The 288,358-nt window shown below is 32.9% G+C and overlaps 4 protein-coding genes across 13 annotated transcripts in view; 1 reads left to right on the plus strand and 3 right to left on the minus strand.

The window, feature by feature from the left end:
• Positions 1-2,419: 2,419 nt before the first annotated feature.
• On the minus strand, positions 2,420-2,968 carry LOC145256169 (uncharacterized). Its single transcript, XM_080114756.1, has one exon. The coding sequence runs from the start codon at positions 2,966-2,968 to the stop codon at positions 2,420-2,422; it is 549 nt and encodes a 182-aa protein (XP_079970882.1).
• A 34,255-nt stretch (positions 2,969-37,223) lies between these two features.
• Positions 37,224-50,275, minus strand: LOC145256170 (uncharacterized). The gene is made up of 2 exons (XM_080114758.1): positions 50,194-50,275; positions 37,224-37,495 (listed from the first exon to the last, which is right to left on the minus strand). The coding sequence occupies exons 1-2, from the start codon at positions 50,273-50,275 to the stop codon at positions 37,224-37,226; spliced, it is 354 nt and encodes a 117-aa protein (XP_079970884.1).
• Positions 38,931-164,956, plus strand: LOC145256427 (uncharacterized). 4 transcript variants are annotated; one of them, XM_080115312.1, is made up of 6 exons: positions 38,940-39,028; positions 140,131-140,226; positions 149,223-149,304; positions 156,982-157,332; positions 162,271-162,437; positions 163,097-164,956. In XM_080115312.1, exons 3-6 carry the CDS (start codon positions 149,244-149,246, stop codon positions 163,283-163,285), a joined length of 768 nt encoding a protein of 255 aa, XP_079971438.1. In that variant the 5' UTR covers positions 38,940-39,028; positions 140,131-140,226; positions 149,223-149,243; the 3' UTR covers positions 163,286-164,956. The 4 variants fall into 4 exon arrangements, with proteins under 4 accessions (XP_079971441.1, XP_079971438.1, XP_079971439.1 ...); XM_080115313.1 differs by lacking the exon at positions 38,940-39,028 and adding an exon at positions 46,415-46,684 and having other exon boundaries at positions 163,097-163,428; XM_080115315.1 differs by lacking the exon at positions 149,223-149,304 and having other exon boundaries at positions 38,931-39,028; positions 163,097-163,428.
• A 47,410-nt stretch (positions 164,957-212,366) lies between these two features.
• The window catches only part of LOC145256429 (uncharacterized), a 160,268-nt gene continuing 84,276 nt past the window's right edge, over positions 212,367-288,358 (minus strand). For 4 of the 7 annotated variants that reach the window (XM_080115319.1, XM_080115317.1, XM_080115318.1 and 1 more), the window contains 8 exons: positions 254,464-254,593; positions 251,600-251,713; positions 245,085-245,278; positions 240,517-240,578; positions 222,756-222,833; positions 221,395-221,589; positions 216,813-216,923; positions 212,367-215,654 (listed from right to left, as the gene is read on the minus strand). In XM_080115319.1, the coding sequence (XP_079971445.1) occupies positions 215,487-215,654; positions 216,813-216,923; positions 221,395-221,589; positions 222,756-222,833; positions 240,517-240,578; positions 245,085-245,278; positions 251,600-251,713; positions 254,464-254,593 (1,052 nt within the window). In that variant the 3' untranslated portion in view covers positions 212,367-215,486. Of the gene's footprint in view, positions 215,655-216,812; positions 216,924-221,394; positions 221,590-222,755; positions 222,834-240,516; positions 240,579-245,084; positions 245,279-251,599; positions 251,714-254,463; positions 254,594-285,646; positions 285,666-286,576; positions 288,312-288,358 lie in introns of those variants that run through there. The other 3 variants (XM_080115321.1, XM_080115320.1, XM_080115323.1) reach the window with 3 other exon arrangements.

Genomic DNA, 288,358 nt, shown 5'->3' on the forward strand with positions numbered 1-288,358 from the left:
GGACAGCGCAGGAGAGTTCCATTATTTCACCACATTCTCCGCCGCCCAGAAATGTCCAGATCCTCTAGTTTCCAAAAGACCGAGTAGCTTCAGGTGTATCAGTTCAAACTGAAAATAAAGAAGGAAAAGAAAAAAGAGTCAAAGTAGGTAATTCTCAGTTAAATACTAAGGTATTCGTCTGACTCTAGAAGAGCGTCGAAGGTTAGTCGTCTCTTGGTCTGTTGAAGGTTATCATTCAGAAGGCTCGGTAGGGGAGAGGCATGTGCAAAAGTTCCTAAGTTAGGATCCGTGAAGTCTTCCGTTGCCTGGTTTTTAGGGTCCTCTAGCAGAGAAGGAGCGTTAGCTGGTTCCTCCATCGGGGCTATAGGAGAGTCAGACTGGGTAGGGGCTTCTGTAGAATCCAGTTCTAGATGTAGTAGCGTACTGTTTTCTTTCTCACCAAGGGGAGCAATATGGCGAAGAGACACTGTCGTTTCCCTCCCGTTATTCAACCGCACATGAGCATAGTTAGGGTTTACATCAAGAATATCAACATTTTCTAGGCTCATATTTACTGCCACGTACATGTCGCTTCAGGAGAGCAGTTTTAGACTTAGTTAACCAAGTTGGTATGTATTCTCCGGAAGAAGATTTCTTTGGAAGTTAAAGATCCGTTCATGAGTGTACAATTGGAGGCAGTGGAAAGCAAAGAACGTATACAGTGGAGAGCTACGTCAAGGACTTTCTCCCAGCTAACAATAGGGAGATTACTAGACCGTAGCGCCAGGATGACTGTCTGCCAAATAATGCCATTGTATCTCTCTGCTTGTCCGTTGCCTTGTGAATTAAACGCAGTAGTTCTAATAGTGGTAATGCATCGGGAGTGTAAGAATTCTTTCAGCTCCTCCGACATGAAAGCAGTTCCTCGATCACAGTGCACGAAAGAAGGGTTTCCGAAAATGGAAAACAGGCTGGATAGGTGTTTCTTTACTGTAGCAGCAGTGAGGTCCGCACAGGGGTAGACAAAGGGAAAGCGGGAGTATTCGTCAACCACAGTTAGTATGTACTTGTTACGCATGTTGGAGGGTAGGGGTCCTTTGAAATCGATACTTAATCTCTCAAATAGTTGGCTTGCTTTTATGAGCATTTGCGGAAACGTCTTCACAAATCTTGGTTTTATCTCAGAGCAAACTTGACAAGATTTAGTTATAGCTTTTATGTCTTCTACCGAATAAGTCATGTTCTTACTCCTGACAAAATGCAGCATTCGAGTTACTCCTGGGTGGCATAAATTTTTGTGTAGATCAAACAATTTGTTGGTAGTGGTAGTAGCAGAGCAGAATCAAGATAGCGCATCCGCTGCAGCATTATGCTTTCCAGGCCTATACACGATGCCGTAGCAGAAGCAGGTGAGTTCTAATTTCCACCTAGTAATCTTTTCGTTGTTTATTTTGCTTTTACTTTTAGGGTTGAACATAAAAGAGACAGATTTTTGATCCGTGATTAACTTAAAATGTTTTCCTAGTAACAAATCGAGCATGCTAAATATTTGATAGCCGGCTATTTCATTCACTATATCTTCTATCTGCAGGAGGGGGTAAGCGTCCAATAGCATGAAATGGTTTATCGTCTGAGAGTAATCCACGACGAGCCTTTTCTTGTGGTTTGGGGGGGGGGATATCACCAGTGTCTGGCCCTGCATGGCGATTGAGAAGGTTCTATAATTTTTTCTTTCAGCATACGCGATATTTCTGACCGAATAAATTGCATGTCAGGAAGGCTATGTCTCCTGGATTTTACAGCTATTGGATGACAGTCGGAAGTTAAATTAGCAAACAGAGATAGATACGGAATATTACATATAGCGGCCAGTCCGCACACAGTAAGGGAAAGGAGTGAACCTCCAAAGGGTATTTTAACGGATGAATGTTGTCGTAGAAAGGTGTGCCCTAGAATAACATCGCAACACAAGTTCGACATAATAGATAGCTTCACATCTTTGTACTCTCTATTATTTACATAGAGGGATACTAGACAATGTCCTAGGGTAGTGAACGAATGGGAACTGCTGGCCATGAAAATTCTTTCCATACTAGGCGAGACAGTTAGACCAAGTTCTCCAACCTTATCAGGGTGAATAAAATTTTCAGAGCTACCAGTATCGACGAGTATATCTATAGGGTTACCCTTGATAGTTCCACTCAATGTCGAGCGAGATAGGCTCTAAGAGAAATTATTAGCAAGGATGGACTTACCGGGATTGATAGCAGCAGCAGTCATAGTATTAGTAGCCGTAGGCAACTTACAAACACGCACGTAATGTCCCCTTTTCTTGCAGTTCTTGCATGTAGCATTCTGTGCTGGACACTTACTTCGGTTATGTCTGTTATTACCGCAAAAGAAGCATAGACGTGAGGTAGCAGTTATAACATTTTCTTCGTCACCGTTCATAGGCTGGGGGGTCGTCGTCTACTTCTTCCGTCCAAATAGCAGCAATGGAGTTCTGGATGGAGTATGACACTAGTTGTTTTGGGGCTGTCTCAAGCGTGAGAGCCTGGTCGTAGGCGGTTTTTAAGTCCAGTGTTCTATTCTCGAGTATTCGCTGCCTAATATGGTTGGACGAAATACCGTTTATGAGAGCTTCACGAATATATTCATCCCTCGCTTGTTCTTCTGTCACGGCTCGGAACTCACAGTCTTTAGTAAGCTTTTTTAAGACTCGGACATATTGGTCGACAGTTTCGTCTGGTTGTTGTCTCCTCGTCACTAGAAGATGCCTACTGAATATGATATTCTTAGGCTGTATAAAAACATTCTCTAGGACGTCCATCGCCGAATTGTAGTCGTCAATGTCCGAGACGAATTTAAAAATCGCCAGAGAAATTAAGTTTATCAATAGTTTAGTTTTAGCCTGTTTGGGAGCGGTGTTTCTTGAGAGTCGCGGGCTGTCTCTAGAAATATATGGAAGGATTTCCTCCAATGGCGCCATGTGTCCACCACGTCAGGTTGACTAGGATCAAAGTTAAGTTGCTCGGGTTTTAGGTATTTCTCCATGTTTTATTAGTTGAATAAATTGAAGTGATTCTAGAGAGAGGGAGAGAAACACGAGACGAAAGGAAGGCTTGGTAGAGCTTAAGGAAGCTTTATTCAACTAACAAAACATTACATGGGTAGAGGTAACATCGTTCGTCTATCAAAAAAGTCACTCTGTAGAATATTAGGAAAAGGGGGCGCAACTCTGTTATGACAAGCAGAAGGACAGTGCAGGAGAGTTCCATTATTTCACCACAATTATATAAGTAGTGTGTGTGTGTGTGTGTGTGTGTGTGTGTACTAGCTTTATATACCGAGCATTGTCATGTTAGAAGCATACTGGCGACAAGAAGGTTTAGTTGCATGCTATTTAAGATACACCGAATATCCTGACTTTTTTACGATTTTCTTGAAAGTGGACAACATGTTGGATTTATGGAAGCATAAAACACATTCCTTTTCCTCTTTTAAAATTATACAGGAAATAACTCGTAGCTTAAAGGGGAAATAACTCTCACAGCTTAAATAAACTTACTTCCGTTTTTTTTTTAAACAATTGGTTTCAACCAATGATATCAAATGATTGAAAATAAATTAAATATAAATAAAACTTAAAATAAATAAAATAAATCAACTTTAAATAATATTTGTAAATAGAACACTTACAATTCTATTACAACACCTAATTAATAACAGCTAATTATTAAAATAAATTTTCTCTAATGACGTTACTTTGTAAATGTTGATTGCCTTTGAATAAAAAGTATACATAGAAATCATGCGAATTTATTTGTTAAAAAGTGTATCTTTTGTACATATTAACCAAATTGTAAACAAGCAAACGAACGGACAGGAATACTATAATAATAATAATAATAATAATAATAATAATAATAATAATAATAATTCTGATTTCGTATATCAACGTCTCTCTGGAAAGGGATCGGGATTCATTTCCAGAGGATTTCCCTTAATCCCGGCTTCAAACCAGGAGCTTCAAAGATTAAGGGTTTTCCTAAGGATGTTGGTGGTACCTACAATTGCAGAGGTCTGAAGGCCGCCTAAAACATTGGGGATTTGTAGTTTTTTCAATTGTCCTTCCAGATGACTTGATACTACTCCTAGTGTACCAACTATGACCGAGATTATTTGTGTTTCAACCGCGTGTATATACCTTATCTCCAATGGCTAATGGAACATAATTGCTCCACTTCTCATTCTCTCTCACATTCCTGTCCCAGAGTACTGAAAAGTCTACAATCTGCCAGTTTTTTGAGACCTTGTCAATGACGATCAAATCCGGACGATTATGTTCCAATTGCTTGGTCGTTATGACACTTTTGTCCCACCATACCGTTACCTTGCCATCCTCACTTGTTCTCACTTCATCAGGCACCTCCTCAAACCATTTTCCAGCACACTTCACCCCAACCCTCTTACACACCTCCCAATATATCCGGAGTCTTATGCGATCGTGTCTTTTGCGGTACTCTCTTTGGGCCAGTCCACTACACCCTGCTGCAAGGTGCGCAATTGACTCTGAGGTCTTACCACAAATCCGTCATTCTGCAGAAACTTCCTCTCCTAGAACAACTTTTTGAACAATCGTGTTCCTAATGCCTGCTCTTGTGCTGCACAAACAAAAACTTCAGTACTCTTAGCCAGATACCCAGCTTTAAGTCATTGCCATGATCTTTCATCAGCCACTTCTGCTATATCCTGGAAGAATCTTCCATGCATTTTCTTCCTAGCCAGTTCCTCTGCCCTTTCTCTATCCATACGTTTCACATTATCAGCCTTGGTCTCACATACCTCCATTTCATTGGCCACAACCTTAAACATACATTCCTCACTTCTAGCCACATGCTCCTTCAATGACATCCCCTCAATTCTAACACAATCTTTTACACTTTTCAATCCTCTCCCACCGTCTTTCCTCTTTTGGTACAGCCTTGCTACACTACTTCGAATGTGAAATATACCAAACATTGCTAAAACTTTTCTTGTTTTGATATCCATGGCATACAAATCCTTGTCAGACCATTATAAAATTCTCGCACTGTATCTGAAAACACTGCCTGTCCATGTATTCACTGCTTTCATTAGGTTTCCTCCATACAGTTTTAACTTTGCAATTAGTTTCACTCTTCTAAGATACTCCTTCCTGACTTTCTCCTTCATTTCTCTGTTCATGATGCTTACACCCTCCAACACTCCCAAATACTTATACCTTGTATCTTCTATTTCTTTCATGATTTCTCCATTTAGCAGCACTATTCCATTCGAATGAACCTTTACTCCTCTTTTCATCACCAGCACCGCACATTTACTAATCCCAAACTCCATCCCAATGTCTTCCGAGTATGCCCCCACAAGTTCTACCAGTCTCTTCATTTCCTTTTCATTTCTACCGAATATTTTCAAATCATCCATAAACAGTAGATGGTTGATGCGTCTGTCACCAGATCTAAAGTTATACCCCAGTTTTTCTCTCTTCAAGAGGATGCTCAGTGGCATCATTATCATTACAAAAAGAAGTGGCGATAACGAATCTCCTTGAAATATTCCAGGTTTAATGCCAACCTGCCCGATCTCCTCTCTTTTTGCTGTCAGCCCTGTTTTCCATAGAGCCATACTTGTCTCCAAAAGCCCTACCACATCCTCAGCAACCTTCATCATCAATAGTGTTTCACGTATCCATGAATGAAGAACCATGTCATAAGCCTTTCCGTAATCGAGCCATGCTATGCTCAGATTCCTCTTCTTCTTTTTCGCATCCTGCATTAATGCTTTATCAATCAGTAGTTGCTCTTTGGTACCTCTTGAGCCTTTCCGGCACCCCTTCTGTTCGTCAGGAAAAACACCATTACTCTCAAGATATTCATAAACTTTCTCTGCAAATATTCCAGTCAACAGTTTCCACCTCAGTGGCAGACATGTTTTGGTCTATAATTATTGACATCTGTTCCCTTTGAAGGATCTTTCCTAATCAGTGTTGTTCTTCCCTTCACAAGCCAATCAGGGACATCTCTCGACTCTACAACCCTTTGCAAGGCAGCATCTATAGGTGGATAAAGACATGGAAACTGCTTAAACCAGAAGCCCATCACTCCATCTGGACCAGGTGCCTTCCAGTTTGTCATCCCTCATATGCCAGACAATGTAATTGATGGTTATCTCAACGTTCTTCATCTGCTGCATTTCTGATAGCCTTTCTCTTACCTCTCCCAACCAGCTAGTCTTCTTATTATATCGCCCTTCGACAGACCAAATCTCACTCCAGAACTTCCTGGCATCTTTTGCATTTGGAGTGTTGTTATTTCCTGCCTGATTACTACCATTTAATTCTTTATACAACTAAGACTGATTGTTCCAGAAAAGGTTGTTCTGCCGAAACCCAACACTTTTTCCAACAAAGTTCCGAATTTTCATACCACCAGTGTGGATCTTCTCTTTCAACATTGTTAGAACGCTCATGGTTCCCTTTTCCAGCAATCTCTACCTCCATTTAAGCTTGTCATTAGCTTTCTGTCCAAGTTTAACTCCTTTTCTTATTGCTCTGATTCTACCAATGTCTTTCCGCCACCGTTTAATACTTTTTTCAAGCTGCCTCTACCAATATGGCCTTCTATCCTTCATTTCTCTCTTTTTCTTCTGTAATAAGCCAAACGATTCGCAATAACGTATGACGCTGCATACAGAAGTCTGTTAAGTTCCGTAATCGATATGTTCTTTCTTATGATGTTGTGAATTACTCCTTGAACTATTTTTACCTCGCTTTCACCTTCCGCCTATCACTACTCTTCATACTTGGAATCTCTATGATATCGTCTCTAAGAATAACCTCTCTTAACTTCTGAAGTACTTCTTTTTCTACAGAAGTCAAAGTTCAAACTTCATCACCACTTCTACATATATCTGCTCCTTCCACTGGTTCCATTGTCTCAGAGTCAATGATTTCATCTGCCTTAGATCCTTCAAACTCCTTCTCATCACTTCCCCTAACCATAGGATTCCATTCCTCTTCAGTTGTCCACCTCCCATCATCGCTTACATTTTCCTTCTACTCTTTCAGTTCTTTCATCAGAGCTAGTTTCATCAATTTTGATTTCGTTATTTATTCCATTCCTAACCATCCATTCAATCTCTTCTCTTGCAATCACTGAAAGTAGGTTATTATTTTTAATTTGTTTTAACTGGGATACCAAACTCGCGACACTTCTAGCTCTTCCTCTTCTTCTTCTTATAATAATAATAATAATAAGAAGAATAATAATAATAATAATAATATATGGGGGAGTTAAATAAAAGAGAACGAAATCAATTCTTTAAGAAGAGACTTATCGGGATAATACAAAGCTCAACAAATTGTTTTGAGCTTATATAGAAATCAATAAAAAGTGGTAATGAAGGTATAAAAACTATGTAGTAATATACATATATGTTTATTCATTTATTTCATAAGGCTATACACCAATAAGGGCTGTTGGGTAAGTTAGATCTCTTTATGCCATGGTATTTTGAAACCTAATGCTTCTCATCAGGAGAATAGAGAAGATGCTAGGTAACATAATAGGGATGTGACGTCTGATAATAGTTACATTTGAAGCGAAATAAATTATTGAGATTATTTGGAGGAACTATATTGATCTCTGTTATATAGGAGGAATGTAGTTTGTAATATATAATGCAGATAGGTATAAAGCATATCTATCATAGCGGGTTTAATGTATGTGGACAGTATGTGTGTTTAAACTCTCAGGGATAATGCAGGGTAAATTACTTGAAAGAAGTTGCTTATTTAAACATGTGTAGATGTGTTGTAGCTATGAAGGGGTTTACATGAGATACGGGTTTATGCTATGTCGGTATATTTTTTAGAAGAGGTATCTGAGATTATAACAGTACTCTAAAGAGATATAAGCTATTAGGTGTAATAATAGGATAATTAATGTGGGGGATGAATTATACGGGGTGCAGTGTACAAAGATTTTAATTGAGTAAGATCAAGGGTAAACAGATAGTAGAATAAAGGAATAAGATACCAAGGGGTATGGGGTGGATGGTTGTAAAAATATAAGAATTATAGAGTTATAATAGTAATAGTTCTAAGAGATACATAGTTATTAAAAATAAAAAAGTAGATATAAAAGAAACAAGCATAAGAATATAAAGTGACAGAAATAAAGAAGTAAAAATGATTAAAAAGAAATAGAGATGAAAATAAAAAATATACAAAAGAATATTAAATAAAATGAAAGTTTGATAAATGAGAAAATATACAGTTGGAGAAAGTTCTTAAAGGCCAGGGGTGGATGTGTGATGCCAAGCCTTTAATCAAGTCCTTGTCGAATGCAAAGTAAGTAACGAAATATATTTTTTTAAACAAACAAACAATTGTGATGGATGGCTCTCGTCTGGGTGAGGCCCCGTGTTTTGACAAGCTTCTGGGTTTGACCTTTACTCCTGATCTGAAATGGAACACGTACATCAAGTCTGTTGCCAAGGTCGCTGGAAAGATGGTGGGATCCTTCTACCGCTCCAGAAGATATCTCACTACGGATGCAATTCTCTATCTATATAAAAGCCAAGTACGTCCAAGGATGGAATACTGTTGCCATATCTGGACAGGAGCTGCTAAAGACAGCCTATCCTGCCTTGACAGAGTACAAAATAGACTTCGTGGCTTAGTGGGGGATGCCCTTTTCTCTACCCTGCAACCTCTCTCCCACAGAAGAGACGTTGCGAGCCTGTCCTTGTTTTATCGTTATTTCCATGGCAGATGCTCGTCTGAACTCCAATCTCTGGTCCCCCCTCGCCAATCTTTCACGAAAAACACCCGTCTAGCTGAATCCACTGTGAAAAATTTCCCCCACTCTATATCTGTGCCTAAATCAAAACGCAGATTCCATGAACAAAGCTTCTTTCTTAGAACTGCACGCCTGTGGAACTCTGTTCCGTCTGCCTGCTTCCCTCCGGACTACAACTTGGATGTCTTCAAGTCCAATGTTAACAAATTCCTAATGAACCGCCCCCTTAAGTAAACATTTCAGCAAATCTCCTCACTAACGTAATGTACTTGCAATAACCCTTATCCCTGAGTGGCTTCCGGGCCTTGATAAGTGGTGATCACTGTGTAAAAAAAAAAAAAAAAAAAAAAAAAAAAAAAAAAAAAAACAGATAAATAAATAGTTCTTTTGTGAGGGATACTGTCTTCGTCCAGTTTAGATAGTGATTCAAGGAAGCGTGTTACTGTTGGCTGTAGAAAAATTGCAATTTATTTGGATATGTTGCGGACCAGGATATAATACCCTAGCTCGCCACAAGAAAATAATGAAATGAATGGAATTGAAGGAAACAAAGACTCAATTGATAGATAAGATAAACGTCGTTTATTTGCGGTTGAAAGAATGAACGTTTTAGTTATAACATGTGTTCATGTCCGCGCGTATGTAACCAATGTTCGTTGCACGAGTGGTGTTGTAGCAAGAAAAGGAAATGTGTGTTCATCTCAAGTTCGGGTCACTATCGTTTGTTCGTGCGTGGGAATTGAAGTGAGTGTTGTAGTAGAAATGAGAATCCAGCGTGTAGACAAAGAAGAAAGAGGATAGAGGTTAAGCTGTACGCCATGTTAGCAGTCAGCTACGCGGTGGTGTTCTCAGGGACCAGTAGTAGATAGAGAGAGAAAGAGTGGGAATGTGTACATACAATCTGTTAGCTCGTGTCCCATACATAGTGGTCGAGAGTTGGTTCTAAAAAGGGTTAGAAACAGCTTGTCTCTTTGTTTTATACTCGTTTCCGGTGGTCATTTGCGCATGTGTATAATTCCTTAGAAAGCGGAAGTGACGTCGTCCATGTGTGCGTTCGTGTGCGCATGTGTGAGTACATATGTGTGCGTTAGCGCATGTGTATATACACGTGAATGTGAGTTTATGTACGCGAACATGAATAAATGTACGTGTGTGTGGACATGGGCGCGTATGTTTGTGTGCGTGTATGTATATGACATAGCTTGAAATGTGAATGTGTGTTTTTGTGTGAGACTTGAAAAAAGCTCATACAGATATTTGAGTGTGGACAAAAATATAGCGGGAAAAAAATAAGCTTTTTCTTTAGGAAGACAAAAAATTTGGAACGGCCATTAATTCCAACGTGTAGTTTTATGTTTTTGCTGTTTTTTTTATGTTTTGTCCGTTTAACAAAATAGCAACAAATACAGCATATTAGCATTTGTATTATAAACGACTAGCAGGGAGACCCCACGTTGCTCCCAAATTGTTATTATCATTGAAATGAGTGAAATTGCCCATTTTTAAACGAAATTAATTGGGAACCTATAGCGGTGCACTGGGAAGGAGCTTCACCTGCCTCCTTGCAGTGACTTAGTTGCCAATACATTGTAGTCTACATTGCACTGTAGAGAACCTACTGTTGATTTTATAAAATTATTTTATATATAATGGCTTGAATTAAAGTTTAAAATGAAAAAGTCAAGTATCAATCGTACAATTGTGCTTTAAACAGAAACATTCATTTCGAACGTGCTCCTGTTATATCAAAGAACTTACTGTTGATTTTATATGTCGAGCGTTTTGGTTTGTATGGTAATAAAACTTCTCAAATGCACTTGTGATGTTAGGCTGTATAAGGTGTTAACTTTGGTCAAAAGCGCCTGTTCCTTCTTTATTTTGGATTATTCAATTATCAATACTTATTGAAGACATTCCAATGAAAAAAAAAACTATTTAAGAACACTGCCAGACACATAAAGTACATGTGTGAAATTTCATAAAAATTGGTCCTGCCATTTTCGAGTCATAGGGAACGAACTCACAGACACAGACAAAGTTCCTTTTATACAATAGTAGAGGATAGATAGATAGATAGATAGATAGATAGATAGATAGATAGATGATGATGATGATGATGATGATGATGATGATGATGATGATGATGATGATGATGATGATTCACTTTATTTCCCTTGCGAGAAAGAAGCACCCAGTGCAAAAGTGTTGAACCTGTAAGGCTAGTTTAATTAGAATCTAAATTCAAATATTTGGATTTTGTTTAGTAATGGGATGATTCCAATATTTCCCCTGATTCCAATTCAATTACTGATTCCGATTCCGATTCTAAAATCATCTAATCACTCAAAAACAGAATTTCATTTTGGAGTGATAGATAGATAGATAGATAGATAGATATGAGGGGCGTGCAATAAGTAATGCCCCTGACCCACTTCTTATAGTAGTAGAGCAACGAAACTTGGCACAGTTATTAGTTTTTTTCTACATAGGAACCACCCAGAGTTATGCATTTCTCCCATCGTTTGATGCAGCTCTGGAGACCGTTTTTGTAGAACACACCAGGTTGGTTCTCCAACCATGATGTGACTTCAGAAATTAAGGCTGCATCATCTGGGAAACGCTTTCCTTTCAAAAACAACTTCATGGCTGGGAAGAGGTGAAAGTCAGAGGGTGCAAGGTCAGGAAAGTAGGGAGGATGGGGGGGCGGATTTCATAATAACCACACGTCCATGCTCTGATCTGGCGACATGCGAGTTGTGGACCGGAGCGTTGTCCTGCAGAAGGAGGGTACCTTTGCTGATCTTGCTCCATCTCTTGATTTTGATAGCTTCCCTTAATTTCCTCAAAAATGAAGCATAATAGGCTCCTGTAATTGTGGTACACTTTGCCAGGAAATCTGTCATCACTACTCCGTCCTGGTCCCAGAAGACTGTGAGTATGACCTTGCCAGCGGAGGGCTGCACCCTTGCCTTCTTTGGAGGCGGTGAGTCCAAGTGGTTCCACTACATTGACTGGGCTTTGGTCTCTGGATCATAGTGATGGATCCAGGTTTCAACCTGTGTAATTAGTCTTTTGAAAAACTTTGATTCATCTTCTTGGCACATCTCCAAATTCATCCTCGAGCACTCGATGTGTTCTCACTTCTGGAATGGTGTGAGCAACCTAGGAATCCATATGGCAGACACCTTATGCATATGCAAATGGTCATGAATGATAGTTTCCACAGACCCTGTACTAATCTTGACATCTTGGGCTATTTGGCAAATAGTAATGCACCGATCTTCCAAAATGGCAGCCTCAACTTGACGGACAGATGCCTCATCAATGGCAGAAGTGGTGTGACCAGGTCTGGGTGCTGTTTCCACAGACTTCCGGCCATTTTTGAATTCACGATGCCAGCGTTTTACAAGGTCATATGATGGGGCATTATCACCATAAGTTTCTTTCATTTCATCAAAAGTCTCCTGTGGTGTGCATCCTTTCAAATACAAAAACCGGATCACTGCTCGACATTCAACAGGCTCCATTTCACATCTGACTCAGTTCAAACATCGGTAAAACAGAAATCACAATTAGTTCAGAGCTGTAATTTGCCACATAACCCGTAGAGATATTGCACATGCAAAATTTCAGCTAGATCAGACAACTGGAAGTGGGTCAGGGGCATTACTTATTGCACGCTCCTCGTAGATAGATAGATAGATAGATAGATAGATAGATAGATAGATAGATAGATAGACAGACAGACAGACAGATTCTGTGGATGTGTATTCTTCTGGCTTCCTTTTTTAAAGCTCAATAATTTGAATCGATCTTTTTATTTACATAGGGATCCCATCTCCTCTCATGAAACTGTGAATGAAAGAGAAATCGAATCAATGCAAACTATAGTTACATTGATGTCTGATCAAGACAAAAGAATAACAAAGTCAGTAATCACAACAAGCGAACGGTGATTACATGGAGTTTTACTTCTTCTATAATCTGTTGTCAACATGTGCAGATGAGACACCAATTGACCTGATAAAATACCACCTTTCTCTGTTCTGTTCTTGCTCTATCTCTTCTTTCCTTTGTGCTGGAACAGGTGCTAGTGTAATTGCAAGAATTAGGAGTGGACGTAGTAAGTTAAGACAACTTCTGCCATTGTTAACCAGCAAAGCGTTACGACTTTTGCCCAAGACAGTATGATGTTGCATGAATGTGAAACCTGACTAATCAGGGCTGAAGACATGCATTGCATGAAGAGAAATGATACAAGAATAGTATGGTGGATGTGTAATGCGAGTCTTAAAAACAAGCTCAGATTTCAGATTAGATCTAGATGGTATAGGGAGATGTGTGTAGAACAGGAAGCTTTGATGGCATGATTACATTGAAAGAACGGATGAGAATTCTTGAGTTATTACATGTAGAACAGTTGAGATAGCAGGTTGGTTCCAGATCACAAATGAGGGCCAACGAAAATATGGGACATAATAAAAATATACCTTAGGGTAAGAATAAACGAAGACTTCGCCAGAAATAGGTTGCTTTGGAAGTCAATTTCTTAAAACTGCCCAATGCACACTAGCATATAAAATGAACATTAAACCAATGATGATGATGATGATGATGATGATGATGATGATGATAATGATTCACTTTATTTCCCTTGCAAGAAAGAAGCACCCAGTGCAAAAGTGTTAAACCTGTAAGGCTAGTTTAATTAGAATCTAAATTCAAATATTTTGATTTTCTTTAGTAATGGGATGATTCCAGTACAGTTACTGATTCTGATTCCGATTCTAAAATCGTCTAATCACCCAAAAACAGAATTTCATTTTGGGTTGGACTGATTTAGTGGAGATTTCTCGTCAATTTTTAAATTTAGATACAATTTGCCTTTAAATTTGACAAACATTTAAATGTTTATCCTTTATCAATTGTAATCCAAGATTTTTATGACCTTATTATGAGATTTTTATGACCTTATTATGAGATTTTTATGACCTTATTATGAGATTTTATGACCTTATTGTGAGATTTTTATGACCTTATTATGAGATTTTTATGACCTTATTATGAGATTTTTATGACCTTATTATGAGATTTTTATGACCTTATTGTAAGATTTTTATGACCTTATTGTGAGATTTTTATGACCTTATAATGAGATTTTTATGACCTTATTATGAGATTTTTATGACCTTATTATGAGATTTTTATGACCTTATTAATGAGATTTTTATGACCTTATTATGAGATTTTTATGACCTTATAGTGAGAGTTTTATGACCTTATTATGAGATTTTTATGACCTTATTATGAGATTTTTATGACCTTATTGTGCGATTTTTATGACCTTATTATGAGATTTTTATGACCTTATTATAAGATTTTTATGACCTTATTATGAGATTTTATGACCTTATTGTGAGATTTTTATGACCTTATTATGAGATTTTTATGACCTTATTATGAGATTTTTATGACTTATTGTGAGATTTTTATGACCTTATTGTGAGATTTTCATCTATATTTTTTCACTTCTCACATTTTCTTCCTATTATTCATATATGCAGTTTTTACACAGCAATTTTTCCAGTGCTATATTTATCTAAATTCGTTTTTATAGTATATAAATTTTAGTTTTACTGGTAGTCTAAAATTAATAAATATTTATTACATAAAGAATTAAATATTTATAGACAGAAAATTAAATTGTAAGCAAAAATAAATAAATAAATAAAAGACTTGTTTTAGAATCGGAACTTCGACTATAATTTTTCCGATTATAATATCCCCAAAAGTTCCGATTTTTCAATTCCTGATTCTGATTCCAATTGATCATTTCAGTGCTTATTTTAATGTGGACGTTTTTAGTCTGTCACGACAACAAAGACCATCTGATCATCTTGGAGGGATGATAGATGGCATGCAGAGCATAGTGAAGCAAGAGTTGTATAACCCCAATCCACACCTCTCCTAAGTCAACACTGCTTGATTTCAGTGGCAAGGAGATAATCCAGATGGCTAGAAACAATGCTGAGATAAACAGAGAGCACATACAGTAACTGGTAATCCCAAATCGTCATTCATTTAGAAGTGACCGGGTTCAACGATGCTTAACTTTGGTGATCTAATGGAAACTGGTGTGCCAACATGATTACATTAGCACTAATAAGAGAGCATACAAATTCCAAAAATCTGAATGTGATTTTTGGAGCCGAACATTGGATCAGTAAATCTATAAAAAAAATGTCGGTCGATTGACATGTGGAAAGAGGGTTTCACAAAGAAAGGATTATTGGCGCTTTGTTAGAAGTCATGAATACTGTCATGTAGTCTTTAGAGCAAGCCCAGATATCAGATTTAATTATCTAATTGGAGATAAAGGGATGATTGCTAACAAATTGCTTGTGCTGAAAACCAATACGAGCTGTCCATTAATCCATCTTTACACAGCTAAAAATAATCAGTAGATAATATATAAATAAAGAATATATATATATATATATATATATATATATATATATATATATATTATATATAGATTATATAATATATATATATAATGAATATATAAATAATGAATATATAGATGAATAATATATAAATAAATAATATAAAAATAAATAATATATACATAAATAATATATAAAATAAATGATATATAAATAAATTAATATATAAATAAATGATATATAAACAAATGATATATAAATAAAGAATATATAAATAAATAATAATAAATAAATAATATATAAATAAATAAATAATATATAAATAAATAATATATAAATAAATTATATATAAATAAATTATATATAAATAATAATATATAAATAAAGAATATATAAATAAATAATATATAAATTAAGAATATATAAATAAATAATATATAAATAAAGAATATATAAATAAAGAATACATAAATAAAGAATATATAAATAAATAATATATACATAAATAATATATAAATAAATAATATATAAATAAAGAATATATAAATAATGAATATATAAATATAGAATATATAAATAAAAAATATAGAAATAAAGAATATATGAATAAAGAATATATAAATAATGAATATATAAATAAAGGATATATAGATAAAGAATATATAAATAATATATAAATAAATAATATATAAAATAAAGAATATATAAATAATGAATATATGAATAAAGAATATATAAATAATGAATATATAAATAAAGGATATATAGATAAATAATATATAAATAAAAGAATATAATAAATAATGAATATATATATAAATAATATATAAATGAATAATATATAAATAAATAATATATATATAAATAATATAAAAAAATATATAAATAAAGAATATATAAATAAAGAGTATATAAATAAGGAATATATAAATTAAGAATATATAAATAAATAATATATAAATAACGGATATATAAATAGATAATATATAAATGAAGAATATATAAATAAAATATATATATATAAAGAATATATAGATAATGAATATATAAATAAATAATATATAAATAAAGAATATATAAATAAAGAATATATACATAAATAATATATGAATAAAGAATATATAAATAAATAATATATAAATAAAAAATATTTAAATAAAAAATATATAAATAAATAATATATAAATAAAGAATATATGAATAAAGAATATATAGATGAATAATCTATGAATAAATAATATATAAATAAAGAATTTATAAATAAATAATATATATATAAATAATATATCAATAAATAATATATAAATAAAAATTATATAAATAAAGAATATATAAATATATAATATATAAATAAAGAATATATAAATAAATAATATATAAATAAATAATATATAAATAAAGAATATATAAATAAATAAAATATAAATAAAGAATATATAAATAAATAATATATAAATAAAGAATATATAAATAAATAATATATAAATAAAGAATATATAAATAAATAATATATAAATAAAGAATATATAAATAAATAATATATAAATAAATAATATATAAATAAAGAATATATAAATAAATAATATATAAATAAAGAATATATAAATAAAGAATATATAAATAAATAATATATAAATAAAGAATATATAAATAAATAATATATAAACAAAGAATATATAGATAAATAATATATAAATAAAGAATATATAAATAAATAATATATATAATAATATAAACAAATATATAAATAAAGAATATATAAATAAATAATATATAAATAAATAATATATAAATAAATAATATATAAATAAAGAATATATAAATAAATAATATATAAATAAATAATATATAAATAAATAATATATAAATAAATAATATATGAATAAATAATATGTAAATAAAGAATATATAAATAAACTATGTATAAATAATGAATATATAAATAAATAATATTTAAATAAAGAATATATAAATAAATAATATATAAATAAATAATATATAAATAAAGAATATATAAATAAATAATATATGAATAAATAATATGTAAATAAAGAATATATAAATAAACTATGTATAAATAATGAATATATAAATGAATAATATTTAAATAAAGAATATATAAATAAATAATATATAAATAAATAATATATAAATAAAGAATATATAAATAAATAATATATAAATAAATAATATATAAATAAAGAATATATAAATAAATAATATATGAATAAATAATATGTAAATAAAGAATATATAAATAAACTATGTATAAATAATGAATATATAAATAAATAATATTTAAATAAAGAATATATAAATAAATAATATATAAATAAATAATATATAAATAAAGAATATATAAATAAACTATGTATAAATAATGAATATATAAATAAATAATATTTAAATAAAGAATATATAAATAAAGAATATATAAAGAAAGAATATATAAATAAAGAATATATAAATAAAGGATATATAGATGAGGATCACTCCACTAGGACTAGGAGAGAATGAAAATAACTGCCCAAGTGCAACGGTTTGGGATTATCTCAGCAATGACAACAAATGCAGGTTCTGCCACACAGAAGTAGCGATTGTGAGCAACCTGACATGCAGTTCTAAAGTTTTGCTGAGGCTACTATTTAATGCAACGCAATGGAGTGTGTAAATGTCTTCACGTTGAATACTCAGGGTAGCAACAAGTTTTGTTTATTGGGGATGTGGGGGAGCAATTGTCCAACCCTAATTGAAATCAGTGTCCCTAATTATGTTGACTTAAACAGATATGAGAGGGAGAAGATAACTAAATACCAAGGCTTTAAGTATGACATGGAAAGAAACTGGAATTTTAGGCGGATCCCCATCATTCCAGTAATAATCAGAGCAAATAGGTTCATAAAAAAGAATGGCTGCTAGCATCTGATAGTCCAACATTCAAACTCTTCAGCCTAACATTCGCAGATAACATGAATTGGAACAAATACGTAGAAGATACTGCCAAGTCTACTGCAGAAAAAGGTGGGCTCCCTCTACATAGCTAGAAAATTTCTCACGCTTGTATCCCTTATATCCCTACAAAATCACCATTCGCTCGTGCATGAAATAATGTTGCCACATCTGGGCTGGTGACAGGGCCTAAAAATGTTCCTCTAATTTAATAGGTTCCATACTGTCTACCAAGCCTTGTTCCATCACCACAATGTTGCATTCCTTGTTTTACAAGTACTTCAATGGAATGTACTCTGATGAACTTGCTGTAATTGTTCCCCCACCCCACCCCGGATGTAAATGCTCCTGACCAAACTGTCAACTGGCAAAATATCTGGCTTTAAAATAGAATTCTACAAATTCTGAAAAAAACTTGATTTTAGAATTGCGTCTCTGCTTCATTTCCCCAACCATACCAACATGCAGAAATTTAAATGTAATGTGAACAAACATCTCACTGCATAACTTCCAAACTATAAATTTAGTCATAAATTTCACAGTAGCCCCTTATATCTCAGTGGCAAGTTGTGCCTTGTTTTCAGTTGAATAAAAGTAAACCCAAAAACTTATCTAAAAAAAACATCAATAAATTCGCTGTATAATCCCTAATCTTCCGCATGAAGATGGGCCGTACTTCTCCATATTACACAAAGTAGTTCCGAAGTTATGTAATGGAAGAGCTAATAACTAAAAATTTATTCATCTGATAAGGCTGAAATGTTGCATGGTGATTCTTGTTATCAAAGAGCATCAGATTCTTACATCTTACATCAAGTTGAAATTCTGTCAAAATTTCGACATTGACTTTCCAATGTCAATGTCAAATGTCAAGGTCATATAAAATGAGGGACTTCATTAGCTACAATATAGGCCAAGTATAATGCAGTTGTTACATGTCAACACTCGGGACCCACACGTTGTATGCAGACAGTCGCAAGGAAACAAAGACAAGGAAAAACTTTATTCATTTTTTTTCAGTTGAAACAACAGGCATTTATTTACAGATACTTCCAGAATAACGCCTTGTCTCCTGTTTAAAGGTCTTCTAATGCTCCAATGTGCTTAACAAGACTCTGCCGTGTCTAACACATGATACTCTATATTTGTCTGGCCATGTTTAGGACACATCTTTCCAGTCGTTCTTGAGTCATATGTGTAACTGGTAATTTCTGTCCCTCTTGGGCTAGGTTTTTCTTTTTTATAATCTTTTTCTTTCCTTTTTCCTCACTGTGATGTCATCTCGTACATGGCTCGGTTATTTGCATATGTTGGATGCCACACAACAGCTGCTGCTGCTGCTGCCTTACACACGTCCGCATGCTGTTACACACGTAGCAATTCTCTACAATAAACAGAACTGAATTAATCACTATGTGACTTTCATTTTTTCCATGACCTTGACTTTTAACCTAGATACTCCAAAATTAAATCAATTCTAAGTTAATACATGGCCGATACTTTAACCAAGTTTGGTGATGGTTGGTCCAGCGATGTGGATGCTAGGCTGTACACAAACAAACAAACTCGGTTCAAAAGATAAATATTAATAGGAAAGGAAACAAAGCTTAACATAACAGAAACATTTCTATAAATATACATATTAACAAATATTTGAAAAGCTGTGTTCCATGCACAAATGTCTTCTTGTTGCAACCAAAAAGATGTAAAAGTTCCTTATAACACTTATATAAAGTCGGAAAAATGCTGAAAGAAAGTGTACAGAAGACAGATATGACAGATAAATGATAATATGTGTATTGAATTATAAAATTAAACAATAATACAGAAAACTCTTTGCAAAACTAATTGTATTCCAATTATAATAAAAGAGTTCTTTAAGTTCCAAGAAAAATATATTTAAATCGCTGCATTCAAATTAAGGAGGAAAATGTCCAGAGGGTAAATTGTTCTTTCATGGAGAAAAAAAAATAGTTTCTCTGCAAGAATGTGTGCATAACATGGTATGGAAGCAGTTTCTCTGCAAGAATATGTGTGCATCATGTGGATAACATTGTATGATGTCAACTTTTATAGGTTGTCAGCTAACAAGCTCAGCCTGACAATAAGTAGTAGAATAACGAATATGTTGCTCAGTGCTTATAACTAATCATCGGTAACATCTTCTTGTTGTAACCAAAAAGATGTAAAAGTTTCTTATAACACTTATATAAAGTTGGGAAAATGCTGAAAGAAAGTGTACAGAAGACAGATATGACAGATAAATGTGTATTGAATTATAAAATTAAACATTAATAGAGAACACTCTTTGCAAAACTAATTGTATTCCAATTATAATACAAGAGTTCTTTAAGTTCCAACAAAAATATATTTAAGTCGCTGCATTCAAATTAAGGAGGAAAATTTTCCTTACTTGTTTATCCCATTCAGAAAGAAAAGAAATGAGTTTTTTTCATTCAGCCCGACCAAATTAAGTGTCTGTTGATTGGTCAAGGAAAATGGGTTTGACAAATCAAATAGGGCCTTTTTAGAATAGTGACAGACAAGAAGAAAATTAGTTTAGTGGAGAAAGGGAGATAAATCTTTTTATAGTATACCATGCTAGATGATAGTTTTTTTTATTGGGAGCAAGGTTTCCAATCAGTCAGCAGATTTTTTTTAGCTGCTAATATTTCATTCTAATTGGTTTGAGAAAATGGAAGAAATATGATAAAGAAAACATATGCAGTCGACTGTAGAGGGGAGGGAGAGATGAGAAAAAGTGATATGTTGGCAGTTGTATTTCATATTTGGTATTTCGTTTTGTCTTTTGTTTTTTGAGTGAAAAAGTGTATCTTTGGAGCGGAGACGAAAATAGAAAATAAAATGTTAATTGGTATGAATCGTAGGAGAAATACGCTAATTAATGAAAGTTTCTTCTTTGTGAATAGAAAGAATAAATAATCACTAGGGCTATGACAACAGAATATTCTTACCATTGTTTGGACTCTCAAGTATATATCCGACACAGTTAGACAAAGTTAATCAATCGAGAAGCACATCACTCTATAACATAAGATATTAACTGATATATACTCGAGAGTCAAAATAATGAAAAGAATATTCTCTTGTCATAGCTCTAATAATCACTGATAAAGCAACAGAGCGGCAACAGGTATTACCTCTTGATCATATGGATTTTTTTTTTTTTTTTTTTTTTTGCAGGAGAGGGGCAGCTTTACAGAGATAAATGTCCTGAGGGAATGCAAATAGTATTGGCATCAGCAAACTGTACAAGATAAAAATGTGAACTGATTTTAGGATGTAAAATACAATTTTGAATTTCAAATGAATGGACAAGGTGTAAAAAAAAATTCTAACCGAATATTGTCTGTCAAGCTCTAGCCCTTGACAAATCAATGTTGCATCGCTGTGCTTATTTTACAAGTACTTCCACGAACTTACTATTTCTCATATCGCCCTTAGCATAAATGCATTTTACACATTTGACTAGCAGCAAAATATTACCCCTTCAGTGTAGAAATTTGTACATGCCGGAAATTTTTCTACTCTGATATCTTCTTTTCTCTGACCACCTACCATTGGAACTCCCTTCCTACTCCCTGTTTCCCCAACTATGCCAACATGGAGGAATTTAAATGTAATGTAAACAAACATCTGGCTGCCCAGCTTCCCACTCAGGTTTCACCCTATAAATTCTACCTCTATCACAGTAACCCTTTATGCAATAGTGGTAACATGCCTTGTTTTCCGCAAGTAAAAGTAAAAAAAAAAGAAAGAAACAAATGAAAAAGGTTCTGAGACGTCTGAAAATGTGACATTTTCTTGACATGCTGTAATAGATTTATAAAATAATAGCAGAACCCGTGGTAATCGAAAATTTTTAAAACACGTAAATAAAATGAATAAAAAATAAAATAAAACAGATAACAACGAAGCTAAAACACTTTTTGTAGTAAATTCATTTTAGCATTTTAAAGTATAAAAAAATTTAAAAATTTAAGATATTTACATTTTTTTTTCAATTAAAATTCAACACACAACACATTGTTTTCTTTTCTGAATAATTTTTTAATAAATATTTATAAAGGAACAGATGTCAATTCTCTAGCACATTTTTTTTTTTAATTTTAAAAAGAAAATATAATTTTTAAAAATCTTACAGTCTCTTCTCAACATGACTTTTTTTAATTATAAAATAAAATAGCCAATTCGAAACCGTAAACAGACAGCCATGTTTTCTTTTTTTTTTGAAAATTTTTTTTTTTTTGAAAATTTTTGAAAAGGAAATGGTTTTAATGATTTTTAACTGAAAAAGAGCAACTATAAAAAGAGGTAATTCGTTTTTCATTAATGTTTGCGAAGATGATGTTTTTTTTTTTTGTTTTTTTGTGACACCGGACGTCGGACAAGTAAATTAATATTTAGATATCCATATGTATTTTGAAAATAAATAGACGAGCTGTAATATTTTTGATTGTCATGTATGTTTGTCAGTTTTAGATAATGGTTACAATTTTAATTTGTCTGTACTTAAAATTGTTCATTGATAAAAACTGTTTAGTTTGGTTAAAAGCTTAAATGAAGCAAACACATGGACACGAGAAAAAAGGAAATTGAATTACTAAATCATAGAGTAGTTCATCGTTTCTCCAGCAGACCACGCTCTTCAATCATTACAATGATTGGTCAACACAAACATCCATCAGAAATGAAGTCTCTAATCGATGAAGAACATGTCTAGTATATAAAACAGACACATCAATGGTCATATTTAAATGTAAATAAAAAAATGTCTTGTTCGCCTTTTTTTATTGATTTTGGTGAAGATACTAATCAAAGTGTAAATAAATAAATAACAAAAAGATTGTGTTTCTGTGTTGTATTCGATTGTGCAGATATGTCTAAATAAATAAGTAAAAAGATTGCGTTATGTCTAAATAAATAAATATTGTGATTGATTTTATAATGGGTTAAACATGGGTATCGATGAAGGTGTAAAAATTACTTTTTATTTTGTGTTTTATAGAGATACTTATGCATTACAAAAGATATAAATAAATAAGAAAACATGATTTTCTTGTTAGCTTTTTTTATTGGGTTGTACAGAAATACTAAGGAAATGGATCTAGGTGATTACTAGGACTGTGACAACAGCACATTCTTTTCATTGTTTTGACTCTTGAGTATATATCCGTTAATATCTTACATGTTTTTATATAGACGGATGCTGTTCTTGGTTGATTAAGTGTGTCTTACTGTGTCGGATATATACCCGAGAGTCAAAAGAATGAAAAGAATATTCTGTTGTCACATCCCTAGTGATTACTGCTCTGGTTATTAGTGTTTCGGTCATAAGTGTCCTGGTCATAACTGTCCTAGGTCTTAAGTGTCCTAGGTCTTAAGTGTCCTAGGTCTTAAGTGTACCTTTTCATTCGTGTACCAGTAATGTCTGTTTTATTGAGGTTTTGGCTCCACCTTAAGCCAGAACAGTGACATCCCAGCCTGAAATAAAAAGTCGATACCAACCATTACTGTTTTGCTAAGGGTAAAATGAGAAAGAATTTGGTGTCATTTATTCCAATGAAAATCTACAATGCATGCTGTATCGCCGTCAAACACGTGTAAGGCCGTAAACGAAAGATTAAAAAAAAATAGTTTCTCGATATAACCCCAAAAGCAAATTAGACGTTTTGCAATGCATGGTTCGTAATTTGAAATATTAAATAATCTGTTATTATTTATTAATGTAATCTTACATATAACTGTAGCGGGTACTTTTTTCATTTTGGCGTTAATATAACATATATACAAGGGTATGAGTTCCATATAGAAACGTTGATTTAATTTGAATAAAATAAAATAAGCATCAAGTGTGCTTGAAAGCCAAATCACAACATAATATTAAGAAAATAAACAAATATTTTACTTGTTTGAAATTTATTTAAATAAAATATTTGTTTATTTTCCTAATATTACGTTGTGATTTGGCTTTCAAGCGCACTTGATGCATATTTTATTTTATTTAACATATATTCAATAAAACTTATATTGCTTGAAAGCTTTATATGGAATATGTTCAAATTGTATTTGTATGTCCTTTTTTTGACAGAAATATAACATGTATTGTAAATTTTAATTGCAATAAATGAGACTAAGTTTCCTCTCATATGTTTTACCCTAAGCAAAACTGGTGATTGGTATGAACTTTTTATTTCAGGCTGGAGTGTCAAAATTTCAACAAAACAGACATTGCTGGTACACAAATGGAAAGGTAAGACATAGGACACTTATGACCAGAGCACTAATAATCAGGATACTTATGCCCAAGGCGCTAATGATCGGTCGCCTAGTGAAGTTATAAAGAAATAAATTTTTAAAAATGTTGCCTTTTTTGTTTGTTTTGCAGTTGTTGTATATATCTAATGAATTTAGGTGGGTAAGTAAAATAGTTTTGATTATCAGGGGATATTTTTAATGCAAATGAACTGTATGAAGAATAAAAACTGCTTGAAGTGATCAACAAGTCAGACCATTGAAATATTCAGGAAACATGAGAACGGGAATGAAGATCGGGGATAGTATAGAGAATACAAAGGCTTTTTGATCAAGTGGTGAGCTACTAGGGAACTCACATATATGTATATATGTATATTAACGCCAAAATGAAAAAAGTACCCGCTACAGTTACATGTAAGATTACATTAATAAATATGGACGCATTAAAAATATAAGTTTAAAATATAGGCAAAAATTTTAATCTCCCCCCCCCTCTCTCTCTCTCTCTCTCTCTCTCTCTCTCTCTTTCTCCCTCCCTCCCTCCTAACAAAACCTTGTACTTTCCATTCATTAATTTATATCTGTTCTACACAAAAAGGCTTTGATTTTTGTTATTTCTTTCTATTTTTTGAAAAGGTAAAATACCTGAATGACTCTCAGTTTTCCTCAATGTTTTTACTGGGCGAGTAACAATCATGGCATAGTGGAGGTTCAAACAACTAGATAAACAATATGGCGGTTAGAAGAATAAGCAGACAGTAAAAGCAATCGACCATATAACATGTAAACCTTGTGTATTGCTTTATTGCAGGTCAATATTTTTTAATTTTGAAATTACTATGAAACACAGAGATATGAATTTTGGTATAACACTGGAAGAGCACAACAAGGTTCCTTATTTCCCTGATTTTTGTGGAATTTGAACAAATATTTTGAAATTTATGTTAATTTTTTCTATTTTCTGGTAATTTTAAATGTGTATAACTTTATTGCAAATGTCTAAAAATGTATATTTTCAGTAATAAAACAATATTCTAACTTCATATTTCTATTTATATAAAATAAAAAAACATATCCAGTAACAATAATAACCAAAAACAAGAACGAATTTCACATTATTTTGATTAAGGAAATATTTATTTATCAATACAACACCCATGTTTCAAAATTACTTTGAATTGCCTCTTGTCAACTGATGATGTCAATCAACGGATTTGAGATTATGTGATGCTATAGGAAACTTTCAAAATTTTCCTCCTAAGTTCATCCTTTGACGAAAATTGAACACGCCCTTCATAAACTTTCATCTTTATTATTGACCAGAGCTGCTCAATTGGGTTTATATCTGGAGAACAAGGTGGCCATGTCATCAAATTATCTCCATTAATGCCTAATGACTTAAGGTAGGATGTCGTAGCCTTGGCTGAGTGGGATGGCGCATTGTTGTGCATAAAAATCAATTTGTGGTGACACGGCAATGGAAGGTCATCAAGCCATGGTGACAAATGCTCAATTAAACATAGAATATAAGACTGAATTGTCAGTTTGACAACTTCTTGTACTCGAAATGATCCAATTAGTTCATTGCAAATTATTCCAGCCCAAAACATGACACCTCCACCTCCCTATTGACGATGAAATTGATGAGGGATAGGGAATCCAAGAGAAATCCAAACTTCGGCCAACCCATCTAGTCCATCAAGGGTTGTTCTGGCCTCATCGGTGAAAAGACATTTTCAAAGCTGGTTTTCATGTATTTCTGACCCCAAGCCAAACGTTTTTCCTTATGCGTTTGGTTTAAAACAGGTCCTGCTATGGGCTTAATGCTTTTTGCAATTTCGTTTAAGACATTGTAGCATATCTTTCTGGACAAGAAAGATATTCCAGCTTTGACAAATATAGCAGCACTTATGCTGCCCAGCTGCTTGATAAGTTGACGGCGAATTTTTCTAACATCACGAGCAGAAACTGACTTTTTTGAGTGTTTGTCCTTCCTTGATTTGATGTTTGGATTTTCAACGAATGAAGACAATGTTCTTCTATCTCTTCTAAGTTCCTTCGTTAAATTTATGAGAGATAAAACTTCTGTAAGGCCTGCAACAACACATTCTTTTTCACTAGCTGTCAATCGACTCTTTCTAGGCATTTTGGGAGACCTGCAATAAAGTGATACACACTTAAAATTGCCAGAAAATAGAAAAATTAACATAATTTTCAAAATATTTATTCAAATTCCACAAAAATCAGGGAAGTAAGGCACCTTATTGTGCTCTTCCAGTGTTATACTAAAATTCATATCTCAGCGTTTCATAGCAATTTCTAAATTAAAAAAATATTGACCTGCAATAAAGCGATACACAGGGTTTATGTAGCATGCATCCTGGCTTTGATAGAATATGGAAAATGGTTACATCTTGAGAAATGGATTAAGGCTCATACAAGTTATAAATGTTGAAAATGGATAAAATCATGAATTTTATGAAGTATTGTTGTGAATGAAGCGATTAATAAGAAAAAAATAAACAAAAATGCATAAAGTTATAAATTGAAAATGGATCACAATTCAGCAAGTGCTCTCAGAATTCAGGACAAGCAATGCCGTCTGTGTAGCGAGCGAGGATATGCCATACAAAGGTATCAGAGCATTTCAGCAACTCCGTTCTGTGTGAAAAACTCCAAATCCCACCTCTGGGTGTAGCAATATATGAGGAGTATTTCTACTGTTTTAGTCATGTCAAGCGCAATCATGGATGAGTAAACAGAGCATGTATGATGAAAGTTGTGATTTGTCTGACATTGGCCACCAAGAAAGACCTGGGCTGCAACTATCAAGGAGGACTTGAAAACTTGGCAACTGAGATACTGTGGCATGGTATCTGGCTTTGGCAGACGTAATTTTGGATGATGATTGCGTCTTTCGACATGGCCAAAGCCGTATCAACATTTAATATAATTTGGGTATAAAAGTTATGTTTTAGCAAAGGAATAAAATGAAGGATATATGCAGGCATGCATGATAAAATGGGAATGAATGAATAGCAAGGTCACCAGGTACCAAGGGCTTCCTAAAGCATAAACAGAGTTTTGTAAATAAGAAATAAAAAACAGAATAAAATTTTAGAACAAAATATTTTTATACAAGAAATAAGAATATAGAAGTTACTTTCAATTATTTATGCAAGCATGTGTTTGGTGAAGAAAGGTAAATCCATAATAAGGTTTAGAACTGTGTAGATCAATACGTTTATAGTGTGAATGTGCATGTATAAGTAATATGTGAGTATTTGGCAGCGTGGCATTGTGTATGTGTGTGTGTTGGTATACCTTGTTCTTATTAGTGCATGTATAGCTGTGTGCAAGTTGATGAAGGCTAATACATGTGTCATTGAGCCCTTTTCTTTACAACTTGCTTCTCTCGGCCCAAAGGTATGAGGGGGAGGTAATGTTTTTCAGTTTTTCCATGCATAAGTTAGCACTGGTTTATCATTTTCACATAGACATGTTACTTATTCAAGCTTGAAACGATTTTCATTCGTTGAAACATATTTTGAGTTCACACGTTGCTGTGAAACCTGCCTTGATGAAGAGAGCGAATCTCAAAAAAATGGTAGCAATTAAAGCCATCTGCATTTTAGCGTTTGTAGGAATCACTTTCCAATTCAGTTACCACAATACCATGGATCGCACTAAATGGCAAACGGACATGCAATCGGCCACCAAAAGACAGATCCGGAAATGCGTCTACAACTGGATAGTCAATCAGTCATTTAATTTCAGCAGAAAGTTGTTGCAAATTAAAGAGATAAAAAAATAGTAAACAAATAAAACATATTTATATATTTACAAATTTATAGAGGTGTAATGTTACCCGATACATAGCCTCAATCGCAAAGTAGGCAAAGAATAGGAAAGGACTTCAACTAACTTTTTCCCATTGTAACAACAGCATTTATTTCCTCATTTTTGTGCCACATGTGAATTCTCATTACAGCTGTGGCGTCACCCACCTCTCTAATGTGATCTTGAATGTCATCCACATCTCTAACGTGATCATTTTCTCAAACATGCTTTCTCCTTTTTATAGTCTTTTTCTTTACTAGTGTCGTCATTTTGCATGCATTAGCATAGGCGAATCAGCGCTCTGTTACGGTGGTGCAAAAGATTGAATGAGTAAATTGTGTGAGTTCAGGAGACATTGTGCATATTTGGCCTTTGTCCGTATGTAAATATGTGAGTTGAGTATCACAACTATATAAGGGCAGAGGTGGAGCTGAGCATAATGTTCTGCCACATTCTGTCTTTTTTTCTCTGACTGTTGAAATCTGTCTCTTGGTTTTTCGTTGTCAGGTTACTGTTTTTATCAGAGATTAGTATTTTATACAGGTTCACTAAGAGAAATGTTTCAAACGAGCATGAAGTATTTTAATTGGTGCAAAATTTTAAAATTACATCTATCGAGGCTCTTGATTTGACTGTCTCCTATTTCCACTTGAGAAATCCTTTCTAATTGATAGGCAGAAGTCTGAAACAAATAGTATCAATGCTTGTGCGCTTCAAAAATCTATTCTGAGTTGAACCCTCTTATTGATCTTCATCAATGATCACACAAATCATACTCTAAGAGACAGATTTCAACAGTCAGAGAAAAAAAGACAGAATGTGGCAGAACATTATGCTCAGCTCCACCTCTGCCCTTATATAGTTGTGATACTCAACTCACATATTTACATACGGACAAAGGCCAAATATGCACAATGTCTCCTGAACTCACACAATTTACTCATTCAATCTTTTGCATCTTACTCTATTTGTTGACATTTGAAAGATCTTTGATGAAGATCAAAAAGAGCATTGGACGGGCTTAAAAAATATTTTTGACGTACACAAACGTTGATACTATGTGTTTCAAGTTTGCACATTAGCACTTTTTTATAAACATATTCGATGGTTGAGAAGACATTTCAAACATTCCATAGCTAGCAAGTTTATGAGGCAAACCTTGGTGCAAAACCCTATCAAACACTCACATTAAAAGATATTGCTCTAGAAACGTAGCCCCTCCCTCAATGGATTCACCGATTCTGTGTGATATTAGTAAATACATCAACTGTTGATTTTGCAGGATGAAATCCATATTGCTTGTCAATGAGTAAATTGTTTTTGCTGAAGTGGTAAACAATCTCTGATCACAGGTTCAAACAACTTGCTCCTAATATACAGGAAACTGATTGAAACCCGATCTCAAGTATTTTTAAATACTGCACAGACTAACAGTTTTTCAAGATGAAAGAAATTGTTTCCTCTTTAAGAAATTGTTGAGCAGATTTGTAAGAATAGGAGCTACTTCCGGTTATAGCTTTTTTAAACACTATAATAAATGGAATGTTGTCGGAACCAGTCACTTTGCTGGCATCAATGTTCTTAAATGGATAAATATATGGATGTCACTGAGAGTGTTTACAGCCATAAGAGGAAATATAGGAGGTAGGCGGCTCTGATTACAAAGGGTAGAATTTTATGCAAATTTATTTTTCAAAATGATTGGCTTTATCAGATACTGAACGAATCAGTTTAATATCTGTTTTTTATATTGACATGTGTTGGACGGCTTTTAAAAATTGACTTTCAAACTAACTTATCTCTGACCAGGTCTTTATTTATCACTCTTTTTCTCACGTCATTTTTATCAATTCCTCTCATGTTTTCCTTTGCCTTTCACTGTGAACTGAACTTGCTACCTCAACTGTTCTACATCTACAAACCCAAGAACTTTCATCCATTCTTTCAATGTAGCCATACAGCCGTCTTCATGTTCTGTATGCATCACCCGCTACTGTCCAGATTTAATTTTATTCTGAGGTCATCAGATCTAAGCCTCTCTCTAAGACTCATATGACATATCCATCTTATCATTCTTACATTATTTCTCTCCATGCAACACATGTCCTCAACTACTTAGATTTTACTTTCATAAATCATCATATTGATAGACTCTTCCCTTTGGTTGACAATGGGAACACTCCGCTGGTTATCCTAACATCTTTTCAATCAATTTTGTTGTACACTCAAGTTTGTCTTTGTTTTACCATTTGTCGCATCTTCACTTGTTATTTTTTTTTCTTTTACTTGCAAATGAGGTTCATAATACACTAGAAAATCGGCCATTATTTATCTCATCTGTGCCACAGCTCCCACTATACCTCTATTGTTCCTATTTATTTGCTCCCCCATGAGGGCAGAGTTAGACACAAGGTCGATCTCGAATTGTAACATAGCATGGACGCATGTATGCTAGTACATGCAAAATGATGATTGATTGATTGGTTTTACGGCATATCAACCTATGTGGTCATTTAATGCCGGAGTCCTTTTTTTTTTTTAATTATTTTTTTATTGGGGGGGGGGGGCACTTTTTCAGCCTTTCCTCCCTTTTTTTATAAAATTGAACTAAGAAATTAAATGTTGTATTTATACATGGATGTGTATATTTGGGTGACTTTAAATTTCCTTAAATTTTCTTATATAAATTTACTTTCCTTAGGTATGCTAGAATATTTGTTGAGTTGACCTTTTCAAAAAGGTCCTCCATATTGCTTTCTGTATAATATAATTTTCTAGTTGTGGCGAGGTCATCACACCCAACTAGGATATGTTTTACTGTGAGTGTCTCCTGGCATGGGATGCACTCTGGCGCCGATTCTCCATTTAGTATATAAGAATGAGTAAAGTTGGTGTGTCCTATGCACAGCCGAGTCAGTATCACATCTTCTCGGAGTGATCTCTTGATGTCCGGACATCGTTCCTTAAGTTCAGGTTTGATTGAGTATAATTTGCTGCCCTCTTGCTGACTCCACCGCAGTTGCCATTTTTTCTGTATGTATGCTTTTATCTGGGGTCTAAGATCAGTATGTGGAATCTTAAAATTGTCAGTTGGAAGGTGAGAAGATCTTTTTGCAGCTGTATCTGCCCTGTCATTGCCTTTGATCCCCACATGGCTGGGGATCCAGACAATAATAATGTTTTTAGTGGTTGAAAGGATATTGATTTTTTCTATTAATTTTGTTGTTAGTGGATTTTCTTGTTTTTGATTTTGTATAGATAATAGGACTAATAGAGAATCTGTGAGAATGATGAAGTTTTTGGTGGTTTCCTCTGAGATTATGTTGAGTGCTAGATCGATAGCTATAGTCTCTGCAGTGAATATAGATGCTTCATTTTGAAGATTTCTCTTCATTGTGGTTTTATGGTACGTTGCTGCACATCCAGTGTGATTGTTGCTTTTAGACCCGTCTGTGTAGATAAAGGTGTAGTCTGAATATCGTAATTTTAAAGGTTGAAGTTCGTCGTGGTATTCAATAGGGTTTGTGGTAGATTTGGACTTTTTGTTTAGGTTCAGTTTTATTTCTACTTGTTTCATGGTCCATGGGGGTGTTTTAGGCAGTATGAAGTTGTGAATGCTGGAGATTGGAATTTTTGATTCTTCAATACTTTCCTTCATTCGGAGCCCGAAAGCTTTGATAGTTTTTCCTCTCATGTTGAAGAGTTCTTCATATTTAGGATAGAAGGTACATTGGTATGCAGGGTTGTTTGGGCAAGACTTCAGTTTGAGTAAATATTGAAGGGCTAACTTTTCTCGCCTTAGATCTAGTGGGGGTTCATGTGCTTCCGTGTATAGACTGTTCACGGGGGAGGTTCTGTATGCTCCTAGGGCCAATCTTAGGCCAGTATGGTGAATAGGGTCTAGGCTTTTTATATATGATGTTCGGGTTGATCCATATATGAAACAATCGTAGTCTAGCTTTGAGCGGACTAGTGCTCTGTAAAGTTTAAGGAGTGTTTCCCTGTCTGCACCCCAATCAGTATGTGCTACCACTCTCAAAAGATTTATAGCTTTGTTACATTTTTTTTCCAGATAGTTTATGTGTGGGATGAATGTTAACTTTTTGTCAAATAAAATCCCTAAGAATTCGTACTGGTCAGTAACGGGTATGGGCATTCCTTCCATGGTTAGGACAGGATCATTATGCATGTTCTTTAGTTTGCAGAAATGCATGCATTTCGTTTTTCTTTTGGAGAATCTAAATCCATTCTCTTCCGTCCATCTCATTACTTTGTTTAAGCACAATTGAAGCTTCCTTTCTATTATAGATATATATATCTAGATCTACAGCATATTAGGAAGTCATCCACATATAGGGAGCAATCTACCCCAGGGTTAAGGTTTTTTACAATGTTGTTGATTCGGATACTGAACAGGGTCACTGACAGTATACTCCCTTGAGGTACTCCATTCTCTTGTTCCTTCAAGTCCGAGAGAGCTGTGCCAACCTTTATTCTGAACCGTCTATTTTTTAAAAACTTTTCAATAAAAATTGGCATTCTGCCTTTTAGTCCAAGCGCCTTCAGATCCCTTGTAACACCGTACTTCCACACAGTATCGTAGGCTTTTTCCATGTCAAAAAACACTGCTGTTAAATGTTCCTTCCTTACAAAGGCTTCTCTGATGAAGGTTTCAAGTCTGACTATGTGGTCTATTGAACTTCGGTTTTTCCTGAATCCTGTTTGAAATTCTGTAATAAGATTCTCTGTTTCCAGGAACCAGATTAGTCTTTTGTTTATAATCCTTTCCATTATCTTACAAATGCAGCTTGTTAGAGCTATTGGCCTGAAATTCAATGGATCTGAGACGTTACTTGATTGGGATTGGATTTTGAGTTTTCAGATTTGGGGATTGGTATTATTGTGGCCTCTTTCCAGGTCTCAGGTACGTTTCCACTGGACCATATAATATTGAAAATTTCAAGTAGGTATTTCATTGAGGTTTCTGGAAGTTTTTTGAGGATTTCATATGGAATTTCATCAGGCCCTGTAGCTGTGTCATGGGATTTGGTCAGCAATTATTTTAATTCAGGCAAGGTAAGAGGTTGGTTGTATTTTTCGGTATTTTGTGATTTAAATAGAATTTTCTTCTTCTCTTCCTTTTCTCTAATCTTTTTGAATTTCTCTGTCTGTCACATGATGAAATTTTTGATAAATTATCTGCCAGGTTATTGGAAATGTCTTTTTGATTGGTGTATACTTTGTTGCCTTTAGAGATGTGGGATATTGGTGTACTACTACACTTTCCTTCTATTTTCCTCATCATGTTCCAAACTGTTTTTGCCTTGGTATTCACATTAATTTTGGATATATAATTTCTCCATGTTGTTCTTTTGGATTCCTTTATGATTCGTCTGGCTTTTGCTCTGTTGTTTTTGAAGAAATCCAGATTTTCGCTTGCTGGATACTTTTCGAATTTTCTCAAGGCAGCTCGTCGAGCTCTGATGGCTATTCTGCATTCTTTTGTGAACCAAGGTTTGTTGTGATTGTTGGTTTTGGTTGATTTCGGGATAGTATTATTTGCTATGTTTGTGAGTGTTTTAATGAAGTAATTCAAATGGTCATCTTCATCTTTCTTTTTGATAATTAATTGGTTTTTGCACTGTTCCTGGAAGTCTTCCCAATCCGCTTTATGTAGGTTCCATTTGGGTGTTTTTTGTTCAGTACTAGTACTTAGACTTTCCAGGATGATTGGGAAATGATCACTCCCACAGGTGTCATTGTGTACTTTCCAATCATAGTCCATATATATGGAAGGATCACATAAGGTAAGGTCAATGGCGGTGAAAGTACCTGTTGCTGGGTACATATAGGTGTAGTTTTGATTATTAAGGAGGCATAGATTATTTTTATTTATTATGTTTTCTATTTCTTTTCCTTTTTTATTTGTTTCTTTACTTCCCCATATTACATTGTGACTGTTGAGATCTCCTAGTAGAAAAAAGGGTTTAGGGAGTTGTTTTATTAATTGAGTTATCTCAGTTTCGTTGATTGTATCTTTTGGAGGGATGTAGATTGAGCAAAGTGTTATAGTTCTATGTAGAGTCACTGAAACTGCAATTGCTTGCAAGTTTGTGTTTATATTTATTTGTCCTTGAGGGACTTCATTCTTCACGAGTATTGATGTGCCTCCAGAAGCTCTGTCCGTATCTTTATTAATGTAGTTGTAAGATGTGTAGTGTTTTATGTTGATGGTATTATTTTCTTTCAGAAAGGTCTCCTGTAGACAGACAAGTGCTGGGCTCATATTTGTTATTAATAATGTGAGTTCATTTTGGTTTGCTTTTATCCCTCTGATATTCCATTGTAATATTTTGTTCATCATTTGGAATTGTGTTCAACTTCCATCGTCTCCAATCCCTCAAATCTATTTTCTGTCGGAGTCCCTGTTCGAGATATAGATCGGGATCTTTCTTTTCCTGTTTTTGTTTGTTTTTGTTTTTTTTTGTCTGGGGGGATTTTTGATTCTTTTCTGGCTTGTGATGTGTTTGATGGTTGTTCGGTTGTTTTTGTAGAAATGGTTTGTAGTTTTGTTTCTTTTTGTGGTTCAGTAGTGTCTTTACTTAATATTATCCTTGGATTGGTTGCAGACATTGCACTATTCATTTTCCTCATTTCTTCTAATAGTTCTTTCATTTCCTTTATTAGTTGGCTTAGGACATCAATTTTCTTGTCAGTTGTATCCGTTACATGTATATGACCATTTTGATTGTTGATTGGAGTAGTTTTTTTAGTTGCATCTGCATATGTTTTAGTTTCAATGATTTTCCTGGCCTCTGGGTAGGATATATTCTTTATATGTTTTAGTTTGATCACTTCTTTTTCTCTTTTCCATATTTCGCAATATCTAGAGCCAGCGCCATGGTTTCCAAGGCAGTTGGCACACTTGAAATCTTTTCTGCAGTCAATGTGTGGGCCGCTTTCTCCACATCTTCCACACACTGGTAATCGTGTGCACCGATCTTGATGGTATCCAAACTTCTGGCACTTGAAGCATTGGAGGGGGTTTGGAATATAAATTTCTACATTTATTTTCATATATCCAACTTTCACTTCTTTGGGTATGGTGAGGGAATCAAAAGTTAGTATATATGTATTGGTATCGATTTTCTCACTGTTTTTTTTTATTTGAACTCTACGAACATCTAACACATTCTGTTTCTTGGTCCATGGAAAAAGAGCTACTCTAAAGCTAATCACGCAACGTTCCATGTGCCTGAATATGAAATCGCTGTGTGGGCGCCAGGATGTACTGTCCGATTTTTAAGAGAGAAAACCATGCGCTTTTTGAGGGTCGGATAATACCCTGATGGAGCATATGCTGAAATTCTTCCTTCGCAATTGGTATTTATCCGGTTTTAAACGTCTGGGGGTGTCGTGAACTGGTTGTCCGGTTGTTTTAATGTAGTATTCAGCACTCCCTGAATGGCTGAGATAGTTGCGGATATTTTTGGAGTAATTGACGGATAGATGGGTCCTCAGGTAGGGCTGAGCTGATACCTATTGACTGGTATCGAGTGAAAACTCCTCTAACCACCAATTTCGTTTGGTTGTCTGTTAATGTATGGTTGGTCATGTCCACAGACAAGTTGAATTTCTCCAGGAAATCTGCTCCTATGGTAAAAATCCACATGAAAGTTCGCCTCAAGCCGATATTGATGGTCAGTGATTTATCCCCAAATGTGGATATCTTGGTACCATTGGCTGCTTGCAAGTAATCCGATTGGGGTGTAATCTTCTGACTGGTCAGCGGTGGGATTACGCTTATTTTGGCGCCAATGTCTATTGGAAAATTATATCTGTGAGGCTGTCACGGATATAGAATAGACGACCTTTTACAGAGGGTCCAGCAAGTCGTCGTCTTTACTGGCTGGCATCCTCGTTTCCCTGTTTCGTTCTGTTACGTTTATTTGCGTACGCGTGTGTGTGTGAGTGACTGTACAAATACTCCCCCCCAGATTGAAAAAAGGATGCAAAACTGTTTTTTTTCTATTTTTTTTTTTTTAATATGTAACGTATTACTTAAAACGTTTCGGCCAGTGTACTTTACTGCCGGTTTTCGTTTTGGTAGTTGCGTTGGCGTACAACAGTAGGTTCAGTGGGGAATGATTTGAAAATCTTCATCTATGTAGCCAGTTGAAGTCGGTCCAACGTGATCGTGTCTCTTTTCACGTTTTTTGAAACAGTGAAATATTTATCCTGCCTGTCCAGAACTCGGTATGGACTGAAATAATTTGGACAAAATGGCTTTTTCTGAGTCGTTCCTAACAAATACATGTTTGATGATGTGAAGATCTTTTGAGATATAGGATTGTCTGTCTGTTCTCCTGGTGGGTGTGAAATTTAGACAAGACATTTCGTCTTTCAACTCTGTTATGAACATGTGAATTTAGTCTTCTGAAATCGCTGCAGGAACAAGGGTGGGTACAGCATCGCACGTTACTGCCGAATTTACTGTGATAGAAACAGTGTCCACCTGCTTTGTCGCATTCCACGCTTCGACTTCGGCTGTACTCCTTCATCTATAGGGCGACTGGTTGTGATGTGAACGCCGGCGATCTGCCTTCAGTAAATCCTGTAATTGCTTGGACAGCTTCTCGACCGTGGATTTTAGCTTTGCTAGCTCTTCATCTCTTCGTGGTATAGGCTGTTGCTGTAGCAAGTTTACTTGGTGTGTCTGGAGGTTCTCGTGAATCCGGTCCACTATTTGCGCTAGTTTGTCAGGCTCTTTTCCTTCTGCCGTTGGTGCGAGGATTTGCACTGTTGATGTTGGTAGTTTATCCAGCCACAAACTCCTCATTATGTTCTCCGACATCTTGTTATCTCCCAAAAGGATGTGCATGTAATGTTACAACTGCGATGGAGTGCGCTCTCCAAGTTCAACCTGTGTAAAGAGGTTGCGTAGCATCAACTCGTTCGATAAACCAGTTCGTTTTAGAATTGTTTCCTTCAGCCGGTCGTAAGGGTTTTCTTCTGGTATAGTTTCGAGTAAATCTATTGCCTCCTCCATGATGTTGATAGGTAATTTCTCGACCAGGTAAGTGTATCGTGTCCTTTGTGATGTTATTCGCTTCACGTCGAATAACGCTTGGATTTTGATGAACCAGGATTTGATATTGGCTGAGTTGAATACCGGAATGTTTAACGATAGGGTGGCTGGAGATATTTCTGAATGTGACGAATCTATGCCCTTGTTTCGCTTGATTTAGTCCTGAAAATGATTTGAACGCCTTTAAATTGCCGGTCTCTGCTCTTTGCGTAGGCAAGGAGTCAGTGTAGATGGACGTCTGCAGTCACAATTTAAATGGGAAAATAGTGTGATGTGGAACTGTGGGGTTGTAGAAGGAAGTGCGTGTTTCATCACACATTTGGGTGTCACCAATTTGTAGGGGTGCAGAAGGTTAAGTAAAATTAAATCTCTTTGCCTCAAACCAAATAATAAAAAAAAGAATAAAACAAAATGACACTTCCTTCTCAATTTTAAATCAAATGCACCACATTTATTTTTTAACAAAAACAACAAGGTAAATAAACAAAGGTCCGATATCGGTGAAAGTTCTTTTGAAGTCATTATGATTAGAATGTTAGATGAAAGTCCTTCATGGAATCAAGGAGTTTAGAAGGTTAAAGTCCCGCATAAAAATAATGAGATTATTTTAAAGTTTGTGTTTATCTGGTGAAGTTCGCCTTACTTAAAAGTCCCATGGGGAAAGTAATTTGTGAGGAAAGTAATTTATTGTTATTAATTAGAAAATGTGCAGAATGGATGCATGTGTGCATCATAAGTGATATTTGAGTGTCCGCGTGGCGTGTGTAGTCATGGTGTTGACGGCTTTGGCAGCAACGATGTTGTGAAGACAAGAGGCATGTTCTCGTGTGTCGTCGAAGCGAGGAGAAAGGAAGAAGACTGAAGTGAATGAATGAACGAAATGAACTGAATTAATTGAATTGATTCTAGAAGACTGTTTGCTGCGGTTTTATACATTTTAAGCTCCAAAAACAAGATTGCTACTGCTGATATTTTGGTTTTTGGAAAAGCGTTAAAAAAGACAATCTTCTAAATTTTCTCATTGGTCGCTTGTGTCACGTGATACTGTCGCCAACTACGTCCGCCAGAAATATATTCATTTTATTTTTGTTATTGTGAGAAAAGCGGGTGGGCGTATTTGAAATTATGTCGTTGCTGGAAGAACTTATTTTTGTGCAAAATGCGCAGGGAAATTGAAATGAATAAAGGCTCGTTTATTTGCGCGCGCGTGTGTGTGTGTGTGTGTGTGTGTGTGTGTGTGTGCGCGCACCCTTTTTTTGATCCCTTAAAAACTATTTTAACCGGCCAAAGAATAGTCCATAAAAAATCCAATCATAGTGCCATTCCATGAGTTTTAGTTTCGGTAGAGATAGAGTTCGAAAAATATGGAGACAGACAGACAGGCATAGAGAGTTTTATGAATTAGATGATAATCAACCCGATAAATGCCCCTCTATGTATTCTGTCTTGCCCTGATAGCTATGGCAGTTATCATCGACGCACTCAGCTGCTGCTGCTGTTTGTGCCAATTGACGTTTGTTATTCAACAGACTAAATAAGCCACGGAACGGATCCGGGCGTCATCGCACTCTTAAAAAAAAAAAAAGCAACCCCCTAAATTTCGGGTAAGATAAAACATTTTTAATATTTATTTTTAAACCACATTCCTTTGTTGCGTTCTTTTCAATTCAACATTGTTTTTATTTCTAAAGATGAAAACAGCAAAAATTACGGAGTTTCTGTTGCGGTTGCGCTAATTTCTCTTTTAATGTTTGTTTCTTATTTCTGTCGCTTTCATTTAAAAAAAAAAATGCATCTGTATCTTTATTTATTTTTAAACAAGAAAATAAACTAATATATTTTACCATTTTATTATTGTAAAAAAAAAAAATAAGATTGATATATTCCGAAGCATTAAAAAGAAGAAAGAAAAAATGAGCCACAGGTTTTTTTTCTCCGTATATAAGGTTAGAAAGTGCGCGTTTAGTGTCATTATTTTTGCCATTTTTATTCTCATTGCGAAATAAATCTAAATAAAAGAATACAAATAAATAAAAATATTTTTTATATCATCAAAAATGTTTCTGTACTTCTGCAGTTTACAAAACGTGCTATTTTTTCGGTATTATTTTCAGTTTTTAGAGTATTTTTGTTTGTTTATTAAATTGTTAGGTGGAAGTACAGAATAGTTAACAAAACCCACCCTCTGCACGATAAGAATGGCTTTCTAAATAATAACGGTAGTATTTCACCACGGTCCGTAAACTGCATGCAGAAGTACTAAAATTGTAAGGAGCTATTCCAGTAATATTTTTTTTTAAATCGTGTGCTTTTGCAAATAAAAAAATTGTTGATAGTTGGATTTTTCCGTGGTCAACAAAATTTTTGCAGAAAAATATATGCAAATTGGCTTTTAAAAATAAAAAATAAAATTTCCCTCCTAATTGAAATTTCCCTTCCAGAAATAAGCTATAATAATAATAGTAGTAGTTATTATTATTAATAATAATATAGAATTGTTTCATCACGTGATTACATCATGGTAAAATGCACGAAACAGAAACCCCTGCATCTCTCACTGCCGTATTTTTTTTTTTTTTTTTTTGCCTGCTTTATTTTGATTTCTGTAGAAAATGCTCAAGGTTTTATTTGGTTCAACTTAAACCGTTAAAGTTTTCGAAATTATTCATTTTTACAAAAAATGGTGACAGAAAATTAAGAGCAAATGATGCGTGCTTAAAAGGTAAAAATGGAACGTGGTTCAGGGAGCTAAATTTAAAGCAAATTACCCCAGAAGCAGGTGGTGGTGCCTATTAATCCCCACCCTCGCCCCATCCTTTAAAGCATTTTATCTGGAGAGAACAAATACTACGCTTTTATTTCGATAAAACTGCACGTGCAAATAATAATAAGAAAAATAAATAAATAAATTGCCAATTAAAAGTAAAGAAAATACAAAAAAATCTATGATGTGATGATGTACCAGTCACGGAACGAAGATAAAATAGTCCAAAAAATCACGTAATTTGATCAAGTCGTTTATTTTAATTCAAGAAAATAAAATTTTATGAATCTGCGAGTGGCAGTGTTTTTGTCAGCCATGCTGAAACTCGATAAAATAATTAAGAGGGATACAATTCAAATCGAAGCGTCGAAGTGAAAAATTAGCCTTACGTTCAGTCAGTACAGGTTAGTAGTAAAATTGTTAAAAATCGGGTAAAACTTGCGGAGAATACTCTATTTTACGGGTGTTGTAAAAAATGGAAATAATTTATTTTTAAACGAAAAAAGTCAATTTATATCATTTTTTTTTTTTTTTTTTTTTTTTTTTTTTTATAAGTCCAACTCACCGTTCACATTGGAAATGTCGACTTCTATAGGTTTTTGGGTATGCTTACAACGAATAAACACCCCAACCTTAAGAACGGTTTTTGGAATAGAAACCCCCGGTACTCCTTGGGTGTTGAGTTCCATGGCGACCAGCAGAAAAATTTAAGGAATTTTTTTTAAAATAAAACTACTTCATTGATTTACGTAATTTTTGGAATATGACATTTTTGTTCTGTAACGAGTACGTACATCATACAGACTTTTCTGTATTTTCCTTACTTTTAATCGCCGTCATAAGTGCCAACCTGAATAAGCACAAAAATAAACATTGGAATTCTGCTTTTGGTATTATTGGAGACCTTGCGCCGCGCGCCGTATACTACATCCCCCTCCTCATCCCCCAATGAGATGCTACTTTGATTACATGTAAACAACTTGAAAAACTTAGCGATAAAAAAAAAAAAAAATTAATAAAAACGGAACACTATTTTAGCGGGGAGGGGGGGGGTCTCGCGGTGCTTATGCGGAATACTAACCGTGCTATTTTAAGATAAGAATGTCAAGTTAAATTCATTTTTTTTTTTTTTTTTTTTTTAGTATCAAATTGTTTTAAAAAAAGCCCCTCTCCTCTGTTAAGAATAGGTTTCTAAATGATAACGTTATTAGTTCAACAGGGTTCGTATTCTTCATAAGTATTACTTTCGCATAAAAATTTAACGTAAAATGATTATTCACTTCCGAGCCAGATAGCGTTTGTAAGGACATTTAACTGATTTTTTATTTTCGTAATCTTGATTGTTTTCTTATTTTTTTTATATGAAATATGCATTTTTATGAATGAACACCTTCCACTGAATCACCCCTACCTTCCAAATTTAAAAAAAAAAAATGAGATTCTCCTTTTTTGGAGGCAATTATGTGTGAACACTCTGAAAACCCTGTCGGAAAGAAGAAAAAATATTTTAGAATTTAGAGTGTGGGATTAGTTTCGCATGTAAATTTAATGTAAAATGATGCCCCCAATTCTCGGCCATTTTAGCGTTTTAGAGTAACCAGATTTTTTCCTCGAAAATAAATTAGAATCCCATTAAGGGTTTACTTAGTGGAAGGTATTAATCTACAATAGCACCGATCAATTTAGGAGATAGAAGGGGGTTAATTCTCTCTTTTTTTTTTTTTTTTTTTTTTTGAAAAAATACATTAAAACATGTTATAAATAGAATTGTTTGTGTTTATCTCACAGGCCAATATTATGAATACCATGACTATCCCAAAATCGCATGCTCATTTGCGAGACCACGTAGAGTGACGCCGCCCCCACCCACACCCATTCTTACCTACTCCACAGGCTTAACTATTTTTTTCTTTTTTTCACTCATAACGTTAGTCCTAGATTAACGAGCGACAATTTCTTTAAAGTCCCTTTCGAAATTAAAGTTGAGCCCTATTTAGGGAATTTAGAAAAACATCTTGCGTTTATTGCCGGTGGCCTAGAGGTAAGATTGTAGCCTACAAAATCAAGGGTGGCTTTGTGACTAGGTTTGAATCTCCCGACCTGTAGTAATTATCATTTTTTACGCTGATGATCGCATAAGCATGAAACCCTAGTAGGTATAAAAATAATTGTTGATATTTATTTGAAAATTATATATATATATATATATATATATATATATATATATATATATATATATATATATATATATATGTATAATGTCCGACCTGTAACAACGTGGGGATGGAATTTCTTTTTACCAAATGAACGGACCAAGTTTATCATATACAAATTAACTTTTTGTTGATAGCATCGGATGGAAATCACATCTGACAAGTTGATGAAAGGAAAATTTCTATGAAAACATAAAATCATAGAATTGTCATCTCATTAACTAAATGGCTGTAATGAGGAGATCCAAGGTGAAATAAAAACAAAAGTTATATAAAAGAAAAAATGTTAAGTCTTTGCATTTCAACAAAAGCTTGTATTTTCTTGAAAATGCTATCTGGTTTGGAAGTGAGTGATCATTCTCGCCCAGTGGCTTGAAAGCAGGTGATTATTTTACATTACATGTTCATGTGAACGTCTGCGCCACCCTCTAACTGTGCAAGAGTCAAATATGTCTTAAGATAGAGTACTGATGCGAAGGGTATCCTTTCTTGCCTTCGCAGGGTACAAAACAGTCTTCAAAATCTAGTGGGCGAGGACCATTTTTCCACCCTTTTTCTCACAGATGAGATGTTGCAAGTCTATCTCTGCTCTATCATTACTTTTATGGTAGGTGCTCGACTGATCTCCAATCTATGATCACCTTTGTAAAACATTCGCAACAAACACTCCTCTATCTACAACAATCGTCAACAATTTTCCTCACTCTCTATCTGTGCTTAAAACTAAATGTAGATTGCATTAGCAGAGTTTCTTTCCTTGAACTGTCCGTCTGTGGATCACAATATCATAGGGCTGCTTCCCAGCTGACTATAACATGGTTGTTTTCAAGTCTAATGTAAATAAATTCTTGTTGAGCCACCTTCTTAAATAATTAAGCCCTATCCAAGTTCCATAATTACTGATCATGTTGTCTGGCCATCTACCTAACACCTTGATGAACTATGCCCCCCCCCCTAGGTAAAAAAAAAGAAAGCCTTTCATCTGAACATTTTGTTTTGTTTTATTTATTTATTTTTATCGCCAACTTTTTCAGTAATCTTTGTAATCAGCTAAATAAAGTAGAATATTTTGTAGAGGGCATAAGATGCAGGGCTCTTGTTTTACATGTAAACAGCCTGAAAGCAAAAAAAAAAAAAAAAAAAGAAATTAGAGTGTGTGTGGGAATCACTTTTTCATATAAATTTAATGTAGAATGATCTCCCATTTCTGCATTTCTGGATCAAATAGCGTTCGAAGGACAATCAAAATGGCTACAATTATGAACTCCTGTCTAAAAATTCTGAGTGGATTGTTTTCTATAAAAAAACATTCACACGTCGGAATTGAACTCTTTCGTGATGTAGTGTGTAATATTTTGTAATTAAAATAAATTTTAAATTGTGGATTGGAGGGGGGGGTCACTATATATTTACAAAAGATTTACAAACGATTTGGCAGTATAGTTAACAATAAAAAAGGGCTGAAAAAAAAAGACAACAAATAACTGTTACCAAACGCAAGAAAATCTTTTTTACTTAACTGTATAATTTTCACTTGTTTACTGATTGTGAGATTTATTATCTGCACTTTTGTTATCACTTTCACACAGCTAAGCCAACAACAGTTTTACCAGCACTTGGTTGTCTATTTCATGCTTAGAAGCTAATAAAAAAACAACCACCCTCGGACTTAGGTTGACAGTTGCACTAATACAATTTATTTTCAATTCTATTTTTATTTTTTAAGTCTGAAATTCGTGATCAAGTCCTGTTAAGATTGTCGGCCATTTTGGAAGTCTTGACTGAGTAAAAGTAACAAAAAGTAAATTTTCTTGCATTTGGTAACAGTTATTTGTTTCTTTTTTATTAGTGTTTTATTTTACTTTTTTGTTAACTATAATGCACTGTCGCCGATTTACAATGATAATTTTTTAAAAATTGTTCTACTTTATTTTTTAAATAAATATTTCTATTATTTGCTATTGATTAGTTCAGTTGTGTTAACTGGTTGTAGATATTGCAGTCGGGGTATTTATGTCGAGGAGGTTTCAATTTTTAAACATTCGACATCAAATCTTCACATCAAATGAATCACAGCCATCTTGAATCAATATTTTTTAAGCCTTCTAGTCAACGATTCAAAATCTAAAAAACACTTAAACTAAGTTACAAAACTCAAAATCTACACAAATCGAAAAAGAGTACACGTTTTTCTTGTTAACTATACAGCACTATCATTCAAATATTTAAGCATGTAAAATTTGTGAGGCACTTAGCCAACAAAACAAAAAAGGTGTAAAAAAATACAACAGATAAAAAAATACAACAAATAAAAAAATACAACAAATAAAAAAATACAACAAATAAAAAAATACAACAGATAAAAAAATACAACAGATAAAAAAATACAACAGATAAAAAAATACAACAGATAAAAAAATACAACAGATAAAAAAATACAACAAATAAAAAAATACAACAAATAAAAAAATACAACAGATAAAAAAATACAACAAATAAAAAATACAACAGATAAAAAAATACAACAAATAAAAAATACAACAGATAAAAAAATACAACAGATAAAAAAATACAACAGATAAAAAAATACAAAAAATAAAAAATACAACAGATAAAAAAATACAACAGATAAAAAAATACAACAAATAAAAAATACAACAAATAAAAAATACAACAGATAAAAAAATACAACAGATAAAAAAATACAACAAATAAAAAATACAACAAATAAAAAAATACAACAAATAAAAAAATACAACAAATAAAAAAATACAACAAATAAAAAATACAACAAATAAAAAAATACAACAAATAAAAAACTACAACAGATAAAAAAATACAACAATAAAATGCTACCAAATGCAAAATAAGTTACTCTTCTATCTACATAAATAAGCTTTTGTGTTTTAATTCATTTTAAAGTGTTTTTTTAATTAAAAATAGAAGTAGTGTAAAGCCTGTCGAGTTGGAACCAAAAATAATGTCTCATTAGAGACCTAGTCAAACCACGATAATCGCGCGAAAATCAAAAATTAAACAACATACTGGTATTTTCGTATGATTGGTAAGATTTATTGGATGTTTTTCTATCGTATAATTCTCGATTTTTGAGGCTCGACTATGTCTCTAAGACCACCTTCAAACTAAGTTAAAATACAAAAAAAAACTTATTCAGATAGGTAGAAGAGTAATTTATCTTTCTTTTAGTAACATTTATTGGTTCCCCGACAAAAGGAGGGTGGACTTGTAAATTCACTCTTGTCTGTTCGTCTGTCTGCACTTTTCTCAATAACTACGCCTTGGAATTTTCTAAAATTTTGCACAAACATTAAACATGATATGAGTAAAATAGTAACGGAACGGATTTTCTGAGGAAACTAATTGCTCCCCTAGGGGTGCCTTAAAATGACTAAAATTGACACTTTTGTGCTTATTAAAAAAAATATTGATGGCTTGAATTTTTATAAAACTTTCTGAAAACTTGTAACTTATTGATTTCTATATAATTTTTTTCTGTCTATACTTCGCGATAACTCTTGGGTGTGCTCCAGGGGCTCTTTTAGGGCTAATAAAAACACTCCATTTTTGGAACTATTTTACCATATTTGTCCAAAATTTTCTGTGTATGTCCGTTTAGCAGTTTTGCATGGTGCTGGCTGAGCTCAAATTTAAAGATAAGGCCTTGGGGACTTTTCGAGCTAAATGGGGAGGAGACAAATGATGGACTTAGACATTTCTTTTTTTGCATGGTACAGAACTCAAACTTACATATGTTAAGGCCTAAAACTGCACCGTTTGTTCATTTTAACCAGGATTTGACGTCCCCTGGGGATTTTGGAGGATTAATGGGGTGGGGGATGCTGAACTTAGTCATTTTTTAATGTCTCGTTCACTGTGCTGCACTCACGGGAGACCATGAATGCTTCACTTGTTTGTTGTGCATTTAATTTTTGGCTATTCTAATAAATGCCCAATCTTAAAGAGAGGAGGAGGAGGAGGAAGAAAAAAAAAACACTACCACCACCAATGAATGAAGGAAAGTGATTTTTTTTTTCATTATACAAATCAACAATAAACAAACCTAATTTCCCCAGAAGAAGAAAGTGTCTATTTTCGCTGTTTTCCACAAAAACAAAAGAGACATTAAATGCGTGCGAGAGACACAATAATTACTGACCGCTCGCGGCGTTGAAAACAACTTCTCCCAAGTTAAAGTTGATTTTCTTCGACGCAAAACCGAAAAAAAAAAAGTGTTAACGAAAACTTCCTAATCGACAGAACTTGTAAGTTGTTTAATTTTTTACCTTTTTAATATTTGAAAAACCAAATAAAATTAGTGTTGGACATTTTGCAAATTTAAAAACTTTTACATTTTTAGGTGATGTGAAAAAAAAAAAATCGGCAAATATAACAGGTGTGAGAAAAAGTTGTCTATACTCGCACATTTATTTATTTGAAATGGTTTCTACTTTTTTTTTTTTTTCTGTGTAGCCTTATTATTTATTGTAGGAGTGCACTTACTGATCCGCGCTATTTTTTAAAATCGTATTTCCAAGTTTAATTAAAGTTTTATATGTTTTTTTAATTCAATTGTAAGGTTAGAATAAATACAAAACACCCTCCCCTCCCCCATGTTAAGAATGGCTTTTTTTAAAATAATAACGTTATTTCAGCACGGATCAATAAGTGCACTAATACCTTATTGTATTATTACAGAATCACCATGGTCTCACATTGGCCTTCAAAATTGTTTGCCCTTTTGAGGGGTTGGGGGGTGGGGGGGGAGTCAAGTCGTGGCTTTCGTTACGAAGGTCACGGTGAAGTGCTTTTGAAAATCCCTCTCCCCCCCCCCCCAAAAAAAAAATACCCGATTGGATACGGTAGTGATTCTATAAAACTACTTTGGGACATCTGTATTTTTTAGATTCATCGGACTACTGTTCTCATCTTAAGTGTAATTTTCACAAACGTTTCGATCGATGTAACTTTCGACCTTCTTCATGTGTATATGTCGAACTCGTGAAACTGTCTGTCGAACTCGGGAATTTGGACAACATTTTAAACGGGGGTAGCAAGCATACTCTCGTTCCGTCAACCATGACTGGAGAGAGGGCATAAGTAGGGCTATGACAACAGCATATTCTTTTCATTGTTTTGACTCTCGAGTGTGTATCCGTTGATATCTTATATGGTTTTATATAGTGATGTGGTTCTTGGTTGATTAACTGTGCCGGACTGCCGGATATATACTCGAGAGTCAACACAATAAGAATATGCTGTTGTCATAGCCCTAGTCACAAGTAATTCGCAATTGATATCCGAGTTCTATAAGGTACACAGAATTTTTGTAGGAATTTTTGACACCCCTAACACCAAACTGCGAATAAAATAAAAATAAAACTCGTAATTTCTCTTTTAAAAGTGTGTTGTTTATTTTCTTTATGGATTATACTTCCAAAATAAACTATTAAAGTTGTATAAAAAGTAATAGAAACATTTTTTTTTTTTTAAAAAACAGTAATGAAATTAATTGAATTTTACGAGTTCAGTATTTTTCAATTTTTAAACTTTAAAAATTTATCAATTTTTCTGTTGATTCTATTTTTACGATATTTTCAGGGTCAGTGTGAAATTTTATGCTCTTTCCAATAAACCGAATATAATATTTTAGACAAACGGTTTTTTTTGGTTTTTTAATTCACGCCCCCTTATTTTGAAATGTCTATTAAAAAGTAAATAATTAATTTATGTGCCAAAGTTTTATGTATCACACATTGAAGATAAAAGATCAATAAATAATATATTCTAATTTAAAACAAAAAAAAAGTTTTTTTTTTTTTTTTAAATTATTTACCTGTAAAGCCTGAAGTTTAAAACCTTTTTAAAAAAACAAAAAAAAACACGTTGTTTGTATTTTTATTTTTTTAATGAAACATTGGTCCTTGCTCCTTTAACTGAAAAAAAAATTAGGGTTTGAATTACATTTTTCGAATAGTTATCCGCTTGGAAAGACAGGGGGTCGAATTAATTCACGCCCCCCCCTCCATTTTGAAATGTCTATTAAAAAGTAAATAATTTATGTGCCAAAGTTTTATACATCACAAATTGAAGATAAAAGATCAATAAATAATTAGGGCTTGAATTACATTTTTCGAGTAGTTATAAGCTTGGAAAGACAGGGGGTCGAATTATTTAATATTTTCACGAACTTTCTGACACCCCTAAAGGTACATCTGAAGAAAGTCGGATGTTACATCGACCGAAACGTTGTGAAAAATGACACTACGATGAGAACAGTAGTCCTATGAATCCAAATAATTCGTATAACCAATCCTCATCTCAAAAGTTCAAAAACCTATTTTAGGACATTTCTAACAAGAATCAACAAAACAAAAGAAAGAAAAAAATGGCGGTCTCGTTACAACCACGATACTCGCTTAAAAATCGAGGTACACATGCAGAGAGTGATCCGTGCTGAAATAATAACGTTATTATTTAAAAAGCCATTCTTAACATGGGGAGGGTGTTTTGTACCTATTCTGTACTTTAACCTTACAATTGAATAAAAAGCACGATTGGTGACCTTCGTAAAGGTGCAGCATCTTTGCACCTTCCAAAAATCCTTTTAAAATTACCACTACTACAGGTTTTCGGCGTGCTGAAAACGAAAATAACGTTTAAAATTCCAGAAAACAAGTAGTTTCCAAGATATGACAAAATTATAGTTTATATTTTACGTAACATGAGCACCCACTTTGTGGCCACCCTTTTTTGGGGTCTGGTAATTTTTTTAGGGGAGGTGTTTATTACGTAATTGTGGCCTGGTAGGACCTACCTTTAAAAACTTGTTTTCTGATGGGTGCTGAAAACGAATATCGCATTTAAATTTTCCGCAAGTAAGTAGTTTTCCGGATATTAAGCAATGTAATTCTTTCTTATAAGTGGTGGCCATTGTTGTACATGCAAGCGCATATTTTGGAGTGATTATCTTGGCTAAACCTGGCTGTTACGAAACCGCCATTTTTTCTTTCTAACTCAAATGACTTTACGCTACTTTTGTTTTGAAGTAAATAAACTCTTTAAAATAAGTTAAAACACAAAAGAGCTTATCCAGGTAGGTAAAAGAGTAACGTACCTTGCTTTAGTTTTACACACCGTTTTTTGTTTCGTTCGCTTTAAAAATGCTAAAAAAAAAAAAAAAAAAAAAAAAAAAAAAAATTAATCAACAATGAATCCAATTGACGCAACAGAAGAAAAATATCTAATTTTTAAAATCTGTGGGTATTTTTGTTTTTGTTTTTTTTTTTTTTTACAGTACCCAGCGTAGTATAAACATCCCCCCAACCTCCCCATGTTAAAAACGGCTTTCGAGGTTGGGGGGTGTTTATTCCGAAAGTTGTTCTTAACATGGGGAGGTTGGGGGTGGGATGTTCATACTATGCTGGGTACTCTCGTAAAAATAAAAAATAAAAAAAATAAAAAAATCTAATTAAACGTTGATTTTTTTTTTTTAATTTATTTTTTTTTCTGCTTATTCTAAAGCGAAAACTACTTGTAATAAAATATAGAAGATTTTAGTACTTATGGAGTCCGTATCGATGGAGAATTCAGCGTCAGTCCCGGAAATGGCTCAAGAAGTTTACGATTTGAAAACTATTTTCATGATCTAAATTAAAAGAAAAAAAATGATCCTAACCTAACGCGTCGCATGCTTAGTGTCGTTTGCCTTTTTACATTTTTTTTTCTCACAGTTTTCATATCGTAAACTATTTTGGTCCTTTCTGGGACTGACTCTGAATTTTCTGTAGATACTCAAGACTGACTCCATCGTAAGTACTAAAATTCTCTGGATATGGATCTACTAAGAAAGGCATGTTTTCATTTTTAGTTTTAAATGTGCGCAAAATATAGTGCAAAAATACCATCCTTGTTTAATGTCGTCGGTCACATCGGAACTTAAAAAGAAAACCGATTTTTTGGGAGCAGAAAAGGTTTAAATCTAAAACCAATATGACTTAAATGTGTACTTGACGACCTTGTTACTGTTACCTGTTGGAGTTTTAAAAATGTTATGATCATCTAGAAGCGTTAGTAACTTTCAGATGAATCAAACGTTTGGAACATTAAACTTGAAAATGGTTTTCGTTTTGTTTTTCTAAAAGTGTATTTTTTTTTTCTTTATAGAAAAAAAAATAATGAAATTCTATCCTTGTGCTCATGTTGATTCACCCCCCTCTCAAAATACTTTCTTTTTTTTTTTTTTTTTTTTAAATCGAGATTCTACTTTTTTAGGGGAGTAATCCCCTATGTAAACAATCTGAGATTTTAAGAGGTAAAAAAGAATAGTTTAAAAATTAAAGTGGGGAATAAGCTTCTTATAAATTTATCGTAAAATGATCACCCACCTCTAAACCAAATAGCGTTTTAAAGAACATATTTATACTAGATATATACATATACTAATACTAAATAAATACATATATTAAAAATTTAACTATATGATATAGTTACAAAAAAAAAAAAATATGAATTCATATTACTTGGCAGTAAAATTGCAAAAGAAAAATCGCAAAGAGTTGTGAATCGCCAAAATCTGCGTTTGACCGGACAAGATGAAAGCAATCTGGAGGTCAAATCTTTTTACTAAGATGAAATGTGACTTCATTGAAGCCTAGTTCTTGCATATGGAAGTTGCACTTGGATTTTTACTTAAAGATTTAAGAGCTTCTCTTAACGTCTAGAGACAGCTCTCTATGTGGAAGCCACGCTATTGCTACTTTCCTTGAATCTAAGTATTGATCAGAGATAGAAGTACCAGATTTATTGATCACTGCTGAAGGGCTAATAAGGATGAAATCGTCAGTGATGCTCTGTTTTGGATACCAAACCGAGGATGTGGTTCAGTGAGGAAATTACACAGAATTTGCATTGCGCAATGAACAGAGTATTCACGATGCACCAAAGAAGACATTTGTTTTACTTTGCTAAAAGTCACCACTTATCAAGACCCAAAGCCACTCAAGAACAAAGGTTAATTGTTTGTGTCGGGTAAGATAAACACTTTGAGGCTTGTAGATCAGGGTTTGATCTAGGCAGTAATTGAACATGGTACTTTAAAACTATCATGCTCGAGTCAACTGGAAATAAACCCCATAGTATTGTGTTCCACAAACGGACAGGTTTTGGAATGAAACTTTGTTCATGGCAGCTTCGTTTATCTCTAGGTACATGGAGGAAGAAGCATTTATTTTTAATTTTACAATGGTTGTATCTAGATAAGTTTTTGTGGTGAATAGTTTACAGAGAGGAATTGGAGATTAGAGTTCAATTGAGCATCTACCGTGAAAATAATGATAGACTAGAGAAAGACAAGCAATTTCTTTTTTGTGAGAAAGAGGTTGTAGGAGAACAGGAGAGGACATCTCAATTTCAAAGTTGATTTGTACTCTGAGTAACAGTTCTTCATATTAGGTTTTAGCTCTTGTATACAGAGGCTTGCATTATGAGTGAGATACTTTCTAACCATTTTTTTTTTTTTTTTTTTCATTTTTTTTTTTTTTTCATTTTTTTTCTTTTTTTTTTTTTTTTTTTTTAAATCTGAAAAATAAAACATAAATTAAATTATGAGCCTTAACTTTTTTGGTGCTAATGCAGAGAGTGATCCGCGCTATTTTTTAAATCGTATTTCTACGTTTAATTAAAGTTTTATGATATGTTTTATTTTATTCAGTTGTAAGGTTAAAGTACAGAATAGGTACAAAACACCCTCCCCTCCCATGTTAAGAATGGCTTTGTAAATGATAACGTTATTTCAGCACGGATCACTCTCTGCATGAGTACCACTTTTTTAAAATAAAGAAAATGTTCCCTCTCCTCTGCACAAGGCAAAAAAATATACAATTGAAAACCAATAAACGGTACATAGAAACAGATATTACACTTTGATTATAATAAAGTGGCAAGACGATTTTCTGTTCATTTGCTATTGTGTTTAAATCAAATGGGTCAGATTCAGCCTGGAATGAAAGGTCAACAGTCAAACATTTGATAAAGATTGCCTAAATTACTACAAGTACCCTGTTGATAGACCAAAAAATAAATCTGACTTATTTACAGCACCCCCAAAGCAGGACATTGGATATGAGTGATCAAAAAAATTTCTGGAAGCAAGGAACATAGATGGAAACAGGCATTACACTTTGATCAAAACGGTAAAGTAACAAGCACCTGACCTGAAAGTTAATTTTCTGTTTGCTTGCAGCTAAATTTAAGTCAAATCTGGCAGATTAGTGAGAAAGGTCAGCTTAGAATGAAAGGTTATCATCAGTTTAATCGAATCTAATTTGTCACCAAGCAAGTGATGAGACAAACCAACAATGCAACCGATACATCTTTAGCTTTAACGTTGTTTCCTTCCTTGACATATTACTACATTCAAATGCTGCTGTCGACATCACAACTGACTCTGCATCTTTTCTAATCTGTCGTATTCGCTTCACTACATACAACTCCTATCCATCATTATAGACTAACCTGGGTGCCCGGATGTTTGGAGGTGTGTATTGAGCAAAAAAAAAAAAAAGTGGTAGTAGGTAGGCTCGAACCCGTACCGCGAAGGAGGAAAAAAAAACATAGGAAAAAAAAAAAAACATGACGTCTTTGCTGTTGCATCCATCGCCAAACCGGAAGTGGCAAAGGTTTAAATTAAGGCTAGTCAATCGAAAAGAGTGCATGACTTTGGAAAATATCGGCGAAAAAAGCGACCCCCTCCTTGTAGAAAAGTGACTGGTTGACAGTGAAGGAATTAATGTTTTTAGCCAATTTTTCAATATTTCACATAATTCACAAATTTCTATATCTTACGAGCCAACTAACCATTCCACGACAGGTAAAATTAATTCTACAAACAATAGTATTGTACCACTTTTATGACCCCTTTACAAATATTTAAATTAAAAGAAAGTGTTACTAAAACTTATGTCTAGAATCCTTATTCCAATTTTGATAAATCTTTTACATGACTTTGATTCTAGAAAATGCTTGAAATTCAGGAAATCTTGATTAATTGTTTTCTGGTGACTGTATAAAATTTAATGACAATCTAAAATATTTTACTGTTTAAAGGGATTGAGGCAGGTTCAGTTACTGGCATTAGAGGAACATCTAAAAGATATGTTTAAAAAAATTGATTTTTTGTTTTCTTTTTATTGTTGTAGAGGATCGTCAATAATCTTGGCCTGTGATTTTTTTTTTTTTTTTTTTTTTTCTGGTTACAATGCAATCCGCATAAATCATATAAGTTGTAACTATGATCAAGTAGAAACTAGTTTGTTGAGTGCAGCTGGAAGTATTGCATTGATGCTAATGCATTATTTGCATTCTGCTTATGCTTGCAACAGCATTCACCTGAGTGAGTTCAGCTGGCTAAAAACAAATACACCGTATCTCACATCAAGGCTCATCCATGTTGATTGGCAACTGTTTTTGGTATAAATTAGCCATCACTGGTTCTAGAAATGAATACAAAAAACACTCAGCAGCCAGCTATTTTGATGCATGATCCATGCTTCAATTTGCTGCTTTTTGCTTCTTCCAACCAATAGGTGCGAGTCTGGGGAGGGTGGGGCTACCAATCTTTTTCAGGTTATTGAAGAATGTGTCTAAAACAAGTTTGCATTTTACATTATTGATTACTAGCAAAGATACCCGTGCAAAGCGAGAGATTTTGTTATACACTCGGGTACCCAGGAAGCAAGTACCCGAACCTACAGCAAAGTCCTGACCTTAACCTTTGACCTTGAAAAACGGTATGCATCATTCCTAGGTAGGAGACCATCATGCTAGATTTATATATATAAGCTATGAACGACCTATACCTTGAAAAATGGTGCACACCATCTCTAGGTAGGAAATCATTATCATACGGTCCAGTGGTGTGTGTGTGTGTGTGTGTATATATATATATATATATATATATATATATATATATATATATATGCTATGACTTTAATCTTGAAAAATGGTGTACACCATTCTTAGGTGGGAGATCGTCATCATGCCAGGTTTAGTCATGATCGGTCCAATGGTGTGAGAGAATTGTACACACACACACACACGCTACTACTTTATATATATATATAAGATATGAGTGGTGTTGCATCTTGCATTCTACTTCTGACGTTTAGGTTCCTTGGACCCTGAACTGTTTTTTTTTTTTTTTACCAACTCTGTATCCTTAATCATATTTCTTAAGTATAAAGAAAACTTTTCTGATGGCTATACTTTTAAAAGGAAAGCCATGATTATGGAAGTGAAATTAGATATTATCGAACACTTTTAACCTCTTATTTAGTTATGTTTCGATTTACATTGAAAATTGGGTTACAACTTGTTATTAAGAGCATTTCACTGAAGCACAAAAAGACATCATGTATTTATAAAATTGTAAGACAATATCCTCAATTTATCTGTACAATGTAACTGTAGGATTCAAATTCAATATTCAAATCCCAAACCATTTTTCTTTTTTTTTTTTTTTTCGAAATTAAATGTCATTTAAATAAATGAATTTCTTATTCATTTCTTCATTATGGGATGATCAGATTCCAACAACTACACTCTGCTACCAAATCTTTATTTTTCCTACTGTCTCTGCAAACATTAAGCTTATCTCGTAAATAGTTTGCACTTCCTGCCTTTTCATTCACGGGAAGTAAGCCATCTGTAATTTGATATCAGCAAGATTCTCTCCCTCTCTCTAACAATGCCCCCTACCATCCATTCAACTAACAATAATTGAATATTTTCAGTTTTTCCCTTTTTTCAATAAAAATAAATCATTCAATTCACTAGTTGGAATGATGGAAAAACAAAAATTTAGAGTTATCCTGCTTCTTTTTTAAATGTTGAAAGAAAAGAAATGCAAAAGAAATGAATTTATTAATTACACTCAAATTGCTTCCGACTCCCCGCTCCCCTGGGTGCACTGTCAAAATACAAAAATACATAACCGTTTAATTCATTGAGGATTTTACATTATTTCTGTTAACTTTTTGCTGATTACATCAATGCAAATGTTGTAATAACAAATATTCTGGAGATGAGTCAATTCAATTGACTGATTCAAAAATTTTTTTTTCTTTTCAAATTGAAGCATGACAGAGTGGGTGATAAAGGGAGAGGCATCTAAATTGTTGGTGATACTTAACTCCCTTTCTTTTTTCCTCTTTTTTTTCTTTTTTGTTGCTGTTGAAATTTTGTTCTTTTATCAATTGGATTGCTTTTTGACTTTTTCTAATGACATTATTGCTCTACCTTCTGCCATCATTACCTTTCCAATTAAATAATAATGTTAAGAATATTTGAAATAAGAATGCAAGCTTCTTTGAAATAACAAAAATAAACAAGATTTTGTTTGCTTATTTATTTATTAATATATTTCATTCAATAAATACGCAATTCAACATTTGACAAAATATTGTTTACATTTAAAAATTCATGAAAATCGTTTTCAATCTCTAAATTTAAAACGCCTATATTTGGGACATCAGAAAGTTTCATTGGATGCCCTGCTGACTTGGCAGACCGAGAGTAGGCTCAGACTTATATTTTTATTTTTTCTTATTTCAAAGACTTTTACATTCCCTTTGGCTAGAAGCAAAGTATAGTATCTGTTCTGATACTAGACTACATCTGTTCTGTCCTTGGTCAGTGGAGGAGAAATCCTTCCAGACTGAAGCAATTTGTTTTTCTCACAATCCACACTGCCCTTATTTTTGGATCTGGATTTTCGATTTCTAACCTGAATCAATTAAACCCCTGCATTTATTGATTCAACTGCTATTTAAAACTGAGGTATGACAACTTATTGATTGATAAAGGGGTGAGCATCAAAACTGCTGAGCATACTTAACTCCCTCCCTTTCTTTTCCTCCCCCCCCCCCAGATTTTATTCCTTGTCAATTGGGTCATTTTTGCTTTTTTTAAAATGATATTGCTTCCCCTACTTTTTTCATCGAGTTCGTTTATTACCTCATTTATTTTTTTATTTGCCCATAAAATTTGTAAAATATATTTCAATGCAGATTTCCTATTTATTATTACAGAGCCAATTCTTTATCATTATATAAGAGCAACTTTGTGAGCTTGTTTCTTGTGGACTTAGAAACGATTTTTTTTTTTTTTTTTTTTTTTAATTAAATTTTATTAAATTTCATACAAAGGTACTTGATGTGTCTGGGAGTGTTCTTATATAGGTTTTGTAATGGAATGCATCTGATAAGTATCGAAAAAAGAAGGAAATCCAATTTTGACCAATGTTAACACTGTTGTACAACCTAACATCGCATACATTTGAGAAGTTATATCACTGCACAAGCAGAAAGGCCCAGCCTATAAAATCAGTTGTAGATTTTTTTTATAAAACAAGGGCGTGTTTGAAATAAGTTTGTTTTTAGAGTACAATTGAACCATGATACTTGACTTTTGAATTTCAAACTTCAATTCAAGCCATTATAGAAAAAATAATTTTCTAAAATCAACAGTAGGTTCTCTACAGTGCAATGTATTGTGGACTAAGTTACTAGTTACTGTAAAGAGACATGTGATGCTAGCTTACAGTACACTGCGGAGGTGAGGGAAGTCTCTAACTAGAGCAAGCAATAAATCGATTTGATTAAAATATAAGCGATTTCACCGATTTCTATGACAAATGTTATACATGGTACTGATTTAAATTTTTTTTTTTTTTTTTTTTTTTTTTGAAGAAATGAGTTGGGTGCCATCAGTTAGAATCAAAACCAAAACATTCAGCATTCCAACCATATTCTCCACCGTTTCCGCTATCAACAGATAGATAAAAAAGATTTAAAATTAAACCTCTTCAAGTTATGAATGAATTTGCACATGTGCAAAAGTAATAGACATATGTCAGTAAGTTGAAATGAACATTTTTCATTTCAGCTTGCCAACATATTTCTTTACACAATATTCATCCATCCAAACAAAGATTTTACTCCTTGGTGTATGATTACTATTTCCTGTTAATTTTAATGTTATGTGGCCAGAAGTTTAAGAGTTTATTGGTTAAATATTTGCATGCACACACACATGCATACAATTACTGTTTTTATTTATATAGATTATTTCAGAGAATCACACATTCCCATATCTTCACTGATCATTTTTTTATACATCATAAATTTTCCTTTTCCAATATATTATTACCTTTGCTAGAAAGTTAGAGATAAGGTCAGGCGTGGTTTTGAGAAGTTAGCATATTCTGGCCTACAAAAAATGTTTGAGCAATTCAGTTGGCATTCCCGGTAGGTGTGCATCGTGTGATTAGCAATAAACTAACCCCTTCTTAGAGAAAAGGTAAAGCCTGCGATGGTGGGCCTCCTAGGACTAAACCGAATGACAGTCTGACAGCAACAAAATCATATTGGGATGACTGTATCATAATTTAAATTTCTTGCTAAACTTTAGAAAAATATACCTTCTGTCTGCCATAAACAATGTTTAATATTTGTTGCAATATTTTTCTTTTTACTTGTTAATTTTTAGGTGTTTCAAGTTTTTGTGTGTTTGCTTTTTGATGGTATTAATTAACAAAGTAACATGATTTCTGAAATAAGATAAATACCGCAAATGTATTCACCAATTTCCTTAAGGAAACGCATTTTATTTTATTAAAACAACAAAAAAAAACATCCTTTTATTCTTCTCTTCGACCGTTATATTGGTTTTTACCTGCTGATGATCTCAGCATAGGGAGATGTGTGCAGAACAGGAGACTTTGATGGTATGGCCACATTGAAAAAAGATGGATGAGAGTTCTTGGGTTAGTTGTAGAGCAGGTTCAGTTCATAAGAAAAGGCTAGAAAAAACATGGAAGTGATAAAAATGGACTTAAGCAAAAAATAAATAACAGTTACTTTGAAAGTCACGTTCTTAAATCCGTCCAGCGCTTGTCAGAATGTGAAAAGATCTTTAAGCCAAATATAAAAATGTAAAAATATTGTTGTTGTACATCAGGTGGAGATCTTTATATCATGATGGCTATGGTATTATTGCCTGTGTACAAGAATAGTTAAATACAAAGTGCTTTTAATATGGGAAAAAAATTCAACTCCTCAAAATGAGGAACTCTGGATTGTTGGTCTAGAAGGATTCTTCCTTCTCTGGACGACAACAGTATAGTGACTAGATCAAATGCTCAACTTTGCTGAAATTTTTCAAAGTACAACACTGTGTCCGAATTAAGAAATAATCTTTGTCTACTGATAATCTATTATATTAAACGCCAAGTGAATCAACGCTTGTTTCTCTAAGACACTTTTTTCCTATACACTTTAATAACACAAAATAAATGCTAAAGCATTGCTTGATTCTGAGATGGAGTTATGTTTTCAAATTTCTGATTTAATCATTCTAATAGTAAACTGTAAATTTCAATAAATAAGACTTTGTTGGGTTTGTCGAGAGACACAAGTGCGACGAGCTCATCAGAGCACATTCCATTAAAATATTGGTAAAACAAGCATAGGTTGGAGCTTAGTTGAGCTTTTAATGTCACAATTGAAAATAAAATTTAATGAGTCACAATTGAAAATAAAATTTAATGAGTCACAATTGAAAATAAAATTTAATGAGTCACAATTGAAAATAAAGTTTAATGAGTCACAATTGAAAATAAAGTTTAATGAGTCACAATTGAAAATAAAGTTTAATGAGTCACAATTGAAAATAAAGTTTAATGAGTCACAATTGAAAATAAAGTTTAATGAGTCACAATTGAAAATAAAGTTTAATGAGTCACAATTGAAAATAAAGTTTAATGAGTCACAATTGAAAATAAAGTTTAATGAGTCACAATTGAAAATAAAGTTTAATGAGTCACAATTGAAAATAAAGTTTAATGAGTCACAATTGAAAATAAAGTTTAATGAGTCACAATTGAAAATAAAGTTTAATGAGTCACAATTGAAAATAAAGTTTAATGAGTCACAATTGAAAATAAAGTTTAATGAGTCACAATTGAAAATAAAGTTTAATGAGTCACAATTGAAAATAAAGTTTAATGAGTCACAATTGAAAATAAAGTTTAATGAGTCACAATTGAAAATAAAATTTATTTAAAGAAATATGTATGTTATGTTTATAATCCAAAATAGAACGCAAAGATTTTGTAAAATAAACAAAGATTTACTTGTCTAAAATCAATATTTCGACGTTTAATAACTCAAATGTTTTATGGTTTCATATCGTCTTAAGATTATTTTTTTTCTTTTTTGTGCTATGATGTTAAAATAAAAAGAATTTAGCAGTAAAAATCTGTGTATTTTTCTTCAACAGCGATTTTTTTTTTTTTTTTTTTTTTTTTTTTTTTTTAATGTTTGGGAGAAAATGGATGAAAACTAAAATGTTCATTTAGTTTATATTCCACTCCATACTCGCGTTGACACACTGGTTCTTGTCGATCAACAAAGTTAAGCAACGTTGAGCCTGGCTAGTACTAGATGGGTGACCATTTGAGAATTCTAGACGCTGTATGTGCTTTCCGCTTATCTCGGCATTGTTTCCAGTCGTTCTGAATCTCCAGTTACCACTGGTATTCAACAATGCCAACTCAGAGGTGTGGTTGAAAATTGCACAACTCTTGCCACAAAAATTTCACATGCAGGCACCCTTACAGTGGGTATCCATAGTCTGTCAAGACTGAAGGAAGCTGTGTTATATTCCAATCCTTCACCAGATTATTTCCCATGCCTAGAAATTTAAAAGCCTTCCTCAGGACTGGAACAATATTGTTCTTTACTTCTGCTGCGGCAACTACTGGGGTGTAAGTTTCATTGATATTGATGCCAAAATCTATTATTTTGCTGAAGCGATTTCAATCCCAGCAGGATATGCAGACTAAGCTGAACTAATGCGGATTTCGTCCTGTTCCATTGACTGTGTTTGATTCCGCCGACTGTGAAACTCTTTGGCAGATTTTTCAGGCAGATCGTGTCCGACCCAAACTCATCTGCTGATTCTCTGCAGTTCTAGGAGGTCCATACACACAAGCTTTACCTTCTCTCTTTGAAAAGAGGTTAGTTTATTGCTAATTGCCTGAAGTGCCTTGGTGCAACTTCACTATAGCATGTCCTCCAACCCAACCGTGTATTTTCAAACAAAGGCATTTCAGGTAAAAACATTTACTTACGTGTCATTTCAAAGTTGGTATAAATTCCAAAAATTCCAAAAAATGGTCCAGTACAAGATGTGCCAGAGCTGATTTTCGGAAAAAAGCATGTTGTAAATCAATAAAAAGCAATATGGCCGATCTGAGTGTCATCGGATTCTGTGTAAAGCAACTTAAATGATAGAATGCAGTTATCTTCCCCTGAATTCGTTCTTCTAAAGGGTTAATTTACAGGGAAAAATCGCAACTTTGAAAAATTCTGCTTTTACTTATAATTATTTTTCTACTAAACCATTTTTTTGGAATTTTTGGAATTTATACCAATTTCAGAATGACATGTAAGTATGTAATCATGTTTTCTCTGAAATGCATATTTTTCGAAGACGCACTATAGTAAAGCTGCACCAGCGCCTCTACTGGGGAATCCTGACGGTGTTGCTCAGATATTTTTTGAGGGTCAGTTTGTTATGTAATGGGTGGTATTAAGATGACGTATGTATTATTCTTTGTTGTTGACTTCGTATTAGGAAGAGTCTTAGTATGTTCATGTATGTAGAGATAGACAGGTCTTATATATAATAGACAGTGTACATGTTACTATAAGAACACCAATTCAATGAGAGGAGATTTGATATATATATAGATAGATAGACCGAGAGTTTGACATTTATAGTTTTGACAGTTCTGTGAACGGGAGTGTCTCTCTAACATTTATACTTTGACACATATACTTTCTAACACATATTTTTTAGATGATTTTATCAAGGTTCTTATAGCATAAATGGACAATACCTTTTCTGTTGAATAACAACACGACGACGCAGATACAAAAACACATGATGACCTCCTTTATTTCATGACTGGTCCTGATTTCGCTCAAGGAATTCAAAGTTTCTTTACATGGCTTTTCTTCTCTAACCTTCGCTTCCAAGGTTTGGTGTCAGCATCTGTCTCTGACCTCTCTCTCTCGGCTCTTCTCCCGTCTTTCTCCTAGACTGCATCTAAAACTCTACCTATATTGAGAAGTCGTCACGTCATCGCATAATTAACATGTGCTCATCGAGCACGTTGCCTTGACATGCGTCACGTTGCAAAACATGCCACACTGACATGACCCCACGAGTTCAGTAACCTATTTTTCAAGTAACCTCTTTACAAAATATGTTTACAATTTCAATTGACGATTAAATTCCTTATTTTAATTTTCATTTTTAACAGACACAAATTTCATCATTACATTCCTTTTCCAATAAACAGATATCTAACTATTTTGTGTGAGTTAAACAATTGCGATTCCACATTCCTTATTTTCAATAGCATTCTATATTTATTTTAACTTATGATCGGAATTCTCAATTCCAAATCTAGCTTCGCAAGTTCGAATCCTTGACTATCCTATTTCATATTTACTCACAAGAACAGGCGTCTGTTATTGTAACAAGTGTTATTCCTCATGATTGCCCACTTTTCAATCTTACTTTCTGCCCTATGTCACATTTCTCACTGTAGGAGAGAAATAAATGCCTTCAATAAAATCTGGATAGAAATGATTTATAAAAACTTAAAAACAAAACAAGAATTACTCTGATTTGAAAATGAAGCAAAATATGATTTAGATCCACAAAAATATAAACCAATACCAATAATGAGCTGTCTTTTCAGACAATGGAACATGATTAATTGGAAATTAACCTGGTTCCTGGAAAGAAAATAACAGCAGCAGTACTTTTCACCAACAACAAAGATAAACAACAATAGTTCAAAACACATGTGAACGTGGAGTCCAAAACAAAATCAGCTACTAAAAAATATGTCCGTTTCCTTTTTATTCAATCTTTTCGGCTCCCAACAATGCATAAATTTGTATAATCACGCTCATCTCATATTTAACTAGTTTGAAGTTCACACGCAATTGTTCTTTTTCATATTTAACTAGCAATTGTTGTTTTTCAGTGGGCACATGCTAACCATGACCGCTTATTCCTCTGTCCCTCCTATAACACCATTATCACAATTCTGTTGGCAACCAATTGCATAAATTCTGTTGTTGATGGCTCTCAAAACGTTGATAATTTTGTTATTGATCAAAATTCATACACACTATGGAGAGAAAGTTGTAACAATGCATAAACAAAATAGACAAATGGATAACTTTAAATCATTTTAAAATTTTAAAACTGAAGTTGACTAACTTTTGCCGAGGTTGATCAACTTTTGCAAATCTACATGAAAATCTAGTGTGAGAGTGAAGTTTAATTCTAGAAACCTAGCCTTAAAGCCAACCTGGTTTTCGGTAAATTACAATGGCCTAATACAGAATAAGCCTGTTTTTCATGGAAAAGACTAGTCTCAAAACCTTTACCGTATCTAATTAGAAATCTATGTAACATTTGTTCCAGAATCTGGATGTTTGCACCACTTTATGTGCAGGTATTCTACAGTAAACACAAGTCATAGCATTCGTGACCTCTATGTACATACTCTCAACTATCCTGAAAAGCAGTAAAATTCCACTCCTTCATTGTTAAGGTCTCTAGATGTCGAAAAACCTTCTTCTCTAATAGTTTCTTCCCTCGGACCACTATACTTTGGAATTTCCTCCCTGTTTCCGGCTTCCCTAACTGTACTAACCTGCAAAAGTTTAAATGTTATGTGAACAGATCTTGTTGCTCAACTCCTCACAGCCATTGTTTGACACGAACCGAAATAGTATCCCTTATGTTCTAAGGGGTAATATGCCTTGTTTTTAGTAAAAAAGAGTTTAAAAAAAAAAAAAGTATGTCGGAAACCTAATGGTAACTAGCAGTTCATAGTTGCTCATCCCTGTACATCTGTGGATAATCTATAACATAAGTATATAACCTATCTGTGGGTGACCCATAGTGGCTTAGAAATACAGAAGAAAATTGTTTTTGCACTACAGTTAATAATCTCCTATCACTTCAAATCCTTTAAATTACTCATAAGTAAAGCTGACACTTAAAGTTCAAGATCTGGAAATGTCAGTTATTGAAGTATACAAGTTTCTGTGAGTAACTAATAACTAACGGCTATCTTTTATATCTTAGATTAAAAAACTAAAAAATAATTTTGATAAGCTTCTACAGTTGCTGCGCGTGGTCGTCCATATGAAACTTTATAGAACTTTAATACATTGCAAATTATCTATAGATCAGCTAGACAATCATATCTGCAAATACTAAATACCATAGAGGTTTGAGACATTGACCTAAGGCTTTTTAGTTTCTCATCTTATCCATTTTATTATCACTATTATTTCTGCAAAATTAACAATGAAAATGGTCATGTGATTTATTAGCAAAATGGCGCAACACAATACTGCACTAATGTTTTACTCAAATACTTTATTTCACTGAAAACAAGCTCATCTCTCGTCATACAGAGCACCATTGGCCTGCACACTCTCTAAAACTATTCTCTTTTGATTATTAGAACCTAACAATCCTAAACTATTGCTTTGCTTGAGAATAATATTCAGAGATTAAGAAAGTTTCCCATGACATATTGGACAGGGTTATTATATACTTTAATGTGTGAGTTTCAACAATGATTCAGCCCTAAAGAGCTTCAGTTGAGCACATTATAAACTATTGAGCTGTGCTCACAAAATTGTGATATGCATGGAAAAAAAACATATGCTACACAAAACTTATGTGTCTGTAAAACAGGTGTATAAAAAAATGTAAAGTTTTCCTTTCAATAATAAATACTACATCACAAATGATTACAACTTTTTAGGACAGTTTTGATATAGAGGCAAATGAAGCATGATTGAAACTACGAGAAAAGTTGACCATTAAATACCAGCTCAAATTAAAATCTATTCATTTCAACCGGCATATGACAGTATAATGGATTCAAAATACAAACCAGAATTAAAACAAAAAATAATTGCTGAACTACTAATCATGGACCAACTCTAAAGTTGATCATTTAATATCTGAAACGTCGTCTTTTTTGTCAGATACATAAATCACATATTAATCCAAGTGTGTACTTGTGAAGAATATAAAAAATAACATGGGAATTGAGATATGATAACCAGTTTTTAGGCAAAAATAGTGATTAGATCATTCAAAAATTTTTTCCCAATTCTGATTGATTCTTTTGAAATTTCTAAATATTCAGTTAAAGAGTTTTATTTCTTATTTTTGGATTACCATAAAAACCTGTATAATATGTGCATATAATTTCACAAAAGTAAAAATATACTTGTAGCAAATATATACATTATGCAAATAGATTTTTAAAATATTTTCTTAAATGTTTTTTCTGTTATTGACTGAAAATAGCCAGGGAACTAAAGATTTTCTGTTTTAAAACAAAGACATAGTAGTTCGTCAAAATGTTTAAATTTTTTGCATAATCAATTGAATATAGTAAACCAGGATCATTAAAAATAACAAATAACTTATTTTATAAATGTAGAAATGCAAAGAGAAGAAGGAAAAAAAAATGTTTCCCATTTTTTTCTTTTTGTTTTCTATTGGGGTCGACAACTCATTTGATGCTGCAAGCTTGATTGTGTTGTAATAATGGTTGCGGACTTGACGAATGCCATTAACAAAAAATTACATGTGCTGACTCCTGTCGGTCTAAATATTTAAAACCATAATGAAAATAAACATTAAAAAATCAGAAAAACCAAAGGGAACCTGAGATTAAAAAGCGCCTAATAAAAATTAGTTTTCCTGAAGGAACATGAAAATACTTCAAAGTGAAAATCACTTAAAGCGAAATGGATGAAATTATAATATGTATGTTTGAAACTGTTATTGAAAAGATAAAAACATGGCCTCTTGAAAGATTCCGATAACCTACATAGCGCAGGTGGTAAAGGTAAGCGATGAGGTGAGGAGACAACATAGTCTCGTTGAAGTTGTCCTTACATAATGTCTGTCACTGGTCATTTGCTCAAATCGACTCTCAGTTTCTGTTTTATGCCTATTTTTTTAAATGGAGGCGATTGGGTTTTGATCATGTTTTTGCAGTCATATTATTCAAATTTGGTTGGATGAATCAGAGGTAAATAAAAGTAGGCATTTTTTTTTCATTTGAAAGTCAAGTCTGTCATGCTAAAAATAGTCATTGGTAATCACTCACAGATCTGTCAAAATTCCTTCACTGTCTGGATTTGGCCCACGGCCTATAGGTTGCCAACTTTTGACTTATGCCACTTTTGTTGGTATATTACCTAAATTTGTTATCATGATCTAAACATTTTAGTTTTACTAGTAATTAAAAATCAATAAATAGCTATCATTTTATGATTACTACCAGTAATGGAAAAAAGGGTTTGAACAAAAATATAAATAAGAATCGTTTTTGGAATCGGAAATAAAGCTTAATTTTGCTCAATACCAGTTCTGATGCCCTTAAAAGTTCCAAATTTTTTTTTTTTTTTTTTTTTTTTTTTTTTTTTCAATTAATCATCTCAACACTAATGAAGACAAATGAGTACTCAAATATGGAGAAAGTTCATTTGGATGCTATTGAGTTTTTTCAGAAATGTTGTTTATCTTGTTGATAGCATTGCAGCATAGGGAGAAATGTAGCATACTGATTGCAAGAGATAGGAGTGGCTGGTATAAATTCCTGGAACGATTGCTATTACTAACAAGCAGAGTATTACCATTGTTCACTAAAAGAAGAGTCTATCAGACATGTGTATATTGTTATGATGTATACAAGTGAAATCTGGTGAGGGAGGGTTGAGGATATGCATTGCATGGCAAGAAATTATGAGAATGATACGATGGTTGTATAATATGAGTAATAAAGGAAGGCTTAAATCTGGTGTGTGTGATTAATTCCTACACTGATTGAACGATCATCACAAATTTTGGGACACAGCTGCTATGAGTAAGAGTGGATAATGTCAAATATATTTAGTTTAATTTTTATGCAAATGGGACAATTGTGGGGTGGCAGCTCTTCATTAAAATTCAGACAGCCTATGATTCTTGTGAAATGATGACAATAGATATTAGACATCAGTCAATAAAGATTCCCCAAATTCTGGTTTCTTTGGAGTATTTTCAAGTGTTTTATGGAGCACAAGCTCCCATTTGAAAATGTAAATATTTTAGATCTGTATTAAATTTAATCCATGGTCATTTAAGCAAAATTCTTTAAATTCCGGTTAAGATATCTTCATCTTAAATTTTAGATATTTCTTAGAATGGAAAATATATTATTTTGATAAGAATTAAAATGAAGATTCTAGGCATAAGGTTTAGTAATATATGTTTATATATTAGTAAGGGAGCATAAAAGCGGTGCAAAACTGTTCTGTCTAGGGAATAATTTACCTCTCCTGGGACGGGTATTCTTCTAAAGTGTGTGTGTGTGTGTATATACATATATATAGTCATCCACATACAATACTGTTTCGCTGTTTCACAGCTCATCAGTGCGGCTAGACAGGCAACTACCTCAAGCCAGGATTGAAACTCGACCACCTGTACGACAGTCAAGGCTTCTAACCATTACACTAATTGGTGGCTGCTGTGCGAGTCGTGAAGTAACGATGTTTTGACATCATCCGAAATACCTAAGCTCGATTTGTTTACACAAAGAGCATCGCTAAATGTAATTTGTATATCACTTCTCAATATGCTCATCTCAAGATAAGGAGCATTTTATATATATATATATATATATATATATATATATATATATAATTTAAAAAATTATAAGAATTTATATTTTCAAGGATATCCTGAAGGCGGATATCCAGAGATATCCTAGAAATTCTTAATCTGGTACTCATCATTAATGTAAATATATCATTAATAAAATTATCTAAATCTTTTCTAAAAGATATTTGAAGCATACTTTTATTAAATCACACGATAGATTACGTCTCTGACGAGAAAAGGTTTCTGTTTGAAAAACCTGTGTTTTCAAAGAAATTGACTCTTATTAATAAATATGTTCAGTTTTGAATAATATTGTGTTGAATCTTATCTATCTATCTCTCTCTCTACACACACACACATGACAGAAAAGAATAGACACTAAGATAAATATTTTTCCTAAAATTTATATATGCTTATTTATATTTACAAATAAGAATAGTGCTGAAATAACTTAGATGCAGTTTTAATGAGATACTCTAACAAAATTGAAGCATGCCACAAACCAAAGTAGCATCAGACGTATCAGAATTTCTGCAAGGACGAATCATGGATCAACATGAAGGTGGTCTTAGTCAATGCAAAATAGCAGGAAATCTTTCAATACTCCTTTCTACTGCTAAGAGTTATCGTACAATTTATAAGAGAGGAAAAGGAGTGCACAAAACCTCATCAAGGTCGCCCCGGGCCCTCTGAAAGAATCTTGCATTTTGTGAAAAGAAATGTTGAAGAGAATCCTAGGTGCAAAGTCTCTGACATTGCAACACACACTGGTGTTAGTCCCAGAACATCTGTCAGGTATCTTCACAAGTTGGGCCGTTATGGTAGAGCTGCGACAAGGGAATCTCTTCTCCAACCTGCCAATATCAAGCGCGGAAAAGATTGAGCTTGTGAGATGGTGGAGAGACCTATCGTCTTTTGGACCAATGTCATTTTCTCTGATGAGTCACAGTTTGCATTATTTCCTGACAATGGAAGGGTATGGGGCTGGAAACTCCCTAGGCAAGAGTTTAACTTAAAGACCGCAGCCAACATTGAAACATGGGGGTTTCTCAGTTATGGTATGGGTGCAATTTGGAGTGATGGTCGCTCAGACTATTGGAAACATCAATTCTGCTAAATATGTTTCAATATTACATGAAGGACTCCTACCAATATTCTCAAGTAGTAAAACGAACCAAGTTATTCCCTATTTATGGAAAATGGAGCTCCTTGTCACTTTGCTAGGGTGATACAACACTGGTTGATCCATAATGAGATTGATCAACTTCCATGGCCAAGTCAGTTCCCGGATATGAACCCAATTGAAAACATTTGGGGCATATTAGACCAGAACCTTTACAAAATGAAAAGGAAGTCATCTTCTAAGTCTGAACTTTTAGCATCATTGCGTCAGACTTGGAAATAAATTCCTCAAGTTGATATTTGCCAACTGATCAATGCCATGCCTAGAAGGGTCCTAGCATTAAAAACCGCAAAGGGAACGTTAACTAAGTATTAGTTATTAAATTTGACCATTTATTTTTGATTTTGTTCTATAAATTAAATGTTTATTGAAATAAACTGTTTCTATGGGTGTCTATTCATGCCTGTGTATATATGTATTATACTTCTAACATAAAATAATTTAATGGGGTTAGTATGCCATAAATTGCAGTGATAAGGCAATACTGACTTTAAATAGTCCTTATTTTTAATCACGGGTTCAGTGAGTTTCATTTTTCCAACCTCAAAGAAAATGATTATCCACTCGTAATAGGGGGGGGGTTGTGCGTCGCAGTTTTTTTTAAAAACATTGCAAAATTTGTCTTCTTTCTATATAAAAATAACTTCTTTTAGAAATGAAAAATATTGCATTAATAAATTCCAAACAAATAAAGTGGATGCCATGACCGGCAATTGAAACCAAAACCATGAGATCTTCAATGTGATGAGCTATTTTTAATATTTTTAAAACATCACCTTCACAAAATAATTATAACTTTGATATGACATCATAGATGTATAATTCACATGTTTCAAAACAATAATTCAAATATGTGATTAAATAAATAAATGGTTAAACATTATCAATACTATATATATTATTTATATAAATTAATTATCAATACTATATATATTACTTATATAAATTATCAATACTATATATATTATTTATATAAATTAATTATCAATACTATATATATTATTTATATAAATTAATTATCAATACTATATATATTATTTATATAAATTATCAATACTATATATATTATTTATATAAATTAATTATCAATACTATATATATTATTTATATAAATTATCAATACTATATATATTATTTATATAAATTATCAATACTATATATATTATTTATATAAATTAATTATCAATACTATATATATTATTTATATAAATTATCAATACTATATATATTATTTATATAAATTAATTATCAATACTGTTGGAATTTTTTTTCAAATAGTCCAAAACAATTTATTTTGCTTTAATTATGTATTGGTGTTAAAAAAAATATATATTTAATAAATAATATATGCTAGAATTTGGTGCGAACTGTCCAGTCTCGGAGTATCTAGTCTGTTGATATAATGTCGAATTTGTCTGCAGAAAACGTGATATCTTTTAGAAAGCATTAGAAATAATAAAGCATGCACACACATTCCTAATGAAAAGCTCTACAAGTATAAAACATGGAGAAATATGTTGACGCCTGTGGATCAACATTTTTTTTTTCAGCTTTTCTGCCTCTTCCTTACAAATTTCCAAGATAAAGAACCTGAGAGATTGTATCCCCCCTCCTTCCCAAACTTCTATATAATGTCCTTCCATGACTTAGTAAAAAGACAAGCACAAAAAGGAGATTGGGGTGGGGAGTACTACCTTTCCCCACTGTGAATCATTGCATTGCTATGCGGTTGGTGGAGTGGGGCCTTCTTGGATGCAACGCTCTAGGTTGTCCTCAGAAAACAAAAATCAATAATTTTCCTTTCAATTGAACTCTCAGCCCACCTCAATGGTTGAATTATGACCAATTTGTGGAGAGAGGGTAAGATTAGCCACCCTGAATGGAGAGACATGGGAGGACAAACTGATGTGGCTCACTTTGAAGTAGGAGTGCCTTTTATAATTCTTTTATTTCTGTGAGTCCCTTCAGGAATGCGGTTTGTATCTAAAACTTCAAGATGGGTCAACAGACACTGACACTTGTATTTCATTTAATTTGGCTATGTTATTATTGGTGTGTGTGGGGGGGGGGGGGATTCTGTTGTGGAATATCCCCATGTATGTCTTGCATGCTTGCCATTGTATTTGTTTAACATTTTATTGCCAAAATTGTTTGCACTAGTCATTGTCTAGACATTTTTGGAAGGATGAATTTTATTCTTAGACCTTTGTGAAAGTGTGTGTGTGTGTGACTGACTAGAAAAATACTCGTCCCAGGACGGGTACAATTTCCTGAACATAGTTTTGCACCACTTTTATATCCACTTCTAACAAGCAAAACCGACATATAATGCTACTAAGCCTTATGTCTGGAATCCTTATTCTGATTTTGAGCAAAATCTTGTTACATGATTTTGATTCCAGAAAATGTATGAAATTTAAGACTTAAGCTTCAGGGATCCTAGAAAAAAATTAAAATTTAGGAAATCTTGCTTTATTAGTGCACAATAATTCAATGCAAATCTGAAATATTTGAATTTTCAGATTGGAGTTTGTGCCCATATTATGCCCCCTAAAATACTCTTAAATACTCTAAATAAATTGAGATTTGGGAAATATTTATTAACTAGTAGCACCTTTTTTTTTTTTTTTTTTTACATAGGCATCCCCACATTATCAAGGCCAAGAGGCCACTCAAGGATAAGGGTTAATGAGTTTACAGTAGAAATTGGACAATATAGTAATCATTAGTAATGAAAATTTGGTAAATTTGATAACTTATATGGAACGGCTCATCAAGAACTTATTTACGTTAGATTTGAAGCCGGAAAGCAGGAAAACGGAAGACAATTCCACAGGCGTGCAGTTCTAAGAAAGAAGCTTTGTTCATGGAATCTACGTTTAGGTTTAGGCACAGATAAAGAGTGGGGGGGAATTATTGATAGTGTTTACAGCTAGACGAGTGTTTCTTGTGAAAGTTTGGCGAGGGGGGGACCATAGATTGAAGCTCAGTCGAACACTTTCCATAAAAATAACGATACATCAGAGACAAACTCGCAACATCTCTTCTGTGAGATAGAGGTTGCAAGGAAGAGAAAAGGACATCTCCTACAAGGCTACAAAGTCTATTTTGAAGTCTATCAAGGCAGGCCAAGTCCTTTCTAGCAGCTCCTGCCCAGATGTGGCAACAGTATTCCATCCTTGGACGTACCTGGCTCTTATATAGATAGAGAATAGCATCAGCAGTGAGATATCTACCGGATCGATAGAAAGATCCCACCATTTTTCCAGCGGCCTTGGCAACAGATTTGATGTACGTGTTCCATTTAAGATCAGGAGTAATGGTCAAGCCAAGAAGCTTGTCAAAACTTGAGGCCTCCTGAAGACGAGAGCCATTCATTTCAATTGATGCCAGATGTGGATCAGAATGTTGATGATGTAAAGAGAGAAGCTTGGTTTTAGATGCATTAAAAGTAACCAGCCACTCCTTACCCCATTGTACTAGGTGCTCAAGATCAGAGGAGAGAGAATTGGAGAGAACTTGGTCGTTTACTGTCTTAGATGTGCTACCATAAATGGTAGTGTCGTCAGCATAGATGTCTACAAATGATGTAAGGATGTGATTTGGAAGATCATTAATATAGATCAGGAAAAGAGTTGGGCCCAGGATGGATCCCTGAGGGACACCGGCATTAATACTGTGAGGTTCTGATTTTTGCCCCCCAACTACTACTCTTATGAACCTATCAGAAAGAAATGATTTAATAATTGAGAAGACATTTCCAGCAATACCATAGCTAGAGATCTTATGAAGTAAACCTTTATGCCATACCCTATCAAAGGCCTTAGATATGTCAAGAGCAATTGTGGAAATTCCATGCAATGAGAAATATATGTAATCAATAAATGTTTTATGTGTTTAACATTTTTATGAAAATAGTGTCCATTGTATTTTAAATATAGAACTGATCCAAATATTCAGAAAGTAATGTGCTACACAGTTCATTACAAATAATAAAATTTCATTATAAGAGACAATTTTTAATTCACTCCTTCAGTCCAACAGTTATTCGAAGACTGTTCTTTTTTCCTTTCTTTTTCATGAGTCAGACTTGGGGTTCGTAGTTAAAAAAAAAAAAAAAATTGCTTGGAAATGAGGATTATCTATATATTAATACGATAGCATAGCGTGTGTGTTCTTTGTGTGTCACACTTACATCCGGGTCGTTTAATTGTTATGATCTTCTATTTCTTGTCCTAAATAATTTTACCAAGAATTCTTCAGAAGTTTTCATTCGATTATGGCTGAAGGAACTCAAGTTATATATATATATATATATATATATATATATATATATATATATATATATATATATTTCATAAATGTTTTTTCATGCTTTTATTTTGGTTTCGATTCAAGCTAATACACCCAAATCATATGAATATATTTTATTATTTTTGAAATCGCAACTTTATAACATAAAAATCGATAGAACATTAACTCTATAATATATACGAAATCTGCAAGAATTAAAATATCATATTTAAGCATACTTTACGACCGGGCTTTACCGAGTGTTCATGCTAGCTTAGATAAATACTTTTGCAGTTTTAACAAAAGCTACAATAATATCAGAGCATCTCCATTTGCACTGAACATCTACAAAATACCAACATCAATATATTATGCCAACGCAAAAGAAGTGTATTTTTGCCAGTAACATAAGTCTTGCGTTCTAGTGGCGATGAAGTCACTGAAGGCGTTTTTGATATCGCTTAGGTTTTTGAAATATTTCTCCTGCAGAAAGTTATTGAGATGCTTGAAAAAGTGCTAATCAGTAGGTAAGATGTCTGGAGAGTATGGCGGATGAGGTAGTTTAATAACGCAATTCGTTTAACTTCTGCAGGGTCGGTTTAGCAACATGCAGTCTGGCATTGTCATGGAGGAGAATTGAGCTTTCTCTATTGACTAATGCTGGATGTTGTTGTTGAAGTTTCTGGTGCATTTTATCCATTTGTTGACTAATTATCCACCATAATGGTTTCACCTGCATTTAAAATTGGCTTCGACTAAGGCTCTTAATTGATCGTTGTCAACATCCGATGGCCAGCCACTATGCTCATCATCAAGACTCACTGGCATGAAATTTCTTAAACCACCATTGTGCTGTGTGCTCAGTAGTTGTTCCTGGGCCAAATGCTTCATTAATGTTGCAAACTGTTTCAGCAGTTTTTCGACCTAGCTTGAATTGAAATAAGAAAATTGTGCAAATTTGCTTTTTACCATCTTGTATTCAACGTTCTGAAAAGAAGACAATTGTTTTAAAGCGATTGGAATTTAAACGATCAGATAGAGCGAAAAATGCTCTTTAAAATAATATATAAAGTAAAGGTATTATATTGAAAACTTGTTTGAAAATGCATCATTTGAAATCAAAATTAAAAATTCCACAAGAACCTTCTATTCAATCTAATATATATGGCTTGAATGTTTTTTTAACGTTTAAAACTGTATGAAAATATTTTTTTTTTTTTTTAATCTATCGTTGGAAAAAATTATTTTGCCAGTAAGTCAATTAATCTCCTACAATCGCTGAATCTATTTGCGTTCATGAATTCATATTAGTCTTAATGATATTTCAGGAATTATCAGTTGTTTACCATGAGACACTGTTTATTTCTATTATGCATTGCTGTTGAAACTGGGACCCTCGTTTGGAGCATTTAGATTGGAGTTAAAGGTATCCAGGAATTTGAGTTGTGCGACTAGCGTGAACATATCTCCACACTGAAAATTATGCAAGGTTGAAACTCCTATACATGTGGATAATAATTGAATATATATATATTAGTGGCCTGGCAAGGCCACAGGGACGACAACCGAAGCAGCAAAATTGAGGCTGTCTGCCAGGACACTATATATACAAATGTATGCAAATTTGGGCATATTATGGTTTGAAAATATAGGTTCTTTTTTACCAATTATCATAAAATTTTTACAATAGAATAGTATTATAATTTTCAAAAAGCCTGCAAATTTTCATGTAGTTTTGTCCCATAGAACCAAAGATATGAGCATTTCGATATTCAATTTGGCTATGAGTATAGATATATCCATAGATAGATAGATATAGAGATACCACCTTTTTTTGTCAATTTTATAAGTTCCAAATGTCGGCGACTATTGATTAGAATTTTATAAATGAAGGCTCGTTGGAAAACTAATGACCTGAATTGTGTAGTGGGATATGTGATATTTGCCCTTAAGGTCCCACATTAAAGGGATCATCCATCGTCCAGAGCCTATTTTTTGGCACTTTTTTACAGCCATAAAATGTTTCACTCATAATAATTTGTTTTCCAAGTTTTGCATATGGATTACAAAATATCTGATATTTCCCCCAAACCTTTGGCTTTGATGGAGGGGAGACTAAAACTTGCTGGTATGGTTTCAAATGATCTGAAATAACAGCAAGGAGAGACTTGATTCCAAATAGTTCTCATATGTTATATCTCCTCTCTTTTGTTTTCATACATAAAGTAAATTTCACAGTGTATAAGGCTTATTTGATACTAGAGATAATCATAACCATACTCTATTTCCAAAAGAGGGAAGATATAGCATATAAGAAATGTTTGGAATCAAATCTCCCCTTGCTGTTATTTCAGATCATTTGAAACCATAGCAAGTTTTAGTCTCCCCCTCCATCAAGTTCAGGGGTTTTGGGGAAATATATACATCATTAGCATTATATTATTTAACATCTGCTCACATGCACTGGACGGCTTTCAGAAATTGGCATCTGAACTTGTTTATCTCTGACCAGATCTTTGTTTTACTTTCTTTTCCCTGGATACATTTTTATCACTTCCTCCTAGATTTTCCTTGATCTTCCTCTGTAAACTTGAACCTACTACCTCAACTGAAAATTTATTTCAACATTGTCATACCATCAAAATCTGCTAATCTGCATGCAACTTTTTATACTGCCGAGGTCATCAGAACTAGTCTTTAAGACTCGCATTACACATCCATCCTATCATTCTTATATCATTTCTCTCCATGCAACACACGTCTTCAATCCTCATTGGCCAGGTTTCATTTCCATACATCATCACACAACATATACATGCTGACAGACTTGTTTTAAAATCAACAGCTGATAATAACATAAATTCCATGAACTTACCCTATCCAATCCTAATTTTTGCAATCACATGAGCACTCGTACTATCCTGTGCTTCAATGATATCAGCAAAGTAATAGAAGTTTTGATCAACCTCAATAGCTTCGTCATCCAAATATACTTTCTCGACTTATCTGTGTGAAAAAATATTTATCTGATGAGTTGTTTGATGTTTTTCCACCATTCAACAAAACACGTGTAATATACAATAAAATATTTAAAAAAATATATTATAAAAAATATATATTATAAAAAATAAATATATGGCTTTGGAATGTTCATTACCAAAAGTGTAAATGCATTTTCATTGAGCTTAATTGTGGCAGTTGAAAAAAATTTTTTATAACTATCTACTGATTATTATATTGAATCTAATATATAGTAGTGAGATCAAAATTATAAATATATATATATATGACTTGGGTGTCGTCAACTAGAATTGAAACAGAAACAACTTTCCATCCTCAATCCTTAGTCTCTGAGTCACGGCCTATATATATATATGTTAGAAAAGCATTTCATCCAAGGCATGAAAATTGTTAAACAAAATGTTTTTACTATAGGCTTTAACAATAAAGGTACAATATTCAATTTGAAATTTATTTATCTTCAAAGTGTACTTTTATAAATTTGACAAAGTAAGGTATAAAAATTTAATTTAAATTGAATCAAAAAATTACCTTGGATTTATTTTATGCAATGTACATTCTGTTGCAATTTAAAAATATTATCTTTCATCTAGCAATTAATGATATAGATATAAAATTTTCAATGATTTTTTTTAAAAAGTGTAACAGGATGTACATTACAAAAAATAAATCCAAGGTAATTTTTTGATTCAATTTAAATTAAATTTTTATACCTTACTTTGTAAAAGTTATAAAAGTGCACTTTGAAGATAAATAAATTTCAAATTCAATCTTGTACCTTTATTTTTAAAGCCTATAGTAAAAACATTTTGTTTAACAATTTTCATGCCTTGGATGAAATGCTTTTCTAACTTGTACCTTATCTTTTTAAGATTATATTTTTAAACTCTCCTTCTCTCTATTTAAGTTTGTATTTCTCCTCACACGACAACTCAATTTTTTGCAACCCCCTCTTTGTAATACGGGTCTGAATAATGAGAAAATCTAAAAAAATTTTTTAACAAAAACTTTAAAATAACCTTTTTTAGATTACATTTTTTTAAACTTCTTTCAGAATAGAAAATCTTTAAAATTTAATAAGGAACATATTTCATATAGCTTTCAGTAACAAATATTCAGTACATAACGAGAAAAATAGATTAAAATTTCCAGAGGACTGTATAACTTGTTACGGTCAATAGTAGTCCTCGCCAGCGAAAGTCTTTGTTATTCTATTATTGTTTAAAACATTTTGTATCCTGCTCTTTCGCACGAGGACTAATATATATATATATATATATATATATAATATAAAACTGAACATGTGTGTGTGTGTGTCTGGTCACGAATAGGCTCCTATATGGTTGACTATTATAGAAAACTGATCACATATAATGATAGATGTATCGAGACACAGGAATGAGTATGTTTGATCTGGCATAATGATGATTCATTAAAATTGTGGGGTCTGCGTATGCGCCTGGTCCACAAAGTATGGAAATAAAAAAATTTTAAATTTTAAAAAAGTGTTTTTGATATAGATGTACATAAGAATACTTTGATCAGTATGTTTTACCTTAAATAGGGATGGTATGATAAAATTGTAGGCCTGGCCTACATAGAATAAAAATAGGTACAAACTTTAATAAAGACTTTTCATATCTGTCTGTGTAAGTATGCTTTGATAATTATGTTTCAGTTTGAAGAAATATGGTATAAAATTATGTGGAGTTCGTTCACACCTGACCTCCATAGAATGGAAATATGTCACAAAGTTTAACAAGGTTTTTTTAATATAGATCCACAGAATATTGTGATAAGTGTTTCAGTGTGAAGAGGTATGGCATAATAAATTATGGGGTTTATCTATTTTATTTTTACTTTCATCATATTTTGCTTTGGTTTTGAAGCTATCTCTTTACAACCCTTCCTTTTCATAACCTATCATACTTTCATAAATCAGAGTCCATTTTCTGTAGGCTGTTTTTGAATCTAGTCAACGACGGGTATATATATATATATATATATATATATATATATATATATATATAAATTCACCTGTAATCTCTTTAAAAGATGGAATTGCCCGATCATTGAAGACAAGATTCAAGCAAGAAAGTGCGGCTGGACGGTATAAAATTTTATAATTTATATGCATACATCTATATATATATATATATATATAATATATATAAATGTAATTTTTGGTTCGTTCAAAGTCCATAAAACCATATTTCTACATTACCAATTTAATTGAAATTTTCAGAAAATTCATGTGTAAAGTCAAGGAATGTTTGCATGCTATTAAAATAAATTAAGATCGTTAAGATGGCAAATTATAAAAATATATTAAATAAAATAAAAATATTTTTCGTAACTCGGAGACTGTTCGCCATATTTCATTTCTGGTAGAAATGAGCCTTTCACGTGGTTGATGACTTTCGAATTACAACATTTAACTATCTAATTAATGGATGGGTAAAAAAAAAAAAAAATTCCCTATTTTTTAAATTATATATATATATATATATATATATATTTGTACTTTAACCTTACAATTGAATAAAAAAAACATATCATAAAACTTTAATTAAACTTGGAAATACGATTTAAAAAATGCGCGGATCGGTAAGTGCACTAGCACCATTTGCTTATCTTAATTTTTTTATTTTTAAAGGCCTACCTAAAATAAATTTGTCTAATTCTTAATTTCGTATGTTATTGGAAAAAAAAAAAAAATGAAGGTAAATATGAAGATTCCTTTAAAATTACCACTTTTATAGGTTTTCGGGGCCGCTGAAAACGAAAATAACATTTATAATTAAAGCAAACGAGTAGTTTCCAAGATATGAAGAAATGTTAGTTTAAAAAAGTAGAGGGTCACTTTTCCATAATAATTTAACGTAAAATGATCACCCACTTTGTGGTCACGATTTGAGGGGGGGACTTTCTTTCTACCTTTGGAAAATCCTTTAAAATTACCTGTTTAAATTGCAAAATGCAAAAGAAATCAAACAAAAAACTTTTTAGCCAAGAAACACAGAAAAATTTTTAAAATAGCATCCATTTTTTTCTATCGAATTCATTTGCTATTTTTATTGAAAACTATTTTCTCCCGGATTTTTGATAAAATTTTCCATAAAGGGCCGTGCGTCTCACATTCATATATAACAAAAAGAATTTTTTAAAGATTTTGGTGTGCTAAAAACGAATCTGCAAACCGTTTCCATCGCAAAAAAATAGTTTTTATGATATGAAGAAATTACTTTTTCGAAAAGTAGGCGATCACTTTTCCATGTAAATTTATTTAACTTAAAATAAGCACCTTTCTAGCCACCTGAGTGAGGTGGGGGGGATTTTTTCCCATGTTTATTGGCTAAACAGCTTTCGTTTATGCTCGCGCATAGCATAAACAAAGGCTACGGCTGTGAAATGGGAAATAGTTCCAGGGGTTATTACCATGCAAAAGAAATCAAACAAAAAACTTTTTAGCCAAGAAACACACAGAAAAATGCCCCTCTCTCAGGTGGTCAGAAAGTGGGTGCTCATTCTAAGTTAAATTTACATTGCAAAGTGATCACCCACTTTTCGAAAAAGTAATTTCTTCATATCATGAAACTTTCTTTTTGCGACGGAAACGGTTTGCAGATTCGTTTTTAGTACACTGAAATCTACAATAAAATATTTTGTTATATACGAACATGAGACGGGCCTTAAAGTAAAATAATACCGGATTTTGGGGGCAGATTTGCAGTTTAGTTGTACAAATATCCTCAAACCAGGTAATCACTAAAAGGGACTCTTAAAAGTCGTCATCTGTATCGAGCAAAAGTTTAAAACCACTGATTATATGTCAGCCTACGTCACAGTAACATATATTGAGTGAGTTCCTAACAGTGTTTTGTATAGTTTTTTAGTTTAAACTCATTTTCCCAAAATTTCCCCAAACTTAACATGTTCGATACAGTCTGCCGCCATTTGTATTTTTCAAATATACCAATAAACACTGCATGTTTTTGAACCGATTATACATTACATAAAAACACTACAATGTTATCCAGTTAGGTAGAACATTTACTTTTCTTGCCTTTGATAAAATTTATTTGTTATATATTTATTTTTTGACAACTTCTTTGTATCTGTGTTTAGTAATACAAACCCTTTTCATTTAATGTAACGTTTAGTCGGCTCGAAAAACAATGTTTATCGGTGTATTTGAAAGATACAAATGGTGGCGGACACTGTTGATTACGTTAAGTTTGAGAAAGTGAGTTAAAACTAAAAAAACTATACAAAATACTGTCACAAACCCACCGATTATGTCAGCCTATGTCATGGTAACATATATTCGGTGGGTTTTTGACACTGTATTGTATAATTTTTAGTTTTCAACTTACTTTCCCAAACTTAACGTATTCAACAGAGTCTGCAACCATTTCTGTTTTTCGAGCCGATTAAACATTTTACATTACATAAAAACACTAAACAATTATCCAGTTAGGTAGAAACATAACTTACCTTACCTTTGCTTTCATTTATTTGTTTTTGGACGACTTTTTCGAATCTGTGTATAGTACCCCCCCCCCCCAATCACTCAAATATCAATTACTAACTCACATTTTTGTATACAGAAAAAAAAAAAAAAAACATTTAGCGTTTCAACATTTTTGCTACGTTCAGCTTTATCCACTGATTGTTGGTCGAGCCCAAGCCATGATTGACGGTAATAAATTTTAATACATATAAAAAATTTGTTTAATCTATTACGATCAGTATATACAAACTAATCTACATTTCAAGTAAATGATAAAAATTGGATTGAATAATTTAAAATCATTTTCTCTTGTTTCTCCTTCTCTGTCCTATACACATACCCACCCCAGTTTTTATAAATGACATACAATAAGCTTGATAAACCTACATATATAAGTATTTTCCTGTGTTATTATGCTAAAAATATATATTTTTTCTTTTTTAATCCTGACAAAATTTCAGTGGATTGCATGTGAAATATCATTTTCTCTCTCTCTCTCTCTCTCTCTCTCTCTCTCTCTCTCTCTCTCTCTCTCTCTCTCTCTCTCTCTCTCTCTCTCACTCACCTTCTGTTTTTTTTTTCTTTTTACTATCTTCCACCTTTCATTATCTCTCTTCTTCTTTCGGTGCTGATGTCTATTTTTGAATCTAACCTTTAAAATATGGGATTCCCCCTCCCCGCGATCCAACATCTATTCACTTATGAATGTATATGCATGTTTCAGTGGGTGTGGTGTGTATATTTTTATGCATAGATCAAGAATAGATGTATGCATCTCAACGGGCGGGTGTCCCATGGTTTACTTAGCTCCCAAACATATTTTTTTATTGCTGATCTGTGTAAAGATAAATTCTAGATGCTTCATAATCTAAAGGGATTTGAACATGTAAATATAAGTAACCTTGTGAAAATCTGGAGATGGTCTAGACTAGAGATCTTTTTTTTTTTTTTTTTTTTTCACTTGTATACAAGAAAAAAAAGTTTTTTGTTTTTTTTTGTTTTAATTTTTTTTACTGAAACCGTCCATTCTAGTTCTATTCATTACCAAATTATTTTTTTATCAACATTTGTGCTAGAGAAAAGACCAAACAAAACTATTATGTAAATATTTAATGATTTTTCTTTTCTTTTTAGAATAGGTAATAAATCTCTGTAATCTATTGGTTAAATTTTATGAAATCTTTTTGAATAAAAAAGGAAAGCGGGTATGAAATGGCATCGCACGTCTTTGAGAAATGTATTTGTTTCGCTCAGTTTGAGAGGCTCGGAGGCCGTGCAGATATATTTAAAAAAAAAATAATAAAAATATTAAAAATATCTTCTTTAAAGTAGACGAAAGGATTTTTTTTTTTTTTTAATTACATTTTCACCCTAAACAAGGCACATTGCCACTTTGGTGTAGGGGGCTATATCAGGGGCAACAACTACTGGGGTACTATGTAGGGATTTGAGCAGCAAGATGTTGGTTCGCGTTGCACTTGAACTTCTGCACGTCAGTACAGTTGGGGAAGCAGTGACCCGGAATGTAATTCCAAAGTCTAGCAGTTCTGGGGAAGAAACTACTGGAGTAGAAAGATCTTTTACATCTAGAGATCTCTACAGTGTGGGGGTGGGATTTTGCAGCCTGTCGGTTCTGTTGAGGGTGTTCACGTCGTGGGGGCACAAGTGTCTGCAGTTCATCAGAGCATTCACTATTAAAATACTTGTAGATCAGGCAGAGGGACGCAACGTTTCGTCGATGGGACAGAGCCTGAGGCTTAGATGCCAGTTCAGGGCCTATCAGATTTGCGACTCTCTTTTGAACCTTGTCAAAGAGCGAGAGACTAGTAGCCGATGCACCAACCCAAATATGACAGCAATACTCCATACATGGGCGAATGGTTGCCTTATAGAGGTACAGGATACTTTCAGGTGTTAGTAGTTTTCTAGCACGATAGAGAGAGCCCACCTTCCTTGCAGTGGCCCTGGCAATGCCCTTGATGTAATTGTTCCAACTAATGTTTCCTGTGAATGTTAGGCCAAGGAGCTTGAAAGACGTACTCTCAGATAAACAGTCGTTGGCCATTGCGATAGGTGGTAGAGAAGGTTTCTTGTAATTATTGAATGAAACTAGTTTAGTCTTGGCGGCATTGAACGTGATCATCCATTTTTGTCCCCATTCCACTACTGATTGGAGGTCATCCTCTAGTGTTTCTGCCATTTCTTTAGATGTATGTTCATTTGTTTTCCTGTCGTGCCTGTTCATCAGCATGTATACCCATCTCAGAGGCAATTTTGTCGGGAGGTCATTTATGAATATCAGGAACAGTAGAGGTCCAAGGATAGACCCCTGGGACATTCCCGCATTTATATCATATTGTTTAGATGTACGACCGTCGAGGACAACCTGGATTTTTCTCTTATCTAAGAAGGATTTAATTATGTTAAGTATTCTATCAGTGATACCGTATGATCTAATTTTCCTGAAGAGACCTTCATGCCATACCCTGTCAAAAGCCTTAGATATATCTAGAGCTACCGCTCTGCCCTCCCCCGCTTTGTCCAGTGAATGGTATATATGTTCAGAGATTAAAGTTAAGATGTCTGCTGTGGAACGGGCTTGTCTAAATCCATATTGTTTGTCAGTCAGAAGTTTAGCATCTGTAAGGTGATGGACTAGAGCATGGTTAATTAAGGTCTCAAATATTTTGGCAAAAAGTGGAACGATAATTTAATGGGTCAGTTCTTTCGCCAGAATTCTTGAATACTGGTACCACAGAAGCAGTTTTCCAACAACCCGGAAAGCAAGATTCATTTAGGTATTTGTTGTAGAGTTTGGAGAGAACTGGAACTACTTCGACTGAGCACTTTTTTAATAGTACAGCTGGGATGAGATCGGGTCTACATGCTTTTGAAGTGTCAAGGTTTTTTATGATGGCATACACCTGAGCAGAGGTGATTTTCAGATCCTCTAGCATGGCGTCTGTCCGCATAGGAAATTCAGGTAGGGGGTGGTTAGAAGGGTCCAGTGTGGAGTTTGAGGCAAACCGACTGGCAAGCATGTTAGCCTTTTCGGTTGCTAAGCAAACAACCTCGTGATTGTTGGTTAGTGGGGAATTGTTGATTGCCCATTATTTACTACACTGTTGTAGATTTTCCAGAAGTCACGAGTTCCTAGTTTTTGTGCTTTGATGCATTTTTAGTGGTTTCCGTAAATTCTCTCTTAGCTGTCGCTATTTCTTTCTTAACATTACTTCTAGCTTCTATGTACTTCTGTCTGTTTGAACTGGACTTATGTTGGTTAAATCTGCAGTATGCATGCTGCCTTTGAGCAATGGCAGTTGCGCAAGTCGAAGAAAACCACTAGGGAGAGTGGGGCTTGCTATAGAATTTCCGCATGGGAACAGGCGCTTCGATTGCAGTTTTGAACCATTCAGTGGTCTCGTTTGCACACTGTTCAGCAGGAAGAGAAAAAATATTTCCCCATGGGGCATCTCTGATAAGATCTCTGATGGCTTCCCAGTCAGCCTTTTTATAATATCTCGTTGTTTTGAGCACTGGCTCTTCAGTTTTGGCTCTAGAGTTTAGGGCGATTTCAACCATTATCACTGTATGATCAGCGTTCCCAAGTGGGCTGTCGGCATTCGTTATACAATCATCAGGAATTGTGGTCGAAAACAGATCTAAAAGTGATGCGTGTTGTTCTTCCTGGTCAGGGAAACGGGTTGGAAAAGTAACAATTTGTGATAGGGAGTGAGATATAGAGAAGCTATGAGTAGTGCTGCCCACTGCATCTGTAAGTAGAGAATCTAAGCCAGTTTTTGTGGTGGACATTAAAGTCACCAAATGCATGTACTTGTGTGCTAGTGTCGAGGGAGAGTGCTGTGTCTATGCTGTCAGAGACTTTGTTTATTATGGTGCAGTCTTGGGTCGAGGGAGAGCGGTAGAGAAAGTAAAAGTAGCTAATGTTGTGTTGCATGATTAGTATAAAGCACATAAAGGCTTGATCATCCGTTTCTAGGTTTGTTTCTCTAGTCAAGGGAAAGGTATTACGAATGTAAACTCCAAGTCCGTGCATGTGTCTGTCAGAGTCCTTACGGCAGAGTGGGAGATATCCAGGCATGTTAAAGTAGTTAGAGGGGATGGAGAAGTGTAGGTTAGTCTCACTTAGTGCTAAGATATCCGGGGTATTTGTTAGGAGAAATGCTTCAACATCAGCTAAATTAGTTCTAAGCCCACAGATATTTGTGAATGCAAGCCTCAAGGGAGGAGGCAAGTTGGATTTGTTTGACCCTAAGCCTGGTTTTACAATATTTGGGCCTACGAATATTAAATCAACACTTGTACACACATATTACACTTATTTCAATTTAAACAGGATCTTTCAAACTTATGTGAAAGTAGAGTATGGGTCAGGTTCAGAAATCATTAGCTTTGATATTACTTCCTCTTTTGGGTGGATGATTCGCTTAATGCTGATCACTGCAGTCACGCCCAATTTTGCACCCATCCAGAGTACCTCCTAACTTCATCTCTAATTTTTCTGCAGTGGTGGTGGTAGGAGTGTAAATACACTTATCTAGACTAATTTCCTCCAAAAATGGAAAAAAACTATTACTTTTTTTTAACACTGAACCTCACCTGACTTTATCCAACCTTCCGAGAACCATAAATTATAAATTCTGGAGAATTATAAAATCTATATTATATTTTTCTTCGTCTATCCTTCTGTCTGGCCGTTCTACCTTTTCTTGGAAACTACCACATCGCTCTGCACCTTTTATTATGATAAGGTGCAGCTAGCTAAGTATTTTGGTCTCCATTCGATGTACACTTATTGATTAACAGGGATTAGTATCAATTCAAAAATGAGCACAAATTTAACTGTATTCAACCATCAATTTGGCATAAAGAACTCGTTCTAAGTCAAGGGCTATAACTTTTGCTAAAAGGTATATTTTTTTTTTTTTTATAATTCTCCAGTTTTCAGACATTACGTCCGATATTGTATTCACATTATGAAAATCATGATTCATATTTTTATTGGTATGTTAAGCATTGTTTTATTTATTCTTTATTTATCTTTTTTATATATATATATATATATTCAAAATAAAACAATGGAAACGTTCACAAAACGTGTTTAAAAACTCAAAGAAATTACGGTGAATGGCAGAATGTATGCAAATTTTTTATATGTGGATTGATTATTCATATTATTTGGATTATGCAGATTACTGTTCTCATCTTTTCACAACGTTTCGGACGATGAAACCTCCAACCTTCTTCAGATATATTTTATCGAACTCTGAAATCTATACAGAATATGTAATATAACCTTTTATTTACTTTATGTAGGTAGCTTGCTCTCATTCTCTCAGCCATGACCAGGTAGAGATCTTAAGTAATTCGTAATTGTGAATTGAAAGACTGTCACTAAGAACTTATAATTACTTAGTACTTATATCCATTATGCCACGGGTCCATGCGCTATGTAATCAGTTCTAAATTACACTATTCTAGAAGTTGAAAGTTGTTTTGTTTTTCAAATTTTTTCTTTTCTTCAAAGACTTTTTCTTTTAGTTGGAATTGGTTTATTGCCAGTAATATTAGTTACCACTGGGAAATATCAGCCGACTTTGTCTTCAGGCTGAGATCAAAATGTAGTATCAATTTTTGGTCAGAGGAGAAATCTTTTGTAACCAGGACATTATTATTGTCTTATTTAGTGCTTTTGGGAAGTTGAAAAAAAAATGCTCGCATTAAAAACTGAAAAAACAAAACATGAACATTATTTTTTCTCTTTGACTTATCTTGGTGATATCATTGTAGAATAGGGAGGGGTTGCTGCTGGCCTTATAGTAAAGGTTGGTAGGGGATGAAATAAATTCAGGACGTTTATACCGTTGCTAGCCAGCAAAGCGTTACTGCTCAGGGCTCTACCGATAAATTTATCTTTAGTTGACCTTTGACAACTAAATATTTTCGTTTACTAGCCAAACTCACATGATTTTTAGAATAAGATATTTTCGTTCCGTGACGAGTTCATATTTTATAAAAATGTTTTTTTTTTTTTTTTTCTTTTTAATAAGTAATTTTAAGTATGCACTGAATTTTATGTTAAGATTTTAAGATATTCGAATTTCTTTAGATGTTTTTTTTGTTTTTTTTTTTTTGTTTTTTTTTAAAGCAGTCTTCGTTAAAAAAAAAAGTGTATACTGTTCTATTAAACTTTTATTGTTTAAATGATTTGATTTTGCTCATTTCATAAAAAATAAAGGTTGAAAAAACGTTTTTCACTAAATAATGAGCTTTGGAAGATTGTTGGTGACAGAAACTCAATCGCCAAAAGATAAGCGTTTTATTATTTATAGTCGCCACTTGAAAAATCACTCACAAATGCGATTGTTTCACTGTAAACATAAAGCCCTACTGCTGTCAACCAAGGGAAGGGTCTATCAGAACTGTGTACAGAGTGTGATGATTTATAGAAGTGAAACCTAGTCAGTGAGGCTTGAGGATATGCGTTGCATGGAGAGCAACGATATGAGAATATGATGAATGACAAACTTAAATCCAATCACCTCAGAAGAAGGTTACATTTGGATAATATAAAGGGATGTATACAAAACAGGAGACTTTGTTTTTATGGTCACATTGAAAGGATAAGGAAAGTTGTTAGGTTCATACATGTAGAACAGTGTAAGTAGTGGTCTTAGTTGGCAGGGGAAGGTCTATGGAAACATGGGAGGAACTGATAGGGTTGGATTTGCAAGAAAGATACCTGGCCAGAGATACTGTTGGTATAGAAGTTAATTCCTAAAAGCGATCCAGCACATACCACTGTGTAGAACAGATGTAAATGTTAAACTGAATATGATGATGATTTGGCTGAAATTTGATTTTTTTTTTTTCTTTTTGCTTCCTCATCTTTTCCTCCTTCCATCATCTTCCTTCTGGCGACTATTTCGGAAGTTTGCCAATCATAAATTGATCTCTTCATAATTGATTAATAATTCCTTGTACTTCCTGAATCTGACTTGTACACATTTTTTTTAAATTTCGTTTTAGTGCTATTTTCGAATCAAGTTAAGTAAACCAAAAATATTTTTCTGTAGTTGTCATTAGATGGTATTAATAACCCCCTTAGAGCTGATTTTCCACTAAAATCAATCATTGTTTCAAATGACTTCAAACTGATCATTTGGAGGGGGTGAGACTAAATGTTTTCACATCTCTGAGAATGCCTTTTTTTTTTTATTATTATTCTGGTTCGTGGTTTATCCAGGCCCAGAGGCCACTCTAGGATAAGTGTTAATAAGTTTCAGGTAAATGGTGAGACAACACCATGATGATCAGTAATGGTGGAACTTGGTAGCATTTAATTATTTAAAAGGATGACTCAATGGGAACCTATTTATATTAGACTTGAAAACAACCAGTCAGCTGAGAAGCAGCCCTATAGTATTGTATTCTACTGAAAGTTCTAGCAAAGAAGCTCCATATTTTCCGTGGCGTGTCCGGCATAAGTTTGGAATGGCGTTTTCCGTGGCGTGTCCGGCATAAGTTTGGAATGGCGTTTTCCGTGGCGTGTCCGGCATAAGTTTGGAATGGCGTTTACCGTGGCGTGTCCGGCATAAGTTTGGAATGGCGTTTTCCGTGGCGTGTCCGGCATAAGTTTGGAATGGCGTTTTCCGTGGCGTGTCCGGCATAAGTTTGGAATGGCGTTTTCCGTGGCGTGTCCGGCATAAGTTTGGAATGGCGTTTTCCGTGGCGTGTCCGGCATAAGTTTGGAATGGCGTTTTCCGTGGCGTGTCCGGCATAAGTTTGGAATGGCGTTTTCCGTGGCGTGTCCGGCATAAGTTTGGAATGGCGTTTTCCGTGGCGTGTCCGGCATAAGTTTGGAATGGCGTTTTCCGTGGCGTGTCCGGCATAAGTTTGGAATGGCGTTTTCCGTGGCGTGTCCGGCATAAGTTTGGAATGGCGTTTTCCGTGGCGTGTCCGGCATAAGTTTGGAATGGCGTTTTCCGTGGCGTGTCCGGCATAAGTTTGGAATGGCGTTTTCCGTGGCGTGTCCGGCATAAGTTTGGAATGGCGTTTTCCGTGGCGTGTCCGGCATAAGTTTGGAATGGCGTTTTCCGTGGCGTGTCCGGCATAAGTTTGGAATGGCGTTTTCCGTGGCGTGTCCGGCATAAGTTTGGAATGGCGTTTTCCGTGGCGTGTCCGGCATAAGTTTGGAATGGCGTTTTCCGTGGCGTGTCCGGCATAAGTTTGGAATGGCGTTTTCCGTGGTGCGTCACACAAATGGCATTTCCCTTGGTGTGTCATGCATTAGTTTAGAATAGTATCTTTATCGCTAAAAGCATAAAGTGAATAGCTGCTGTCTCCATTTCGATGATGTTTACGAATTTTGTTTGAACTTTATTCAAGAATCAGAATTGATTTGTTTTAAAAATAGTTGTCAAAGTTGATAGATTTATTTACTTAAGAAACACAAAATGCTGCTTTTTAGTTTAGTTCTTGATGTCAGGGTTAAGATGCATAAATTGTATACTTAACTGCATTACATATTTGGTTCCATTGAAGGAATTGATGAGTGCTTAGATGTATTGGATGTATGGAGGGCGTCAACATCTTGCAAGAGTTGCAAAATCCTAACATCGTTATCTCCCCTAACGAGGTTATACATGCAACTGGGAACTGCTTGTGAATTTACTACGACCATGGAACTTCCTCCTTTTGAAGAAGCCAGTTAAACCTGCATAGGGTTAGTGCCGTTTCCATTTTTTAGTAGATGTAGAACAGTTGAGCCAGCATGGACAATTTGTAGAGTAAGGAAAACATGGGAGGAAGTGATTAGGATTTGGGAGAAAGAGGGATAAATAAATACCTGGCAGAGATAGGTTAGTCAATTTCCAACACATGCCAACATGTAAAGCAGACATTAAACTGAACATGATGATGATGATATCTAAAGAGTTCCTTATGGATCATTCGGTGCATTTCTACCAAATATTTTTGAGCCGTAACTGTTTATTGATTTGTACTATTGTAATTTTGGCTTTCTGAAATGACGGATGAGGAGGCTATCTCATAGCATTTAAACCTGGGAGTCTGTCTTGGCTATGAGAACATGAAAATGTTAGAACAGCAAAAAAAACATTAGCAACATCTGAAACAAATGCGGAAAGAGCTGAATTCAAGATTAAGATGAGCAGAATCAAAAAAAAAAGTTCCATAAAGAAAAAAAATGACCAAAATTTGTGGGCAATGCTGGGTAGCCATCTTATTGTAACATAAAACTTGAATGCTCGGTAAAAAACATTAATGGCAAGCAACCGGTTTCTGCCTCTGAAAAATGTTTTGATTGAGGCAAAAATATTAGTCGGCTGACAAAATAGGTCATCTGCTAAGTTCAGTTATTTCTATTCGTTTTCAGGATTTGCATTGGCTCCGTTTTGATTGGACAATTATTTTCTTTTTTTTTCTTACATACGCAACGCATCAGACGTTGTCTTCAATCAATAGTGCAGTGGTACCGGTGTCAGCAGAAGTATGCAGATTACTTTGCATTTAACTTCTGCTGCACCATTCTATGACATAATTGTTATGACATGTCTTAACATTTTTTTATTATAATCGTCATTAGTATCATTAGTAGTAGTAGTAGTAGTAGTAGTAGTAGTAGTAGTAGAGGCTACCGATTTAAGAGAGGAACAATCTAGATGGGAAGTTATACAGCAAAATGTTTATTCACATTAACCCTTAGGCTACGCTGGCTGTTTATTTGTTAACACCCAGTTTTCTATTACAAACTACTAAAACAATGGTGTCTTCAGCGAGTATGGAGTTCTTCTTTACCCTAACTGCATTAATCAATGAATGAAACCCATGCTTAAAACCCATGTTTGTATTGTTTTTTGATAAAAACTTTTTCAAAAACTCTACAAGTGATTTTATGTGATGTGAACAAATTCACACTCATCGTAGGCAAAAATGTGTGTAAAAATACCATCGTAGCCCAAAGGTTAAATTAAAATTTCTCCATGTTTGTACAGTCAGGGGAGCAGGAAGAGAATTTCAACACCAAGTGGTTCGAGTAAAGAAACCTTTTTATAGTAGAAAATCTTCTGTTATCTATATTGAACTCTACATTGAAAGGAGGGAATTTGCTACTAGCCAGTAAAGTCGAGTGTATTTACATTGATGAGGGGGGGATTACAAGTGCAGTAAGTTCATTATTTCTGTGGAAATACTTGCAAACCAAGTACAAGGATGCAGTGATGCAACAGAGGCTGGAGCTTGGCATATAGTGTGGGATTTATTAGGTTAGAAATGATTTTTTATTTTTCAAGAGCGTGAGACTAGTGATTGATGTATTGGCCTAGATCTGGCAATAATACTCCTCACATGCATGAATGGTAACTTTATAAAGACTCTAGTAGGTATGAAAAGTTTTTCTTTTTTTTAGCCTAGTAGAGGAAACCTACTTACCTTACCACAAATTTAGTAGCATCTTCTATGTACTTATTCCAGTTAATATTGCCTGAGAATGTTAGGCTGCAGAGTTTGAACGTTGGATTCTCGGTGGGAGTGCTATCATCCATGACAATCAGTGGTTGGAAACGTTTTTTTTTATGGTTGAAAAAGGAAAGAAGTTTTGTTTCAATAGCATTAAAATGTGATCATCCATTTTTGCTCTGTTTCTTCTTCAGAGTGCAATACACTAGTAGCGGATAGTGTGGTTGAAAAGATAACGCCAGAATAGAAGCACTCTGCATAAGGTGCCTGTGCTACCCCATCAGCATTCTTTGTCAGAGGTGTCACAGGCGATTAGCAATAAACTAACCCTTTCTCAAAGGGAGAAGGCAAATCCTGGGAGAGTGAATCTCTTAGAACTAAACAGAACCAGTATTGCACCACAATCGACAGGGAACAGGTCATTACAGGAATCGTCTAATCTCTGATTTCCAAATCAGATTTTTTATTCAAACCAGCAGCATTTCATTTGCATATGAAGTGATCAGAAATCTCCTTACTTCACGAGATCACAAGCATATAAATAGAAGCAGTAGCCCCCTTTTTTTCTTCATTCTTTTTGGTCTGCCACAGAACATTAGAAGCTGCATAAAATCAGGTTTGTATCAATTTCTAAGGCATTTTATTAGTTTGGAAACCTGTGACTAACAGATAAACATAATTATGATTTAGATTCTAATATTTAAAACAAAAAAATGAATAAAAATTAATTGGATTACCAAATTATTCTTTCTTTGTTTAACTAAACATAAAATAATACTGTTTATAGAGAATGTATAGAAACCTAAGTAAATAGTGTTCTACGCTTGAGGAGACCAGTTGAAGTAAACAACAATCGAATCAAGATATTGATTGGAAACGGACTCTGGCTGTATTGACATTTGGTCAGTGCCCATCAGGCTGGAACTGCTACAAGACAGGGGCCACTTAATTGGATAAAAACCAAAATGTTTAAAATAGATTGTCAATGGAATAAAGATCTCCTTCCATCAATGGGAATCATTTATTATAATTTTGAAGTTACTATTTTTTTATTTATTTATTTATTTTTTTTTTTTTTTTAGCAATATGTTGAATGCTAAATTTGTGTGCAAAGTGCCAGATATTATGGAGATGAATACAGAAAAAACAAATCTATTCAACTAATTGCTTTGAATCCTTAAAAGGTAGACAAAATATAAAGACTTTTAAGACATGATTAATAAGAGATGTAAGTATTCTATGTTTTAGCAAAATTCCTCTTTATTTTGGGGGGGTTTTTTTAGTTTTTTTTTTTTTTTTTTTTTTTTGTCATCGGGAGAGGGGTGGTGGATCTTTTCTGATGTCTTCCAAATTGCTAGAGCTTTACCGCCTTATTTTTTGTTGCTATTTGGTGGCATTCTATTTATCTTTATTTCTCTTAGAATTTTTTTTATCCAGAAAAAGCGGATTTTCGCTTAAATTGTTAGACCATCTTGTGGATGTAATTTTTCCATTTTTAGTCGAAATTTTTTTTTTAAAAAATCTGATTTCTGACTTACCTCCTTATTTTTACATCACTATTTGTCTGGATTTTATTTTTCATTCGTTCTCTTTCCTTGCCTTTTTTTTCTCTCTTCCTTTTTTTTTTTCTCCCCATTTTGTACCATCCTTTTGCTCATGTGTGTCGAATTTAGCCCCAGAAATTGTTAGTTAAAAGAGCAAAATAATTCATTTGGGAAAGTGCAGAATAGTTAACGATTGATTATTTATCTACGTGAACAGAAATTGTAAAAGCAAATAAACACGGACAACTGGAGTAAGGTCGAAGACCATTTATTTAACATGTGTGTACCGCTCGCACTATATATTTCGAAAGTCCTTTTTACACCATTTCCAGTAGGGAAGTTAACTCTCTGTTGTAGAGAGTGTTCAAGGGACACAACTGGGTAAAGTTAACAATACTTCCCCCTTTTTCGTATCTTTTAGATGACCACTGAAAAAGAAAGAAAAAAACAATTATTTTTAAATATCAGTTTTTTGGGGTTCAGATACGAACTCAAGTATCTTAATTGAAGGAACTCCCTTCTTGGTTAAGCAGTCAGCTACCTGTCTATTAGTAGGTACCCAAGAGAACTCTATTTCTTTTCTTTCCAGCATTTCTCTCAAAATAGTCATCTCAATACGAAGCCTTTTATCTAGTATTTGGGTGGATGAATGTACGGAGTCAGAGACAGGAATTATCTGTTTTGCAGATTATTTTTGTATTTAATTGCAGTATTTCTAATAGTAGTTTCCTATAAAATAGACAGGCCTCTGACATGTCAACCATGGCTAGGGTTTCAGCAGCCAGTGTGCTTTTGACCACTCTTCTAATGTGCTTGGACTGCCAGGTTATTGGTGTATATTTGTGATTATTGCCAGCTAAAAAGATTATGTAACCACCTTGAGATCTTCCGTCTGTCAGGTTGGCGAATGAAGCATCACTGTAGGCAATGATTGAGATCTCCTAAGTCAGGAATATTTACCTGGGATTTTTCTTTTGTGGCTTTCTTTACTACTCTATTAGCATGTTTTATACATTCCACATTGCTTTGTTTGAGGATGGAACTTAATGCACTGACATCGTAGATGAGATCGGGTCTGGTCTGGGTAGCCAGCCAGTTAAGTTGGCCGATAACTTGCCTGATTTCAGAAATTTCCACTGTGGATATTTTTTTGTTAATATTCCTGCCAGTTTCCACTGGGATAAATTTCAATTTCTTTACATACTCATTCTGTCCGAGTTTAATTTCATTTTTTCTGACCGTGTTAGTTTCATTATACAAAATCAGTCTATTTCTAAATATTTCTAAATAAATAACATGATGATCTTCCAAAAAGTGAAGAAAAAATTTAAGCTTTTTATATATTTTTGTTTATCGTCCAAAAATTATAGTAATCACTTGAGTCGGAAGCCATGTTTAGTTTCAGAACAGTTTTCTATGCTTAGTTGTTCTATACAAGTCCAGTCTACAGTTCTCAGTAGACAGTTCTTTTGTTCAGGTTCCTGACTTTATAATTTTGTAGCTACAGAGCAAAAGATTCTTCCCGTGTTGACACAAAGAAAACATATGCAAGGTTGCTAAAGAAAAAGATTTAATTTTTATGGAGCAATTCTGGTTTCTGATTGGTTAGTAGCAGAATGTAAATTAATTTGATTCGTCAGTTCCTAGCAGCATCGTTTATAAATAGAATCTTCCAATTGTGAGGGACTATACCCCAATATGGATAAAAAATATTGCAACAACTACTATGTTTTTTATAATACATTGTCATAGTAACCCCACAATGTAACAAGGCACATAAAAATAGGTCTGACCAGAAAAAGATGATCAGGCCCGGCTGTAATAATTGGTGGCACTTTTTGTGCTTTCTTACACTAGACGTAGATGGACATAAATCGGTGAGATCACACAATGAAATGATGAAGCAGTTGCAAAAGTTTGCGCATCAATCAGTTAGAAACAGTCTAAAGGAGAGATGTATTCATAAAGTATTGTGATGTATGGAAGTGAAGCCTGGCCAATGAGGGTTGAGGACATGCATTGCATGGATGGAAATGATATGAGAATGATATGATGGATGTTTAATCTGAGTCTTAAAGACAGTCTCAGTTCTAATGGTTTCAGAAGATTAAATCTGGAGAGCATAGAGAGGTATGTGAAGCACAGGAGACTTTGATGGTATGACCATACTGAAAGAGTGGATGAGAATTCTTGGGTCAGTAGATGTAGAATAGTTGAAGTAGCAGGTTCAGTTCACAAGAAAAAACATGGGAGTAAAATTGATAAAAATGGACCTGAGGGATAAATATAGAGCTGACCAAAATATTACGTTTCTGAAATTTTGAGATGAAGATTGATTATTCATATTATTTGGATTATTGTTCTCATCTTGAGTGTCATTATCACAACGTTTCAGTCGATTTAACCTCCGACCTTCTTCAGGTATATCTTGTCGAACTCAGGAATTTGGATGGAATTTTGAATGGTACCCTTTATTTACTTCACAGGGATAGCATTCTCTCGTTCCATCAGCCATGACTGAATAAAGGTCCTAACTAATTCGCAATTGTATTTTTCAGTCACCAACACTGAGAATTAAACCTTCAACCTTCAAGAGAATATCGCTTTTTTATAATTGATTTTTCAAGTACCCTAACCACTGTGCCATGGGTCATTGCAAACTCAGTGTGGGTTATATCGACTAAAATATTGTAAAAATGATACTCAAGATGAGAAGAGTAGTCCGAACAACCCAAATAAAAATGGCCAAGATAGTGTAATTTGGAAGTCAGTTTCTTAAAGCTGCCCAATTTATGTTAGAATGTGAAAATGACTTTAAAAATCAGTTCTTTTCTAGGACCCTGTACAATGCTAGGTAGGCCTGCTAGTAAACATATAAATGAAAAAAGTGTAGTGTTTCTTAAATTGCAAATACAAGTTAATCCTAAAGCAGAAAATGAAAAAAATATTTTGAATGGCTTCACAGCTGAGATTTTCATTGTTAGTTGAAACTCAATTTCTACAAAAAGAAAACCTGGTTAATTAATCATCGGAAAAATAAACGGTTGTTTTAGCTTAGAACAAAAAATGCAGTAAGTATTTTGAAGAATTGGGTTTAAGACGGATGCAATTTAATAATCAGCAATAAGATAAACAGGAGTTCAGCCACGATTCAGTTCGACCAGATTTTTGATCCATAAAACAAGTTCGGCAGCATGCTGTTCTTGTTATTCATGATAATTTTGTTGGTGTTCGTTTCTCTGATATCTTTCCATTAAGAATTCTTTCTAGAAGGACATTGAGTACTTATAGGAGAAACCATGTGAAGATTACCAACGTCCCAAAGGAGAAAAATATCACAAAAAAAAAAACAAAAAAAAGTAATCAGCAGCTGACTGTTTAACCTAGTTTCAGTATTGTTTTTCAAACATTCGCCAGTAATAATTTTTTCACTTTCCCTGATGCATAATTTGATTCATGGGAATAAATATTACAGGATATTTTTCCCCGATGTTTGAAAGAAAATACATGTGAAGGTTATATGAATGCAACAAGCAAGATAAGAAAAATTTAAAAACTGAATTTTTTTTTTCTTTAAATCAATCTCAATCCCAGAACTAAAACCTTCCTTTTTGTAATACACAACTGCTTCCTTGCAAACTACAACTCCGTAATCTTCAAAGCGCACGCTGCTATTTTAATTTGACACTCATAATTTTTAAATCAGTAATGGCGGTTCTTGAACCAAATGCTTCATTGATATCGCGAGCTGTTTCAGCAGCTTTTTGACCTAGTTTGAATTGAAATATGAAAATTGTGCGAATTTGCTTTTTTTTTTTTCATTTTGTATTCAACGTTCTGAAAAGAAGACATAATTGTTTTTAAGCGATTGTAATTTAAACGATTAGATAGAGCGAAAAACGCTCTTTAAAATTAGTGATGGGACGATGCCAAAATTTTTCCCGATTCCGATTCCGTTCAAAATTTCCGATTCCGATCCGATTCTCGATTCCGATTCCGATTCTTGTAAAATTTATACATATTTAATTAGAGATTTTTTTTTGTTTGTTTTTTCGTAAATTTTCAAATTATTACATAAACCCCTGGTTAATGTCCGCGTATATTTTATCTCAAATGTTTGCCTTGTAATTGATTAAAAATTGTAACACAACAAAACATTTATTTTGATTTTAAAACAAAGCTATATTGTACCAGTTCGTATTTACTGTATAACATGCTACTTACATGAATAGTGGAAAATATTCGAAGATTGGTAGGCAAAATAAGAAAACGATGTAAGAACAATATATTTAACAACGCCACTTAGCAAAGCCACATCTCATTGTTACGAACGAATTTCTAAATAATAATATTACTATTATGAAAACCATTTTTAACGTGAGATTGCGTGAGCTTTCTGTGCTTTCTCTCGCAGCTAAATCCCTATTCCAAAATGAAATATTACTTTTATAGATTACGTGTTAGAACATTTTTTTAATTGGCGGAAAGAAAAGCGATCATTTAGAATTTAGAGTGTAAGATCAGTTTCGAATATAAATTTAACGTAAAATGATCATCATTTCTGGCCATCCTAATTCTTTATGGATATTAACTAAAGTGTTTCCCACTAAATTAAGTTCGGTTTGCAACGTTGTAAAACCATGTGTAATCGCTTAAAAAGTAGACACCCTATCCCCAATAAGCGCACATAATTTAAAATTGGTAACACACTACAGCTCATGTTACGTTATATTTATTTGTGAAACTGACCGTCTATTTTAAATTCCTAATCGTTTTATATTAGTGTTGTGTCGATTAATCGGAATCGGGAATCGGATAAATCGGTAATTTTGGGGGTATTGGAATCGGAAAAATTTGTGCCTAATTTCCGATTCCAAAATCGATTCTTTTAATATTTTTAAAAAGTTCATTTTCAATTGTTTGTACCGATTATAAATATTTCTTTCTTTTAAACTATTAGTAAAACTAAAGAAGATCTAAACTTATTTTATATGCGTAAAATAAACAAAACAAAAATTGAAACTTTGCGAAAATTCGCTAGGTAACCTTTAGAAGAATGCAGTTTATTTTCAAAGTAGCGAAAGAATTGTCTAAAATTAAAGAAATATTTTGCCCAGAAAAATAATATCAAACATTATTGCTAATTAAATGAAAAGTAGAATATAAAAGTGTTGGGTTTTGTCGGTATGTTTGCTGCTCCCTCACTCGGCAATCGGTATTGACAAATATAACAAGCCGTGCATGCATGGTCCCCCTCTATGTGAGGAGGGGGGATCGAATAAAGTGATAAAAAAAGTGATACATAACTGATAAAAAAACAATTTTGAGTGAAAAAAAAATTTTCAAAAGTTTTCAGAAAAATGACTAAGTTCAACTTTTGCTCCACACCCAATATTAGCCCTAAAACCTCCAGGGCTTGTGACTCTGATTTTTCCCAGGGTCAGTGATACTTCCATCAGGTGTATATCAGGTATGCCCATGGTTTTGCCAAGTTTCAGAAAAATCTAATGAATGGATGAAAAGTTATTCTGAAAAATATGTCAATTTTGTCTATTTAGAGTCATTTTGAGGTATTTTTTTTTTACCTCTTTTGCCCCCATGGGGGAGCTGATTACTTGTAAAAATGGACAAACGGCTATGTTTTAGGCCTTAAGACATGTAAATTTGAGTTCAGCACCATAAAAAAACACTAAATAGAGATACATAATCACATTTTAGACAAATATGAAAAAAAGAGCCTAAAAAAGGGGTGGTTTTTAGCCCTAAAAGTTCCCGGGGGGCGCAAACCAGAGTTTTGCCAGGGTCAGCGATACTGAATTTACATTTGCAACAATTGCCTTCACATTTTGGACAAGTTTCAGTAAAATCTAATCAACGGGAAAAAAGTTATGGGGCCAAAAGTGTCATTTTTGCCATTTTGGGCATTTTTGACCCCTTTTCAGCCCCTGGGGGAGCAACGAGAGTTTTCTTAAAAAAAAACTCGATGTTGTGCATATCTACGTATTGGAGTACAACTTGTGGCAAAATTTCAGAAAAAAGTAATGGACGGTTATCCGGGAATCATCCGGACGAACAGACGAACGCCACTGAAAACTATAGTCCCTCTCCGATAAATCGGGGGGGGGGGGACCAACAAGGAATGGGCAAAATTGTGAAAAGGCTTGGCCTTTGATTTAATTTGAAATATGCTTCCAGTGTGATTTTCTTTGATTCTGCCGGTATTGTTTATGTTTATACTTAAGGATTGCTACGACGGCGCCAATGCCGTCTGAAGCCAAGGCCTCCGTGAGATTATATATATATATATATATATATATATATATATATATATATATATATATATATATATCACGGAGGCCTCGCTGAAGCCCGCCAATCTCACTCAAAAGTTGAGTTGAAAGTATTATGGGGTAATTAACACCTTCGATGCCGTTGGTTTCGACAACAATACTTTTTCACACCCACTTGCCAAATTTCTCAAGGAGTTTAATATGAAAAGATTTCAAACGAATAGAGTTTTATTTTATTTTCCTGAAGCCACATTGTCTGACACCGTCGCATTTTTCTGGGGTTTCGGAAAAGTTAAAAATATACATGAATATCTCACAATGAATTTATCAAAGTCTGGATAAAATAGATAAAGAGAAAACATTTAGAAATTTTTCAGATTGAAAAAGAAATTATATTTACATTTAAAAGTCCCCCCTCATTGAAATTCTACTTTTGGACGATATTTGTAAACCCACTAAAAACCAAATTATTTTTAGATCTAGGATGAAGCTCTAAACTTTCTTCACGTATTAAAAAAGGGTGCTTGTGCAGTTTACACTATGTTAAAAAACGAAAAATAAAAAAAATATATATATTCTACGTACTCGTTATGGAATGAAGTTCTCATAAAAAAATCACGTAATTTCATCAAATAGTTTTTATTTTATGCCGTAAAAACGATTTGGGAAATTCGGAATCTTCCTAAAAAAACTGCGATAATTAGTCAAGGGAGCGTAAAACAAAAACTATTTAATGAAATTACGTGATTTTGTTATGAGAACTTCATTCTATAACGAGTACATAGATCTATAGAGTTTAGTTTTACTAATAGTTTAAAAGAAATAAATATTTATAATCGGTACAAGCAATTGAAAATTAACTTTTGAAAAATATTCAAAGAATCGATTTTGGAATCGGAAATTATACACAAATTTTTCCGATGCCGATTCCGATTCCCCGAAAATTACCGATTTAACCGATTCCCGATTCCGATTCATCGGCACAACACTATTTAAAATCTATATATATATATATATAAAAGCGAAAATGTATGTATGTATGTATGTATGTATGTATGTATGTATGTATGTACGCTTTTCCTCGATGACCACAAAAGGCTTCTTTCAGAGAAGCGCTCGCTCAGTTCACAACTTAAAACTTTTTATATCATCTATAAATTGTAATATCTCACACTTAACCACGGAGCTCGCCTGTCTATTTAATTTTATTGACTGTCGAACGTTAATTAGTCCACATTTCCCGCATCGGCACGCATTACATTCGGGTTTTCGGTATAAACAAAAAGCAAAACTAGACTCTAATAATAGGCCCAGAGCCAGTGAACGTTTGTCGACTTCGTCATATCAGACAGGGGAGCGGGTTTTTGAAAACAAACAAACCGATTTATTCACCTCATTAAAAACTGTCCCGCACAAAATGCTGACTGCTGAATACCTATAAATGAATCTCGCTTTCCCTCTTTGTCTGGCCCTGACATGCTTATTTAAGCCAGAATTGCTGATCGTTAATTACTTATTAGACAAAAGGTTGATAAGCAACAATACATCTATTATTGATATTTTTTGTTGTTTTATATGCTACTACTACGGCTACAGATTATGAATATGCAAATAATCTCCCTTGCCACCAACTGATTGGATTAACACTCGTTAGAAGAACAAAGTAGATTAATTTTATCGTTTATTCAATACTTTACAAATTTGTTTTTCTTTCTCTTCAGATGACATGTTTGTATATCAATAATGTAATTATTAGTTTTCTAGTGTCACCCATGACAAATCGTGTTTACCTTCGATATTTTCGTGCTCAAATTAGCTCCAGTAATTATCTATCTATATATCTATAAAAGTGAACGTGTGTGTGTGTACATTTCCCTACGCAATAACTATGTCAATTTTAGTCTACAGACTCGAAATTTGATATTCAGGGTACTGAGATTTGGGAAAATCTATGTGATCCGCTTTTCGGCCAGAAATTTATGGGGTCAAAGTTCAACGATTTAACCTTTGAGAACTCTACCGAACTCCTCCAACAATTTTGGGTCTAAACACTTTAAATTTTAGATATAAGTTCCTTGGACATGGATCTAACTTAATAACTTTATTTGAGCCCAAAAACAATAAATGTTAAGGTGTCATAATAGGGGTCAAAGTCAAAGTTAAAAAAATTGACCGTTTTTGTTTTTGTTCTTTTTGCTCAGCATACACCTCCAAACACCCGGGCAACGCTAGTATATCTATAAAAGTGAAATTGTCTGTGTGTGTTTGTCTGTGTGTGTACATTTCCCTACCAAACTACTCTGTCAATTTTCCGTCTACAGACTCGAGATTTTACATAAGGGATATTGAGATTTAAGAAAATCTTTTTAATCAGTTAATCAGTTAACCGAGAATTGAAACCAAAACGTTTTGACATCAATGCCTGAGCTATGAATACATGTTTGTTGCAAGGCTAAAAATTAAAACATGAACCAATAGATATTACGTTACACATTCGTAATACTGTTATTCGACCTTCATCTGGCAAATTTCTTTTTTTTTTAATTTTCACACTTTTGCACCAATTTTTCCCGGCTAAAACCCAATTATAAAGTTGCATGGGTTGGAATACCCTATATATAAAATGTCATGGCTGTGGACCAAAAACTGACAGGAGTTTAGTAGGCAAAAATTTTTAAACATATATATATATATGCATACATAAATATATATAGAAAGAGGTTTGTGTTTACTATAACCTTATTACGCAAGTATAAATCATGTAGAATATCTGCATGAATATAATTACACGTAATAGTTAACTAAATATGATCATCCTATAAGAAAACCGAAAAAAAAACTAATAGGGAATTAATTAAAATGAATGTTAAAAAGAATATGCAAATTAGCTAGATTTTTTTGTAGATAAATACAATTCCACACGCCATACATAACAAAGTTGTATTTTCTTTTTAAATATATAGGAAAAAGGGTTTTAATATGAATATCAATACACACACACAAAAAATTCATAGGTGTGTATATATATATGTGTGTGTGTGTATATATATATGCATATATATATATATATATATATATATATATATATATATATATATATATATATATATATGACGTGGTTGGTGTGTGTGCGAAAAATCTCTACCAAACTCCTCTCTGAGTATTTGGTCTACAGAGTTTGATATTTAGGCTCTATAATAATAAATAAAAAAATCTGCATGAATTAAAATATATTTATGCCTATTTTACGACCAGGCAGCCTGCTAGTATTCTATATAAAGGAGTTTGAGATTTACCTCTGTACCATTGATGGGTACAGCTTCCTGCTTAAATGCAGCATATACAAAATATGCTTCAACATCAATAAAACAATTATCGATATGTATTTTCGGAAACTATAAATTTCGTTTTATTCATATATATATATATATAGTCCTTGTCGATATTTTTTTTTCATAGAAGAAATAGGTAGTTTTCGCTCTCACAATACAACTGCCATCGACATACACCAGGAAAAATTTTTTATGGGACACATACCATTATTATTTTATATTTTTAATTTAAACTCATGATGCTCCTTTAACTAAAATTTATTTCTCTCAGATGTATTTTCTTTTACCTTTCATAATGCCTGTTTCTGGTATTCTTATGAAAAAAAAAAAAAAAATGATGAGATGCAGTTTATTCAGATTGGTATACTTCAAGAGCTTAATGCCGAGTTTACGTTTTTGGTATGCGTTGATCTCTCCTAAGTAATCGTACTCTAATGAGGAATAACATTGGACCGAGACAGTACATTTTGCATCTGTGTGCTGTGGCTCCCCACTTAGAGCTAAACAGTTTCTATAGGGTGTTGTTCTAAGAGCTGACTTTCATTTTGTCTTTATATTTTTCTTGGATGAGATGGTATAGTCCAGAGTTATGCCAAAGTAAATAAAGTGATACCATTTTTAAGTTGTATTCCAGACCACGTGATATTTAAGGATCAACTGGTTTATTAGTTCCTGAGATCGTCATCATAGTGTTTCGCTCCATCTAGAAATTCATTGTTGAGCAGTGTCCGAGGCATCATTCAGGTCTGCGTCAAAGTATGTCTCACTCACGAAACGGTCTGTGTGGATGTGTGCAAAGTTCCTGACATGAAATGAACAGACTTTTGTAAAGTTAATGTCAATATTAGTTTTTCAATCTCCGTCAATTTTTTTATAATTAAACGTTAAATTTTAGTAATTATAATTGGATTATAACATTTTTTAAATAGTTTTGTAAGCTATTAGTCTGATAATATTTGAAAATTCATCCATTGCTTTTGACTATCTAAAGAATCTTTCAAAATATAAGAATAAACTTAAAATTTAATTTTCCCAGAAATTTTCCTTGTTCTATAAAATTTAGCAAAGTTTTTTTTTTACTAATGCTACTAGGACTCTAAACCAATTATAGTACTGATTCCGGATCTCACCCAAGATTGCATTGGCAGTTTCCGACAGTTTACAGTAAGCTGCTGGAAAAATAACTAGAAAATCAAACACAGCCAATGAGCTGTCAGCAGAAAATATTTGTGTTAAAAAAAATCACTTTTCTATTATTATTCTTTGAGAAAATGTTTTCAATCATAGATTTCATAAGAAAAAAAATTCTTTGTTACATAAAAAATCTTTAAGAAAAGTTTCAATAAACTTAGATATTTTCTATGAAAAAACTTTTCATTTTCGTTGTTTTCGTTTAAAAAGAAAACATTTCTTTGAAAGGTTTGAAAAAAAAAATAAAACCATTTCTTTCATATAATTAAACTTATCTTAAAGTTTTGTTTTTAGCGTTTTGAATTATTCGGCAGGGGGGGGGGGGTCCGGCAATTTCTTTTTATTGTTGCTAGAGCTCAAAGTCGATTTTATAAACCCTATTTTCATATGATGATCACTAAAATCGAAACCGATTTGCCAAAATGATTTTAATGCTTGAAGTTTTTTCTTTTGAATAAATATCGTAATAGAAGTCGGTCAGTATTTAGCTCATTGAGTGCTGTCTGTTTCATTGTAATTGCAATATATCAATTTCCTATCTTGATTGGTCAGTTATCAAAAAAGCATCTTTTGTTGCAGTGATTGGTGTCTTATAAACATTCTTTATACATTTATCCCTCCACAATATGTCAAATGCTATACAAGAGTATAAGAAGTTAAATCGTATCATAGGCTTGATTGTAAACAAATGAAAATAATTCCCTAATTTAATTCGTTTCAACAAAAAATTATTTTATAATTACTCATGTTTTTTCTTCTTTTATTACATCTTTTATTTCTTTATATTAGGTTGGTGCAATTTTTTTTTTTTTTTTTTTTTATATGAAGTTAAATATAAAAAAAAAAACGATATTATTTTTGCCCCCAACCTAATATTTGTGTGTCGCTATTAACAATAAAATGAGTGAGAATGTAATTATTTACAATCAGGATCACATTTAAGTTTTACAGTCCAGGGTTGCCAGATTGGCCCTTTTAAGGCCAGATTTTGCAAATTTGGTCTTTTGTTACAGTTTGGCCTGCAAAAATTCTGTGGCTTTTTATAAAACTTAGTTTGAAATTTTGCCTTTCCCGATTATTTCATATAAATAGTTGATAGTAATTTTAAATGCAGTTTAGATTTCATCAAGCCATAACCACTACCAACAATTCTCTATCTATCTCTATCTATCCCTCTCTCTATCTATCCCTCTCTCTATCTATCCCTCTCTCTATCTATCCCTCTCTCTATCTATCCCTCTCTCTATCTATCCCTCTCTCTATCTATCCCTCTCTCTATCTATCCCTCTCTCTATCTATCCCTCTCTCTCTATCCCTCTCTCTCTATCCCTCTCTCTCTATCCCTCTCTCTCTATCCCTCTCTCTCTATCTCTCTCTCTATCCCTCTCTCTCTATCTCTCTCTCTATCCCTCTCTCTCTCTCTATCCCTCTCTCTCTCTCTATCCCTCTCTCTCTCTCTATCCCTCTCTCTCTCTCTATCCCTCTCTCTCTCTCTATCCCTCTCTCTCTCTCTATCCCTCTCTCTCTCTCTATCCCTCTCTCTCTCTCTATCCCTCTCTCTATCCCTCTCTCTCTCTCTCTCTCTATCCCTCTCTCTATCCCTCTCTCTCTCTCTATCCCTCTCTCTATCCCTCTCTCTCTCTCTATCCCTCTCTCTCTCTCTATCCCTCTCTCTCTCTCTATCCCTCTCTCTCTCTATCCCTCTCTCTCTCTATATCCCTCTCTCTCTCTATATCCCTCTCTCTCTCTATATCCCTCTCTCTCTATCCCTCTCTCTCTATCCCTCTCTCTCTCTATCCCTCTCTCTCTCTATCCCTCTCTCTCTATCCCTCTCTCTCTCTATCCCCCCTCTCTCTCTCTATCCTCCCTCTCTCTCTCTATCCCTCTCTCTCTATCCCTCTCTCTCTATCCCTCTCTCCCCCCCTCTCTCTCTCTCTCTCTCTCTAAATCTAAACAAAAATTCCATGAATAAAGCTTCTTTCCTAAAACTGCCCCCTTGTAGAACTGTTCCACTGACCTGCCTTTTAGCTAACTACAATATGGTCGTCTTCAAGTCCAATGTAAACAAGTTCTTACTGTCTCACCCCCTTAAATAATCTAAATCTACCTAATCTCCAAAGCTGTTGTCTCAGTGACCACCTTAAACTCATTAACCTTTATTTTGAAGTAGCTTTCAGGCCTTCGTAAGTAGTGACCCCCTTATAAAAAAAAAACAATAAAAAATAATAATTAAATAAATAAAATAAAAAAATAAAAAACGTGTGTGTGTTTTTGATTCATGGATCTGCATGAGAAAAACAGCCCCAGAGTTAACCTATGAACATTTGTTCAGGGGGGGGGGGATCATTTAAAACTTTACACTCAGTGTTAAAAACTGTCTGTAAATGAAATAAACTTCTAATTTTTAAAGGTTATATCCGGTTTATTTGGTAATCATTTTACTAGTTCGAATGACTGAATAATCTTGCTCTCACCACTGCCATTGCCAGTAAGTTTGGAAATAGTTTCCTAATTTTTTTCACAATAATTGAGACGTTTGGTATTTAATAGATACTAGCGAGACCTGTGGAAATTCTACAGGGGATTCATTCATATGTAATATGTTGATGTTGGCATTCTGTAGATGTTCAGCATAAATGGAGATATTCTGATATCGCTCTTTTGTTAAAACTGCAAAAGTATTTATCTAAGCTAGCAGGGACGCCCGGCATAGCCCAATCGTAAAGTACACTTAAATATGATATTTTAATTCTTGCAGATTTAATGTATATTATTATAGAGTTACGGTTCTATCAATTTTTATATATTATAAAGTTGCGATTTCAAAAATAAAAAAAAAATTATCCATATGACTTGGGGTGCATCAGCTTGAATCGAAACTGAAACCAAAACTTATGAAAAAAAAATTTGTGTGTGTATGTATATATATATATATATATATGTCTGTGTATATTTCCCTACACAATAACTCTGTCAATTTTCAGTCTACACACTCAAAATTTGATATACAGGGTATTGAGATTTGGGAAAATCTTTGTAATCGGTTTACGGCCAGAAATTTTGCTGTTAAGAGGTCAAAGTACAACGATTTGACCTTTGAGACCTCTACCAAACTCCTCCACCAATTTTGGGTCTAAACAATTGAAATTTTAGATATAGGTTCCTTAGACATGGATCTAACTTAATAACTTGATTTGAGCCCAAAACAATCAATGTTTAGGGGTCATAATAGGGCTCAAAGTTAAAAAAAAAAATTGACCTCCGCAGTCTCTACCAAATTACTAAAGACAATTTCTGGTCTAAACATTTGAAATTTTACATAAAGGGTATTCAGAAATAGGGCAAGCTTTTTAATCGGTTTGGGTCGAAAATTTGAGCTACAAATATATAAATCTATGCAAGTATATTTGCATGTCTGCCTAAAACTTTCGACAGAGGCGACGGATTTTCGCAAGATCAGTATCGTTTTTAAGTTCGACCCTACAGACGACAAATACCGAAAAATTGGCTAAAAACATTTTCTTCACCCCTAACTGGGCACTTTTCTACAGGGAGGGGTTGCTTTTTTCGCCGATATTTTCGAAAGTCATCCCCTCTTTTTCGATTGTCTAACCTTAATTTAAACCTATGTCACTTCCAGTTTGCCGATGGTTGTAACAGCAAAGACGTCACTTTTTTTTTTTTTTTTTTCTTCACGTTTATTCCTCCTGTGCGGTACAGGTTCAAGTCTGACTTCCTACTACCCCTTTTTTTTTTCTCAACACACACCTCCAAACATCCGGGCAATGCCGGGCACCCATGCTAGTATATATATATAAACTTGAGTTCCTTCAGCCATAACCAAAACCAAAATTATGAAGAATTCTTGATAAAATTATAAAAAAAAAAAAAAAAATAGATTACTGGAGTGCCATCAGCTATAATATAAACCGAAACCAATTCTTATGCAGAATTCTTGGTAAAATTATTTATTGCAGGAAATAAAAGTCCATAACAATTAAACGACAGTCACTCGGATGTAAGCGTGACACACAAAATAAATAACTCGTTGGCTATCCTATTAATATATAGATCAAGTCATTAACTGTGGGGTGGGAGTGGGGCACTAAGTTCAATAAAACCGGCTGTTAACTAGTTTGGAGAATCGTTTTTAAGAATTACCATTCTTTTGCAAGCCATAATCACTTGTTAAGTAAAATCTAAAATAAGGATGGTATATTGTAGAATTTTAGATCCTTCATTCTTGACTTCATTGAATTGTTTTCAAAACGCTATTCCATCTTTCTCCAGTCACAAATCGATCTAGAGTGAAATAGTCTATGATCGCTTTTCTCTAAATCCAAGCTGCAGGTCATATTTTTTTTATTTCGTCTTATTCATTTTATTGTTTCCATGCTTCAAACAAGGGATCGACAAAATGGAGGTATAGTGTTGCTAGTTTTCTATTATATAAAGTTTGTGTGTGTGTGTGTGTGTGTGTGTGTGTGTGTGCGCGCGCGCACTAAACACACACAGCACAATCACAAAGCTGATATATTCTTTTTTGGCATAGCCTCAGACAGAATTTGGGCATAAAAACCATTATGTATGTCTTAAAAGTCTTTTATAAAGAACTAGCATAGGTGCCCGGCGTTGCCCGGGAGTTTGAAGGTGTGTGTTCAGCAAAAATAAAAAAAGTGGTAGTAGGCAGGCAGGTTCGAACCCGGACCATGAAGGAGACAAAGAATGTGAAAAAAAAAAAAAACGTCTCCAAACCAGAAGTGATGTAGGTTTAAATTAAGACTAGACAATCAAAAAAGCGATCCTTTCCTGTAGAAAAGTGTCCAGTTGTGGGTGTAAGAATTAATGTTTTTAGCCAATATTTCGATATTTGCTGTCCGAAGGATCGAGCTTCAAAATGATATCGATCTCGTGAAAATTTGTTGCCTCTATCGAAAGTTTTAGGTAGACCTACAAATGTACATGATGATGATTGCAACGTCTTGTCAGACGAGTGCCACTCCCTCAGACACTTAAAGTCCATGAGCCCAAAAATGACTTCTCTCACCACCGGACCATTTTTATAGACAAATCCCTGAGGGAGTATCTATACACAGATGATGTTACAGAGTCTTAGCTTTGTACGACAGCTAAGTTTCTCTCTCGGTTCAAAATGTTGAGATCCAGCAACAAGCAAGAGCAAGATAGCCAGCAACAAGTTAAACTGCAGACCAGCTTAATGTGGGTACTGGTCTCCCGTTTTATGGTTTTTTTAAATCAGAGATTTGCTTCTCCTAGAAAGGTTGCCTTCACCACGGCTTACAGGAGCCCTCTCCACCCCAACACACACATACATACACACAAACACATACTAGCAGGTCGTCTGACGTGACCCGATTTTAAAATACGCTTAAATATTCATGCAGGCAATTCTCTATTGATTAATATATTGAACCTAATATATGGTAGTGAGATCAAAACCAAAAATATATATACGACTTGGGTGCCATCAGCTAGAATCAAAACCAAAACGTACAATTATCTACCCTCATTGCTTATGCTTAGCTTTTTTGAGCCATACCCATACGTACGTATGTATATATATATATATATATATATATATATATATATATATATACTATAGGCATTAAAAAAAAGTTTTTTTTCTCTGGTATCCATGGTAAAAAGAAGGACCAAGGGAAAACATCTAATGGAAGCTGAAAAAAATAAATAAATTAACTAAATAAGGGGGTGGAGTACATCAACCAGGCTTCACCCCCACTCCTCAAAGCCAAATCAAGTCTTCTTTTTCCTTTTGTATAGGGAAACGAATTCAAATGGGGGAACGACCAAAATAATATCAAACTATTATATAAAAAAAAAAAAAAAATCATGGACCATTTGTTTAAAAACCCGCGATGTGCAATGAATTTCAGCCGTGACTCATTTTCTATTCTAAGTCTATTCACTCATTCATTATTTCATCTGAAGATCTTGAAGACTATTCACATCTGTTTAAAGAGACCTTCTCTCTGTAAGCAGAGGGATTGTCTTTTGGGTCTGAACGTGATTAGTCTCTAAGGCGTTTCCTCTCCATAGTATAATTATAACGATAGACTTATTTTGACTGGTCCCCCATTTTTTGTTTTTTTTCTTTCCGATAGTTTGATTTAATCCCAGCCGCTCCCACATTTGATTCCACTTCCCTATACAAAAAAACAAAAAAAAAAAAAACCTTTCATTCAACTTTTAGAAGTGAGGGTACATACATACATGCATACATACATTTAAACAGACAGGTGAGATTTATATTATGGATTATCATCTGTGCCCAGCAGCTAAAAGTCAGAAACCACACAAGACATACCCACTAAGGTGTGTGTGTGTGTGTGTGTAACAGGAGCAGAATTATTCGGGGAGGGTGGGGTGACATTTAGCATTATTTTATGTTATTGTGTAGTAATTTGTCAACTATTTTTTCCCCATTTGCCAGGAAAGTGAGTTTTAAAAGAAGGATGCAGCACAGATTCTTAACTTTTCTAAGGTTTTGTTTGAAAAAAAAAACTGTTTTCTTTGAAGTTTTCTCTATTTGAACCCATGTTATGAAAACCAGAATGTGAAAAGTGACTGTTTATGAATTTGTGCTTCTTAAAAGGGCTCGTGGAAGGGGGTTATGGTAATGTAACGCTTTCCTTTGACAAAAGAGCAAACCAACAACATCTGTTGATGATATTTACAGTCGGTCATATATAAATAGATAAATAGGTGCGTGAATAGACTAGCGATTAAACATGACTTTTATTTCAATTCTCTACCTGAAAGAAAGAGCAACTTTATAATTAACCACAATGAACCCTTCAAAGAAGCTCGGGTTAGGGCATGAAAAAATGTTAAATTCGAACAGCGATAAGAACATTTTTCATATATATTTTTTTTTCTTTGTAAATCTTTTTGCAAAATTGTTTAGACGTCCTATTTACATGTCATAATTGTCATATATATATTCAACCATAGTCCTTTCAGCCATTCCAGAATAACACAGTTGTAGTATTCATATCAAAAATATCATATTTACTTTACATGTATTCTCTATAATTTGTTTACTTTAGCAATACATATTACTTCAATTTCATGTTGCAACTTTTAATGTAGTAATTACTAATTTAATTTTTAATGTAGTAATTACTAATTTAATTTTTAATGTAGTAATTACTAATTTAATTTTTAATGTAGTAATTACTAATTTAATTTTTAACGCAGTAATCACTAATTCTTTTTAGTCGATGCATATAAATATTGCGGAAATAATCATTAATTCTTAAATGAAAAAAAAAGTCTAAAATTATTTCCTTTTGATTGGAGTAATAAAAAGAAAAAAAATGAATGTAGAAAATCTTAATTTTTCATCCGGAAAGTTATAGACTGATGAAGCCTCTTTGTGAGTTTTTGTTTTTGTAGATTTTGTATAAAATAAATATTTATTTATAAAATAAATTTTGTAGATTTTGTATAAAATAAATATTTATTTATTTATAAAATAAATTTTGTAGATTTTGTATACATTTTATTTTGTATAAAATATTTTCGAAATGGGTTAAAGTTTTTTTGGGTTTTTTTTTTAATGAAATATAGAATATTTTTCTGAATAACTAGAACTTTTTTTTTATATTTTTTATCATTTTACTTCAGTATAAAGTCTTAGAAATCAAAGGGACGTTTCTAAGGGCTAACATTTGATTTCTATACGAGATCTCATCAAAAACGCTAGTGTTAACAAAGCATCTGGTCCTGACAATATTCCAATCATAGTACTCAAAAAGTTACAACAAGAATAAGCATCCATTCTTGCAAAACTGTTCAATCTTCTCTTCTTCTATATAAATAAAGTGAACTCTTTTTTTCGCGTGTGAGTTTGATCTTAATAGGATTAAAAATCACGGCATTATATTCAAATGTAATGTCCCCACACTTCAGTATAGGATCTGAGGTGTGCTATAGGCCTACTGCCTTTACAGTTCCTTGATATTCGTACATTTCTATATTTTTTCCGGTGAGAGTTTACTGCCACAATCGGTTAAAATCAATGGAAGTTGTAAAATCTTTTCTCTCTATTTGATTCATACTCCGCCCATGACCACTTAACACCGCTACGGATACGTCTACAGGGGAATATACGAGGAATACCTGTTTGAGTTCTTAGTTGCTTAAAAAATATGGATTGGCATTTTTCCGTTGGGTGAAACGCGACTTTACATTCCAGTTATTTTGTGGGTTACTTGTGTCATTTTATAAATTTCTTTTTTCAGTTTTTTCCTCCCTTTATATTTTTTCTCTTTTTCTAGGTGGGTGGGGGTTGTGATTCGAAGGATTAATTAAACAAAACGGACTAACATTGGATTCCAGTTTTTACAAGAAACTTTAGCAGTCAGCCGCCAGCGTTCTTCAAATCTTGCACCGATTAGTCGCTTTAATATTTTATTTACTGCTGACTTCCTATTTTCGGATTAGTTACTTATTCATTATTTATTTCTATAGATTGCATTTCTGAGAGTTTCATTAGCACAATTACTACTACGCTATCGATATTGGAATCAGACGACATTCAAATTGGTTAACAGCGACCAACATTAAAAAGAATAAAAAACACTCAGTTTTCTGGTTTTATTTATTCATTTTTTTTTCTTTTTCATTGAAACAAAGAAAAATAAATAAATAAAATCTAATAAACATATTTCCATTATACATGGTAAGTTTTATTTTTTGAATTTTGTTTTTCCATTAAAAAAAAAAAAAAATTAGATTTAAATGAACATATTTGCATTTTATGCAGTAACTTTTTTGGGATTTTTCTTTTTTTCTTTTCACGTTCGTTTTGTTTTTTATTCCTTTCCGTTTTACACGTCATATATTAGCTAATTCAGGGCAGGCAGCATCTATAAGTATAAAAGCTTAAATGTGTGTGTGTGGGTGTTCCTTCACCCTAAACTCGGCCTCCTCCTGCTACTACGACAATGACGTCATGTTTGACCTAGAAAACGTTGACGTTAGTTTCAACCACCTGCAAGTGTTTTTAAAGGTTAATTTTATCCGTTCTCAATTGTGTGTCTCTTTGGCATAGAGGTAACGTGTCAGGCATTTTTTTTTCCGCCTTAGCCTTGATGCTTCGGGTTCGAGCCTGTCTTCCTACCTAAACCTTTTTTCCTCTTTTACACCTTTTTTATATTTTTTTTTTTTTTTTACATTTATTCACAGTTTTGCTTTATTTTGGTTTTTCCAATTTTTTATAACATCGTGTTTTTTTTTATAATATTAAAACAGGCCCCCCCCTACATACACACCTCCAAACACCCGGGCAACGCCGGGTACCCCCCTCCCCCGCTAGTTAATTAAATAAGAGAATTGCTTCCTAACCCCTTGTGTAATGTGGCTGTTACTTTTTAATTGTGTTATTACACTTCAAACCTCAAGGGAAAAAAGAACAAATATCAAGGTTTCATGTATGAAAAGAAACTGTAATCTTAGGGAGATATCAATCATAACAGTTATTATAGGTACCACAAGACTTATGAAGAAGAATTTGAAGTCCTTTCTAACTAATATTCTTAGTGAACCAAGTGCAAAAGAGATCCAGATAATTGCACTTAAGGGAACAACGAGGATACTAAAAAGAGCTCTCGGTTGGTTTCAATAAAAAGCAAGGTAATGTTGGCAACTGGTTTGGCTGCCCCATACCCAGCGTTACATTCTTCAAAGGAAGAAAATTAAAAGGGAAGTACCGCTGCAAAGGAACACACAAATAAAACAGGGAAGAAATAAATCTGTGCATTTTTTTTTTTTTTCAAGTGCAAATGAAATGCAATAATTTGTGGTTCTTCCGAAACGACACATTTCATTATATTTCCAAAGTCCTTTCGCACATACATACATCTTTTAAAAGTCTCTGTCGCTGCTACTCCCCACCAACAACAGTCAGCGTATTTTTGCCCTCAACTTTTAGCATCCAATTTGGCTGGCATGCAACTTGCTTCTCTTCTTTTGTCTTTTTTCTCTCTTTTTCTTGTGACACATAAACATTTTAATGGCTGCTGTTGCTAATATTTTCACGAGTCGGCTATCCTTTAGCTGCTGTTGCTAATATTTTCACTAGTCGGCTATCCTTTAGCTGCTGTTGCTAATATTTTCACTAGTCAGCTATCCTTTAGCTGCTGTTGCTAATATTTTCACAAGTCGGCTATCCTTTAGCTGCTGTTGCTAATATTTTCACGAGTCGGCTATCCTTTAGCTGCTGTTGCTAATATTTTCACGAGTCGGCTATCCTTTAGCTGCTGTTGCTAATATTTTCACTAGTCGGCTATCCTTTAGCTGCTGTTGCTAATATTTTCACGAGTCGGCTATCCTTTAGCTGCTGTTGCTAATATTTTCACGAGTCGGCTATCCTTTAGCTGCTGTTGCTAATATTTTCACGAGTCGGCTATCCTTTAGCTGCTGTTGCTAATATTTTCACGAGTCGGCTATCCTTTAGCTGCTGTTGCTAATATTTTCACGAGTCGGCTATCCTTTAGCTGCTGTTGCTAATATTTTCACGAGTCGGCTATCCTTTAGCTGCTGTTGCTAATATTTTCACGAGTCGGCTATCCTTTAGCTGCTGTTGCTAATATTTTCACGAGTCGGCTATCCTTTAGCTGCTGTTGCTAATATTTTCACGAGTCGGCTATCCTTTAGCTGCTGTTGCTAATATTTTCACGAGTCGGCTATCCTTTAGCTGCTGTTGCTAATATTTTCACGAGTCGGCTATCCTTTAGCTGCTGTTGCTAATATTTTCACGAGTCGGCTATCCTTTAGCTGCTGTTGCTAATATTTTCACGAGTCGGCTATCCTTTAGCTGCTGTTGCTAATATTTTCACGAGTCGGCTATCCTTTAGCTGCTGTTGCTAATATTTTCACGAGTCGGCTATCCTTTAGCTGCTGTTGCTAATATTTTCACGAGTCGGCTATCCTTTAGCTGCTGTTGCTAATATTTTCACGAGTCGGCTATCCTTTAGCTGCTGTTGCTAATATTTTCACGAGTCGGCTATCCTTTAGCTGCTGTTGCTAATATTTTCACGAGTCGGCTATCCTTTAGCTGCTGTTGCTAATATTTTCACGAGTCGGCTATCCTTTAGCTGCTGTTGCTAATATTTTCACGAGTCAGCTATCCTTTGGCTGCTGCTACTGATTTTCTTACCTGCGCTCATTCACGTTCTGTTACACTTGAAAAGCCTGGTTAGTTTGCTCAGTATTTAAAAATACTGGCAATCTGTCTTCTGCCTCTTAGTACAGACCAGTTAATCTTCTGTGTGTCATGAAAGTTGCTTGAATCCATACTAAATAGAGAAATTGTCAACCATCTCAGCAAAAAGGTCCTACCCAGTCACAAGCAAAAAGGTTTCCATCTTGCAAGATCTACAGCTGATGTACTAAGTGTAATCTCACATAAGATCAGTGAATCTATCGACTGAGGTTTCCTCTCTAGAGTAATAGCTCTTGGCATATCAAAAGCCAAAGGCATTTGATAGTGTTTGGCATAGAGGTCTACTTCATAACATCTCCAGCTATGGAATATCTGGAAATGTCTTTTCAACCAGTAAACTCTTTTGCTCGATAGGTTCATGCAATAATTAGTCAGTAATTAGAAGTTCAAAACTCTGGTGAATCCCAACTCTTTTCCTTATCTTCGTCAATGATCTTCCAAATCACATTCTAAGTTCATTTGTCAACATATACGCAGATGACACTACCATCTATGATAACACTTCAAAAGCCAGCAACGACCAACATCTTTCAGTTTTTCTCCTCTGACCTTGTGCATATGCTGCAATGGAGCAGAAGGTGACAGATTAATTTTAACATATTCAAAACTATATGACACTATCACTTTCCCAGGAAAAGTTACTTGGTTGAGAAACATTCTGAGAACGCAACCAGCTCCCCGGGTGTTAGACACGATATCCAAACGATAGGTACATATTGGAAACATCAACAAAAAACCGGTCGATATGTGGTCGGCTATAACTGTCTGGCATGAGTCGCTTCTTGTGTGTTCATTGCGTCATTACAGCCAGCTTTCTGTTGTTGCATTAATGGGAGGAACTGCAGGCTGAAATCGAACACTTGTACAAAAATAGCGAACAAATGCATTTTTATAAAAATATATATAATTTAACATTTAACAAGTAGGAAGCATATTAGTCGACCCATTGCGCGCGCACCAAGATACTATATCCTCCACGTATGGGGTGCAAGCTTCAACTGTTTTTTACAATACAATCATATTTCAATTCTCTTTCAATGAAGAAAGAGAGAGAAAGGGAGTGAAAGAGAGAGAGAGAGAGAGCAAGAGAGAAATATGCGTTTTTCGCAATGTTTTGTTTTTCAAATTATAATGTCAACATAGTTTAACTTTTATTGTACACTGGAATCATAAACACCTGCCAATCTTTGTGTGTCGACAGTTTTAACCTTTTAAAAAATGTGTCCGCACTGAAATGTGTGTGTGTTTGCCTCCACATAAGTGCAGGCCAAGTTCGGCACAAGGTCTATTAATGTAGAAGCCCCCATCTCCCTCAAAAAGGGCTAGCCATTGTGCCACAACTAAGTTTCTATCTTTTCATCATTGATGCTCTAATCTCCACTCGGCCCCAATTGATATTGTCTCCAAGAAACACCTGCTTCAACAAGCTTCTTGAACTGACCTTCACTCCTGACCTGAAATGGAAGACTTACATCAAATCTGTTGCCAAGGTCACTGGAAAAATGGTTGCATCATTCTACCGTTCCAGAAGATATCATAGTTTACTACACCCTAAAATAAAATACTTTTGCCACATCTGCGAATGAGCTGCTCAGAGAACCGATCCTGCCTTGACAGAGGTCAAAACCAACTTCAAAACCTAGTAGGTGATCCTCTTTTCTCCTTCCTGCACCCTCTTTCCCACAGAAGAGACATTGTGAGCCTGTCTCTGCTCTACTGTTATTTTAATAGCAACTGCTCGTCTGAGCTTCAATCTATGGTCCTCCCCACTAAACTTTCACAAAAAAACACTCCTTAAGCTATAACCACTATCAACAATCTCCCGTGCTCTCTATTTGTGCCTAAATCTAAATGCAAATTCCATAAGTTTCTTTTTGCCCACTTGTGGAACTCTGTTCCACTGGCCTGCTTTCCAATTGACTACAATATGGTCATATTCAAGTCCAATGTAGATAAGTTCTTCCTGTTTCACCTCTTTAAATAATCTAATTCTACCTAATCTCCACCAAAAACGATCACTAAGCTGTTGTCTCAGTGACCACCTTACACTCATTTACCTTTATCTTCATATAGCCTTGATAAGTGGTGTGTGTGTGTCTACATATCTACATACATATAAAAGTGAACGTGTCTGTGTGTCTGTCTGTGTGTACATTTCCCTACGCAATAACTATGTCAATTTTTAGTCTACAGACTCGAAATTTGATATACAGGGTACTGAGATTTGGGAAAATCTATGTGATCGGTTTTAGCCATGTTGACAGGATCTTATTTGGTGCTAAAATACTGTTATTTTGAATATTTGGTTACGGTTTACTCGTGTGATAAAGCATCCCCATGTCAAGTTGTCCTGACAACCATTGCACAAAAAGAAAAAAAATGAAAACGCTCAAAATGGTGTCTAGTAGGTAATTCAAATTCATATTTTTTTATTTCAACGTCAGAAAACAAAGAAAGCTTTTCTTGAGACTAACACTTAATCTTTATATGAGATACATAGATATTTGAGTGTTCCATTAAATTCTTTTTTACTTTTCAGACGTTGACTTAATAAAGAAATTAAGAACATTGGTTTTCCTTTTACTAATTGACTAGTTGATTGTGCTATGGTACATCTTTCTTGTTGTCTTCTGATTTTAATCGGTGCCGGGACAAAAAATTCATCAACTTTATTTCTGATGCCTGACGAGGAACTTTTCATAAACCAATTGTCTGAAACATTAGCATGTTCAGTGTAGCGACTATGTAATATTTGTCTATATAAATAAAAATATATTTTGCTCTTTTTTGTTGAGCACTCTTAATAACCTCATTTAAATTCATGGGTTTTCACTCCTGAATACCTTTAATTTGGTATGTGTGTGTACACACACACACACACACACACACACACATACACTTATAGATGCTTAAATAAATATGAATATGTATACACACACTACATACATGTAATGGTATGATGTAGTGATTATAGATATGGTCTCTGTCTCAGCATGTGAACTTTCACATACTCTTGAACAAGGTATAAATCCATATGCCCTCCTTACAGCTATGGATTAAGAGTAGAGTAGACAAGACTCAAAAGCCTTGGTTGTGTCATGAGCATAGAAAAAAGAAAACTTTTAAAAAAAACACTAGTCATTCTGTTTATTCTGACATTTTTTCCAGTTGTCCTGAATTTCTCTTTGCAAATGTACATAATGTTGGTTGGAAATTTCGTGACCCTTATTTCACTTAAGATGCCTATAGAGGGGATTTAGAGTGGGTATCCATTGTATCTCGAGACTAAAAAGATATATATTGAAATTAATGGGTGGTGTTTGTAGCATAAAATGATGATGTCGTTTTCATAATCTTTTCCTATAATATAAATCTCACCTGTCTGTTTAAATGTACGTATGTATCGCAAAAACTTTCGTCAGAAGCGATGGATTTTCACAAAATCGGTATCCTTTTGAAGCTTGACCCTTCGGACCACAAATATCGAAAAATTGACCAAAAACATTAATTCCTTCACCCTCAACTGGACTTTTTTCTACAGGGAGGGGTCGCTTTTTTCGACGATATTTTTGAAAGTCATCGCCTCTTTTCGATTGTCTAGCCTTAATTTAAACCTACATCACTTCCGGTTTGGCGATGAACGCAGCAGCTAACGCATCACTTTTTTTTTTTCACTTTCTTTTCCTCTTTTGTGGTATGGGTTCGAGCCTACCTCTCTACTACCATTCTTCCGTCTTTGCGTCATGGGTTCGAACCTGCCTGCCTATTACAACTTTTTTTGTGTTTGTTTGTTTTTTGCTCAACACACACTTATAAACAAACACCCGGGCAACGCCGAGCACCCAGTTTAGTTATTTTATATAATTCAATATTTCAAACACTCCTGTGTTCTTTGTTGAATGAAAAAAAAAAAGGAAATAAGGTCCTAGTCTGCTGGGTATTAATGTGTTCGAAATAAGACTGTCGTGTTTTTTGTTGTTTGCATTTTTTTTATATAAAAAAATGTTTATTGAATTATTTAAGTATAATTATTGGTTAAGAGTTTCATGTGGCACTATGTCCGTAGTGATTGTGAGTGATTTATTGGGGGGGGGGGCTCAACAAAAACTTGTTTACATTAAACTTGAAGACAACGATATTGTAGTCAGCTGGAAAGAGTTCCACAGGCGAGCAGTTCTAGGAAGTTTGTGTTTAGATTTAGGCATAGAGAGTGAGTAAATTGTTGATAGTGGTTGTAGGTAGACAGGGGTTTTTGTGAAATTTAGGCAAGTTTATCCGAAAAAAAAACAATGGCAATGTTATGCATTTGTGTTCTGCTAGGACAATCATTTTGTTTTTTAATTAATGTGATACACGCATATTTAAAAGTCGGTTAAGTGTTGTTTGACTGTGTCTAAAAGCTATTATTTTGTTTAATATGTTATTTGATGACTTATGTTAACACTTCGGGATGTAGATTTCTGGAGGGTTCTGGCACCAAAAACATTTGTAAATAGTCTTTTTATCCTTTTGATCCTGACCCAATTAAGCAATAATTAGCCAAAAAGACTATAGTCGATGAGCAAAATTATATGATAACGTATTATTAGAAGGATGAAATATCGTCCGTGTCACCTTTTTAGCTATATTACTAGGGCCAATATGTAGTAATATCTGACTTTGTTTTTGTATTGTTTTGTTTTTTTGTTTTTGTTGGGTTTTTTTTTTCTTTTTAGAACGGCTAGTGAGTGACAAGAATTTCTCTTGACAAAAAACAATTTAATATCTGATGTCATATAACTAATATATCTATAAAAGTGAAAATTTCTGTCTATCTGTGTGTGTGTACACTTCCCTACCAAATAACTCTGACAATTTTCGGTCTACAGACTCGAGACTTGACATAAGGGGTATTGATATTTGGAAAAGTCTTTTTAATTGGTTTTCGGCCAGAAATTTTGCTTTTAAGGGGTTAAAGTTCAACGATTTGACCGTTGAGAACTCTACCAAACTCCTCTGCCAATTTTGGGTCTAAACTCTTGAAATTTTAGATATAGGTTACTTGGACATGGATCTAACTTTATGATTTTATTTGAGCCCAAAACAAATGTTAAGGTGTCAAAGTTTTAAAAAATTGACTTCTGCGGTCTCTATCAAATTACTCGGCCAATTTTTGGTCTAAACATTTGAAATTTTAAATAAAGTGTATTCAGATATAGGGCAAGCTTTTTAATTGTTTTTTGTTTTTTGTTTTTTGCTGGAAATTTGGCTTCCAAGGGGTCAAAGTTCAAAAGATTTTACCTTTGCGGTCTCTAACAAACTATTAAGCCAATTTTGGGTCTAAACATTTGAAATTTTACATAAAGGGTATTCATACATGCAGCAAGCTTTTTAATCAGCCCAAAACAAATGTTATGGAGTCAAAATTGGGGTCAACGTTTTTAAAAAATTTACTTCTGCTGTCTCCATCAAATTACTCAGCCAATCTTTGGTCTAAACATTTGAAATTTTACATAAAGTATATTCAGACATAGCGCAAGCTTTTTTAATTGGTTTTTGGCCGAAAATTTAGCTGCCAAACGGTCAAAGTTCAAAAGATTTAATCTTTGCTGTCTCTAGCAAACTATTCAGCCAATTTTTGGTCTAAACATTTGAAGTTTTACATAAAGAGTATTCAGATATGCAGCAAGCTTTTTAATCCGTTTTTGTGCGAAAATTTGGTTACCAAGAGGTCAATGTTTAAATAGTTGGCCTTTGAAAACTCTACCAAACTCCTCCACCAATTTTGGGTCTAAACACTTGAAATTTTAGATGTAGGTTACCTGGATAGGAGTCAAACTTTTTAATATATATATACATTTGCACATAAAGTTATGAACAGTACATAGAGCCCGAGCAAAGCCAGGCTGAACTGCTAGTCTATATATGACACCACACACTGTTCTACTCAACAAAGGCCGATCTGAACACTGTAGAACTGTAAGCCATTTTGAGTTTCAGAACAGTTTCAGATGGTTCGCTGTTACACACAAGTCCTGGGAGGTGACTTGTTTGTAGTAGACAGTTCCACAGAACAAAATATTCTTACCGTGTCGAAACCCGGGAAAAGAATATGTGAAATTGCCCCAGAAAAGGTTTAATATTTATGAAGCAATTCTGGTTTGTGATTGGTTGGTAGCAGAACGTGAATTAATTTGATTCGTCAGTTCTTAGCAGCATCGTTTATAAATAGAATCGTCCGACTGTGTGGGATCATACCCCATTAACCTCCGGGCTGATGGGATGTGTCTCCTAGCGGCTTTGGCTGCAGGGAGGCAGGGTAGTACAAGTCAAGGATTCGTCACTTGACACTTGGCCCAACAGGTGAGGGGCCGGGAACCGGCCCAGCACCTGTTGGACTGAGGTACACCACCTGGGTAATACCTAGGAGGTCCACCCTCCCAGGCCTTGCCACCGGGCTTTCCGGTGGGGCAAGTTTATTGCTTGCTGCCTGGGGCACCCCGACCGGGGAATGCCGACAGGGTTTCTCAGGCAATTTTTAAAATTGCAGGAGTGCCCCTTTGCTGTCTCTAGCAAACTATTCAGCCAATTTTTGGTCTAAACATTTGAAGTTTTACATAAAGGGTATTCAAATATGCAGCAAGCTTTTTAATCAGTTTTTGTGCGAAAATTTGGTTACCAAAAGGTCAAAGTTTAAATAGTTGGCCTTTGGAAACTCTACCAAACTCCTCCACCAATTTTGGGTCTAAACACTTGAACTTTTAGATGTAGGTTACCTGGATAGGAGTCAAACTTTTTAATATATATATATACATTTGCACATAAAGTTATGAACAGTACATAGAGCCCGAGCAAAGCCAGGCTGAACTGCTAGTCTATATATGACACCACACACTGTTCTACTCAACAAAGGCCGATCTGAACACTGTTTCTATGGTCTTCTGTTCTTTTGGCTGTGTTATCGTCTGTCACATTGGCAGCTGCTAAAGGGGTGCACACAGGTTCATATTGACCTCTGTTGCCCAGTTCTTTTGTCCCAATCACTGTCGCACTTTGATTAACAATCCTATTTCAGCTTCCTTTGTGTTTCGTAGTGGAAAACTTCCTATACCAGTACTCTGCTGATAAAGTTATTTCCGATTTTTTTTACTTACTAACACTTGGGTAGGGGGCGTTAGTAATATCATATGTGTATACAGGGTGACCCCAAAAAAAACAAATGCTAAATGGAAGCCATCTAGAACATATGCTGTAGAACGGAGAAAAAAAGGCCAAAGACCCTAGTGTTTTGATGTGATGTTTTGAATATAATAAACTAGTTATGACCAAAGTTTCATTTCATTCGGACAAAACACTAAGAAACGAGGCCTAATTAGAGTTGGGGCCTGTTTTTGTACTTTCCGCTTATCTCGACATTGTTTCCAGTCGTCCTGAACCTTCACTTGCCACTGGTATTCAACAATGTCGACTCGGGAGAGATGTGGTTGGAGATTGCAAAACTCTTGCCACAAAAATTTCATGGGCAGGCACCCTTACAGTGGGTATCCATAGTCTGTCAAGACTGAAGGAAGCCTTTTTATATATATATATATATATATATATATATATGTGTGTGTGTGTGTGTGCATTGATAAGTTTTTTTTTTGTTTATAGAAATTAATCCTATGATACCTTACTTTAAGTAAGTGTGCTCAATAACAAATAGAGCTAAATTTTCCTGTATACAAAAATTTTGGCTATATATATGTGCAGAGATCTTTTGGCTATAACCTTATTCATGGTCTGAACAGGTTTGGCTATAAATATGTCTATAGCTGAAACACCTCTGCACACATGTAGCCGAAATGTTTGTATGAAAAAAAAATTATGTTAAAATATTTGTGTATGCATATTATTTGGTCTGAAACTTTTTATTCGTGGAATCAATTTTGGCTGCATATTTGCAAACATGTTTCAGCTTTAGCTGGAAGCCAGATGAACTTCCTCATACCACTACTTAATATGGATGCAAAAATCCAAAATAAAGAAGTTCTGGTTTCCAGCTAGAACTGAAACATGTTTGAAAATGTGAAGGTGTTTGTATAAATAAAAATATTTATACCAAATAAAATAGAAATAAAAATATTTATACCAAATATAATAGATAGTTCTATTAATTATCAAGCACTTTTATATAAATCCAATAAGGATTCATTGAATTATATCATGTAAACGTAAACTTACCTGGATTATTCAGGATGTTCCTAAATTAATGTCTATTTTGATACTAATTTATATTTAAAAAGAAATGGTTACTTTTGGGACACACATATATATTAGTGGCCTGGCAAACCCACAGGGGAGACAACCAAGCAAAAAAAAAAAACTAAATAAAATTCATCCCAAAGCAGCAAAACTAAAGCTGGCTTGCCAGGACACTGTATATACAAATGTAGGCAAATTTGGGTGTATTTTATTGGTTTGAAAATATAGGCTCTTTTTTACCAATTGTCATAATATTTTAACTATAGAATAGCCTGCAAATTTTCATGTACTTTCGGCCCATAGAACAAAACATATGAACATTTCAATATTCAATTTGGCTAACCACTTTTTTTGGGCGGCATTTTTATAAGTTCTAAATCTCAGCGACTATTGATCAGAATTTAGCAAATAAAGGCTCGTTGGAAAGCTAATGACCTGAATTGTGTAGTGGGTGAAATTTGCCCTTAAGCTCGGACATTATTGTTTAAACAAGTGGGGGATCAATTTTCTATAATAATTTAACCTAAAATGTACACCCACTTTATGGCCACTTTGGCTCTGAAGTGGTTGTTTATTTTACATTAAATTAATATAGAAAAGTGATACCCCATTTCTATAATTTATTCATATCATTGAAATTACTCGTTTCTTGGGATTTTAATTGTTTTCGTTTTCAGCACCCTCAAAAACATAATAGTGAGAATTTTAAAGGATTTTTGTTGGTAGAAAGATACTGCACCTTTACCAATATTTCAATCATAGCCATTTGTTTTCTTAGTTTTGCATATGAATTACAAAATATGTTATTTCCCCAAAACCTTTGGCCTTGATGGGGGAGGGGGTGCAGACTATAACTTGCTGCTGTGGTATCAAATGATCTGAGATAACAGCAAGAGGAGACTTGATTCCAAATATTTCTTATGTTACATCTCCCCTTTTTGGTTTTCATACATAAAGTAAATTTCACAGTGTATAAAGATTTGATACTTGGGGATATTCATAATCGTACACTATTTCTAAAAGAGACATTTAACATATGAGAAATATTTGGAATTAAGTCTCTCCTTGCTGTTATTTCAGATTATTTGAAACATAGCAACAAGTTTTTGTCTTCCCTCCATCACAACCAGAGGTTTTGGGAATATATATATATATATATATATATATATATATATATATAAAATGTTACAGAAGATCAGAAAAAGATTAGTACTGTTGGTTTCAAATCCAACAGGAAGGGGACCAGTCTCTGGTCGCCTATGCTGGACTCGGTTCAGCCTTTGTTTACGTCTTTTTTCCTGGAAATTGTATCCTCCCAGACTGCATAAAATTCTGTGATGTTTATAATTCTCGATGTTATTTTATTTTTATTTTTTAAACCTTTCTTGTTTTCTTTGAATTTTGTCGATATATGAGTAGTTGAATAAAATATTTTTTCCCCCTTAATTGATACATTTGTCAGCTTTGTTCCTGACAGCCACTTAATTATAAACTTCTGGTTTCACAGAAGCAGTTTCGAATAAAAACGAAATAAAACAAAAAAAAAAATAATAATAATAAAGTCAAATTTAAAATCATATATTTAAAAATGAAAACTAACTTTAAAAATTAAATTAGAAACCTAAAATATATTTAAAAAAAAAAACAAAAAAAAACAAGGATTAAAATTAATTAGATCCACTGCTAGCAGGAACATTTTAATGCAGACGAAACCATTATGGCATAGAAATACTGTGAACAAATGGATGAAATGCGTTAGAAACTTCAACAACACCCAGCATTACTCAACAGAAAAGGCCTAATTCTCCCCCATGACAATGCTTAACCGCATGTTGTTTCACCGACCATACAGAAGTTAAACAAATTGGGCTACAAAACTCTGCCTCATCCGCCATACTCTCTAGACCTCTCACCTACTGATTACCACCTTTTCAAGCATCTTGACAACTTTTTGCATGAGAAATGCTTCAAAAATCTAAGCGATATCAAAAATATCTTTAGCAACTTCATCGCCACCAGAACACAAGATTTTTATGTTACTGACATAAATACACTTGTTTTACGTTGGCAAAAGTGTGTTGATTCTGATGGTGCTTATTTTGATCAATAAATTTTTGTCTGAGTTGAGATGTGTTCATCTTTATTGAAATGTTAAAAACAGCAAGAACTTTCTTGTCCACTTGATATTTTATCTATATGTCCGCGATCAACTCCTTTATTTCTGCTTATGAAATGAGGATTGGATTTGGATTTTACTTTAAAATTATTACACAATATCTCTCTCTGTGAACACATCCTTTGAATAGCTCATATAAATTTTATTAGGATCCTTAATGACCTTTGTATATTTCTGTGTAGTTGAGGTTGAAGAGTACGTTGACCTTCTCTATTTTCTTCCATTTTAAAAAAGCAGCTCACACTTTCTCGCACCTTCGGTTCTGTTGTTCTTTATGAATGAGTTGGTGGAGTAGCTTGTTTTAATTGTAGTAAATAATTTGTGTAGTTTATGGAGGGTGGGGAGGTTTTGTTTTTTGTTTTTTGTTTTCTAGTAGCTTGAGGAATATATGACCTATTTATGTTTTTGGTGTTGAGGCAAATAGAGGAAGGCGAGAAGCAAATGATATCTCGCTTCCTATTTGAGTTATTTTAGCTTGTTGGTTTGGAGTGGACTGGTATAAGATCTTCTTGAGAACCCATTTCTCTTTTCTCATTGTAATAAAAATTGTTTAAAAATCTCAGAATTTGATGAGAGGTCTGAGATTCTTTTACTAATGTTAGTTACCATATTATTGAAGACTGTCCTTTATATATTTTAGAATTTTATTTGGTTTGTGGAAAAGTTTGTCTTACTAACTAGATCTAGGGTTGTGTCTAGGAAATCTACGTTATTGAGATTGGTTTTAATAGGGATCTTAAATCTTAGTTCTTGAAATGTTTTAGTTAAATCCTTTCTAAACCTATCTTTGGTGTTTGCACTGCAGCTGTGTGAAAGGCATAAACCGTCTTTTGTATAAAGGCCGTAGAAATATGGAAATTTATCAGTATAAAAAGGCCAACTAATTTGCAACATCTGCACTGTCATGTTTTCCCATTGCTATATCAAATGAGTTCTCAGAGTTTGATTTTTTTTTTTTTTTTTTTTTTTTTACCTAAGTTTTGCCTTCAAAGAGCAAAAAAGATTGCCTAGACTGCATTATTGTCTCTTTTTCTAGATCACTAATTTTCTCTTTGTCGATGCAAATTATAATGCTTTCTCTAGAGCAGAGGTGTTCAACAAGGGGTAACTTTACACCTAGAGGGTATATATAGTTGGGGTAAATAATCTAATCACTTCATAATTTAAAAAATATTTCTTTTCAGATTGTATCATGTCTAAGAAACGTAATACAAATTAATTTCAAAACTTTGATTTTCTTTTCTTTCTTTTTTGTGAGACGAATATATAATACTATTTCTATACAAAAACTTGAATCCTAAACAATAAAAGGTTGGGTTTTTTTTTTGTTTTACCTTCTTGCTTGCTGTCACTTTATGATAGCTATAATTTTTTTGTTGAGAGTAGGGGGAAATGGAGAAATATATAAAGCCGAGCCGTTAATGATGGAGGAAAGGTTGAGAATGGCAGCTCTAGAGTTTTTTTTATAATAGAGGGATAAAAATCTACTTTATCTAGTTGGGCAAATCTGCATCCATGACTTTGTTATCTTGTGGAATCAGTTTAGCACCGAATCTGTTTCACCAGAGGTTAAGGATAGTCTATTTTCGTTATAATTGAACACTTTACTGGAGTTCTCTCTCGCAAACCTTTCCCAGAAATATATATATATATATATACACACAACAGGGAGACTTGATGTTGCCCGTGATTGAATGACCATCAATGAATGTTTCACACACCCATATTTTTATTGTCATCAAAATCGGTAACATCACCCATTTTTCAATCAAGTCGATTGATTGTCTACTCTGGTTGGGGACCCATCGTAGTGCACCAGGAGGAAGCTTTACATGCAGTGACTTAGTCCACAATACGTTGTAATCTACATTGCACTATAGAAAAACTACTGTTGATTTTATAAAATTATATTTTATATATAATGGCTTGAAGTAAAGTATAAAATGCAAAGTCAAGTATCATGCTTCAGTTGTGCTCTAAACAGTAACATTTATTTCGAATGTGCCCCTGTCATATCAAAAGCATACTGTTGATTTTATATGCCTGGCCTTACTGCTTGTGCAGTGGTAATGGCTTGAATTTAAGTTTAAAATGAAAAGTCAAATATTATGGCGCAATTGTACGTAAAACAGAAACATTCATTTCAGACGCGCCCCTGTCAGTTCAAAGAACTTGCTGTTGATTTTATGTCTGTCTTTTTGGCTTGTGTGGTAATAAAACATCTTGAATGCGCTTGTGATGTTAAGCTGTCTAAGGTGTTAACTTTAGTCAAAATCGCCTGTTCCTTCTGTTCCTTCTTGCATCGGATTATTTCTATTAATACTTATCGAAGGCATTCCAATAAAAAAAAAAACTTAAGAACACTGCCAGGCACATAAAGTACCTTCATGTGAAATTTCATAAAAATCGGCCCGGCCGTTTTAGAGTCCGTAGGGAACGAACTCCCACACACAGTTCCTTTTATGGAGATGGGTAATATATTCTTGCTTTGAATACACTCAAATACAAACACGTGCAAAAGATAATCTAATCATTTCTTACTAGAAAAAAAACAACTTTATACACATTTGTTTTGAAAATAAATGAATGCACAAAAACCATGCAAGTGTGTGCGTGTGCGTGTGTGTGTGTGCTCACACAGAATCCCCTTATGTAAATAGCATCTCCTTCCATATGTCAGAAAACTGTGTCATTAGATTGTTATGTGATGTACTCATCCCTAAATACCCCCCTTACAACCCTGCCGTCTCTTTCCCTCCCTCTCTGTCTCAATAAATATAGTTACTCTCAGCACTATGTTGAAAATGTGTTTTGGGTAGGGCACAGTTACAATAATCTTTCTACAATAAATAAGATATGGAAATAATTATTCTAACTCCATTCCTTGGGGGGGGGTACGTTTTTCCTGTCAGTTTTTTAGAATATTTTTTTTATAAATAAGGTAAATATGTTTGAACTAATTTCGTACTTTAAATCCCCCCTCACCATTCATTAAAAACATTAAAATATTTTTTTTTTTTTTTGTATATAAAAAGACTTACAAAAATAGTCGAGTGATTTTTTTTTATGCATTTTCGTTGATATAAACTTTATTATGAAAAATTAAGGATTTTATTTTAAAAGCAAGCATATTCGCAAAAAATCCCTGAAGATGGTCATTTAAAACCGAAACACTTATCTTTAAAGCAAAAAACATTTTTTTTTCTTTTTTAGTATATTTTGCTCTTACGACCAAGAATTGCCTAAGAATGAATATTTGAGTTAATAGTATTCTATATTCAGTAGAACGTAGGATACGTTAATTTTCAGGTTATGTGGAATACGATGTTTGCCGGTCCCTGGTTACGGTATTTTCTCCGCCTTACGGTTTTATTTATGTTATTTGATTATATACATGTGTATTATATAATGTACTGTATTTTGTTAATTTTTAATGCCGTATCCCGGGGTTCTACTGTCCAATATAGCAAACCATGTAACATAAATTCTAGGATCTTCAAATGTGTAATGTTGCTCTTGGCTACATGTAGTGTTTTTTGCTGAAATCTTTGGAAAGTGCTTAGAACAGCGTTAACAATACATATCTAGTTGAATTGGCAAATGAAAAGCTGGATAAAAACATGTGTAAAATGTTTTTGACTTCTAATGGGGGTATGAGACGAATGGATTTGCCAATCATTTTTATAACCAATGGCTGTGCTAAACAACCAATCAAAACGTCGCAAAATTATAAAAATCGTCAAATTTTGGATTCAATCAGTTCGCCATTTGCTACGTCACGGACCGCATTTAATTCTTTGCTGCCATCTTGGTTACTGATCTGAACTACGCCGCCATCTTTGTTCAACACAATGTCTCAAAACTTAAGAGGTTAACTATGCGATGGACCGCATTTGATTCTTGGTCGCCATCTTGGTTACTGATCTGAACTAAGCCGCCATCTTTGTTCAACACAATGTCTCAAAACTTAACAAACCATCAGTTAACAAGTTATAACTCAATGAGATTATGGAATGAAAGCGAGAAAGCCTGAATTAACAAACAAAATATGTTTCTATCAACAATTTTACAGAAATATAAAATATACTTCGAAAGACCAAAGTATATTTTTACATTTCTGTAAAATTATTTTTTTTAATTAATTTTTCTGTTACTAGCAGGCAGGGCAACATTGCCTAAGATTGAATATCTTAGTTGTTAATATTATTCTATTCTATATATAACACAGCTAACCATTTAACCTAAATTCTAGGATCTGCTCATGTGCTATTTGTTATAGGATTAAAAGTTACACCTGACCATTCACGTAATATTATTGATAAAGCAGACCTCGTACTGCACGGAGAAAAGCAATTAACATTCCAGAGTTAATTCATTTTTGTTGCTAATCATAGAAGTTAAGTGTCTAAACCAATCATTGTCTATTTCTAAATTTTCTGTACGAATATTCTTATTAGAAGAATACCCATCCTGGGATGAGTAAAATTAACTCCATAAACAGAACATTTTTTGTGCCACTTTTATTTCCTCTACTACTACTATTGAAGATATGATACTAAACCGTATGTCTAGAATGTTGATTCCAATCGCAAGGCGAATACTACTAATGTGTGTGTGTGTATATAATATATATATATATATATATATATATATAATATATATATATATATATATAATGGACGAAGAATAAGATTCATGTGTTCAATAAACGTCCCAATAGAATGGAAGAATAGTTTTTCTAAGAAGAATATTCTTACGAGAAAGTTTGCATATACGCATTTGTTAAAAGAAGTGTGTGTGTGTTATCAGTCCATGTGCGTTTTCTGATTGCCATGTTGAATCCTTGAGTCTTATCAACACAGAAGCCAGGTGTCTCGGCAAGAAGTTTGCAGGCAAAGAGAAAAGATTTTGTGATTAATCTGAGTAACACGCATGAGTAGACAGCAGTGCCAAAAGTAGGACAAGCGTAAATGCTTTTTTATAACCTCCAGGGATTGTCCCAGTTCGTTTGAGAGCTTGTTTCTAATTTGGCAAACTAGAAACGAACTTAAATGCTTGAACCATTCAGAGGCCAGCTTAAAAATCAAGCAGAGATTCAAATGGTTGCTTGGTTATTTTTTTTTGGGGGGGGGGGGATTACATAGGCATAATCACTTATCAAGGCCAGAGATTACTCGATGATAAGGGTTAAAAGTGTACAGTAGTCAATTGGATAATATAGTAATCGATAGTAATGGAAATTTGATAAATTTGTTGGAACGGCTCATCAAAAACTTGTTTACATTGGACTTGAAGACAATAATATTGTAGTCAGCCGGAAAGCAGGAAAATGGAAGACAATTCCATAGGCGTGCAGTTCTAAGAAAGAAGCTTTGTTCATAGAATCTACGTTTAGGTTTAGGCACAGATAAAGAGTGGGGCGAATTATTGATAGTGTTTTCAACTAGACGGGTATTTCTTGTGAAAGTTTGGCGAGGGGTTCCATAGATTGAAGCTCAGTCGAGCACTTGCCATGAAAATAATGATAAAGCAAACTCGCAAACATCTCTTCTATGAGATAGAGGTTGCAGGGAAGAGAAAAGGACATCTCTTACGAGACTACAAAGTCTATTTTGAACTCTATCAAGACAGGATAAGTCCTTTCTAGCAGCTCCTGCCCAAATGTGGCAACAGTATTCCATCCTTGGACGTACCTGGCTCTTATATAGATAGAGAATTGCATCAGCAGTGAGATATCTACTGGATCGATAGAAGGATCTCACCATTTTTCCAGCAGCCTTAGCAACAGATTTGATGTACGTGTTCCATTTAAGATCAGAAGTAAAGGTCAAGCCCAGAAGCTTGTCAAAACATGAGGCCTCCCCAAGACGAGAGCCATTCATTTCAATTGATACCAGATGGGGATCAGAACGTTGATGATGTAAAGATAGAAGCTTGGTTTTAGATGCATTAAAAGTAACCAGCCACTCCTTTCCCCATTGTATCATGTGCTCAAGATCAGAGGAGAGAGAATCGGAGAGAACTTGGTCGTTTACTGTCTTAGATGTGCTACAATAGATGGTAGTGTCATAAGCATGTTTACGAATGATGTAAAGATGTGATTTGGAAGATCATTAATGTAGATCAGGAAAAGAGTTGGGCCCAGGATGGACCCCTGAGGGACTCCAGCATTAATACTGTGAGTTTCTGATTTCTGCTCATCAACTACTACTCTTATGAACCTATCAGAGAGAAATGATTTAATAACTGAGAAGACATTTCCAGCCATACCATAGCTGGAGATCTTGTGAAGTAAACCTTTATGCCATACTCTATCAAAGGCCTTTGATATGTCAAGAGCAATTGCCCTAGAAAGGTTGCCCCCGTCGAGAGATCCGCTAATCCTATGAGATATAAATGTAAGCACATCTGCTGTAGATCTAGCAGAATGAAAACCATATTGTGTGTCACTAAGGTTATTTTTGTTGAGATAGTTGATTACTTCTCTATTTAACACAGATTCCAGCAACTTGCTCATGACGCACAGGAGACTTATTGGCCTGTACAGATATGTGTATATCACATAGCGTGTTTTCTGACACAGGAGGAAATATTGGGGGTTGGCAGCCTTGGTCACAAAGGGTAGAATTAGTTGCAAAGTTCTTGGCAAAGAGTTTGGCTTTATCTGATGCTGACGAGATTACTTCAGCTCCATTGATGATAGTTGGGATAGAGCACACGCTTCTGTTCAGGATTCTGTTTACTATTTGCCAAAACTGGTGAGAACCAAGCCGCTGCTCAGCTACTTTGGACTTGACGGACTGAGCATACAACTCTCTTGCGTTCTTTATTACTTTCTTATAATGGTTGCTGGCAGTCCTGAAAGCGGCTTTATTCTCCATACATCTGTTACGTTGGAAGCAATGGAAAAAGTCATTTCTGTGCGCAATGGCAGCAGCACATTTTGGAGAGAACCATAATTGGCTGTTAGGTTTTTGCTTGTTACTGCTATTGCTGCTATATATGAATGTGATTTGAAACAAACATGTTCATTGGTTGCTAATCTCTATCTCTTTCTATCTTATCTATTAAGTTTGATTATCCACTTATTTTTCGTATGTTTGTTTTATTTATTAAATTTGTCTAATTCTGTGCATCTTCTGGATGCACTTCTCTTCGTCAAAACTGTTGAATTTTATTGAAACACTAGCAGATGTTACTCGGCCTTGCCCGGTATTAAATGTAACGTTAAATTCCTTTAAAAAATGAAGTAAAAAAAAACAAAAAAAACAGAAAGAAACTGAGACATGTGCATGCAAGTATTATGTTTTTTTCTAAACAGTTCACTTCTTGTAAGTAAAAAAAGAAAAAAAAAAAAAAAATACTGAAGCTGAGATCAAAATTAAAACTGAATTAAGTACGATTACCATTAGGCTAGCTTGCCACACTATTTTAAAAAGTGTTTTCAAACCTACTTATTTTTAACATAAGGAAGCTGTCATGTGAACGATTCTCTCATGCGCAGTCATGAAACAGTTGACAGATAAAAATCCAATGACCCCCCCCCCAAGTACCAATTTTTCAATTTTTACCCCTTAGCAGCCCTTTTTTACTAGTGAAAACTAATTAAAAAGTTTTCCACATATCTGAATACCCTATATACTAAATTTCAAGTTTGTAGATTACAATTTCGGTGAGTATATAGGTTAAGAGTTGTCCTAACATCCGCACACATATTCTTACTTTTATAGATATATAAACTTATGAATTCGTATTTTTGTATTTCCTTAATTTTTAATATACCTCTATCCATAAAGAGTTGTGTGTAAATGTTTATATATTTGTATGTACAGGATTCATTCCTAAATTAATCAACCGATAATTATAAATTTTGGACCATGTCTGCTAAACATAAGAGATCCAAATTTGAGCTATATTTAGTTTCATACCTGATTTTTCTGAAATTTTAAGGATAGCTATTAGACATGAAGTAATAGATATTCCTCTCATTTCTGTTTGTTTATAATAATTTTTTAAAAAATTTAAGGGACATTAATGGGAACACTCACCCATTTGAAAATTCAATAATATTGGATTTGCATTGATTTTGGTCCATATCATTCAACAACAATTAAGCAAGATTCTCTGAAATTCAATTTCCTAAGATCTGTTAAACTTTTGACATTTTCTAGAATCAAAGTATAATGGATTATGATTAAAATAAAAATTCTAGATATAAGATTTAGTATCGTTATATGTTGATTTGATCTTCGTAAGAGGATATAAAAGTGATGTAAAATTGTACTGTTTTGAGAATTAATTTTATCCATTTTTGTTAGGAAAACTAGATTTTGTGTGATTATATTTTTTAAAAAATTTTGTGATTATATTTTTTAAAAAAAATTCAATGGTCATTAACAGAAACCAGATTGACACAAATTTTTACTGCAAGGGAAAAAGCCTACCTTTATTCAATCTATATATCTATAAAAGTGAAAATGTCTGTCTGTGTATGTCTGTGTACATTTCTCTACCAAATAACTCTGTCATTTTTCAGTCTACAGACTCGAGATATGGCATAAGGAGCATTGAGATTTGGGAAAATCTTAATCAGTTTTCGGCTAGAAATTTGGCTGTCAAGGAGTTAAAGTTCAGCAATTTGACCTTTGAAAACTCTACCAAACTTCTCCGGCAATTTTGGGTCTAAACACTTGAAATTTTAGATGTGGGTTCCTTAGACATGGATCAAACTTTTTAATTTGATTTGAGCCCCCAAAAATAAATGTTTAAGGGTTAAAATTGGGGTCAAAGTTTAAAAAAAAAAATTGACCTCAGCGGTCTCTACCAAATTACTCAGCCAATTTCTGGTCTAAACATTTGAAATTTTACATAAAGAATATTCAGAGATAGGGCAAACTTTTTAATCGGTTTGGGTTTGAGCTGCCAAGGGGTCAAAATTAAAAAAAATTTAGCTTTGCGGTGTCTAGCAAACTACTCAACCAATTTTGAGTCTAAACATTTGAAATTTATACATAACAGGTATTCAGACATGCGGCAAGCATTTTAATCAGTTTTGGGGTGAAAATTTGGCTGCCAAAAGGTCAAAGATGAAAGAGTTAACCTTTGTAGGTTCTACCAATTTCTTCTGCCAATTTTAAGTCTAAAGACTTGAAATTTTAGATGTAGGTAACTTGGACATGAGTAAAACTTTTGATTTTGATTTGAGACCAAAATAATAAATGTTAAGGGGTCAACATTGGGGTCAAAGTTTTAAAAAATTGACCTGCGGTCTCTACAAAATTACTTAGACAAATTTTGGTCTAAACATTTGAAATCTTACATCAAGGGTATTCACACGTAGGGAAAGTTATGAACAGTACATAGGGCCCGAGCAAAGCCGGGCTGAACTGCTAGTTGTTCTAAAAAATAGTTCTAACAGAATCAAGTATCTTCAAGGGAGATAACTGTTATCCTAACAAAAGTAATAGGCGTTTGCACTAGTTATATGACAAATCAAGTATTTATGAGCGAGTGGTTCGCTCAAGTTTGTAATCAATCATTCACTGTACAATTCTCTAAATGCATTGTAGATTACAGATTGTTTTTTTTTTTTGTTTTTTTAAGCAGGAGGAAATCAATAACATTTTATGGGGAGGGGATGAATGTAGAACACTAAAATCAACATTTTGGTTTACTTTGAAATGATGAAACTCTTTATAAAAAGAACTCAACGTTTGTCTGAAAAGATCGAAAAATCATGATGTTGTGTAGCAAGTCATACAAGAAACAAGCAAAAAAAATCAAAGATCAATAATTGCTGCTACTGTTGTTGTTCGTGATGATTTTTTTGGGTATTTTGTTTCTCTGATATCTTTCTATTAAGAATTCTTTCTAGAAAGGTATTGGGTATTTACAGCAGGGACAATATGAAGGTTGACAATGTCTCTAAGTGAAAACGTTTTTGTGGAACAACCTAGATTCAAACTTGGCACATCTAGGTTATCATCCTGTGTCATTAAACACTGAGCCACCATCACCTTTCTGCTGCTACTGTATAATAAACTCAAAGACTTAGCGTTTCTTGCGTGGAGTAGAAGCTGATAGTTCATGTAACAGTACAGTAAGGATGAAAGATTAAATATTTTATGGTTACTCATTTTCAAAGAAAGAGTTCATTTAATTGGTTTCTAATAATATATAACTTATGATTCAAGTTCCATGCAAATTGATATTTGATTCCATTTTTTTTTTTTTTTTTTTTTTTTTTTTTTTTTTCAATATTTATCCCATACACGGCCACTGAGATGTAAGGGGATTCTGAGACTTAAGGATCAAATTTATAAAGATGTTTGTTGATATTACTTTTAAATTCCTGCATGTTACGACTGTCATGGAAAACGGGAAGCAGGGCAGAAATTGTAAGAGCAAGCAGTTAAAAGATATTATTAGAGTAAAAAGCTTTTTTGAATCTGGGGATACATATTGTGAAAGGGTTGGATTTTGCTGATTGACAGGTTAGTCAGAAGCACTTGCCTAGAGCAAGTGCAATTACAGTAAGTTTGTCAGAGAACATTCACTTGTAGTACTTGTAAAACAAGTATAGGGATGCAACATTGTGGTGATCAGACAGGTTGGTATTTTTCTGAAACGCTCTCCATACGTAATAGTACATGGCTTTGCAATTGGATGAATGAGTCCCTTAATCCTCCAGGGTTGTGGGGGAGGGGGCACTGCATTATTTCATGCAGCATGTCTTAGGCAAGAATAGTCTGGCGGTGCCCATCTCTCTCCAGGCATTGAGCACATACAGCACCTGGTTTTATCAAATGGTCATTTTATTATTGACCCAGCTCAGTGTCGCTTAACTTTGGTGATTTTAATGGGAACTGGTGTGACAACGTGATTATACTTTTTTGCAATTAGACTCGGTTGGGAGGGGAGTTGCAAATGTTGGTAATGATGAAATCACAGAAGTTCTCAGACAACCATATCTAGGTTTTCTCTGAAGTGCAACACAATGTTGAGTACTGCTGCCATATGTATAGCCTTCCTGCCTTGGTGCATGACAACAGTATGCAGCAACTCAGTCTAGTCATCTGAATTGAGTCAGTTCGTTTTTGCAGATGCAGAACTACATGATGTGGCTGTCTCTGGAAACACACACAAAGACCATCACAGTTTGGGAGAATTTAATCTTTATGAAGCACAAGACTTCATGTGGACTGTAAGCTAACCACCAGTTCTGTGCACTATGCAACTAGTTCTCAGAAGAACCAGTGCATCTTCAGTTCAACTGAATGTTGTACCTTATGTGACAGGCATGTGCAGAAAGAAGCACCTGAGAACAGTGTGCATGTTCTCACTGGATACCCCTTGAGGTACAAGAATACCCTCGCCAGGAGTGATATAAGGATGACACAAGTCATTCATCAGTGGCTTCATAGGTTGCTCTTAGTCTATGTTGGCATTATTGTTTGAGTTTGTATTGGTGCTGCTGTTGGGTGCATGTTGGCGATTGTTTTGAGTGAAGAGTTCTCTAAAGTTTTTTTTTTATTTATTTATTTTTTTTTTTTTTACCTTTTTATGAGCTTTGTCAGTGAGTAATTAACTCTTGTATAAAGAATAACGAAAATCCTCAATCGGCACGTTCTTTATTGTTGCCACTTTTAACTGCCAATCTCGCTTGCCAATATCAGGAAGGCCTTATTGAAGCTTTGTTTCACTTTTTTGTGCAGCTTATCGACAAATTTTGTTAAGGATACATTTAAAAACACTTGCTATGATCCTCTTCCTGTGAGCCACTGCTTCCACATCTCCATCACAATTTTCTAGCTTGCATCTCACAGCCTTCAATGTATTCAAGGAGCACAGCTGCAGGTTAAAATGTCAGAAATTTTCATTCCAGCATTATTTGTGATGCAGGTTACAATTTTTCAATTGTCCATTATCTTCAGCTCTAAAACCTGTAAATAGTATACAGAAACAGAAATCCATTAGTCTTAACCACAAGTGAATACTTGAAATGGTTCTGAAATTCAATAATTATTCCTAAATTTTATGTATCTATTTTCAATATTTACTTCAATAGTGCTCAATACGTGAGTAGAGCTAAGTAGGTGGAAAATAATATGACAAGCCAGTACATGTAGGAATTTAGACAACCCATGTAGATTATGTGTGAATAAGAAATTAGCTATTCTAAATATTAAAGCATCCCAAAATTTACTTAACTGAAGTGAAATAGCAAACGTATGCATAAACAGAATGAATTTTACCTTAGGATAGCAACATATAAAAAAATAAATGCATATAATAACAATAATAATTATTATCAACAAATAAACTAGTATAAACAAAAATACAAACAGACATATCTAAACACATCTCGATTAAGATTAGATCAGCTAACACAAAGAAAAAATTATTCCCTCCAAAACCGAACAAAAAAACAGGTTACATGAACATCTGCTTGATAAATGCCTGCCCATTGGCAGTGAAAAATGTGTGTGGAAATAACAAAACATCTGATTGGCTGAATAGCAAACTCAACACCAAATGAATATATAAAAGACCGTGGTAACCTAAATTCCATGCAATAGTCTGAAAAATCCTCATGAGGATAAAACCCAAAGTTCTGTGTAGCTTAATTGCCATATATATTTTCATAACTTATATATATATTTGTGTGTGTGTGTGTTTACATATTTGAATTCATAGAATTCACTTCTAAACTCATTAACTGATTATGAATTTTGGAATATGGTTGTGTGATGTAGCCTATATTTAATTTGATTTATTTTTATGCAGAGCCAAGAAGGGATGGAAGTCCCTCATGCCAATGCAGATAATTCTGATTTTTCTGAAATCTTACCAATAAGCACTAGACACAAATTAATAAATATCCTCAAATTTCTGCTTATTTTGAATGTTATGAAGGCATTTTCAGTGGGCCATAAGTTTCCTTATGAGAATTCAATATTTTTAGGTTTTCATTAAATTTGATCCACATTCATTAAATACAAATTAAGCAAAATTCTCTGAATCAATTGCTTAAGACCTCTTAAACTTAAGTCTTAGATATTTTCTAGAATCAAAATCATGTAATCAATTTTTATCAAAAATAGAATAAGGATTCTAAACATAAGTTTTATTATTATATCTTAATGGGTCATAATAGTGTTGCAAATCCATTCTGACCTGGAAATATATATTACTTGTCCTAGAACGGGCATATACACATGTGCCCGATATTATTCATACCCCCTCTTGAAAATTGAGTTTATTAGGTGTAACTTTGTAAGAATTTATTGTTTACGTCCATATTGATACATATTCTTAATAAACCTCTTCTGATCATTTTCGTCATTTTAAAATCTCGGGATACTTGTAATAAAAGAAATATACAGCTATTTATAAAATCTGCAATGTTCAAAAATAATCATACCCCCTTATTTTTTCAGTATTAATCGAGTTTCTGACTGTTTGTTTCCTGTTTGATTCTTATTTTGAATGCTTTTATACAACCTTTGATTAATTTCATTTCGTTTTTTGCATTTTCCAGAAATTAAAATGATATCAACTGAAAACCAAAAAAAGAATAAAAATTATTAGAATGGGGAAGAAAAAAGAGCTTAGTAATGATCTTAGGACTAAAATTGTGAATTCACATAAGGATGGTTTAGGTTACAAGTCAATTTCCAAGAAATTTGAGGTCCCTACAGCAACAGTACAGAGCATCATCAAAAAATTCCAGAGCCACCACACAACAAACAACTTGATTGGTAGAGGAAGGAAAAGGAAACTGTCTGCTAGGGCCACCAAGAATATTGTAAGAAGTGTTAATGCAAATCCAACCACCACTACTAAGGACATTTTAGAAAATCTGGAGTCTTCTGGCATAAAAATATCAAGGCAAACATTGCAAAGGACTCTGCATGAAAATGGTCCGAAAGGAAGAAGACCAAGAAGGGCTCCATTGCACACCGGAAAACGCCTTGCAGCACGTCTAAAGTTTGCTAGGACCCATGTGAATTCTCCAGAGTCCGTTTTCTCAAGTATTTTGTGGACTGACGAAACAAAAATTGAATTGTTTGGCCATATGGATGCTTCTTACGTTTGGAGGAAGAAAGAAGCTTACAACCCAAAGAACACCATACCCACGGTGAAACATGGTGGTGGTAGCCTAATGTTTTGGGGCTCCTTTTCGGCTAGTGGTCCAGGTAGTTTGGTCAAGATAGATGGAACCATGAAGAAGGAGCAATATTTGGAGATACTCCAGAAAAACATTAGACAGGATGCGGAGAAGCTCCATTTAGGACCAAACTGGGTCCTTCAACAGGATAATGATCCAAAACATACTGCCAAAATAGTCAAGAAATGGTTTGAGGATAATCACATTAATGTTTTGGAATGGCCTAGCCAGAGTCCTGACCTGAACCCTATCGAAAACCTCTGGCACATATTGAAAACTGAGGTTAAAAAGCGGAAACCTAGAAATTTGAGGGATTAAGAGAACTACTGCATTGAAGAATGGTCAAAAATCAGTGTTGATGATTGTAAAAACCTTGTTGATAAATATCCAAAACGGTTACAGGCAGTTATTAAGAATAAAGGGCATGCTATTGACTATTAGTAAGAGAGGTATGAATAATTTTGTACTAGTGCCATTATTGTTTTTCTTAGTATAATGCTTCAAACTTGCATAATTTATTTATTTGTTGAGTTTAAATTAAATGCTTATGCTTGATTTATTGTTTGAAATCCCTTTAATATTGTCTATCTTCTGGTTTGAGCAATATTCTTATAGAAATGTCAAAGATCCGAGGGGTATGAATAATATCGGGCACAAGTGTATATGTACCACATATCACATTGACACACCAGTTCTCTTCAGATTACCAAAGTTGAGCAACAATGAGCCTGGCCAGTATCAGATGGTTGACCATTTGGGAATAGCAGGCGCTGTATGTACTCTCTGCTTATCTCGGCATTGTTTCCTATTTTGAAATTATCACTGGTATTTGACAGTGCCGATTCAGGAGAGGTGTGGTTAGAGATGGCGCAACTCTTGCCACAGAAGTTTCATGCAATAAGTCACATCAGCTCTGATATTTCATGGTACTCATTGAAATCGATGGATAGACATATATATATATATATATAATATGCAATCATACATTTTAAAACCATCTACAGCAGTAAAATGATATTTTGTTTTTTGTTCAATTTTTTAAAGATAAAATGAGCACTTCTCCTGTTCCCAAAAAACTTTTTTTTTTTCTTTTTAACTTTTATGTTTTTTTTTTCTTTGTCTCCCATTTCCTTTTCTTGAAAAATGTTATTGATTTTTGTTTCTCTCCTTTTCAGATGATGGCCCTTTTTAGCAGCAAATTACCAAAAGACAGGAGTTAGTTTTTTTTTTTTTTTTTTACAGTTGGCAGAGCTGACAATATACACAAACAGGTCAGTTATGTTTTTTAATACTTATAAGATGTGGCACAGAACAAGTTGTCCTCTTTTATTAGGCTGAGAAGAAAGTTCTTGCAGAAATAATTTGGATTTCAAATGATATATTTTCAAATAAGTTTTTGTTATAATACCTCTACTTTAGATATCATTTCAAAAAGCGTTTTTTGCTCTGATCATTTAAATTACAATTGTTTAAAAACAATTGTCTTCTTTTTAGAATGTTGAATACGAGATGGAAAAAAAAGCAAATTTGCACAATTTTCTTATTTCAATTCAAGCTAGTCTGAAAAGATGCTGAAACCGCTCACAATATCAACGCACAGCACAATGGTGGTTTCAGAAATTTTGTGGTGGCAATGAGTCTTGAAGATGTCCATTGGATGTTGAGAACAATCAATTAAGAGCCTTAGTCAAAACCAATCCATGCATAACTGTTCGAGAACTTGCTTCTGAATTAGATGTAATGTAAACAATGATTTCCAACCACTTGAGAGAGATTGGAAAGACAAAAAAACTTGATAAATCGGTACTTCATGAATTGAGCAACAAGCAAAAAAAATGCTGTTATCAAGTGTCATTTTCCCTTTTACGCAACAAGAACAACCTGTTTATGATGAAAAGTGGGTTCTTTACAACAACTGGTGATGCTCAGTTGTTAGACACCAATGAAGCTCCAGAACAATTCCCAGAGCCAGAGTTGCACCAAAAAAAAGGTCATGCTAACTGTTTGATGGTCTGTGACTGGTTTCCTCCCTTAGATTTTTAAATGCAGGCAAAACCATTACGGCAGAGAAGTACTGTCAACAAATGAATGAAATGCATCAGAAATTTCGACAACAACACTCAGCATTAGTCAACAAAAAAGGCCCAATTCTCCTCTACGACAATACCTGACTGCACATTGCTGCAGAAGTTGAATGAATTCGGCTACAAAACTCTGCCTCCTCTGCCATACTCTGTAGACCTCTCACCTACCAACTACCACTTTTTCAAGCATCTTGACAACTTTCTGCACGAGAAAAGCTTCAAAAACCCAAGCGATATCAAAAACGCCTTCAGTTACTTCATTGCAACAAGAACACAAGACGTTTTACATTACTGGCATAAATACACTTGTTTTGCATTGGCAAAAAGTCTCTTGATTTTAATCAATAAATTTTTGTTGGAGCCGAATTTAAAAGTTAAAAACAGCAAGAAATTTCTTGTCAACCTGATATTATATAAGCAATTCATTTGAATTATCACCTGAACAGTAGAATCAACAGTTAAAATATAATCTATCTATAAAAGTGAAAGTGTCTGTCTGTCAGTGTACATTTCCCTACACAATATCTCTGTCAATTTTTAGTCTGTAGACTCGAAATTTGATATACAGGGTACTGAGATTTGGGAAAATCTTTGTAATTGTTTTTCGGCCGGAAATTTGACTGTTAAGGGGTTAAAATTCAATGATTTGACCTTTGACAACTCTACAAAATTCCTCCCACAATTTTGGGCGTAAACACTTGAAATTTTAGATATAGGTTCCTTGGACATGGATTTAACTTAATAACTTGATTTGAGCCCATAACAATAAATGTTTAGGGATCATAATAGGGATCAAAGTTAAAAAAAAAAAAAAAATTGACCGCTGCAGTCTCTACTAAATTACTCAGACAATTTCTGGTCTAAACATTTGAAATTTTACATAAAGGGTATTCAGAGATAGGGCAAGCTTTTTAATCGGTTTGGGTCGAAAATTTGAGCTACCAATATATAAATGTATGTATGTTTGCATGTCTGCCTAAAACTTTTGACAGAAGCAATGGATTTTCACAAGATCAGTATCGTTTTGAAGCTCAACCTTTCAGACGACAAATATCGAAAAATTGGCTAAAACCATTAATTTCTTCACCTTCAACTGGGCACTTTTCTATAGGGAAGGGTCGCTTTTTTTGCCGATATTGTCAAAAGTGATCCCCTCTTTTCGATTGTCTAGCCTTAATTAAAACCTACGTCACTTCCGGTTTGGTGGTAGTCGTAACAGCAAAGATGTCACTTTTTTTCCCCCATTCTTTTCATCCTTCGCGGTATGGGTTCGAGCCTGCCTTACTACTACGACTTTTTTTTTTCTTTTGCTCAACACATACCTCCAAACATCCGGGCAACGCTGGGCACCTATGCTAGTTTAAAAAATGAAACAATTGTGCTTTCAATGCCATGTAGGAAAGGGTAGTAAAACTTTACACAGAAGTGGATACAGTAATTCAACACCTGCTCAAATTTACTTTTTTGACAGTCTTGCATGTATCAAACTTATTTCTGGTCGTTATCTCCTTTTTTTCCTCACATCATCTTTATCATTTCCTCATATGTTCTTTTCTTGTTAAGCTAAACCTCAACTGTGTTACGTTTACTAATCCAATAAATCTTGTTCATTTTTGCAGTCATCTGTTCTGCACACGTCCCTCAGTCTAGATTCAATTTTCCTCTAAGGTCATCAGATCTATCTTTAGCACTCATACTACACATCATTCTCAAATCATTTTTCTTCATGCAACACATATCCTCAACTCTCACTAGCCAGGTTCCATTTCCACACATTAAATAGTGTTCATTCTTTGGTGCTTTAAAAAAAAAAAAAAAAAAAAAAACCAGTAACAAAGATTTTTTTTATATTTTCTTGCATTTTATTTTTAAAACTTAAAAATATCTTATTTAGAATTAAAGTTTTGTAAATCCGTTCTATTTCTTAATTTCTCTTTATCTACCCTTCTCTCTCTGTAGGGATGAAATTGAAAACAAAGCCCTATATCAAAATCAAACAATTTATTTAAAGTAAATTTTATGAAATCTAACAAGTAAACGTTTTACCTCAATCTATCCCTAATTGATTTTAATCATTTTGAAGCCTGAATTCTTCAACTTAGAGATATTCTGTAGAGAGTATGGCATCACTTCCTGTCATTGGATTTTATTAAAACCTTTGATTATAATGAGAATTAAGCAGGCCACGCACTGTTTGGTAAGCTCCAGCCTCTGTTGCATCACCTTATTGTATTCCTAGGCTGGTTTTACAAGTACTTCTACATAATATGCTTTGATGAATGTTGTTGCACTTCTACATACTCCATTATCTGACGAGCATAAAAATCCCACCCCTTCATTGCAGGAGTTTCTAAATGATGAAAGATTTTTTTTGCTTAAATAGCTTCTTTCCTTGGACTGCTTGCCCTTGGAATTCCCTCCCTGTCTTCCTGATGATACCAACATACAGAAATTTAAATATAATGTGATTAAACATCTTTCTGGCCAACTCCCCACATAGGTTGCATCCTTATAAATCTGGTCCCTATCACATGGCCCTTATGCTTAAATGGCAGTATACCTTATTTGGGTTTAACTAAAGTTGAAAAAGAAAAAATAATAGATAAAAGATAATATTGATTTCTAAACATTTAAATAGATTTCTCCCATAAAATAAAAATCTTCTCCACCCATAAGTTATTTTCGCATAGATTTTATCTTACCGCAGTTGATTGAGTCAAAGTATTTTCTGGTGAATTTGTATTAACTTCCTTCTTTTCCTAGGTTGAATTTTCCCGGGTCTCAAATAAATGTTTCATGTTGAATCAATTTATTTTTAAATTAAAGTGAAAGTTCAGAAAATATTAGAAAAGCTCCACCATGTTCAATACATGTGCTATAAAAATCTCACATTAATGATGCAGTAAGCTTGCAAAGACAAATTTCATGTGTGTATGTGTCCTCTCTTCATTTAATGTCACTTTTCCCTTGTCTATGGGTCAGACGTTTTTTAATATTTCGCAAGCTCACTCATTAGTCCTAATGGTCCCATGTATCAGCTGTCTTGAAACTCCACTTTGGACAGTCCTGTCTAATTGCTTTCTTTAAAATGTCCGTGGCTGGCTAAGATTCCTGCAATTCAAGTCATCCATGCTTCTGCAATAGTTTATCTGAGATAAACAGTTCAAATAGCCATAACTAATATATATATATATATATATATATATTTATGGTAAAACTGGTAATTAGTAAAAACCTGAAGAGTGCTCAATACTATTGCAGAGCAAATATGTGTTTTATTTTTTTATTACCATTTTATCTGTTTGGTTACATATGTTTTGGATGTTGGACCATGTTTACGATCCAACAGCCTCGTCAGACCTTACAGAAATGGTCCAACATCTGAAACATATGTAACCAAACAGATAAAATGGTAATAAAAAATAAAACATATATATATATATATATATATAAGATAATTTGTCCTTAAGATAATTTCTATGCTGGGCAACTGTAATGCTTTCAGCAAATCCTCTAACCTAACGGGTTTGGTCAGATTTCACATAACAGATCTATCTGATCATGGATCTGTTATTGCGCTGCAAATACAATATATCTTTAGCAAGATGTGGCTTTGAGTTTGAAGTATTTCTTATGAACTAGCAGAGAGACTCAACATGAGATTGAATGATGATCAACAAGTTTCCCCATTCTCATATTTTTTTTATCACTAAAATCAGTGAAATTGCCCCTTTTTACAATCAAATCAATTGATTGCCTGCTCTAGTTGGCGACCCATTGTGGTACACGAGGAGGAAGCTTCACATGCTCCCCACAGTGAATTACTCCACAATACATTGTAGTCTACATTGCACTGTAGAGAACCTACTGTTGATTTTATAAAATTATCTTTTCATATATAATGGTTTTGATTAAAGTTTAAAATGCCAAAGTCAAGTATCATGCTTCAATTGTGTTCTAAACAGAAACCTTCATTTCGAACATGCCTCTATCATATCAAAGATTTTATATGTCGGACCTTTTGGCTTGTGTGGTAATAAAACTTTTCAAATGCACTTTTGGTATTAGGTTGTGTAAGGTGTTAACTTTAGTCAAAATCACCTGTTTGTTTTTTCATCGGATTATTTCAGTTATTGAACGCATTCTGATACAAAACCTATCTAAGAACACTGCCAGGCACATAAAGTACCATCGTGTGAAATTTCAGAAAAATCAATCCAGCCGTTTTCAAGTCCATAGTGAACGAACTCACACACACACACACACACACACACACACACACACACAGTTTCTTTTATATAATAGAGATCTGTTCTTTCTTTTTAATTACTGCTGAATCACCACTTATCAATGGGGGCACTCGAGGATACGGATTAGGAGACTTGTTTGTTAGGCATTGGTTGTCATCACAAATAGTGGATGGAATGGGCAGAGGATTACTTAAGAAGACTTGATTTTCCAAGAGGACAATTTGACAAGTATTTGTTTACATTAAACTTAAAGATGACAATGCTGTAGTCGGTTGAAAAGCAGACTTGTGGTATTTTGTTCTGCAGAAAGAAACTCTGTAAAAGCTGTTTGATTCTTGGCACAGCCAGGGAGATAAAGGAAATTTCTTTACTGTGTTTGGAGCCAGACGAGTTCATTCTATGAATGTTTTATAGGGAGTGACCAAAGATTGGCGCTCAGTCGAGCACATACTATAAACATAACGATACAGTAAATAGAGGCTAGCAACAAGCTTTCTTTGTGAAAGAGGTTGCAAGGGCACAGATTATCTCCCACTAGATTGTGAAGTTGATTCTGTACTCTGTTAAGACAAAAGTGCTTTAATCAACATCTCTCTTGATATGACAATAGTACTTCATGTTAGGGCGAAACTGGCTCTTATACAAATAGAAGATTGAATTAGGAATCCGTTTCTTTCTGAAGCGATAGAATGATCCAACAATTTTTCCAGCAACAGATTTGATGTAAGTTTTCTAGTTCAGGTCTGGTGTGAAGGTTAGTTCTAGAAACTTATCAGAGAAGGAGTGTTCTTTGATGAAAGAGGCATTCATTATACCTGGGGGGGGGGGTGAGGATCTGAGCATAGGTGGTTGTAATGTTGTATGGCGTTACATTTTACTTTAGTAATTCATAAAAATAAAATTGGAAAGATATAATTAAAAATCCGGGTCGGCATTTTTTTTTTTCTTCTTTTTTAACAAAAGTTTTTATTACTCTTTATTTCTCCCGTCCATCTCGTCCGGTGTACAATTTTTCTTCTCCGACCTCATGCCAGCCATTTCTCGCCTTCGACTTTACACGTCCATTTTTCTTTGACACACACTTTGCTTCTCTAACCACATAGTGGTTTTTTTCTCCTTTTTCTTCTCGCACACACTTCCTAATTTGCATATGCGCTTTTTTTAGTTGCTGCTGCTGCTATTTCCCCACGCAATCATATGCACTTTTACATGGTGAAAAGAGAGAAACTTTGTTTTAAAGGTGTTAAAATTAACAAACCACTTATTGCACTAAGATGTTGATCATCAGTGCCCTTGAAAGTGCTGGGATGGATATATTGGTTAGAATTTTACTGTACATTTTTTCTTTCTTGTCAAATGCAGGGGAGGGAGGGGAGAAACTGTACCAACCGTAAAGGATGGGCTTAAAAGAATAGAAGCGAACATTGTTACTTTTTCTCTTTCTTTTCTTTCTCTCAAATACAATCCTTCATACCTTCTGATTAACGTATCCAATTACTTTTTGCATCAATTATTACATGTTTACTTTTTTCTTATTTTTCTTTTTTTTTTTTATTATAAGTTTTGGGTTCTGCTGAATTTTTCTCTTATAAACCTTGTACTGGAGTTCCGGAGAGCAACAGCTTCTTTTTTATTTATTTATTTCAGGTTGCAATATTAAATGATTACACATCAGGTGAAATAGCAAATATATACAAAGCAAGCCAGCATTCCTGGTATTGCCCACGAATGGGGATCTGTGTGTGTTCCTACTCTCAACCCTTGCATTAACATTTTAACTTTTTTCAAGATATAAATAAAATAAACCGTTTGTATTATTTGTACTCTTCTTATCTTGAGTGTTATTTTCATAACATTTCCAATGTAACCTTCGACCTTGTCCAGATATATCCTGTCAAACTCAGGAATTTACACAGAATTTCTAATGAAACAATTTATTTAATCCATGGAGGAAGCATGCTCTCACCCCATCAGCTATGACCGGGGTAGAATTCACAATTGTATTTCAAGTATCACCCACACTGAAGATTGAACCTTCAACCTCCAGAAGAGTGTAACTTACAAGTGAATTTCACCAAGTACTTTATATGTCAAAGGTTCTTCTGGAGGTTAAAGGTTCAATCCTCAGTGCAGGTGACACTCGAAATACAATTGTGAATTACTTAGGATTTCTACCCAGCCACAGCAGATGGGATGAGAGCATGTTACTCCCGTGGGTTCCATTTGAAATTCCATGCAGATTTCCGGCTTCGACAGAAAGATTCCAGAGTTTGACAAGATACAACTGAAGAAGGTCAAAGATTATGGAAGTAATCTGAATGATCCAAATAATCAATTTTTATCTCAAGAATTCAGAAACGTAAAATAGTCTTTGCAGTTTAGAAATGTTTGAAGCGAAAACACACTACAGAAAATTGTTTTAAAACATCTTAATGCAAAATAAATACTATTAAATACAAGTAATGAAATTGTAGAAACTACACCAGAAAATAATCATCATACTCGGTTAAACGTCTGTTTTATATGTCTGTCAACATTAATTCTGATATCATTTTGATAACCTGGGACAAAACACAAATTGAGTCATTGAAACCAACGTTTTAAAGCCTTCTAAATTGGATTGGTTCAAAATAGCTGAATCTTTGGCTTTAAAAATAAAGTACTGATCCAGAACCTAACCAGAGATTATGTTGGCTTCCTCCAGCAGTTTATGGCAAGTAGTCGGAAAGTTGCCAGAAAAAGATAATGTGAACACTGTCAAATAAATTCTGGGTTGTGATGCCCATTCAAAATTGATCTTGAAACTGCTCAGGCAACCTGCAAAGTGTGCTTTCAATCAATTTTGAGACAAGTTTGAGATGTGAGAACTTGCTCTAACTTGCTGTAACCAAAATTTACAATAAGCAACGATGTTCACTGAACTCACACTCACGATCAGCTTATTTGTACACTTCTTGATAAATTCTTAATAGATGACTTTTGCTACTGTCTGTGAAATTCTTTACTGCCTCTAAAGTGGTTCTAAATACTCCTCTTTAAGTGGCCTTTTCACATTTAACCCATTATATCCCAAATAGGACACCAAATAATTTCTTTTTAAAATCTATAAGATAATATAATAAAATAAATAATTTCTTTTTAAAATCTACAAGATAATATATATTAGTACCGTTTGCTACATAATTACACTGATGAAACGGTTAAATTATCTATATTAACCAAATTCTCTCCAAGAGTTGTTGAAACTCTCTTAAAAAATGCTAAAATTCTATTTGTTCGATGATGTATGAACTCATACAAGTCTTGCAATTATAAGCCACTAACTTATTACCAAAAGTAAAATGTAATTCTTTGTGTGGACAGCTTTATGAAATTTTATCTTAAATGTATTTCTAAAATATATCCCAGTGTTCTATGTATAAGAGAGTCAATATTTTTTTTTTTTTTTTTTAATAAAATAAACTCTTCTCCTTTCAACCTGTGTATTCCAGCCCATTTTTAGTCATTACATAAAGTTTCAAAAAAAAAAAAAAAAAAACTAGTGCACAAGTGACCTGCACTTTCTTGGATGAGTCTGTTTTGTACAAATTTTTAATTCAATAGATTCTTTGATGGCACCCTCATTTGAGATCTGACTTTATGAATGTTGCTTCCTTCATATTCTGTAAAACGAGGGTAGTTGATGAATTAATGAAGGAAAGAAAAAAAAATGTCTGCATCGGAAACTTTGGGGGGTGGGGTCACTTTGTATTCTAACATGCAAAAAAAAAGTCTAAAATGATTAAATATCAATGTTTAATTTAAATAAGATTTAATAATTCCAGATCAAAAGTTAATATTTGATTTAATTTTAAATTTATCTAGAACTGCTATATATTTGCATTGAATGTTTCTAATTCAAATCGATGCTTTGGAATCTTTTTCTTGCTTTAGAGTTTTGCTTTGAACAGCCCAATGGGAAGTGCAGATGCAGCTCAGATGCAGCTACAGGTGCCTGCGGGTATCACAGAGTTATGTAAGTTTTCTTAATTTTGCAGGATGATGACCCTTAACCATCCCCTAACTGCTTGTGGACTTTTTTCTTTGTTCAACTAACTTTTTCTAACAAGGCATGCTTGATTATTTGAAATGACCTGCTGACCTTTCTACAATTTTTTTTTGGAAATTGTTTGATATGTTTATAACCGTTGTCTCTACCTCTTCATCATCTTAATCTCTTTTTGAAACTGATTTGAATAGAATTTTTCTATTTCCTCTCTTCTCTCTCTCTTCTCTCTCTCTCTCTCTTCTCTCTCTCTCTCTCTTTCCTTATATATATCTGTAAATATATTTTACTTATGAAAAATTTGAATGTATTTTGTTTGTCATCTTTGAATAGATTTTAAGAATCTTTTAACTGTCATAGATTGTCTATATATAATGATTGCATAAATTCCCCTCTAGACCAGAGTACACAACGTTTGCACCAACAGATTCCACCATACAAATTTATTGTGTCTGAACTATTACCCACCATCTTATGTAACTTTAGAACGCCATTTTAGACACATTTGTCTATTATAATAAATTCCTACCTTTTTATCCTAGGAGAAACATCATCACAAGCGCTAACTTTATAGGAAGTAGTTTGTATTATTTCCTCTAAATCTGAAGTCTTCATACTGCAACCAGTCTACACTGGGAACACATTATGCATATACCGCCATATCTACCTTCGTAACTGGCCAATAAACTCGTGTACAAACCATTATCTTTCCATTTCCAGTTACAAAAATAATAATTTCTCCCTTAATGAGTTCCGGCTATTCTCATTGGCTGCAAGTTACAAAATTGCACATCTTCATAAATAAACGAACACACTGGACATTAAAAAACATGGGCGCTATTATTTTAACCTAAAATAAACTGATTGTTTTCTTTTTTTCTCCTTTATTTACTAAATATAATACTACGTTTACTATATTAATTTTTAGTACACTTAAATTCCTGCACGGGCAAACATGCATGTTATCATGACCTTCTGGGTTTTACAGAACAGTGTGCAAATATATGCGAACATATATAAGTATACACATATATGTATATTATATAGTGTTATAGACAAGGTCTATAAGAGCAAGGAGTATTGCAGTTTAAATTTATACATTACAATCTCATTTCAAGAAAACGTATTTTTCTTACTCATTATCATATTCATGAAACAAAATTAAGTGTAAAAAAAAATTGTGCTATAAAAGTTTTCTTCATGTAAAAAATAAAAAAATAAATAAAAAAACACTAAATCCAGTGGAACATAACTGGGTTGTAATTTTCCTATTGAGAATTCATTTTGAACATGCCTATTTCTTTTGACAGGTTGATTTAACATTTGGAGTTCCTGACTGGAGGCAAATTTTAGAATCAATCAACAGACTTTCTTACCTGCTCTCATTGTTCTTAGAAAAATTAATTCTACAAAGATTCTAACTGTGACTAAAATATCCCCACATTTCAATAAAAAACTGGAATTTGTAAATAATTGTCAGATTTATCGATTAGTTCATTGTGGTGCTTATCATTTGAGACTTAAAACACATAAAAACATCTCAACTAATCTTACAAAAGAATTGTTGCTCTGTTTTAACTGTTATATCAATTCTTAGAAAATTCACATTGGCTAAAAAATATTTAATCATGGTATGAACCTATAATATACACATTTGAAAGTCAAAGGAAAGTTTCCTGAAATATTACAATATGGATCCTCCGTTCAACCATGCTGACACAAGTAAGAAAACGATACATGTCAAATATTTAATATATATTATTATAAAATCCCCATATTAAAATAAAAAACATTCATTGAAATATGTATTTGCTTTTGTTTATTCAAAATTACATGACTTTTCATTTATTAAAATTTGTCAATAATTGTCAATTTTAGCGATTGGTGATAGTGTGACTGTGCTCTGTACCTAATTACAAGCCTCCACCCTCAAGAATACTCAAAGTAATTGTTTACTATGTTTATTTCATGTAAAGAATAACCTTTTATATACAGTAAAACGAACTGGTCTTCGCACAGAAGGGGAGATTTTTAATCGTTAGATCATGCATGACTTCTAGGTACTTCCAATATAGTGATGATTTTATACCTTGTACAAGACATCTTACATCAACTATGTTACTCATATGCTACTCTACCCCACAAGTAATCAAACATAGTTGATACCTTGATCAATATTAGTACTTAACTATTTTGGCTGACAAATTGTTCCCATTTCATTAACCCTTTGTCTTTGAAGCTCTAGACCTTCATAAATGGTGATCCCCCAATAATATTAAAAAAAAAAAGTCAAACACTTCAGTATAGGGGTAGAGTCTTATTTCCAGATCGTTTGATGTCTAACAGAATTCCTCTCGGATTCCTGCTTTGCACTGGACTTATTATTCATGTGGGTTGTTGTAGGATTTCAGATGACTTAATTGCTTTTATAACAGCATTTTTATTCACTATACGTCAAGAACTTGTTTGAAAGGTGAGCAACGTTTTTTTTTCTTCTCTGATGACACCAGCAGACTCTACAGTGTACCTATTTACAATGCCTCCCCACGGGGCAGAGTTAGACACCAGGGTCATTTTTTAACGTGGAGAAAAGGTACAAAAATAAAAAATTGTCTCGGTCGTGAAGGATTTCTCCTCCACTGAAAGAGAACGAGAAATGGAAGTGCTGCATCTGAAGAACAGATACTACACTTTGAGGTATTTATTTGCTCCCCCACTGAGCAAATTAGGCACAAGGCCGATTTTTAAAGTGAGAAGTGAAGGGGAAATGGGGACCAACTCCTCGGGGAGTAGGGGAGCTGGATAGTGACAATTGGTATGAAGGGTTTCCCCTACATTGACCAAGGTCTTATATGTGGGGTTGCCCCCACATATGGTCTTTGCTTTCAGTATCTGCCGGAACAGATGGTATTTATTTGCTCCCCCACCGAGCAAATTAGGCACAAGGCCGATTTTTAATGTGAGGAGTGAAGGGAGGGGGAAGGGAAAAAAGGGGACCAGCTCCCGAGAGGTGGGAAATGGGAGCTGGTTAAAGGTCAAGCATGTGGGGTTGCCCCCACATCTGGTCTTTGCTAGTCATAGCTAGTCTTTGCTAGTCATAGCTTGCAGCATCTGCCGGAACAGATACTACACTTTTAATCTTGGCCAAAAGACCAAATGCTTCAAAAGGAAATATCAAAGCTGTTATGGTTGAGATGTAACCGAGCATTGAAAATTTATTGAAGTATAACATACAAATTGTAGGACTTGTCTAAATAAATATTATTGATAACAAAAAACTCAACTATTGGCGAGAGAGGCTCCTAAGTCTTGAATGACAACCTTCCTAAAGCTAGTCTTGAGTGACAACCTTCCTAAAGCTAAACACTCAAATAAAAATAGGTTCTGCCTATCATTCCGCTTGCACTCCTTTGTTTATTAGTCAGACTCTGAGGTACAAACACAGAAAATCTTCAAAGACTGCCAGTGCTTCACCTTGTTTCTTTAATGGTGTAATGACTGATGTTCCATTCTCTATCTCTCTTTCTAGTAAACATCTTGTTGCTCAACTCCCTACTCAGCTTGTTCCAACTATAAATCTGGCCCCTATCACTGTACCCCTTATGTTTCAGTAGCAATTTGCTTTGTTTTGTATAAACAAAACAAAAATGAAAAAAAAAACTGAAAGATGGACCATTACCAATCAATCAAAACAATGTGGATCAATACTTTGAACATCCTCACATGTTCACCCGACTGATGCCATCATCCTGCACATAGTGCCAGACCAAAGTTGTCCATTGTTTTTAATCCAATCAGTGCCGCAGTGAAGAGTCCTCATACCGAGCAAAAACAAATAATGTATGTTTATTATTTTTTTGAGTTTACAAGAGATACCCATCTACTTGGTTGAATGACAGATTTGCAGCATCAGATTGTTGCCTGATCAGACCAAAATACACAAAACCCATTACAGTGTCCTTTGGCTAAGAGCTGCCAAAGAACCCACCCAAGATGGCAAGGTACATTGCTTCGTATCTCTCCAAAAAACTAACACATCTCCAGCCTTTAACTCCCACTTAATCCTCCCCCCTCCTTGCTATTTTCATGCCTAACTGACTCTGGCCGTTTTTCAAAAAGAAAACTAACCAAAAGTCTGCTGTAAAAATGGAACAAGGAATGCAAAAATCAGACCAGCTGCCAACCAGAAAAAAAAAAAACGGTAGAAGGCAGTGAATAAAATTCAAGCTTCAAGCAAACTATCTTCCCTTTATATATATATATATATATATATATATATATATGTGTGTGTGTGTCGGTGTGTATAGATGCATGTGTGTAATAGAATTTGATTTATAAATATATAAATGTTGTTAAAGTTTATAGATAATTCTGAAAATGCTTACATGTTTATTCAATTCCCATCAGATAACAATGTTGTTAATAACATTTCACTAACAAATTATCAATATTCTTTCTTTTTATAAAACTTTATTGATGGCATCTTGCAATTTTCTCATGTACACTTTCTCTCTTTTCAGCTTTTGTATTTATATAATTACCTTGTTGAATACTCTCACCTCTATTTTCACATGAACGTTTGTTATTAAATCTTAATTACGGCTAAATTTAATGTCTTCATTGATATTTTATTCTCCGTGCATTTATGTTGACTCATGCTTTTTCTACAATGGTTCATTTTATCATATTGAATTTTATTCATGATATTGAATACATGCTTCTCTTTTTAGAATGTATATGCATGGAAATACTTCATTACAAATTCATGCATTACTAGTTTCATCATAAAACTCATAGTTATATCGAAATTATTAATGTTTTCTGTTTTGGATATTTTTTTTTAAATGAGGATTGATAATTTGTACTATTTGAACTACTGTTGTTATCATGTCATGTGTCGAACAATGTAATTTCCGATCTTGTGGTACTCAGGAATCTTTGTCAAATTCTGTAGAGATTCCTGAGTTCAACAAAATGCAGCTGAAATGTTGTGAGAATCACATCCAAGATAAGAACAGTAGTCTGAATAATCAAAATAATAAATGTTATGTTTTTATAGTAATTTTTTCCATTCAGTCATAATGTTTTTTGTTTTTTTTGGGTTTTTTTTGCTGTTGACTTTTGAAATTAGTTTTTTCATTTATCTGGAATACTAAAGAAAAAAATGTAAAACAATTCCGACTAACCCAACAAGCAGCAAAATCCCACCTCTTCAATGTTGAGGTCCCTAGATGTCAGAAAACCTTCTACTCTAATAGTTTCTTCCCTCGAACTGCTAGACTTTGGAATTTCCACCCCGTTCCTGCTTGCCTGATTGTACTAACTTGTAGAAGTTTAATATGAACAAACATCTAGTTGTTTAACTCCCCTTATTAGACATGATCCCAAATAATAGCCCCTTATGTTCCAAGTCGCAACATGCCTTGTTTAGGGTGAGAATTAGTTTTTTATAAAAAACCTCAAACCAAATAAGAGCTGTGGAGCTCAGGAGTATTTTCTAAATTATTTAATCTACTCTGGGAACTCGTATGAAGTTGAACTTATCAAACTAATGCTTATGATAAAGTGAGTACATCCTTCTCCTTTATGTTTTGAATTGTGCAAAAAAAAAGCAAAAGTCATTAGTGGATTCTGAAGAAAAAAAAATGTCGAGCAGATCCAGAATATCAAAGGGAGGTAATCTAATTTTAAGAAAGAAAACAAACTGAGAATGCAAATTTCAAAGAGATTTTAGGGAGATAAATTCTTTTCTATGTTGAGAAACTGTTAATGATTCCCAACTGGAAATAATCTTGGCATGTGTTAGCACTTGGTGGGGGGAGGGACATGCTTTCTGGAAATACAGCTGAAAATTATGAATAACAAATCTTTTGGAAACATCTGTTATTTTCTTTTTTTTCTTTTCTTTTTTTTTTACCTGTACAAAATGGACGAAAATGTGGCATTAGTTAATATTTTATTGTGAAAGGTGTTTTGTTATCAATTTTACAATTCCTTAAACTTAACTGAAAAGATATAATTTTTTTATTATTTTGCATATTTACTGATTTGAAAACAACAATTATATTCTTTTACTTAATCTATTATAATTTATTTTGTATTAATGTAGTTGTAATTATATTTGAACAAATGCACATTTTCTTTTATGTTCATTTAATTATTTGTGAAAAATTCATATTTTCTGAACCATGTGAAGTTAACTTCCATCCATTTTCTTTTACATTTATTTAAACATGCATTCAATTTGATATCCATTTATTTATTTTATTTTTTATAATTAAAAATATATTTCTACTTTTTACATTAAGTATTTCTATGAAAACGTATTTTGTAAATGAACATTTTTTTTAAATAAAAATATCCATATACTGATTATTATATTTCAAAAAGTATACATTCAATATTATATCTGTAAAGAATCTGTTTATGGAAGTTGTTTTCACTTACCTTACATTTTGGGGGTGGGGGCTTTTTTTTTTTTTAGTGAGCAGTTGTCTATATTTAATATTAACTTATTAGTATTGTGCTCTGCACTCACCAGACACAGGCTGGCGATAACTAGCTTATATAAGAGAAAGAAAATTAAAACTGTAAGTTGAACTTTACAATCAAAATTTATTGCTCCACTGAATACTCCAAAAAAACAATTTACAAAGTCCTTATTCCGTAGAGTTTCAAAGAATGCTATTCTTGTTATTCTTCTCATCAGAGGACATAAAGAAATCAGCAAATTATATTTGTAGCAATGCTAGAATTTGCTAGTTAAGACATTAAGTGAAACTACAATTTATTTATATATATATATATATATAAGTTCAAAATGGTGTAATGTAAGCAAATAAGGTATTTGCAGCTTCTCTTCCAATTTTTGGATTTTTTAATCATGACCAAACGCACTTTATTTCCTTTTGGTGGATTGATTGTTGCTATTTCTTCTGATGAGTTAAGGGCAAAATAGATTCGTTGATTGATATAATAATTAAGTTAATGATTTTGCGCTATGAAACAGATACTGTCCAGAAGTGTTAAAGGAATAAATTATAAGATGGTCAACATCATAAAATTTGGAATATAAACTTTTGTCATTTATTCACTCTATGCTCTGTAATTACATTTAGCTTCTTAAATAAGGATTGGTACATATAAAAAGGAAAGATGAATAAAAATTATTTCCACAGAAATATACAAACACACATTACTTATATATATTTAATTTTAATGGTGAGAATGACATCTAAGATACCACTAGTCTAAAAAAATAAAATGAAAAAGTCGAAATACAAATTATCAATCCTCATCTAAAAAATCCAAAAGCATAATTTTGCTGATGTATGCTTTTCAATAAGTTTGTTTATCAGTTCACTTCAATAAAATATTCTGGCCATTTATTTTTTTGCACTGACGAATGATACCCACAGCAAAACAATGAACTTGTATTTTTGAAGCCGAGAGAACTCTCCTGTATTTTGAAACCAACAAACTTACCAGTAGTCATATCTACTACTACATATCCATCTGGACTTTTTTTTTTTTTTTTTTTTCTTTTTAAATTTTTAAATAAATGCATTAATTTATTAAATATCTTTTGATGTGAATGTCACACCTCAGTCAAACTCAATTTGTTTTAATAATGTCTCTTTTTTACAGCGCTAAAAATGAAGAGCGAATATGGATGTCAGTTTTCTAATGTGGACCCTAAAATATGTGAGCTCATCTACGAAACCAACAGACACTTCCGGAATATGCGGCGGCAGCATGAATATGCACACACACCGCTGGGATGGAAGCAATTTGAAGAAATGTTGAAAGACGATGTGTACAATGATAATTATTATAACAAGAAGGCGGGACGACGATCTAACTCCTCAGAAAGGTTTTCATCGCACGCTCCTCGTACCAGAAGATTTAGTCGACGGACCAGCTCGGCTGATAGAGCTCTTTCAGCTGAATCAAGAATTCCTTATGGGTTAAATAATTATGAAGACTATGTAAACAAAAGTGAGTATCTTGGGTTTTTTTTTTTTTTTGATTTGGAAGCTAGGAAAATAAAGTGCTTCTGTATTATACAAACGAAAAAAAATATTGAATTTCAAGTAATGAGGAAAATGATGATTATTAATGAAAAACTGTTTTCGATAAAGTTTATATGGAAAATAAATTTTGTCTGACATTTTGAATTATGCTCATCACGCAACATAAGCAATAGAACAGTTATCTCCCCTGTCAACTTATCTCTTTTTTAGTAAGCGTAATTTCACTTCATTTAACAAATTTATTTTTCATTAATAATTATTTTTCTACCTTATCGTTTTTCGTAATTTTTGGGTATGATACTATTTGAGACCTGATAATTATGTAGGTACAATTTGTTTCACTTGACATTCAATATTTTTTTCGTTTGTATAGTATAGAAATGCTGAAAATTTTTTCTAAGTTTGAAGTCTATATGGAATTACAAAAAAATGACCAAAATGTTTTTGTGTTTTTTTTTATTTAAATGTTTTATTGCCTTCATTGATTGGTATAAAACATGACGGTGTGATTGGAAGGACATTTTTTTATATTAAATTACCATTGGACTTGAACCATGCATGGTTATTGGATTATTATTATGATTATTATTATGATTATTATTATGATTATGATTATTATTATTAAAAAAAAATAAAATAAAATAAAAATCCAATACATATGAAACCGTCAATCAATCCACATGAAATATGAATACTTTTGCTAAGGAAACTGAAAGATATCTCATCTAATAAAGTTGAGTTTTATTGGTGTTTTTTTGTTTTGTTTTTTCTCACTCTGACATTTCTATTAAAAGCTATTTTTCCAATTTAAAAATTATTAAAACGAACTTCTTAATATACTCAATCATGGATATGTGAGTGACTACATGAAGGTTTACTAATTTTCATATTCCTTTGAAAAACGAACAATCATTAATTAATTATTCATTGTTCATGGTTTATTATTAAAGGATTGATTTCATTTACTTATTATGCTGAATTCTATTTATGCGTAGTTTCTACATTGTGCATAATTGTATAGAATTTAGGATGAAAACAATTTAGGACATAGAAATGTGTGTGTGTATATATATATATATATATATATATATATATATATATAAGAGATCGTGTTATGTGGATGAAAACCTCTACTAAATTCCATTCAGAATATTCGGACTTGAAATCTGACCTATAGAGCATTTGGACATGTGGCTAACTTTTCATTTGTGCTTTTTTGGGGTTTTTTTTTGTTTTTGTTTTTTTAGCTACTAAGAGGTCAAAATGGAAAAAAAAACAGTTAACCTTGATGGGAGTAAATCTAACTTCAAAGCATGCATGCATGCATGCACATTTTTAGCTTGAAGTCGAAATTTTTAGCTTTTTTTTTCTATCCATCCAAATGGTAACAACAGTGGCTGAAGCGTTAAATAACAACTAAGGCTGGAGCAATGGCTGTTTTTGTTTTGATTCCTGATCGTGGCACCAAAGTCATTTTTTTCTTTCAACTTTTAAAATTATTAATATATATATTGGGTTCAATATGAATAATCAAGAGAGAATTTTCTCTATAATAATAAATACAAAATCTGCATTAATTAAAATATATTTAAGCATATTTTACAACCAAAAAAAGCTGAACAGTCTGCTAGTATATGCAATGAATTAACTAATAAATGAATAAAAAATAAATACATTAAAAAAAAAATACATCTCTCTCAGCTGATACCACACTAAATAGCTGTAATGGGGCGAGGAAGATGGAAAGACCAAGGAATAACGATTAACCAAAAATTGACTAAAATGTTTGTTTTCTTGAATAAAGATAAAATGTGGGTTCACCTTTCTCTTATTGGGGTCGATTTATTTATTGCAGTGCAATAACTAGCTGTTCTGTTAAGTTGTGAGTTTGACCCTCACTATAAAAGCTAAAATTTTAACTTTTCCTTAATTTTCAAACTACATGCCAGGCAAAAATGAACCTCTTTTACAGTGGGGATACAAGTCTGGGCAACTTTCACAGATTCAGGCCCATTACACAATGACTACTCACAATGTACAATTATGTCAGATAGACGCAAGACTGAAAGTAAAAGGTGTTTGTCTTAAATATCACTCACTTCAGTAGATGCAATAGTCCGTATATCATATTTCAGAAAAAATCCCTTCATTCAAATCAGATTTCATATCAAAATGGAGGATGTTAGGTTAACCAATGAAAAGAGATAATTTATGGGTCCACCTTTTCTTATTAAGATGATTGTCTTATTCACCGGATTTCATCCCGCCAGACTTTTTCAAAATCTACTCAATAACGCAGCATAACATTGTTAAACAAATTTTAGCTGCCATTGCTTGAATACCATTGACACTGTGCACCAAAACATGCTGCTCAGTCCATGAAAGATTAGCAAATTCAATAACCAGTCATTCTGTTTCTCATAGTTCAGGAGTTTGATCCTCACTAGAAACTTATAATTTTAACATTTCCTTAATTTTCAAACTACATGCTAGGCAAAAATGACCCCCTTTTGCAGTGGGGACAGGGCAAGTTTGGGCCACTTTCACAAGTTCAGGCTCATTACATCCATCATAATGACTAATCACTAGGGCCCTGACAATAGAATATTCTTATCATTGTTTTGACTGTCGAGTATATATCTGACACAGTTAATCAATCGAGAACCACATCACTCTATCTAAAAACATAAGAAATTAACTGATATATACTCGAGAGTCAAAATAATGAAAAGAATATGCTCTTGTCATAGCCCTACTAATCACATTGCAGAGAGCAAGACAGGAAACCAGATAAGCTAAAAGTAAAAGCTATTTGTCTTCAGTGTCACTTCATTCAAGTGAATGCAATGGTTGGATCCATATCTCAAAATATAAAAATGATAGAAATTGAGAACACCCTCTTTTCACTGGCAACATAATTCACATCACCTCTTAATTTCACGCTGTTCTCTCAACTACTAATAATATGCCACCATGCTTTAATGTAGCACATGTGTACAGCTTGCTTTCATCAAAAACGAACTGTTCCATTCTTCAAACGGCTTGCTTATATATGTCTAATCTGTATACAATTGTTGAGAATTCGTACAACCATTGATGACAAAATCACCTGGGTGTTGCCATTTTGGTTTCTTCTTCAGCCAAATCCTACAAAAGGTGCATTTTTTTTTTTCCTGTTTTTTTTTTTTTTTTTTTTTTTTTTTTTTTAATTTTGAGTTGTTTTTTTTTCCTACTTGGGAGTCACCACATCAAAGCTGGAAGGCCACTCGAGGATACGGGTTAATGAATGTAATGTGGTAGTGTAGTAATCATTAATGATGTAAATTGGGTAGAATTTGATTATGGAGACAGCTCAACAAGAACTTGTTTACATTAAATTTGAAAGCCACCATGAATACAACCAGAAAGCAGGCCAGCAAAACAGTGTTCCAGAGGTGGACAGTTGTCAGAAGGAAGCTTTGTTTATGGAATCTGCGTTTAGATTTAGGCACAGTTAGAGAATGGGGAAAATTGTATATAGTGGTTGTAACTAGTCGAGTGTTTTTGTGAAAGTTTGGCAAGGGGAGATCATATATTTGAGTTCAGTCGAGCACTTGCTATGAAAATAATGATAGAGCAGAGACAAGCTCGCAGCATCTCTTCTGTTGGAAAGAGGTTGCATGGAAGAGAAAAGGCATCACCTATTCGGCTTTGAAGCCGTTTTTGAACTCTATCAAGGCAGGATTTTTAAGGCAAATAATATTTCAATTACAATTTTCTCTACCTAATATTTTGGAAAATCTCTTCAGATGTTCATTCAGCTTGGATGTCATGAAATGGAGGCTGTTAGGTTAGGCTCATAGTGCAAATATACTACGAGATAGCTGTTTCCATTAATTTAAGTTTTTATTAAACTGTTATTATTAAGACTTCTATTATTTATCTATAGATGGACAAATCCTCTCCAACTCCACTGATGACATGTTAATGAATGCACACATAAACTTTTTTTTAAAGCTTTTGTCAATGTATTAGTAAAGAAGATAGATTAGAAATAAACCTAGAGAAAACAGAATGTATGTCTACAACTAAATAATAGTCAGACCTAAACATGACTATTCACAGTAAACCCATCGATCAGGTCACCCAATTCATTTATTTAGGACATAAATTGACTTTCTCCAGTGATCACGAAATTACACTAAAACACAGAATCTGGCCGGGTTGGGCGGCTTTCCAAAAACACAGCACTATTTTATAGTTAGAAAGAGTGCTGATAACTTTTACTTTAAAAGTTTATGTCCTTTCCTTCCAGTAATTTTATATGGTATATGGCCTTGATTGTATCACATAGACTAAACAATTAGCCAATCACATTGAGGTGTTTAAAAATCACGTAATGTGTTTCAATGTGGGATATCACCTGATCAAAAAAACAAAATATCAACCTTCTGTCAAACTACCTCCCTACCCTCTCTATTTGATAAACTTGAAAGTAAAACCCTTAAACTTTTTGTCCATATCAAACGATCAACCACTGGCCTGTCAAAGTTATGCTTTGAGGGTATGTTAGAAGGCAAAAAAGGCAGAAGAAACCAAGGAGAAGATGGAGAGAAAATGTTTTTGATTGAACATTTCTTAACATCAACTAACTTGCCTTGGATTGGAAGGAATGGTGAAAAATAAGTCATGTGTGTTTGCAATCCACACCAAGTGGAAGATGTGACTTCTGATGATGGGCATTTATCCTGTTTTATAAGTAAGTTATTTTAGTTCTTTCTTCTATCTTTTTTGTTTCTGTATAAGAATAATGAAAAAAATGGTAATTCTTATTTTTTTTCTGGGTCGATAAGTATTGTCTACATTTAGTGAATGGAGGTGAGTTGGAATTATCATTTATAAATTGTTGATTCTTCTTTTTCAGATGATGAGCCAACACTTAGCCCCAAATATGCGTCAATTCAAAATAAAGCGCGGAATACAAACAGACCAAAAGTGCGTATAAAACTGCCCCCGTTTGTGGCTTATGGAGGGGGTTGCGCTAGTCGAGAAATTGGGGAAATGAAAACCTACAACGTAAATGCTGCCAATGTAAGTATCTTTTATATTGTTTGGATATGGTTTGTTTGTTGAATATCTCTTACGAGTTGAATACGCATCCCAGGATAACCCTTGGACCATTTAATAAGGGTAACAGATGTTGGATCCAAAAATAATTGAAGGCAACCAGAAAGGTATTGAAAACAAACAATAAAGCTTGCACATGTTACAATTAACGTCCAGTGTAGCAGCAAACCCGAGAAACTTGTACCAAAAATAACTTGGAAATCAATCATATGCCATCTTTATGTCTGCGTGCTTAGAATATTATGGACATCCCTTCGTTCAGCCAGAGTTGAGATCCCCACAAAATATCTATATAATGTATTTCCTTTAATCTGTCTGTCCGTTCCAGTTTTTCTCAGAAACTACTGGGCTGATCTGGATTAGTCACGACGATGCACATTTACTCTAGAAGTAACCATATCGATCATCAATTTGGCATACAACATTCATTCCAAGTCAATAGGCTATAACTTTTGCTCATTTTTAATTGGTAAAAGGTCTAGTACTACTATCATACCAAATTCAAAAATTATACTTCGACAACATAGAATGTTTGAATGCTTGTATATGTTTTTATTTTTAGCATTCCCCCACCCCATTCTTTAGTAAATTTTTCTTCATATTTTTTTTTCTGTACTTTGCAGGTTTCAAAAAATTCTCTGCCAACCTCTCAAGTTAATGGAATCCTGAAGACAAACAAGTCCAGGGTCTTTGAGAGTGAAAACGGTGTCCCGATTGCCAAAATCATGTACCGCCCAATGACGGGGTCTTGGCTCCCTACAGACGTGATAGCAGACTGGAAAACAGAATATCGCAGTAATTATTGCTGCTAGAACCCAACGAAGAACAAGAATTGAAAACTAATGAAGACAAACCAAGCAAAGGCAAAATGTCTTCCATTCAGCATCAATTTTTAGTTCAGTCTTCCGTTCCATGCATCTCAGAATTTTGCGAGAAGAACGTTTCAAGAAAGAAATAAGTTATAGAAGTTACCTCAAAAAATGTTGTTTTATTATGGTTATTGTTTATTTTAAAGCCATGCTTAATGTAATCCTACAGAAGGACACAAATGTAACAAATGAAATTTTTAGAGCATGGTCTTTTCTATTTATTTATGTAGAGAATAGTCTTAATTCTTTAATTTTAAATGTTTTTTTTAATATGTAGAGGGTGGTCTTTTTTTTTTTTTTAATATGTAGAGGGTAGTCTTTCTTTAATATGTAGTTAACTGTGTTAATTTCTATAATATGTACAGAATGGTTTTAATGTTTTTAAATATGTAGAGGATGGTGTGAATATTTTTTTAATATATAGAAGGTTATCTTATTTTTTTTATTTATTTTATTTGTTTTTTTATTTATTTTCTGTATCTCGACAGTTCAATTATAATCTAGAATTTGTAAGAACACTCTGGACCACATGACTGTCATAATACTTCATTGTTGCATCCAAAAATATATTACATACATAAATAGGTGGTCCACTTTTAAATGAATTCTGATAAAAGGAAAGATTAAAATTTATCTTCTTTTTTTTTTTTTTTTTTTTTTTTTTTTCAGTAAAAATAAAAATTTCTTTTTTTAAAAAAGAAACTTTAATCTGTATTAGTTTTATAAAGTTTGGTTTTAATGTGTTTTGAACTTAGAAACTTTACACTTGTGTTATATATTTTTCATTCGGTGAGTCCATCTTGGAGGAAAAGGGTCGGAGGCAAGTGGAAAGATCTTCTGCTGATGCCATTCTCGGAAGAATGGTATAATTGTGAAGAGCACTGACAATTTTGATTTAGAATATTTTATTTGCTTAAAAGAATGGTGTTTCTTCTAGCTGAACCAACCTTACACAGGATGAGTTCTTAGCACCCTCATATCTTAAGACTTTTGTACAAATAATATCGAGCTTCATTAAATTCTTGGGAGCAATTAGTTTTAATTTCAAATCTTTTATATATAATATTCCTTTTTTGCTAACTTTTTCTTGATAAAATAATTATCTACACTAAGCCATTTCATATTCATACATGCGTTATCACCTTTCACAAAAAATTAAAAAATGTGAAATCATCAATTAGCGAAGATAGTGATTGGTGATTAATCTGATGTCACTAAGGTAAATAATTATGACTTTACCTATTTTAAAATGAATTGTTCCAAAATCAAATCGTCCCATCGTCTAAAACAGTATAAGTTTATATAAATATATTTCCGTAACATTTGTTTTATTGATTTGAAGAATATTTAACTGACAATTGTTTTTATGGTATATAGGCATATTCACTTTATTTAAAGAATATTTCTGGCAATTATTTTTATGAAGAAGAAAAAAATCATTACTTTGAATTTATTATTACAAAAAGAATATTGTTAGTATTAACAGTAAATTATTCATATTGATGTAGAAAGCAACGTAGAATGAATGTCCACTGTGTCGTGCTAGTTACTGATAAATGTAACATTTTGGTAGTTGAGAAAGTCTTAGTTACCTCCCCTTGAGTCAAGATAAAAGCAACTGAAGAAAAAATTAAACCGTTTAGCTCTAAAAATAAAGAAATATAAAAAAAAGTTTGTATTCTTAATAAAGAAAACTGATCAGCCATCTTTTCCTATGGAACGTTAGCTGCCTATTGTTATCCCCCCCCCATTAATCATTGTGTGTAACCCTGAGGATGCCTAGGGCCAATTTCTTGATTACATACCCGTAATACTCAATTATAAGTCCTACTACTTAAAATATTATGAGAAAGGGAGATAGTTTGAATATGATTGGATACCCAAGGCCACCACCCTATCATTACCTCCTCTGTGTGGCACTGAATACACCACATCTGGAGACGTACACTTCACTTAAAGATACACTAAGGCCAAAGTATGTTTTTAGCAAAAAACATATTCTGATAGATTTTATCAAATGTCTATCATAAATTGTTGAACAGTTTATTACTACTTGTAGATTGTATGAAACGTCCAAAGAGAGAAAAAAGAATTGAATAAAAAATAAAATAAAATTACAAATGAAGTTTAGGCTTGTGTTAAGCTGCTGCAGCCCTTTGTATCCAGTCACATACACAAAAAAAAAATTTTCTCTCTCTTAAAAAAACATTTTATTTAATGTAAAAAAATCAATCTGAATATCTGTAAAATTTTAAATATTTATCTTTTAAAATCTTGCTTGGTTTGGTTGCAACTAAGGCCATCCCTTTAACAACTGGGATCTTTTACTGGATGTGAATTTTCTAAGATAATTGATGCAGCAGTTAAAAACGGAGGGAAAATTTCCTTGTGAGATTAGTTTGATGTTTTTATGTATTTTACATACCAAATAATAAGAACTTTAATGAGCTAGTTGATAAATGTGATGCTTATTTACAAATTCCTAGGAATGAAAAGACAGTTAACTATGAACAAACAAAAAAAGAAAATGCATATTTCAATGAGTGATTTTTATTTTTATTTATTTAGTTCTTTTTTTTTTTTTTAAGAGAATTTGTACTTAATAAATGCTATGGTTAGAATCTTTTCAGAATGAAATTTTCTAGGAACAATGAAAGTAAAGTGTTAGCAGCTAAAAACATCCCTGCTGACTGACAAAGACTCCAAACATTAGATCTCTTGGTGTATTCTATAATTACATTGAAAAAAGTTCTTTTCTATAATTATATAAAAAGCCAATTAAAAAAAAGTATTTATAAAAATTCGATGTTTATTTCTTCTTCTTTTTTTTCTTTTCTTTTTTTTTTTTAAATTATAGAATCTTGTATACTTCACTTGCTCTCCCAGTCTAATTATACTAAATTAAGAACAAGCAAAAAAAAAATATGGGATGAAGTGACAATGTGAATTTGAGAGAAGGAGAGATAAATAAAAACCTGGCCAGATAAGTTAGTTTGGAAGTCAATTTTTAAAAACCGTCCAACACATGCCAACATATGAAACAGACGTTATTTTATGATGATGATGTATTTTTATACTCCTTCACTTTTTATACACCCTTTTCATTCCTTATTCTGCTGGTGTTTGTGTTTGTTTTTTATCTAATCTTAGTGCCAAGTATTACCTTCGCTAAGGAGGATATGTTTTTGGTTGAGTTTGTAACTGTGTGTTTGTTTGTGTACAGCCTAGCTTCCACACTGCTTACTAAACTTGGAAAAAAATACTGGTCATGGTCTAACTTAGAACTGATTTAATTTTAGGATATTTAGGTCAAAGGTTAAATTCAAAGTTAAGGAAAAAGTCAGTTACACTTTTGGACATAACTTTAGTTCTTTTTATCTACAGACTCACTACCTGGCCCATGAAATCCCATATCTTATATGACCTTGACAAGTTTATTCATGGTTGAAATTTCGATGGAATTTCAATTTCCAAATTTTCAAAAATTTGATCTATGGATCAGATGTTCTTTGATAACAGTAACCATTATGCAAAATGACAGCTGGATCAGAAGAATATTTCTTAAGATCAGTGTTTCCATGGCATAACGTTGGGAATATTTCATGCAATATGGAGAAATAAAACCTAGATAATACTTTGACCCATTCTTATTATAGCAAACAGAAGTATGCAATCTCATGACTGACATGTTTTTGTTTAAATATGAGCTGTTTCCACAGATTTCTGGCCATGTTTGAATTCATGAAGCCAGTGTTTTATAAAGTCATATAGGAGGGGGGGGCATCATTACTATATGTTTCTTTCATTTCATCAAGTCTTGTGTAATGTGCGTCTTTTCAAATACACAAACTGGATTACTGCACAGCACTAGATAAAACTCATTTAACACCTAACTATGTTCAAACACCTGTAAATTAGATACCACAATTAATTCAGAATCGTAATTCGCCACATAAACCATAGAAACCATTGCACATGCAAAATTTGAGCTAAATCAGAGAACAAGAAGTGGGTCAGGGGCATTACTTATTGAATACCCCTTATATTATATTCTATATCTCATACCACCATAGTTTTTCTCTGTTTATGCTTATCTAGGACAAGTGGAAAAGATTAGAACTTTTCTGGTTTAATATAATTAGACTGGGCTACTGTTAGGGAGATCTAAAGAAATGTACAGATTTTCCTAGAAACTATCAATATGGCAAAACATAATTGAATTCTTTGTACAGAAAAAAATGGAAGTCTCTTTGTTGAAAGTCACAATTGTAACTCATTGCTAGATAACAGTTAAATGTAGTGGGAGGAAAAGTCTCATCATAATTATTATAATAATGGCTGCTTTTATTTATAACTAGCTCTATTTACCTGTCATTGCCCGGATGGAAATGTATTATTCATTGGTGGAGAACTTAGAGAAAAATAATTCAAAATATAGTCAGATCTTTTTTAATTTGTTTTCATTCTCTCTCTCTCTCTCTCTCTCTCTCTCTCTCTCTCTCTCTCTCTCTCTCTCTCTCTCTCTCTCTCAATTTTGCAATGAATATTTGAGCAATAGTAAAAAACAATTTATATCTAAATGTATATTTATCAAAGTTACATATAGACGAGAAACACATACACAAGATTTTGTCTTATAATTGTATTGATACAGAGATTTGTCTTCATTTGTCATTTTCTTTTTTAATTTAAACTTTGTATTAAAAACAATTGCTATTTCAAATAAAAATTCTTTTAAGAAATTTAAATTTGAAATTAGGCAAAATACATTCGAAAAACAAAGTTTTTCTATTATTTGGTGGGGGGGGGGGTCCTTTTTCCAAAGGAATGATAGAACTGAGTTGATGTTGTGATTTTGTGTTATAGAAATGAATTGCAGTTGTGTTTTTTGTTGTCATATCATTACAACTTGTGTTTAATTGGACAGGATTGGGATGTTTCTGAAAAAAAATGAAGATTTTGAAACATGATCAGATTATTCAATTTGCAAATTTTTTGTCTGAATATTTCGGATGAGGATGCGTTCTGGTTCTTTGCAGTGTTCATGTTCGCATCAATGCTGAGATTTTTCAACTATGTTTCAGTCAATGTACTTTCTGGCCTTCTTTAGCTCTATTGTGTCTACTGATTTCCAAGATCAAAGTGTTGATCAGTGGTTGTAGTGTTGAAAAACCCTTAGAAATATTAAAAAGCTAGTAGGAATCAAATGGGGAAGTGTCCTGTTGATAACGTTGTTCAATATAAAATAGATTATATAACCAATTGACTAAATTTTGGAGTTGACGGATCTCAAAATGTTGATAATTTTTATGATCAAAACCCATTCACACTATGGAGAGAAAGTTGCAACAACACATAAACAAAATAGACAAATGGATAACTTCAAATCGTTTTAAAATCTCAAAAACGAAATGCATTCATTTTTATCTTCATAGTTACTCTGCTCAGTTTGTGGAAAGGGAGTTTGGTATAACTTAAATTTTGTTGTACTTGCAAGCTTTGGGTACACAAGAAATGCTGTCGAGGTTAAAAGGTAACCAATTTGTGTGAAAGAAGTATAAGACAATCGAGACAGATGATGTAATAAGGGAAAAGATATTTGAAAAGCGAGAAGAGATTGGTATACTGTTGATATAGGTTTTATTAATTAACAAAGAACATATGCACTGTGGTTCTTATACAGTGTTATAATGGTGGAATGGCCTTTTCTGGCCAAGAGGAATAATCTATGGCATTTTATTACTGCTAGGGATCTTTGGAAGAGATAATGCTAGAATAGCAGGGCGACAAAGGTTATTTGAAATTATGACAGATGAGAACTCAGATGTGGAGAAAGTACATTTAGACAGTGAAGTTATCAAGGTTGTCTGGAAGTTTTGTTACTTTGGTGATATCATTAAAGCTAGGATGGAAAACTTGTGTGATTGCAAGAGTTAGGGGTGAATAGAGTAAGTTCAGGGACTTTTTTGCCATTACAACCAACACAGTGTTGCCACTATCGACCAGGAGACTTTGATGATATGGTCACCTTAAGAGAATAGTTATGAGTTCTTTGGTAAGTAGATGTGGTCAGTTGTCAGGGAAAGGCCAAGGAAAACATGAAGTGATAAATATGGATTTGAAAGAAAGAGGGATAATTAAAGACCTGGTCACAGATAAGTTTGTTTGAGAGTCATTTTCTAAAAGTCGTCCACCATATGCCAGCATTAAAAACAGTTGTTCAATTGATGATTTCTTTTCATCAAATCTAAGTATGCAGGAAACATCAGTGTACACAATATACAAATAATGTCAATGAACAATGTATTTAATATAATATAATATATTTAATAAGAATAATATATGTTTAAAGGTCGGAGAGTGTATCTACTGAAACGTATCTGAAAACTAAATATCGAGGAACAATGCAAATATTAAGACATTTTGTTTTTACCAACTTTTAGAGGTTCTTTTACAGATTTTAAAATATTAAAATTCCTTGTGACATTTACCTGATTGAGAATACAGCAGTATCCAGGGGTCGGAAAAACATTGTATTCCACATTGTAACCTGATATGTTTTATTTTTCAGGTTACGATGTAGAATACAATGTTTTTCCGACCCCTGGTTTTGGTATTTGCCCCACCTTACGGTGTTATTTATAATGTTATTTGATTATATACATGTGTATCATATACTGTACTGTATTTTGTTACTAATTTTTAATGCTGTATACCGGGGTTCTACTGTATTTTAAAAAAAAAAAAAAAAAAAAAAAAAAATTAAATAGATTTTAAACACCCCAAAATTATCAACAACCAAAAGGACACATTTTGTCTTAACACCCTTTTTATTTTCATTTCCGGTTTACAAAAATGTATAAACAAACGAATTGAATATTAAAAAAAAAAATTTTTTTTTAAAGATGTAGTGCAGAGATGGTGTCATGAAATTTAAAAGGGTATTTAAAAAATATTAGCTTGTATAAAAAAAAAAATCTTTAATCCAAAACAATAAAACTAAGTAAAAATTAAAATAAGAAAATGAAAAATAAAAGAAAAAAAGTCAAAATGTTTTTAGTTGTTACTCATTTTGGAATGTTTTTTAACTATTTGATCCTTAAAAAAAATATAACAGCAAAATCATTATTTGGTAAAATACCTCCCAAAACTTGAAGATTTATTTCAATCATCAGTATTAACTAACCTGAAGGTTGGAACATTTCTGATAAACTATCTTCAAGATCAAACATTGAATTGGAGCGGTTCGAATAGACAGCAATCATGTTTATTCAATTAAAAAATAATGCCAAACCATAATTATTGCCGTGTTGTGAAAAACGTGGAAGAATTAAACCGTAAAAACAATTTATTTTTTTTAACATTATCATTGATCTCATCTGTTATTTATTTCTAAAGTTGTTATCTATTATGTGAATGTCCATATTTGTCTTTTTTGTTTTTAATTTTCGTAGCTGGGGATCAGCAACAACTTTACACACATTTTAAACATTTTCTTTTTGTTTTGTATTCTAGCTGATTTTATTGTTACTACGATTCCAAATAAGCAAAGAAAGTCACTCACATATTATGAATAGTCAAAGTTCCAAATTTTCACAAAAAAGGAAATCTTGTAAAAACTGACTGATACTGAAAGAAAAATAAATGAATAAAAAAATTTTAATTTAAAAATATTAAAAAAAATGACCTTATAATGATTGATAGGTCATTAAACATAAACAAACAACTTTATAAAATAAATGATATTTTGGTTCATACATAAACACCACATGCTTTTCTTTTGAAAGGGACGTGTTTAGCATGATACCATATATCACGTAAATATTTTCACAGGAGTACACGTTTTGGAAAAGTAAATTGATGTAAAAATAACCTTTTTTTTTATACAATTTTTTTTTAAATGTATATCCACTTATAAAAAGTGTGTACGTATATATATATATATATATATATATATATATATATATATATATATATATATATATATATATATATATATATCCTACTTAGAAAATAATTATATTCTTATAACAATCAATCCTTTTCGTTAAGACTTGGGGGCGGGGTAAAAATTTTTACTTTTGGTATGTAACTACCAGAAATACATTTCGGAACCAGAAACGGAAAATGTTTTTATTTCATTACTGTTGTTGAATATTTTATTGCTTGTAAGTAAAAAATTTAATTTGAGAAAATATTATTCGGAGATGAAGTCAATTTAAAAATGTTTAGGGAATTATGTATCACATAAACGCCATACTTTCTCAAGCATTTTCAAATTAACTTCATTTCAGAATAACATTTTCTCAAATTAAAATTTTTACTTGCAAAAAAATAAAATTCAACAGCAATGACTAAAAAGCTACATCTTCCATTTTCATTTTATAAATTTATTTTGGGTGTTTGTAAAATATAACTCCCTTCCCCCCAAAAAACAGAATTTATATCAAACTCATTTGAATGAAATTCTCTACATCATCATCCAAATTTTAACGTTTATAACATTTTATTTCTTGTATCTAATTAATTTTCTCCATAATCTACTTTAATGTCTGCCACAACATGTCTACATTTTTTTTAGCCCCTATTAACATGAATTGTCGAAAAGGTAGATTTTATAGAAGAAAAGAGGTAAAATAAAGCACTGTAAACGTTAAAAGATGAGTGGTTAGATTTTAATGAATTCGATATAAATTATGTGTTGTTGATTTGTTTTCTTTCTTTTCTGGTTTGCAACTTACCAATTGTACTAATCAGGTTTTGTTGAAAAATTACTAAAAGAAAATGTATGTGTTGATCCTTTCATCTTTTAATATGTATAGTCTATATTAAAACACGGCTCTGCTCATTTTGCAACCATTGAGCACTTTTTACAAGTAATTTATACAAAGTAAATATATTCTAGATAGCACCTATATCATATACACACACTTGTGTGTACTTAGGTTTTTATATATATACACACACACACACACACACACACACACCAATATTGTAGTCTCTGGCGACTTTTAAATTTCATTTATAATACAAGGATATATATAGTACTGTCGCAAGTCTCACATATTGACGTTATATAGATGCTGATTTCCATGTCTTTGTAAAAAAATATATATATTTATATATAAGCTGTACATTTCTGCAAGTCCGTCAATAACTCTGTAGCCTGAATGAATAGTTGAATTTTTATCTGAAAATTTTATTGTATAATTCCAATCTTAATAAAAAAAAAATTGACAAGAGATTATTACATGTGTGTTGTATAAAACATTTACATTATTGCTACCACTACTCTTGTACTGCTTCTGTTAACATGCTTGCCTTAAAATCTTTCTTTACTTTGTAAATTTGTGGCAAATTATCGCCCTTGATAGTAACACGAAATACAATTTTGGTTTTATTATCAAGGGAGATAACTCGACACAATTTACCTAGCTTGTAAATATGAATTTATTCACTGTATGTAAAGTCCATTCAGATAGTAAACGCAAGCAAACAATCTTTATAAAAGTTAACTTTTCTCACTTATTTTCAGAGAATTATTGGAATTTAAGGCTAAATTGAATCTAGTAAGGATATTAGAATTGATTATCAATGCTTTATGGGTGTTATACATTTTGGTACAGAATAGTTAACACACAAGAACTCGTAAACAAACACATACACACACATAAATTATACCAAACGCATTAAAATGTAATTTTCTACCGAGCCTGAATAGTTTTAATGTATGGAAATAATTTGCAAAAGTTTTTATACTCAAAAATATGGACATGATTTTATTTGCTATTAAATATAAATTTCCTATATTTGGGGAAAATTTTATTATTAAAAAAAAATTGTTATAAATGATTTTAGTTTATGAAAACGCATGTTTTTTTTGTTTTTTTTTTTGTGCATTGTTCTAATGAAATTGTTCTTTCAAATATGTAGTTTATATTTCATTTGTTTTGAAATTACTTCAAACACAGATTATTAATTTTGTTTCATTTTTATTCTAATGCAATGTTTGTATCAATATTTTTTAATTCTGTTTTAAAACGTCTTTTCTTTTTTTATGTGTGATATTTTTGTGCAAGGAAAATATTTGTAATTTTTTGTTTAATTTGATTGGATGTACAAAACACAATGTAAATTTGAAACAAGTTTCACAATTCTTCTGGCATTACCAGAATATTTTGAAGTCATTTTAGTCTTTTATTCCAATATGCTATTAAAATATATATATATATATATATATTATTTTTTTATTTTTTTTTTTTTTTTTAAATTGAAATTCCTTAATTATTAAATACCTGTGAAACAAATATAAATAAGGAATTTCCAATTGTACACATCCAGCAGTAATGAATATACCATTGGACAGAGAGTAAGCATAGGTTTTTCCAATGAAAGAATTGTTACAAAAAAAAAAAAAAAAAAAAAAAAAAAGATTTTATTGAGTACACAAACCATGGTGTATATGTACATACAATGGGTTTGTTTTTTGTTTTTGTTTTTTTTTTTTTTTGGGGGGGGGGGGTGATAGCTATATAATAATACACATGTTTATATATTTATACATACATTATCACCTTTCACACACCTTAAATAAATGAGATTAGCCAACTAGTAAAGACGATTATTGGTTATTAATCTGATATTGCTAAAATAAGCAATTCCTATTTTACCCACTTAAAAATGAATTGTTCCAAAATAAAATTGTGTTGCCTAGTCAGCTAAGAGTACAGAGATTTTAAAATAACTAGTTTAAAAAAAATGACATTCGTTTTATTAATTTAGAAAATATTTAGCTGATAATTATTTTTCTCGTAAGAAGAGAAAATATCGTTCTATAAATAATTAAATTATGCTTTTTTAAAATAAATATAGACTAGACATAATGTTATATTGCCGTCTACATATTTTATAAATGTACTTTTATGAAATGCGTGCCAAATTGTATACATTTTTTACTGTAATTTTTGTAATCCACAACAACTTGATAAATCAACAAAGTTTTATTTATTTTACAAAATGATAATCTGACAGGTGAGAAAGTTTGGGTCAGTATGGGGGTGGTGTGTAGCGGTTGATTGTATGATAGCAGAAGAGTGTTGCTGGCTTTTCTCTCTTCTCTCTGTCTGAGTCTTTTTTTTATATTTATATTGCCTTACGTTTCCTTGATCGGAATTTATTTGTTCTTAATAATAGTGACAAGCATTTATTATTTCAAAAGGAACATTTTTAACATTTTAAATTAAAGAAAGTGATGTAAAAAATCACCATGGAATTTCCACATGGTATTGCTAGTATGTTTTTCAAATACTTGCCCTGTATAGAATACAGGGCAAATATTCAAAAACAAAGTTTTAAATTTCTTCTATATTCATTGTCTCTAAAGAATTCCCAAACTTGGCATGTTTGACTGTTCTGTACACCCAACATCAGTGTTGAACATATGATTGTCAAACATCAATTCTTTTAGATTGGTTATGTCATTGTATGTCTGAGAATCAAATCCGATGCCAGATTCTCTTTGGAGAACTTAGAAATGGCATCAATTCCGTGCATTGTGACTCTAGAAGCTATAGAAGCCTTTGAGTTGTAAAACTGTTGCCAGATTCCAGCATCAGACTTGTGGACAATAACTTTGTGATCTCCTGTCCTCTGTGAACGGGATAATCTGCCCCACTTTTAGAAAAGGCTGTGCTTCAGAATTAAACCATTTTTGAGACTAAGATATTTTCCCATATAACTGTCTAATTAATTAGAATTCTAGTATGAAGACTGTTTAAATATTGTTGTGGCATCACCCCTGCTTAAATGCACAATGAACTCTTCCGATAAGCATATAATACTTTGACTGTAATATATTCAGTGAGTTGACTAGTAGCAGCTAGACTAGTGACCTCTTAATGCTGTAACATCAGCTTATTTTTCTTGTCAACATGTGTGTTTGTCTTATTTAGTATTCTCTTCAGGGGCATGACACATAGTGTAACATAGCGCAGACGCACATATGCAAACACATGCAAAATGACGTCACTGGTAAGAAAAATAAAAACTTTAAACAGGAGGTCACGTTAAAGATGTCACAGCAGTAATGAGAGAATGAGGAAATAAATGTTGTGCAACAAAAAAAAAAGTGAGTTAAAATTCTTTTCTATTCTTTGTCTGCTTTGTGACTGACGCTACAACGTGTTGGTTCTGGGACAATGTTACAGTAGTAGAACCTCTGTTATATATATCTGATAATTGAAATCATAATTAATGTTTTGAACTTTTGAAATACACACTATTAATATATGAAACATCTCAGTGATATAAATTATTGATCAAAAAGCATAATTTTAACTGCAGCTTTGCACTATACTTTTTATAAGGAGTTAATAGGAAAAAAAGAATTTTAGGCAGAATAACTATTGCATTCTTTTAGTAAATTAACTTAAACTTATATATATATATATAATCTTGTTTATAAGATATTGTTCAGTAATAGGGAGAACCATATTATAGTATATATATTTTTTTACTTATACAAACATTATTGGCTACACTGAGCTCAATTTTAAAAATAGCCCAAAGAAGATGGATTTGGAATGAAATTGCAGCTGAAACATCTATGCCAAAAATTTATACTAATTTCCATTTTGTTGTTCAGATTTTTACAAGAAAATCGATTTGGTTGAAATTCTACATGTAGAACTGATCGAAATTTTTGAAAAATTTTGTTTTTTAGACAAAAAATTTATTCACATAATCTAATGAGGTTGGATCGGGAAACTTTTTGCTTCTCTTGGCATTTTCATACAAGAATTCGTTCTCTCTTTTTCAGTTTGGAGAAACGGCAGCCGAAAGTTTTGACTTCACGCTGCTGTTTTCATTGAAAAAAGTTAATTTCACCATTGTCTGGTTAGGGTATATTGAAAGTTCGACCCCGCAGCAAAAACCAGAGCCACTGACTTAGGCTTATGCCCAGTCCAACTTCCAATCACCCATTCACCTCACAACAAAATGGTGCATTTACTATGGTGACACCAATCACCATCTCATGTAGATAAAGTAAATTTTAAAAATATTTTTAAAAAATAAAAAAAAAATTACAAGCACCTATTAAAAAAATATTAAAGTCTGCCGTAAAGGGAGGAGTTTAAAAATCCAAACAAAGCCAAACCATTTAATGGCTGTCAGGTGTTGAGCCTGTAAATAATTATTTTTTGCACTTTTATTCATCAGTGTTTATATAATATTTTGCAAAAAGGAAGTTTCTTGATCCGACCTATTGTGGATTGCTGCACTAACTTATTTTGAGTTTTTTTTTTTTTTTTTATGTTTATATGATATCAAAAACAAAAACGCTCGTTCCAATATGGATTTGGAAACCAAGCTGAATCAAAATAGTTGATTTTGTACATATAACGAGCTCAGTATCTTTTCAGATAGTTTCATAGCAATAATAAATCTGGCTTATCTGAACACTTTACTGCAGTTTCATGGTTTATCCATTGTTCATGCATGTTTTAATGAGTGATCGTGTATATTGAAATAAAATTTCAAATTTCTTATTAATATAAAACTCTGTCTTGAAAGATACTGAGCTATTTATACAAATTGTGTTATTTTGCTTTCAGTTTTGGAATTTTGCTTTCAGTTTTGGAATTTTCATCTGAACAATCGTTTACAAACTTAATTTCTAGATGATTATTATTATTATTTATATTGATTTTTACACAAATTTGAAGTCAAATTTTATTAGCTCAAGTATAAATGTTGATTTTGAATTCTGGGAACTGATATAAATAATGTGCTAATTTTATTTATCTCAACCTACTTATATATAATGCCTTTATGCAAACATTTTGGCTACATATGTGCATAAATATTATAGCTGCAATCTCTTCAGAAATCCAGCTACCTCAGATTTCTCAATTATTGATATAATAATATGCTAAGACTTTTTATGTTTGTACATAAGTTATCATATTTTACACACATTAAAAAAAAAAAGATGACATCATCCAATCAGCATTGTTGATTGTTTATTAATTTGATGTCACTAAAGTAAAAAAAAAAAAAAAAAAAAAAAAAAAATTCTGACTTTACTCATTTTGAAATGAATTATTCCAAAAATCAAATTATGTTGCCCTGTTGACTAAAACTGTACAATTTTAAATAAATGTCTTTTTTTTTTCTTTTTTTTTTACATGGGGGTCACGACTTATCAAGGTCCAGAGGCCATTCGAGGATAAGAGTTATTGAGTGTACAGTAGTCAATGGGATAATGTCGTAGTAATCGTTAGTAATGGAAATTTGGTAAATTGGATTACTTAGAGACGGTTCATCAAGAATTTGTTTGTTTGACTTGAAGACAACCAAAGTGTAATTAGCTGGGAAACAGGCAAACGAAAGAGAGTTCCACAGGTGTGCAGTGACATTCATTTGTTGCTTTGAAGAAATTAAATTGTTACAATATTAAATAAATAAAAAAAATTTGTTTAATTTAAAGAATATTTAGCTGACAATGACGGTTATTTTTATTCAAGAAGAAAATCGTTTTTTCCTTAATAATATTGATCCTAATCGACATTTATTATTTCAAGGGGAATATTATTATTAACAGTAAATTCCATAGATTGGTGGTGAAAACACTGTGGAATTTCTTCAAGATCCTGCAAGTAAGAAATCTTTTCTGGTTCATATTGTTTTGACATTAAATGCCGTTAAATATTCTATAAGTTTTCTCTTCTACTGTTTCCCTCTTTCTCTATTTCTGTTTTAGTCTTACTCTCTTTGTCTCTCCAGGTCCCCTCCCTCTGTTCCCATTTATCTTTGTTAGTCTTGCTGTCTCTTTTAATAATGGGAACACTCCTCCTCCTCCTCCTCCTCCTCTCTGTTAATTTTACTGCATTCTTTTCTATCAGATATATCGGCTTTCCTCTTCTTCACCTGCACATCATTTTTTTTTTCTTTTTCCTTTTTGTTTGGAGTGGGGGTATAGAAATCGCTCTAGACAAGGCATGAAACCATTTGATGTAAGAAAAAAAATTACCACTTCATAATCAAAAACTAAATAATGAAAAGTGTAGATGGATACATTCCAATCCAGAAAACATCTATTCTCTCCCTCCCCTCACACACATACACACACACACACACACACCATTGTCAGAAACATTGTTCATGGAATGTAAGAACTAAACGACAAAATAAGGGAAGCAAGTTATGAGGTTGGCAAAAGTAAACAGAAAATTCAGTTTCTGTTCTCCTAGTTTTATCTTGTTAATCTTTGTAATGATTTATAATTAAACTATAAAATTTCCATAGGATTTTAATTTAAAATTAAATAGTGGCACCCCTACACACACACACACACACACACACACACACACATCGGTTAATAGGCATTTTGACCAATTTCTCGGTGGTCACATTTTGACAGTTATTTACTTTTCTTGAGAAAATTGACAATTTTAGGTCTGTCCTTTCCATGAGTCTCTGTTTCTTGTTTGTTGGTCAATAGGCATATATAGCTTGTGTGAAATGATGAAAGAATTCTCCTGCTGTCTAGGGGGGGAAATGTGGCTTTGTGTCAGTTTTACTATATATTAAGGGAAATTTTTCAGAGGAAGCACCAAATCGGATACTTTTTTTGCAAACATTTCTTTTTTAAACAGTTTGTTTACTTTCAAATTAATAAAATCTGTTTTAAAAGAGAAATAGCATAACCTGTCAACCGTGTAATGAATGTCTGAACAAATAAATGCATTTTTTTTTTTTTTTTTTTTACAACAATGCACTGTTATTTAAGCCAATTAACATAATCTTTCGAAATACTCTCTCTCATCTGTCATATATATATATATATATATATATATATATATATATATATATATATATATGACACAAACACACCTATTTGTATGGATAATTTGGATATTTTAAACAGTTTATAAATTGTTTAATGTTATTCATTTATAATTTTATTCTATATATTTTCATATATATATATATATATATATATATATATATATAAACAATAATTAAAGTGATTTAATAAAGAAAAGGAACAAATTATCAAAACCATTAAAATATTATTTTCATTAATTTTCAAGGGAGGTAATTTAAATGCAAATTATTAGTTTTTAAAAATTACAATAAATTTATATTCAAGATATGAAATGTGAAGTCATACATTTAAATAGATTACTTAGAGCTCGATTAATAGTTGTCAGATAGTGGGTTGTTTTTCATTGAATAGTTAGAAATGCCAATCTTTTTATGGAAGCAATTTGGTGAGCACATATGTTCTAAACTGAGATAATGGCAAAATGTCTTCTTGGGAACTTCAGACTTTTTGAGAAAGATGTATACTCTTAAAATATTCAATATTGGACACAATATTATTTTAGATGTTATAACGGGTAAATACAGCAAATATATTTTCACATTAATCAATTAATTACTAAATAATAATTCGTTTTATACTATATTTATTTTGTCAATTCTAAATTGCTGCGTGCATATATAGTCACACTAATCATTTTCCAAATATTATATATATATATATATATATATATATATATATATATATAGGAAATAATAACATAAAACAAATTTTATAAAGTTAAATTCATATAAAAAGAAATCGTTTAGTATCAACTATACAAATCAAGTCCAGATTGCTGTGAGAAAGCTCAATAGTTAATATATGGTAAATAGAGCTTAGTAATATATATTTTTCATCGATTCCAAGTTGTATTTAAATCAAATTTCTAAAATTATGATTTTATATAATTTTTGTATAAAAAATTGTCTTGGAATTCCTCTGAATCATCTCCCAACCAGATATTAATGACAGGTGAAAGCAGTTCGGCCATATACTATACAAATCTAAATATTTATTATAATAATAAAAATGGTTACTGAATTATTTCTAAGGTTTTTTCTTTTTCTATATTTTTTATTTATTTACTTTTTTAAATTCTATTATCACCCCCAAACAAGGCACAGTGCCACTTTGATGTTGGAGGCTACTATCGGGGACATAAGTTACAGGGATACTATGTAGGAAGTTGAGCAGCAAGATGTCTGTTCACATTACACTTGAACTTCTGCATGTTAGTACAGTTGGGAAAAAAGGAACTCTGAAGGGAGTTCCAGAGTCTAGCAGTTCTGGGGAAGAAATTATTACAGTAGAAGGCTTTCGTACATCTAGGGATTTCTACTGTGTAGGGGTGGGATTTTGCTGATTGTCAGGTTTGTCAAGGGTAATTTCGTTGAAGGGGTATAAGGGCTAGCAGTTCGTCGAAGCATCCACCATTAAAGTACTTGTAGAACAGGAATGCAACATTTCATTGATTGGACAGAAGTTGAAGCTTGTATGGCAGTTCAGAACCTATCAGGTTGGTGACTCTCTTTTGCACTCTGCCCAGGAGCGAGAGACTAGTAACAGATGCACCAGCCCAAATGTGACAACAATACTCCATAGATGGGCGAATGGTGGCCTTGTAGAGGTACAGGATACTTTCATCATGCCTTTTTCATGTTAGAATAAGTTTTAGAGATTTTTGATGCAGTGTTGGTTTTGGTTAAGAGTTACTTCCCTTGTCATATAAATCTACCTCAGCAAATTCAACCTCAAATAAACAAAGTAAAACAAAACGTTAAAAACATTTCAAATGTTAATATAAACTTATATATTGGTATTAGTAATGACTTTAGAATATATATTAAGTATTAATTTTTATTTTTATTTCGGACTATTATTCTCATCTTTATTAGTTGTTGTTTTTTGATCTTTTATTGGCTTTTGTTTATTCACAACGTTTCGACCAACTATTCCTCTGGCCTTCGTCAGGTGGTAACGTTGTGAATAAACAAAAACCAATAAAAGATCAAAAAACAACAACTAATAAAGATGAGAATAATAGTCCGAAATAAAAATTAATATATAATGCTCATCTCAAAAATGAATTCCAATTAAGGAATAATATATATATAACTTTTGAATAGTCAAGTCGCTGCCTGATGATATCTGTTGTTTGATTGAAACAAGTGGCTATTTGTAGCAGCGGGATGTGAGCATGTTTATATAACAATAAACAAGTATATATATATATATATATATATATATATAAGTACTCAATAGCTGAATGTTTTGTACAAACCTGTTTCAGCTGAAGCCTTTTCCAAGGTAAAACCTCATCAGGCCAAACTAATTTCAAATGATTAGATGTTGCTTGTGAAAAATTAAGATGAAAACATTCATTATAAATGGCCGACCTCCTGGTTGAAATACTTTTCACTGGTGCTATTTGTTTTGTTTATGTTCAAGATCAGGTTTACATAGCCTGAATTATTGAATGTCAAGGCAGGTAGAGATCTGTTTGAAAGATTGGTGCTATACAATTTTCTTTTGTGTCATTTTCTCCTCAACTCTCACTATATTTTGACCAGTATACATTTGCCAAACCAGACAAATATGGTTTGATAAAATCTTTCTGTGATGCAGAATGATAAACACTGCATCTTGAATTTCTGACTATGAGCAAAGTGTAGTATTTGTTCTGGTATTACACTACATCTTTTCTGTCTGTGATCATTGAAGAAAAAATCCTTCCAGACTGAGGCAATTTGAATTTTTTTGTTCCAATCCAAAGTACTCTATTTTGGTGTACTAGATTTTCCTCGTGCTAAAAATGACCTTGTGTCTAACTCTGGCCTCATGGGGAAACAAGTAAATAGGGACACTGTATATTTTATTTTGGAGCATAGAGATGTGTGATTAACACAATGGATACTCACTACAGACTATGGAATTGACATCTGATCGGCTCTGATGTATTCGGTTACATGCTAAAGTATGAACCCATAATTTTCTCACCACTCTTCCAGCTATGGATACAATAGCAACATTGGTTCAATTAACAGTATACAATCAATCACTTTCAATAAGTAATGCTTTAGCATTAAATATCCGAAAAAAAAAAGTTTGATATTCCATAGAATAGACTGTTTATAATCTTTTATAAACTTTACAGTAATGGAATAAAAGTAATTTATTTTCTTGTTTAAAATTAGTAATCAGAATTTTTTTTCTAATTGAAGCAGTAATATCATAGCATATACATACTCTCTCTCTCTCTCTCTCTCTCTCTTATATGTATATATAATAAATTATTATTAACAAATTAATATATATTATATATAAAAAAAAACATACATATAATGATATTGAACATAAACATTCTTTAAGATAATTTAATCTTAAAAGCATTGATGTGGAATAAGCGCAAACAAAACCTTTTATCTTGCATACAAAAATATACCAACAAAGGGAAGTAACTGTGTAAAATCCTTTAATTTTTATTTCATGTGACAAATTTCAGTACAAATGAATATTTCTTTATGTTTGTTTAAAAATTGGTTTTGATTAATCATATATTTAAAATAAAATTCATAAGTCAACCATATTAAGTTTAAATTATATCTGTGATCATTTTTCTTTAAAGATTTACTGAAATTAAATTATACACTTTAATTTCAGTATATTTTTTTAAAGAAAAAATGAATGAAAATTCTTCATTAAAATCAAGCAAATCTAATTTAAAATCTCATTGAAAATTTAATTAAAAATATACGAAATAATAAGGAAATTGAGTAAAATAAATTTCTTTTTTGTGAGGAATCCAAATAATAATCAAATTTGATTTGTTTTTTTTTATCTTTTTCATTTATTGTTTGTGTTTTAATTTCTTTTGTATAGTATAAGGCCCAAACATTGGTAGCTTAGAATCATATGCCTATTGGTGAGTGTTGATGAGAGAATTGGAAAGTTTTGCTCTAAATATTGTCTTTTTTTCTCAACCTTTAGCTTTTCTCTATGCATTGTTCTCTTCTCTCTTAGATGATACTTTTCTCTTCGATCAGATGTTCCTCTTTCATCAACTGATGACAATCTTTATGTTGTTTGGATTATTATTCTCATCTTGGATGACATTCTCACAACATTTCTGTATGATGTAACGTCTGTTCTGGTTGGTTGGTTGTTTTTGTTTTATGGCATATCAACCCTTTTCAGGTTATTTAATGCTGAATCCGGTAATTTTGAAGAAAATATTTTTAATAAAATATATTTGTTTTTCACAAGTCGGTTTCTATTTAACCCATAGTTGGGACCCTAACAGGTACTACCACTCCGGGTCAGAGTGGACCTGGAAGCAATGGCAATTAAAGGGTGGCTCTACACTCCCCAGAGCCCGCAAGCTGGGGCCTCACCATTGGATATAGTTTAAGGTCATATCCAGGTTCAATGTCTGTTCTGATACTACACTTCATCTATTTTTTTTTTTTTTTTTTTTTTTTTTTTTTTTTTTTTTTTTTTGGGCCTTGGACAGTGAAAGAGAAATCCTTCTAGTCTGGGGCAATTCTTATTTTTGTTTTCATCCAAAATACTTTTTAGGAAGCTGGATTTAAAACTGACCTTGTATTTAACTTTGGGGAGGCAAGCAAATATGATTATGCCAATGTTATTTTCTTTTTCTATGTCTAATTATGGTCCTCAAAACATTCTTGTTTGACAAGAGGCTTTCAGTATAATTTCATCAATAACCATAAAAGGTGCATACACTGATTGTGAAATCGGAAAGCAGAGTTAAAATTGCATTCAATCAATTGCATTCACTTAAGCATTAATTTTAATCAGTTCATATAAATCCATTATTTTATCCTTTCAACTGATACCTAGGACTGCGCTTAACATCTAACTTGCTACACATTTTATTTGTAAGGGTTAAGGTTTATTAGGCATTATTACATATGTGTGCTGATGGCATATGAGGAGAAGGAAGCAAGAGTTGGTATGCCAACTACTGGTGTAGGGAAAAAAGAGGAAGGCCAGCAATTATATATGTGTGGATCAGTTAAAACTCTAATTTTATTAATGAAAGAACAAAAGAACATGAAATATGTTACTCTTCACTTGAAGCAAAATAAAAACTTGTGTACAGTCAATCATTTACAATAAACCATTTGTGTTGCTGTGCGTAAAATAGAAAAGCCAATCAATCAAATAAATTTTACTTTGAAAGGGAGATAATTTAATAACTGATGACAAGAGATTTTGTTTTCTTGTTGACATTTAATTGCAAATTTGGTTAAGAATAAAAAGTGTAGTGTCTGTTCCGACTTCATTCAATTCTAAATTGAAGCAATTTTTATAATTGTTACTGCAGATGCCCTTATGTTATCAGAAATTGTTATGCCCATCTTTGTGACATATCCAACCCTCATCAATGCGGATAAATAACAATTGTTTAAAAAGTGAAGAAAAAAAAACCCTACAGCTTGATCTTTAGTTACTACAAATTGTTTTCCTTTTTAAATAAAACTTTTCTGAACATAAACAAAATCAACTTGAATGAATTGTGATACTAAATTTTAAAAGTGTTGCTAAATCAAAAGAAATGTATAAATCATAATCTTAAATGTAAAACAAGATTTGGATTTGTAAAATGTCACTTTATTCAGCACAAGTGAATGTAGTAGATTTCTCATTACAAACGAACCAGCATCAGCCATAAACATGTTCTACACTGCAAATCTTATTTTTAAATAGAAAAGTCATATTGTACTTTTTTTTTTTTTTTAATTAGTTTTGTTTTAGAAATCAAGTTAATTTTTGGCTAATTTTTAATTTCAATTTTTTTTTCTATCATTTTCTATTTCACAATTTGCTGATAAACGGAATATGAAGAAAAAAAAAGTAGAATTTTTGTTTTCAGTAAATTTCTAGTAAAATAGATTTATCATAGTGATGTGCCATGGAAAATATAAGATAGCTGAATTTAAAAATTAATGAATAAATTTCATTGCTTTTGAAACCAAGTAAAGAACTCAAGTCGATTAGATGACGTGTGTGTGTGTGTGTGTGTGTGTGTGTGTGTGTGTGTGTGACTAATAATCGTTTTTTTACACTTAAACTAATGAATTGTAATTGAAACAAAAATTATAATTAAAAAAGATTAAAAAGTAAATTCTCTGATTTTGAAATTTCTAAATAAACATTTCATTAAAAAAAAATCTCAAATCTGCAACCATAACACTATATATTGACTTTAGCTCCATTTTCACATTAGTTTTATTATTTTTAATATTTTTTATGGTTAGCAAAATATGTTTTTGTAAACAAAGAAAAATTATGCCATATATTGTATACAGCAAAAATTTATTTTCCGTCTTCCCTTTTTTCGTTTTATTTCAGTTAGATCTCAGAGATCAAGGGGCGAACACTTGATTTCTTTATGAGATGCATCAATTTATTTTAAGGTTCTTTTCAAACCCTGAGTGAGTAAAGAAATGAATAATTTTCCTTTTTCTAATAATTCTTCAATGGCGACTGTACTAATCCAGTCACCAATGAAAGGGTAGTATTCAAACACTTATTGTGTATTAGTATGGATGGCTAATCAGCACATTATATATACACAGACAAAATAAAATTTGTTAATCAATGTTAACAAAAAATTCGAATTAGTTTTAATAAGGATTTCATCTGCAGTCATTATTGTTCAATTCTCAATTCCTGTTATATCGTCTGCCAGGGATGCAATTAACAACAAAGTCTCATACCAAGATCAAGCACGACTTTTCTTGAGTAAACTTTTATGAAGTATACAATAGGGTTGATAATATTTAAAACTAGCAGGCCGCCCTGCATTGCCCAGTAGTAAAATACACATGAATACTATATTTTAGTTAATACACGAACTGAGACCTGTGAATGTTATGTTTTTTTTAACAGTTCACTTCTTGTAAGTAAAAAAAATATACTTAAGCTGAGATCGAAACCAAAACCAAAAGACAGTGAGTCAAGTATGATAACCATTAGACCAGCTTGACATGATCATTATAAAGTGTTTTCAAACCTATTTAGTCTTAATATGAAGAAGCTGTCATGTTTCACGGCCGCACGTGCAATCGTGAAACAGTTGACAAACAGATAAAAATCCGATCACCCCCTCCCCCCACACGTACCAATTGTTCAATTTTAACCCCCTTAGCTGCACTTTTTTCCAGATGAAAATGGATTAAAAAGTTTTCCACATATCTGAACGTCCCATATGCTAATTTAAATATAGATCAACAATCCGTTGAGTATATAGGTTGAGAAGCATCCTCACACACATACACACACATTCTCACTTTTATAGATATATATAGATATTGCAGGGTCGGCATTCACAAACAGTAAAGATGATGTCACTATCTTAGAAATTAAATAAGATAAAAATATGATATATTGGAAACCTATGAGATTCTCATAACAGCCCGGTAAATGCTGGATAAGAATTTTGATATATATATCTTAGGTTGGTGCAAAAATGTTTTTTTTATCAGATATATATATATATATATATGTCAAAAACATTATTTTTGCACCAACCTAATACATATGTATAATTTAGCAAAAATGGTAATTAGTAAAAACCTGAAGAGAGTGCTGAATACTATTACAGAGCAAATATTTTTTTTATTGCCATTTTATCTGCTCAGTTACATGTTTCGATTACCGAATCGTATCAATGATCCAATAACTCCGTCAGACTTTACAGAAAAAAATATAAGATATTTTTCTGTAACGTCTGATGACATTATCAGATTGTTGATACAATTCGGTAATCAAAACGTGTAACTAACCAGATAAAACGGTAATAAAAAAAAAAATATATATATATATATATATAGGCTAATCATTTACTTGAGACATACTCGTTTTGTATATAGCAATCATAATGAATTAGAAAATTATTCTCAGGAATAAAAATCTTTATAATGGAAAAAGATTTTTTTTATATATAAATTTTGAAAAAAGTCCAAGCTCAATAAATGCCCTTTTATTGGGTTTCAGAGCATAGATAGTGTAGTATAATAATTCTCTAAGTTGCAAATATCAAGTTTTTCCATTTGGTCATTCATTACTTTTCAAAAGGTATCCATTACAATATTGTTTTGTATTGAGACTAACAAGTCCACAAAATTATGTTATTGCTGCATGTTTAGTCACATACTCTTCAGATGTTTACCTTAAAAAAAGTATAAAAACATATTTGGACAGCCTCTTTGGTTCATGTAACTGAGACATTTTGCCTAACTGTGACTAAGAAGGAACGGCAGAGTGTGTCAGTTACATGAACCATGTAAGTTGTCCAAAATGGTGTTTTTTTAAGATAAACATCTGAAGAGCATGTGGCAATTTATGAGGGCACCCGCCTTTCTTCTATTCATTGTGTATGTAAGAAGTCTATGATCTCATTGTAAGATTGTGTTATGAATGGGAATGTACTGATTCCAATGAATGTTGAATCGGTGATGAAACCCCAAATAAACTGACTCATTATTCTTGATGAAGCTGCCATAGGGGAACGTGGTGTTTTATTGTCAACTGCACCATAGCTTCAACTGAAAATAAAAAGAATGCTCCGACATATCACAGAACAAATGATATCTGTCATTCTGAAGCCAAGTAATAGCCATTTTTAAAAAAACACATACGTGTGCATGCATTTGGGTTTATTATATTTCGTTTTTAATTTTTGCTGAAATCAATTTTTGGTTATTTTCTCCCGATTTTAAATTTTCGATATTCTTTTAATTCTTTCTCTTTTTTTATTTCTCAACCTTTGAATCGAAATGTGCAACTCGTGACACGACATGACACAATCATAAAGCATCAGATTATTAGTTCATCTGTTTATAATTTATATTTACTGAAAATTCTATAAAACTCCAAAGAAGTTTTTCGGTATCTATTTGGGTATATATATATATATATATATAAGTCCAAATTGCATGTTGTATCCACATGTATTCCTTTTAATATATATGAATGTGTATGAATAAAATATCAATATGCAAAATATATATTTCTGTATTTATTTCTTGTGTGTGGATGTGTAGGAATACAAAAGGTCTTTTGAAAAACAAAAAACGATAATGTTTCTTTCAAAAGCACATAATTGAAGAAGACCGAAGGATCAGTTGAAAATGATGTGCTTTTGAAAGAAATATTTTCGTTTTTTTTTTTTTTTTTTGGGGGGGGGGGGTTCAAAAGGCTTTTGTATTCCTACACGTCAACACATAGGAAATAAATACAGAAAAGATATAAACATTTATATATTTTTCGTATTGATATTTTATTCATACATATATATGATTAATAGAGTTTTATAATATTAACTAGCAGGTCGCCCGGCGTTGCCTGCTCGTAAAATACACATATTATATTTTAATTAATACAGAAACTGAGACATGTACATGCGAGTATTATTTTTTTTTCTAAACAGTTCACTTCTTGTAAGTTAAAGAGAAAAAATACTGAAGTTGAGATCAAAACCAAAATCTATAGACAGTGAGTCAAATGCGGTAAACATTGTCTTTAAAATGTGTTTTCAAACCTACTTATTCTTAGCACAACTAATCTGTAATGTGAACTAAAAATCCAATCACTCCCCCAATACCAATTTTTCTATTTTGACCCCTAAGCAGCCCTTTTCTTCTGGATGAAAACAGATTAAAAAGTTTTCCACGTGTCTGAATATTCTATATACCGAATTTCAAGACTGCTGATCAAAAATTTGTTGAGTATATAGGTTGAGATGTGTCCTCACACACACATTCTCACTTTTCTAGATATATAAATAATAATAATGAAATTTGGTTAAACCCAGATCTGATGAGAGAAACAGTTTTATTTGTGTAGCTATTTTTTATTAGCTATATTTTATGTAGTTGGCATAATTGTTAGTGTTCACAAATGGGCTGGAAGACCAAAGTTCAATCCTTGGTTGAATCATACCAAAAATTAAAAAAAAAATGGTACTTGGTACCCATTTACAAAACACTCAGCATTATAAGGGCAAGTGGAGCAATCATTGAAATGGAGTGGCACCCTCCCCTACATCTCGGTGTAGCAGCAAATGAAAAGAGAGCCTTCAAGTTGTCCTCGACTATGGTTGACCATTTTACATGCATATATATATATATATATATATATATATATATATATATAGCATGGGAGATTCTGTCTAATATCATATTATATAAACTTCTAAATATATATCAGACATGTGAGAGAGAGAGAGAGTGAGCTCTCTAGTCAGAAACCTGATATCTGATATATAATTATTTGACAAGGACTTGGTTGCTTAAAATATTTATAATGTGTTAATGATAATCCTAAAATCTTAATTTTATTTGCATGTGTGTGATCTCATTCTAATGTTTAAATCAAACCTTGAAATCTAATGATAATCTTAAAATTTACAATTAAAAAAATACCGACTGTTAACTATTGTCATTTACCATTTTATTTCAGTCTTATGTGCTTCCATAGTTTTTTCTTCTTGAAAAAGGGAGGCAACTGTGTTCAACCCTGTCCCCATCCCGTCTCCATTAGTGTTTCTATTACTCAGAGAGAAAGATGTTTGCTGAAGGAAAACAAATAAAAAAGCAACACAAATTACTTGTTGGTCAGCATTGCTTCATCGCAATAGAATCACAGATTCCTGGCATTTGCCTTTAATTGAAACTGTCATTGTTTTGTGAAGATTTCTTTTAATTAAGAATATTTGTTTCATTTTCATGATATTAAAACTTTACATTTTTTTTTTTCTTTTTCTTTTTTTTTTTTTTTCTTTTTACTGATTTACGCTGAAAAACCAAACCCCATTTTCTGTGCACGTATTAAGAGTTAATATTTATCTTATAAAGGAAGAAATCTCTTGTAACGGATTGTCAAACTTAAGAAGTTATATAAAAGGCAGGTGTGTGTTTTTAATTTTCTTCCTTTGAAGATTGTAACGCTGGATATGGGGCAGCCAAACCAGCTGCCAACATTGCCCTGCTTTTTATTGAAACCAACCGAGAGCTCTTTTTAGTATCCTCGTTGTTCCCTTAGGTGCAATTGTCTGGATCTCCTTTGCACTTGGTTCACCAGGAATATTAGTTAGGTGGGACGTGGCACCTATAATAACTGGTATGATTGATATCTCTCTAAGATTCCAGTTTCTTTACATGTGTGTGGTGTGTGCGTGTCCACTTAAATCACAAAATACATTCGGCACACTAACAAAGATATATATATGTATATATATATATATATGCAGTATGCTTTCTTTTAAACATGTTTCGTTAAATAATATGGAAAATTCTTGTCTATATATTTTGGTTTTGGTCCTTTTTAATTTTCTTATTTTTGTTGTTTTAGGCAAGAACTGGCTGATGCAATTGCCATAATTACTTTTAACCCAAATACTTTCATGGTCATGAATAATTGACAGAACAGATTTTAGGATATTTATAGAAGTGTTTATTTGTTTTTCAATAAAGCATGGATTATTAAATATAATAGATATAAAATTGAAACAGAATAATTAATATATTTACTTGCACATAATTCATTGAGAGATAAATAAACACTTCTATATATATATATATTATAAAATCTGTTATATCAATAATCCTTGACAATGAATCTGGAGGAATCTGAAAGTTATTCATGCCAAAAGTGACTATGGCAATTACATCAGCCAATTCTTTCCAGAAGCAAGACAACTATTAAGAAAATTAGAAAAGATCAAAACCAAAATATGGACACAGGAATTGTCTATATTATTTAATGAAACTTTCTTTTAAAAGTCACCAACAAAGTCTGAGGAGGGTCGACATTTAGAATGATTATTTATTTATTCCCCCCACCCCACCCCTTTGGTGCGATACGGTATTTTTTTTTTTTTTTGTCATAATATTTGAAAAGGTGTGTGTGTGTGTGTGTGTGTATATATATATATATATATATATATATATATAAAATAAATTATATAAGAAGAGGATGTTGTTTATTTGTATGTCCATCTAGAATACACCAACTAAACCTGATGCACCCAAAAAGCTGTTATATCCTTTTTCAGTTTTGCCAGAGTCAGGATATGAATGCATTTTCTCTTTGTAATATTCATTCTTTTAAGAATCAATAAGAACAAAATTGGTGACGGGTCAACATTTAGAACAATATTTTTTTACTATTGACTTTTTGGTGTGAAGTTGATATTCTTTTTTTTTTTCTTTTTTTTTTTTTTTCTTGCAATGTAATGTTTTGTAAATACATAGATGGGAGCGATAGAAAAAGAGTTTTAAAACATTTTTAAATTATTTTATTTTCAATGTTCCCAGGCAACTTCAGGTAGATATACTAGTACTTAATAAATAACAAATATAAGTCGAAAGTTGAATCTATCCGATACGTTATACCTAGTAAAGGTGACAGTTGCATTGTTCTTATTTGTTGAATCCTAGTTAGACATCTTAAAACATTTTTCCCACAATTTAATTTATTTTTAATATTGAATAATGATGCTTACTACAATTAACCTTTTTTTTTTCTGTCATTAAATTCAAAATGCCTTAGGCAATTTAATTGCGCATATTAACATTCTGTACTAATTACAAAAATGAATTTAACAATATGTTAGATATTTTAGATAATTGCATTTTTTAATAGATATTTGGCTATTCATTTCTTACTCTTATGCAGATATCACAACAGTTATAATAATTTGTCTGCAAAAAAAACTAATTAGGATGTTGCCTTCATGAAATATTAAAAGCATCTTTGTTGAGATTTTAAAACGTTTTGTGGGGCATTCATAGATTCTTCTAGTATGTCTATTTCCGCTGTCTTCCTTTTAAGATGCATAAAGCCAATAAGTCTTTGAGACAATAAAAAAAGCCGTCTCTTATAAGTAAAATAAATTGATATCACATTATTTACTAGGCTAAGAAACAAACATTTACTTTTAACCAAATATATAACTGATTATACAGCTTCCTTTTTTTTTTTTTTTTTTTAACATAAACTCAAACTGTCCTATAAATTTGTACTTAAACCAAACACTGTAAATTAATCAAATTTATTAATCATAACACAAACATAATAAAATGACGTGAATGATTAAACTTTTCATTCCTTTAAATGTACACACATAGTAGATTATCACTATTAACGAAAAGTATTTAATTTTTTCTCACTCTTTTTTTTCATGAATAAACGCAAACATTTTTCTCCTTATACATTCTTACATAAACTGGACACTCTTAATTAGCCAACTTTATTAAACAGAATTCAGATAAAATAATGCATTAAATCAAGAATATTTTCTTTTCAGAAACTATCTCGATTTCATTAAATGGACACATTTTTAAGATAATCTAACAATGTGAAATTGTAACAATTTGAGCGTTTGCACTCATCAAACAAAAAAATATTTGTTGGGGAGGAGAAAATTCTTCATCTAGGCAACTAGTATTAAAAAAAATAAATGAAACCTGTTTTTTAATTGCTCAATTTTATATTTTATCATTTAGTTGTCTCCCTTGAGTAAAGGGAGATAATTTCAGTCTCCCTATTCACTATTTTGTCATCTGTTGATTTTCAAATTCTTTTTTACTTTCGATGTTCGATATTTTTAGTAAATATTAGTTTCGTAGTTTTCTTCTTTCTGTGTACCAATGTTTTCTGTTGTTTTTATTCAAGGAAAAATAAATGAATTCAATATTGTCTATCAGTCTTGGCGTTTTTGTGAATTATCTTTATAAGCAGACATAACATGTGAGTGTACTGTGTAGCAATATGTGTGTCAGCATTTGGGGGGAATTTTTGACACCACTAACACAAAACTGCGAATAAAATATAAAAAAAACTCGTAATTTCTCTTAAAAGTGGATTGTTTATTTTCTTTATGGAATATACTTCCAAAATAAACTATTAAAGTTGTTTATAAAGATAATAGAAATATTATTTTTTATTTAAAAAAAAAAACAAAACTGTTTATAAAGTGCTTGCGTGCGTTCATCATGCAGCTATGTTTTTTTACGTAATGAAATCAATTGAATTTTACGAGTTAGATTTTTAAAGTTTAAAAATTGAAAAAAAAATTATGAAAATTTGTCTATTGGTTAAATTTTTTACGATATTTTTAGGGTCAATGTGAAATTTTATGCTCTTTCCAATAAACCGATTATAATATTCCCGACAATCGTTTTTTTTTTTTTTTTTTTTAATTCACCCCCCCCCCCTCCATTTTGAAATGTCTATTCAAATGAAAATAATTAATTTTCTCACCTCAAATTTATATGTCACAAATTGAAGATAAAAGATCAATAAATAAAATAATTTAAAACAAAAAAAAGAACAGTTATTTGCAAATTTACCTGTAAAGTCCAAAGTTTAAAACATCTTTTTTTTTTTAAACCACGTTGAATTTTTTTTTTTTTTCTTTTTTAAGTGAAACCTTATAATCTTGTTATATTGTCCAGAAAATTTCGTTGAATTACAATTTTTTCTATTTCATTCAATGTTTTGTTTTTTGGATATTTAAAAAAAATAAATTCACTCCATAAAGAAATAAAATATATTAAATCAAACCTCATTTATTTCTTTGAGAAAAGAAAAAAAAAATTCGAGTGTTTTTTTTTTTTAATTTTTTTTATTTTATTTTTATTTTATTTATTTTTTTTTTTTTACAAGCAAAAACTAGTAAGTAAAATGTGACTATTTTTCAAGTATATGGCCCATATTTACTAACTTGTTTACAGCCAGCAATAGAAAGGGGGATTAATTCTGATGCCTAAGGTCACCGAAGTTCCGAACTTAAAGAAAAGGCGGCGTTTGTCTCCCTTTATTCCAGTTGTGAAACATCTCATGTTGCAGTATTTTTGTAATACTCGCTTAAAAAAGTATTTTATTTAAAAAGGGCATGAAATAAAAAATATAAATATGGATAAATTCTTAACAATGAAAAATGAAAGTACCCATCGAATAGTACTTTTTTATAAGTGATTTTTTTGGAATTTATGTATATTTTTATATTCGAAGTAAGTTCAAATTTGTTGATTTTCTTTAAATCATTTTTAAAGAAAACCGATTTAAAAAACCAAATATTGCATAATTTGTGATTAAACGTGTTTTTATTGTTTTAATTTGGTCTTTGCTCCTTTAATTGAAAAAAAAATTAGGGTTTGAATTACATTTTTTAAGTAGTAAATTACATTTTTTAAGTAAGCTTCGAAAGATATAAAGGTCGAATTATTCAAGTTTTTATCACACATTTTTTAATGGCGATTTCTGACACTGCTAGTGTAGCGCCACCACACTGTAGCAGACATGATGATCCGTAACCCAAACCAAGCAGTGGAAGTGTCTCAACTTGTTTCATCCCCATTTATAAAAAGTAAACCTTAATTTTCAAATTGCATATATCCTTTTATCGAAATAATAAGTTACTAGTGAAGATTGAATTACCAACCTATGAGTAACAGAATGACTAGTTATTGCACTACAGTAAACAAATTTACCTCGAAAATAAGAAAAAGGTGGCCAACAAAGACTTAGTCTTCTAAGCCAATCAGAGCTTAATTTAGTCAGGGTGTTTACATAATCCTAACTTAACTCTAATTGGCAGCTACTATCACTGTAGTAAAAAGAATTTTATTGCCCCAAAATACTAGCCAGACCCTGAAATTGATGTTAATCTTTTATGTAAAACTGATCTCCCACTCTAAATTCTAAAATGAAATAATCACCTAAAAAGATATTTTAAAGGAAGGGGGGGGGACAGGTATTTAAAGTTTACAAATATACAAGAAGACATCTTTCTTTTTTATGATCTTATGTATTTTTCAGGTAAAGAAGGTAAAGTCCATACCATAATACTAAGCAAGACAGAAACCTGAATTAACAGAAACGAAATTGGTCGAGTCCAGAAAGTTCAAAAGTGAGGAAGTAGTACAATCGAAGAGACTTCCTTCATTCTTTTACTTGTTTTATGGTTGAAAACCCCTGTTGAAGTTGAGCATCTCTAACAATGTTACTCATAGTCAACAACTGAAGGGAGCTCCACAATAAAGTCAACTGTGGTGAACGGGACTCCAACCTTTTGCCTCTAAGTATACATATATGGGAATAGTTCAAAATGGGAATAGTTCAATTCAAAATAAGAAATTTAAAATGAAAAAATTTTAATTTATAAATATCTTTGGTGCTACAAGGTATTGATTTGTTAAATTTTTTTTTTTAGCCTAATGGTTGGGTCAACTGAAAAACGCGATAACAGGCGAATTGCGAAAGCCCATATCTTGGAGGTATATGAGATGGTGGAAATTAGAACCCTCTATTGCTGGATTAGTAAAAGAAATCAACCTGATACAAGAAGACGTCCTAGAAATTGTAAGGTCAAGCAGGTGCATTTGGATTTTATTCAAGCACTAGTGGATGAAAATCCTAGGATCACATTAAATATGATCTTTGAAAGGATTGAAGCCCAGTTTGCGTTTAAATTGTCCAAATCTACAGTAGCGAAGCATCTAGATATGATGATTTATATGCTTAAAGCTGTAAGATTTGAGCGCGAGAGGGCAAATTCAATTGAGAATAAAAATAAAAGTAGTTATTTTGTTCAAAATTATTGAATCAACTGGAAAATCCATTTTATCTATGAATGAAACGAACTTTAATGTTCATATTTCCAGGAGAAATGGGCGTTCTCTAAAGGGTAGGCGATGTAACATAGTTTCAGCCAGTACTCAGGTGCCAATATTCACGTTATTGGATGTATTGATCTCCATGGCCTCGTGTACCATGAAATTCAAAGAGGGTCTTTTCAAAAGGAAAACGCACAGTCTTGGATGCAAGAATGTTTGAGAGCTGCAAAGAGACAATATGGGGGTTCAATTGTGATGGTTGTTGACAATGCCCCATGTTATTCAATCATTGAAGAAGTTTTTAGTGAAGAAGAATTTCGAGGATGTGAAGTGCTTAGGTTGGGACCATACAGTCTAAGATTTAATCCAATTGAACAAGTATGGTCTTTAATCAAAGCTTACGTCAAGCAGGAATTGGCTGCTAAAATTATGAGTATTCTTGCAATGGAGAGAAAAGATAGCTTGTTAATTACTGAACAAAGGACAAGAGCTTTGACTTCATTAATTGAGGAAGAATTGGTAAAGGTTACACCAGAAATTTGCAATCGTTTCATAGCTGGAATTCAATCTAACATTCCTGCAGCTGTAGCATTAGAAGATGTTGTATTCTAATAAATGAATTGAAGAATTTTTTTTATATTATAAAATGTTAACAATTTTATTGCTAAAATAATTTATAAAATATTTTTTATATTTATGCTCATAATAATGTTTTCCATTTTGAACTGAACTACTCCCATTTTGAACTGGAAAAGGTATAATTGCATATCCAATGGCAATAGCTTTTTAAAAAAAATGATTCATTTCTAGCAGACACACAGGCAATCAACCATATATAAAAATGTAAACATGTTTCCAAAAAGCCAACACAAACTCAGTCAGTTAGTTATGCTTGTTTGGTCATGTTTTGATGAGTTATTGTTCGATAAGAAAATGCAGAATGAAACTTGTGGTGGAATGTTGAAAGAAAGGAGGACAATGCGAGAAAACTTGCCTGTAAACCATCTTAGACAATGGAATTTGAACAGAACTAATCTTCAAGACCACCAAGGTTGGAGACTGGGATTGCAGATTGCCAGAAAACATCCAGTCCCTGACCAAGGAAAATGAGACAATAGATAATATGATGACGGTATATATATATATATATATATATATATATATATATATATATATATATATATATATATACACCAAGTTAAAGGTATTCGGGAGATAAAATCCATGAATTAAAACGAGGTTATTAAGAGTGCTCAATAAAAAGAGTAGAGTATATTTTTATTTTATATTTTTATTTATATAGACAAATATTACATTATTGCTACACTGAACATGCTAATGTTTGGGAACGATTGGTTCATTAAAAACTAAAGGCTCTTCATCAGGCAACAAAAATAAAGTTATCCGCTATTAATCATAGCTGATCAAGTTTTTTTCTATCATTAAATTCAAAATGTTTTAAGCAATTTAATTGTGCATATTAACATTCTGTACTAATTACAAAAATTATTTTAACAGTATGTTAGATTTTAGATAATTGCATTTTTAAATAGATATTTGCCTATACATTTCTTACTCTTATGCAGATATCACAACAAATATAATAATTTGTCTGCAAAGAAAACTATTTAGTATGTTGCCTTCATGAAATGTTAAAAACCATCTTTTTTTGAGATTGTAAAACGTTTTGTGTCTTATATATTATTCCTTAATTGGAATTCGTTTTTGAGATATATTAATTTATTTTTTTTTATTTCGGACTATTAGTCTCATCTTTATTAGTTGTTGTTTTTCATCTTTTATTGGTTTGTTTATTCACAACGTTTCGGCCAACTATTCCTCTGGCCTTCATCAGGTGGTAACTGCGACGGATAGGAACTTCAAATCTCCTAACTGCATTCTCAGCTATCACTGCCATCCGTAGAGATTCAATGTCTCTATCAACTGCACCACGGGCCCGGAATACCAATAATTGGTGGAAACGTTGTGAATAAACAAACCAATAAAAGATGAAAAACAACAACTAATAAAGATGAGAATAATAGTCCGAAATAAAAATAAAATAAATTAATATATGTTTTGTGCCTTATTCGTAGATTCTTCTAGTATGTCTACTTCAGCTGACTTCCTTTTGGATGCATAAAATCAAATAAGTCTTTGAGAACAATAAAAAAAAAAATGCTGCCTCTTAGAACATCTAATATATAAAAGGCAAAATGGGTGCACGTATATGTCCATGAACGGCTTTTTGCGTCAGGGTTCTTGCGTTGGTTAGATTCTGGGAGAAGTTCTCTTATACTTCCCAGATGAATAGCGGATTAAAATTATTTCTGTTAATGAAGAGCCTTTGGTTTTTAATAGACCAATCGTTCCAAAACATTAGCATGTTCAGTGTAGCAACTATGTAATATTTGTCTATATATATATCTATATATCTATAAAAGTGAACGTGTCTGTGTGTCTGTCTGTCTGTGTACATTTCCCTACGCAATAACTCTGTCAATTTTTAGTCTATAGACTCGAAATTTGAAATACCGGGTACTGAGATTTGGGAAAATCGATGTGACAGGTGTCAGCCAGAAATTTGGCTGTTAAGGGGTCAAATTTCAACGATTTGACCTTTAAGAACTCTACCAAACTCCTCCGACAATTTTGGGTCTACACCCTTGAAATTTTAGATATAGGTTCCGTGGACATGGATCTAACGTAATAACTTGATTTGAGGCCAAAACAATAAATTTTCAGGGGTCATAATAGGGGTCAAAGTTTAAAAAATTACCCCCTTTTTTTTTTTTGCTCAGCATACACCTCTAAACACCCGGGCAACGCCGGGCACCCATGCTAGTATATATATATATATATATATATATTAGTGTCGGGACGATTAATTGAAATCAGGAATTGGAAAAATGTTAACTTCTTGAAGTATCAGAATAGGAAAACTTTGTGCCTAATTTTCTAATGCCAAAACCGATTCGTTTGTTTAAAACCAAAAAGAAAAAAACCTTAATTTACCAATTCTAATACTAATGATAAATATTTATTGATTTTTACTTTTGAAAAATATGTACATATGGTATGGGTCTCTCAGAAATTGACCATCAGCATCATCAGCATCATCAGCATCGTGCAACTATTGTGAGTACTGGGCAATATCTGATGAGCTTCCAAAATCTAAACCTTAAGATGGTACATCTTCTATATATATAAAAGCCAAACGTCTGTGTGTGAACATTTCGTGTATGTCTTCAAAAGGCTTTTCGAGCACACGCTCCAGGGTTCGTTACTATCGCTTACAACTGTTTATATGGGTCCTATATCATAATATGTAGGATTTGGGAACGCGGGTCGTCTCTAGATTTATTTACGTTGACTTTTATGAGATTCACGCTATTTCGCTTTGTGCCCGGTTCGTCCTGCATTATAGTATAAATACAGTGAAAAAAACGTTGTGTTCTCGGCTTTCGCTCTGCTTCCCCCCCCCTTCCCACCATCATCTGGGGAAAGTGAAAACTAAAAATAATGATCCCGCGATGACCTCATTTAGCGTCGTCCTGTCAATCAAACCTCTTTTTGCTTTATAAGCTTTAACTTAACACGTTAATCAATTACTTTCTTAATTTTGACTAATATATTTTAACTATATGCGCATATATTGTCTTTAACTCTTTGCTTCCATGCGAGTCGTTTTCTTCTATTACTTTATTTTTATTTATTTATTCACTTTGTTTATTTCTCTTTTTGCTTTACCAACTGTGTATACCTTCTTTAAATGTATTTAATGCATTTTAATTACATATGCGTAAAAATGGTCTCTAACACTTAGTCCCACGCGAGCCGTTTTTATGGTCAGAAGAACTCTACTCGATAACGAATAGCCTATGCAAGAATATAGAAGAGCTAGGACCACCTTTCTTTCTACTATAGAAGACAGAAGTTTAACCTAAAAAAAAAAAAAAAGAAAGAATAAAATAAAAAAATAAAAAAGTAAAATTACCATACACATGTGCGCACTATAAATAGATATAAAATCCCAGGAAAGGAAGTGAAGCCGTCACACTAACAGGGTTATGCCCGCTGACAGACGCGACAATTTTGAAGATGGGCAAACAATATAAGCTAAGTTAATTTAACAAATCCTAATATTACCAAAATGGCAACTGCTTTTTTTTTTCTTTTTTTTTTTTTTCTTAATTTTGACTAATATATTTTAACTATATGCGCATATATTGTCTTTAACTCTTTGCTTCCATGCGAGTCGTTTTCTTCTATTACTTTATTTTTATTTATTTATTCACTTTGTTTATTTCTCTTTTTGCTTTACCAACTGTGTATACCTTCTTTAAATGTATTTATTTAATGCATTTTAATTACATATGCGTAAAAATGGTCTCTAACACTTAGTCCCACGCGAGCCGTTTTTATGGTCAGAAGAACTCTACTCGATAACGAATAGCCTATGCAAGAATATAGAAGAGCTAGGACCACCTTTCTTTCTACTATAGAAGACAGAAGAACTTTATTTAAGTAGTATACTTAATATATGCAATCACCGTACGCTTGCTTGTATTAAAGTGTCCTCCATGATACCCATACCATACCAAACCACTGCACGTGGCTCATAATTTGACTGGCACTATATTTGTAACTGCAATATACATAATACCAGCTGTGATACTAGGGCCAATTTTCTGAATAGATGCAACACTCTGCGCCTGACCTTAATGATTACAATTCCAAATCCCGACGAACTAGCTGTCCCTATAACTGGGAGGGAAAAACCTAATAGCTAGCTACGAAATCTTATACATTTTACCTCCAAGACGATTGTGTTTGTCTTACCTGCATGCATAAAAAAAAATTAAAAAAAAAAAAAAAAAATCCTCCCTTCTTCAAACTAAACCTTACCTGTAACTCAAAATCCTAATGGAAATCCATCTGTAAATAAATAACCCTTCTTCTCTTGAACGCTAACAATCTACTCCTTCCAACCTATCCGCCACTAAACTCCCACATTGCTCCGCATCTGTAGTGGAATCGCTAACTTCCAGCCCCTAATCCCTCACATGCAAACTGTTTTAATAGCCATCACTAAACATCTATACATTTCTACCTCTAAGGCATGCATTACAGCTCATTCCTATCCAGTAAGGGACTTAACAGCCTATGCACACAAAGGCAGGTACTTAACAGCCAAAGTACCCAGAAACAAAGCGATATGCACTACACAACTGTCTCCTCGAGTTTTGCAACGATTAATTACGTTATTGAAACGACACTCCTTGTTATGCAAAACGCCCCATGACTCTTACTAAAAAATACCTACAACTTCAACCCTATTCGCACCTACTGAAAACCTGCCCATATATCTATTCACCTAAATACGCATGACTCAAAACTTGCTGTCTTATCCATGCTATATTGAACTTACATCTTAACCCTCCTATCATCTAAAATAGCTCGGGCACAACTCGTAGCTCAATTCTTAATACCTACTCATACTGTAACACTATACTAGACCTAAGCTAACATTAATAAAATAAAAAAAAAAAGGGTAAGACTAAAATCACATTATCTCCTCCCTAACAAGCCCTCTTACAAACATAGACGCTTACACTGCATGAACTTCACCCACCCCCTTTATCCATTAACAAGTAAATACCATGTCCCTAAATCACTTTGAGGAGTGTAACTAATCAGTAGAGATATAATCCCCCACAAACTAACCCAGTAACACTAACAACGCGGGGTCGCAGAAATACCTGGATTAGAACCTAGGCGCGGAGAAAACCCTCTCAGGGCTGACGGACCCAGTAGGTCTTCCCAGATCATCCGTCTAGGAGAAGGAAAACTCTGAAACTAAACCAAAGGGGAGAGAGGCCTCTTCAGTCTTGGATGACAACCTTCCTAGAGCTGGTGACTCAAACAAATTCACCGGTTTGCAAACCTAAATTGCTTAAGGAGTAGATAGGCTCTGTCTATCGCCCGGCTTCCATACTCCTTCTTTGCCTATTAGTCAAGCGCAGAGACACTATCTCAGTGATTCGACAGAAACACCCAGCGGTAGATCTTGTTTCCTGGCTAGGGCAATGAACGCCGTTCTTCCCCATTCCCAGCATGCCCCACCCCTAAAACTGAACATTTGGGAGTGCTTGAGTATAAGATATGCCTGAGCGATTAGATTGGGTTGACCTTCTTCTAAAGGATTGAGGGTACCGGATTGACAGTTCCTGGCTGCTGTTCCCGACTGGTAGTACAGGAGCTCTAACTCTTTGGTAGCGCTTAGAGCGGCTGCTCCATCAACAGTTGAATAATATCGGGTTGTTTGCAGTGCCAGGACGCGCATGGAAAGGGACCCTGCACTCATCCCCGGTGGGCTTTCCTGAGGCCACAATCCTAATTGGAGAAAGGTCAGCTGATGGTCTACTTGTGATGCATGTCTGAAGCTCCGCATAACCTCTTGTTTAGCTCCCCCTTACCGAAACTCTTAAAAAAAAAATATGACGACAGTACAATCTAAAAATAAGCTTAAACCAGGATTAGGGACAAACAAATTCAACTTGCCTCCTCCCTTGAGGCTCTCATTCACAAATATCCGTGGGCTTAGAACTAACTTAGCTGATGTTGAAGCATTTCTCTTAACAAATACCCCGGATATCTTAGCACTAAGTGAGACTAACCTACACTCCTCCATTCCCTCTAACCACTTTAACATGCCTGGATATCTCCCACTCTGCCGTAAGGACTCTGACAGACATATGCACGGACTTGGAGTTTACATTCGTAATACCCTTCCCTTGACTAGAGAAACAAACCTAGAAACAGATGATCAAGCCTTTATGTGCTTTAGACTAAACGTGCAACACAGTATTAGCTACTATTATTTTCTCTACCGCTCTCCCTCGACTCAGGACTGCTCCATAATAAACAAAGTATCTGACAGCATAGACACGGCACTGTCCCTCGACACTAGCGCACAAATACATGTGTTTGGTGACTTTAATGTCCACCACAAAAACTGGCTTGGATTCTCTACTCACACAGATGCAGCGGGCAGCACAACCCATAGCTTCGCTATATCTCACTCCCTATCACAAATTGTTACGTTTCCAACCCGTTTCCCTGACCAGGAAGAACAACACGCATCACTTCTAGATCTGTTTTTGACCACAGTTCCCGATGACTGCATAACGAAGGCCCACAGCCCACTCGGGAACGCTGATCATGCAGTGATAATGGTTGAAATCGCCCTAAACTCTAGACCCAAAACTGAAGAGCCAGTGCTCAAAACAACGAGATATTATAATAAGGCTGACTGGGAAGCCATCAGGGAACTAATTAGAGATGCTCCATGGAAAAATATTTTCTCTCTCCCTGCTGAACAATGTGCAAACGAGACCACTGACTGGTTCAAAACTGCAATCGAAGCGCATGTTCCCATGCGGAAATTTTATAGTAAGCCCCTCTCTCCCCAATGGTTTACGTCGACTTGTGCAACTGCCATTGCTCAAAAGCAGCATGCATACCGTAGGTTTAACCGACATAAGTCCAGTTCAAACAGACTGAAGTATATAGAAGCTAGAAATAACGTTAAGAAAGAAATAGCGACAGCTAAGAGAGAATTTACGGAAACCACTAAAAAGTGCATCGAAGCACAAAAACTAGGAACTAGAGACTTCTGGAAAATCTACAACAGTGTAGTAAATAATGGGCAATCAACAATTCCCCCACTAACCAACAATCACGAGGTTGTCTCCTCAGCAACCGACAAGGCTAACATGCTTGCCAGTCGGTTTGCCTCAAACTCCACACTGGACCCTTCCAACCACCCCCTACCTGACTTTCCTATGCGGACAGACGCCACACTAGACGATCTGAAAACCACCCCTGCTCAGGTACATGCTATCATAAAAACCTTGACACCTCAAAAGCATGTGGACCCGATCTTATCCCAGCTGTGCTATTAAAAAAGTGCTCAGCCGAAGTAGCTCCAGTTCTCTCCAAACTCTACAACAAATGTCTTAATGAAGCCTGCTTTCCGGGCTGTTGGAAAACTGCTTCTGTTGTACCAGTATTCAAGAATTCTGGCGAAAGGACAGACCCATCAAATTATCGCCCCATTAGCCTCCTCCCACTTTTTGCCAAAATATTTGAGACCATAATTAACCATGCTCTAGTCCATCATCTTACAGATGCTAAACTACTGACTGACAAACAATATGGATTTAGACAAGCCCGTTCCACAGCAGACATCCTCACTGTGATCTCTGAACGTATATACCATTCACTGGACAAAGCGGGGGAAGGCAGAGCGGTAGCTCTAGATATATCTAAGGCTTTTGACAGGGTATGGCATGAGGGTCTCCTCAGTAAAATCAGATCATACGGTATCACTGGTAGAATACTTAACATAATTAAATCCTTCTTAGATAAGAGAAAAATCCAGGTAGTCCTCGACGGTCGCACATCTAAACAATATGATATAAATGCGGGAGTGCCCCAGGGTTCTATCCTTGGACCTCTATTGTTCCTGATATTCATAAATGACCTCCCCGACAACATTGCCTCTGAGATGGGTATATATGCTGATGACACTACACTCTATGGCAGACACGACAGGAAGACGAATGAACACATTTCTAAAGAAATGGCAGAAACACTAGAGGAAGACCTCCAATCTGTAGTGGAATGGGGACAAAAGTGGTTGGTCGCGTTCAATGCTGCCAAGACTAAACTAGTCTCATTCAATAATTACAAGAAACCCTCTCTACCACCCATAGCAATGGCCAACGACTCTTTATCTGAGAGTCCATCTTTCAAACTCCTTGGCCTAACGTTCACAGGAAACATGAGTTGGAACAATTACATTGAAGGCATTGCCAGGGCCGCTGCAAGAAAGGTAGGCTCTCTCTACCGTGCTAGAAAACTACTAACACCCGAAAGTATCCTGTACCTCTATAAGGCCACCATTCGCCCATGTATGGAGTATTGCTGCCACATCTGGGCTGGTGCATCTGCTACTAGTCTCTCGCTCCTTGACAAGGTTCAAAAGAGAGTCGCAAACCTGATAGGCCCTGAACTGGCATCTAAGCTTCAGCCTCTGTCCCATCGACGAAATGTTGCATCCCTCTGCCTTTTCTACAAGTATTTTAGTGGTGAATGCTCTGACGAACTGCAATCACTTGTGCCCCCACGACGCGAGCACCCTCGACAAACCCGACAGGCTACTAGATCCCACCCCCACACTGTAGCGGTCCCTAGATGTAAAAGATCTTTTTACTCCAATAGTTTCTTCCCCAGAACCGCAAGACTCTGGAATTCCATTCCAGGTCTCTGCTTCCCCAACAGTACTGACATGCAGAAGTTCAAGTGTAACGTGAACCGACACCTTGCTGCCCAAATCCCTACATAGTACCCCAGTAGTTGTTGCCCCTGATAGTAGCCCCCTACACCAAAGTGGCAATTTGCCTTGTTTGGGGTGAAAATGTAATAAAAAAAAAAATAAAAAAAATTACTCTCACTCGTGGTCGAGACGGTTAAGTTTTTTTTTTATTACTTCGCTTATTCTTTAGTTTACCCCCCTCCCCCATACACAGGTTTATTTATGCCATTTTTTTCCGTTTTGGATTTTTTTTTTTTTTTTACATGGTCTTTTTTATAATATTTAAGCAGGATTATTAATCACCCCCCCCCTGCATGCACACACCTACAAACACCCGGGCAAAGCCGGGTACCCCCCCCCCCCCGCTAGTCAACATCATAAAACAGGAACCAGCATTACAACTTCCATCATGAAACAAGCCAAATATTTTGGACAAGCCTGTCTGTGAGACAGAATCAAAAAACAAATCTGCTATGGAAATAGCCAAAAAGAGTCACCAAACACCTACTGACACCTTCCAACTGGAAGAATGGGCCAACAACTTGCCAATGAATTCACGCAGGACTATATAAATAAGAAAATCTCTATAGACTGGCTAAAAAGAGGATCGCTCAACTATGATCAGAAGAGGATAATAATGGCTGCCCAACATCAAGCTTGATGACCAATATTTTGGAGAAGATGAGTGGTCTCAGCAAATGAAAACAAGTGCAGGTTCTGCGACACAGAAGTAGAGTGTGAAACATTTGATAGCCAACTGTAAGATGGCTACTATACAATATAACACAACACAGTGGAGTGCATAAATATCTCCACTGGATGATCTGTAAAAAGTTGAATACCGAATGCAGCAGCAAGTCCTGGGAACATCTAATATATAAAAAGTGAAATGGGTGCGAGTGTTTTGCGTATGTCCATGAAAGGCTTTTTGCGTCGGAGTTCTCACGTCGGTGAGATTCCAGGAGAAGTTTTCGCATACTTCCTCAGATTCGCAAACAGACACGGTTTCTTTCGTTTTTTTTTTTTTTTTTTGATCGAGTTTTAAAAAATTCCCGCCGCCCCATCATGTTGTTTGTTTGTCTTTTTCATATAAATAAAGTGAAACTAATCAACCACAACTGCAACCGCCTGGCCTTCCAGGCTGGGATCACAGTGTAGTATGTTCCGACAGATACTGCAAAGACCATATGTGGGGGTAACTCCACATATCAGACCTTGGTCAATGTAGGGGCAACCCTTCATACCAGCAGTCCTACATACCAACAGTTACTATCCAGCTCCCATTTCCCACCAATCGGGAGCTGGTCCCCTTTTCCCTCCCCCCTCCTTCTCTCTCCACATTAAAAAGCGCCCTTGTGCCTAATTGGCTCAGGCAAAGATGATCAAAGTGTAGTATCTGTTCCGGCAGATGCTGCACTTAAGATAATTTGTACCAGTCAATGGAGGGGAAACCCTCTATACTGGGACAATTATTATTTTTGGTAACCAGAGTGCCCCCTTTTTGCCTACTTTTAGGGGAGCTGGTTTTTACCTCACATTAAAAACGGCCTTGTGCCTAATTTGCTCAGTGGGGGAGCAAATTAATACCATCTGTTCCGGCAGATGCTGCAAGCAAAGACCATTGCCCTTGTGGCAATCTTCTGGTCCATGTAGGGGCAACCCTATAAGGGCCAGCTGGCAAATCACTATCCAGCTCCCATTTCCCGTCTCTCGGGAGCTGGTCCCCTTTTCCCTTCCCCCTCCCCTTCACTCCTCACATTAAAAATCGGCCTTGTGCCTAATTTGCTCGGTGGAGGAGCAAATAAATATCGCCGGGATCACAGTGTAGTATCTGTTCTGATGCTTAAATCAATTGGGCCTCAGTCAATGTGGAAAGACCCTTCATATCGAGACAATTGGTATTTATTTGGACACTGCCAGCCAGAGAGTCCCCTTTTTGAGGAGCTGCTTTTCCCCCCACATTAAAAATAACCTTTGTGGGAGGTTTAAAAGCAACGCCATTTCTGCAAGTCATCTTTTTGATTGAGTATGTTTAATTTGAACGCTTTACACTTCGGGTTGCGTCATGGCGTAACAGTAAGACGTCGGCTTTTCTTTCACTTTCTTTTCCACCTTCGTGTCACCGGTTCGAGCCTGCCTACTACCACATTTTTTTTTTTTTTTTTTTTTGCACCTACAAACATCCAAGCAACGCTGGGCACCCAGGCTAGCATATGAGAAAGAACAGTTGGAAATAGGTTATACACCATCCACTATGACAATGCTAATCTTACATCTATGAACCTAGAAAATCGAGCTATTGAATTTGACAGTGATTTGCGGCAAGGAGGAGAAAGAAGCAACCTTAGTAGAAGTTACTGTCCCCAATAATGCTGGATTAAACAGAGATGAGAGGGAAAAGATGACAAAATACTGAGGTCTTATGTACGACATGAAAAGAAACTGGAATCTTAGGAAAATCTCCATCATTCCAATAATTATAAGAGCAACCAGATTCATGAAAAAGAATTTCAAAAACTACCGGGCAAATATACCCTGTGAACCAAGTACAAGAGAGATTCAAACAATTGCACTTAAAGGGATCGTTAGAATCTTTAAAAGGTCTCTCAGTTGGAATGTATGAAGTAGCAGACGGATGTTTGGCATCCGGTAGAACAAAATGATAAAAAAAAAAATCTATATTTTCAAAGCAAAGAATGAATAAAATAATTTCTCAAAAGATGCTATATTTTATCTCTTTGTTATTAAAAAAAATTTTTACAGAAATATTTCTTCAGGGCAGCACTGGCTATCCCTGCTTGTATATTTTATTTGTGGTGTTTGTTGTCAATTAAGCAACGTTGGTTAGTATTAAAATTTGAGTATTCCAGGTGCTATATGTGCTCTCCACTTATCTTGGCATTGTTTCCAGTCGTCCTGGACCTCTCTTTGCCAGTGGACTCAAGCAGTGCCAATTCTGGAGAGGTGTGGTTAGAGATTGCACAACCCTTGCCTCATAATTACATGTGCAGCTACCCTTTTAGGGATATCCATTGTCTTTTGAGACTGAACAGAGGTTTCCTGCCTTCCTTTCCTGTTGTCACTTGAATTGACAAATCCATAAACAACAAATATAATGTCTTACTGAGTTTATTTATAAACTAGCACTTCAGCCCGGTGTTGCCTGAGTGTTTGGAGGTGTATGTTGAGAAGCAAAAAAAAAAAAAAGTGGTAGTAGGAAGGCAGGCTCGAACCCGTACTGCGAAGGAGGAAAAGAATGGGGAAAATAACGTGACGTCTTTGCTGTTACGACCACCGCCAAACCGGAAGTGATGTAGGTTTTAATTAAGGCTAGACAATCGAAAAGAGGGGATGACTTTTGAAAATATCAGCGAAAAAAGCAACCCCTCCCTGTAGAAAAGTGGCCAGTTGAAGGTGAAGAAATTAATCTTTTTAGCCAATTTTTCTATATTTGTCGTCTGAAAGGTCGAGCTTAAAAACGATACTGATCTTGTGAAAATCCATCGCCTCTGTCGAAAGTTTTAGGCAGACATGCAAACATACATACATACATACATTTATATATTGGTAGCTAGAATTTTCGACCCAAACCGATTAAAAAGCTTGCCCTATCTCTGAATACCCTTTATGTAAAATTTCAAATGTTTAGACCAGAAATTGTCTGAGTAATTTGGTAGAGACTGCAGAGGTCAAATTTTTTAAAACTTTTACCCCTATTATGACCCATTAAAATTTATTGTTTTGGGCTCAAATCAATTTATTAAGTTAGATCCTTGTCCAAGAAACCTATATCTAAAATTTCATGTGTTTACACCCAAAATTGTCAGAGGGGTTTGGTAGAGTTCTCAAAGGTCAAATCATTGAACTTTGACCCCTTAACAGCCAAATTTCTGGCCGAAAACGGATTACAAAGATTTTCCCAAATCTCAGTACCCTGTTTATCAAATTTCAAGTCTGTAGACTGAAAATTGATAGAGATATTGTGTAGGGAAATGCACACAGACAGACACTTTCACTTTTATAGATATACTAGCATGGGTGCCCGGTATTGCCCGGGTGTTTGGAGGTGTATGGTAAGCAAAAAAAAAAAAAAAATCAATTTTTTTAAACTTTGACCCCTATCATAACCCCTTAACATTTATTGGTTCGGGTTCAAATCAAGTTATTAAGTTAGATCCATGTCTAAGGAACCTATATCTAAAATTTCAAGTTTGTAGACCCAAAATTGTCAGGAGTTTGGTAGAGTTCTCAAAGGTCAAATCATTGAACTTTGACCTCTTAACAGCCAAATTTCTGGCTGAAAACCGATCACATAGATTTTCCCAAATCTCAGTACCCTGTATATCGAATTTCGAGTCTGTTGATTAAAAATTGACAGAGTTATTGCATAGGGAAATGTACACAGACACACAAACAGACAGACAGACACGTTCACTTTTATAGATAGATTAAAAATAAAAAATGGCAACATGGCTTTCAGTATTGCAAGTTGTACTGTTACATATTGAATGGGTAAATCAGCTCACATATTGTTTAGTTAAGATGAGTTATGTTGAGAATAATAGGAAATGTGGCAGATGGAGTGCCAGCAAAGATCAATGTGCTGAATCCAAGTGAATCCAAGTGAATAGTGGCAAAGTGTAGGAACATGTGATCCAACTGATATGAGGTTGTATATAAGTGAGAGAGATTTTTAGTCAGACACATTAAGAAACGACGGTGGTTGCTAAGAATTACCCTTGTATTGGAAAATAAAAATACAGAAAACTCTTTATAATGTACCATGACCAAACAAAAATATTGGTTTCCAAAAATCACGTTACTTGATAAAGTTATGATCTTTTTGTTGCGTAACAAGTATGTACATCAAAACTAATTGGAATGCTTATTGAGATGAGTATCATTTATATTAGTTGTTGTTTCGCAATGTTTTGGCCAACTATTCCTCTGGCCTTCGTCAGATGGTTATATCATTTCAATAAACATTTCAATTAATTAAATAATATGTACTATTCGGTACGGACACGATAATGGAAGATCAGATAATAAATAAACATGGATTTATAAGACCAAAAAGTCCAACCTTGATTACCCTTCGGGGCCCATGGTACAGTGGATAGAGACGTTGAATCTCTACGGTTCCAGATGAGAATTGTCTGAAGATATCGGTTTCAATCCTACCCAAAGCCGGCCAGAGGATTAGTTGGCCAAAACATAGTGAGATGACAACAACTATGGAAGGCAGTAATTGCTGAGGATGAAGTTAGGAGATTTGGAGTTCCTATCCTGTCGTGGTTATCACCTGACGAAGGCCAGAGAAATAGTTGGCCGACACGTCGTGAAACAACAACTAAAAGATGAGGATATGGGATGAGTAATTAATTCATTTATTTGTGATGAGTAATTAATTCATTTATTTGTAGACTGTTATCCTCATCTTCATAATTGTATGTTTCACCATGTTTCGGCCAACTATTTCTCTGGCCTTCTCCAGTTGATTAACCGCAACGGGATAAAAATGCTGAGTCTTGTAACTATATCCTCAGCAATTACTACCTTCCATAGTTATCGTCTCATCACATTTTGGCCAACTAATCCTCTGGCCTGCTTTGGGTAGAATTGAAATCCCTATCTTCAGACAATACTCACCTGGAACCATAGAGATTCAATGCCTCTATCCACTGCACCACAGGCCCCAAAAGGCTATGTTTCAGTCAATTATTCCTCTGGCGCAGTGGACAGAGGTGTTGAATCTCTACAATTCCAGGTGAGCATTGTCTGAAAATAAGGATTTCAATTTTACCCAAAGCAGGCCAGAGGATTAGTTGGCCAAAATGTGATGAGACAATAAAAACAATGAAGATGAGGATAACAGTCCACAAATAAATAAATATCAAAGCTTTTTTTTTTTTTGTATTTTTTGCTTCTTAATATTGGTGGAATTCTTTGTATTTTTTGCTTCTTAATATTGGTGGAATTCTGGATAAGCATTGAATAACTTACTGATCCTCAATAAATGATGAGCGTCTTCGAATGTGTAGTCCAACATATTTCTCCCGCATGCCACTGACCAGAATCAAGGCAGCATCATCTACCAAATAAAATGGTCCTTCTAGAAATGTGAAACAAATTCAGTACCTTTCCTTTCTTTTGCTAGCCGTGGCGCAACTCTTTGATTATATGGACAATCTACGATGAAGTTATCTTCAGTCATTGGAAAATATGTGCAGCAAAACTAAAAATATTTAATAGAATTGTCTGTAACAAATGGATGGAATAAGGGGAATGTAACGATGGACAAGTTTTTACATTCAGTCGCAGGCAATGCTAGTTATGCCTGCTTGTATAAATGTTGCGTTGTGGCATGGTGTTCATATATACATCATGTGATTGTGTTACTAAATGTCTATTGTGTGGGGTTCTTCACTATCTGAACCCGAAGTTATCGTGCTGCAGTCTATGTATGTTCCGTGATCGTCTAAATGTGTTGCGTGCGTGTGTGTCAGACTTATGTCATAAATGTATTTCGACATACTTCATCAACTTTTCAACTGCGTCGTCGGTCTTTTGGTCCACCTGGAATTTCACCTATTCTTGGATGAAATCTGGAACCTGTGCATTCCAACTCCAAGACGATGGTTGGTTTTATATAGTTTTTATTCAGTTTCCAGGTGTTGATCGCAGAACCATAGAAAGTGAATACCTTTGCTTGGGTGGTTAATTCTAGGTTTCCATTCTAAGACACGTCAGCTCACTCCCCGGTCAGGGGGGACAACCTGTTAAACCATCCACCCTGCTCAACGTCTAAATTCTAACTTCTCTATGTCCAGCCAACCTGAACACGTGACAAAAAAAAAATATGTCCTGCCAGACAGCTATTTTAGAGCTTCCAGTGTAACTTGTCCATTTTACACCTCAATATGTTTTGACAACTTTTATCAAAACATAGCTTCACATCTCATCTCTTGTTTATCTCGCCAGTTAAATAAATAGCTAGATTGAGATAGATAGATTGAGATAGATACACAACAGATAGATAAATAACAGATAATTTCTCGTGTTCCACAATTATATAACATAAATACAAAGAAATAAATTTTAAAAAATGCAACAACAAGAGTAGAATGTTTTTTTAAAAATTTATTTTAGTTTGTATGTACATTTTTGTATAAATCTTCAAATATTTATAAGCAAAAAAAACATGGATGACTTTTTTTTTTTAAGCCTAAAAGGATTTCTTGCATAATAAAAAAAAAAAAAATTTTCTTGGCTTTGTTTTTCGTATTGTAAGATGAATGACTTCATGGATAGGTGTTGAGATCACACGCACACCACGCGTGGGAACATTTATGGCAACATTTGGAAGAGTGGGAAATTTTAGAAGCAATAAATGCAGTTTGAAAAGTTTAACAATTTAAATTATAGTTAAAAAAAAAAAATAATCGCATTATTAAGTGAATGGAAAGGAATCTTTAAATTGAAAAACATGTTATTATTTCTATATAAGGCCAGGTATGTTTATATATTATAGGATTCACTCCTAAACTAATTAACCAATCATTATGAATTTTAAAAGACAGCTGCTAGGCATAATAGGTAGTAATATGAGTTATGTTTAGTTTAATTAGTTTTATGCAAGGGGGGGGGGCGAAAGCCCTTTACGAAAATTGAGATATTTCCAATTTTTGTGAAATTTTAACAATAATATAAGACATCGATTAATAAATATTCCTAACATTTTTGTAAGAGTATTTTAAAGTTTAAGAAGCATAATATGGGCAAAACCACCATTTTGAATATTTAAATATTTTAGATATGCATTAAATTTAATCTCTAGTTATTATTATTATTTCCCTGAACTTTAATTTCATTTTAAGCTTAAGCCTCAAATTTTAGACATTTTAGGTATTAAAAATCATGTAATAGATTTTGATAAAGATTAGAATAAGGATTCTAGACATAAAGTTAAGTATCCTTATATGTTGGGTTTAAACTTCATAAAGGGACATAAAATTGGTGCAAAACTGTTCTGTTTGGGAAATTAATTTTACCCATCCTGGGACAGGTATCCTCCTTCTTATATGTTATTATGCATTTTTTACATAAACAGAATTTGATTTATTTTTAGTTACAATCTGAAGACTAAACATTAATAAACCACGTCAATAAATCCTAGTCGATTCTTCATAAAAATCTTTTTGAATTCCATTAGCTGTACCACTAACGGACTAATGTTAACAGAATTGTGGAGGTTTTTAGTTCTCTCCCACTGCAAGAACTTAGACACCAGGGTCGGAAAGTGGGATTGAGAAGTCACTGTCTCTGAAGAGGAACTCTCTGACCTACAAAAAGTGCCTGGGTAGCCTCATCAGCATTTCCTGGTAAAGACGCCTCAGGCGATTAGCAATACACTAACCCCTTCTCAAAGAGAGACGGCAAAGCCTGGGAAGGTGGACCTTCTAAAACTGCCCAAGCTAAGCATTACACCACAATCAACAGGTATCAGATCATTACTCTGTTGATTTTGGGGCTGAGGATATCCTAGCCGGATTTAAAACTGGTTCGTATTGCCTCAAAAACGTTGAGCTTCGTCAGTAATTTGATTTAGGTGTACCAGAAATTTGTGAGGATACTCGACGTCAGTCATATTTTTAATTTCCAAAGAATCAACAGGTAATCTGAATATTGGAAAACTTTAAAACAAGGAATCAAATCTCTATTTACTCGCCCCATCGTGAGGACAAAGTTAAACACAAACTTGATTTTAATGTGGGGAAAATTTAGCTTCTCAAAAAGGAGAACTCTCGATTTGAACAAAAATAAAAATTGTCTTAGTTGGAGTCCGAATCAAATATTTTGTAATTTTGTGGGTTGGATTCGAACCTTGTGCCATTCGTTTTTTTTTTTTTATCTTGCTTATAAAATATGGAAGAATTTTTTTTTTTCCTTTTTGTTTATAATTCTGTGATCTATTTTTATATTTACAATAAGTGACCTCTGATGAAAGACTTGGTTCTTGAAAATTAGAAAAATTTTTAAATGTTTACACCAGACCTTTCCAAAATGGAGGTCACATTCCTCACCAAAAAATGTTAGCAGGACTGCAAGTAAAAAAAAAAAAAAATGGTTCTCATCGCCTCACAAACTTCGAGCTTCGTCAGTACTTTGATTTAGGCATATCAGATGATGTGAGTTTGGAGGTGGCTACCTTGGAGGTTTTAGGGGTAGGGAAAGTGATGCAATTGTTCTGACAGAAATTGAACATGGGATGATAAATCCACAGTCCGTGCCTGTAACCACACCACTTCCACTTACACACACACACACACACACACACACACACACACACACACACAATTATGTATAATATATTTATATATTATTATTATTTCATGTGTCCACATAAGATGTTATGAGGAGATGTATTTTATGTATCAATTTTCAGTATTTTTTTAACAGTGCTCAATACTGTATAGTCAAGTAGAGCTAGATAGTAAGTTATGAAAATATATGGCAATTAAGCTACATAGAATCTTCCGCATTTCATCTCCATAAGGAATTTCCAAGCTAAAATGCCTTATTTTTAGTCTGACGATTCCTTCCAGAGATTAAACATGGAAGATTCTATGCAATTAAGTTGCATAACTTTATATATATATATATATATATATATATATATATATATATATATATATATACTGAGAGAGAGAGAGAATTGGTCAAAGTACACTCTATTAAGCGAAGACTGAATAATTCTTTGAATGAGACAATGTCTCTTGAATCTCACTCTGGCCACCATATCGAAGGGGCTATTATAATTAACGACCCCTTCATGGATACAACTTCAAATTCTGTCAGCATATAGGTTTATATATATATATATATATATATATATATATATATATATATATATATGATGATGAAAAATAAAATTGAATAAATTACAATATTTTTCTTTGAAAATCCACAGGATAAGATTTTTTCTGTGTTATAATTCACTGTTTGAATTTTAGGTGGATAAATAAATATCATAACTTATTTACTTTCTTATTAATCATTTATTAACCTTTGTTGAGATATATATATATATATATATATATATATATATATATATATATATATATGTATGTATGTATGTATGTATAAAAGTCTCTGCCACCTTCAAAAGATGATGATGATGTCAAAAATAAAAATATTTAATGAGGATGATTCAATTATTTTCAAAGTGTAAATGTCTGCTGCCGCTCAGTAATTCGTCTGCGGACATAACCACAAATGAATTGTGCAAACTTTGACTGAATATTTTTGTTGTTGTTGTCCATAACAAAGACACCTAAATTGATGATTCTTTTTTACCAGCTGAGTTGATTGACCTCCTCGCGTCGAACAACTGCCACCAATGGCAATATAATCCTGTCGAAAATAGAAAAGATTTTATATAATTTTTTTTTTTTTTACTTATTTGTAAAATTTAACAAAAATTTTGCATCTTTAAATAATTTGTGATATGAATACAAAAGAATGGTTGGAAAGAATGGAAATCAGTTTGTGAAAGTCGTCCAATATATGCTAGCATGTAAAACAAATGCTGACTCGAATGTGTTGTTCATGATGATCATCATAATAATGATGGTGGATGTTAACTTGACCAGTATTAGAAAAAGTGTATTTGATTTTTGTTTTAAAATAAAACCTTTTCTTTTATGATATTTGTATATTTTTGAGATGAGGATTGATAATTATTATTTGTATTATTTTGATTGTTTGGATTATTGTTCTCATCTTGGTTGTTTTTTTTCCACAATGTTTCAGTTGATGTAACCCCCGACTGTCTTCAGGTACATTCACACTGGATGATTTTGGTGAATACAAACATCATATCAAAAAAAACAGAATGAACCCAGATTTATTAAAAACAGAAATAGACTTAGTGCTAATTATATTTTGAATTTCTAACGGCTATGTTTGTGAGGGAAGCAAAAAAGATTTTTAACCATTCACCAATAACATTCAGTGTGAATGCACCTGAAAATGGTCGGAGGTTAGATTTGCCAAAACGTTGTAGAAAAAACAACCAAGATGAGAATAATAGTCCAAACAGTGAAACTAAAACAAAAAAAAACTTTTTTTTTGTTTTGTAAATCAGTCAATTAACTCTGAAATCTGAAATTAATCAAATCTTCATCAAAATAAATTTCTTTTGTTCAAACATCCTATGAGATAGTCTATATTATATTTCTCTTTGTTTTCTGTCTGTCCATTCCACTTTTTCTCAGAAACAACCGGTCTGATCTGGCTGAAATTTTGTATGGATTTTTATTATGATAAAGTACAGTGAACGAAGTATCTGTTCGATTTACAGTTAGGGGTTAATAAGTATTAGTCATCACAATACCATGCTGACTCTAAAAGCTTTCTCAGAAACTACTGGTCCGATCTGGCTGAAATTTATCTGTTTAATGTACAGCAAGGAATTAATATTTAATTAAGAAATGAACACAAATTTAATCATATTCAACCATATTATATAGCAGAAAATAGGGTTGTTAAAAAACACGTTTGTATACTTACTTTATAAATAGGATCTGAAGGAATCCAAATGGTTGATGTGACTTCATCATTACTGTAATCTGTGACATTTCTAAATTGACATTTTGTTAAATCCACAGAACCAGGAGGACCCTAAAAAAGAGAAAAACAATGCTGTAGGTTTTATCTGTCAAAATTTTATTTATATATATATATTATATATATATATATATATATATATATATATATATATATATATATATATATATATATATATTAAGGCAATCATGAAGGGAAGACGTAACCCTTCGGAATTCATTTTATTTAAAAAAAAAAAAAAAGACAGAGGAGAAAAGGAAAATGGATAGCGACTAAAAAATAAAAGTAGGGAAATAAAAAAAAAAAAAAATCGAAACGAGTCAATTGACATGTTTCGCCCTCACTTATCAGAATTGGAATTGAGGGATTTATTTTTTAGTAATTTGTTTTCCTTAATGATAAAATCTAAAAAAATTTCCCTACTTTTATTTTTTAGTCACTATCCATTTTCCTTTTCTCCTCGGTCTTTTTTTTTTTTTAAATATAAAATGAATTCTGAAGGAATACATCTTCCCTTCATGATTGCCTTAATAAAGTTTTGTACCCCATAGGAAATCATGAAATATATATATATATATATATATATATATATATATATATATATATATATATATATATACACACACACATATATATATATATATATATATATATATATATATATATATATATATATATATATATATATATATATTCAATGAAATACAAAAATGCCGTAGGATTACAGATTGTATAATACTGTAAAAATAAATTTCAAATAAACATTAGTATCAATATTTATAAGACGATCCCAAGCAGATAAAGAAAGCGCAATATGCGAGACAGAGCAATGATATGAATAGAAATTCTGAGTTAAATTATGTAGAATTACAACAAAATTTATTGTTTGACAAAGGAGTATAAATAATTGTTAAAGTTTTTTCCTTAATCCATGGATTTTCAATGAATGGCACATCTCATCGGAAAAAATGTCATTAGCAAAATAGATGTGGGTAATTACAAAGTTTGTTTATTAGAACAGAAATTGAAAATGACAATTGAAATGATAGTGCAAAAAGGATACTTAAAGTTGAAGTAATAAAAACAGTTGTAAAATCCACTGGCAATACTGGTATATTCTAGAATGAATTGTGTTTTTATTTTAATAACATAACTTGGATTTTATTTTTCAGCCTGGAATATACTATTAAAAAATAAGTATAATTCATTCTGGAATATACCAGGATTCATTGGATTTTACAATGGTTCCTCTCTCTCTCTCTCTCTATATATATATATATATATATATATATATATATATATATACTATATATATATATATATATATATATATATATATTACTATATTGTCCAATTTCTAATGTACACTCTTTAACCCTTATCCTTGAGTGGCCCTTGGCCTTGATAATGTGGTGATGCCTATGTAAAAAAAAAATATATATATATATATATATACTATATATATATATACTATATATATATATATACACTATATATATATATACTATATACTATATATATATATATACTATATATATATATATACACTATATATATATATACTATATACTATATATATATATATACTATATACTATATATATATAAACTATATATATATATATATATATATACTATATATATATATATATACTATATATATATACTATATACTATATATATATACTATATATATATATACTATATACTATATATATATATACTATATACTATATATATATATACTATATATATATACTATATACTATATATATATACTATATACTATATATATATATACTATATATATATACTATATATATATATATATACTATATATATATACTATATATATATATATACTATATATATACTATATATATGTATATACTATATATATATATATAGTATATATATATAGTATATATATATATATATAGTATATATATAGTATATATGTATATATATATATATATATATATATATATATATATATATACTAGCAAAAGTACCTGTCGTTGACTGGGTTCAAAAACAGCCTACAGAAAATGGACTCTGATTTATGAAAGTATGATAGGTTATGAAAAGGAAGGGTTGTAAAGAGATAGCTTCGAATTTGGGGGTATCAAAACCAAAGCAAAATATGATGAAAGTAAAAATAAAATAGATAAACCCCATAATTTATTATACTATACCTGTTCACACTGAAACACTTATCACAATATTCTGTGGATCTATATTAAAAAACCTTGTTAAACTTTGTGACATATTTCCATTCTATGGAGGTCAGGTGCGAACAAACACCCCATAGTTTTATTAAACCATATTTCTTTAAACTGAAACATAATTATCAAAGTATACTTACGCAGATAGATATGAAAAGTCTTTATTAAAGTTTGTACCTATTTTCATTCTATGTAGGCCAGGCGCGAACGTAAACCCCACAATTTTATTATACCATCCCTATTTAAGTTAAAACATACTTATCAAAGTATTATTATGTACATCTATATCAAAAACATTTTTTTTTAATTCTTAAATTTTTTATTTACATACTTTGTGGACCAGGCGTGTACGCAGGCCCCATAATTTTAATGAATCATCATTATGCCAGATCAAACATACCCATTCCTGTGTCTCGATACATCTGCTATCATTATATGTGATCAGTTTTCTATAATAGTCAACCATATAGGAGCCTATTCGTGACCAGACACACACAGACGTTCAGCTTTATATATATATATATATATATATATATATATATATATATATATATATATATATGTGTATATATATATATATATATATATATTCAGGATTTTTAGAATGATACAAAATTTTAATATCACAATTACGAAGGTAAGATTTTTTTTTATATTCATGATCAAAAAGTAGTAAGAAAGAAAAAAAAAAAAACAGATAACAAACGAGGGTGAAACTGGTTGGCTGATTTTTTTTTCCCTCTTATTACTTTTTAATTATGAATATTAAAAAAAATAAGTCTTACTTTCCTAATTGTGAGATTATATTCGGTGTGACTTGACTATTATGAAAATTCATATACATTTGATTTTTATAAATTCAAACAATTATTGGACAACAATTAATAAATATTTCCCAAATTTCAGTTTCTTTGGAGTATAAAAAGGGCATTTAAGAAGCATAATACAGGCAATACTTCCTATTTGAAAATTCAAATATTTCAGATTTGCAATGAATTTGAATCATGGTTATTAAACCCCAATTAAACAAAATTCCCTGAATTTCAATTTCTTCTGAAGTTTTAAATTTTAGACATTTTCTAAAATCCATATCATGCAATGAATTTTAACCAAAATTGGAATAAAGATTCTAGATATATGGTTTAGTATCATTATATCTTGCTTTTATGTGCTCATTATGAAGATTCAAATTAACAGAAATTAATTTTACCCATCCTCGGACGGCTATTTTTCAAGTAACTATATATATATATATATATATATATATATATATATATATATATATATATATATATATATATAAATAAGAGAAAGACAATTAAAACTGTAAGTTGAACTTTACGTAAACAAATTCTTGTTGAACTGTCCCCTTAAGTAATCCAATTTACCAAATTTCCACTACTAACGATTACTATATTATCCCACTGACTACTGTACACTCAGTAACTCTTATCCTCGAGTGGCTTCCGGGTCTTGATAAGTGGTGACCCCTTTGTAAAAAACAAAAATAAATAAAAAAAAAAAAAAACTTCTTACACACAACATAAAATGTTTCAAGTAAACTACATTTTCAAGCAAACTGAAATTTTGCTTTTCTTATATTTTCTGACGTGTTCATTTAATTTGCATATTTAGCGATAAAGATGTTATTTCAAACTTAAGCATGATAGATCAACATCAAGAACCCCTAATAGGGATATGTATATGCTGTAGCAATATTTAGATGTCAGTGTGCAAAAATAATTTTAAAATCAGAAAAATTTCCATGCAAGTTTAAATGTGAGCAGGAAGTTGTGTGAGGGGAAGAAGTCCCAAGTGACACGTAGTGATGAAGAAAGGAAAATTTTTCTTTTTAGCAAATAGGTATGCTAATTCAGATCACTCACAGCTCTCAAAGTTCTGTCTTCATTTACCTCCACCCCAGCAAATATGCAATGGGAAGTCTACATGTAACATCAAGGTTGCAGAGGAAGAATAAAAGATCGAGGAACGTGAGCCGTTAAGTGACAATGTTATTGGAGTTTATTTTTATTTTCTTTTATATTATACATTTTTGCAGCTAGTAGGAAAGGTAGGAAGACGGAAACTTTGGCTGCAATTTCAGAAAGACAACTAACTCATTCTGTCGATGATGTGGACTATAGATAAATCATGTGACTCAAAGGACACACTATGTTACATGGACATCTAAAATATAAATGCTAATATAAACAAATTTTTCTGAAATTCTTCAAACGTTTTATGTAGTTTCAAAGAATTTTTCAATAACAAAAAAAAAACAAAAAACAGTCAAATTCTTACCATTGGTCCTGGCATTTTGCTGAGGTTCAACATTTTCTCTTCCAACACTGATTGTGTTTTATGCAATTCATTTGACACATTCAATGCAAACTTGGAGACATTTTGCAGACTGGCATCCAAAGAAATTTCTAAAGAATTCATTGATAAGTTCAAGGCACGATTCAAATTTATTGTCTCATTTTCAAGAGAGTTCACCTGAAATACGAAAATCATTTGTTTTAAAGTTGAACATTTCAAGTAAACTTCAATCACAACATTGGTATCAAATATACTAATTTGGTAATGGAAATCGCTCCAGACACAGCATGAAGCCGCTTGATGTAAGGAGCTAAAAAAAAGGTAACTTAAGCAGATTATGCACCATGCTTTATTTTAAATAGAATTTTCATGTTAAATTCAATTTTTATGGTATTTTTTAAATCAATTTTTACAGTACTTTTTGTTTATTAAATTGTTAAGTGAAATACAGAATAGTTACAAAACTCCCCCTTCCCTATGTTAAGAATGGGTTTCTAAATTTGAATGTTATTATTTTAGCATGGTGCATATTCTGCATAAGTGCCTAAAAACACTACTTCAAGGTCAGAATTTAGCCAACAATAAGTGTAAAATAGACTCCTACAGCAATTCTTATCCCTTAGTCAGAAATATTGCTTATGGAATGTGAGGATTAAAGGACAAAATAAAAGAAGTGAGAATTACACGACTGTCTAAAATAAACCCAAGGTCCGCTTTCGACTTTCTTTTACAAAAGACTAGTAATGGTTTTTATTAAAGAAAATAGATTTTTTGTTCAGTAGTTTTATTCTTAATTAAATGATAGAGTGATTAACTGATTAACAAGCTTTTCATGTTGCGAGTTATTTTATGCTGAAAATAGTTTTAAATAATTTTACAAGAATCTGAAGTTAGATATGTTTCTTGGTTTGGGTAGGAATTTTGAATTATTTTTTCAGACTTGAAGTAGACAGCTTCATAGAGGTACATGGTTTGTTTTATTTGTAATCATTTTTAGCTTTCCTCGATTTTGTTATATAGACCAGCTTCTTTTAAATATTCAAGTATTTTTGTAGGTTTTACTTGGAGGAATATTTCTTTTAAGTTTGTTTCTTTGTAGGATTTTTGGCAAATTCGTTTTTCTCTCTGGTTGGTTAATTTTAATGCATCTAAAACTAAAATTCTATCTTTCCATCATCAATGCTCTGGCCCCCATCTGGCTCCAATTGAAATGAGTGGCTCCCGGCTTGAGGAAGCACCATGTTTAAACAAACTCCTAGGACTGACCTTTACTTTTGATCTGAAGAATATTTGGGACTGACCTTTACTTTTGGTCTGAAGAATATTTGAAAAATAAAACTTACACGGTGTGAAAGACCAGTCAAGACAATTGAAGAATCATTAGTTCCTGAAGTTGCCCAAAAAGCTACCAAACTTTGATACTGAAAAAGAAAAAGGATAATGATATCATTTTTATTTATTACTATCAGTGCTTCTGAGTCAGAATCAAAGGAAACATGGTAATGTTGTTAAAGTCAGTGTCAAAGGAAACATGGTGGTGTTGTTAAAGTCAGTGTCAAAGGAAACATGGTGGTGTTGTTAAAGTCAGAATCAAAGGAAACATGGTGGTGTTGTTAAAGTCAGTGTCAAAGGAAACATGGTGGTGTTGTTAAAGTCAGTGTCAAAGGAAACATGGTGGTGTTGTTAAAGTCAGTGTCAAAGGAAACATGGTGGTGTTGTTAAAGTCAGTGTCAAAGGATTACAGGATGTCTCAAAGAAAAAATATTATCAAAATCATTGCAGACACTTTTTGGTCATATTTTTCTTTTTAAAAAGCCCAATATCATTTAGTTTAGATTCAAAAATTGACAGTGAATTTTAATCACAATGAGCAATGGTAAAGTATCATAGTTCTGAGATTCTTACCATCTTTATGTACACCTGTAAAACTTGGACCTTAAATGCCAGACATGCTAAGAAACTGATTCATTTCCACATCACCTGCCTCTGAAAACTGATGCAAATCACATAGCAATACAAGATATCAGACACAGATTTTAGCCTGGTCAAGCCTTCCGTCAGTACACCATGTTGCAGCAGTGTCAGGTTTGTTGAGTAGATCATATATGTCATATCTCAGATTCAAGATTCATAAAATATTTCCTTTATGGTGAGCTGTCCAAAGGAAAAGGAATCATAGGAGGATAGCAGAAATAGTTTAAAGACAGCCTGAAGATCTACTTCAAACAATTTGGCTTTATTCCAACTAGTGGGAAAATCTAGCTCAAGACGAATGTTCCTGGCATACTGTAAGTCACAAAGAGACTATGCATTAAAAAATGCAAGAGGAAACACATTATTAGAAAAGATGAAGCACTTAGCATCTCTGCTACAGAATCATCTCACAAATGTCTCACACGCATCAGAGCTCAAATCCCACTGACCAGCCATCTTGTGACCCATAGAACAATTACATGATCATGGTCATCTTCACAAATGATGGACAAACATCATTGCTATTAAGCAAAGACAGTTTTTCTCCCATTTCATTAACATTAATAGCTTTAAGAAAACATACATAATTAAACATGCCTTATCAGTCATCTATTGCAGATATTGGTCTGGGTTCTGAAAAAATAAAAAATATATTTCCAATTGATTTTAAAATTTTTAGATTTTAGATATTTTAGTCACAGTTGTGTTTTCCATGATATAAGCATTGTTTAAATTTTCAAATAAAATATGTATGAAATACATTTATAAGCCAAATTACAAGCAATATCATGTAAAATAGGCAAATTACAGGCAATATCATGTAAAATAAACACATATTTATTTGTTTAAAATTATTATTTCGGTGATATGCATCATCTTCAAAATTTTATAGATTTTTTTTTCCTCGCCATGAAGGTAAATGATAGAAAAAGTTAGTATAGAGTTTGTGTGGTTTTTGTCTGTGCTTATATTTTCTAATATTGGAAGATTACATTCAAGATTCACTCAATAAGATTAAAAATGTTCTCACTGGCTTGAATTATCAATGATGTAATCTAGTAAAATGGCCAGTCTTATATAAATTGTCTCTTATTTTGTTCTGGATTTTCAATTTTTTTTATTTCATAAAAATAGAAGAAAAACTTTAAATATATATAGTTTTTTTTGGATATTAATATTAATTGAAAAACACAAAATTAATTGTCAAATAATTTGTGAGTAATTCTTTTCTTCTATCCATTTCACAGCTAAGCTATAAATAATATGAAGTTTAGAGTTTTAGTTTAAAAATCAAACTTTTTTTGTTATAAGTAATTTAAAGCCAACAATAAAGATTATTTTATTCTAAATTTTTGTAATAATTCTGCACTTTTTATTTAATCTCATATTACAATTATTATTTTTTAACTTTTCAATTAAGGCTGCAATTTAGAAGGTTACAAACCTCAAATTATTCGTTATTATTTATAATATGACTTTTGCAATTACTTTTTCGGTTATTAATGTCCGATTTAATTTTTTGTTTGTGTTTTATTTATACTTTTATAGCAGGTCGCCCGGCATTGCCCAGTCGAAAAATATGCTTAAATATGATATTTTGATTAATGCAGATTTTGTATTTAATTTTATATTATATTGGATCCAACATATAGTAATGATTTAAAAAACTGAAAAGAAAATGACTTGTGCGCCACCACCGAGAATTGAAACCAAAGCGTTTAGCTTACGATTTACTTTTTCCTTTGATGTTAATGCCTGAACTATGAAGACATATTTGCTACAAGGCTAAAAATTAAAACATGAACCAATAGCTATTACGTTATGAATGCATATTCGTAATGCCGTCGTTTGACCTTCACCTGGCAAATTCCATTTTTAAAAATTTTTACACTTTTGCACCAATTTTCCACAGCTAAAACCCAAATATAAAGTTTTGCATGGGTTCGAATACCTTGTATATTAAGTTTCATGTCTGTAGACCAAAAACTGACAGAGGAGTTTGGTGGGCAAAATCTTTTAAAAATATATATATATATATATATATATATATATATACACTAGCATTTCAGCCTGGCGTTGCCCGGGTGTTTGGATGTGTATGTTGAGCAAAAAAAAAAAAAAAGTGGTAGTAGGAAGGCAGGCTCAAACCCGTACCGCAAAGGAGGAAAAAAACGGGGAAAAAAAACCTGACATCTTTGCGGTTACGACTACCACCAAACCTGAAGTGACTCATGTTTAAATTAAGGCTAGACAATCGAAAAAAAATATCGGTGAAAAAAGCGACTCCCCCCCTGTAGAAAAGTGCCTAGTTGAAGGTGAAGATATTAATGTTTTTAGCCAATTTTTCTATATTTGTCTTATGAAAGGTCGAACTTTAAAACGATACTTATCTTGGTAAAATCCGTCGCCTTTGTCGAAAGTTTATGGCAGACATGCAAACATACATACATTTATATATTGGTAACTGAAAATTTTTGATCCAAACCAATGAAAAAGCTTGCCCTATCTCTGAATACCCTTTATGTAAAATTTCAAATGTTTAGACCAGAAATTTGGTAGAGACTGCAGAGGTCAAATTTTTTAAAACTTTGACCCCTATTATGACCCATTAACATTTATTGTTTTGGGCTCAAATCAAGTTATTAAGTTAGATCGATTTCCAAGGAACCTATATCTAAAATTTCAAGTGTTTACACCCAAAATTGTCAGAGGGGTTTGGTAGAGTTCTCAAAGGTCAAATCATTGAACTTTGATCCCTTAACAGCCAAATTTCTGGCCGAAAACCAATCACAAAGATTTTCACAAATCTCAGTACCCTGTATATCAAATTTCGAGTCTGTAGACTGAAAATTGACAAAGTTATTGCGTAGGGAAATGTATACACACAGACACACAGACACGTTCACTTTTATAGATATATAGATAGATACGCACACATAAATATATATAGAAAGAGGTTTGTGTTTACTGTAAACTTTTTACGCAAATATTACGCAAGTATAAATCATGTAGAATATCTGCATGAATATAATTACACGTAATAGTTAACTAAAGATGATCATACCATAAGAAAAATGAAAACCTATTGGGTAATTAATTAAAATGAATTTTTAAAAGAATATGCAAATTACACTAGTATAGTTACGCTTTAGTTGCCATTACACCTAGGCACACTTGGATCAATGTTGCCAACTAGATGTATACACAATTTATTTTTATTTTGGATTATTATTCTCATCTTTATTAGTTGTTGTTTTTCATCTTTTATTGGTTTGTTTATTCACAACGTTTCGGCCAACTATTGCTCTGGCCTTCGTCAGGTGGTAACCGTGACGGATAGGAACTTCGAATCTCCTAACTGCATTCTCAGCCATCACTTGGCCAAAATGTGGTGAGACGACAACAACTACGGATGGCAGTGATGGCTGAGAATGCAGTTAGGAGATTCGAAGTTCCTATCCGTCGCGGTTACCACCTGACGAAGGCCAGAGCAATAGTCGGCCGAAACGTTGTGAATAAACAAACCAATAAAAGATGAAAAACAACAACTAATAAAGATGAGAATAATAATCCGAAATAAAAATAAAATTAATATATATAATGCTCATTTCAAAAATGAATTCCAATTAAGGAATAATATATATACCAATCGGTACGGACCCGACTATGGAAGATCAGATAATAAATAAACGTGGATTTATAAGATCAAAGAATCCAACCTTGATCGCCCTTCGGGGCCCGTGGCACAGTTAATAGAGACATTGAATCTCTACAGTTCCAGATGAACATTGTCTGAAGATAGCGGTTTCAATCCCACCCAAAGCGTGCCAGAGGTTTACTTGGCCAAAATGTGGTGAGACGACAACAACTATGGATGGCAGTGATGGCTGAGAATGCAGTTAGGAGATTCGAAGTTCCTATCCGTCGCGGTTACCACCTGACGAAGGCCAGAGGAATAGTTGGCTGAAACGTTGTGAATAAACAAAACCAATAAAAGATGAAAAACAACAACTAATAAAGATGAGAATAATAGCCCGAAATAAAAATAAATTAATATATATAATGTTCATCTCAAAAATGAATTCCAATTAAGGAATAATATATATAGATATATACTCATGTATACATAAATATATATGGAAACAATTTTGTGTTTACTGTAAACTTTTTACGCAAATATTACACAAGTATAAATCATGTAGAATATCTGCATGAATATAATTACACGTAATAGTTAACTAAAGATGATCATCCCATAAGAAAAGCGAAAAAGACTAATAGGGAATTAATTAAAATGAATGTTTAAAAGAATATGCAAATTAGCTTGATCTTTTGCTTATGAATGCAATTCCACAAACCATATATAACAAAGTTGTATTTTCTTTTTAAATAAACAGAAAAAAGGTTCGCCTTTTTTCTTCTTGGCCTTTGGGCCAATATCTTTTTTCTGTTATCAAAGTGTAGTATCTGTTCCGGCAGATACTGCAAGCAAAGACCATATGTGGGGGCGACCCCACATATAAGACCTTGGTCAATGTAGGGGAAACCCTTCATACCAATTGTCACTATCCAGTTCTCTCTCGGGGGAACTGGTCCCCCTCCTCTCACTTTCCACAATAAAAAACGGCCTTGTGCCTAATTTGCTCAGTGGAGAAGCAAATGAATAACTAAATAAATAGAAAAAAGTGTTTTTAATATGAATATCAATACGCAAAAAAAAAATTTATAGGAGTATAGACTCATTTCAAACAAGACATTGTCACTGGAGCAAAAAAGGTTATCATCATAGAAGCCAAATTTATAAGGGAGCAACCCAATAGGGAGTTGGAGAGTAAGATGTTTGTTCACATCACATCTAAATGTCTGTATTTTGGTATAGTTGGGAAAACAGGGGATGTGGGGGGGATTCCAAAAGTAAGTAATTTGGAAAGTAGAAAATCATCTAGGGGCCTCTACAGAAAAGGAGTACGATTTGCAGCAGACTTGGCAGTATCTTCTAGATACTTATTCAATTTTATATTGCTTGAAAATGTCTGACTGATAAGTTTAAACTTTGGATTCTCAAGTAGGGTGTTATCGACCATGACAATCGATGGGTGGGCAAGTTTCTTAGGGTTGTTAAAGGAAAGGAGTTTTGTCTGGGTAGCATTAAATGTGGTTCTAATACAGACTGGGGACTATTTTCCAAAGATTCAGTCATTGCCTTGCTTGTGTGGACATTTGATTTGTCCTTATGCCAGGAATAGAGCATAGTCTGATCAACAAATACATCCTTCTTAGACAGGAATGCATTAGTGAGATAAGTTTGCAATCTTTGATTTGTTTCAAATCTTTTGTATTTTTTATTTTTAATTTAACCTCGTATTGCGAATATTATTTTTCAACTTTCATTTAAGCCTGTTAAAATATTGTTTAGATTTTCAATTTTCAATTTTTGGTTTAGATTTTCAATTTTTTTGTTTAGATTTTCAATTTTAAATATTTTTGTTCTCCCATTGGATTTCAATTGAAACAAAATATATATGAAATTTAACGTTAAGGGTGTGAGTTCCGTTAAAGAAGCGTTGATTTAATTTGAATAAAATAAAATACACATCAGGTGCGCTTGAAAGCCAAATTACAACACAATATTACGAAAATAAATAAATATTTTACTTGTTTGAAATTCATTAAATGTAATGTAAATTATAAATTTCAAACAAGTAAAATATTCGTTTATTTTCGTAAAATTGCATTGTAATTTGGCTTTCAAGTGCACTTAATGCATATTTTATTTTATATATGAAATTTGTTTCAATTTTTTCTTTTACTCATTTCACGGCTGAGCTACAAATAATTTTAACAAATTCAGGAGTATATATATATATATATATATATATATATATATATATATATAGTAATTTATAAAATATATATGGCGATTAAGCTACACTGAATATTCAGCGTTTCATCCACTCTAGGATTCGTCAGATGTAAATAAAGACAAAGAGAGTGTGTGGGGGATGGAGGGAGGCGATAATGCTAGCATTTCATTTTGCAGACACTTATTTTCATAGCAGTGGTAGTGGGAGTTGTCTTAGTGAAAAGGCCATGATGAACCAGTTCACATTCATGCTAGGCAGAAAGTAGGGCATTACCTACATGAGTTTAGAACGATCATTTATATTTCTATAAAAATCAGGACAAAAATTAATGGTCAAAAAATAGAAAACAATGTTTTATTTTACACCACATTTATATCCCTTTACAATGATTAAAATCTAAATATTAAGCTTGTAAACTTTATGTCTAGAATCCTTATTCCAATGTTGATCAAAATGTATTATATGATTTTGATTCTAGAAAATGTCCAACATTTAAGATTTAAAGAGTCTTAAAAAGAAACTGAAATTCAGTGAATCTCATCTGATAACTGCGAATCAAATTTAATGCAAATCTGAAATATTTCAGATTTCAAATGAAAAGTTGTGTTCATATTATGTCCACTAAAACTCTTTAAACTTCCTTAAAAAAAACTGAAATTTGTTTTAATATTTATTAATTGATGTCTAATATTTATTGTTAAAAGTTTACAAAAATCAGACATATCTAAATTTTCAAAACGTGCATCCACCCCCACCCCATCTTTACCCTCATTGCATAAAACTAAATTACACGAAATTGTGGAAGTTGAAGCAAAGTCTCTGTTCAGTCTCAAAAGACAATGGATACCCCCTGCACATGTAATTATGAGGCAAGGGTTGTACAATCTCCAACCACACCTCTCCTGAATCAGCACTGTTTGAGTTCAGAGAAGACCAGGACGACTGGAAACAATGCCAAGACAAGCAGAGAGCACATACAGCACTTGGAATTCCCAAATGGTCACCCATTTTAGTACTGACCAGGCTTAACGTTGCTTAACTTCAGTAATCATACAGGAACCGGTGTGCAAATGTGATTATGCCGTATAAACGAAATGGTACTTACTCAGAATACAGACTATGCTGAAATAATTATGTTAGTATTTAGGAACTTATTCTTAACATGGGGAGGGGTGGATGTTTAATAAGTAATCTGTACTTTCACCTAACAATTTAACAAACAGAAGATGCCGTAATACTTTAATTTAATTTGAAAATCCTATTTAAAAAAGCATAGTCAGTATTCTGTATGAGTGCCAATTAAATATATCCTATATTACACACCCTAATGCCTAGCAACTGTGTTCTAAAAAAGTTCATTAGTTTAGGAATGAATCTTATACATAAAAATATGTAAAATATAAATTCTATATAAAGATGTTTTCAAATTAAATGATTTCAAATGTGTACATTTTATTCACATAATGTAGTTTTGTTTATGCTTCAATTTAAGATGTAGACTTTCCATATATTAATACGATAGTGTGTGTGTTATTTTCTGTGTCACATTTACATCCAGGTCGTTTAATTGTTATGTACTTCTATTTCTTGTCATAAATAATTTTACCAAAGATTCTTCATAAGTTTTGGTTTCAGTTTCGATTATAACTGATGACACTCCAGTAATCGATATTTTTTTGATAAATAATTTTATCAAGAATTCTTCATGAGTTTTGGTTTCAGTTTCGATTATAGCTGAAGGAACATGTTATATATATATATATATATATATATATATATATATATATATATATATATATATATATATATATATACACACACACATATATATACACATATATATTTTTCATAAGTTTTTATTTTGGTTTCGATTCAAGCTAATGCACCCAAGTCATATGGATATATTTTTTTTATTTTTGAAATAACAACTTTATAATATATAAAAATTGATAGAATATTAACTCTATAATAATATATACGAAATCAGCAAGAATTAAAATATCATATTTAAGCATACTTTACGACCAGGCTTTGCTGGGTGTCCCTGCTAGCTTAGATAAATACTTTTGCAGTTTTAACAAAACAGCTACAATAGTATCTGTTCTTCAGATGCGGCACTTCCATTTCTCATTCTCTTTCAGTGGAGGAGAAATCCTTCACGACTGAGACAATTTTTATTTTTGTACCTTTTCTCCACATTAAAAAAATGACCCCGGTGTCTAACTCTGTCCTGTGGGGAAGCATTATAAATAGGTACAATAATATCAGAGCATCTCCATTTACACTGAACATCTACAGAATGCCAACATCAATATATTACATATGAATGGGCCCCTGTGGAATTTCCACAGGTCCCGCTAGTCTGTAATTATTGTTTTACTTTTAAAATTCACCCCCTTCCAAATCTTATCACAAATTTATTGTGGATGGTGTGTGACCTCAAAAGGAGGCCACTCTTATAAGTACAAGGAACTACAATACAGTTTGCATACATTATTATTTCCCATTTTTCTTTTTATAAAATTTAATCACAAAATTTATTTCATTACAAAATGCATATAATACTAATAAATTCAGTTTCTATCAGCATTCAATTTGTATTTGTAATTATGATTTACTTGGGAGTTTTGAAAAGAGAATTTTGGACACTAAAATTATGCACAACCAAAGGCAACCTAATATTGTGATAACCACTCCTTTGAGGCTATCAGGGATTAAATTTGTGCAAGGGGGGGGGACTTTTAAAAAGTTGTCCTGATAAAGGTTTTGAAAACACTGAAATTAAATCAAACAGTCAGTCTTCTTTTCTATTATTCTTCATTCTATAATAAATAGCAATGTGTACAAAGAAAATTCCTTAGGTTTATTTTGGGAAACCAAAATTAAAAAAAAAAAAAGCAATCAAAGTTGATACATATTCTGATATATTCTAGAACAAGTCCTTGTATAACTGTTGTGGACACCTTACAGATAACAATGAACTTTTTCCTCTTTTTATAAAGACTGCGAGAATGTTTCTCAGTGTTTTACACAAGTCATGCACACTTGGCAGTCGGATTGATGTATAACCACATTCTTTTTGTTGTATTTGTTTTTCTGTTCAATATATTTTGTTTCTAATTAACGAGTTGTGTTTTTCTTGTGGATCCTTACCGATCCACAATAATAATCATTGAACATTTTGTGATGATTAAGAAATCAATCACTTATATATTGACATCCAAACCTAGTTTAAGCTAAATATAATGTTTACATAATAAAAATAAAATATTTTTCCAGAGTTGATGAAGATAAGTTTCTTTAAGAGAGAAGCAAATTTTAAGATTTTTAAATAAAATGCGGATATTATTTTAATTTTCAATTAAAAGAAGAGGGGAAAGAGTTTTGTTTTCTTTTTCTTATCGATTAGTTTTGTCTTCTTATCTACTAGTTTTATCTTTTTTTCCTTATCAATAGAGAGAAAGAGAGAGAGGGGGAGAGTTTTGCTTTCTTTTTCTTATCGATTAGTTTTGTCTTCTTTTCTTATCAATAGAGAGAGAAAGAAATTAGAGAAAGAAAGAGAGAAAAAGAGAGAGGGAGTTTTGTCATTTTTTATATTGATTAGTTTTGTCTTCTTTTCTATCAATAGAGGGAGAGAGAGAAAGAGAGAGAGGGAGTTTTGTCTTTTTTTCTTATCAATTAGTCATGTCTTTCCTTATCAATAGAGAAAGAAAGAGAAAAAAGGACAGAAAAAGAGAGAGAGCAAGTTTTGTCTTTTTTATCGATTAGTTTTGTCTTCTTTCCTTATCAATAGAGAGAGAAAGAGAAAAAAGAGGGGAAGGTAGTTTTCTCTTCTTTTTTTTATTGATTGGTTTCGTTTTAATGATTTCAAGTAGTGACTGATATTTCATATTAACAAATTACAAGCGGAAGAAGATGATGTTTTAGGCTAGAGCCAGAGTTAGACCTTTTAAAATCAATGAAGTGAGAATTAACAGTTTAGCAATCAACTCAACAGTCCTCATTGTATTATAATAGTAATACAACTATACATGTATTATAGTAATTGTATTATTTCATCTTCATTTAAGTGATAATCACATGAAAGATGGACTTCTTTACTATTTAATGATGAAAAGGACTTAAAAAATAAAAATGAATACAGAATGCTTCTTTTTGTGATGGCAGTACAAAGAGCTGACAAAATCAAAATAAGCAGCCGTAACCACGTTCCTACTGCAAAGAGACATTAACTACATACAGAATCACATGCGTGGCTGTCTGGCCTTAATTAAAATTAAGGGAATCTTGCTTAATTATTGGGTTCTTGTCTAGAATTCACCCTATATTAAAGAAAACAAAAAAAGTAAAAACATATGATGTACCCATGACGGAACGAAAGTATCATATTCCAAAAATTACATAAATTGATGATGTACGAGTAGTTTTATTTTTAACTAAAAAAATCAAATTTTTTCAATAAGAAAAAAAAACGACTGTTTCACGTTGTCATCTTGAAAATAATTTTAAAAAAACAAGAAAGATAACTCAACAATAACTCAAACTTGCAAGATTTTAAACATGATTTTCTTTATAAAAATAAAACAAAGAATAAAGATTTTAAACATGATATAAAAATAAAAAAAAAATAAAGATTTTAAACATGATTTTCTTTATAAAAATAAAACTGATCAATTTACGTAATTTTTTAAATATTTGGATATTTTTAGTTTCGTCGCAGGTACATGCATCGTACAGATTTTTCTTTATTTTTGTTTTTTAATGTAGGAGGAATTCTGGAAAAGAACGAATTATTATATGGATTAAATTTAATACAAATCTGAATTTTTTAAATTTTAATTTCTTCTTAAGACTCCTTAAGCTTAAGTCTTAAATTTTAGATATTTTCTAGAATAATGGATTTTGATCAACATTGGAATCAGGATTCTAGATAGAAGGTTTAGGTAGCATTATGTATTGATTTTACTCTTCATAAGGAGACATTAAACTGATGCAAAACTATTCTGTTTAAGGAATTAATTTTACCCATCTTGGGACGGGTATTCTCCAGTTTGTTTGTATAAACATGAGATATAAAAGCAGTTCGTCCCAGAAAATATACAAATATGATGATCCACGGATATGATTCCATATAGAAATACTAACACAAAAATTAGCAGGCACCATTTGGATTTGGTACACAAAAAAAAAAAAGACAAAAAAAGCCGTTTGCAAATTGAGGAGATGACATTAAAGTCTGCTCATTTCAATCCGTATGCATGTCTGCCTCTTGACATAAGTGGGAATGTGATAATACGTCGCCATGGGTGGGGGCAGGTTAGGACTGTCTCAGCAGAGGGAGACAAGCAAATACCAAAAGTGACTTTTCTGAAAACATCACAACCTTTCTAAAATTACTGTTACAGTTTTTTTAATGGCCTCAGCACATGATACTTTTTTTTATGGAAATCGCTTAAGACAAGGCGTAAAGTCACTTGATGTAAGGAGCTAACAAGACAATTCAGAAGAACACATGCCATAATATTAGGTTGAGAAGAAAGTTCTTGCGAATTTTTAATTTTGATTTCAAATGATGTATTTTTAAATAAGTCTTTATTATGATACTTTTACCTTATATTTTATTTTAAAAAGTGTTTTTCACATTATCTAATCGTTTAAATTACAATCGTTTTAAAACAATTATGTCTTCTTTTCAGAATGTTGAATACAAGATGGAAAAAAGCAAATTAGCACAAGTTTCTTAATTTTAATTCAAGCTAGGCTGAAAAGCTGCTGAGACAGCTCGTAATATGAATGAAGCATTTGGTCCATGAACCACTACTAAACACACAGCACTATGGTGGTTTAAGAAATTTTGTGGTGCTGACAAGAGTCTTGAAGATGAGGAGCATAGTCAGATGTAGGTTCTCTCTACCATGCTAGAAAGCTACTTACGCCTGAAAGTATCCTGTATCTATATAAGGCCACCATACGCCCATATATGTTGGGCGAATCGTGGCATCTGCTAATAGTCTCTCCCTCTTGGATAGGGTTCAAAAAAGAATTGCCAACCTGATAGGTCCTGTACTGTCATCTAAGCTTCAGCCTCTGTCCCATCAACAAAATGTTGCATCCCTCTGCTTGTTCTACAAGTATTTTAATGGTGAATGCTCTGACGAACTTCAAGCACTGGTACCCCCTCGACGTAAATCCCTCGGTCAAACTTGACAAGCAGCTAAATCCTACCCCCTACACAGTAGGAATCCCTAAGTGTAAGAAAGACTTCTACTCCAATAGTTTCTTCCCCAGAACTGCTAGACTTTGGAACTCCTTTCCAGGATTCTGCTTTCCCAACTATACTGACATGCAGAAGTTCAAGTGTAATGTGAACAGACATCTTGCTGCTCATCTCCTTTCATAATGTCCCTGATAGTAGCCCTCCACTTAAAAGTGACACTGTGCCTTTTTTGGGGTGAAAGTTGAAAAAAAAAAAAATTAATTAAGAGCTTTAGTCAAAGTCAGTCCATGTACAACTGTTTGAGAACTTGCTTTTGAATTAGACGTAACATATATATATATATTTCCAACCACTTGAGAGAGATTGGAAAGACAAAAAAACTTGATAAATGGTTTCCTCATGAATTCTACAACTAAAAGAAATGCTGTTATGAAGTGTCATCTTCCCTTCTTTTACACAAGAATGACCCGTTTCTCGACCGGGTTGTGCCTTGCAACGAAAAGTGGTCTCTTTACGACAACTGGTGATACTCAGTTCAGTGGTTAGACACCAACGGAGCTCCATTTCCCAAAGCCAAAAGGTCAAGCTGACTGTTTGGTGATCTGCAACTCATTCATTAGTTTTTTTTTTTTAATGCAGGCACAACCATTATGGCAGACAAATACTGTCAACAAATGGATGAAATGCATCAGAAACTTCGACAATAACACCTAGCATTAGTCAACAGAAAAGGCCCAATTCTTCCCCATGACAATGGCCGACAGCATGTTGTTAAATCGATTTTGCAGATGTTGAACGAATTGGGCTACGAAACACTGCCTCATCTGCATCTCCAGACCTCTCACCTACCAACTACCACTTTTTCAAGCATCTCAAAAACTTTCTGCATGAGAAATGCTTCAAAAACCCAAGTGATATCAAAAATGACTTCGGCGACTTCATCGCCTCCAGGATGCAAGTTTTTTTTACTTTACTGGCATAAACACACTTGTTTTGCAGTGGCAAGTGTGTTGATTCTGATGGTGCTTATTTCAATCAATAAATTTTATTTTGAGCCGAGATATGTTCATCTGAATTTAAAAGTTAAAAACCACAAGAACTTTCTTGTCAACCTAATAGTATTTATTAAAAAAGACTGAGACTAGCAACATCACGTCTGTGAGATAAATGAAAAGAATGGTATACAAGAGGGATGCATTGGAATCTGCTATTGATACAAAACTCTCTGATACAGTTCGAGAAGTAAACAGATACAAATTTGAGACATATCACCATTGATAATGTTGCAGAGAGCGATAAACCTCCCTCAGTGCCACAAAGTATAATACTTACATATTTTTAATTGGAAGATTTATTTTGCAAATAGACCACAATACACTATTACCAATATTTAGTTCTTAGAAAGACATACCAATTCATACTGCAAATCATCTACAAAGACGGATAACCATTTTTAAACTATATATTTTTAAACTATATATTTTTAAACTATATATTTTAAAACTATATATTTTTAAACTATATATTTTAAAACTATATATTTTTAAACTATATATTTTTAAACTATATATTTAAAAAAGATTTTCTTCAATCAAAGAAAATAGCACATGTATGTGAATTGTTAATTTTTAAGGTTTATTCTGAAAGCAAATGAACCTCTGCAGGAAACGGTGATTGTTAAAGATTAAATGGAGATAATAATCATCTTTTTTTCAATATGATAAAGGAATCATCAGTAAGTAAGGAGATTAAATTTAAAGCTAAATTTGATAAATTTATTGCAAAAAGAAAGAAATCATGTTGGCAAAATGAAAAGTGAAAGCATGAAAATATTTTTTTCTTCTTGAGATCAAATTTTCTCAGATGGAGAACATGTGATCATAACGGAATCACTGAAGAAAATATATTGAAGGATTTTTTTTATGGAACTTCCCAGAATCACACTTTTTTTCTTTTTTTTTTTCAATTTTCTTATCATTTAGTTCTAACTGGAGATAGGACATCCTGTCGGAAGTTAGACATTCACTCGCTATGTCATACATTCCAACCAAAAGATCTTTTTAAGATTCTAATTGTCCTTATAAGTGCAATTGTTTGTATCTCTCTTGCACCTGATTCACCGGGTATATTTGCCAGGTCGTATTTGAATTTTTTTTAATGAGTCTGGTTGCTTCTCTAATTACTGGAATGATGGAGATCTTCCTAAGATTCCAATTTCTTTTCATCTCATACATAAGATCTCTCTTGGACTTGGTTCACTGCGTATATTTGCTAGGTAGTTGTTGAAATTCTTTTTCATGAGTCCAATTGCTCCTATAATTAACTAGCGTGGGTACCCGGCGTTGCCCAGGTGTTTGAAGGTGTGTGTTGAGAAAAAAAAAGTTTTAGGAGGGAGGTAGGCTCGAACCCGAAGACTTGTAATGAAGGTGGAAAATAAAGTGTGAAAAACACTGGCATCTTACCGCTTGGCCACGAGGGAAACAAACCAAAAAGCGTTCTAATTTAACAATTAAAAAGTTACGTGACAGGTGCGTAAATTTAATGAGGTCAAACGTCACGCCATAGGGAATGAAATCCCGCACTTAACTTTGGCTGCGAGGCAGTTTTTTTGGTTTTGTTTTCCTAAAATGTTGGGGGAAAACCAGCTCCTCATAAAAAGGAGAGTGTTCAACTGAATAGCAATTGTCTGATATAAGGAGTTTTCCCCACATCGATTAAAGCTCATTACCTTTCTGGACGTCTGGCAGGAGACTGCCAGGTAGACGCCTTGGTTCAGATTCAGTTTCACTTTTATACTGAAAAGCCAAAGAAACCCATGGAGAATGAAAAATATTGTGAAAATAGCGTGTAAAAGTCGCCCAAATTAAAGATACACGCGATCTCGTTTCATGAATTGTAGATATTATAATCTAGGTAGCATATAAAAAGTTCTTAGAAAGAGTGACCATACCGAGCCCCCCCCCCTGAAAAAAGCTTTTGCTGGACATACACAAAAAATGCACACACACACTAATACACATTTTGCCTTTTATATAGACTAGGGTGGGGTGTTTGTAGGTGTGTGTGTTGGGGGGGAGAGATCAAAACAAAAATAATAAGCAAATAACCTTGTTTGAAAAAAACGAACAAAAAAAACAAAAAAACGAACAAAAAGTTTTGTGAGGGAAGTAGGTTCAAACCTGAAGCCTTGACGTTAATAGTCTGATGACATAACATAACGCCACGAAATCAGGGACTTGAGAACGGTCGAAAATAAGCGTTTTAAAACCCAGGTGGTTTTCTACGTCAAATATCACACCATAGCAGTAGCAGAGAAACAAATTCACAGCGTGAATTTCGTAAGATAAAAGTCGCTGAAGTAAAAGATATTTACGATGCCGTTTCGTAAATCTTAGATATTATCATCTCGGTAGCATATAAAAAGTTATAAGAATGAGCGACCAACCCAAGAACCACTCCGAAAAAAGCCTTTGCTGCTGGGCCGGACATACAGAAAAAATGCACACACATACAAACATACATTTTGGCTTTTATATATATAGACTAGCAGGGGTTCCCGGCATTGCCCAAGTGTTTGGAAGTGTGTGTGTTGGGGGATAGATCAAAAACAAAAACCCTGGTGTTTGGAGGTGTAAAAGAAAAAAAAAGTTTTGGTAGGAAGGTAGGCTCGAACCTGAAGCCTTGACGCGAAGGTGGAAAAGAAAGAGAAAAAAACGTGACATCTAACCCGCTCGGCCACGAGAGGAGAGGAAGTGAAAATTGTCTTAATTTAACGTTTATAAAGTGAAATTGACAGCTGCAAGAATTTAATAAGGTTAAACATCACGCGACTTAAGTTTGGTGCTGCAAGCCAGTTTCTGCGTACACAAATTCGTTTTCACAGTTTCGCTTTTTTACTGAAAAGCGAAACAAAGACGTGGCGATCGAAAAAAATCTTGAAAATAGCGCGTAAAAGTCAGCCAAATTAAAAATAGACGCGACCCCCGTTCATAACTCGTAGATATTAGATATTATGATTTAGACAGTATATAAAAAGTTTTAAGAAGTGACCCAACCGAGCCCCCCCCCCCAAGTCTTTGCCGGACATACACAAAAAGTGCACACACACACACACACACACACTTTCGTTTTTATATATATAGATGGAATGATGGCAAGCTTCCTAAGATTCTAATTTCTTTTAATGTCGTTAGTATTTCGTTGGATTTTCTTTTTCTGCTATGTTTATGAAATACTGTGATGAAGGCTCTTATCTATATATATCTATAAAAATGAAATTGTCTGTGTGTGTGTGTGTGTGTGTGTGTGTGTGTGTGTGTGTGTGTGTGTGTGTGTGCGTGTACATTTCCCTACCAAACTACTCTGTCAATTTTCAGTTTATAGACTCGAGATTTTACATAAGGGATATTGAGATTTGGGAAAATCTTTTTAATCGGTTTTCGGCCAGAAATTTGGCTGTCAAGGAGTCAAAGTTCACCTCTACCAAACTCTTCCCCCAATTTTGGGTCTAAACACTTTAAATTTTAGATGTAGCTTACTTGGACATGGCTCAAACATTTAATTTGATTTGAGTCCAAAACAATAAATGTTAAGGGATCAAAATTGGGGTCAAAGTTTTTAAAAAATTGACCTCTACGGTTTCTACAAAATTACCCAATCAATTTTTGGTCTAAACATTTGAAATTTTACATAAAGTGTATTTAGACATAGGGTAAGCTTTTTAATCTGTTTTTGGCTGAAAATTTGGCTGCCAAAGGGTCAAAGTTCAAAAGATTTGACCTTTACTGTCTCTAGCAAACTATTAAGCCAATTTTGGGTCTAAACATTTGAAATTTTACGTAAAGGGTATTCAGACATGCAACAAGCTTTTTAATCAGTTTTTGGCCGAAAATTTGGCTGCCAAAAGGTTAAAGTTAAAAGAGTTGACCTTTTCAGACTCTACCAAACTCCTCCACCAATTTTGGGTCTAAACACTTATAATTTTAGATGTAGGTTACCTGGACATGAGTCAACTTTTTAATATATATATACATATGCATATAAACTTACTTTTGATTCTAAAGATTCATACTTGGATTCCAAATTTCTGAATTTTTTCACCAATGCAGCATCTGTGAAAAAAAAGAAAAACAAAATTAATTTATTTTTAAGTTAAATCTTCATATTAATTCATTTATTATGTAGGAAGGGTGTTTGTGCATTATGATTATTAAAAACAATAAAAATTATTTATTCTTAAATAAAATCAATGAACTCTTTTTATAATAATAAAAATAGTTCATGGATTTTACTTAGAGACTGCGAGAATATGTTTCTCATTGTTTTACACAAGTCATGCACACTTGGCAGTCGGATTGATGTATAACCACATTCTTTTTGTTGTATTTGTTTTTCTGTTCAATATATTTTGTTTCTACTAATTAACGAGTTGTGTTTTTCTTGTGGATCCTTACCAATCCACAATAATAATTATTGAACATTTTGTGATGATTAAGAAATCAATCACTTATATATTGACATCCAAACCTAGTTGAAGCTAAATATAATGTTTACATAATAAAAATAAAATATTTTTCCAGAGTTGATGAAGATAAGTTTCTTTAAGAGAGAAGCAAATTTTAAGATTTTTAAATAAAATGCGGATATTATTTTAATTTTCAATTAAAAGAAGAGGGAGAAAGTGTTTTGTTTTCTTTTTCCTTATTGATTCATTTATGTAGGAAGGGCGCTTGCGCATTATGATCGGATATCTAAGAAAATTTCCTAAAAAATGTATTTGAAGTAAAAACACTTTTACGTAATTACATGTCATGTCGAAATTGGTAAAAATTCCGAAAAATGATCGATTTTTCTGCTAGAACTTTTTTTTAGAAAAAGAAAATATTAGTATCAATTTTATAATTTGAAATTTTATAATTTGAAAGTTAAATGAAAACAAGGGAGATAAGTCAGTTTGTCATACGGAATTGATTATATGAGACTAAAGATTTAAAACTGCGTTATTCAATAAATTTTATTTTTTGTACACAATCATTTTTCGTAATTGTAGGAATTATTTTCTAATTTCAACATGACACGTAACTATGTAATAGTGTTTTTATTTAAAATGCATTTTTAGATATCCAATTATATTGCAAAAGAAGTGAAGGAGGAGTCTACCAGGCATGTGTACACAGTGTGATAATGAATGGAAATTAAACCTAGTCAGTGATGATTGTGGACATGCGTTGCATGGAGAGAAATGATATGAAAGAGATGGATATACAATGTGAGTCTTAAAGACTTGCTCCGTTTTGATGAGCTCAGAGAAAGATGAGCAGTATAGGGAGATATGTGCAGAACAGGGGATTGTGTATGGTCCATTTGAAAGACGGGATGAGAGCTTTTGGGTTAGTAGATGTAGGACATTTGAAGTAGTGGGTTCAACTCACAAGTCAAGGAAGAAGTGATAAAAATGTGGGTTCAACTCACAGGTCAAGGAAGAAGTGATAAAAATGTGGGTTCAACTCACAGGTCAAGGAAGAAGTGATAAAAATGTGGGTTCAACTCACAGGTCAAGGAAGAAGTGATAAAAATGGACATGAGGGAAAGAGATAAATTAAGACTTGGCCAGATTAGAAGTCAATTTTTAAAGCTGTCTAATGCACACCAGTATGTTAAACAAACATTAAACTGAATATGATGGTTATAAAATAAAACACAGAAAAATATTTTTATTATACAAATATGCTGCTTATTTCAGAGATTAATTTTTGGTACCTACAATTTAAATACAATTTGAGCCATATGACCCCCCCCCCCGTGGCTTGTGTATATATGGTGTAATCTAGAGATCCAAATTTCACAACTCTCATATTAAATTAAGCTGAATTTTGGCAATAATGTATAAAATGTTGTTTTCTAAGTGGTCTATTCTGTTTGGTTCATCAGTATAGACATGGGACTTTACATATCCTCAAACAAAATAATCTAATGGTGTTAAATCACAGGAATGAAGTGGTCAGTTGACAGGTCCACTTTGTGAAATTATTCATTCATCAAATGTTTCTCTCAGTAAATTGATATAATCTGAATAAATTAATTGTATCAATTTACTGAGAGAAATGTGGCATGTGGCTCTGTCTTGTTGAAGCCACATGATCTGAATTCAAAATAACCCATAGTTGCCAAATCTGCAATTAAAGATAATAGAGTTATTAATTTAAAGTTTGCTGCCTCAAAAAAAAAAAAACGCTCTCTCGCTCTGTGTGTGTGTGTGTGTGTATATATATATATATATATATATATATATATATATATATATATATATATATATATATATATATATATGAAATGTTTTCACATGCTTCATTTCCTTTAAGGGAAATTTCTTTAAATAATGTTCTATTGTTAAGTATTTTTTATTCAAGAAGTCTGAAGAAAAGCTGGTTATGTGAAGATTTTCAAACACCATAATGCTTGAAATTGTCCAACCGATCTTGAAACAATTGTAACTTACAATGAAATACACTTTCTGTTGCTACCAATTCCTTTTTTGAAGTCTTGGTTTTGTTAATACAGTATATATATATATATATATATATATATATATATATATATATATATATATATATATATATATAAGGTTAGATAGCTATATGTTTTGGTTTTGATTCTAGCTAATGGCACCCAAATCATATTTTTTTTTTTTTTTTTACTTTTTAAATCACTACGATATGATGGGTACAATATAATAATCAATAGAGAATAATAATAAACATGAAATTTGCATAAATTTTACAACCTGCTAGTATATATATATATATATATATATATATATATATATATATATATATGCTAACACCATGTAGTAAATAAAGAGTTCTGTTTAAGATTCTGTGCAGATTCCCAAGTTCAAGTTGAAGAACAGAAACTAATCTAGGTCAAATACCTATTCTGTACCAAGAGCATAATTATGCTGACACACCAGTTCCCGTTAAATCACTGAAGTTAAGCATTGTTTAGCCTGGTCAATACTAAAATAGGTGACTATTTCGTGCTGTATGCGCTGTCTGCTTATGCAGTTGCAATTACTTAGGACTTCTACCCAGTCATGGCTGAGAGAACAAGAGCATGCTACCCTTGTGAAGTCAATAAAGGGTTCCGTTTGAAATTCCTGAGCTTGGCAGAAACATTCCCAGACTTGAGAAGATACACCTGAAGAAGATCGGAGGTTACATTGAACAAAACGTTGTGAAAATCATACTCAAGATGAGAACAGTAGTCTGATAAATCCAAATAATACGAATAACAAACCCTCATCTAAAAAATTCAGAAACTCTCTACTTATCTTTACATTGTTTCCAGTCATCCTGGATTTCTCCTTGCCACTGAAATCAGGCAGTGCTGACTCAGGGGAGGTTGGAGATTGCACAACCCTTGCTTCACAATTACATGTGCAGGGAGTATCCATTGTCTCTTGAGACAGAGGCCATTAACATTAATCAAGGGCAAAACAAACATTAGCTTTTCTTTAATGATGTTCTTCCTTGACAGAATCACTCCAAAAACACTGTTTTGCAAGTCAATAAAGGGTCTCTTTCAGTTTTTGACAGACTATATATACCCATGAAAGGGTGGCTGTGCGTGAAATTTTTGTGGCAGGAAGTGCACAATCTCCAACCACACCTCTCCCGCGTCGACATTGTTAAATACCAGTGGAAAGTGAAGTGTATGTACAGGACGACTAGAAACAAATGTCGAGATAAGCGGAGAGCACATACAGTGCCAAGAATTCCTAAATGGTCACCCATTTGATACTTACTAGGCTTAATGTTGCAATGCGATTATGCCGTATATATATATATAACTACTTCATTTACTCACATAAATTTAATATACGAAAGTATAGATTTATGCATAAACTTTAAGTATTTACTTCAAAAGTGCTCAATACGTAGGTAGAGCTAGTTAGTAATTTATAAAATATATATGGCGATTAAGCTACACTGAATATTCTGCGTTTCATCCACTATAGGATTCGTCAGGCTTATGCGCGAATTCTGTGGTTGCTTCTTGTTTTTATATATGTTGAGGATTTTAGTTAGCCAATCAGCTTTCTAGTATCCACCGCGCCCCTTCCTATCAGCCAATGGGCATGCATTTTATCGAACAAAGGATCTGTTTTAGAACTAGGTTAGTGGTTTAAGGTAGACGTTTTCCTTTTTTTTTTTTTTTTTCATATATATATATATATATATAAATATACTTATGTGTACACACATACATGCACATATATATACATATATATATACATATATGTGTGATCGTTTATGTATATTCATGTTTATTTAATTTATTTATTTGTTTGTTTTCTATTGTTATTGTTAGTTTTAAAGCTATTTTGTATCGCTATCCTAGAGTAAGTTTTATTTTGTGAACACAGTTGTTTGCTATTTCTCATCTACAGTTTAATAGATTTTGGGGTTCTTTAAAGTACAGGATAGCAAATTTTTCATGGAGGCATAATTTACATGGGTCGTCTAAATATCTGCATGTGGTAGCTTGTCTCATTATTTTCCATTCGACTATATATATATATACCATAACCACAGAAAAGAAACTGCAGTCAAACTCACCTGATGGGTTATAAAAAAGAGTGATGAAGAGAATAGTAAACAAACAGACGAAGACAAAAACAACAAAGATGATAAACCACGTCTGGAGACATTTTAGTTGTTTGTAGGTTGCTTCGACCGTCCGTTGAGGAGGGGCAGTTTTGTCGGGTATGGCTTTTGTGACGGCTTCATAAAGGGGATTGAACCTTTTACGTCTGAAAAGAGAGTTAAAAAAACATAAAATGAGCAGAAAGAATTGGCACTACCAATTTTGTGAGAGAATAAAACATTAAAGAACATAGAATAACAAGGTTGTTCATTTTTTTTTTTCTTTTAAATTGTACATAGTTGAGTTACCAGGCAAGAGAAGAAGATGAAAGGTTCTGGCTGCCACATCACCAGTGCAACTACAGAAAGACAACCAACTGATTGTGGACAAATTAGACTAAAAACAAACTATGGAAATTGTAAAACATCTTATATTATATTACATTAATAGAGGTGGGGCTCTCTAAGTGGAAGTATGCAAGAGTGGGCTCCCTATGCCCTGCTAAAAAATTACTCACACCTGAGAGTATCCAAAGTATGGCACAATCACATTGACACACCGGTTCTTGCCAGATCACTGGAGTTAAGCAATATTGAGCATGGCCAGTACCAGATGGGTGACCATTTGGGAATTCTAGGAACTTTATGTACCTTCTGGGAAGGTTGGGCGTGGGGCCAGCACCCTCACCCCGTAAAAAGAACTCAGTCGCTACAAAAGCATCTACAAAGTTGTAGATGGCCTATGCCCCTTAGGGGCTCAAGGCTATGGATGGATGGATGAGAGTATCCAGTATCTCTAGAAAGCCATCATTCGTCCATGGAGTATTGTTGTCATATTTGGTGCATCTACTACTAGTTTCTACCTTTTAAACAGAATCCAACAAAGAGTCTCCAATTTAATCTCGCATTATCAACCAAATTCCAACCTCTCATCACAACCTCTCAATATTGCATCTCTGTGCTTGACTTACAAGCATTTTAATACTCTGATGAGGTCATAGCACTTGTGACCCCATGATGTACATACCCCCGACAAACCTGATTATCATCTTTTTTTCTTTTAAATTGTACATAGTTGAGTTATCAGGCAAGAGAAGAAGATGAAAGGTTCTGACTGCCACATCACCAGTGCAACTACAGAAAGACAACCAACTGATTGTGGACAAATTAGACTAAAAACAAACTATGGAAATTGTAAAACGTCTTATATTATATTACATTAATAACATCTATCTTGGACGAGTATACTGCATGCACAAAGTTTGCAGCATCTTGTATACATCAACGTGAAATTGCTGACGTTTTCCTGGCAGAATTGTGCAAGTTTGCTGTGTTATTCAATGATATAACAGAACATTCATCTATGAGCTGCCCAAACATATGTAACAGCCCTGATTTACACTTATTTCTGAATGGAAGAAATGAACGTCTCATAGTTTCTAGCCTAAATGAAAGATGACCGCCTCTCCGCTGAACGTGCATTGATTACAATGACTATGAGGTTAGCATGCACCAAGGGAGGCCATACCAAAAACATCAGAACCGAAAATTTCAGGATCATATGGTATGTTTGTTCTAAAACAGATGCTAATCAAAAGAACACAAGTGCAGAACTCTATCGGCACCTCAGATTTAAAAGCTATCCAAAGTGCAAGAAATTTGAAAAGAGGAAGACACAAAAAAGTATTTTATATATACTAGCATTTCAGCCTGGCATTGCCCGGTTGTTTGGAGGTGTATGTTGTGTGTCTGTGTGTGTACATGTCCCTGTGCAATAACTCTGTCAATTTTAAATCTACATACTCAAAATTTGATATACAAGGTACTGAGATTTAGGAAAATCTTTATAATCCATTTTCGGCCAGAAATTTGGCTGTTAAGGGGTCAAAGTTCAACGATTTGACCTTTGAGAACTCTACCAAACTCCTCCGACAATTTTGGGTTTAAACACTTGAAATTTTAGATATAGGTTCCTTGGACATGGATCTAACTTAATAATTTGATTTATGCCCAAAGCAATAAATGTTAAGGGATCATAATAGGGGTCAAAGTTAAAAAAATTGACCGTTTTTTTTTTTTTTGCTCAACATACACCTTCAAACACCCGGGCAATGCCGGGCTGAAATGCTAGTATATATATATATATATATATATATATATATATATATATATATATATATATATATATATATATATATATATATATACTCGGGTTTTTGTTATTCAAAATTAATAAACTAATGAATTCAACAAGGTGTTAGATAGTGCTCAATAAAAAAGAGCTAATAATACTTATTTATTGTTAAATAAACATGTTTACATCCCGCTGCTACAAACAGCCATTTGTTTCAATCAAACAACAGATATCAGGCAGCGACTTGACTTTACTCTTTCTCTCTTTAACTCTCTCATCATTCTTTTTTTTCTCTTCTAGCCCTTGCTTTTTATAATAACTCTTTATATAGGTTTTTTCTCTATTTTTTTCTCTCTATATATTTTTTTTCTCTATTTCTTTTTTCTCTTCCTCATCATTCTCTCTCCGTTATTTTTTATTAGTTTTCTTTAGATTTCCCCTCCCTCTTTACATCTTATAATTAAAGTTCTGTGTTTTAAGATTTTTTAACTCCAACTTTTAAAGAGTTTGTACCTAAAAAAAAAATCCATTATTTATTGAACATTTGAATAGTCAAGTCGCTGCCTGATGATATCTGTTGTTTGATTGAAACAAATGGCTGTTTGTAGCAGCGGGATGTAAACATGTTTATTTAACAATAAATAAGTATATATATATATATATAGTGAATAAATGACAAAAGACTATATTCGAAAGTTCATGATGTTGACCATCTTATTATCTTATATTATATTATCTAATAATTTATTCCTTTAATTCAGTTGACATTTACAATTCTTGACAGTATCTGTTTCGTAACGCAAAATCAATCACTTAATTAATATATCAACCAGTGAATCTATTATACCCTTAACTCATCAGAAGAAATAGCAACAATCAATCCGTCAAAAGGAAATAAAGTGCGTTTTGACATGATTAAAATCCAAAAATTGGGAGAGAAGCTGTAAATACCTTATAATGTTTCCACTACGCTATTTTAGAATTGTAAATGCCAACTGAATTAAAGGAATAAATTATAAGATGGTCAACATCATGAACTTTGAAATATAGTCCTTTGTCATTTATTCACTATATTGTTCCATAATTATATTGAGCTTCTTAAATAATGATTGGTATACGTTATTATAAGAAAATATATTTCCACAGAAATATATATGTCTTTGCAACCCTTTGAGATAAGACTTTATAATTTTTTTGTGGAGTTTTATCTTTATCTTCATAGTTGTTGTTGCTGTTGTCTCACCACAAGTAGCGCAATGGATAAAGGTGTTGAGTCTCTATGATTCCAGGTGACCATTGTCTGAAGATAATGGTTTCAATCGTACCCACAGCAGGTCAGAAAATTGGCCAAAACATGGGGAGACAACAACTATGGAAGGCAGTAATTACTTGAGATACAGTTACAAGACTTGGCATTCCTATCCCATTGCAGTTAATCACCTGAAGAAGGCCAGAGGATGAGTTAGCCGAAACTTGGTGAAACAACAATAATTATGAAGATGAGGATAACAGTCCGAAAAGAAAAGAAAAGAAATGAATTCACAAAAAAATGTATTATGACACAACTTCATATCAAGTCAAGTGAAAAGTTCGTTGAACCAAACAATGTGTGGAAAATTCAAAGTAATTATTTCCGTTGTTTTTCTTTAGACTATTGTCCTCATGAACGTGCATATTTCTGCGGATAAAATAGATTTCAGATTCCCTAGAATTGCAGCAAAACGATAAAGAGTCCTTTTTGGGGGGGAGTTAAAGCTTCCCACATTTAAAAGCTTTATACTCAACCTTCCTTGTACTCAAATGGAAACAAGTATAATTTAAAATGTTATTAAAAACATAATGACCTCATAGCGTGCTGAGTAGATTTATCTGGAGTTGATAGATGCTTATATTATAATTGTCTAAAGGTCAGAGGCTGTGAAAATATTGAACTCGTCATCTGAGGCTTGTGAAATAACAATATCTCAGTCTGTTTGTCTTTAATATGTATGCATGTCTCTCTCTCTCTCTCTCTCTCTTTTTGCTCTCTCTCTCTCTCTCTCTTTCTTTTTGCTCTCTCTCTCTCTCTCTCTCTCTTTCTCTCTCTATTTTCCATCACCATGAAGGAAGATTTATTATTCAGTTAAGAGTTGAAATTGGTACCTTATTAGCAATGGGTCGCATGTCTCAACTCTTCAGTTCTTAAAAATGTTCATTCTTAAATGTTGAAATAAAAGAATATTTTTTTTTTAAATCATGCATTGTAAACTTATTTCATACAGCATTCAATTTCAGCACCAAAAGTCTCAGTCCAGATAATTAATTCTCGGGAGAGAATTAATGACAATGAAAGCCATGTCACTAAAAACACTGAGAACTCAAAGAGGAGACCCATCAAGCAGATGTAACAGACATCGTATCAACTCCTTGATGTAAGGGATGTGCCTATCGTTTTATCGTGTTTACCACCTTAAGGAGCTGGTTGCCATGCCAGGACGTAACAGCCATTCCAGACACATCCCTATGGTGCAGATAAACCAAATCATACTCCCCGGTAAATTATTAGGTTACAGAATAGACAACAAGTAAACGAAGACCTTGCTTTGTTTTTTACTTACAAAACAATACAGTGTATATGCAAATTTGCAACTTTCCCTTCATATTTTTTTTTCTTCAAAAAGGTGTTTTTATTTACAAAAACTTTTACTAATAAAAACCTAAATCACAGTTTTATTTACATTTCGAAATATACAAATTTTTAGTTAAACAAAAAGGTTTTCTTAGCAAACAAATTTTGTTTTGTTAAACTTTGGAAACTCATAAACAATTAAAAATACATAGTTTTATTTTCAAAGTGTTTTATTTAAACAAAACATAAAATTAAACAAACCAAGCATGCGGGCTCCACCTTCATGAGTGAACATTTTCTTTTTTTTTTTGTTTTTTTTTTTACATAAGCCTCACCACTTATCAAGGCCAAGAGGCCACTCGAGGATAAGGGTTAAAGAGTGTACAGTAGAAATTGGATAATATAGTAACCGTTAGTAATGGCGATTCGGTAAATTTGTTAACTTATATGGAACGGCTCATCAAAAACTTGTTTACGTCAGACTTGAAGACAACCATATTGTAGTCAGCTGGAAAACAGAAAAACGGAAGACAATTCCATAGGCGTGCAGTTTGGGGGCAATTTCACCCCTATAATGCCCCCTAGTGGGGCAACCAGAGTTATCCCAAAAAATCTGTTCTGGCAAAAGTTTACTTTCACTATGACTAATGTTTGTGCAAATATTTTAAAAAATCCATGGCATTGTTATTGGGAGCTTATTAAAAACAGACAATAGTTATAGACCGTTGACTCAGAATACATGCTTTATGCTAAATTGATGGCTGAACATAATTAAATTTGTACTCATTCTTGCATTAAATACTAATCTCTATTAATCCGTAACAGTGCATTGAACTGATATCATACTTAGTTCCCTGCATGTTATCAATGAAAAGGTCCATACAAAATTTCAGCTAGATCGACCCAGTAGTTTCCAAGAAAGCTTTAAGTTAACTGTGGCATTGTGCTGACTAATCCCTATTAATCTTTAATTCTGCATTGAATAGATACCATAATACTTGGTTTGCTGCACCTAATAGTAACAAAAGTTCATACGAAATCCAATCAGGTCGGTTCAGCAGTTTCTAAGAAAAGTGGAATAGACATACTAAGGGAAATATAGATTTTTATTATTCTTTTTATTAGCAACACCAGCATTTCAGTAGGAACATATTCGAATTCAGTTTTCTTTAAGTGGTAAAGAGATTTTGCTCCCTTGCATACAAATATATGCATTAACTCACCCCCTTTTCATGGGACCCATTTTTATTTATATTCTAAATAATTTTTTATATAATTGTTTACATATGTAAAATATTATTAAAAATATATAAAAATAAAATATACAGATATTTAAAAATCAAAAAAAAAATTATGTAAAAGGATGTTGTCCCAATCATTGCTAAATTTAATGTTTTACAAAATATTTAAAAAAAAAATTTTTTAATCTCACAAAACTATTTTTAAAGAATGGATTTTATATTTTTTTAAATATTGGATTTTATATTTTTAAGTATTGGATTTTTTACGATAAAAATCTTTAATTCATTATCATAAGCAATAAAACGAAGAAAAAAAATCAACGTTGAGTCAAAATGTATCTTTTGGTTGTTTCTGGGATGCCTTAAGTCAACTTGATTACTCACCCAAAACGGATTAAAAATAGAATGTTAATGATGAGGACAACAGTAGTCGAAAGAAAAACAGCATAAATAATAAATCTTCATTGAAAAAATCTAGATCGAAAATTATCCAAAATTTACTCACGTCATTTCAATTTCATGTGCCTGCGAGTGTGCTGGGGAATCATCTTCGTATGGAATGTCCGATGATAAATTGGACAGGTGGTTTGAATGGAAATCTTCTCGAGTGAATGTCCGACTGAAAAAAAGGAAAAGAAGATAAAATGCAAGAACATCTATTACTAATGGAGATTTAGTATCTGTTTGTCTGAAGCCGAAACTTTGCTATTATTTCTATCATCAATTGTACTGTTGTATTGTCTTTCAATGATCAAGTCGGGGCAGGGGATGGGAATAGTATCTGTTCTGAGATTGTTTTTCCAGACATTACCTTCACAATTGTGGAGGTATGTTTGTTTATTATTATGCCAGCCTCCCAGGGATTGCCTTCTTTTTGGAGGAAGGTCGTGATGTATTATCAATGATATGTGACCTCTAGTTGAATACTTTTACAAGTATTTATAAGTGAAACTCACATAACGGGTGAGTTTGGATTACAGCATCTCAACATTTCTCGTCATTTCATGCAGATATATGTACTTTTATTGGAAAAATAATTAAAAACTTAAAGTTATAAATATTATAAATTAGTGCGAAGAAACTCCTCTTTCCAGTTATTTGTTTTTTTTTGGTTTTTTTTAACTTGTTTGCTGAACTTTAGTGTAAGTTGCACTGGGAGGAGGAGACTTGATTTTAATTCACAATTCATAGTACTTATGCAGAATATGGACCGTGCTGAAATAATAATGTTATTATTTAGAAACTCATTCTTAACATGGGAAAAGGGGTCTTTTTACCTATTCTGTACTTTCATCTAACAATAAACAAAAGATACTGTAAAATATTGAATTTAACTTGAAAACCTTATGTAAAAACATAGCAGTATTCTGCATAAGTATCCGATTTATAACGGGATTACAATTTGTTGCAAATTAACTAAGTCCATCCAGAATAAACTGACTATAAAGGATAACAAAGGTTATTTGCACCAAAAATTATCAGTCTTTATCGACGATATAAGAAATATTTGCAAATAGAACTGTGTTAGATTAAAATGAAAAAAATCATTAAAATTGAAAACAATGGAAAGAATTATTTAATTAATAAGATATCATTTTGCAACGCAATATACAAATTAGATAACCTTGTAAGTGTTTGCATACATATGATCAATAGATTAGAAACTATTGCTCTTGTGTGAAATTGAAATCAGCATTTTAAACTCACTGTTACAGCAAGAAGTGGTGTAATTTTATAAGTACAGCGATAGACATACTGTTGTTAATGTAACGGTTACTTAGACAAACTGTAAATGTGGCATACAGTGTTCAAGTCCAGCTGATGTTATTGCATTAGTTTGTTTTTTTACAAGGAACCAACCACTTATTAAGGCCTAAATCTCACTCGAGGATAAGGGTGTAAAGTGGCCAGTGAGACACACAGCGTAGTAATCATTAGTGGTGGAAATTGGGTAGAATTTGATTATTTAAGGGCAAATAAGAACTTGTTTACATTGGACTTGAAGACGACTAATCAGATGGAAAGCAGGTCTAGAGTACTGAATTCCACAGGTGGGTAGTTCTAGGAAAGAAACCTTGTTCATGGAATTTGTGTTTAGATTTAGGCACAGACAGAGAGTGGGGGAAATTGTTGACAATGGTTATATCCATTTTTTTTTCATCCAAGCTATGGGTGAAATAGTAAACTCAAATCTTGTTAGGCAATTAGTTTAGGAGAAGGAAGACTGAAATAGCACATGTAAAGATAGGATCTCATAGCTTGGATTTATCCTTAGCATTGCCAACTTAGGAAAAGTGCAGTTGGTGATTGTACAACCTTTGCTTCTCCATAAATTCTTTGTTACAGAAGCATGCTTTCAGAAGCTGCCCATTATCTCTCAAGACAGATTTAGATTAGGTATAATGAATTTTGAAAGAGGCAAAGCATTATAGATATTAACGGAAGGGCCAAACTCCCAATTTGAAAAACTTTAAATGACTAAAATGAAGTCGAAGAGCATGTCCTCATGAGAGCTGTTGAAGTTTTATTTTAAAATTATAATTATTACTTTTAATTTTATTACACATTTCCCACTAAAAGCTCTTTATATCAAGTTCCACTAGTTTAGAAGCTTATAAGTGACCATAGAGCAGATTAACAGGCAAAATGACCAATTCTAGCAAACAAATTTAGACAGCATTTCTTAAATTAAATATGACTGAAAAAAATATATTTCAAATAATGGTTATATAGAAATGGTTAGCTCCAAATATTGCTGCCAAATTTTATTAACTAGTTTTGTTTGCTTTTCAAAGTAGTGAGAAGGTAAGTTTAATCCGCCCTTTTAATTTACAATTAAATTTTTGCTGATTTTGTTTTCACTTTTTTTTTTTTTTTTTTTTTTTTTTTTTGCAAATATGAGCTTGTTTTCTGATTTTTGCAGATTAAATTGTATTTTTGTGGATTATTTTGAGAATAATAATTTAGTTTCTCATTTTATTATTTTTTTTCATTTTTATTTTTAAAATATTAACTAATCAAAATATAATCAAACCAAACAGTGTTTATTAAAGATTATTACTATTTCTACCTGGGATTAGGGTGAGTGGTAAAATTAAGGAAAAACATATTTTCTTTTGTAAAAAAAATAAATAAATAATAAAATCACACTGTTTTTATTTAAAAAAATAAAATCTGCAAAAATCAAACACAGTGAAAGAAAATTTGCTCTGTAACTGTTTCACTTTGCTCAGCAACTGAAAATCAGGAAAAAAACAACAAAACTAATCAATAAAATAAAAAAGCCATTTTTAGAGCTAACTGCTTCAATATAACCCAAGTATATATTTTTTTTTGTAAATGTAAAGTAAATAGAAATTGTTTCTTTACCTTTTGTTGGGCAATTCCTCATATTGGTGAGTGGGATATTCTGCATAATCATATTGAAATGTTTTGGGGGAACAGGATCGAGGAGTCTGCATGGGAAACTCACTCCCATTATTCTCAAGGTCACCAACACCTGGAATAAAAAGACAAAATCAAGAAGCAAAATTACTAATTCATTCATTACATTTAATTATAGTAAGTCACAACACTAGCAAAGCATATTTTTTTCTAGCTTTTTTGACAGAAGGTGTATGTATATATACATGAGGTCCATCAATAAGTTTCCAGACTTTTTGTATAGGCATTTAAAACTGTCATAATCTCTTGAAAATTCAGTATGTTATTTCTATATATCTTATGTGATGACTGGCCAATTTTTATAATTTCAGGCTCAAATAAACAGCCACAGCAGGAATTGGAATAAACTCTACCAAAGTCTGATTGTGACAACTAGTGAATTTCAAAAATGCAATCTGGTCGTGAGAACACTTTAGAAGAACGATTTAAACTTTTAAAAAAATGCCACAGAAACGTATGGAATGCTTCAGACTGCTTTTGGACCATCTTACATGAATCGAGCATCAGTTTTTGAATGGCATAAGAGATTCAAGGAAGGCAGGGAGTTTATGAAGGATGATGAGAGGTGTGAATTGATTGGCCAAATAAATAATTTCATGGATAAGGATCATTGTGTGTCTATAGAGACAATAAGTGCACAGTTTGATGTTGGTGTGGGAACTGTATACACAATTATTTGGGAGGAACTGAAGATGCAGAAGATTTGTGCAAATGCACCAGTTCACAATTCCATCCTTGTCACAGACTATTGTGGATCGGCTCATCAGAAACTTGTTCACGTTGGACTTGAAGACAACCATATTATAGACAGCTGGAAAGCAGGAAAACGGAAGACAATTCCACAGGCGTGCAGTTCTAAGGAAGAAGCTTTGATCATGGAATCTATGTTTAGGTTTAGGTACAGCTAAAGAGTGGGGAAAATTATTGATAATGTTTTCAGCTAGTCTAGTGTTTCTTGTGAAAGTTTGGCGAGGGGGGACCATAGATTGAAGCTCAGTTGAACACTTTCCATGAAAATAACGATAAAGCAGAGACAAACTCGCAACATCTCTTCTGTGAGATAGAGATTGCAGCGAAGAGAAAAGAACATCTCCCACCAGGCCACAAAGTCTATTTTGAACTCTATCAAGGCAGGACAAGTCTTTTCTAGCAGCTCCTGCCCATATGTGGCAACAGTATTCCATCCTTGGACATATCTGGCTCTTATATAGATAGAGAATTGCATCAGCAGTGAGATATCTACTGGATCGATAGAAGGATCTGAACATTTTTTCAGCGGCCTTGGCAACAGATTTGATGTACGTATTCCATTTAAGATCAGGAGTAAAGGTCAAGTCCAGAAGCCTGTCAAAACTTGAGGCCTCCCCAAGACGAGAGCCATTCATTTTAATTGATGCCAGATGGGGATCAGAACGTTGATGATGTAAGGATAGAAGCTTGGTTTTAGATGCATTAAAAGTAACCAGCCACTCCTTTTCCCATTGTACAACGTGATCAAGATCAGAGGAGAGAGAATCGGAGAGAACTTGGTCGTTTACTGTCTTAGATGTGCTACCATAGATGGTAGTGTCGTCAGCAAAAATGTCTATGAATGATGTAAGGATGTGATTTGGAAGATCATTAATGTAGATCAGGAAAAGAGTTGGGCCCAGGATGGACCCCTGAGGGACTCCAGCATTTATACTGTGAGCTTCTGAGTTTTGCCCATCAACCACTACTCTTATGAACCTATCAGAGAGAAATGCTTTAATAATTGAGAAGACATTTCCAGCTATACCATAGCTGGAGATCTTGTGAAGTAAACCTTTATGCCATACCCTATCAAAGGCCTTTGATATGTCAAGAGCAATTGCCCTAGAAAGGTTGCCTCTGTCAAGAGATTTGCTAATCCTATGAGATATAACTGTAAGCACATCTGCTGTAGATCTAGCAGAACGGAAACCATATTGTGTGTCACTAAGAAGGTTATTTTTGCTGAGATAGTTGATTACTTCTCTATTTAACACAGATTCCAGCAACTTACTCATGACACACAGGAGACTTATTGGCCTGTACTGAGAGGGGGATGAACGATCACCTGAATTCTTAAATACAGGGCATACTGATGAGATTTTCCAGGGTGATGGGAAGCAATTTTCCTTAAGACAACGTTTAAACAGTTTTGTAAGTATGGGTGCTAGTTCTGGTTGAAGTTTTTTGAGTACTATAATTGGAATACCGTCAGGGCCGGTTGCTTTACTGGAATCAAGGTTTTTGATTAGATTGGCAACATCACATACAGATATTTGTATATCACATAGTGTGTTTTCTGATACAGGAGGAAATATTGGGGGTTGGCGGCCTTGGTCGCAAAGGGTAGAATTGGCTGCAAAGTTCTTGGCAAAGAGTTTGGCTTTGTCTGATGCTGACGAGATTAACTCAGGTCCATTAATGATAGTTGGGATAGAGCACACGCTTCTGTTCAGGATTCTGTTTGCAATTTGCCAAAACTGGTGGGAATCAAGCCACTGCTCAGCTACTTTGCACTTGACGGACTGAGCATACAACTCTCTTGCGTTCTTTATTACTTTCTTACAATGGTTGCTGGCAGTCCTGAAAGCGGCTTTAGTTTCCATACATCTATTACGTTGGAAGCAGTGGAAAAAGTGATTTCTGTGCGCAATAGCAGTAGCACATTCTGGAGAAAACCATGGCTGGCTGTTAGGTTTTTGCTGGAACTTTTTCGAGGGTATGAAATTGTCTATACCTACAATTAACCATTCTGTCAGGTCTGATACTATAGACGACACATCCTTTTTAAACATGGAACGCAGAGGAAGATCCGATATAAATGTACGGAAACTATCCCAGTCAGCCATAGTGTATCGATATACTGTACGATGGAGAGATACGTCTGAGGACTTATTACATTTAATTTTTATCTTAATTGATACAACTGAGTGGTCGGAAGATCCAAGAGAACGGAAACTGAACATAGTTCAGGGCAAGTTGTTTGCCTCGAAGCTCATTTTTATTTACTTAGAAAGTCGCCCATAATTTATTTGGATGTATATAATATTTCAACTTTATTTTTATTATTTTTAAAACTAATCTATGTACATGCATGTTTCAAGGTAACTACCTCTCGTCAGCGTAGCTTGACTGTTTCTAGGAATCAAACTCTGGACCATGTGTATCACAGTCCAGCGTTTTAACCATTCCGCCACGTACTCCTAGATAACTTTACTGTTTATTTTGATCGCTTATAAATTTAGATTTGTTGTTGTTTTTTTAACAATAAACATGGTTAAATAGTGGCTTCGCTCATTTTTATTACTTATCCAACAAAAACTCCACTCAACGCCCATGCTCTAGAATTCATCCCATTTAACAGTTACCAATTGTGCACATATGCAAATTAATGGCATACGTTCACCAATGAGCGATCTACAAAATTATGCTTGTCTTTTCTTTTCTACGTTTTCTGCTGTCATTTTACAGGCCAAGCAAACACAAGGTCGTTTGTGAGAGTGATGATTTTTATTACAATATACACTGCATATCAAATTATTAACAAGTTTACATTTTTTTAAATATTTAAGGAACGAGTGAATAAAGATCCATGACACTTTGAGAAAATGCTTACAATACTATTCAGCTACTCCAGTCCAAAAATAAAAGTATTTCAAGCAGTATTAGCGAAACTATGGCAAAAGATAGGAATATCTGTTGATTTCAGTGTGTCAAGTTATTAACTAGGTTGAGAAAAAACACAATATACCCATAACTTGTTTATTGAAATAATTTTCAAATATTAAATGAACTAGGAAAAATGCTTACAACAAAATAACTACATAGCAATTTCTATGTTGACATAATTAGTAGGGGATATGTAATCCTTTTGACTTGTAAAAGACGTTGGTTCACAAAATTAGTCAAATTTGTGATTTCATCAACAGTTATTTCTCACAATACCTCTTGGAGAGCATCCCACAATTCATCTTTGCTCTTAAATTGGCATCCACTTGCATAAAGGCGCCGCTTCATGATACTCCAAAGGTTCTCAATTGGGTCCAAATCTGGTGAATTCGCAGGCTACTCCATCTTCCGTAGCCCAGTTGTTGCAAATACTCTTTGCTTTTGTTTGCTGCATGCGAGTGAGCGTTATCCTGCATAAAAATAATGGTTCTTCTGAACGTCAACTTTTGTTTCTTCAGCCATGGATCAAAGTGCTCCTTCAGAAAAGCTATGTCAGTATTTGATGTAACTTTTACGCCTTTTGGGACTCTCCATGGGCCAACTAAAGTACCTCCGATAATCCCAGCCCAAATAATTATCCCACCACCACCTTATTGGCGCCTAAAACACTGATGACAATGTCGTCTATCTAGGACCCATCCCTTGCTCCAGCCATCTGGACCACCAAGAGTGACACGCACTTCATCTGTGAACAAAACTTTGGAAAAATTCGCTTTCATGTTGTCCTCTGCCCATTTCAATCGGTTTTGTATGTGATGTTGCTTTAATGGAGGCTTTGTCACAGACTTAACAGACTGTGCCACTTTTTTCAGAAGGCGACATCGAGTACTATTTGAGACATTCTTCAATCCGGCTTATTCAAAGAATTCTTGACTTGTCTGGACAGGGTTCTTAACAACTTCATGTTTAATTTGGAGTAGAGAACGACGTGAAACAACTCTAGTTTTACCTTTATCAGCTCTCTTACGTACCTTTGTAGGGTCCTTGATAAAGTTCTTCACAGTTTGATGGTACCTTCCTATCATTTTCGATATTTCGATGATAGTTTTACTTTTTGCTAGCTGTTCTCTAATAATACGCTTTTCAGAACTACTCAAACCACTTTTACGACCCATTTTATTGACAAAACAAACTGCCTTGTTAATAATTTGACACACCTTGAATACATTTTCGATATTTCGATGGTAGTTTTACCTTTTTGCTAGTTGTTCTGTAATAGTACTCTTTTCAGAACTACTCAAACCACCTTTACACCCCATTTTTTTGACAAAACAAACTTCCTTGTTAATAATTTGACACACCTCAAATATCGTGGATTCAGCAATTACGATGGCAAGTTGTTTACATTGCGCAGAACAGTACAAAAATTTTACAGTATGCACAGCTCAGTATTGCCAACGTTTCTGAAGTTTTTTATGCAAAACTAACCGGGAAGTTTCTGAAACTGGTAGAAAAATATTATCTCGTAAATAATTTGACATGCAGTGTATATAAGCAACATCGCCTGGAGAGGTGTATAGTTACTAGTAACTGGTTGACTGAAACATGCACATGAATGTGTAGCAACATATTAATGCTTATGTAAAACAAGTAAAAAGTATATATATATATATATATATATATATATATATATTAGTAAAGGGACAATTCCAATATTTTACTGATTCCAATACAATTACCGATTCTGTACTAAATTCCAGATTCCAATACAATTACCAATTCCAATTCTTAATAAATCTCTAATTATTTAGCAATAAGATTGGTATTTCCCCTGATTTCATAAAAAACATATGTTAAATATGCAAATATTTTCGTAAACGTTAAAATACACTTGTCGAGGATGATCTATCGATTTTAGCTTTACTGATATTTTAAAATTAATAAATATTTATTTTTTTATCATTATTACCAGCAATGGAAGATTTTACTTTAAACAAAATTAAATAAAAAAAAAGACAATTAAAAGAATCGTTTTGGCATCGGAAAAGAGATATCAATTTTTCTACTTCTGATACTGATTCCCCCAAATCTTCCGATTCTGATTTCAATTAATCGTCCCAACACTAATATATGTATGTGTGTGTGTGTGTGTGTGTGTGTGTGTGTGTGTGTGTGTGTGTGTGTGTGTGATAAATAAATGGAAGGAGAGAGAAAGAGAGAGAGAGAGAGTGAATTACAATGATAAATATAAATATCATCTTTAAAATTGAAACCTATCAAGATAATCAAAAGTTCAATATACTAGATAGAGCAATTAGAGAAATAAGAAAAATAGATAAAAATAAAATTGAAAAAAAATATCTACTTATCCATCAAATACAAACAAGGAATTACAATAATGAAAAATCCTTAAGCCGATTATTTTCAAAGACATGCACTTCTCATCAGCATTAGTAAAAATTTGTATCACTGATTAGCAAAAATTTGAAAAACTATATAAAAAATATTTAAGAAACTTTTTGTCAAAAATAAAAGGTATTTTCAAAAGAATAAAAAATGAAAATCAATTAATCAACCAACAATCAATCAAAAAAATGAAAATCAATTAATCAACCAACAATCAATCAATTAATTACTGAAACAGTAATCAGTGAAGCTATAAAAAAGAATCTGGAATCCAAGCATAAACCCAGCAACTTCCAAAAGAATCTGGAATCCAAGCATAAACCCAGCAACTTCCAATCAATGACATTACATATGGAACTAGTAAAAAATATTTTGAAATGTTTAACATACATTCAATTTATTCCAGAACATTAATTTTGTTGTTCTCATAAAACATAAATAGTAAAGCTATTATCTGGAACTAACATCAGTTTATTGTTGCCTTTAACAATCTAACATACAGCGTTCTCAGTTGTTCTTGTTCTGAAATTTTCTTTTTTCTCCCACTTAAAATTATTTGATGAAGAATCAAAAGTTCCCGTAGTACACATGAAACATTTATTAATTTTTTTTTTTGTGATTTTTAAACAAAAAGAAAAATTGAAAAACTTTTTAAAAATATATTATTAAATAGAATTCTGTTGTTTTTGATTTGCACATATATATATATATATATATATATATATATATATATATATATATATATATATATATATATATATATATATATTAAGGCAATCATGAAGGGAAGACGTATTCCTTCGGAATTCATTTTATATTAAAAAAGAAAAAAAAGACAGAGGAGAAAAGGAAAATGGATAGTGACTAAAAAATAAAAGTAGGGAAATAGAGGGGAAAAAAAAAATCAAAACGAGTCAATTGACATGTTTCGCCCTCACTCATCAAAATTGGAACCGAGGGATTTATTTTTTAGTAATTTGTTTTCCTTAATGATAAAATTTAAAAAAGAGACGGGAGCAACAGCAATATTATGGGGATGAATTTTAGAGGCCGATCACGTTCAAACCCAACAAGCAGTCCTTTTGCTTACAAAGGGAAGGCTTCCTAAGGTGAATGTGAACAGTCTCCAAGACTTTTAGATGATATACAGAGTGAGTTCGACTCAATATGGAGAAAGAGTCGATGCTGCTATATATAAGAACAAAGAATTAATAAAACATGTTAAAAACACTTTAAGAAGAGTTAAAAACATATTTAATTTTCAAAATGAAACACAAATTAAGTGTATATATATATATATATATTATGTAAAAACATTAATTGTTAATTATCTAACCCCCCTCCTCTCTCTCTCTCTCTTTCTCTCTCTCTTTCTCTCTCTCTCTCTCTCTCTATATATATATATATATATATATATATATATATATATATATATATATATATATAGGGTGACCCAAAAAAAAAAAAAGCTAAATGGAGGCCATCTAGAACATATGCTGTAGAACGGAGAAAAAAAGGCCAAAGACCCTAGTGTTTTGATGTGATGTTTTGAATATAATAAACTAGTTATGACCAAAGTTTCATTTCATTCGGACAAAACACTAAGAAACGGGGCCTAATTAGATTTGGGGCCCGTTTAACTACCGACATTGAAGGAAAAATGCCTCATTCACTGCAGAAAGTCAGATAACGACTGAAATATTTGACTATTTGGCTTTATTTTCCATTTTTGAAAAAGCGAACATCTTTTTGGCACCGTAATTGGCTTTTTTAATATATATATATATATATATATATATATATATATATATATATATATATATAGGGTTAATAAAATAGTGTTCAATACCAAGTACAGCTGTATCCTAGTATAAAATTTTCATTTATATACGGTGTTTTTTAGAGGCGACAAACTTTAAATTGACAACTATTTTCTTTCATTGCAGATTTGGCACCTATCTGTTATTTTGAGTTCAGCTTGGTTTGGCAATTCATCATGGAGAGATTGATAGCAGTGTTTGCAAATTGCAAATGACATGATCAGTTTACTCAGAGAAACATTTGATGAACCAATAATTTCACAAAATGGACCTGTCAAATGATTTGTGTGATTTAACATCTTTTCTTTAGGGATATATTTCATGTCTACGTTGATAAACCAGACACAACAGACTACTTGAAAGACAAAATTCAATGCATTATTGCCAAAATACAGTCTAATTTAATGTGCAGAGTTTGTGAAAATTTGACCTCTAGATTACGCCATATACACATGAGCCACCGGGCTATATGCTCAAAATTGTATTTAAATACAAAATGCCAAAAATTAATTTGGAATAAACTACATATTAGTATGATAAAAATATTTTTCTGTGATTTATTTTGATTAAAAAATTACCGTCTCTAAAATAACACCCTTTACAAACATTTTTAGCTACAAAAATATGTATATAAATAAAAATGTATACTTCTGTATTATCATAGTTAAACTTAATTTTTCATAGAAAACGAGGTATACCATTACTAGCAGCAAACATAAAAGTTTTGATTTCAAAAGGAATACTATAAATTCAACTTAACTCTTACTGTGGATTTTTTGCAAAAAACTTTTGGTTGTTTTTTCATTTTGTAGAAGAAATCAAAATTGTTGCACTGCTGTATAAAATAATTCCACTGGGTTTCATAGCGAACAAATTTCAACTAAACATCAAATGTAAATAAACACAAATGTTAAATTCCAAATCTATAGAAATTTGACCTTTTCAGAAAGTTGATAGCAAAGTCACGAGTGAGATTTTCATGATTTTGTTTATTCTTTATCCTTACTAAATAATCAAAGTTAATTCTTTTAAAAACTTAACTTTTTTCCTGCCTAAAGTAGATGTGCACCACAGATTTGAGAAAACATCTTTCCTTTTGAAGCGGATGCATACAATTCAATCTTTTTTATTCATTCCTTTTACAAAGAAAAACTAACAATTGTTTACCAATTTTATTTATTTTTTTTTTTGTCAACCACTTACCACTTATCATGGGCCAAGAGCCATATGAGAATAAATATTAATGAGACAGAAATGATAGTCAAACCAAAAAATGAGAAACACTATGAGAGTACTAACATTGATCAATGGTATGAACTGATTATTAATTATGGTAAAACTCTGCTGGTTAGTAATGACTACTTATGGATACTTAATCCTCTAGTTCTTACAATCATTAATGATATCACAAACATGAAATTGCAAAATATTTATTCATTTTATCCATTGTTGTTTTAAATGATTAATATAAAAAAAACTTAGAAAAAAATTATTCATTCTCTGTGGGTCAACTAAACCAGGTTTCATGGGAGTGTCAGTTATTTTAGTGTTATTATGTACTTATTTAGATAGAAAATGCTGGTTTATTACACAAGGAATCTGTTATATAAAGGAGAGTTTACTCTTGTTTTTTTTTACAAAGGAGTCACCATTTATCAAGGCACAGAGGCAACTCGAGGATAAGGGTTAATCAGTGTTGTTTTATTTTACTTCAGTCAAAGTTCTCAAAAATCAAGGGGCCCCTTTTTAGGAGCTATACACTTGATTTCTATATGAGATGCATAGATATTTGAATGTTCCATTAAATTTCTCCTTTACTTCTCAAACACTGAATTAGTAAAGAAGGTCATTTTCCTCTCCTCAATTGACCATTTTAATATATTATTATTATCTATATATATAAATTCGTATTTCTGTCTGTTTGTTCACAATTTGATTAATATATACAAAGCGTGTCTTATTTTAATCTTTCATTTATTTCTATATATAGTATTATACTTGCAAAAATATACAATTAAGAGATCACCTTATTTGCATATGACATCAAGAAAAATCGATTTTACTAAATAGCGGTATCTTAGTTAATGTTTTTAGCAAAGGAATTATTTTAAGTATTCAATTTAAAATTGTTATTTAATGAATTTTAAACAAAAATTATATTGATAATATATTTAATTTAGTTTATTTTGGAATTAATATTTCCAACAGAACGACTTTTTTTTTAAACTGTTTTTTAGAGTTATTTGCCCCTAGATGCTATCCATAAAAGAAAAACATTCACCAAATATAATTTGGTAATTTCATTAAGTTTCTAGCTGGAAAAATAATTCAGTGTAGATAGAAAAATGTTTGGCTTTTATTATTTTTTTTTTAAATATTAAAAAAAAAAAAAGAACACTTATAACAAAAACTGAAAAGATTTAATTTGTTTGTTTTATTTCATTCCTTAAACGGAGCATCGTTTAATGCCTAAAAATGAAGATCTACTCCCCCGTCTAAATTCCACAATTTACTTTTTTTTCTTTTTTCGCGTTAATTTCATCGATTACAACTTAATTTTCAAATTAAAAAGGTAACTTTATACGATATGACCCAGCGGCATTTAACCCCTAAAAAATGGAGATCTACTTTTTTAGCTTTTATAAATATTATGAGAGAAATTTGGAAAAAAATAAATAAATAAATAACATGTTAGAGTGGGGGATCACTTTTCTATATGAATTTAACGTAAAATGAGCACCCACTTTTTGGCCATTCAACGAGACATGTCACTTCTAGCATTTTTTCAAGTTTGTCGATTGAGGGGGAGGATAAAATCTGACAAATACAATTTGAAAATGATTAGTATAACAGGCGTGTTTCAAACGGAACTTCAACCCAGGTCCATGTTGATTGCGGTGTAATGTTGTTCCAGTGCAGTTCTAGGAGATCCACTCTCCCAGGTCTTGCCTTCTCTCATTGAGAAGAGGTTAGTTTATTTATAATCGCCTGAGGCGCCATTATTGGGGAATACCGACGGAGGCTACCCAGGCACATTTTGCAGGCCAGAATGCCCTTTCTCGGGGGCGCTGACTTCTCATCTCACTTTCCGACTTTGGTGTCACAGTTCTTGCAGTGAGAGAGAACTAAAACCTTCATATACACACACATGGAGCGTAAAAGTATTATGCTGGTATATTTAATCAAAAAATCAAAACTAATGAAATAATATATAACATCCACATAATTATACTTGTGTATGTTTATGTGTTTATATACATGTGTGTGTGTTTATATACATGTTTATGTGTTTATATACATGTTTGTGTGTTTATATACATGTTTATGTGTTTATATACATGTTTGTGTGTTTATATACATGTTTGTGTGTTTATATACATGTTTGTGTGTTTATATACATGTTTATGTGTTTATATACATGCTTGTGTGTTTATATACATGTTTATGTGTTTATATACATGCTTATGTGTTTATATACATGTTTATGTGTTTATATACATGCTTGTGTGTTTATATACATGTTTATGTGTTTATATCCATGTTTTTGTGTTTATATACATGTTTGTGTGTTTATATACATGTTTATGTGTTTATATACATGTTTGTGTGTTTATATACATGTTTATGTGTTTATATACATGTTTATGTCTTTATATACATGTTTGTGTGTTTATATACATGTTTGTGTGAAGTAAACTCTGAAACTAATTATGCGATCATTACGAATTTTGGAAGATAGCTACTAAGCCTAAGGATTAGTAATGCAAGACACATTTACTTTAATTTTATGGTATCAATTAGAGTTTAGAAACCCCAGAAATAAGCAAATGTGAAAGAAACAAATTTGAGTTTACACCAGTTTTTTTCTGGTTAACCTGCACACACTGAAAGTGCACACAACCTCATAAATAGAATCTTGTTTTGACCAATAAAGGACAATGTTTCGTTTGTTTATTAAAAAGTTTTGTGAATAAAAATAATGCACCAAAAACTACATATTTAATATCCTTCCATCTTTTTAAAATAAATCTTTCCTTATGTTAAAAATCAACCTTGCAATAAAACAGGGCTCTACAGACAAATTTATCTTTAGTTGATTTTTGACAATTTAATATTTTCGTTTACTAGCCAAATCGAAAAGTTACTAGCCAAACCCATATGATTTTTGGAATATGAAATCTTCGTTCCATGACGAGTACGTACATCATAAAAATTTTTGTGTAGTTTTTTTTTTTTTTTTTTTTTAAATAAGCATAATTCTAAATATGCACCAAATTTTATGTTTAAACTTGAAGGTATAAAATTTCGAATTTCTTCAGATGTTAATTTTTTAAACATCCTTTTGACTTTGCTCGTTTTAATAAAAACAAAAAAGTAAAGATTGAAAAACATTTTTCACTCAGCAATGAACTTTGGAAGATTGTTGGTGAAAAAAAACACAATCGCCAAAAGATAAGAATTTTATTATTTATAGTTGTCACTGGGGAAAAAATCACTTGCAAATGTGACTGTTTCACTCGCAACGTTAAGCCCAGCAAAAAAAAACAAACAACTAGGTTTTCTTATCTGTTTGTTTACAGATGCCAACCAGTGTTGACCAAAAGTCATTCCTTTGATTTTGCTTATTTTCTGAGCCCAGATTCGGTCCAAGAAGTCAGCCTCTCAACGTCTCAATGACACCTCAAGTCAGGCAGTCCCAAGTTTCCTTCACAGGGACGTTGAACACAGACCTATCTGCAAACCCAATGTTTCCCCTTGTCCCAAGGAATCGAGGACAGCTTACTCTGTAGGTATTTTAGATAATTCGCAGGCAGAGACAGTACAGCCAGTCGGTAGATGATGAGCAGAAAGATATAGGTGGTGCACTAGGTGTATCAGAATTTTTGTAGGAATTTTTGACACCCCTAACACGAAACTGCGAATAAAATATAAAAAAAATTTGTAATTTCTCTTTTAAAAGTGGATTGTTTATTTTCTTTGTGGATTATACTTCCAAAATAAACTATTAAAGTTGTTTTAAAAGTAATAGAAATATTTTTTTTTTATTTTCTAAAAAACAGTAATGAATTTTACGAACTCAATATTTTTCAATTTTTAAACTTTAAAAATCTATCAAGATTTTTCTATTGATTCTATTTTTACAATATTTTCAGGGTCAATGTGAAATTTTATGCTCTTTCCAATAAACCGAATATAATATTTTAGACAAACATTTTTTTTTAAATTCACGCCCCCCCCATTTTCAAGTGTCTATTAAAAAGTAAATAATTAATTTACTCACCAAAGTTTTATATATCACAAATTGAAGAAAAAAGTTCAATAAATAATATATTCAAATTTAAAACAAAAAAAAAGTAGTGTTTTTTAGAAATTTACATGTAAAGTTCGAAGTTTAAAACCTTTTTTTTTTAAACCACGTTGTTTGTTTTTTCTTTTGTTTTTTCTTTTTAATGAAACCTTGGTCCTTGCTCCTTTAATTGAAAAAAAAATTAGGGCTTGAATTACATTTTTCGAGTAGTTATAAGCTTGGAAAGACAGGGTGTCGAATAATTCACGCCTCTCATTTTGAAATGTCTATTAAAAAGTAAATAATTAATTTACTCACCAAAGTGTTATATATCACAAATTGAAGAGAAAAGGTCAATAAATAATATATTCAAATTTAAAACAAAAAAACAGTAGTGTTTTTTAGAAATTTACCTGTAAAGTTCGAAGTTTAAAACCTTATTAAAAAAAAAAAACACGTTGTTTGTTTTTTAGTTTTTTTTTTAAAATGAAACCTTGGTCCTTGCTCCTTTAATTGAAAAAAACATTAGGGCTTGAATTACATTTTTCGAGGAGTTATAAGCTTGGAAAGACGGGGTGGAATTATTCACTATTTTTCATGAAATTTCTGACACACCTAGTGGTGCATGCCTCTGCTTTGCCCTCGGATAGTTTCCTTCAAACTCACGAGTTGACCGTGGCTTCGTTCTTTGACTTTACCTCCAACCAATTCTTTTTGAGCTGGAGATCTGGTCCGAACCACACGCCAAGGATCCAAATTGGGGCGTTGGTCCAGCTGAAGGGAGCAGGAAGGGTGTCAGCGTCCCTCCAGACCCCCAACCGCAGATCGATTGATTTGCTGCAGTTGATTTTGGCTCCTGTGGTCTTTTTGTACTGTGTGAGCGCCTCTGTCACCGTTTCAATGTCTCAAAAGGATGACACAAAGATGGTGATGTCATCAGCGAATGCAGTAACTGGCTCTTGATCCACCAGGCAGAGCGATCCCGCGTAGGACCGGACTTGTCTCCTTACGCCTCAGCTTGCAAAATAGCGGCTCCAACGCAAGGGCATAAAGCAGTGGGGGGGGGGACAGTGAACAGCCCTGATGCACAGACTGGGAGATAGCAAAGGATTTTTGATGTTTTCTATTTACCTGTACCACTGCTATCAATGTACAGTTTCATTTGCGGAAGTCCGGTTGGAATCCGGCGGCCTCTAGTACAAATGCCAGGAAGCAATGATCGACCCTATTGAAAGTTTTGGACTGATTCAAATTGATAAAGAATATGCCAATGTAAAATATATTTAAAAAAAGGTTTGAACGTTTACACAATTATTTTTATTGATATTTTTAAAATTTAAAATAATTTTAACTTGTTGATTTGTTAAAGCTGTGTCACTGCAAGTAGTTATTTTTATTAAAGAAAACACCATCTCGTTAACAGTTGCTTTATTATTATTACTACTACTACTACTACTACTACTACTCACTAGGACTTTTCAGACAGGTCACTATTAAAGATTTCACTTTGAGAACAACCTGTGGTGTCCCCTGGAATCTGAGTGACAACAAGTCTCCTCAGATTTCCAGTACTCTCCACGTCTTTTGATAACATTTGCAAATCATCATGGTTGTCGTCACCATCATATTATAAAAGTTATTTAAAAATTTTCTTTCAAGGTAAAAATTGTAAACATGGCTATATTTTAAATGATTTCAAACCAGCAATATATCTTCACAGGAACAACACTGAATGATTAGAGCTAGTAAATGAAAAAATTGAAACCTATTTTTTTTATTAACCCTTATACAACTCCATAAGTTCTGCTAGTGCTAGGATTTTGTAAAAGTATATTTGTTACCAATGTGTATTGTCACTCGATATCATAGCATAATAGTCTAAGGAGTATCAACTTTTTTTCTAAAGACAACCATCAGTTCTAGGGACGTGCTACTTGAGACAAAGACTTTCTGGGGCTGGGGCGGTTACCTTTCAGCCCCTCGACCTACAGAAAGATATTACAAAGGACGTAAACAGGATGTGCTTCAGTGAAATACACATGTGCAGGTGCATTAGCATAAAATACCAACCAATAGGGTTAGCGCTGTTTGCCCCAACGTCCCCCTTTGTCTGTTTAAAATAGACTGACACAAAATGGTGGCCTGTCACATTTCTGTTTGTTAACCTATTTCTTTTTTCTTATTTGTATTTCATTTTATTTTTATATTTTTCTTAAATAGAATCTGAATAACAAAAAGCGGCTAGTTATTTTTTTATTGGAGTAAATCTGCCTTCAAGGGAACCCAGAGATTTTTTTTTCTTCTTGTAAAAGAAGCCAGGGAGGTGATAGTTTAAAGGAAAGATTATTTAGCGGGGGGGGGGGGGGGGCAGAAAAAAAATAAAGACAGAAAGGAAAGTGGTAAAACAAAAAGGACAAAAAGGAGGGAAAAAAGGGAGAAAAAAAAAAGGATTTATTCTTTATAAAGATGTGAGAATTTGCTAGGGGGAAAAAAGGAGATTAAAAGTTTTAGCCCCAGTTTTTTAATTTTTCATCTTTACCAAACTTTGGTTGACCTTTTGGCTAGAAACCAAGTGTAGTATCTAATCTGATACTGTACTACATTTTTCCTGAGTTAGGTCAGTGAAAGAGAAATCCTTCTAGACTGGAGCAATTTTAATTTTTGTCTCAATCCAGACAGCCCCTTTTTGAGAAGGTGGATTTTCTAAACATTAAAAATCGACCTTGTGCCTGGTGGAGAGGCAAGTAAATAGGCACTTTGAAATAAGCATAAGATTTGGGTGTATTTATATAAATTAGATTGGGGAGAATCCAATGAGATATTAGCCCCTTGACAATTCTTTTTTTTTTTTTACATAAAGCTTTTCCAGTAGTGATATTATATATATATATATATATATATATATATATATATATATATATATATATATATATATATATATATATATATATATATATATATATATTATTTGTTTTACATAAGCATTATTTTGTCACAACATATTAATACTTATGTAAAACAAATAAAAAGTATGTATTGAGCACTCTTGCACTAACCTTGTTAAAACTTCATTGGTTGCTTCTCCTCTGAAAAATATTAACCTGGAATTATATACGGCCTTTGCTAATCGAGCCAGAGATGGCTTCTGTTGCCGGGTTTGAATCTACCAACTGGTGTTAATCGTGACACCCTGCACTGATGATTCCCGAAGGATGAAACACTTGTGTCTGTAGGTAGTTAATAATTATTATAATAAATACTTATGTCAGCCCGTTTAAGAAACTCGTTTCTTATCGTTGAGCACTTTCAGTTCAATTAAGTCAGTCAATTTAGCTCTTATGCATAGATCATCGTATAACGATTAGATCACTGTGACTGACGTAAAAAACATTTAAAAATAAAATGTTTAACTTCAATGTTATTTCTTGCGGTTAATGGTAGCCGATTGGATATGGTCTTTGCTAATCAAGCCAGAGACAGCTCGTGCTGCTGGGTTCGAATCTATCGACTAATGTTAATCGTGACACCGTGCACTGAAAATTCCTGAAAGGATGAAACACTACTGTCTGCAGGTATTTAATTCTTATAGTAAATAATTATATATACTTTTAAAGTGCTAAGAACTTTCTGGACAATCTAATATATATATATATATATATATATATATATATATATATATATATATATATATATATATATAAAAATGGGGGGGGTTAAAGCAATTGATGTATACACCTATTAAACAAATGAATAAATCTATATATATATTACTATATAGTTTTTATATCTTCATTTTCTCTCTTTACTGATTACTATCTCTCTCTCTCTCTCTCTCTCTATATATATATATATATATATATATATATATAGAGATATATATATATATATATATAGATAGATAGATAGATAGATAGAGAGAGAGAGATAGTAATCAGTAAAGAGAGAAAATGAAGATATAAAAACTATATATATATATATATATATATATATAGTTTTTATATCTTCATTTTCTCTCTTTACTGATTACTATCTCTCTCTCTCTCTCTCTCTCTCTATCTATATATATATATATATATATATATATATATATATATATATATATAGAGAGAGAGAGAGAGAGAGAGAGAGATAGTAATCAGTAAAGAGAGAAAATGAAGATATAAAAACTATATAGTAATATATATATAGATTTATTCATTTGTTTAATAGGTGTATACATCAATTGCTTTAACCCCCCCCCATTTTTATATATATATATATATATATATATATATATATATATATATATATATATATATATGAACAAATGATTAATAAAACATGTTAAAAGACATCTTGAAAAAGAGTTAAAAACATATTTAATTTTAAAAGGGAAGCACAAGATAAGTGGATAGTCCTTAATCCGCGGCGTTTCGAAGAAATACTCTCCTTCTCATCAGAGGGCAGGAATTAGCAAAATGCGGGATCGGATTTTGCATGTAAAAGTATTTAGTGAAACTACAAGTAAGTCACAGATCTTACTTGGTTAAAAAAAGGGTGAGGTAAGGGGAGTAGGATGTAAAAGAAAAATGATAAAAAGATTTCACATGATTTCACATATTATAAGCTCTATTTCCTTTTCGGTTTTATTGAGCTTTTACATTTGGTTGAGATTACCTTACTTGTAAATATTAACTCTTTAATATTTATAATATATTTTAAGTTTACCATTTTGATTACCTTGGTAAACTTATTGTAATTTATATATATATATATATATATATATATATATATATATATATATATATATATATATATATATATATAGTAATTTATATATGGCGATTAAGCTACACTGAATATTCTGCGTTTCATCCAACTATAGGATTCGTCAGGCTTATGCGCGAATTCTGTCGTTGAAGTAAATACTTAAAGTTTACGCATAAATCTATACTTTCGTATAGTAAATTTATGTGAATAAATGAAATAGTTATATATATATATATATATATATATATATATATATATATATATATATATATATATATATTAGATTATCCAGAAAGTCCTTAGCGTTTTTAAGAATAGACGTTTCTGAAGGCTCTGAACAAGCCTATAAACTGTTTACTTAAATCGCAGATAAAATTAGCATATGTTACCCATATTTTTTACATTGCTGACAAAATTTTTAAAATTTGTTTACTTTCAAAAACTCTCATTACAAGGAAACGGATTTCAACAAATTTCATGTTCGGGTAATTATGACTTTCTTTTTTTTCTTCAAAAAAAAAAAAAAAAAAAGAGAGAGAGTAAACTGCAGCTAAAATTTTCAAAGAGATTTGTGCAGTGTAAGGTGCCAATGCTATAGACGAATCAACTGTTCAGAAGTGGCTTGCAAAATTCAAAACGGAAAACTGGAAGATGACACTCACGGTGGAAAACCCTCAAAATTTGATATTAATGTTTTGAAGATAAAAACTGAAGAAAATAAAAAGATAACTATAGCATTTGCATCGGAGGTGAAAATTTAAAAAAAGACATGAACTCATGACGATTTTCATTGAATAAATATTGCTAAGAAAGGAGAAATCTTATTTCTACCCTCTGCGTGTGCCTAAAAAACGTTATTATGATTATTATTATTATTACTACTACTGCTGCTGCTGCTTTCTATTCAATTTGCTCCAAGTTAAAAAGCCAAGTTTGGAAAAATTGCAAGTTGATATTCCTTCAAAATTCAAGATATTTATTCCTAGCATCCTTATCATTCACCTCGATATTCCTTTTAATTACAATTACAGTTTAAAGTTAGAATATCTTTTTCAACATCCATCAAATCTCGGGATAAACACTGAAGATGTCAGGATTCCCATTCCAAGAACTATATCCCTCGCCTACCTTGCTGCTGCACATATTGGATGACCAAATGATTTCAATGTGAAAAGTTGGCATTTTTTCTCAAATCTTTTCCTATTCTTCCTTTCCATGTTTTACTTCACTTTCCCTGCCAATTAACCCTGCTACCTCAACTGTTCTATATCTACTACCTAAGAAATCTTATCCATTCTTTCATTGTGACCAAACCAACAGAGTCTCCTGTTTTCAAAGAATATTAAAGCTTCAGTCTAGAACCTATAAGCTTTAGTGTGAGACAAAGGAAAACTAAAGGTATTCTAAAACGTACAGCATCATAAAATCACCATCATATTCAGTTTAACACCTGTTTTATATTCTGACATGTGCTGAATGGCTTTTAGAAATCAATTTCAAAAACTATCTCTGACCAGGTCTTTATTTATCTCTTTTTCTCTCGAACCCTTCCCTTCTATCTAAATTGTTCTACACTTATATCTACTAACACAAGACTTTCATTCATTTTTTTTTTCAATGTGACCAAACCAACAAAGTTTTCTGTTCTACACACATCTCCCTGTATTGTCCAAATTGTTTACCCAGAAGTTTTAGCTGGAGACAAAAGAAAACAAAAATTATTTTTAAATGTCTTCAATCTTAAAATAAAGCACATGCTTATTACCATCATATTTGGTCCAATGTATTTTTCACATGCAGGCATGTGTTGAACGGCTTTTCAAAAGTAACTTCTAAACTAACCTATTTCTGGCCAGTTCTTTATCTTAAATCGTTCTTTATCTTAAATCATTCTTTCTCTTAAATCCTTCCTTATTCTTCGTCCGATATTTTGCTTGATTTTTCCTACCAACTGATTCTGCTACCTCAACTGTTCTACATCTGCTAATCCAAGAACTTTCATTCAATGATCTTTTATCCAAAGACTTCCATTAATTTTTTTTCAATGTGACCAAACCAACAAATTCTCCTGTTCTGCACATATCTCTCTATGCTGTCCAAATTTAATTTTCCTCTGAGGTTATCAGATCCAAGCCTGCCTTTAAGACTCACATTACACATCCATCATATCATTTCTCTCCATGCAACACATATCCTCAACCTTCACTGACCAGATTTCACTGCCCTACCTCACACTTTACACAGATAACTGATTCTTTCTTTGGTCAACAGCAGTAACGCTTTGCTAGTTAGTAATGGTATTACAAGATTATTTCAGAGTAATCAGAAAAACATATCAGTATAATAAATAAGAATTATAATCTAGATGGTAATGAAATGTAAGTTTGGAACGTGACTGTGATTATTGTGATAATTTCAAAGTTGAGACAAAAATTAAAATATAAAACTTTCGGTAGGTAGCTAATCTGTATAAGTCTTGAATTGTAAAAGTTTTGCAGATAAACAGCAAGATTCGTTCTCATGTGGACATTTCATTGGTCATTTCCTATCGCCAGTGTCTATAAATGGAACCTTCCAATTTTCATTAAGCATATCCTTTTTATTATATCAAAATATTGCAACATAAACATTTTATTGTTTTGCATTTAAGGTATGCCGATTTGAGGAAAGTGTTAAAAACAATTGTCAGAATTATGTCCTTGATCAAGAGAAAAACCGAGAAAACGGCAGAACAAAACTTGTAGCATCAACTTTTCTTCCTTCCAGATGCTGGGGAGTTGATTGCATCTGTAATTGTATCAATTGAATCTCAGCATTCTACTATATATAAATTGTAAATTATAAAAAAAATATATATTTTTTCTGAATTTTGGAGATCAAGATTGATAATTCTTATTATTTGGATTCTTCCAACCACAGTTCTCATCTTGAGCATTATTTGCATAACGATTTGGTCGATGTAACTTTCGATCTTCTTCAGGTATATCTTGTCGAACTCAAGAATCTTTCTATCAAACTCGGGAATTTGCATGGAATTTTGAATGAACCGCTTTATTGAATCCAAGAGGAGTAGGATACTCTCATTCTGTCAGTGTGGCCAAGTGGGTAAACTACTTGGTAAAACTCAGTTGTAAGTTACACTCTTCTGGAGGTAGAAGATTCAATCCTCAGTGCGAGGCGGCATTCAAAATACAATTGCGAATTACTTAGGATTTCTACCCAGTCGTGGCTGAGAGAACAAGAACATCCTATCCTCATAGATAAAATAAATGATTCTGTTCGAAATTCCATGAAGATTTTCAGAGTTCGACAAGATACACCTGAAGAATATCGTCGGTTACATCGACCGAAACGTGAAAATAATACTCAAGATGAGAAAAACAGTTTGAATAATCCAAATGATACATAAACTTTTCTTATTCGATTGTTCATTATTTCTGTAACTTCTTTCACATTTCGGGTCCAGTAAATAATAGAGCATAACCTTTGTGCCATGACCAGCTCTGCTGAAATTAATAAATTAGAAAACCGGGGCAATGCAGAGTATTTTTTATTCGTATAAAATAAATTCATAACACAAAAAACTATGCTTTCTATTTCCTGTTTATAAGAGATTTACACTAAAAGTTGTTTTCAATCAAAAACGCATGACTCTGAGTCATGCTTAGCACTCCTATTTCATGATGTCAAATTAACTTAAAAATATTTAAACAATTACTATTCTTACTTATATAAAGTTACGTATGTGTGTATGTTTATATATTTGTATGAATAGGAATTACTAAAATTAATTAACCGATCATTACAAATTTTTAACATAGCTGCATGCATAAAGGTAGATAATGAAGGCTATATTTAGTTTAATTTGGTTTCATGGAAAAAAGAAAATTCAGATGAATCTAATTTTGGGGAAAATTTAACAATAGGTATTAGATATCAATTAAAAAAAATATTCTTCAAATTTCAGTTTTTTTGGAAGTATTTAAAAGGGCATCTTACAAAACCTCCCATTTAAAAATAAAAATATTTCAGATTTGCATCAAATTTGATCCATAATCATGAAGCATCAATTAAAGGAAATTCCCTGAATTTAGATTTTTTCTTAAGGCCCCTTAAGTTTAGCCTTAAATTTTAAGTATTTTCTAGAATGAAAATCATGCAATCAATTTTGGTTAAAATTGTAATAAGGATTCTAAAATGAGGTTTAGTAGAATTATATTTTGAGTAAACTTTTTAGTCTTTTAAGTTATAGCCTATTGACCTAGAATGAATTATTTATACCAAACTGATGGTTGAATATGGTTAAATTTGTTAGTTGGTTGGTTGGGTGGTTGTTTTTGTTTTACGGCATATCAACCTTTTTCGGGTTATTTAATGCCGAATCTAAAGATTTTGAAGAAAACATTTTTAATAGAATATATTTGTTGTTTTCAAGTCGGTTTCTATTTAACACATAGTTGGAACCCAACAGGTACTACCACTCCGGGTCAGAGTGGACCTGGGAGCAATGGTAATTAAAGGGTGGCTCCACACTCCCCAAAGCCCACAAGCTGGGGCCTCACCACTGGATATAGTTTAAGGTCATATCCAGGACCCCCATTGAGGGACTTTTACCCTCTGCAGGGGGGCAATCGGTGTATTCTAATGCCCCACCGACAGGGCCGGTTAAATTCGTACTCATTTTTTAATTCAAGACTAATCCCTATTAATCCCTAACTGTGTATAGAACAGATACCATAATACTTAGTTTGCTGCATTTTATCATAACAAAGGTTGATACAAAATTTCAGTCAGATTGACCTAGTAGTTTCCAAGAAAAAGTAGAAGGCCAGACATAGAAAAAAGACAGACTTTTAATCTTTGTTTAAGGAGACATAAGTGATACAAACTGTTCTGTTCAGAAAATTACTTTTCCTCATCCTGAGAATTGGATGGATATTCTATTATATTTAAAGAAATATGTGACATTTTCTCTTATGTCTTCTTCGTATGTGTGTTTATCGCTTTTGTGTCTAAAAAAGAGGTTAAAATTAATTCCTTCTGACTTGTTCTTCCATTTTGGGATTGAGAGACGAAACAGCAGATATCAGGGTGACCTTCGTTAAAATTTTTTCAACATCTTCAGATGCATGTCGCCTTTGTCGCTTCCCAACTCCGGCTGTTTTAGAAAGTCTATTTTTTCCGCCAATTGGCCTTTGGGGCAAGATCAAAGTGTAGTATCTGTTCCGGCAGATGCTGCAAGCTATGACTAGCAAAGACCAGATGTGGGGGCAACCCCACATGTCTGACCTTTAACCAGCTCCCATTTCCCACCTCTCGGGAGCTGGTCCCCTTTTCCCCTTCCCCCTCCCTTCACTCCTCACATTAAAAATCGGCCTTGTGCCTAATTTGCTCGGTGGGGGAGCAAATAAATACCATCTGTTCCGGCAGATACTGCAAGCTATGACTAGCTATGACTAGCAAAGACCAGATGTGGGGGCAACCCCACATGTCTGACCTTTAACCAGCTCCCATTTCCCACCTCTCGGGAGCTGGTCCCCTTTTTCCCTTCCCCCTCCCTTCACTCCTCACATTAAAAATTGGCCTTGTGCCTAATTTGCTCGGTGGGGGAGCAAATAAATACCATCTGTTCCGGCAGATACTGCAAGCAAAGACCATATGTGGGGGAAACCCCACATATAAGACCTTGGTCAATGTAGGGGCAATCCTTCATACCAATTGTCACTATCCAGCTCCCCTACTCCCCGGGGAGTTGGTCCCCATTTCCCCTTCACTCCTCGCTTTAAAAATCGGCCTTGTGCCTAATTTGCTCAGTGGGAGAGCAAATAAATACCTCAAAGTGTAGTATCTGTTCTTCAGATGCTGCACTTCAATTTCTTGTTCTCTGTCAGTGGAGGAGAAATTCTTCACGACTGAGACAATTTTTATTTTTGTTCCTTTTCTCCACATTAAAAAACGACCCTGGTGTCTAACTCTGTCCCGTGGGGAGGCATTGTAAATAGAAACACATGATGTAATTTCTCTGTAATATCATTAAACACCTGACTTTCTAGCACAATTCATCTTGAGAGCTGATCTTCAAACCCTCGCATCAATCATACGAGATGCATTGGCTCTATTTTCGTTTGTCACCAGGTTGTCCTAACATGTACTTAATGTAACCCTCCCAAAATTCATACTAGTTAACATAATCTCTACTTACTGGCAGAGGGTCCAATGTATAACACATGTAACGTACATACAAGGTGTCCATAAAGTCCGTGTGCACCTTAAAAAATTATAACTTAATTTGTATTTGAAATAATCTGTAAAAAAAATTAGAAAGTAGAAAAAAAAACATTTTTAAAGGTTTTATTCACATTTAACTTTTCACATGTCCTCCATCATTAGCAATACAAAGGGTAACGCGCTTTTACAGGCCACAGAAAACATTTCCAACTGATTTACAGTAATGCCTGGAATCATATTGATTATTTTAGCTTTTAAATTTTTTAATGAACTAAGTTTGGTTGCATACACAATTGCTTTCACATGTCCCTATTAAAAAAATAATCTAACCTATATATAAATCTCACCCGTATGTTGAAATGTATGTATGTATGTATGTATGCCTAAAACTATCGTCAGAGGCGACAGATTTTCACAAGATCGGTATTGTTTTGAAGTTCAACCCTTCGGATGACAAACATCGATAAACTGGCTAAAAACATTAATTCCCTCAACTGGGCATTTTTCTACAGGGAGGGTCTTTTTTTTTTTTGTCGCCATTTTTGCAAGTCATCGTATCGGTTGTTACTTAATTTCATCATTTTTGCAAGTCATCGTATCGGTTGATACTTAATTTCGATGTTCCAAACTTTTGGTCACGTTATGGAGTAGAGGTTAGACGTCAGTTTTTTTTTCGCTTTCTCTTCTGCCTTCGCATCATGGGTTCAAGCCTGCCTACCTACTACCACTTTTTTTTTTTTTGCTCAACACACTCCTCCAAACACCCGGGCAACGCCAGGCATCCAGGTTAGTCCAATATATAAAAAGCAAAAAATGTGTGTTTGTGTGTGTGTGTGTATGTGTCTCGCAAAAACTTTTCACTCACGCAACGGATCCTCACGAGACCGGTACCGTTTTGAAGCTCGATCCTTTGAACGGCAAATATCGAAAAATTGGCCAAAAACATTCATTTCTTCACCCTCAACTGGACAGTTTTGTACAAAGAGGGGTCGCTTTTTTCGCCGACAATTTAGCATGCCATTGACACTGTTGGATTGACTACGTTTAATTTCAATGTTCTCGACTTCCGGTTGCGGGATGGAGACATTGGCCAAGACGTTACTTTTTTTTTCCTCCTTTGCGTTATGGGTTCGAACCTGTCTGCTTACTACCACTTTTTTTCGATCCCTTTCTCATAACTGCCTATTGTTGTTTTGATCCCCCCTCCCCCCGGTACTACCACTTTTTTACCCCGCCTCCCCGGGGTTCCTTACTCCACCTGGGCAACGCCAGGGAACCACGCTAGTTTCATTAATAAAGTGAGATAGTTTACTTTTTTCGCCATGGATCGAATTGATTCTAAAAAAGACTTTTTTTACTTAGAGAAAAATTATTGGAAATTTTGTGGTGAAGAATTCCATAACAATAATTAACACTAGTTACATGAAACTTAATAACATGTTTACAGATTATGTCTATTGCAAATACAAAGAAACGTGTACATTTTTTTAATGTGCATACAAACTTTATGGACACTCTGTATTTATTATTGCATTAGTCCAAGTAGCAGAGCTACCTAACGTCATTAATTTCAGTAAATGGTTCATTCCTAAGTGTACTGTTGTCATTGCTAACAGAAACCACTATTTTGATTGCTATCAATGAAATAGATACCCTGAGACCGAAGCTGCCTTTAAAACTGCCTGTAACAAGCACAAATGTGTTACAGAAAACATGAAATACTCATCTGTTGTAAATTCAGAGTTGTTGAGCAAAGGCTGGACTCTTGATAGTTTTGGAGAATAACAAGTAAGATACTGACCAAATGCAATACTTGCTTATTAATCAGTCAGAGCCATGGTCATCTCTATAACAGACTAAGAGATATAACATTTAAAATCTGTCTAGAGACAAGCTTTGGTTACTAACACCTCACCTTCATTGCCCCTAGAAATTTTCATTCTGAAAGGATTCTAACCAAGAGCAAATTCTCTAAATAAAAAATCCTGCATTGAAATAAAAATCACTCATTGCAATATGCATTTATTTTGGTTTATTCAAAGTCCTTTCCTTCATTTATTATAATTTGTCAATAATTGTTCAATTTATTGATTAGCCCATTGTGGTGCTTATTATTAAAACGCATAAAAACGTCAAACTAATCTCACAGAGGAATTTTCCACCTGCTTTTACCTATTGCATCAATCATCTTAGAAAATTTACATTGCCTCTAAGTAAAAGACCCCAGTTACAGAATAAAATTCTTGACATAGTAATCTTCACTAAAGAATGGAAATAAACATTCGAATGTTATGTCATGCAAAATTCTTATTATGTTGACAAATATTATTCCAAATTTTAGGGAACGCAAACAGATAGTTTGGTTGTTATTTAAATTAGAGAGAAAATTATTTAGTAGGATTTTTAATTAAAAATATAATTCAGTTTAATCATATTTTTTCGAGTCTTCCTTGATTATGACGTGGCAAAATGACAAACTGGCTTATCTCCCCTGTTTTATGTAAATCTTCAAAGTATGTGTGATCTTATCAATAAAAAAAAAACTAAAAACTATGATAAAACTAATTTATATTTTTCATTAAAATTCTACAATAATTTTTTGTAATAATTCGTATAGATACCTACTTTTGCCTGATGCATGAGTGTATCAAAGAGTTTTCCTGTTAATCTATTTTGAACTGTCATATTTCACCTGTACATTTTTATGGACAAGCACTAATAAGATTTTTATGTGTCACCTTCTCTTAGGTTGTCGTCAGAAACCTATCAAATTTAGTGACCTTTTAGAAAATTAACATTTTCCTTTTTTTTAGAAAGGAAAAAAAAAATACTAGAGTTTTATCATTAAATTTTAATTCTAACTAAAAAAATGTTTCGTCAATTTAAAAGCTACTAAATTAATTTGAGATTTCAAAGTATTGCAAAGTAAACAAGTCATTTTTTAATTTACTAATTAGATTAAAATGGCTAACACTTGGTCATGGCTAAAAAAAACTTTAACAAAAGCATGTACACTAATGTATTTACATATATTTTTTTTTATAGATATACTCTTAAGAATTAATTTCATCTTTGTTGTGGTGTTAATTGTTGAATAATTGACGAGGAAATCACAGGAACAATTAAATAAATATGTATTAACAAAAATACATAAAAGTGGCAATTGACCAATATATACTCTCTCTGCATGTCTGTCTCTGACTCTCTTGGTCAACCAGTTCTTGTTACTTGGAAGTGATGTCATGAAATAGTTCATTATTCTAGGTAGTAGGGGTGCATCTCCAACCCCCCCCCCAAACTTTTAGTTAATACTTCTTACATTTAGGATCGATCATTAGTGGATCAGTGACCTTTCTTTTCCAAACTGACCGTCTTAGTTCAGGTGCTGTTTGAGGAGGTTCGAGATTAAATGTATCAAAAATAGTGTCGATTGGTTCTTCTTCCAATGGTAGTGTATCACTGGTATCATAAAACTCTCTCTCTCCTGGCATGAAACGTTTACTGGGTACACAAGTGGTCAGTTGTGGTCTTCACTGTTTTGGAAAGAGTTTGTCAAAAACGGATCTCACCTTCCGTGCAAACATTGTTTAGTATGGCCGCTGTTGGGGGTGTTAGGACTAAGTGTAATCCTATACATGTGTAGGAATTGTTGAAGGGCTTCATCCATTAGGGTCCCTTGAGCCTTCTTCAGCGCTCTTTTAAGAGTGTCTACAAAACGTTCCGCTTGCCCATTTGAGCTTGGGTGATATTGGGGAGTGGTGATGTGTTTAATTTGGAATGTGTTGCAAAAACTTTTGAACTCTGCAGATGTGAACTGAGTTTCAATGTCGCTCACGATGCAGTCTACTACACCAAAACAAGCAAACAGTTCATGTAAGAAATTTATTGTTATCCCAGTTGTTGGTCTTTTACACCTTAATATCTCAGGTCACTTTTGACTACGATTAAGTAATAGTGGTCGTAAAGCAGGCCTGCAAAGTTGATATGAATTCTAGACCACGGTTGATCAATCTTCGGCTAGTGTTTGATTGTAAGGGCGGTACTTTTGCACCAAGGATGCAACTTGTGCAAGAGTCTATCATTTCTATTATGTCTTTGTCCATGTTAGACCAGTAGACGTAGCTTCTCATTAAGCTCTTCATTCGGATTTTTCCAGGGTGTCCAGAATGAAAATCCCGTAGAATTCGTTCCTCGAGAATTTTGAAATCACCACTCTTTTGCCATATAGTAAAACCTCATTGCAAAACAAGAATACTTCAGGAACATTGTCGTCCTTATATCAACAACCTCGCAGCATTTAAAAAGCATTCACACAAGGCAAAAAGTAGTTTGAGATAAAGAAATAGAAACACTTAAAGAGATGATATTCTTGAAATGTTATGGTATTCTGGCTTTACAAATATGACTCTAGTGATGTAAGAGTCTTCCTTCTTACAAGAAAGTATATTTCTGCATTGTTATTAACCTTCGATAAATTATCTGTTCCTCCTCTATATTATAAAAGTAGATAAAATACTTATCCACAGGCAGGTGTTTTGCTATATTTATGACTCATTAATGTGGCTGACTATACAAAAATTTGAACCTACAACTACAGAGCCAGTAGTTATGATATATGCATATACCGTTATACTATGAATGCTTTAACTGAAATTACATACTAGTTTATTACTTAAAATTTAGGCCATAATATTTTTGCTGTTATTCTCTTAGCTATAAATTTATTGGTATGAAGTGATATTCCCAGAGCTCCCCTAGAGCTTTCTGGAGAGTTTTATCCCTTTATATAATACAGTATCCCCCGACATTTAGGGATGTGTACAATGGTATATATATATATATATATATATATATATATATATATATATATATATATATATATATAAGTATAAATATATCCACACACACATTTGTAATTTATTTTGTAGATAAAAAAATGTTATCAACGGATGCATATTGTGCCGTATCTGCAGCTCATCAGCTTGGCGGACTATACCAGAATATGAACCCATGATCACAAATACACAATATCTCAACAAAATTACATACCTTTTTATACTTTAATGTTACTGTAGCGATTTCTTTTGAGGTCCAAATTTATTTTTAGAATTTCTTTTACAGAAATTATAATAATGACATGAAAATGTAAAAAAACAATATTTTGATAATATAATGCCATTGCGTTAGTAAATTTTAAAAAATATTAAAAACAAAAATAATTATGTATAATTAATGTGGAAGTGAGACAGGTGTGTGTACACTCATATGCAGACACACGTAAATTCATATAGTATCCCTAATGATGGAGGTCTGGACAGAGCTGAAAGGGAGAAACAGACCAAATATCAAGGTCTCATGTATGATATGAAAAGAAACTGGAATCTTAGGGAGATATCAATCATACCAGTTATTATAGGTGCTACAGGGCTTATGAAGAAGAACCTGAAGTCCTACCTAACTAATATTCTTGGTGAACCAAGTGAGTGCAAGAGAGATCCAGACAATTGTACTTAAGGGAACAGTGAGGATACTAAAAAGAGCTCCCGGTTGGTTTCAATAAAAAGCAGAATTTGAAGAATTCAAGAGAAGGAATATATAATTGCACACAATTACTTTCCTGTGATTTTGAAAACCATAAAATTATTAGATATTGATTTTTTTTTTTACATTATTAAATTCAATTTTTACCGTATCTTTTGTTTATTAAATAGGTAGGTAAAACTACAGAATAGTTAAAAAAAAGAAAAAAAAAACACCTCCTTCCCATGTTAAAAATGGATTTCGAAATAACATTATTTCAGCATGGTCTTTTCTCTGCAAGAGTACCATTTTTTTTTTAATTTGTTTGAATAATTCTGATTAATTTCCTCTTAACGCTGCCAAAGATTCTGTGTTTCCCATGTCCAGATAAACAAGTGAATTATAATGCTTGACTTTGAACTTTAATCATAACCAGAAACTGACAGTTTAAATACTTCAAAATCTCCTTCAAACATCATTTCATTGTAACAGGTTGTTTTCTTTTTGTTTTGTATGCGTTAATTAATAAGAGCCCCGATTTATACCTTGGAAAAATGCTTATTTTTGCTATGTCTATGCTGGTTATCTCCCTTAGATTTGAGTTTCTGTTTACATAAGCGCCAAAAAAATGGGGTTGCTATCAATTTTTCCTGTTGAATTCCAAAACAACCCCCATAGCGGACAATATTTTCTCAGTAAAATTCGGTCATGAGCCATGACAACAGCTGGAATATAACGCCACAACATGAAAACCAAATTCCAGAGCCGTAATTAATGTAGACTAAAATCAAGTTTCGTCCGTCTTTGTTTACATTCTTGGTCAGCTGATCGTTTTGCTTCACGATGAATGCCCAGGAAAAGTCATTTCTGATTACCAGGTTAAAAATATGCAAACGAACTTAGCTGATTTTCAGAATGACAGAATATTTTAAAATTGGTAAACATTGATCAGAAATGACTTTTCCAGGACATTCATCGCGAAGGCAAAGCGATCAATCAACTGACAAAGAATGTAAACATACATGGACGGAAGTTGATTTTAAAAGTTAAAGTGTATATGTTAGTTGAGTAAGAGGGGATTCATTTTATTTACCTCCTTTTCGGGAGGTTAGACACAAGGTCAAGAGTGGGTTTTAAAGTGTTTCTGTGGAACGAACTAGATTCGATCATAGCACGCCCAGGTTGTCAGTCCGTGTCGTTTACCACTTATTCAATGCAGGTGCAAGGTATTTCACATCGACCTGAATGTTTCCGGTTGCGACTTACAGAACAGACCGAAAATAGTCGGGCCGTCGTCGAATAGCTATCAGTACCGATATTAAATGAAACAGCTTGTTACCCCTCTGACTTAAGGTTAGGATCAATAAAAAAAAACTAAGGGAAGTAATTTAAAAAAAAAAAAAAAAAAGAAATGACTTACCCATTATCACTAATCCCAAGTTTGTGGGGTCTTGCCACTCTGACTTAGGGTTACTGGTTTGGTTAGATTAGTCATTCTTGTTACTTTTCAGGCACTACCCCGCTTCAATAATTGTCTTGGATAGTTGTAATTTTTGTTCGTTATCGTTTGCCGTTTACCACAGCTTTGAACAAAATCTACTTTTTAAATAAAATAATTTAAAAACAGTTCTGGAACGTTAAAAGTATATAGGCCTGTAGAAATACCTTCGTTAATAATGGCTGAATTTCCGTAATTTTATGGCGAACAACATTACACGCGCGTGCGCACAAACTCACACACACACACACACACACACACACACACACATAGTAAGTTATAAAAATACATATGACAATTAATCTACAAAGAATATTCTGCGTTTCATTCTCGTGAGAATTCATCAAGCTTAAGCTACACAGAATCTTCCGCGTTTCATTCTCGTGAGAATTCGTCAGGCATAAGCCTCACGAGAATAAACGCGGAATATTCTGTGTAGCTTAATTGCCATAACATCGCATTTTATAACTTACTACCTAGCTCTACCTATGTATTGAGCAGTAGCAGAGTAGCAGCACTGCTACTCAGTAGCAGTTAGCACTGTTGAAGTAAATACTGAAAATTTACGCATAAAATTATATTTTCGTATATTAATTTGAGATTAAATGTAGTCATATATATATATATATATATATATATATATATATATATATATATATATATATATATATATATATATACACCACCAAAGTGTTTTTTCTTCATATTTCATACACAAAGCGCCAATACGTCGTTCATGCCATAATCTAAAAAGAAAAACAATTGCTGAGCTATTGTATATGGTCTTTCTGATAAAATTACATGTGTCGGGAATCGAAATGTTTACCAAAAAAAAAAAGTATGTATTCTTACCCCAGCTTCCTAAAAGAGCTTGTTGTGAACTGACGGACATCTTTCGCGTTGTCAGTGGCGATCCGCAAAATGTATCATCCGTTTAGAGAATGTTGCTTTTGTTTCTTGTTTGTTGTTCTCCAAAAAACAAAAAATGCAAAGTTGAAGTTTGCGATGCAATTTTCATTAAATTGGTAAAAGTTCCATCGCTTCAAGATAATCCGTCGAAAAATAAAACCTCAGCAAATCATGATATTTTTTTATACTTGAATCCCATTAAAATGTTTGGATTTCTTTTTTGCGTTAATTGAAAACAAGATTAAAATTTTTATGGGAGGAAAATTAATAAAATTATTTTATTAGGATTTAAAACTTGAAAATAAATATTAAAGCTTGAAAGAAAAGGAAAATATTTCCCCTTGGTAAACTAATTTTTTTAATAATGTAAAAATATAGGTAAAAATAAACGGAATTAATTAATTATTAAAATAAATAATTGCAATATTACAATTATAGATTTTTAAAAATATTAAGATAACTTACTAAAATGTTTGATTAAAAATATAAAATGTTGAAAGATGTAAAACAAATGAAAATAATTATTTTTATTTTTTCATAAAAAATATAAAATTTACTCGTGAAAAATGTGACGTGAAAATATTATTCGATGAAATAATTGAAATGTTAATTTGTTAAAAAAAAAAAGAAAAAGATTTTAAATAAAAAGAAAAAGAAAATTATTTGTTTTTAAAAAATTGTAACATTTTAAAAATAACTAAATTAAAAATAAATGAATATCAAATATTGAAGAAAGCGGAAAAATGGTGCAATTATCGGGGGGGGGGAGATGTAAAAAGTTGCCAAAGAAGCTGTCCTAAAACGCTAGAATGGCTCAGAAATGAAAGATCATTTCATGTTAAATTTTTAGACGAAATTTATTCCCTGCTCAACATTCTACAATAATTATTTTTGTTTTGCTTTTTCTGTTTCGGCTAAATTTTTCAAGATGTTCAAACGTAATCGCCTAAAAAGGTAGAATCTCATATGGGGATGGGGTAAAGAAAGGTGTTAGTCTACAATAATACCGATAAATCTTATAAAAACATCAATTAAAATATAATCATTTAATAAAATAAAACACAAAATAATTATCGAGAAAATAGATAAAATCAAGTCGAACCGATAAATTAAGATTATCAAAAAAATCTATAAAAGTTACAAAAGTTTTTTTATAAAATTAATGCATCGCGTTTGTTTGTTTACGTTAAGTTTTGTTGTGAAAATATTCAAATGGAAGTTCTTTGGGAAGAAAAAAGTAATTTAATATAAAAAAAAATTAAAATTAATGGTTAATTTAAAAAGTAAAAATAATTATGATTTACTTGCTCGCATCTAAAAATAACGACGAAATGTTTGTTTTGTTGATACGTGTCTTAAAAAAAAGGGCAAAGCCAAAAAACTGTGTCAAACTCTCGAAATTGTTGACCTCTTCCGAAATTGTTGCCACAAAAATGGTTAAGTTGATAATAAATAATATTAAGTTGATAAATAATACGGCTGCATGTTGAAAATAAGGAGGCAAATCAATGAAGACTCGAGGGTGGCGAATCGAAGGATCACAATAACAAATAACGGCCCGCGTGATCAGCAGTGGAACAGGCGAAAAAAGTAGTTTTATGTGAATTTCCACAAGTATCTTTCAAAAGATTGTTTTGGTAGAAATGGTCCGCTACTGCAGCCTCTGTCAAAGAGAGGATAACTAGGGGGGATGGGGGGGGGTAAACGGGGGGGACTGATTTGTTT

Source organism: Euprymna scolopes, chromosome 32 (genome assembly GCF_053919585.1).
Source record: "Euprymna scolopes isolate OS-2025 chromosome 32, ASM5391958v1, whole genome shotgun sequence".
In the NCBI taxonomy this organism is placed as follows: domain Eukaryota; kingdom Metazoa; phylum Mollusca; class Cephalopoda; order Sepiida; family Sepiolidae; genus Euprymna; species Euprymna scolopes.

What these genes read in the sequence shown, in the direction of transcription:
- LOC145256169 (XM_080114756.1), bottom strand. Translation starts at nt 2,968, where the DNA reads ATGGCGCCATTGGAGGAAATCCTTCCATATATTTCTAGAGACAGCCCG.
- LOC145256170 (XM_080114758.1), bottom strand. Translation starts at nt 50,275, where the DNA reads ATGCCTTTCTTAGTAGATCCATATCCAGAGAATTTTAGTACTTACGAT. An exon ending in GTATCTACAGAAAATTCAGA is followed by an intron (nt 37,496 to 50,193) that starts GTCAGTCCCAGA and finishes TATTCAACTCAG; the next exon opens with CCAATATCAAATCCTGGTTC.
- LOC145256427 (XM_080115312.1), top strand. Translation starts at nt 149,244, where the DNA reads ATGGGAAGTGCAGATGCAGCTCAGATGCAGCTACAGGTGCCTGCGGGT. An exon ending in TGCGGGTATCACAGAGTTAT is followed by an intron (nt 149,305 to 156,981) that starts GTAAGTTTTCTT and finishes TCTTTTTTACAG; the next exon opens with CGCTAAAAATGAAGAGCGAA. An exon ending in ACAACGTAAATGCTGCCAAT is followed by an intron (nt 162,438 to 163,096) that starts GTAAGTATCTTT and finishes TGTACTTTGCAG; the next exon opens with GTTTCAAAAAATTCTCTGCC.